The sequence below is a fragment of the Pantherophis guttatus genome, chromosome 13 (genome assembly GCF_059756535.1).
Source record: "Pantherophis guttatus breed Tessera chromosome 13, ASM5975653v1, whole genome shotgun sequence".
Taxonomy (NCBI): Eukaryota; Metazoa; Chordata; class Lepidosauria; order Squamata; family Colubridae; genus Pantherophis; species Pantherophis guttatus.
The window spans coordinates 3669072-3957429 of NC_142075.1; the positions used below are offsets into that span (position 1 = coordinate 3669072).

General features: G+C 41.9%; 5 protein-coding genes and 1 long non-coding RNA gene across 18 annotated transcripts; 4 read left to right on the forward strand and 2 right to left on the reverse strand.

Annotated features, from left to right (window-relative positions):
• The first annotated feature begins 16569 nt into the window (after positions 1 to 16569).
• On the forward strand, positions 16570 to 138063 carry ITGA11 (integrin subunit alpha 11). Of its 2 annotated transcripts, none has more exons than XM_034435488.3 (30): positions 16570 to 16943; positions 43781 to 43892; positions 70952 to 71061; positions 71574 to 71665; positions 73127 to 73241; positions 75952 to 76079; positions 77895 to 78043; positions 79741 to 79885; positions 81472 to 81637; positions 83032 to 83102; positions 85820 to 85964; positions 87422 to 87570; positions 89393 to 89533; positions 98610 to 98813; positions 102118 to 102248; positions 102710 to 102876; positions 103575 to 103717; positions 104308 to 104418; positions 106339 to 106424; positions 106769 to 106976; positions 113971 to 114069; positions 122055 to 122131; positions 124998 to 125087; positions 125232 to 125322; positions 125410 to 125523; positions 127494 to 127580; positions 130211 to 130321; positions 131712 to 131807; positions 134976 to 135089; positions 136086 to 138063. In XM_034435488.3, exons 1-30 carry the CDS (start codon positions 16892 to 16894, stop codon positions 136155 to 136157), a joined length of 3576 nt encoding a protein of 1191 aa, XP_034291379.2. In that variant the 5' UTR covers positions 16570 to 16891; the 3' UTR covers positions 136158 to 138063. The 2 variants fall into 2 exon arrangements, with proteins under 2 accessions (XP_034291379.2, XP_087734036.1); XM_087877910.1 differs by having other exon boundaries at positions 16575 to 16943; positions 71578 to 71665.
• A 2771-nt stretch (positions 138064 to 140834) lies between these two features.
• FEM1B (fem-1 homolog B) lies at positions 140835 to 147722 on the reverse strand. Of its 2 annotated transcripts, none has more exons than XM_034435486.3 (2): positions 146949 to 147722; positions 140835 to 142535 (listed from the first exon to the last, which is right to left on the reverse strand). In XM_034435486.3, the coding sequence occupies exons 1-2, from the start codon at positions 147386 to 147388 to the stop codon at positions 140900 to 140902; spliced, it is 2076 nt and encodes a 691-aa protein (XP_034291377.2). In that variant the 5' UTR covers positions 147389 to 147722; the 3' UTR covers positions 140835 to 140899. The 2 variants fall into 2 exon arrangements, with proteins under 2 accessions (XP_034291377.2, XP_034291378.2); XM_034435487.3 differs by lacking the exon at positions 146949 to 147722 and adding an exon at positions 146700 to 146851.
• Positions 147723 to 154035: 6313 nt separating this feature from the next.
• CLN6 (CLN6 transmembrane ER protein) lies at positions 154036 to 168433 on the forward strand. The gene is made up of 7 exons (XM_034435485.3): positions 154036 to 154640; positions 156090 to 156204; positions 157831 to 157929; positions 160323 to 160511; positions 161345 to 161400; positions 164010 to 164135; positions 165604 to 168433. Exons 1-7 carry the CDS (start codon positions 154540 to 154542, stop codon positions 165893 to 165895), a joined length of 978 nt encoding a protein of 325 aa, XP_034291376.2. The 5' UTR covers positions 154036 to 154539; the 3' UTR covers positions 165896 to 168433.
• A 3060-nt stretch (positions 168434 to 171493) lies between these two features.
• CALML4 (calmodulin like 4) lies at positions 171494 to 183521 on the forward strand. Its single transcript, XM_034435483.3, has 5 exons — positions 171494 to 171596; positions 171696 to 171726; positions 173269 to 173409; positions 179516 to 179704; positions 183262 to 183521. Exons 1-5 carry the CDS (start codon positions 171594 to 171596, stop codon positions 183357 to 183359), a joined length of 462 nt encoding a protein of 153 aa, XP_034291374.1. The 5' UTR covers positions 171494 to 171593; the 3' UTR covers positions 183360 to 183521.
• Positions 183522 to 184028: 507 nt separating this feature from the next.
• On the reverse strand, positions 184029 to 257821 carry PIAS1 (protein inhibitor of activated STAT 1). Of its 11 annotated transcripts, none has more exons than XM_087877917.1 (16): positions 257457 to 257503; positions 235400 to 235427; positions 213456 to 213900; positions 205429 to 205513; positions 201249 to 201296; positions 198038 to 198128; positions 196825 to 196959; positions 194033 to 194138; positions 193626 to 193699; positions 192790 to 192950; positions 192338 to 192468; positions 192031 to 192205; positions 190851 to 190993; positions 188822 to 188859; positions 187978 to 188215; positions 184029 to 187585 (listed from the first exon to the last, which is right to left on the reverse strand). In XM_087877917.1, exons 3-16 carry the CDS (start codon positions 213895 to 213897, stop codon positions 187548 to 187550), a joined length of 1905 nt encoding a protein of 634 aa, XP_087734043.1. In that variant the 5' UTR covers positions 213898 to 213900; positions 235400 to 235427; positions 257457 to 257503; the 3' UTR covers positions 184029 to 187547. The 11 variants fall into 11 exon arrangements, with proteins under 11 accessions (XP_087734043.1, XP_087734044.1, XP_060550731.2 ...); XM_087877918.1 differs by lacking the exons at positions 235400 to 235427; positions 257457 to 257503 and adding exons at positions 222074 to 222156; positions 223064 to 224618; XM_060694748.2 differs by lacking the exon at positions 235400 to 235427 and having other exon boundaries at positions 257457 to 257600.
• On the forward strand, positions 257494 to 277097 carry LOC117676186 (uncharacterized). The gene is made up of 2 exons (XR_004594366.3): positions 257494 to 258497; positions 273196 to 277097. It is a non-coding gene; the product is annotated as an uncharacterized LOC117676186 (long non-coding RNA).
• The last annotated feature ends 11261 nt before the right edge of the window (positions 277098 to 288358 follow it).

Genomic DNA, 288358 nt, shown 5'->3' on the forward strand with positions numbered 1-288358 from the left:
GGTCCCCTGCTCCCGCCATATCTGCCCCTCCCATTCACTGTGCTGATGGAAAATTCCTCCTCCGGGTGGTCCTCCAGCCCCTCCCCAATCCCTCGACCTGCACCCTCCAGATCGTCCCCCTGTGCCGGGCTTGGCTCTGACCTTAGTGGGTTCATCCCCCCAAACCCCTTGGTCTTCCTCCCGGTTCCCCTTAAAAAATCATTATTCCCATCCCTCCTCCCGGGTCCCCTTAAAAATTTCATTAAAAATTTACGTAGTAAACCCCTCAACCCCCTCTTCACTGCATGCCATCTCTCGGGGTTCCAAAACCCGTCATCAAGATAGGCCCTCGATAACATGGAGGGCCAGGCCCGCAAGAGGGGGGAGTCTTGCAGTGCGAAGAGATCAGCGGATGAATACATCTTAAGGTTCCAAAAGTCTGTCTGGGGAAGATGGAAAGAGGCCAAGGATTCTTAATGATGGTTTAAAGAAAAAGTCCAGGGGAGAGAGTCCACCATTTCGGCCGGGGTCAAACCGGACTCCACTGTCCTCCCACGACAGTGGAGAGGAGTCTCAGGCAGCTGTCCCAGAGTCAATGACCTGGTCACCCTCTCACGGTGGCCAGTGGCAGCAGGTCTTATACAGTGGCAGCTGCAACAAAGATGACTCCCTCGGTGCCCCTGCCCAGGTTCACATCTCTCCTCACAGCAAATGGATGTAAATGTCAATAGGGCCGATGGAATTGCCGGAAACCGGGGTCAGCTGTGGGCATACAAGGAGCTATTAAGTCCGGGTGCAAGAAAAATCTGGTCGGGGAGATAGTAGTCCAGGCCGCGCCCACAAACCAGGCTGCGGCGGAAAAAAGAAAGAGGGAAGGAAGGGGGGGTGGAGACAAACCAAGAGGGGGGGCGGGACAATCCACACCATCTTCCACCACTTCCCAGCTCCCCCAGTCTCCACCAGATCTTCTTCCCCCACTTAACTCCCAGATCTTCGATAAAGCCTCCAACCAGAGAACTCCAAATCGATGGTTTGCACTCTCTCCTCCACAGCTGACAATAGACCTAGTTTGTACAGGTCTAGATTCGAAGAGATTCAGGCGGGGCCTTGCAGGCCTCCCTCGGCGTCGTCCCAACGGGCAGCATTTTACTTGTCGCCACCGCAGCCCTACGTCATCGTCGCTGCTGGTAGCCCCGAGCTTCCCTTCGCGGGGGGGATGCTCCACCATCGTCACCATACCCCCCCCGTTCCGGCCCCTGCTGATCGACCACAAGTTCTTCCAAAGGGGGGGGGCAGCGATGCTCCAACACTCCATCGCCATCGCCACCACACTCCCACCCCCATTTCAGCCGGCACAAGGGGACCGCTGGGGTGACGCCAAGGCAGGAAGCACCGCCCGGCCATACCTGAACCTCCTGTCAGCGTCGCCACAATCCCGCGGCGCTCTTCGGGTCCATACGGCCACATGAATGACCCAGGACAGCCGAAAAGATCACAACAGGCTGTCCTCAGTATTCTCTTGCTGGGCCGAGGGCTCACAGATAGAAAATTCAGCCCTCGAGGAATCCAAAACGGCCCTATGTTGCCCCAGGCATCAGGAGCCTCAGTCACAAACCGCCATCTTCGGGCATGCGCAGAATTGATCAAATTCAAGTTGTCTGCCATTATGCTTGCTTTATTTAGCTGAGTCTAAGAACAGAATGGACAACTCTGTAGGGGACACAATATGTGGAGAATGATTGTGTATAGGAGTGCTGTGCTGTGGGAAGGAGAGAGAGAGAGAGAGAGAGGATGGTCAGGCCAAGCTCTGTGCAGCAAGTCAGAAATTTCATAGAGACAAATGCAAAGTTCTTTACAAAGAAAACAAAATTCAAATGCAAAGATATACCGAGCTCTTGGTAATTGAGGTTGTGAAAGTATCTTTGGAACAATAGTTGATTGCAGAATTATTACCGTATGAGCTAGCTGTGTGATGTGGCATCACAAAAATCATATTGCAATTTTAGATTGCATCAAGAGGTGCATCGTTTTCAAGTCATGAAAAGCAGTGGTTTCATTCCCTTTTGCTTTGGTCAAGGTACAATATTGCAATCTCATTTCCCCAATATCTATTCAGCTAGTAATTCTGTCAAAAAAGAAGAGCAAGTTAAACTTTTTTGGGAGAAATCCATGTGGTGCTTGTTACATTCTTTTTCAGATACTCAGACCATTTAACAATCTACTCAAAGGCATTGTCCATTATAGAGGTGAAGCTAACAGGTATGTAATTTCCGAAGTCCTCTTTCTTTCCCCCTTTTGAAGATTTGTTATCCTCGAGTCCACTCCCTTTTTCCATGCAACAGATCCATAGCCTCTTTGCCTTTTGGTTGGTGTCTGAGGTTCTGGGAGGGAAACATTAGAAGACCAAAGTGACCAAAGAAGTGGTTGGCTTTGCTTCATTGTTCAGGGAGCCAAATGTTGACAAAGCTTTAATTTGCATTCCTGCATGGAGTAGGATGGGATGATATCAAGGAACCCTTCCAAGTGTAGGATTCTATGAAGAAGTTGGAATGTGATGATCACTAAAAGCCCACATAGGTTTTCCCAAATGTGCTTTTTCAGGAGGCAACTGGACTTTCTTGTTTTTTCTTTGAAGACATTTTGCTTCTCATCCAAGAAGCTTCCTCAGCTCTGAAAGGATAGTGGGGAATGGAAGGATTTCTGCAAGGAATATAAATCTTTCCATTACCCACTATCCTGTCAGAGCTGAAGAAGCTTCTTGGATGAGAAGTGAAACGTCTTCAAAGAAAAACAAGAAAGTCCAGTTGCCTCCTGAAAAAGCACATTTGGCACAACCATGATCTGGATGACTGAAAATCTCTACAGACTTCCAGCATAGGTTTGTTAAAGCAAAGATCATGCAAGAGAAACCTTATTGCCTTCTTTGACAAAATGACTATAATAATGGATCAAGGAAATGCGGTGAATATAATTTACTTGGACTTCAGTAAGGCATTTGATAAAGTAGACCACAATGTATTACTTGACAAGATAGAAACATGTGGGTTAGACAGCATCACTACCAGATGGATTTATAACTGGCTGACCAACTGTACTCAACGTGTAGTCCTTAACGGAACTGTATCTACATGGAGGGAATTATGCATTGGAGTACCCCAAGATTCTATCTTAGGTCCAGTACTCTTCAATATCTTCATCAATGATTTAGATGAGGGAATAGAAGGGGAACTCATCAGATTTGTAGATGACACCAAGCTGGCAGGAGTAGCCAAGACCTATCTTCTGGATAGGTTCAAGATACAGAAGGATCTTGATAGACTTCAACACTGAGCCCTATCTAACAAAATGAAATTCAATCGTAAGAAAAGTAAAGTTCTACGTTTAGGTAAGAAAAACTAAATGCACAGGTATAGAATAGGTGGTACCTGGTTCAATAGTAGTAAATGCAAGAGCGGACAATCACTTAAATATGAGCAGCTGCAAAAAAGCCAATATAGTCCTAGGCTGCATTAATAGAGGTATAGAAGCAAGATCACACAAAGTGTTAATACCAATTTATAATGCCTTGTTAAGACCACACTTGGAATATTGCATCCAGTTTTGGTCGCCATGATATAAAAAAGATGTTGAGACTCAAAGAAAGACTGCAAAGAAGAGCAACAGAGATGATTAGGGGACTAAAGACTAAAACATATGAAGAACGGTTGCAGGAATAAGGTATGCCTAGTGAAAACAAGGACTATAAGTAACATGATAGCAGTCTTCCAATATCTAAGGGGCTATGACAAAGAAGAGGGAGTCAACCTATTTTGCAAAGCACCTGAAGACAGAACAAGAAGCAACGGATGGAAATTAATCAAAGAGAGAAGCAACCTAAAACCAAGGAGCAATTTCTTGATAGTTAAAACAATTAATCAATGGGACAACTTGCCTCCAGAAGTCGTAGGTGCTCAATCACTGGAAGTTTTTAAGAAGAGATTAAACAACCATTGTCTGAAATGGTATATGGTTTCCTGCTTGACCAGGGGGTTGGACTAGAAGACCTTCAAGTCCCTTCCAACTCTGTTATTCTGTTAAGATAAAACAATGACAGTATCACCACCAGATGGATTTGTAATTGCCTGACCAACTGCACTCAAAAGGTAGTCCACAATGGAGTACATGATGTAACCCGTGTGGTACCTTCAAGTTTCAGTCTTAGGCCCAGTACTCTAAAGATCTACATGAGGGGATGGAAGGGGAACTCATCAAATTTGCAGACGACACCAAACTGGGAGGAATTACCAACACTTTCGAAGATAGACTCAATATTCAGAAGGATCTTGACAGAATTGAATATCGAGCCCTATCCAAAAAGATGCAGTTCAATGGTGAGAACAGAAGGTCCTGCACTGAGTCAGGAACCAAAAGCTCAGATATAGAATAGATGGTTAGCTGATTGAACAGAGGGACCTTGGTGTCCTTTTGCACCACTACGTAAGTATGAGCCAGCACTGTGCTGCAGCTGCCGAAAGAGCCAACGCAGTCCTAGGCTGCTTCAACAGAGGGATAGCATCAAGATCATGAGAAGTGAGAGTACTGCTTGATATTGCACTGTTAAGACCACTCCTGGAATACTGCATCCAGTTCTGGTCTCCAAAGTTCCCAAAAGATGCAGAGGCCCTGGAAGGAGTGTAGAGAAGACCAATAAAGATGATAAGGGGTCTGGAGGCTAAATTGTATGATGGATGGCTAAGAGAACATGGTATGTCTAGCCTAACGAAGAGAAGGATTAGGGTGACATGACAGCTGCCTTCCAGCGTTTGAGGTGCTTTGACAGGGAAGAGGTTTATTCTCAAAAGTCCCTGAGGGCAGGACAAGAAGCAATGGGTAGAAGTTTGCTAAAGAGAGATCCAAACTGGAACTAAGGAGGAACTTGTTGAGAGTAACAACAATTAATCAATGGGACACCTGGCCTCCTGGAATTGTGGGTGCTCCATCACGGGAGGTTTTTAAGAAAGGATTGACAACCATTTGTCCAGGGTGGTATAAGGTCTCCTGCCTTGGGAATGTGGTTGGACTAGAAGACCTCCAAGGTACCTTTCAGCCCTGTAATTCTGTGAATGCTAATCCGCATGGTTGGTAGCCGCTGAATTTTGGGGCTCAGCAAATTTTGTGGCACAGGTCTTGGGTCTGCATTGCTTACCTTTACTTGTAAGTCAATAAGTAAAAATAGGGATTGGCTTTTCTCTGTTTCCTTAATCAAATAAATATACTTGGGGAATTTTACAGATCATATGTAAAATAGGCAGCAATGGAGAAATTTGAGTCGTTGTCCTGTAGTGACACATAAGATCTCTGCACCAACTCATTCAGCTGCAGGGACTGATCTCCAGATGACAACCATCTGTCTGGAATACTTTCCGGATTCCCGCACTGAGCAGGCTCTTGCAATACTTTTTTTTTTTTTTTTTTTGCTGCATTCCCATGACATGGCCTTTGTTTCATCATCCCACCCCAGTCTGTGAGTGAGGCAGCCTCCAGACTTTAGCCACGCGGCTGCAAAAGCAATGTTCTCCCATTTCTTCTGGCAGCATCCAAGAGCAGCCTGTCTGGGAAACCCATTAGGCTTTGACTCCCATTTCCTTGGAAGGAAGTCAGGTCACTGGCAGAGGTAATAGGACAGAAATCAGCAATGAGGATGCTCATATAGTTTTCTGTCCACTCAAGTATGGGCCCAGGATGCCATCGGCTCTTTCTCATGGGCCAGGCAAGGTTCTTTTCTCCAAATCTGACCCAGAAAAGGATACTATAAGATAAAATCTACTGCCCCAAGGCTTAGTTTTGTGGTGACATCATATTCAAGACAAAGACTGATGGATTTCTATGATCTCTCATTACAGAATGATCTCTCATTCATCAGTCTCTTTAAGGTGGGCTAGAGGTAGAGAGACAGTGATTTTCACAGATGGGAGACTCCTTTTGGACTTAGGTTAACAGTATTCCAGAAGAGCATCAACCATGTTCAAAAGCAGGTTGGAAGAACAACCAATGAATACCGGGAGCCATGTTTCCCTCCTGCTCCAATGTGCAGCCATTGCCCTGTGAGTGTCGGTCAGGGAGATAGCCATCCCTGAAGGAGTTGAGACGGCATTTATGGCTGATTGGCTGATCACTGCAATCTCTCAGGAGAAAGGAGAGATCATGGGATTTCCCACTTGTACTCTGGAAAGCTTCTCCTGGTGAATAGATTGGAAGAGCTGAGGTTTTTGTGGTTGGTGGGGAGTGGAGCAGCTGGGAATTGAGGAACTGGGCCTGGCTAGTCTAGTGAAGAGAAGGACCAGGGGAGACATGATACCAGTCTTCCAATATTTGAGGGGCTGCTACAGAGAGGAGGGGGTCAAGCAGGAGTTGGACTAAAAGACCTCTGAGGTCCCTTCCAACTTTGCTATTCTCTCTCTCTCTCTCTCTGTTCTCTCTGCTCTCTCTCTCTCTTCTCTCTCTGAATTCCATCTATGTCCACAACTGTAATGCAGCCTACATGGACGTAAAGCTTGGTCAAGCCTAATTTCTAATCACTTTTTGAAATATTGCTTTTTATTGCTTTTTAATATTAAAAACTATCAGAATGGCAAGTTTGATGGCATTCACTGGATTTCTTTCAATTCTTAATCACTGGAATTTTCAGTGTGACTTTTAAGTGTGATTTAGCAATTTGGGGGAGTAAATGCGTCTGTTGTTTTTGGAAAGCTATAAATGGACTAGAATTGACTTCAAATGGGATTTTCAAATTAACTGAATGAATCCTCCCCATGGGAAAATGGTTTTGAATTCTGAAAAAAAAAAAAGATAGGATAGGACCTTGAATTTTGAACTACAGAACAAACTTAAAGGAAATAAAAATTATATTTAATGAAGAATGCCAATCTGATTTGTTAACACATAATGGAGAGAAATACCTTAACCCAGAAAGTACTGAAGGATATATGTGAACAATGGACAAGTTAATTTCAAGAATGCCTGCCATTATAGACAGATTCTGTGTGAATGATGTTAACACAGGTATAAAATAGGTAGTACCTGGCTCAATAGCAGAAACTGTGTGAGGGATCTAGGAGCCCTGGTGGACAACCATTTAAGTATGAGCCAGCAGTGTGCTGCAGATGCCAAAAAGGCCAATGCAGTTCTAGGGTGCATCAACAGAAGGATTCTGTCTAGATCACGTGAAGTGTTAGTACTGCTTTATACTGACTGATAAGACCACAGTTGGAATACTGTGTTGAGTTCTGATCACCACAATACAAAGAAGATGTTGAAATTCTAGAAAAAGTGCAGCAAAGAGCAACAAAGATGATGTGAGGACTGGATGCTAAACTATATGATGAAAGGTTTCAGGAACTGGGTATGTCTAGTCTGACAAAGAGAAGGACTAGGGGTGACATCATAGCATTCTTCCAATATTTGAGGGGCTGCCACAGAGAAGAGGGGATCAATCTATTCTCCAAAGCACCTGAAGGCAGGACAAGAAGTATGGAACAGATGGAAGTTTATCAAAGAGAGATTCAACCTAGAATTAAGAAGAAATTCCCTGTCAGTGAAAACAACTAATCAATGGAATGGCTTGCCTTTACAAATTGAGAGTGCTCCATCAATGGAGGTTTTTAAGAAGAGATTAGACAGCCATTTGTCCAGAATCATATAGGGATTTGGATTAAAACACTTCCAAGGTCCCTTCCAACTCTTTTATTCTGTAGGTTCTACTGGATAAGACTGAAATAAATTTGAATGTGGATTTTAGAATGACAGGCTATAAGAATAAACTGAGAAAAATGAAATAATGTATAAATAAAAGAAACCAATGGGTGTTGTAAAATTAAAAGGCATGTACAAACAACCAATCAGGAGAGTGACTTCTATAATTTTCCTATATTAGATTTACAAAACAGATCTGTAAAAGTTTTGAAAGACTTAGTGAGAAAGGACAAAGAAAAAAAATCACAGTCTAGGATATTATTTGGAGTAATTAAAGATTAAAAGTAAAAGGAAGGAATATAAAGTTGGTTTATGTTAGATATAAATGCCTAACACGCATTGACCATGGCATGGCAGGGGTTAACATCCACCCATCAGACCCTTCTCCTGATCCCTCCTTACCTTAGCTCCGCCTCCCAGGTATAAAAGGTGTTGTCCAGGGGTCCCAAGCTCACTCCAGATGATTACCTGTAATAGTAATCATGATATAAATAAAGATACCTTGAATCAAGCTTACCTCGTGTTGGAGTCATTGGGTTAGATCCTTGGAAACCTATAACAGTTTATTTGATCAAGATTAAAATAGATGATGTTGTTTCTGATTACCCTTAATTCTTTTCCTACATTCTTTTTTCTTTTCTGCATTTTTTATTTTTTCTTTCTATACCTTTTTTGTAGCTTGTATTAACTGCTTATCTGTACAACTGAGATACTTAATAAAAATATTTGGAAAACACAAGAAAAACTGTAAATTGCTCACCATTTAAGAAAGACCTATCTTTAATTTGCATCTTAATTCTACCTTTATTACTATGACAAGCATAACTACCTCATCGGCACTCCAGGTGTCTATTATGGAAGGACTAAAAGTCTGTAGAGATTCTCCAGGTCATGGTTGCCCCAAAGGTGCTCTTTCAGGAGGCAATTGGACTTCCTTATTTTTTCTTTTGGAGATGATACTACAGTACTACAGGAACCAGGAGCACCACTCAGGTGACCCTAAGGACACAGATAAACCTCCAAGTGCTCCAATGACCCTCTAAAAGGATGCAAATGACCAGCTGTCTGCAAGGAGTATAAATCCTTCCATTCCCCACTAACCTGTCAGAGCTGAAGAAGCTTCTTGGATGGGAAGTGAAACGTCTTCAAAAGAAAAAACAAAAAAGTCCAGTTGCCTCCTGAAAAAGCACCTTTGGGATTATGCAAGGACACATGCATGTGTTTCAGTTCCCAAAAGGATCAGTCAACCAGCCTAAAAATGGAACCAATATTAAGTTTGGTCCAGAAATTCCTTGTCTAAGATCATCATCTTCAGCTAACTCAGAAAAAAATGTCAAAATTATGAGCTTGCAGCAATCTCAGTCTCTGCTAAACTCCTCAAGAAAAAACTGCTCCCTCTGAAGCTGACCATCTGGGAGAAGTGGCTTGTTTGTAGACATGGATCAAAGGTCCAAAGTGCAACAAACCCATGGTTTGGCCTGTAATGAAGCCAGATACCAGACCCAAAACTTTCTTCCCGATAGGCTTTCAGTTAGAAAAGGCATCTCAGCTGTTGCTGGAATGCAGTTACTTGTGTGATCTTCAGGTCATGTAATATAAAATTAAAGAGGTTTAATTTTTAAATTTCCTAACAGTGCAAGTTCACGCCGTGTACTTCTTCCTCTCCTTCTCTGGGTGACGGCAGGCCCTCCCTAGGAGGCAAAGGCAAAACCACTGGAAAATGTTGCCAAGAAAATTGCAGGGTTGCCAGGAGTCAACACTGAGTCAGATCAAACAAAACTAATTCCATCGTGTTCAGAAAAAAGGAGATAGAACATAGTATACAAAATAATAGCATTGGAAGGGACCTTGGACGTCTTCTAGTCCAACCTCTTGCTCAAGCAGCACACCCTATACCATTTCAGGCAAATGGTTGTCCAATCTCTTTTTGAAAGCCTCCAGTTAATGGAGGTCCCACAAGGCAAGCTACAGTATATCATTAGTTGGTTGCTCTCATCATTAGGACATTTCTCCTTAGTTCCAGGTTACTTTTCTCCTTGGTTAGTTTCCAGCCATTGTTTTTGTGTTGCCTTTTGATGCTTTGGAAAATAGTTTGACTCCCTTGTCTTTGTAGGAGCCCCCCAAATATTGGAAGACTGCTATCATGTCTCCCTTAATCCTTCTTTTTATTAGACTAGACATACCCAATTCCTGTAGCTATTCTTCATATGTTTTAGCCTCCAGCCCCCTAATCATTCTTGTTGCTCTTCTCTGCACTCTTTCTAGAGTCTCAACATCTTCTTAATATTGTTGTTATGTATGTAGATTTTGGGCGGGCAGTTTGAACTAACTGACCGTCAGCTGATTGGCTGACCACCACAGCTGCAAGGTATATAAAGGGAGCTGTTTCCCCTGGTCAGTCGCTCGGTTCTCACCCTACAATAAAGAGTTGTTGTCACTCACTGCCTGGCTTGCTGCGTCCTCATTCACCCAACCTAACATTGGCGACGAAGGTGGGATCTTGAGGCCAGAAGCCACAGAAAGAGCTGAAGTCATGAGCCGACAAGAGAGCTGCAAACCCAAATCCAGCCAGGCGAGCGAGCGGAGCACTGGGAGAATCTACCGAAGATGTCTACATACGTGCCGCCAGTGCCTTTCAACCCTGCAGAAGAAAAGTGGGGATCCTACATGTCCCGCTTTGAATGCTTCCTCGTGGCCAGCGACCAGCAAGGGCTGCTCGACGTACGGAAGAAAGCCCTGTTCCTGAGCCACTGTGGAGCCAAGGTGTTCGATATGGCTGAGGCCCTGTCGGAACTGAACTCAGTCCACACCATCTCGTGGCAGACGCTTCAGACACTGCTGAAGGACCACTATGCCCCAACGCCATCGAAGTACGTCCAACGGTTCGACTTCCGGCAACGGCTGCAGCAGGAGGGAGAATCGATCAGCGAGTACGTTGCTGCCCTGAGTAAGGCCGCAAACCAGTGCGAGTACAGAGACCTCAATGAGATGCTACTAGAGCAACTAATCTGCGGAGTGAGAGATATTCGCTTGCAGAGGAGGTTGCTCGCAAAGACAAATCTCACGCTACACATCGCACTGGACGAGGCAAGGGCTCAAGAATCCTCATCCAAGGCAGCCGAGAGACTACAGGGGACGTCGCAGAGCAGAATGGCACAGAAGTCAACCCCGGTTCACCAGAAAAGTGTGGGAACGGGGAGTGAGGGAGAGTCAGACGAAGAGGTCTACAGGACCGAACAGTAGCGGCAGAACCGGCAAGGTCAACGAGATGCCTGTGTGAGTTGTGGGGGACCCCATCCGTGCCAGACCTGCAAGTTCCGAGACGCCATTTGCCGGCAATGCGAGCAGAAGGGGCACATCGCCAGAGTCTGCAGAGCGAAGCAAAACCACCATTACAAGCCACGGAGCAACGCTAGCCAATCAGAGATGGCGCAGTGGACAAGAACCAATCAGAAGGGCGGCTACCAGAAAAGCGCGAAATCTGAGGATCTCGAGGCCTGCACCATCCGAATCGGCTGGACCTGCACGTCCCCCAGGGAGAAGACCTACACGACGGTCGGCATCGAGGGGCAGAAGTGTGTAATGGAGATCGATACTGGATCCCCCATTACCATCATGTCCTGGGACAAGCTAAAGAAGGCTGTCCCCAGCATCCAGAGATGGCAACTATGGCACCAGCGGCTGGGACTGCGCGATTACCAGGGGAACTGCATCCCCGTGGAAGGAATCGGCGAGTTCCAGGTAGAGTACGGGGAATTCCGGGAGAAGCTTCCCCTCACCGTCGGATGGACTGGTTCAGAGCCCTGGGCATGGGATTCACCGGAGTCCACAATGTGTGAAGCACCCTGAAGGACGACCTGATGCAGGAGTTCCAGGACGTGTTCGACGAGCGGGTCGGCAAATATGTGGGGACCCCACCTCATTCAACCTCAACCTCAACATTGCCCCCATCAGGCTGAAACCAAGGAGGGTACCATTTGCCCTAAAGCCAAGATTGACGTGGAATTGGACAAATTGATAAAGCAGGGGGTGTTAGTATCAGTCGATCATGCTCGGTGGGAGACCCCAATTGTGACCCCCGTTAAGCCGGATGGGTCTGTGTGCATCTGCGCTGACTACAAATGTACGATCAACAAGTCCCTGCAGCAGAGCGCCTATCCGGTTCCGATCGTACATCACCTTCTGCATTCCCTAGGCCCAGGCAAGATTTTTGCTAAACTCGATCTTGCATAGGCGTACCAGCAGCTGCCGGTAGATGGCGCTACCGCAGAAGCACAAACTATAGTAACGCATAGAGGTGCCTTCAAGTGTATCAGACTCCAATTCGGAGTCAGCATAGCTCCAGGACTATTCCAGAGCACCATGGAGCAACTGTTACAGGAGATCCCCAGGGTGGTCCCATATTTCGATGACGTGCTTGTTACCGCAGAAGACGAACAGCAGCTTGGGGAAAGGCTGAGACAAGTCCTAGGGAAGTTCAGGGGTGCAGGACTCAGGGTCAAATGCAACAAGTGCATGATCGCAGTCCCTTCCGTGGAGCTCTTGGGGTAGACGGAACCAGCATACACCCCACCAAAAGCAAGATTAGGGCAATCCGAGAGGCTCCCACCCCCAAAGATAAGGTGGAACTACAAGCCTTCCTGGGACTATTGAACTTTTACGCAATTTTTCTAAGGGACAAGGCAACAGTAGTGGAGCCACTACACAGACTGTTGGCAAAAAAGTCCAAATGGGTTTGGGGGAAGGCTGAAGCTACAGCATTTGCTGCTGTAAAGAAACTCCTGTCGGCCGAGAGTTTCCTAATTCAATACAATTCTATGCTTCCCTTAGTGCTAGTCTGTGATGCGTCCCCAAGAATACCTGTTCAGCAGAGACTTCGTACTCATCACAGACCATCGCCCCCTTCTGGGTCTCATCGCAGGGGACCGACCCACCCCGGCAACCCTATCTCCCAGGATGACACGCTGGGCCATCTTCCTGGCAGCATACTCCTATCGCCTGGTACATCGACCAGGGGTGAGCATGGGCAACGCCGATGCCCTCAGCCATTGCCCATTACCAGACAGGATAGAGGACCCCACACCCGGAGTTCCAGTCCTGCTGATTGACATCTTGGACTCGGGGCCCATCACTTCAGCAGAGGTAGTGAGAGCCTCAACCAGAGACCACGTGATTAGGAAAGTAACAAGTTGGGTCACGAGGGGGTGGCCGGAAAAGTCTAATGGCAGGGAATTCAAACATTTCACAAACAAAAAGGGCGAGCTGACAATGCAAGGGGGTTGTCTTTTGTGGGGCAATCGGGTTATTGTTCCCTTGTGTCTAAGGGAAAAAGTCTTAAAGCTGTTGCATGAGGGGCACCCCGGGATTGTAAGAATGAAGGGGCTAGCTAGGAGTTATGTATGGTGGCCCCTAATGGATAAAGACATCACTGAGTGGGTGGGGAAGTGCCAACCCTGCCAAGAGTCTAGGCCAGACCCTCCCCACAGCACCAGTCACGGAATGGGAACGGCCCCAGGGTCCCTGGTCCAGGATCCACATAGACTTCGCTGGCCCATTCCATGGGCAAGTTTTTATGATCATAGTGGAGGCCTTCTCGAAGTGGTTGGAGATCAGACTCATGAAAACCACTACCACCGACGCCATCATTAGGGAGCTAAGGCAGTTGTTCGCCACCATGGCCTACCGGACACCTTAGTCTCAGATAATGGGCCCCAGTTCACGGCCACGCAGTTTGAGGGATACCTAGCAGAGTTGGGGATCAGACATGTCCTCTCCGCCCCATTTCATCTGGCTAATTATGGATTGGCGGAGAGATTTGTGAGAACTACTAAGGAAGCCATCTCACGCCTAGGCCCCGGGGACTGGCAGGAGAGGATAGATAAATTCTTGATGGCCCAACACGCCACACCATGCACTGCCACAGGCAGGAGCCCGGCGGAACTTCTGATGGGGAGGAAGCTCCGAGGAGTCCTAGACAGGCTACACCCCAGTTATTCCCCTGACAGTTTCAGAGGGGCAGAAAAAAGACTGAGGGAGTTTACAATAGGGATGCCAGTCTTCACTAGGAATTACGGGAACGGACCCCTCTGGGAAACTGGGACAATCATAGAGGTAACAGGGCCCAAGTCATATAGGGTAGACATGGGAGATGGGAGGATTTGGCGCTGACACATTGACCAGCTACAGAAGCGTTGGACCGCCGACACAGAAGACGCATTTGACGAACCGCTCCCTAACTACCACCAGGACTCTCGAACTAACTCAAACCTGAGTCTAGCGGAGGACTTAGCTGTCGGCCCCGAGATCCAGCGCTGCCCCATTGCGGAAGATTGACCAGCCGCAGAAGTCGCCGCCCACAATGAATTCTCGGAGGTTCCATTGGCGGAGCAGGGAGAAACAGGGAGTTCCTCCGACCTGCTCGATGCCACACCTCCGACTGAACTGCGCAGGTCAACTAGGGTGCAGACACGCCCTGGTCACCTGAGAGACTTTGTATGCTAATGTCCACCCCAAGTGACTTCTGGGAGGGGAGGAGTGTTATGTATGTAGATTTTGGGCGGGCAGTTTGAATTAACTGACCGTCAGCTGATTGGCTGACCACCACAGCTGCAAGGTATATAAAGGGAGCTGTTTCCCCTGGTTAGTCGCTCGGTTCTCACCCTACAATAAAGAGCTGTTGTCACTCACTGCCTGGCTTGCTGCGTCCTCATTCACCCAACCTAACAATTGTGGTAACCAGAACTGGATGACTGCAGTATTCCAAGTGTGGTCTTACTAAGACATTCTAAAGAGGTACTAGAACTTCACATGATCTTGATTCTATCCATCTATTAATGCAGCCTAAGATTGCATTTTGGCTGCTGCCACACAAACTTCTGGCTCTTATATAAGTGATTGTCCACTAGGACTCCAAGATCCCTCTCACGGTTGCTGGCATTAAGCCAGGTTTGACCTAGTATGCACCTATACATTTGGTTTTTCTTGCCTAAGTGTAAAACCTTACTTTTATCTACATTGAATTTTATTTTGTTAGATAAGGCCCAGGATTCAAATTTGCCTTCTGAGGTGTGGGCTATTTCTGCTAGCTTACTGTAGTGTTGTCTGCAAATTTGATGAATTCCCCTTCTATTCCCTTGTCTAGATCAAACCTTGGGATACCCCACTGCTTACCTCCCTCCATGTGGATGTAGTTCTGCTGAGGATTACATGCTGGGTACAGTTTGTAAGCCAGTTACAAACCCATCTGGTGGTGGTGCTGTCTAACCCACATTCTTCTAGCTTACCCAGAAGTAGATTGCGATCTACTTTATCAAATGCTTTACTGAAATCTAAGTATACTATGTCCATGGCATTTCACTGATCCACTAATTTAGTCATTTTGTCAAAGTATGAAATAAAATTTGTTTGGCATGATCTGTTTTTGACGAACTTGGTAAACTTTACATCTTGTAAACTGCACAATTTGTTGCACAAACTAAGGAAAATACCCAGGAAGATAAAGATAATGATGACTATGATAATGCAAAGCAAAAAAGTTCAGACAAGCTCGTGGCCTCGGAGTACTGCACCTCATATTTCTTCCAAGAGTTCCGGTTATGAAGGCATGTGTTTTCCTCCAGCATTTTTCCCACAACAGCCCTGTGGCTGAGAGACTGGCCTAAAGTCACCCAAGGAGTTTATTTATTTATTTATTTATTGGTTCGATTTATATGCCGCCCTTCTCCGGAGACCCAGGGCGGTTTACAGTGCGTTAAGCAATAGCCTTCATACTTTTGTATATACCTGCTTAGTAGGGCTTTCGGGGCCCCCAAGCGGTGTTCTTTTTTTATACAAAGTCAGTTTATTGCCCCCACAATCCGGATCCTCATTTTACCTACCTCAAAAGGATGGAAGACTGAGTCAACCTTGAGCCTGGTGAGATTTGAACTTGCAGTAATTGCAGGCAGCTGGTGCTACTTAACAGCACTTTAGTCCACTACGTCACCAAGGCTCATTTTGTTTTCCTAAATGAGGGTCAGCCTGAACTTTGGGCTTCCCATTGTTAGTCCAACACCTTGAACATTACACATCGCCTCGAAGACAATGAGCGTTCTCAGATGCTTCCTTGATGCAACGGCTTTTTGAGGGAGAATTTCAATATTCTAGCTTTTTGGTATTTTAAATACTTGATAATTTAGCATTTAGGTCTTTTAGAGTTTCTTTCATAATATTTTAGTATTGGATTACATGCATTTTTATTCAGTTCATCTTGTTTTTTTGTTCACCCATTAGTGATTTTTTTCTCTTGTATAGTAGTATAGCTGTTAGGCAAAATTTTGCTCAGTCACCCTAAGAAAGGATCTGATCTTTTTGATGGGATTTTTTAATAATTTTGTTGAGGGACTGCAGAATATTTGGGTCCCGCAGCAACTGGTGAAAGAATGATTTATAGTAGAAAGATGCTTTTGTTGGAACTGACCAAACTTTTGTTGGAATAAAAGCAATTTAGAAGAAGTGGCAGATTTTTGCAGCAGCTCAAAAATCTGTAACTCAGCAAAGAGACAAAGGGGTGTCACTTTGAACCTGCTGACTGAAAATAGGTGACTGACAAAGAGGCTGTCTAAATCTAAAAATTCATTTTGAAATCTTCAATCGAAAATGGTCAGATTGATCACTTGAAAATACTGACTTGTTTGAAGAAAGCAGTTCAAATTTGGCAGGTTCACTTCCAATTTTTCGGAGTAAATGCTCCCTCCTCTCCCCCCCATCCCCTCCCCCCTCCAACCACATAATACGATACTCAATGTTTTCGTGGTCTCCTTCTTGGCAAGAGCACCTCAAAATTGCGAGTGCTGCTTAGGAGGAAAAGTTTGTTTTGCCATTGCAGATGAGTCCTGGCTGGAGTGCTTTCCACGAAGAAGCCTGCCGCTTCTGACAGCCAAGGCTGGGGGAATCCCTGCTGCTGGCACAGCCCCGGGTGCTGAGCCTCTGCTCCTAGCCACCACATCCCACTCCGCTTCTCTGCTCCTGCACCTCCTACAGCCCCGTCCCTCCCACTTCCTTTCGAGAGCTGCTTCTGTCAGGAGTGGGAAGAGACTTGTGGGATAAGCAGGCTGCTTTTCACCGAGTTGGACCTCTGCTTGGCTTTGGAGCCTTCTGTGCATGGTCTGACCAGGCAGCACTGGACGTCTCTGGGTTCCCCATGGAGGCCTGCCGAGGGGTGGTGGTGGCCTGGGCTCTTAGCCTCCTGACAGGTAAGCCTGCCTAATCTCTGGAGCCTCCCATGAATCTTGCCAAGAAGACCTGGCTGGGAGGGAGAAGGTGATACAGGTGGCAGGAAGGTGGGTTTGCTTGCTCGGTTATTTATTCCCTGACAGATGCCTCTCCACGAGGCTTGAATGAGATGCTCCTTTTTTTTGCAAAAGGCAGAAAGGGGAAAGAGGGAGCTACTTCTCCTTCTTTTTCTCCCTCTTTCTTGCATTGCAGCTTTGGCGTTTGGCAGCTGGACCCCATTTGCGATATTTCAATTTGTTGCTTTTGATACTTTCCTTGGCCAAAGGAGGGAAAGGATGGCGTTCTTAAATGCTTCTGCTCATTCAGAGTCTGGGTCCTCACTGGAGGCTTTTAGGTTAATAAAATTTGCCGGAGCCACCTTTTCAGGGTCTCATGATTCTTTTTTTTTTTTAAAGAGGCAGCTTGGCCCCCACATATGGGTTCGATGCACAGCTGAAGGCAGCGTATTAAGTTACAGAGGAGGGAGGAGAGGGTGAAATTTCAACTTATTATTGGCCGCGTTCCTGCAAATTTAAACACCATTGTATAGCCTGGGCTGGGGCAGGCGGGGTGTTCTGGCTGAAAGCAGAACTTTCTTTCTTTCTTTCTTTCTTTCTTTCTTTCTTTCTTTCTTTCTTTCTTTCTTTCTTTCTTTCTTTCTTTCTTTCTTTTCTTTTCTTTTCTTTTCTTTTCTTTCTTTCTTTTTCTGTTATATTTGACATCTCTTTGTGCTCAGTTTCAACTCAAGGAGCAAAAACACCGTCTTCTGAGACTTTAGAACAAAAGGGGTGGAAAATTGTCTTCTGCACACGTGGTGGTTTTTGGAGAAGGTCTGCTGTTTGTATTTGTGTGACTGATTTGAAACGACCCCTCATTTTTTACCAGGCTGAGGAGAATTTGAAGGCTGAAGCACAGCAAATTGTGACTTAGAGAGGGACTGAGCTTCCACGTGGACAAATGATTGTGTTTTGCTTGCCACCAGGCTGATTTCAGGGTTGGCCTTTTTTCTCCTGGGGCAGCAATTCCGCAGATTCAGTGTTTAAAGACGTTGCACTGTCACCACCACAGTAACAATTAGACCGAGTTGCATTTACATTTTAAGCTTATGCGTCATGCTTAGTGTCTGGAGATGCATTATTTCAAGGGATCGATTAACAGGGTGTAAGTCTATTTTTATTTTGCTCCCCGTTTGTTACTACATTCACTTTGTGGCACCTCTGGGAGCCCCAGTAGAGCTGACTGTAAAGGCAGAGTCACCAGGGGCCACCCAGGATCGCTCAAGGGATTGTGGACTGGGCTGTAAGGTTGATAGAATCGGTAGTGGATGGCCTATGTCCTCATTCGTATAGATGTTCCGGGTTGAAGAAAATTGGGCAATCTGCTGTAATATTCCTACCTAGTAATTTTTTCTCCTCCAAGTTATTTAGGAATGGGCTTCTCAGAATTTCCCTCTTTAGAGCAGAATTTTTCAGCCTTGGCCACTTGAAGATGTATGGACTTCAGCTCCTAGAATTCCCCAGCCAGCCATGCTGCAGTTCTCACATCTTCTAAGGCTGAGAAACACTGCCTTAGAAACTTAAATCCAACTTCTTTGTTTTATTCAATTTGCATACCCACCCATCTGAAACCAGTGACTTAGAAACTTACATCTGCAGGACTAACCCGTGTTAATTGTTGGCTGCATACTTTTTCAGCCCCAATAAAACATCTTATATATCAAACTTCCCAGTCCACTTCTGCTTTCCTGTCTCTTTCAATAATTAGGCCTGCTTGTGCATTTGGGGGAGGAAGAGACCCACAGAGAAAGGACTCCTTTCTCATGCATTACAATGACTGGAACTGTGGATGGTTCTTTTGAGAACTTCTACCCCAAATGTCCTCCCTTGGCATTGCTTGTTGGGCATGGGGAGGTCTTGGTGATCTTTGTGGTTCCCTCCAGTGAGCAGGGGAAGAGCTTCAGGGAGAGTCTGAAGAGGTATGAAAGGAATGAAGAACATATCTAAAGCAGGAGCGAGTTCCAAATCCCGTTGCTACCGGTTCACTCGTGCACACATGCAGCTCTTCTGCGCATGCACAGAAGCGTCCGGGCAGGTGGACAGAGCCTCCTGCTGCCACCGCTACCAGTTCGCCCAATCCGGTGTGAACTGGTAGCAACCCACCACTGATCTAAAGGGTTCTTTTAATGAAGAATGAAGGGATGTAAATTGAAGGATCTCCTCATAATCCAATTTATGGGAGAAATAAAACACACAGAGAAAAAGTATCTGATTTTATGTTTCTTTTGACCACTTCAATAAGCTCCAACTATTATCATTTAAGAAATTCTGGTATAGGACTTGGGAGGTGATCATGAGTTGTAAAAAAGGTATCCAGGGCTCATTCCCTCTACCCACTTGTCCAGGGGTGAAATCCAGCAGGTTCTGACAGGTTCTAGAGAACTGGTAACGGAAATTTTGAGTAGTTCGGAGAACCGGCAAATACCACCTCTGGCTAGCCCCAGAGTGGGGTGGGAATGGAGATTTTGCAATATCCGTCCCCCAGGAGTGGGGTGGGAATAGAGATTTTGCACTATCCTTCCCCTGCCATGCCCACCAAGCCACACCCATCAAGCCACACCATGCCCATCAAGCCACACCCACAGAACTGGTAGTAAAAAAAATTTAATTTCACCACTGCACCTGTCCTAGATCATAGAATCATAGGACTGGAAGACACCTGGGAGGTGTCTGTCCAAGGCAGGAGTCCTTATATCTAAACCATAGGATGAATGGCCGAGTGAACTAGGTATGTCTAGCCTAACCAAGAGAAGGATTAAGGTGACATGATAGCAACCTTCTAAAACTTGACAGGCAGTGATAGAGATGAGAGTTGACTTATTTATTTATTTATTATTTATTAATCAAATTTCTATACCGCCCTACTCCCGAAGGACTCAGGGCGGTGAACAGCCAAGATAAAATACAGATAATACAAATATTAAAAAAATCCCTTAAAATTATTAAATATTTCGACTTGTTCTCCAAAGCATCAGAAGGCAGGACAAGAAGCAATGGGTTGAAGTTCATAAAAAGAGATATAACCTGGAACCAAGGAGAAATTTCCTGACAGTGAAAGCAATTAACCAAAGGAACAGCTTGCCTTCCATAATTGTGGGTGCTCCGTCAGTGGAGGTTTTCAAGAAAAGGTTGGATATTTACTTGTCCTGGATGGGATAAAGGCTTCTGCCTTGGGCAGGGAGTAGAACTCCCTCATTCTGTCCATCTGTTTGAATGAAGGGCCATATAGACTGTTGCTGTTGGCATTGTTTCTAAGGTGGCAACCTTCAAAGGCCACCAACTTAACCTCTGCTTCTCAATGTCAGCAACTTTAAGGCCATCTGCAGAATTCTGGGAGTTGAAATCCAGATGTCTTAAAGCTGCTGAGGTTGAGATACACTGATCTAAACACACAGCTGGGGCAGACTATTTTCTCCAGTCGGGAGACTCAGGCCTGCCAGTAGCAAAGTCAGCAGCAACCACTGCCATCTGGCTGATCCCAGCAGCCCCTCCTGCTCACCACCCACCTCCAGCCCCCAGCCCAGGCACCTTTTCCCTATGCTGCGTTTCTCCCACTGCAGTTTTTCTTGTAATATATTTGCAGGGTAGATTCTTGGGTGCTGTCAAATATTTTTTGCAAAGGAGGAGGAAGAAATTTATTTAAATATGTCAAGCTATGGTTTGCCTGCCTGGCTTTTTTGTGCCAAAATGACGGAAATAATTATACATTCATATTTTGGTGGTTTGCTGGCAGGTTTTGGAAATGCTAATTCTTGACATTCCAGAGAATGCAATAAATAACGCAAATACTTTACGGCAGTGTTTCTCAATCTTGGCAACTTTATGTTGCATTGACTACAACTCCCAGAATTCCCCAGCTGATGTGGTTTTAGGGAATATATATATCAGGGTTGGGAGATAAATATTTCTAAAACATTTGTTGAAAATAATGTTTACACAGAAGTAAAATTATGGACCATATGAGCCTTAGAAATTTCTTTCATTCTCAGGAATTATTTATTTTTATTAATTAATGTATTCATTTTATTTGTATATATTGCTGAATTGGAAAAACTCAGGGGGCTGCCCTGTCGAAGACCCTTCCCAGCCAGGAGTAAAAGCAATTAATAACCTATGAAGTAACATCTCAAAGAAAGTCCTGAAATAGCAAATGGGGAGGGGGGAATTTTATGTGGTCTAAGGCAAGAGGTGGCTCCATCTGTCCAGATGGAAAGACTGCCCTCTTCTGCAAAAATTCAAGGCAAAAAAAGGTGAATGGGGTTTTGATCTAAATATTCATCCAAAACTTACTTTCAGAGAAAGGGATTATAGAAGAGTAAGAGGGGCACAATGGGAACTACACCAAGCTGTTTTAGTGTGCTCATGGCTGCCAGTGCCAGCACATTGGTTTAATGTGTATGCTTACTCTCTTCTAATCCTTTCCCCTCCAATTAATGTAAATCCAAACATTAATTTCCTTCTTCCTCATTATCTGGCACTGGGTGAGCATTTCAAAGGGCAAGGGAAGGTAAGCACAGTTGTGGTCGCTTAATTTCCCACTTAACAACAGAGTTATTGGTCCCAATTGTGGTTGTTAAATGAGGACTACCTGTATTTTTTTAATCCTAGCTTTTAGGATGCTTGACATCACTTTTCTTATTTCTCTTACCTTGCCAAAATTACCAAATCTCTTGATTTTCCATGGAGGTTTTTTGCATTGAAATCTTTGTCATTTTGATTAGGTTCCCTGGCTTCAACCAAAATGTCTTCTTAAGATGTTTACCCTCTTTAAACCTGGAAGGAGGATTAGGCTTTTCCCGGATATCTGAGTCCTGCAGGTGGGAATCACTCTCCCCATTTGCTCATCTCGCAGGGGATTTGAGTGTTAATCCACTTTAAGATATTAACATATTAACGGAGTTGGAAGGGACCTTATAGGTCATCTAGTCCAACCTCCCACCCAAGCAGGAGGCCCTACACCATTTCTGACAGATGGCAGTCCAGTCTCTTCTTGAAAGCCTCCAGTGATGAAGCTCCCACAACTTCTGAAGGCAACTTCTGTTCCATGGGTTGATTGTCCTCACAAATTCCTCCTTATTTCCAGGTTGAATCTCTCCTTGTTCAATTTCCATCCATTGTTCCTTGTCTGGCCTTTGGGTGCCTTGGAAAATAGCTTGATTCTCAGAGAGCTCTTTGCCCAGAGGTGGGTTTTAGCAGGTTCTGACCAGTTCTGGAGAACTGGTAGCAGAAATTTTGAGTCGTTCGGAGAACCGCTAAATATCACCTCTGACTGGTCCCGACCCCATCTATTCTCTGCCTCCCGAGTCCCAGCTGATTGGGAGGAAATGGGGATTTTGCAGTAACCTTCACCTTCCACGCCCACCAAGCCACGCCCACAGAACCGGTAATAAAAATTTTGAAACGCACCACTGTCTTTGTCCTGATGCTGAGCTGGCCCTTTAAATCACAAACTAGGCCCAGAGGAGGTCACCTGACCCCCTGACAGCCAATAAAGGAGAAGAAGTGAACTCTCAGATTTGGCGGGAAAGGGCTGGGGGCCCTTTGAGAAGCAGTTGGAGTCTGGCTGAGGGAAATTCCCTCAGCCAAGTGTTGTGGGCCTGTAGCCAGAATTGCATTGGGGTTCCCCCCCCATTTTATATTTTTTAAACTATGTTTTTGTGCCACCATGTGAAACCATGTCTTTCCTTGGGCACCTTTAATAAAATAAATGTATGGTTTTTGTTTGTATGTATAAATAATGGTTTTGTCTTGTGTTGATTATAATTTGAAAAATTAATAAAATTTATTTTAAAAAATAAAATAAATAAAATATATTTTTATTCATTGGTGGCCTTCTCCCCTTCTCCCTGCTTCAGCTGGGCTGAGCGACTGACCCCCCCCCCAAACTTAGGTTTGATTTCCCTTCCCATAGTTTAGCTAGACCCGGTTGTGGTCAAAATTCACCCCTTCAGCCTGGTTAGAGTGCTTTCCTTTTTAAAGGGCATTTTGATATACTGATAATCTATCACTGATGGCCTGTGGTTTGTTTCTTGTCTCTGGAATCAAAAGCAAGTTTGATTCTGGTGGTTGTGGAGCGGCAATGCAGGGAAGAATCAAATCATTCTAACAAAATTACTGTAAATCCACTGGCACAGCCTTCCAAAGCAACATCGGCTGTAAACAGAGACTTGGCAGGTGCATGGAGAGGTTGTAAGAGAGTTATTTGAAGTTTATGGTCTACCCAGCAAGGGGTTAAGGTTACACCCTGATATCATAAAGCTGCTTTTTCAAAGGACAACTGGACTTCCTTTGTTTTTGCTTGAGGATGTTTCACTTCTTATCCAAGAAGCTTCTTCAGTTCTGACTGAAAGTAAAACACATCAAGGAAGCCCTCAGAACTTGTGGCTATTCCAACTGGGCCTTCATGAAATCCAAAAAAAGACCCAGCAGGAGCAACAGACAAAGAAGGGAACAATAAACAAAGCAACGTTGTCATCCCATACATTGCAGGAATATCTGAAACCTCAGGAGGATTTTCAACCAATACAACATACATGCACACTTTAAACCCAAGAATACACTAAAGCAGAAGCTTGTCTATCCCAAGGATAAAAGATCCAGACACAAACTGAGCAATGTGATATATGCAGTACAATGCAGCAAGATGTGCATTGGAGGAACAAAATAACCACTCCATAAATGCATGGCACAACACAGGAGAACAAACCCATCAGAACAAGATTCAGTGGTCCATCTGCATTTGAAAGACAAAGGTCATTCTTGAAAACAGCAAAGTCCACAATCGGGACAGAGAGGACCCCTGGTTTGAAAGAGGAGTCAAAGAGGCCATCTACATTAAGATTGAACAGCCCTCTTTCAACAGAGGGGGAGGGATAAGACACCACCTATCTCCTGTTTATAACCCCATCCTTTCTGCAGTTCCAAGAAGGTTCCACATCATTTTTTTTTTAATTTGATTTATATGCCGCCCTTCTCCGGAGACTCAGGGCAGCTTACAATGCGTTAAGCCTTCATACTTTTGTATATTTATACAAAGTCAGCTTATTGCCCCCACAATCTGGGTCCTCATTTTACCTACCTTAGAAAGGATGGAAGGCTGAGTCAACCTTGAGCCTGGTGAGATTTGAATTTGCAGTAATTGCAGGCAGTTGATGTTAATAACATGCTTTTAGTCTGCTGCGCTACCAGGGCTCTTTCCACTATCCAGGTGACCCTGAGGCAAGTGGCCTCAATGACTCTCAGAAAGAGTGCTAACCACCAGATGACTGCAAGAATATAAATCCTTCCATCTTCCACATTCAGTCAGAACTGAAGAAGCTTCTTGGGTGAGAAGCAAAATGTCTTCAAGCAAAAACAAAGAAAATCTAGTTGCCTTTTGAAAAAGCACCTATAGGACAACCATGACCTGGATGACTGAGAATCTCCATAGACAGTCATACCCTGATAGTTCTGGTCTGGGAAATTGAGGTACCCTTTGCCCATTTTTCAAGAGGATTAACAAACTGGTTGAAATGGACAATTTGGTAGGAAAAAATCAGTTACATGAGACTGGTTTTTGTCAGCCCTACAAGTTAGAGTAGATCAGGTAGCTGATGCCATATAGGTCAGGACCACTTTTATTGTAACAACTGTAAAACAGAATCTGAATACATTTTCCTCCTTCCTCTCTTTATCTTCATGTGAATTGGAATGAGGCTTATCTGAGATGTTTTCTCATATTTTCTTCTTGGCCCAAGCTCAAGATCTTCCTATCTGAGCATTGCTTTGGTGGTAGTGTGAGAGATGTGCTTATCTTGAGCAGAAATATCTTTTTGAAAAAGACCCATGCAGGGCTGTCCACAGGGTGGGGATGTGTGGTTAAAAATCATCTAGATGGCCCTCCTCTTTTTAATGTCTTTTAAAGCAAAGGGGGAAAAAGGAAAAACCATTTGATCATATGGTCACAACTGCCATATGCACTTTTTCAACTCCTTGTGAATGACCTTGGATTCGAGGTATCATTGGGATATCTAGTGCTGTGGGATATTTTAATCCTGCTGCTATGAGATTTTATAAAAGACAGGCAAAGAAGTTGCCATTACAAATCAGCTTGGATTTTTGCAAGCAGAAGCAAAAATAATTATGCCCTCTAAAGAGGAAAAGACTCATAGGTCCTTTGTAAAAAGATGGTTCTTTAAGGTGCGGTATGTGGCAGAAAATTAAAAATAAGGAACTGCATCATTTTCATTTAAGGAAAAAAAATGTTTGACCAGAAAACTTTTTAGAATTGATTGATATTCATCAGTTTGGCCAGAAAGATAATCTGAATATTGATAGATTTTGTTAATTGAATCAGGTATGCAGTATAATCAGTCATTGAAGGGTTGTATTTTATAGTTCTGTGCGTTTAAAAGCATTGAGATCTTTTATGTACAAAATTAGTATTTATAATGTAGTTATGAGATTTATGAGGTTTAATGTCAGAATTGTTACTAATGTTGCTTGTGAGGAAAATATCAATATTCCTTCTAACATCTATAAACAGTTATTGCTTTTATGTACTTAATATTTCATTAATGACATTCAGGAGACCTTATGCATTTTAATTTTTTAAAATCAGTACATCACAGTCTCCACAATGCTTGTTATACAATAATTATTCACAATAATTAGTTATGATGCACCCTTCCAAGGATGGTCCAGAAACTGGACCTCTATCTGAGAGCTCCTTCTCTGTGCATCAGTTCAAAATGCCCACAGAAAGTAATTCACACACATTTTCCATGAACTTGCCTGGCCCTACATGAAGTTCAGAACTGCTGATGTGTTCACTGTTCATAATTGTATGTGCCTCAACTATTTATGAGGTGGTTCAGTAGCAGGATGTATCTCTGGTATTGAGGAGTTGCTATGGTGATTTGTTAACAAACCTAAAGTTCAGCTATTATGTAGCTCAATGCTAAAAGAGGTTGAAGAATGTCTCAAATGTTGTCTTTAGTTGATTGTTAAGTATCACCCCCCCAAATAAAACAAAATTGGGAGTTTCAAAGGAGGCTCATTCTATATTTACAGTGGTACCTGTGAAAGATTATCGGAATATCTATTAATCTAAAGGGAAAGTCTTCTGTTTATCCAGTTGTTTCCAACTCCAGGGGTTGGTGCTCATCTCAATTCTTAGCTGAGGGAGCCAGTGTTGTCTAAAGACATTTCTGGGTCATGTGGCCAGCACGACTATATGCTGAAGCACATGGAATGCTATCCTCTTCCCACCAAAGTAATACCTATTTATCTACTTATTTGCATGCTTTCAAACTGCTAGGTGGGCAGGAGCTGGGGCAAGGAATGGGAACTGACCCTGTCGTGCAGCACTCTGGGCTTAAGGTTTAAACCTGAGCTGTCAGCTTTCCAGCTGACAAGCTCAGTGTCTTTAACAGCTGAGCCACTGTGCCCCCCATTATCTATTAAACTACATTGTTTTAATTAGCAAATGTTTTTAAGGCTACTGTGAGAGAAAAGAAAGAAACCTTGATATCTTCCATGGAAGACCTGAAGCAGAGATTTTGGCAACGTGTGGCTGTACTATTCAGGCTTTCAGAAAATGAAGCAGTTGCTCAATGCTCTGGTACCACCATTTTTGCTGCTGATTGAAAACACCTGCAAGCATAGCAATTGTGAAGTGATGCAGGTTTCACCTGATCTTGGAGATTAGGAGTGGAAGCTGCATTCTTGTAGAAGTAGGATAGTTAAATCATTTCATTGAGAGTGATGCAGTGGGATGGCCACAAGTTACTCATCACAGCTAGAGAGCTCCATCCTAAGGACTTCTAAACTTCCTGTCTCTTGAATTGAGACTCACAGGTGTATGGTTGTATGTTGTGATGTCCATGAAAAAGATTCCTGCCATTCTCTACAAATTATGATTTATATCTCAATCTGATATACAACCTCTGGCTTAGAGCAATATACCAATCCAAGTTGCATGGGCTGCTTTCCCCAAGTAGGCACCATTCAAATGTGTAAGATACATCTTTGGGTGGGCTAAGGCTAGAAAGCAGGAGATTATGAGTTTAAATCCTGCCTTATCCATGAAAGACAGTTGGGTGACCTTGGGCCAGTCATTCTCTTTCAACTTACCTCATAGGAAAAGTTGTGGGGAAAATAGGAGAGTATGTCAGATATGTTTGCTGCCTTAAGTTATTTGTAAAAATAATAAAGGCAGGATATAATAAATAAATTTTATTATAATATAATAAAATATAAAATGCTCTATAGTGGTAGGATATGATTCCTCGGTATTCTGCACAGGTTCTTTCCTGACCTATCTGAATGGAGAGAACAAGCTCATACTGCAGGAGACATAGTGTTCTGTTTGCCGTTTGACCAAAGCAGCACTTTCAGAAAAATAGGAAATGCTTAGGCAAATGCTGGCTGAAAATTCCAGTTAAGATTTATCCCTGAGCCAATTCTGTTTCACTTTGACAAAGACAAGGCACTGCTTTGATCTCCTTCATTTTCATTCAGTTATACAGCTGAAATTAGATATAGTAGCAAACAACTACACATTCTTTTAAATTCCTTCATCCATTGCTAATGGAAAATATTTGAGGGTGGGAGGGGAAGGCAATATATATCAGAATTGGGATGCTATAAGTGGTAAAGTATGTGAGCTGTGTATCCCTTAGGGCTTAGGCCCTTGATAGACCTCTCATTGTTGGGTGATTGAAGCAAAAGCATTATATATTTTTCCCTCCCTCTGCACATGTAAAAGAGTGTGCTGTATATGTCCTTAAACCTGTCAGAACTGTAATATTACTGCAAATGTGGCCACCCAGGTGTGTTTGGTTAGTTGCATTGAATACATGAGCTGCTTCCATTAGGTGCTTATACGTTGCTTTAAGCAATTGTTTGTCTTCATCATGATCTCTTGAACAAAACATAACTGGATGGGTTCAGCTACTATGCTAAAGCAAAGTTGAACAGATAATATTATGGCTCAGCACAGTGGCCCAGCCTAAATGGACTGCCTTTAGAAACTCCTCAGAAATGGTTCATTAGGGCAGAAGGTTGTTATGCAAATGTTGGCTAGATGTGTAGTTGGGCAGAAAATTCCAGGTTCAAAGATGTGATGCAGTTTTTAATTCTTGAGTGCTTCTCCTAGATGGCCCAATGGACATGTGCTCCCTTCACTCATTCAGCTGCATTAATAGCCCAGTTGGTCTAGGTCAGGGGTGGGCAAATGTGGCTCTTTTACAACCTGTGGACTTCAACTCCCAGAATTCCTGAGACAGCCAAGCTGCCTCAGGAATCCTGGGAGTTGAAGTCCACAGGTTGTAAAAGAGCCACATTTACCCACCCCTGGTCTAGCTCATCATAAAGTCTGGAGGCAAAGAGGAAACTAGTGGAGAACAATAGAAAAACCATGATGCAAATAAAGGGGAAAAAGAGGAGCAATGCCAGAAGAAGGTCCAGTCATTGATGGGGCACATGGATTAGAAATAAGGGCAGCTGGATGGAACTGGGGTGCTATCATCCCAGTGTTGTTTTTTACTTGAAGTTGTTTTGCAACCCTTTCTGTGTATCATGACCTAGTTTTGTTGATACTGTGCTTGGGGGTGCGATGGCTCAGCAGTTAAAGATGCTGCGCTTGTCAGCTGGAAAGCTGACAACCTAGATTTGTGACCTGAGCGCCCGCACAATAGGTGGAGCTTCTATTCTTGCCCCAACTCCTGCCAATTTAGCAATTTGAAAGCATGCAAATGTGAGTAGATAAATACTTTCGGTGGGAAGGTAACAGTGTTCCATGTGCCTTGGCGTGTAGTCATGCTGGCCACATAATCACGGAAGTGTCTTCAGAGAACGCTGACTTCCTCAGCTAAGAAACAGGGATGAGCACTTTCCCCTAGAGCGGACACGACTGGACAAGGAAAAGCTTGAACTTTACCTTGATTGTGCTTGATTGCATTTTCTCAATTCCTGTTCAAGGAGATGTGCTCATCTTGATTTTAGGAGGCAGCCAGGAAATGAATAAATGCCATAGACCTCCAGCCATATGCATATTGCCACCTGACAAGATGCTGAACCAGTAAACCAGAGACTGAATTACAGTAAGGATTATTATCCAAGATTCCCTCCTCCCCCACTTTATGCTATAGTTAGGGTGTGAGCTCTGGGCAGCAAAAATCTGGGTGATCACTAGATGGCAGCAGGTTCTGGCTGTAAACATAACTAAAAAAAATCTGAGTAAGCTAAACATAAAAATAATTTTTACCTCCTGTCCAATAAAAAAAAAACCATTCTGGATTTGTAACAAATAATTTCACCTGAAATAGGATCTTTTTCAAGCTACATTGATTTACCACCAGCTTTTAGTAATATGTGTAGAAGCGGTTACAAACTGCAAGCTGAATATAAACAAATCCAGGCACTTTGTGTTCTTTTTCCTTCTCTCCCCTTTACAATATATATTTGTTAAATGGCTTGCCTCATACAAGGACTAGATTCCTTTTTAGCATTCTGATTATGAGGAAAGAAAAAGGGATTCTCCCATCCCTCCAGAGAATTCCCTTATATTTACATTCTAGATATCTTTACAACTTGAACTCGCCAGTCAAAAATGACTTTTGTAGAACTTAAAGCAATGTCAGGAAGTGATTTCCTTCAGCAATGACCTCCCCTTTCCCAATAATGTTGTTGAAAACAAGCTTTGCCAGACCAAGGCATTGGTTCTTTCAAATACTTTACTAAAAACCATGGAAAATCTTGTGACACCTTAAAAGTAAAGATTGTTTTATATATATATATATTCTTCAGAAAGTCATGGAGCAGGGAAAATAGAAGGGAAAACAGAATTACCTGTGGACGTGGCTGGAAACGAATCAGCAGTAAGATGTGACACAACCTTTCCTGAATGGAATAACTACCAGATGTAGTATAGTCTTATTTAATCTTTAAGAAAATATGCAGTTTCTTCTGTGAAATCACAACTCAGGTCGTTAGCAGTAGTGCTTGAGTAGACCTACTCAAGAATTGTTCCATCACTGTTTTAGGGACACCATAATTTCTGCTGTGAAATAACTTAGTTTTGCTGTGTATCCAGTTATTTTTTTTTTGTACAGAGTTTGGTGAGATTATCCAACAGAAGAGTAGTGTGGGGCTGCTGACAGAAGGTGCCTTCTGTGGCAAATTCTTGAGGCACTTGGCAAATAAAAATCATCCAGATATGAACCAAGTTGAATTCTAGCTGGAAAGTGTCAGTGGAGACAACTGGGGCTCCATTTTGTGACGTCAACCAAATTTGTGAAATCTGAGGAAGCACATAAAGGTCTTAGTAGTATCAACTATACTTTTTCAAGAGGCAACTGGACTTTGTTTTTTCTTTGAAGACGTTTCGCTTCAGAACTGAAGAAGCTTCTTGGATGAGAAGCAAAACATCTTCAAAGAAAAAAAGAAAGTGCAGTTTCCTCTTGAAAAAAGCACCTTTGGGACAACCATGACCTGAGTGACTGAGAATCTCCATAGATACTCTCAGCTATACCATTTCCCTCCTAGGTTCCTGTCAATGGCTGTCTCACAACGATGGTTAAAGACTGGGACTTCAAAACAGTCACATGTCACTTTTTTCAGTGCCATTGTAGCTTCAAACAGTCACTAATTGAATGGTTGTAAGTCAAGGACTTGTCATATATTTTTTTGAACCCTGAAATAAGCGATTGGCCTTATTGCCATGTGCTCAAAAGCCCGATTGGGTTTATTATCAGGGGATATATTATTTTCACAGTACTTTGTTTGGAACTAAATACACTTATTTAGAAAGAAAAAAATAGATCGTGGACATCCTGTGAAAAGGGTTAGATTCAATAGCATTCCAGTAAATTGATAATTGATAAGCAATTGAATCACTACTGGTAGCTATGTTTTAAATGAGTAATTCTCTCACAACAGACAATTTGAAAGAGTATCCGCAATATAATCTTAGAACTGCAAATTGCCCATTAGCCAATAGGCTACATGATTTCAGTTTGTGTTTAATCTGTCATGGTTGCTACATCCTTGATAACTCATGTTAATCTGGGTTGGTACTTATTGTTTTAATAAGAAAGCTTCAACTGAGTTACTGTCAATTCAACATTACTCATTACAGCAGAGGAAAACACTTCTCCAATAACTGGGGCTCAGATTTTAAGAACTAGGATGAATCCAGTTCAAGTCAAGCCATAAATAATATTAATCTAGCTTCTGCACCAGACATATCCATTGGGAGCAAAATTTGTGGTGAAACCACATAATCCCAAAGACTCAAATTTTCAAATACCTCAACCTATTAAAACAATGGCCCAGTGTTTCAACTAATTTCATCCAATTCTGAAGCCATTAGGATAATCACTTTGAACTGGATCCAGTTCGTATTTCTGTTGCAGATTCATAACAAACTCCTAGTTGAGATCCCGGTTCACTTAATTCCATCCTGGCTGACATTTTGGAAGATATTAATGATTTTTTTTTCAGGAAGTCTTTCTCTCATTTTATAAATGGCATCTGGAATTTCTCTTTTTATTATTTTCATTTTTTTATTTTTATGTGTGGAATGAATTGTCTTTATTATTGTATTTGTCTCCATATAATGCAAATTATCATTGTGATGTTTTAGTTGTTTTTTATATTCTGTGTAAGAGTCTGAATTCTGGCTGGTGGGGTCCAAGAGAAGAGGCTTTTCTGCCTTGGCTCCCACCCTCTGGAACATGATTCCCCCTGAAGTGAGATGTTCACATATATCAGTAAAGGACCCTTTTGGCCTTCTCAAAGGGCCTGAAAGCTTAGCTCTGCCTATTGGCCTCAGGCTCCATGGCACATGTCATAATGCAAGGGATTAATGGATTCAGATAAGATCCCACCTCCCCATATCCATTTGCTCCTTTCCTTGCCACCTTTTTATTTTTTAAGTCAATTTTAATGTTAATATGGTATTTTTTTGTTTTTAATGTTTCATCTTGCTGTTTTTATTTGGTTGCAAGCTGCCTAGAGTTGCCTCTAGATGAGATGGGCAGCATATAAATTTAATAAATAAATAAATATATGTTTAATAAATACATTGGAAAAATGAAAACATTAAAAACTAATAGTCCTCCATATACAATGCAAATATTCCCAGTAGACATGGGGAATCAGTAGTGAGTGCAAAGTAAGATCAACAGTGATAAGATAGTGGCCACATCACACATAAAAAAGGTCATCACACCATCATGGTTTCCATCTTGAATTTGTTACCATATCCTGTGGATATCCTTGTGGGGAAGCCATTTTTATCAGTGACCTCTCTCTATGTGCTACATTATAACATCTTCTTCAGTCCAGGTTGATCTAGTGGTGATGCCTGGAGAAGTCCATATAATTTTCTTGGCAAGAATATCAGTGTGCTTTACTATTACCTTCTGAGATGGTTTATAATCTTTTCAAAGATTTCCTGGTGGCTTTAGTTTATGTCTAAGAACTAACCAGGATTAATCTTGGTTACCTTTTTCAGATCAGCCAAATATAACCATACATTTATATAGATTATTTGTGTCTTCTTCTTGAGTCTTTTTTCCAATCTTTTTATCCCACCTTTATTATTCTTATATAGTAACTCAAAACCTCCCTCCTCCTATTTTTCCCCAAACAACAACCCTGTGAGGTGAGTTGGTCAAGAGAAAGTGACTGGGCTTCCGGTCTGGCTTCCGTCGCCGCCAGATGGTCCTCTGTGACCGCCAGCCCCGTTGCCTGTAAAGAGCCGCCTTTACATCTGAAAGGCGGCTCGAAAAACTCCATTTCCTGAAGGAAATGTGAGGCAGAGCAGGCGAGGGCAGGTAGAGCCCTCTGCGAAGTCCCCAGAGTTCTTTTTTTACTCTTGGGGACGAGCAGGTTGTGGCTCCCTATTTCCGCTCGCCGCTGCTCTGGGCTTCGGGAGAACTCTGCCTTTTTGCAGAGCCAGGCGCTGGGACCGGACCAATCAACGAAATTAACAGATGGTTTAATTAAAGAGGACGAGATTTGGACTTGGGGACCCTAATCGCAAGTATTTTTAATGATTTTACAAGCGTTTTTAAGTGAAGGAAAAAAAAGTTTAAAATGGCGACTCCTGAGGCTTGAGAAGAAGAAGAAAGCCGAAAGCGAAAGTCCTTCCGTAACAAGCTACAAAGTAGCAGAATATAAGTGCTGGCTAGAATCTACAAGAAAAATATCTATTTTAAGTTTCTTTTTTCTTGGAGATTTGTACTTGATCTTGCTTGGGGAAAAGTTTTCTTTTTTTAAAAAGAGTTTGTTTGTGTGGCAGGATGGCGTTAAAACTAATAAAGCCTGACAAACAAGCAGTGGGGGGGGGTGTCCCCCATTTACAATTATGTGAACAAGTTCTGAGCTTACAGACTCAGCAGAATGGTTTTAATTTAAAAGAATTTGTCTTGGAGGAAATGGCAAGATATCACGAGACTGTGAACCAGAAACTTGAAAAATTTAGGCAGGAAATTAAAGAAATGATACAACTAAAGTATGATAATCTGCAACGAAAGATTGTAACAGTGACTAATGCTTTTTCAGAAATTGTTATAAAGATGGATACAAATATCAAGTTATTAGAGTCTAAAATGGAGGAAGTTGATGATAAGATTTATAATTTGGGCAATAAAATACAAAGAATTGAAAATGATTTGATAAATATTCAAGACAATAGTTTAGAAGTAAAGTCTAAAAAGGAAGCTGGTCACGAGACTTACAATGCAGAAGATATAAAGCAAGGGATTGAAAAAGAAGTTACAATGATGCAATACAGGCTCACGGAATTTGCGGTTAGAATGAGAGGGTTACAGGAAAATAATAGAGATGATTTAAGAAAAATATCTGCTCAAGTTCTGGCCGGGATTTTAAAGGTTCATCCTGAGGAGGTATCTTGTAAGATTGACAAGGCCTATAGAGTAAATTCTTGGATTGCAAAGCAAAGGCAATTGCCTAGAGATGTAGTGATTTACTTCACAGATAAAGAAATAAGAAACGATATTGTGCAAAAATCCTTTAATTCTACTCTACAACTGTATGGAAGAAAGATCTGGATATATAAAGAGTTGCCGCCTAAGATGCTAAAAGATAGAAAGAAATTTGGATTTTTGGTGACTGAGCTAAAGAAACAAAACATCTTATTCAGGTGGGACGTTCCAGTTGGAATAATATTGAAATATCAAGGAGAAAGATATCAGCTAAATACTGTTGAAAAAGCGGAAGAATTTTACTACAAGGTTCTCAAAAAGCAAAATCAACAAGAGATAGAAATTCAAGATAAGCAGAAGGAGGTGGAAGTAATGGAAAAACAACAAGTTACAGAGGTCTTTGTAGATGAGCTGCTTCTGGATTCTCCTTCAGAGGTCTCAGCTGGACTATTTATAAATACAAGAGAGGTGGCTCTGGATTCTAATGTGATGACTTATTAAGTTACAGACCAGCATGGAAATCAATCAATTGATATACAACTCATAGAACCAGAATGGAGATTTAAGCCACAAAAGCAAAACCAACAAGATCAAGTTATAGATCAGCATGAAAACCAAACAGTTGATATACAATTTATAGAAAGGAAATCAGGATGGAGATCCAACCCACAAAAAGTCAAGAAAAGAAGAAGCAGGTCTCACAAAAACAAAAACTTTTAAACTAAACAACAGCGTAATGCCAGTTATTTAAGAGATGATTGAATATATGAAAAGATAGGTGAGGCAAAGTATTGGTTTATATTATCCTGAGGAGAGTGACAGACCTCTGCAGTGCTGTATTTTTGGGATGTGAAAAGGGCCTTAAACTGAATGGATTGGAACTATCTTTTTTTGGATTCTTTGACAAATGTACTACGTCTATGCTGAGCTACAAGGCGAGAGAGCTATGGAATTGGGGCACACAGATGATCTGGCTGTTACCCTATTACGGTGGTTGGAATTAATAATTTGGATGAAAGACACCACTATAGACACTATATGGAATACAAATATAAAGTCACTTGGGTGGTTTTTTTTTTTTTTTAAGAAGATATTTGTTATTGATGGGGGCAGATGGTAATTGAAGATACTGAACATACTGTTGGAATTAGGATGTGATGTTACCCTAACATGGGTGTTGGAGTTAACAATCCAGTTGAAAGACATTACAGAAGATATCATATGGATTACAAGCTTGAAGTCTTTTTTAAGAGGATTTTATTTACATAAGGGAATATTTTTTAGTGGTGTGGGCAGAAGAATAAAGATATTAAGAATTATTAAGTATGGTAGTCTTGTAGGAAAGTGGGTGGAGATAGGTTAGCTTATTGATTGTTTAGTCTAAGAAAAGGGATATTATGTTTAGATATGAATATATGTAAAAGATTTGAGTTAAAAGATATATCGATGGGGGTGGAGGAAATGGGTAGACTATGAATTGAATAAATGTTAAATTAGGATTTATTATATAGTCTTATAGTGGAAGGTTGCTTTGAAATGTTATATTAATATACATAAAAGATTTGATTTAAGAGATACATGTATGGGGGGGCAGAAAAAGGGTAGATTATGAGCAGAAATTGCTAAACTGGGAGATATAATAATATTATTATGCTAAATTAGGAGTTATTATATAATGTTATAGTAGAATGTTATTTTGAAATGTATAGTATAAGGGGGATATAATAATATTATTAGAAAGAAAGAGTCAGTATATGGGGGATGGAGTAAGGGGATGGTAAAGTATTATATAATCTGTTATGAATTTGGGTTTTATTTTGAAGAAGCCACAGGGGGAGGGGAAGGGGAGGGGGGTTAGGGAGGGGGGGAAAGGGGGAAAAATTGTATTTGAAAAACTTTTTCAATAAAAAAAAAAGAGAGAGAGAGAAAGTGACTGGCCCAAAGTAACCCAGCTGGCTTTCATACCTAAAGTGGGACTACAACTCACAGTCTCCCAGGTTCTTGGTGTTAATCCAAATTAAACAAACTGGCTTTTGTCATGGGCACTGCCATTCTGCATTCTGTAATGGTACAGCCAATTGTGGGACAATTAAATGAAATTAATTAGCACTTCTAATGATAGCTAAGAACACATGTGTTAAAGGCTGGACAACTCACAGCCCACAAGCTCCATGTGGTTCCCAATCCTATGACTGGTTTGTTAAAATTTAGAAGCAGAAAACAGTGACACAATTTCTAACCAATTTCTGGTAGGGAGCAAATTCAATAAGCTATGTGAAGCCTTTCGGCAGGGTCAGCACCATTGAAACTCCCCAAAACAAAATGAAAACCCAGATACTTTATATTATTGCTTCTTTGTCCACTCCATCCACCCTCATATATTCCCCATTAAAATACTGCTAAAACAGGGGAAACCTTAAAAAGAGCTGAGGTGGCACAGTGGTTAGAGTGTAGTACTGCAGCTATTTCAGCTGACTGCTAGTTCAGCAGATCAGTGGATCAAATCTCACCGGCTCAAGCCTTCCATCCTTCCGAGGTGGGTAAAATGAGGACCCAGATTGTTGGGGGCAATATGCTATTTAGTATACTGTCTTTGGTGTAAGCCGCCCAGAGTCCTCGGAGAGTGGGCGGCATAGAAATATGACAAATAAATAAATAAATAAACAAAATTCATGGAATTAGGAAAAAGTAGCATTCTCTTCCTTATCTTTTGGGATCCAATATCAAATATGTTATTTGTGGAACACTCCCAAGGACAAAAACTTTCAACAGGACAATGGGAAATCGGATAAATATTTTATCCTTCATTTAGTCTTGCTCTGCATATTTCCAGTTTCCAGACACAATATGCATAATGCCAATATTTTTGTGGGCAAAAATAAATTCCTTTAGCTTTTTTCTACTGTTCTTTTAGGTCAGCCCTTTTTGCCAGAGAGGTCTCACACCTAAAAAAAAACCTCCGAAGCATCAAAAGACAAAAGGACAGAGAATACTAGGAAAAGGACTTTTGTACTTTAAATGTGAATGTGGTAGGAGAGTTGGAATAGAATTCAGGTTAATTTATATGATCTCAAATCATATGCATGCTCTTACTAATAAGGTGTTATACATATTTTCATGCTGTATGTTTATATTGCATCGCCTAAGGATTTTTATAAATGAGATATTCCTTATTAGTTTACCTCCATTGACTAATTGATTATGAAGTTTGCATTTTACAAAGATGCACAACACTGCATTTTTTACCTCTCTGTTTCTTTGCAAGAAAGTCTAGTAGAATTTAGTGGCCTATCGCAGGGCTCAATACCCTCCTTAGTGGCCCTGCGGTCGGCCACTAAGTTCTACTAGACTTTCTTGCAAAGAAACAGAGAGGTAAAAAATGCAGTGTTGTGCATCTTTGTAAAATGCAAACTTCATAATCTTCATAAACTTTCTAACATCTACAGGAAGCCACCTGTAGATCTGTAGAAGAGATCATTTGCCACCATACATGAACAGGATAGGAATAGGAATAGGATTAACCTTTATTGGCCAAGTGTGATTAGACACAGAAGGAATTTGTCTCCGATTACAAAAGCTCTCTGTACATACAAGCAACAAAGTGATAAATAATAAATCATAAGGTACAACCAACAAAGTGATAGTCATAAGATTCCAATAGGAGAAGGAAATAGGAAAGATGAGAAGGATAATAGTAATACAGACCAACTACATGGGTAAATATCCTTAGACAAAAGACAGTGCTGTGGGAATTAGGTGTTTAGCAGAGTGATTGCATGAGGATGTGGGGAACTGTCTTTGTGTTGAGTTGTTTTGACATGCAATAATAATGCCTTATAGTGGCATCCTGAGGGAAGAAGTTGAAACAGTTTATGACATGGATGTGTGGGGGTTTAGATATTTTCTCTTTCTATGTTACTTTGTAACATTAGCTATAACATAACTGTGTTCCCTTACTGATGTATGTGAACATCCAAGCTTCCTTTGATTAAACATATAAGTACACTACAGCACTGTAACATTTTTCTTGGTTCATCTGAATACAGGAAGAGACCAGGCAATTACTGTAACCTGTTAACTTTGGAATAATAAAGTGATCACCTGGATTGTGACAAATCTGTGCTGGCTCCTATTAACTGTAGCATTGCCTATTCAGGGGCTCACAGGTATGCTTTTTGATATATTTTCAAGGACATTGCCCAAAATGACAGACCTGCAGTTTCTCAGATTCTCCTCTTTCCCCATGTTGGGGAGATTTTTGCTCTTTTAATCTTCCTGCTAGGTGATCCAAGAAGATTTATCCCATAAGATAAGATCAGTAGTCCTCTTGAGGAAGAGCCTGGTGGTAACCAGCACACAATGCCTCCTAATCCTTTTGCTTCTTTTGATCACATAGTTCCATTTGTTTTCCTGTGGTCAGTGGAGATTTTCTATTCTCTATTGGGTCTTTTCATTTCCCTGCCCCTCCTGGAGAACTTTACCTGTCTCTTGACCAAGAAAGCCTCATCTTCCCTATATGTCTCTCTTCAGGCCTCTACTTTTTCTTCCATTAATGATGCAAGCTTTCAGTTGTAGCTAGTGTAATTTGGATCCTCTTCAGGCAAGAGGACAAACTTTGCACAAACTTTATACACAACTTTACAGATGATGATAGTGCTTCCTTGAGTTCTCTGTGTAACTTGGAGCTTTTCCTGCTGATTTCTCCATGAAACTTTCCTGTTTGCTTGCTCTGGAAAGCTGTTTTCTGAGCAGATTCACCCCAGATTAGATGAAGAAGAGAAAAAGTTTCTTCCCGTTGATCTCTTCCATTGAAACCTTCTGTTTGAGCTTCCCATTTGCTTGCCATTTGCTTAGCGAGTTTGCTCTGTAGAAACTGGGTTCTATAGATGCTAACTTAAGGTGTCTCATCTAGGTCAGCAAGAACAACATTCTAATTAGATGCCATGGAAATTAATCATACTGAGGAAATTTTAAACCGTTAGCGGTCTGTTTCCCCCCCCCCTGTAATTCAAAACTATCATGGCATATTTTGCATTCTTTAATGAGAGACAAGAAGTTCTTGACTTTTTTACTCAGCTGTATCCTTTCAGGTACATGAAGTATGTATTCCTTCTGTCTTTTCGCTTCTCAAAACCAACATGCCCAACTCCTTCAGTCTCCTTTGTGGGCCTACAGTACTGCAGCCATAAGCTTCTGGACTCTGCCTGTAAACCAACTGAAAAACCAGCCAGCTGAAGAAAAAAAACTTTTTTCAAATTTCAACCCTTTCCTCCACTTTGGCCATTGTGATGGAATGATTACTTCCTGTGATTTAGAAACTATTGGTACAGTCAACATTGGTATTTCCTGGAGTTATATCACACTGTTATGCTCCATATGCAATCAATTGTTACCTGAAACTTTTTCACAAAAACTATTGCCACACAGGTTTCCCCTATTCTTTACCCATGGATTTGATATTTGTTTACACTGCTCTCTATTAAATTCTATTGTATTAATGTTCACTCCTCAACCAGGTGAAACAAGCCCTCCCTCTTTATAATGTGTTACATGCATTGCACAGATGAACAGAGGCTGGGACTTCAGTCACCTGGTCAGGCATGTCATTTTGAGCCATTCTGAACTTGCCATGGTTGCCCGGATTCTCTTTGATCTGGATTTATTTAAAAATTCTATATTGAAGAGACAGGTATGTGCTTGTTAGTTTCCTTAAAATTAAAAAGCATTAAATGATTACTTTCCTCCACTGGTCCTACTATTTCCATTTCATTAGCTAAACCTTCTATTTTGATCTAGTTGAATAAATGACATTTCTCTTATTCCTTTCTCCAGTTATCAGCAAGGCAGGGCTTTCTTGGAAAGATCGTGCTTGGCAGAATTTTCCTTCTAACAGATGTCAAGTTGATTAAAATCCCCCACCTCTGTTATTTCATGCCTTTATGAAAATTCTATATTTCTTTCTGGAAAATATAACAATTTCTTTCCCTAGCTCTGGACAATGAAGATAAAAAAACAGTATGTTTACAGTATTTGTTCCCTCACTACTGCTGCTCAATTTTATTGCCAAACTAATTTACTTGAATTTTAACAGAGGTATAGATACTTATAATATAAAGGACAACATCTCTTTTATATTTAGCACTTTTTATCATTTCTATTCCATTTTCACAAATCATTCCCTTAAATTGCTACATCTCAGACATGCTCACCATCATTTTAGTTTTTAAATCATAGTTAATTTCTTTTGCTAAGAAAATAACTAACTAGCTCATCTTGCTTATCTTTGTAGCCTGAGCACTTGTGCATAGTGATTGTTATTATTATTATTTTTCATTTAATGGTTTTAAAGGCCACATTACAACAAAGCTCTCATTTGTTCTATATTGTATGAGATCTTTATTTCAGGGCTTTCACTTCTAACTCATACATGATTCAGTTTAAAGCATTTCTGATCGAAGTTAAATGGTTTTAGCAAAACTTTTGGGAAGCAAACTATCAACCTATTCTTCAAATATGGCAAGAAGTAATGGTGGAAGATCATTAAAGAATAATCTAACCTAGAACTAAGGAGAAATTTCCTAACTATGAGAACAATTAATCATTGGCTTGCCTCTAGAAATTGTTGGTGGTCCATCATTGGAGGTTTTCAAGAAGAGATTGAACAACCATTTTGTCTGGAATGATTTAGGGCAAACTCGATTTCATTGAGGGCTGCATCAGGGTTGTGTTTGACCTCAGGGGTGGGCGTGGCCAGTGTGATGTCACTTGTGTTGGAGGCGCCTGTGACCAGCGAAAACAGGCTTCCAAGCTCTGTTTTCAGCTGGGACGGTCTCCTGCAGCCCTCTGCTAGTGAAAACAGAGCTTGGGGGGCCGTGCAGCCCTCGTGAGCTCCGTTTTCAGCCAGGACGGCCTCCTGCGACCTTCTGTCAGCAAAAATGGAGCCCACCCCAACCTCTGCTTTTGCTGGAAGAGGGCTACAGGAGGCTGTTGCAGTCAAAAATGGAGGTCATGAGATCCACATGCGGCCCTCCCAAGCTCTATTTTCGCTGGCAGAGGCACCACAGGTCGGACCTTTGCTGTTTCCAGGATGGCCCCATGGGCCAGCTCCAACCACCCCACGGGCCGGATCCAGCCTGCGGGCCTTGAGTTTGACACCCCTGATTTAGGATCTCTTGTCATGGTTGGGGCATTGGAGTAGAAGACCTCCGAGATCCCTTCCAACCCTATTATTCTGTTCTGTGTTCTATCTTGTACCGGCATCTGGATAACTCAGACAAAACCTCTGTTCCTGATGACTGACCCAGACTGGATCCTGCAACATTATCCTGGGATACATATATTTGCCTTCATTCATAATCAGAGTATTTTAATATAAACAAAAGATTAAAATTTAGCATAAATGGGATAGGTTCTCCTTGAAAATGAACACGTTAACAAAACTTCCCTATTTTAAGTAAAGAAACAGTTACAGTAAATACAGAGCCAGTTTAAATGCTATTAAATTAGGATACATAAAGAAATTGTCAACCGTCCCACTCAGTCATTTGCCAAGAGTACACTTTACTGAAGCTTAAATGGTTACAGAAGTAGTGTAAACTGAATCTGAGGTTTTCCCGTGCAAACAATACAAAGTAAATTTTCCTCTCCACCCCCCACCCCCACCCCGGCCATCCCTTGGTTATCTGTAAATGTCCAATTAGGTGCTTATATATTGTTTAGGAAACGGGTTCTCGGTTCTCAGCTTTGCATACCGATGGTTGACCTTGGCTGGCTGAAGCTTTTCACAAGGCTCAGCTGGGCTTCCATCCCACCTTCTTCTGCTTTACATTCCAATCTTTCCCTCCCCCCGCCCCACTGCTAAGGTCAGGCTGTCCACTTATGAAGCTTGGATAGAAGAGATGCAGCCATGAAACAAAAAGCAATAATAGTTAGTAGCACATCATATACAGATGGGTCATTTGGGTTTGTTAGGGCACTTAGCATGGAATAGGTGCGGGAGTGTGGGGGAGCACACATGGGCTGCCTCAACCATTCAGTGTCCTTCTGAAAGTCCTTCCATAAAATTACCAGTAGGTATTGCAACTTTCCCTTATAGCGGCAAAAATCCTTGACCTCAAAATGTTGTTCTCCTTCTGTTAGGATGGGAGGAGGTGGTGGCTTTGTGGCAGGATGCAAGGCTGAGTCAGTGACAGGTTTCAAAAGACTACAGTGGAAAACTGGGTAGATGTGTTTAAAACTCTGAGGTAATTTCAATTCAACTGTCACTGGGTTTATGACCATATAATGGGGAATGGCCCTTTTGTGGAGCTCTCCTCCTATCGGCTTGTCTCTTACGTGTCCCAAACCTCATTAATGCAGAAAGAGAATGCAACATAGATAATGGTAAAAATGAAAACAAAAATTGAAAAATGGATTGGACTGGATAAGATTAGAAAAAAACTTTTTTGATTTAATAAACAGATTGATTTCAAAATTTATATGGCAAGGGAGAAAACCTAGAATAAGATTAAAAACTTTACAAGATACCAGGGACAGAGGTGGAGTAGCCCTTCCGGAATGGGAGATCTATTATCAAGCAGCATGCCTAACATGGTTAAAGGAATGGATGGAGTTAGGAAATAAAAGAATATTAACAATTGAAGGACACGATCTACAGTTTTTGACATTTTTCATTATACTTGTATAACACCACTGCTTTGTGAATTGCACCAGCTGTCAGTCTGTTTCTGAATGTGATTCAAGTGGCAATTAACCTCTATAAAGCCCCACAAGGTATAGGGGCAGGCTATTTATGGGATTGTCGGTCTCTCATCATCTCTCTTGGCCCACCAAATCTAGCAGGGAGAGCATACTTTGGGTCCCTTTCCTTAGTGTCATCTTAACTCCAGGAGCCTGGATAGCTCTGCAGACAAGGCACTGTAATTTAACACCAGCTGTCTGCAATTAAAGTAAGTTCGAATCTTGCCAGGCTCAAGGTTGACTCAGCCTTCCATCCTTTCTAAGGTAGGTAAATTGAGGACCCAGTTTGTGGGGGCAATAAGCTGACTTTGTGTAAAATATACAAAAGTATGAAGGCTATTGCTTAACGCACTGTAAGCCGACCTGAGTCTCCGGAGAAGGGCGGCATATAAATCAAATTAAAAAAAAACAACCTCATTAGTTTTTTTTTTTTTAATTTGATTTATATGCCGCCCTTCTCCGAAGACTCAGGGCGGCTTACAATGTGCTCAGCAATAGCCTTCATCCTTTTGTATATTTATACAAAGTCAGCTTATTGCCCCCACAAACTGGGTCCTCATTTCACCTACCTTAGAAAGGATGGAAGGCTGAGTCAACCTTGAGCCTTGGCGAGATTCGAACCCTGCAGTAATTGCAGGCAGCTGGTCTTAATAACCAGCTTAATAACAGGGTGCCTTAAACCCCTGTACTACCAAGGCTGTTGGTTGTGCTATCGCTGTGGAATCATCTGCCCTGTGAAACTGCTGCTAAGCCAAGCAAAGTACAGGTCAAATGTTAACAGAGATTAACTGCTTCCAAGACCATCAAGAATTATACATATTTTTAAATGTAGAAGTGTAGAATACCATATGCAGAAACACTTTCTCAGTCTCTTGAGCAGATTTTTTTTTCTTGAGAGAGCTACCGTTGAACTTTGCCTTCCTTGCAGAACCTGAGATAGACTCCAGTAAAAATGAATTTTAAAACTAAACAATTGACCAACTTAACATCACAAATCCAAATTATGTTCTGTTGCATCCATTTTTCTGAATTTAGAAATTTGGTTCTTTTCTTCCAGAACTAATTTCTGTTAATATTTATTTGTCTCAGGAGTCTGTGATGCCTTCAACATCGATACAAAGAAGCCAAGAATTATCCCAGGCTCCAGAGAAGCCTACTTCGGCTACACAGTTCAACAGCATGAAATCAATGGGAAGAAATGGTAAACCATACAGTCTTGGCCTGAGTTTGAATATTTAGCTTCTTTTCCAATTCCGCTGCTCTCCAGATGTGTTGACTATGGCTGTCAGGTGGGAAAGTAATGAGAGCTGAAGGCACATCTGACCATATCAGTCAGTGAAGGCTGGCTTATTTTGTGATGTCACTTTAGTTGTCAGTTTAGGGCAAAAGTGTGGGTTTTTAATGTCTTTTTTATTGAGCTGCAACAAAATCTTTTGTTGTCATTGTTATGTGGATACCAGAAATGTCAATACTAAATAACAATAGTAGTTTATTGAATGATTAATCTTGCAATCTTATCAACATCAAAGCTAAAAGGTATTCTTTTTCCAAACTGCTCATGTGTTGCTTTGTTTGTAAAGGATAGAAGTTTGCTCAGTTCATGCACAAATGTTAACTCTGGGGGTGGGGGGAAAATCCTCCAGCGATGGGCAATCTGTAACATTTTTAGATTTTCACAATCTATTCCCAGGGACTTGGAAGGAGTAGAATACCAGCATTAATCTGTCAGCATCCAGAAAAAATACGAACACACAAAGTGTTTGAAAAAGGAATTATGTTACTGACACTCGAATACAAATAGTGGTGGTGACATTTTGAAAAAGAACATGTTCTTTTTCATCATTTACATGTCAAAAAATAAAAGCAGGGTAATTTTTTATGTAAAGAAAAGCAGATTCTCCATCCAGTCACATTATGATTTAAACAGGGAGAAGATATATGCAAGCTGTTCATATTCTAGAAAATGTAGCAAATATAAATGATTACAGAACTTTAAGTTTTAAAAATCTATGAACCTTCCATTAAAAATCCAGATTGCAATATTATCCTAATATAGTCAAGATTTTTTTTCTTTTTACAACACTGTAATCCCTTGATTTGGGGTGGAGTCGGGGCGACTTGGTGGAGCTGAGCATTTGCTGCCCAGTCACCCTTCCTGACACCTATGCAGAATTTGCAGCAGATATTTCCTCTTTGTGCCCTGAGAAAGAGAGACATCTGCCACTGCCTAGGATTGAACTCTCAACCTTCTGACTGCGAGGTGAGCATCTTCACCACTAAGCCACCACAGCTGCTCTATCCTAACATATTCAAGAATAATATGCCTAAACCTATATAGCATGGTGTCTTGTCTTCCTGGTTTGAGTGCCAAGTACTCAGTCAGAATTTGTGGGTGAAAAAGTCCGGGGCAAATGGAGCTAACATTTCAGACTATTTTTCTAATGCCCTGGCAGCTGAGTGTATGAACTAGCTATGGAGCCAAGAGTTGCTTTTGACTTGGCATGAAATTTCTCTCTAGGATACTCAATCAGAGTGCTATTGCAGTCTTTGGGAAAGGGATTTCCAGTGTCTGAGCCAACTGTTGTTTCTTTTTAAAAAGATGGCTAAAATGCAAATTCAAGAATTAGTAGCTAAAATAAGCTAATGTAAGGCCAACATGGTCTTACTTATCTGGTAAAAATATGAATCACTAAACAAACAAGCCAACCAACATATGTCATACTACCAAAGAATTCAGTGTTGTCTATTGTGCCCATATTCAGCTGACTCTGCTAAATCTGAAATTGGCAAAAAGCAGATGTACTGGAAAAAAAGAGAACTAAAAAAAAAATCAAACTTTTATTACAACCTATGGGCCAAAAATCACAGCAATAAAAAACATAGACATGCAATGTTCTATAAAAGTTTTAAAATAACATATAAAATACATTATTATAGTAACTAGTAAAAATATCAGTGGCAATCACCAAATTCTATATATTACTAAAAATCTTGTGTCTTTAACTGGGCAAAACAGTATGTCATAGGACAAAACATTTTCAACCAAGAAATCTCAAATGGATGAACTTATAGAACGTGTCCAACATCTGGAGCCATGACTCTCTTGGAACTGAAATATAGAACATTTTTTTTAAACTTTTATTTCATAGTCAACATACATCTTAAACAAAAAATCAATCATATATATATATATATATATATATATATATATATATTATTCCCCCCCTCCCTTCCCCCCTCCCATCCCAACCCCCACCCCCCTCCCCGGACTTCCCAGAACAAGTACAGGGTAAAAACATTCACTTGTATTTTAACTCTCCTTGTTCAAAACAAAATATAACTTTTCTTGCTTAAAGATAGTTAATCCCAATTAATTTATCAATAAACAAACAATTTAAAGCCCTTGAAAATATATTGAAAAATCTATAGCCTTGAATTTGACATCCAAAAGGAAATTTCTCAGTTGATCCATTACTTAAAATAATTTTTAGATATAATCCATCCAATCAATCATAACCAAAGAGATCATATCCTTGTTCACGTTTATATAACAGTTGAAACATCCAATCATTTAACATCCAAAAGAAAATTTCTTTTTTTAAAAATCCGTTTTTATAACAGTTGAAATACTCAGTCATAAGTAAAGAAAAAATTTTTTCAAAACCACCATGTTATCCTGCCTAACAAAGAGGAATAAAATTCTTCCACTTCCATTTCCCCCTGGTTTTTTTCTGAGCTTTCTTCCGCTTTATTCCACCATCTTTTATTTTTACAAGCTTTTGTGTATTCAACTGTAATTTTATCTTCCAATCCTGTGCAGCTCGCAAAGTAATTCCTTTTAAGCAACACACCTCTTTAAATAGGATTAAATCCTATTTAATCCTAAATATAGAACATTTTATAAAACATTTTATGACATAAAAATTATTGAAATCATTTTATGACAAAATACAAAATTTCATAAAACAATTCCTGTGGTTAACTGCTGAAGTTCGATTGTTCTGTACAGTTCAACTCTTTCAGAGGAGATACATTTCAAAATATCTCCCTGAATTTTTAAGAATTTTTCTGCAACATTAGAAGCTGTTTCTTTGTGGAAGGCATCTGATGAAAAAATGTCTCTGAAATGATGACCCACTAGGTCACGGGTTGTCTAGATTGTTTTAAACTTCAACTGTGGATAGGACAGATAAACAAATGATGGCACAAAATAGGGCAACTTGGAAAATATGTCAGTGTCTTGTCAGATAGAAGCAGTGACAGACAGACAAAATTGCAGAATTAGAATTGAAGAGAGTTAAGAGGATGGCACATGGGCTTAAACTGGTTTGACAATGAAAACCACAAATTTAGCTGAGGTGGCGCAGTGGTTAGAGTGCAGTACTACTTCAGCTGACTGCTAGCTGCAGTTCAGCAGATTGAATCTCACCGGCTCAAGGTTGACTCAGCCTTCCATCCTTCTGAGGTGGGTAAAATGAGGACCCAGATTGTTGGGGAAAATAGGCTGATTCTGTAAACTGCTTACAGAAGGCTGTAAAAGCACTATGAAGCGGTATATAAGTCTAAGTGCTATTGCTATTTATGTTAAGGCAGAAACTAGCTAAATCCTGAATTGCCAGATTCCAGTAAGAGATACTGGGGGGGGGGATGTGGGGGGCAGAAGCACTCTAAATGCTCAGTGACAGTCTCAAAATCCTGGTCTGTGCAGAAAATAATGAAGTAATCACAGCTTTTACAAACTGCGGCACGTCACCAAATATTTAAAGATGAATTTGCTTAGTATTTTGAATGCATCTTTGAGCCTCCGCCCCACCCACCCGGGTACTTTTTTTAGGTGTCATAACTCTCCCTGATATCTTTTGTATATCTGATACAAAGAGCACCTTATTTTGGTGAGTCTGCAAGCTGGAAGGAAATGCATCTTCATTATAGCATCGACCAAGCCTTGAGTCCTACTTTTGAGATTTTATGTTCTTCATCAGAGTGAGTGAGATGACTTTGCCATTTGCCGTTTATGCATTCTTTTCTCAGAGAAGATCGACATCTTTTTTGTGTATGTTTGAGTGCTCTTCCCAGCATCTATATTTTCAAATTGGGCATCATTGTAGATTACGCTGGGTTTTTTCCTCATGCGGGAGCTTTAAATATTACATCTTATTTTCCATCCAAAGCTTTTCTTAGTCCTTAGGGTCATCATATTCAAAGTGGCCTCAACAAGGTTACTGGCTATCAGTATTTCCTCTTATTAACTTATTTTCTGGCTTTCCATAATCACGTGAATCATAAAGTAACAAAACAGGCCCAGTTATACAACATATCAGACCATGCTACAACTAAACAAATCTGCACATTATGCAGCTACTACAGAAAGTTGATAGATGTGTTGCATAAATCAACCAGCCCTTATTTGACTCTTTCTACCCCTTAGAGAGTAGACTCAAGATTCAGTACAATCTTGACAGACTTGAGCATTGAGTCTTAGCCAACAAGATGCAGTTCAATGGTGAGAAATTAAGGTTTTATACTTTAAGCTAGATAAGATGTCAGAAGTAAGAGTCATTTTTAAAGAAGCCTCTGTGTGTATGGTATGTGTGTGTGTGTGTGTGTGTGTGTGTGTGAGAGAGAGAGAGAGAGAGAGAGAGAGAGAGAGAGAGAGAGAGAGAGAAAGAGAGAGAGAGAGATCCCTATGAGTCATTATTGACTTTTGGCAACTGCCTAGCCCTAGACAAATCCCTGCAGTTTTCTTGGCAAGATTTTTCTGAAGTGGTTTTCCTTTGCTTTCTTCCTAAGACTGAGAGAGAAAAACTAGCCCAAAGTCTTCTAGTTGGCTTTGTGCCTAAAACAGGACTAGAAGTAAATTACTACATCAAATTGCATCATACTACATCTTCTTCTTCTTCATCATCATCATCATCTTCTCTCTGATAGCCAAATGCACACGTGTAAACATTTGTGCAAATCCAGATCACATTTTCAGATATTTGTTTTCATCCATCAAAATTCACTTCGTCAGCAGACCCAGACTCTATTAGGGAGCCTGATTGATGGATGTTTACCTGGTATCTGGTGTCATTTTGGTGGAAATGGGAGAATTAAAGCAGGGAATTTCCACCAACCACTCTTCTTAATGTGTCCTGTACTCAGTAAATAAGGACAGCAACATTTTCTGGGAGTGGACTTCTGGCAGGATAGGAAGCAGTGATGGGGGCAACAAATTTAACACTGCTGTAGCTTTCTTCTGGCCAAGAAACCAGATGAAAACCATATTAACTGAGCCATAAAGACATGCCTTCCCCTTTCAAACAATTCCTGACTTCATTTTTCAACATATTTTTCCATGTCAACATTAACTCCTTTTCTTTATAGCAGAGGAAAAGTTAAGTAGTCTATATTTATCTACTACTCCTTCTTCCTTCCTCTCTTCACTTCTTCTCTCTCTCTCTCTCTCTCTCTCTCTCTCTCTCTCTCTCTCTCTCTCTCTCTCTCTCTCTCTCTCTCTCTCTGCTTAGGTCTATTTAAAGTTTTTCAGCAGAACTGCTTTCTTCATTTTGAAGTTCAAGGGAAGCAGCCAAATGTTACCCATTTGGGGGAAAGGCTTCCAAGTGTAATGGTGTTAGTGGAAAGTATGAAAAGAAAGAATTCAGAGAGATTCCAAGAGAGAAGGGGAAAAGTCATTTTCATGCTCTAAAATACAGCCAACACATTAGGTCATCCTCTTTCTTCATTATCTTTCCAGATTGGCATTGAAGCTTGTTCTTTTCTAATTTACTGAACTTGGCTCTTTTTCTTTTTTGTCTAAAATAAGCAGGCACTTATTTTAGTGTGTTAAGAGGGTTTTTTTTTTCAAAGTAAATTTAACAGCTCTCGAAAATGGGAAATCTCAACATTTCTAATTTTGCTTAATTATGAAAATATTCCAAAATTTCTGAATCTTAAATTTTATATACCATCTGATTTATTCATGCTTCATTTAAAAAGATTTTATAAGCCATTAGCTGGGATCCCTCACAAGCCTGCTTAGGTTTCCCAATTTATGTGATGTGGCTTAACAGAGTTCACTGAATAGTTAAGTAGTACAAATGGGCCTCTGGTCTCAAAAATAGCCACTAGATCAGTGATTCTCAACCTTCCTAATGCTGCGACCCTTTAATACAGTTCCTCATGTTGTGGTGACCCCCAACCAGGGGTGGGTTCTAAATTTTTTTTACTACTGGTTCTGTGGGCGTGGCTTATTTTGTGGGTGTGGCTTGGAGGTCATGTGACTGGGTGGGCGTGGCTAGCTGGTCATATGACCGGGTAGCCATGGCTATGTGTATAGGGACTACTCAGAGGGCTGAAAAAAGTCATTTCTGACAGGTCCTTGCACTTTTGACTGGTCCTCACACTTATGACCATCCTCACATTTATGCCTGTGCAGCATTCTTAACAACCATGTCACTCATTTCACAACTGCTTCTCTTCAACATGGTATAAGATAGGGCAAAAAACGTAAAATGTGAGGACAGTCATAAATTCGAGGACTGGTCAAAAGTGCGAGGACCAGTCAAAAATAACTTTTTCAGCCCTCTGAGTAGTCCCTGTGCACAAAAGGACTACCCAGAGGGCTGAAAAATGTGATTTCTGACAGGTCCTCACACTTTTGACCGGTCTTCCCAGTTATGACTGGTCATCATTTATGCCCATTGTACCATTCTTAACAACCGTGTCACTCATTTCACAACTGCTTCTCTTCACCATGGTTGCAAGATAGGGCAAAAACATAAATTGTGAGGACAGTCATAAGTTCGAGGACTGGTCAAAAGTGCGAGGACCAGTCAAAAAAACTTTTTCAGCCCTCTGAGTAGTCCATATGCATAAAAGGATACAGCAATAGAGAGGGATGAAGGAAGGAAAGGGAAATTAGAATAGGAGTGAAGGTAAGAAAGGGAGGAAGAGAGGAGGAGAAGGAGAAAGAGGAAGTAGGGAAAAGAAGAAGAGGGGGGGAAGAGAAAGTAAGTAAGAAAGAAAAGACAGAGGTGGTAGGTTTGAGGAGAAAGATTGCTGTACAATAAAAAAGATGAAAGGGAAGAAAGCCAACCCCAAACAAATATAAAGATATTAAGATAAAGAATGAATTGTTAAACTTTAAAGAATAAAAGAGAACAAATAGCAATAAATAGCAATAATTAGAAACACACATACAAACATACAACGTATTTTCTTTGAACAGAGTATTTGGCCGGTTCACAAATTTAAACAGTTGTAGGAGGTTAGTACCCACCCCTTTCCTAGAAGAATGAAATATTTTGGAAAATATTTGTCAGATGTAAATGCCTTATTCTATAATGTGTAAATAGTATATGAATGGGATATCAGGGGTTAACTTATCCTTCTATTCTTAATGTATTCATATTTCACCACTCCCTCATATAGCTCCACCCACTGTATATATAAGGAGCCACCTTCACCCTTTTCCTCGCTTCTATCTGTGAATATTCAGTGAATATAGAATGCCTATTGTAAATAAAAGGAAGTATATTTAATCCTTTAACTCTTACTATTATTATTGAGTCTGATCCTAAAAATATTGCAACAAGATGGTAGCAGAGGATGGTTAATTGACTCAATAAAAACTTTAAAATGTCTAAGAAAGATAGGCCCAACACCAGGGCCTACAGCAAAGAAATAGAAACAGAACAAGAAATAATCAACGAATCCACAAACGCAATTTCGAGAGAATCCGAAGAATACATCACTGAAGACGAAGAAATAAGAGATGAAAATGATGACCAGGAAGAAATCGAAATAGAGAATAACGAACTCAGGTCAGAGATATTAAAACTATTAAAAAGCCAGAAGAATGATGAAAGCCTCATCGCGAACCTCCAAGAAATGCTAAAGAACAGCGGAGCAGCGAGAGAGAAAAACATCACTAATGAGAAATCTAAAGACACAAAAATAGTGAGTAATACGACTGCAGAGAAAGTCATTACGAAGAAGAAAAAATGTGCTCCGGCGCGAAATTTTGAATGGCAGCCATCTTGGTTTCAACAGACCTCCGAGATGAGCGAAGCAGAGCCAATCAAAATGCTCAGTTCAAAATTTCTGGCGCGAAAAACGTTATCAGACAACGAAAATGAAAAAGAGGATTCAAACTCATCGGAAGAGTCAGAAACAGAAAGTGAAGATGACCCAACAAGATCCCAAGTAAAGTCAGCAATGAAAACGCTTTTTGCTGCATTTGGGCCAAAACTAAAAATTACCAAAGAGCCACCGAAGAAGCGAGTGAGCAAGCCGACACCTCAAGACCTGCCCGCTCCCATCCTGACTTCGAGAGCGACGACGCCCGAGCCCAGAGAGCCTTGTCGATTCCGTCCTACACCACAGACCGAAGCAAATGCCAACGCCCCCAAAAGAAAAAGAAGAGCAGCCGCCGTCGTCAGAACTCCCAAGGCCGAACCAGAGACCGACTCGTCTGAAGAGGAGCGGAGCGGACGAGCCGCAATGGAGAGAACCTTCCACGACGACGCCGAAGAAGAAATGAACAACGCGCATGCGCGAAACTATGCAGACGGTCCGGGAAGACATGAACTGGCGAGAGAACCGCGCAGACTCGTTGCGAGCATCCCCATGCCGTTTTGCAATTTTCTACACTTGCGAGACCACGGACTACCTCAGGTTGTAAGTAATGGACAAAATAATGTGGGAAACTTACCCAGCGACTTCCCAAAACTAAGGGTTGATGGCATTAATTTGCAAGAATGGTATCAACAGCTCCAGGTTATATTTATGAAAGAAAATTTACTATTTTTTATCACTAGTCCCCCAAAAAGACCTTGGACTTTAAAAATAGATTGTTTACACCATAGGGCATTTTTCTTAATAATATCTAGTGTGTCTCCTGCAATGTATCATAGCATCAAACCGAACCTAACTGTTTCAGAAATTATTCAATGCATGTTTAATTTGTTTCACAGCGACAGTGTAGCCACCACCACAAGAATGTCTAAGGATTTCTTTTCATCTAGGGTGAAACCAGGGGTTTCTATAAGTGAGCATTTGATATCTTTAAACAAAATAAGAGCTGAACTGCATTTAAGGGGGGAGGTGATTTCAGACCAAACAATGAAAAGTGTTATTATCAATTCACTTGATTCATCATGGGATAGTTTTATGTCACATTTAGACACCATCAATCTAGGATATTTATCCATAGAAAGTCTATCCAACAAATTGATAGCAGAAGACAATTCAAGAAAAAATCGTACTAGCAATCACACAGAGCACAAACCTTTTAGGAAAGTAGCTTTCCAAGACAAATATAATGAAACACTTAAATGTCACAATTGTGGATCCAGGGAACACAATAGAAGAGATTGTCCCAAAATTTCAAAGGAAAGACATAGGTCAGAATATAGGAACAAATACAATTATAGACAGTCTTCCATAGATAAACATAGATATAGAAGCCCACCAAATTACAGAGAAAATAGAGGGGGCAGAGAAAATTCAAAGGATAGAAAATCTGGTTCACTGAATGGACTAAATAAACAAGACAACGCTAAAATACAACAAAATGAGAACAACAATTGGCTTATTGATTCTGGAGCAACTAATCACACCACTAATAACAAAAATATATTGTCTTCATTTACAGAAGATAAATTTGTAATAAAGGTAGCTAACCAAGAAAAGGTTCAAGTATTAGGCAGAGGGAACGTAACCTTGCCTGGTCTAGGAAAAATAGAGGGGGTATTATTAATACCTGAAATACCTCATAACATACTAAGTGCCATAAAACTAAGTAGAGACTCTGACATTAATATAGTTTTCTCAAAGGGAAAAGCGACTTTAGAGAAGAATAAAATAAATGTAGGCACTGTGATGATTAAAGGAGGCCTACCTTATCTGATAACAAAGGAAGAATGGTTGCATAACATTGATTCAAATATAGAAGATTGTATTGAAGCAGATGATGAAAATATTAGCAACAGTGACAATGATGAATGTAAAATATCTCATGATCATGCAGATACACACAAAGAAAAAAAAAAACCAAAAATAGGTAAGCCAATTCATGATGAGTGTGCTCACATCTTACATAGGAAGTTAGGACATGCCAGTTTTCCTGTAGTGCAAAAAATGATTGAACACGCAGAAGGTGTCAAAATAAAAAATTGTGAAAACTATTTGGAATGCTCAGTATGTAAATCTACAAAACTAAAAACTAGTCCCAGGCCAAGAAAATCTACTAGAACAACTAACAAAATTTTTGACTTAGTACACATGGACCTAGTTGGCCCATTAACTCCATCAATCACTTATAGAAAACGTTACTTCCTGACAATAGTAGACGATTATAGCCGCTATGGGTTTGTTTACACATTAAAACACAAAGATGAAACCTTTCAAAAATTTAAGGAATTTTACAAACGCATAGAAACACAACACAATATCAGAATAAAACAAATTATGACAGATAGGGGATGTGAATTCATGTCCAAAGAATTCTCCCAATGGTTAAAGGATAGAGGAATGCTACATTACACGTCCAGTCCATTTTCTGCATTCCAGAACGGGATTGTAGAGAGGAAAAATTCCACTTTACAAACCATGATTAGGTGCACATTGGAGGATGCTGGCTTAAGCAAACAATTTTGGTCAGAAGCCTTACATTATTCAAATTACACACAAAATAGAACCTGGTCCAGTATTGTAAATAAGACACCATATGAAGTAATGTATAATAGGAAACCAAAATTAGCACACATGCACATATTTGGAGTCACTGCAGACGTACACATACCTAAACAGTTGAGAAGGAAGGGAGAAAACGTATCCAGAAGACTCAGATTTATGGGATATGAAACTGGCACCAAAGGGTACAGATTCATTGATAATAATAACAAATTTATAGTTTCCAGAACAGCTGTGTTCCATGAACAGGCCAACTGGTCTAAATTACATCTTAATGAAATATTTCCAAATAAATACAAAGATACAAAATCTCATGAGGAAGGGACCATAGAAAAACAAAATATCAACAAATATAAAAGCAAAACCAAAACTTGGACAAATAGCCAACACAAAATAAAGACAGACACACTAACAAAAAAGGAAGCAAGATATTTGCATGATAACAATAGCAAACCTGAAAGAGCCATTAGGAACAACAGAAATCAAACACCAAATAAATACAGAGATTACATAATGCATATGGATGGTGAACCGATAACACCTAATACATATGAGGAAGTGTTAAAACTTCCTCATGAAGAAAAAGAAAAATGGGAACTTGCTATGAAGAAAGAGATGGAAAGTTTACAAGGATTAAATGTATTTACACCTGCAATTGCACCTAAAGATAAAACAATTATTGGTACCAGGTGGATATATAAAATTAAGAACTTAGAAGGAGGCAATACTCTATACAAAGCTAGATTAGTTGCACAAGGTTATGCACAGAAATATCCGGAGGACTATACTGAAACGTATTCCCCTACAGTAGGAACTGAGAGTGTCAAAACAGCTCTAGTGGTAGCATCAGCACTCAATCTTGATGTATTTCAATATGACATACAGACTGCGTATCTACACGCGAAACTAGATAAGGAAATATATGTAAGAGCACCTCACAGTCAGTACACCAACAAAAATGAAATTTGGCTGTTAAACAAAAGTTTATACGGATTAAAACAATCAGGTAAAAGATGGTATGATTGTTTAGTAAAAGTACTTAAGACCATGGATTTCAATGCTACCACTGCTGATAACTGTTTCTTTGTCAAAAAGGGTGATGATTACACTGAATTTGTGTTGATTTATGTAGATGACATTTTGTATATAGGAAAACACAAAGAGAGAAGAGAAACTTTTGTAAATAAGTTAAATGAACATTTCTCGTTGAAATCTCTAGGTAAAGTGAACAAATATCTTGGTGTCCAAATTAATAAGACTAGAAAGGGATTCAAACTTACTCAGAGAGATAAGATTATAGAACTTTTAAATAAATGCAATTTAAACAATGCCAAACCTTGTGATACTCCTATGCAAACTGATTTTCTTAGAAATACTGATGAATCTTCTCCTGAATTCAAAAATAACACATTTTATAGATCAATCATAGGTTCACTTCTTTATATATCTAATTGGACTAGACCAGATATTGCCTTACCACTCAATTTATTATCCAGACATGTCAGCAAACCAACAATGTATCACTGGGAAGCTGTTAAAAGGATTTTAAGATATCTGAAATGTACACTAGATTTTTGCTTAGTATTAGAACCTAGTGATAATAAAGAACCAAAGCTTGCATGTTACGCAGATGCGGACTGGGCTGGCGACACATCATGCAGAAAAAGTACATCTGGTTATATTTTTTTCTTGAATGACTGTCCAGTTTACTGGTATACTGGTAAACAAGAATTAGTAGCCACTTCAACGACAGAAGCGGAATATGTTTGTTTATCCAAAGCTGCAAATAACCTTGTATGGTTTAATGATTTAATTTCAGATGTTTGGAAAAAACCTGCTTTGCCTTTTGTTATGCATGAAGACAATAAAGCAGCCATTGAAATATCTAGATCCGACGCCATTGGACAAAGGTCCAGGCATATAGATATAAAATTTAAACATGTGAGACAATTATCTCAGGATGGATTTATTAAAGCAGTGCATTGTGATACTTCAGAACAATTAGCTGACATATTGACAAAGCCTTTACCTTCTAAACAGCACAAATATTTAACTTCTAAATTGTATGTCTTGTATTGTCCTGAATCTGAATGTAATTGGTGTTGCATAACGAATCGGCATTTAGAGGGGGATTTGTCAGATGTAAATGCCTTATTCTATAATGTGTAAATAGTATATGAATGGGATATCAGGGGTTAACTTATCCTTCTATTCTTAATGTATTCATATTTCACCACTCCCTCATATAGCTCCACCCACTGTATATATAAGGAGCCACCTTCACCCTTTTCCTCGCTTCTATCTGTGAATATTCAGTGAATATAGAATGCCTATTGTAAATAAAAGGAAGTATATTTAATCCTTTAACTCTTACTATTATTATTGAGTCTGATCCTAAAAATATTGCAACAATATTAAAAAGGCAGAATATTATATTTCCCTGGATGAGAAATGGAGAAGCATATTTTACAGACAAAGCAGCTCCCACCTTCCTGCCTCCCACCCTTTGTTAATGGGCCAGAGGCAGAAAGTCAATCCTTTGTCAAAGGACATTTGCAACACAATAGCAACAGAAACTAACACAATGGGCCCTATCTAGCAACCAAAACTCACCACATGTGACCTGGGAAGCACATGTGACCATCAGCCAGCAAGTCTAGTTAAGACCCCCACCCCCTGGGAGTCTGACAACCAATCAGGATACTCTTTCGGAGCCCCAAGAAATGCAAACCCAGAGAGAGCATAAAAACCTGAGGATTTACTGTATCTACCCCTTTTCTGTTCAGGAACTCAAGCCATGTGATCCTGTCCACCATTAAACCATCTTTCCAAGCAGTCTCCATGTTTCCAGTGTCTTTTTCCCCACTTGGAGCAGAACCCAGAAGGATATTTCTTCCAACTCAGTGTTTAGTCATTTCAATTAAATTTACAATTTCTATATTTCCTTTTTACCATATTTATTCCTCATCTATTTTTTTAAAAAACCAATATTACCCTTCATCCTCATCTCTAATCTTAATCAAATTCAATTTTTCCCTTCTATTCTATATTATACCCCTTCGCATTGTCATCTATTTTTATATCCATCCTCACATTGGTTAATTATGTAATACAGTTGTTTAATACAAATGCAACATTTTAATATAAATCAATTAGTTATATAACTTATCTTTTTTGTATATTAATCAATATGAACATGAATATTCCAATTATTTCCATGCAATCCAATTTCTTACAAATCAATTAATTATATTTACCAATAATAATAAACCAAATAATTTCCCCCATATATTCCTCCAAACCACAACTTAACCATTTCTGCTTTCAACACAATATACAATTAATAGTATCTCAATTATTACTAGTTAAATAGAGCTTTTTTTCTTTTGTGTTTTAAAATCTTGAACCTCCTCTTGCCCTAAATTTCCCATTGTTTGCAGTTTTGTACCTACCTTTTTTGGTGAGGAAAAAGAAAAAGAAATCTCTCTGCCTCATTTTGTCACGTTGCAGCAAAGACCCTGCTTTCGCTTTCGCTTTTCAGCATAGCTAGGGGGAAAAAAATTTGCTCCAGGAATTTACCTCTTTGCAGCTAGCTCTTTGAAGCCCCACGGCAAGAATTTAAAGTTTTTTTTCCCTCTAGCCATCAGCTGGGACTCCGGAGGCAGCAACAGATTGGGAGTGGGCGGGGTAAGCGAACGGCGACCGGGCGATCCAACAGAGGCAGAGGGTGAGGGTGAGTGAAGGCGTGGGGGGGGGGGCGAGGGAGGGCTTTGGCGACCTCTGTGAAATGGCCGTTCGACCCCCAAAGGGGTCGCGACCCCCAGGTTGAGAACCGCTGCACTAGATAGATTCAGTTATTATTTAATAATGTTCTCCTTCTGTCACATTATGCATTTGGGCAGGGGGCTCTAGGGTCTCCTATTGTTTAAAGAAAACCATTCCGGAATCCTTTTCTCAGTTTTCTCCCCAAGGCAGCTCAAGAAGATCCACCTATGAAAATAAGAGCAAGACGCAAAAACATAGGAATGAACCAGATCTGCCCCTTTACCAGCAACAGCTCACTGCTTCTCTGTCTCCAGCCATCTGGTGAGCAGTCCAAGCTGGGCCCCACAGCAATGCATTGTAAGACGGTTAGGATACCTGTCTTGTCGGTGAAGGGTGGCACATCTTTCATCTAAACAACTCCCATAGAATCCAGCAAAGAGACCACCAAACCAGCTCAGGCATCTCTCAAGCTGCACCCCTAAGCACATCTGGCAGCTGTTCCATTCAGCTCCTGGATAGGAACCACCCATTCTAGTCTGCCACCAAAGAAGCTGATGTATTTCACTGAGTGATGGGATCCATCCAGAGATAAGCAGGAGGAAAGTCAGGATGTCCTATTTCCCCAACATTGATACACATATCCACTATTTCAGTTGAGAAATATATGCATATATGACCCATCAACCTGTGCATCCTGCTCACTCTCACACACACATAATTATGGTTTAGTTGAGTTTATTAATGTTCCCCAGAAATTTCCTTCACCAAAAACCCAGAACTGTCCCATTTAAGTCCAGCCACAAGCAGACCAATGCTAGTCCACAGAGCAATGGCCAAAGAGTCCACAAGGCACTTGAAAGTTTCTCAACCAACTTAAAACCACAACACAAGAGAGCTCACGAGGCAAGAAAAGTCCAGAGTTTCCAAGGCATGATCCAAGTCAAGGCACAGTGTTAATCCAAAGTAAGACAGGAATCACAAGAACCAGAGAACACACAGCTAGAAAACAAACACCTTGTTCCCAGCGCCTTCATCTGTCTGCTGTGCTAAATAGCCATATTCCGGTGCAGCCCATCAAGAAGGGTGAGGCTTCCTCATGAGTAATCTGGCTGACCTTCTCTGCACCTGCTTTTCATCTGCCCTGCATGTTCTTGGATCAGGTGCAGAAGGCAGTTCCTCTTCCTCATCACTGACCGGCTGCAGCTGCATGCTTTCCCCACCTGGTGCCTCAGGGTTGTGCTGCTGCAGCTGTGTTTGAGCCAACTCGCTCACAGACAGCTGCTTGGAGCCATCAATCAACTCAGCTCTTAATGTGCCGGGAACTGGTTCATCCTCCTCCAGCTGACATCTAGAGAAGTATCTGAGGAAGTATGGGGGGAGTCATTACAATGAACCATAATAATAATCTGTCATGTAACTGTGTAATTGTAAATTCTTTCATTCTGGCCGGAACCCTGCATTCACAGATCTTGGTGCCATAGCAAAAAAAACAAAAAAACAGGCTGTTCTGAACCAGGCTGTCTGGCCTCAGCTCCTCTCCAAATGGTTGGATTCTACTGTTGTGTGAGCTGGTAGACATTTGTGACCCCGCTGCTCCTTTGGATGGAACTCAGAGGAAGATGCAAAGTTAAGCTGGCAAGGATTACTTTTAAGACTCTTTTTGCCAAGTGTTTCTACATATTCATTTGTTTCCTTTATTCACAAATACAATTTGAATTTGTGGAAGGGCAGAACTCTGAGGAGGGCCTGACCCAGCCAGGACCCAGAAGCCTCATGCTTCCATGCCTGCCACTGTCATTGAGGATGTGAGCCAGAGAAGTTGGCAGCCGACCTTCATGTCCTTGAGGTAATAACACTTCTAGGAGCAGACATGACGTTCTCAGTCCTACTGTACAGTAACATGAAAGAAAGGAAGAAATGGCCTCAGGGGAGACAGCATCAAATCTGCTTTGAAGATTTACAGCAATAATTGCACAGCGTTGATCTGTAAAAGTAATTAGTCATTTATCCCCATCCATCTTGGCTGGCTAGATACTGAATGCACTATGTTCCGGTGGGGGTGGGAAGGATGGCTGGCTTCACACCAACGTTTGCTAGACATTCCGAGCACAAATACAAGGAAGCTGAAAGCAGTTATACGTTTAACACCAACATGCAGTTGACTCTTTTTGGAACAAAGCTACTGTGATGGGGGTAGGCAGGTTTAGTCATCCTAAAGCAGTTCCAGATGAAAAAACAAACATATTTCCAGACTTAATTTTGTCAGTAGAAAATTCCTTTGCCAACTGAGAGGCCGGCAGAGAATTTCCACTTGTAAAATTTGAAACAATTAAAAACTCATGTTTGAACTTAAACGATACTGTGGTACAATAGTCCTCATAAAATGTGGCAATGAGTTTCACAAGCTAATTATACTTTTTGTGAAGAACCTTTTTTACATTCTTCCATGTATGAGAAATAGTGGAGAAAGTATTACATCAATACAATAGTGGAGAAACTATTAAATCACATAGGACCCAATTTGTTCTGTTTATAAGGAGAGCACAAGACATTATAGGTATGGAACAGACAAGCCATGGTTTTTATACTACAAAGGTGCACTTACTACTGTAATATATACAGCCAATGCCTTAAAAATCCGGTTTTCTTCCTGTTGTTATGCATTCGTTCAAACCATAGTTCCTTCACTCTTCCTTCACTCATATGATTTCTCTATGTAAAATGTATCAGAACAATACTGGAAAGTGGAGAGTGGGTGGAGAATTCTTCAACCATTGTTCTGTACAGGAGCCCCAATTAAACCATCCCTAAAAGTGTCTGCTCAATCTCTAATGTGAAGGAGCAAAGCGGAGCCAATTGCTTCTTCTGTCATTGGTTCAGCTGTTAAACAACTCTACTTCAGCAGTGTCCAGGAGGGAGGGGTCAAAAAAGCCCAGATGGTGGCTGCAGTCATATGTTCAAATCCTTATTATGCACTAAAAAAAGAACAGTTTTGATCACATGGACATGGCTACATCTTGAATCACCACCCTACCCTCAGCAGATCCCTGTGTTTTATTTGCAGGATTTTTTAAATATTATTTTTTTTTCTTAGAACCTAAGAGGCAGCTGAGACATTTTCCTATTAACATTGGTCTGGTTTTCTAGGTGTTCAGGGATCTTAGACAAGATGTTCTGAATTTATCAATGGCTGCAAGACAGACAAGTTTCTTCTTCAAACTAGTTATTATAAACCTCCAAAATATCCTCCATAACATTTTCCAGCCAAATAAACTGCTTTTTTGCTAATACCCAGCAACCGATGTACAGAGATGCAGTCCTGTGATATTTGCCTGGATACAACCTCCCTTAAACTCCATTATTCCCAAATAAGCAAGCCTGTCTCTGGATTCAAATATTTTAAAAGTTCCAGTGTGAAATTGGAGCAGAAGCCCTGAACAATGGAAAATGGAAAGAGCTTTGGAGAAAAGGAAAGGTGAGGGTGGGGAGGAGGGGGAGGAAGGAGGAGAGCTGTAATGACAAGACAATGCATTCTGCATTTTTCTGATTTAAAAAAATAATAATCTTGGAAATTGGAATAGGACAACTCACTGTGGTGCTCTCACCCCAAGCCAACTTACGTAGGACAATTCGCCTTGCGACAATTCAGCGCAGGATAACTCAACACAAGGTAACTCTACTGTTATCTGCCACTGCTTCTTCAACTATTTTAGTTTATATCATTCACAGTTCATTTTGTCCCTCCTTTAGCAGCCTAATGATTCTGTTCCCCCACTTCTTCGTAATAAAAGGAACTAGGTGATTTGAGAAATACAAGAGTTATTCTAATATTGAAGAAATGGGGGACTAGAATCATTAAAGAAAGGATGCTAAAGGAGGGACAAAATGAACTGTGAATGATAAAAATTAATGTCAAATAAACAGTAGCAGATAATAGTACAGTTGTCTCGCATTGAGTTATCCCACAATGATTGGACCGGGGCAAGTCAGCAGTGATGAGCACAGCCATGGGGTGTTGTTCTAGACCTTTCCATCTTGACAGCCTAGCCTGGCACAGGTATGTGTGAGTGGCAGGAACATGCGCACCTGCAAACCTCCATTTGTGTGAGCGGTAGGCGCACCCAGCCTTCATGTGTGTGCACTTGCCCATCTCTCCTGCAGCCTGGTTTACACCAGGCCACAACCTGGTAATAGTCTGCAGCTCAGGGTTTGGGAAGTTGGAGCCCCTGTTCTAGACCCCTTGAGATGGGCAATAGGGATGGGGTGATTGTTAGAGTGTGACTTGCCTAGTATTGATATATTGTCCTGCCAGTAATTTATTTATTTTATTTATTTTATTGAATTTGTATACCGCCCTACTCCCGAAGGACTCAGGGCGGTGAACAGCCATAGAATAAAACATATAAATACAAAATTTAAAATAGATTAAAACGAATTAAATAATTTGGCTGAACAAATTTAAAACCCCAATAATTTAAAACCAGATTTAAAATTTCCATTTAAAAGGGGAAAGACTTAGGTCAGGCTGGCTTGATGAAATAGGAAAGTCTTGAGTGCGCAACGGAAGGTGCGCAGATCCGGGATCCTCCGTATCTCCAGGGGGAGCTCGTTCCAGATAGTAGGTGCCCCCACAGAGAAGGCTCTCCCCCTGGGGGCCACCAGTCGACATTGTTTGGCCGACGGCACCCGGAGGAGCCCCTCTCTATGGGAGCGTACTGGTCGGTGGAGCGATGGCACCAGCTGACTATATAGGGACATCGGAAACCACAGCCACTCGGTCTTGGATGGGTTGAGCCTGAGCCTGTTTCTCTCCATCCAGATCTGTACAGCCTCCAGGCACCGGGACATCACTTCAAGGGCATCGTTGGGGTGGTCTGGGGTGGAGATGTACAGCTGGGTGTCGTCAGCGTACTGATGGTACTCCACCCCGAAACCATGGATGATCTCGCCCAGCGGCTTTACATAAATGTTGAACAAAAGGGGCGAGAGAACTGATCCTTGTGGCACCCCACATATAAGGGGCCTCGGGGTCGACCTCTGCCCCCCCATCAACACAGACTGCGACCAATCGGAGAGAAAGGAGGAGACCCACCGTAGTACGGTGCCTCCCACCCCCAACTCTTCCAACCGGTGCAGCATGATACCATGGTCGATGCTATCAAAAGCCGCTGAGAGATCTAACAGGACCAGGACAGAGGAGCACCCCCTGTCCTGAGCCCTCCAGAGATCATCCACCAACGCGACCAATGCCGTTTCTGTGCTGTACCCAGGCCTGAAGCCCGACTGGAACGGATCTAGATATGTTGTTTCATCCAGGTACTGGGGGAGCTGTTGTGCAACCACACTCTCAACAACCTTCGCCACAAAGCGAAGGTTGGAGACTGGATGATAGTTAGCCAATACTGCCGGGTCCAGGGAAGGCTTCTTGAGGAGAGGTCTCACCACCGCCTCTTTCAAGGTGGCGGGAAAGACACCCTCGCCCAATGAAGCATTTATAATCCCCTGGAGCCAGCCTCGCGTCACCTCCCGGGAAGCCAGCACTAACCAGGAGGGGCACGGGTCCAACAAACATGTGGTCGCATTCAGTCTACCCAGAATCCTGTCCATGTCCTCAGGGGTCACAGGATCAAACTCATCCCAGAAAACATTCTCAGGACCTGCCTCCGTCATTCCCGCTGGATCTACCCAGTCGGAGTCCAGATCTTCCCGAATCTGAGTGATTTTGTCATGCAGATACTAAACAAAATCCTCGGCTCTTCCCTCCAAGGGGTCCTCCCGTGCTTCCTGGTGGAGCAGAGAGCGGGTCACCCTAAACAGGGCGGCCGGGCAGTTATCTGATGACGCAATAAGAGCAGCAAAATGAGTACACTTTGCTGCTTTTATCGCCACTAGGTAATTCTTAATATGAGATCTTACCAGTGTCCGGTCAGATTCAGCACGACTGGCCCTCCAACTACCCTCTAGGCGTCTTTTCCAGCGCTTCATCTCCCTTAGCTCCTCGGTGAACCAAGGAGCCAGGTGAGATTGGCACCGGGTCAGAGGTCGCAAAGGCACAACTCGATCCAGAGCTCCAGTGGCCGCCCTATCCCAGGCGGCCACTAGGTCTCCAGTCGAGGCGTGAGCCAGAACCTCGGGGATTGGCCCAAGCTCCATCTGGAACCTGTCAGGTTCCATTAGGCGCCTGGGGCGGTACCATCTTGTCGGTTCCACCTCCCTGCGGCGGGGTGCAGCAGTTCGAAGGTCAAGGCAAAGGAGAGAGTGATCCGACCATGACAAGGGCTCGATGACTATATCCCCTATCTCGAGATCACTCAGCCACTGTCCAGAGACAAAAACCAAGTCCAGCGTGTTTCCCCCCACATGTGTAGGGCCATGAATTAACTGGGTTAGGTCCATAGCCGTCATGGAAGCCATGAACTCCCGAGCCACCTCAGATGCCTCACCCACGGACGGCAGGTTGAAATCCCCCATGACCATAAGTCTGGGGGTATCAACCGCCACCGCGGCGATAGCGTTGAGAAGCTCGGGCAGAGCTGCTGCCACGTGGCAGGGAGCCAGGTACGTGATCAGCAAATCCATCTGAACCCCATGACCCCGCTTCACAAGGAGAGACTCACAGCCGGCCGTCTGAGGGACAGTGGCCTCCCTCGGCCTAAGGCCTTCTCTAATAACAACCGCTACTCCCCCACCCCTCCCCTGTGACCTCGGCTGATGGAATGCGTGGAAGCCTGGTGGGCACATTTCTACCAGAGGGACCCCTCCCTCCGGGCCCAACCAGGTCTCCGTAATACCCGCCAGGTCCGCTCCCCCTTCCTGAATAAGATCACAAATGAGGGGGGCTTTATTTACTACAGACCTGGCGTTGCACAATAATATTACAATATAATACAATATTACAATACAGTAATATTGTACTCATAGTGTTTGCTACAGGTTTTTAAATAGTATTTGTATGGTTATTTGGAATGAAATAAGTAAACTACTAATTCATACATCCTACTGGTAAGGATGTCTAGTTAAGGTAGATCTGCCAAAAATCCTAACGACATACAAGGTGGAAATAAAGAGTTAAAATTTTCTGCACTTCCCTTGTATTTTTAAAGCTCAGAACTTTTAAGGGAATGAAATGAAGATGATCTATCCCTAATGTACTTCCTGCAAATACAGCAAAACATGATACTCTACTCTGGCTTTCTCCTTACAACACCCCTCTAAAGAATGTCACTTTTTGTCTCTGTTCATGTATTTTTATTAGTATTTGTGTGAGTGTGTGCATGTATAGGTATACATCAATAATACCTTTCAACATGAAGGACTATTAGGTCTTCAATTCCAGCTATTCCTCTAGATAAAGTGTTAACATTTAACTGGAATTCTTCAGTCTTTAAAATTTTGCTGCATTATTTCATATCCCTGTTTTTATATAGTATTACGTTTGTATTCCACATTTTCTCCAGTAACTAAGTTGCACAAATGAAAGGGGAGTCACACTCATTCTCCTCCTCTTCCTCCAACTCCTACTAGAGAAGGGGATTGGGTCAAATGAGCAAGGGAGGCTCCTTGGTCCCCCAGGCCATTTCATCACAATGTTTTTCTTCCAAGTAAAGACACAGATCTTTTTACTTCCTAAGGTGCACATGCCTGTAAACTTTTGGGCATAAATGTAATTGCCACTCTGCAGTGTTTTATCTGCCATTTCTCATGCTGGCAAGGATCTCATTTTGACAGTGATTGCCTGTTGCAGGAAAATTATTACCTTCAAGTGTATTGCTAACTGGAAGACAAATACATTCAGATTTTAAATGGATGTGGGGCAAAATTGCAAACAGTAAAGTACAGCAGCCAATGTATAATCTTTACTGTATGGTGAGGGAGGAAAACTGAGCATCAATACCTATTATTGGGATATAGGTATTCTTCTAATTCTGATCTATTGAAAGATATAACAGTTACCAAATCATAGACACCCAGAATATGCATCTCTTCAGCTGAATCATCTGTGGATTTTGGAGATATCTATCATTATCAAATCATTATCAATTTAAGCTGTGAGTTACACCTCTCTCTTTTTCCAATTATTTAAATGTTCCTCTTGATCTAATCATAATTCACATTCCAAATACTGGGCTGTTTCGCCAGATTCATCTTGAACCTATTAGCGGTGCTGAGTCTCAGCTGGAGATTAAGTGTACCATCGATTGCAAAAGCCTGATCCTTTGTTACTTTTCCTGCCTACTTCATGCCACAAATATTGCTATTTCCCCCGCCCCCAGTGGTGGGATTCAGCCAGTTCGCACCACTTCAGGAGAACAGGTTGTTAACTTTCTGAGCAGTTTGGTGAACTGGTTGTTGGAAGAAATCATTAGGGCAGAGAACCGGCTGTTAAATTATTTGAATCCCACCACTGCCCCCCCCCCCAAATAATAAGACACTGGAATCTTTTTTTCTTCTTCTGGAAATGCAATTTAAAAAAATTATAGCTGTTTCCCAAATAATTTTATCAGTGGGCAGCTGATTCAGTGTAGAATAACCATCAAATAAAGTAGATTAAAACACATGCTGATGGAATGCAGGCATGCTTTTATTTCTGTTGGTTTAATTTCCTTTTAATTTCCTCTTTTGAAGCGGACAACTTGATCAGTATACCTCCCTACATAAAGCAACAAACTGCTTTGCTACAAGCAACATATTAGAATAGAATAGAATAGAATAGAATAGAATAGAATAGAATAGAATAGAATAGAATAGAATAGAATAGAATAGAATCTTTATTATCACTTTAAATGTACACTAATCAGCATACATTAAAGCTAAATTTTGTTGCATTCAGCTCTCAATAATATATTGTTGATATAACAATCAACCAATATTTTCCATAGTTAGTTTAAATCTCAAGGCAGTTTCTGGCTAGAGGGCTTAACAAGTACAACCAACAAAATGTTGGTTGTCCTTCTGGAGCAGGGATGGGATCTATGGCCCTTTTATGACTTGAGGATTTTAACCCCCAGCATGGCTGGCTCAGGAATTCTGGGAGTTAAAATCCACAAGTCATAAAAAGTCCATAGTTCCCCACCTCAGCTCTAGAGTTTCAGTCATCTACCCTGTTATAGTCACATGGATATCCAATTATTTTTCATCCGTCAGTAGTGCATAAAACTGTGATAATAAAATATCACCCCAAGAATCACATTTGTCCCAATTCAGCCCCAAGTAAAACAACTAACAAACTGGAGATAATTAACAAGGTACATCTTTATAACATAAAAGATGATTATCCAGCAATTCTCCAGTAAGGAAAAAGGGCTTTGCATAAAAACAATACATATATGGTTTTCCAATATACATATTCATTTGACTAGTTTTCATGTTATTCATAAAGAATAGCTGGGGATGGTTATAAAAATGCACATATTTCTTCTTGAAGAATGTTCCTTCCACTTACAACTTATATAGACACTCTTTTACCATGGAGAACAACCAATTACAGACTAAAGTAGTTGTACCAATTCATTAGGTCAATTGGAGTTTACTTCAGGAGTTTTCTTCAAGGCTATTTACTTCCTGCTAGATTTCAATCACAATGTTGTAGTTTCCATCTTAACTTTTTGACTCTCCCTGACATTCCTTTCCTGATAGACCAACAACCTGATCCAACAGGACATTTCTTATGTTCATAAACCATGTAATGTTTAGAAAATGCAGCATTGATGCTAGTGAACTGAGATCAAATGCATCGCTTTAGTTAGTGGCAACCAAAAGTCACCCTGGGTCTTCTTCCTTACAGGGTCCTATGGTCATAGGGCTAAAAGTCCCATTGCTTCCTGTCTTTGGTGCCTCTCTTTCCTGTGACTGCCCCTCAAGTACTGGAAGGCTGCCATCATGTGTTCCCTGAGTCTTCTCTTCATTAACGGGCTCATACTCAAGCAGTGATCCACCAGGACACCTATATCCCTCTCACCGGCACGAATGTTGAGCCAGGTGCAGCCTATTCTGTGCCTGCACCCTTGGTTTTTCCTGCCTATGTGCAGGATCTCACTTTTCTCACCACTGAACTGCATCTTGTTGGATAGAACCCAGAGCTCAAGTCTGCCAAGATCCTTCTTGAGTCTATCTTCCAAAGTGTTCGTAATTCCCCTCAGCTTGGTGTCATCCGCAAAGTGGATGAGCTCATCCCCTCATCTAAGAGTCATTTACGAAAAGGCTCAAAGATGTAGAGGAAATAAAAAGTCACATCAGTGAAGACAACAAATGTGACAGAATCCTGAAGTATATTTTTTTCACCTTAAGGAGTAGGGATTCTTTTCTCCCCAGTAGGTTGAATTTTAAATTGTTAATAATCTGTGGCCACTGAACTGCATGGAAACCTGGCAGCTGCAGAAATATTTTCCCAAATATTTTAATGGTAAATACTGAAATGAGTTGCTTCAGATGTCTCAATGGTATTTACTGTTCCAAGAAGTTTTTAAGAGGCATGGCAGCTGAACTATTAAAACATTTGGGTTCACTTTGCAAAACTAAACCAATAATGTTAGTTGGGGGGAGAATGGCATTAAAGTTGATTTGTTAACATTTTCTAGAAGACACAATGTTTTTTTTGTTTTTTTTTTAAAAAGTCTTGTGGCACTTTAAATACTAACAAACCTATAGGGCAGAAAGTTAGGGTGAAATGTAAGGCTTCGCTTTGATGGCATCTTGCCATAAAAGGTGGGGGGGAGGAAGCAGGGGAATATAGGGAGGGGAGATGACAGGAATCAGAGGTGCCATCCCGAGGCAAGAACCAACGGTTGAACGACCAAACTTTAGAACTGTTACCAAAACACCTACTTTGAATACCATGGGACATTAACAAAATGACCAGGGGGGAGGGCTCAGGAGAAGGGAAAAATCACTGGGTTTATGTGGGAATATTCAGATCTGGCTTGCTTACGCTGTAACCACCTGGCTTTAGTAAAAGTATACCTTTTACTACAAATTGAGATGAGAGGGTCTTTCTTTCCTAAATGCCCAAGCTGAGACAGCCCTGATACTATTTGATTAAATGCAGAGAATAGTACCCTGAGTCAGAAATCTTTATATATGCATTTATGGGGCTCTTCCAGACAAATCAGTATTTCCACCTCCAAGGTCCCTGTTTGTGAATCAAAGTGACCTTGCCAGACTGGGAAATAGGTCCATTTCCAAAGTGAGATAGCCTCTTCTACATGTTTCCTGGATACTGCTACCTTCTGAATTAGAAAGAGAAAGTCAAAGCTCAAGGAGACCTGATCTAAAAGGCTATACAGTATATTACTTCAGGGCCTTCCACAGGCAATTCTTCCAATGTGGTGGGCTTCTGACGGTCTTTAGTCGTGGAGCCAAGCAACCAATTAACTTCAGAGGTTAATCAGATCAGCTGCTGCTCCAGAGGAATCAGCTGCAGTCCTCTGTACATCAGAGTAGGTGGTTTCCCACATTCACAAACCTTCGCGTTCTGCTTGTGGGCTCTTGGTGTTGCTGCTGGCAGCTCCTGAGGGCTTGGGGGTAGGGCAAAACTAATGGTCTTGTGGAAAGGGGGGGGCAGAGAATAAATGTAACTTTCAAAAATAGCACCAAGTGTTATCGTTTACTTTCTACTGCAATTCTTCTTCCATTAAAATGGGCCAGCATGAAATCAGAGTTCTGATTCCTGCCAGCATTTGATTTGGATGATTGGAAAAAATATTTTTGCTCCAAAAGGAATGAGACTTTGTTTAGATTTCTTTCTGGTTCCCGACTGTTTTGGGGAGCTGCTAAAGTCAGATCAGCTTGTTCATTGAACATGCTGAGTGCCGAGAAGCCATCTCCTCTGCATTTCTGCTGGCAAATATTTCCCAACCAGCAGCCTCAATCAGCCCAGAAGATGCTGGCGAGCACATAAGGGTCTGTATCAGCATCCAGATGCCGGGTCAAGAAGGGGACAAGATGTAGTAGCCTGTTGTTTCATGTTGCGGCTTTTTCTATTTTGTTCTAGCACAGGAATAGGCAATCTTTTGGTAGCTGGACGGAGAGGTTAACATTTTCTTTAGAGCCCAGGCCACAGTGAGGGTGCAAGGAAGAAGAAAAAAGTCAGGGTCATGTAGGTACAGCCGAGAGTATTCTTTCGCTAGATCTCTGGGAAGGGATAGGGACGTTTTCCTTTCCTTTTTAAACTATGTAAAATCTACATTCAGGCTCAAACCACACCTTTTTATGCTTCCCATCCCCAAATGGTGAGAAATAGCACACCACTTTCCTATATTGATGACTTTGCAGGGGGCTAAGAAGACAAAGGGGACGTGTTGGCTCAGTGGCTAAGATGCTGAGCTTGTCAATCGGAAGGTCGACAGTTCAGCAGTTTGAATCCCTAGCGCCGCATAATGGGGTGAGTTCCCGTTCCTTGTCCCAGCTTCTGCCAACCTAGCAGTTTGAAAGCACGTAAAAAATGTGAGTAGAAAAATAGGGACCACCTTTGATGGGAAGGTAACAGCGTTCTGTGCGCCTTTGGTCGCCTTTAGTCATGCCGGCCACATGACCACGGAGACATCTTCGGACAGCGCTGGCTCTTCGGCTTTCAAACGGAGATGAGCACCGCCCCCTAGAGTCGGGAACAACTAGCACATATGTGCAAGGGGAACCTTTACATTTAAGAAGACAAATAATGGTTTGCATCAAGAAACAACTCACTGGAGCAAAGGACAGCCTCCTTGCATGGACAGAACAAACCATTTCTAAGCATTTGGTGGAGAGAGAATTTCTCAGTTGTTATCCTGAATTAATGTTCCCCAAAGGCCAGAAATTTACAGCTTTTGTTTTCTTTTCCAGGCTAGTGGTAGGAGCTCCATATGAGATCAATGGGCCCCAGAAAACGGGAGATGTCTACAAGTGTTCAGTGAATGGCAAGACCAACAGCACATGTTCCAAGCTCAATCTAGGTAAAGCTATGGAATGGAAGGGCTGAGCTTATTGTCTCCAGCTATTGCTCTGAAAGCATTAGAAGCTACGCAAAGAAAGGTTTATATTTACATACAAAACTCAAGTCATCTCAAAGTAGATGTTGTTTATTATTTATTATTAAAAGTTGGTGAGCTGAACATAGTGAAGTATGTTCACCTCACCAACTTTTTTCTTAAACAAGTGAGCAGAACTTGTAAGCCAGAAGGAGAAATTTATCCATCTGAAGAGCCTGGGTTTATAATATTAACCTCTATGTATTACTGAAATACGATTCCTAGTATTTTAGCTGAGACTGGATCTGTAGGCCCAAGAGGTTTTGGAACAGATGGTGCCTAGTCAACCAGATGTAAGGTCAATGGGGAGAAAGTGTTACAGTTGTCAAGGAGAAAAGATAATGATGATAGTGGTGATGAGGAGACACCAGGCTCTGTCTTCAAGGGCTGTGACATTTTCCCACAGCATGTCTTGACTCTGACACTTTTTTCCCAAGGAAGAGTAACTCTTTCCAATGTGTCGGAACGAAAGGATAACATGCGCCTGGGTCTCAGCTTAACTACCAACCCCAAAGACAACAGCTTTTTGGTAAGAAATTATTTGTGAACAATTTACAAATACTCTTTTTGCTGGAATTATCTTCAGTGGTTTCTGACCTGGAGCCCACCGTTCAGTCTCCTATTAGGCAGAATAAGATAGCTGCCTCAGACTGCTGTTACTGGGTTTCATGCAAATTCGAAAATTAACAGAATAAAAGATTTGGAAGGGACCTTGAAGATCTTCTAGTCCAACGTCTTGTTCAAGCAGAAGACCCAATACCATTTCAGACAAATGGAGCACCCACAACTTCTGGAGGCAAGCCGTTCCACTGGTTAATTGTTCCCACTGTTAGGAAGTGTCTCCTTAGTTCTAGGTTGCTTCTCTCCTTGGTTAGTTTCCATTCATTGTTTCTTGTCCAGCCATCAGGTGCTTTGGAGAAGAGGTTGACCTCCCTCTTTTTTGTGGCAGCCCCTCAAATATTGGAACACTGCTATCACGGCACCCCTGGTCCTTCCTTATACTAGACCAACTACACCCAATTCTTGTGATTATTTTTCTGCATGATTGCCCAAGATTAGAAGACAGGTTGCTAAAATTTTCTGCTTCAGGTGATTTCCCTTGATAATTTATACTATCCCCTTGACAGGTAGATCAGGCTTATTTGGTGGCTGTGGTGGTGCAGTGGTTAGAGTGCAGTACTGCAGGCTACTTCTGCTGACTGCCAGCTACTGGCAGTTCGAGTCTCACTGATTCAAGGTTGACTCAGCCTTCCATCCTTCTGAGGTCGGTAAAATGAGGATCCAGATTGTTGGGGACAATATGCTGACTGTGTAAACCGCTTACAGAGGGCTGTAAAACACCATGAAGCGGTATAAAAGTCTAAGTGCTACTGCTATTGCTATTTGTAATTCTCCTCAGGTATAAAAAGATATGGATGATCAAGACACCAGATGGTAAAATTCTGAATAGAGGAGAAAACACAGAAATTGAGAACAGGTTATGCCTTCAAACCTGGGGTTGGAGACTTGTCTATTCACATAAGTTGCCCCTTGGTGCAACCTTCCAGAAGGCAAAGTGCTCTGGTAGCATCTCACCACATCCCTAAGTGCCCCAAATGCTCCCTACCTCTTCCAGACAAAGTCCTGGAATGCAGTCCCTCCAGATTTTATGAAAATGCACTGAATCCTTTGGGAGGCCAAAGGCATTCTTAGAAATAAGTTATGCTGGCGGCTGATGCTTTACTTGGCATTGTCACCTTCCCTTTTCATTGTGTTATTCCATAAAAACAATCTTTTAAAATTTCAACCAAACAGATGGGGAACTAAGAGGGTATCAAACAAATGTCTGGTGCCCGTAGTGGTTGCCACACCTTCATTCGTCTATCATTTGATTGGCCACCATGCTTAGAAATTGCCATGCTCGTGGAGAAATGCCCCAACTTCCACAGAAATCATCCAGGCAACTGAAAACTTTTCCTAATATGTCATTGTTTTCTTCCTTCTGACACAGGCTTGCAGCCCTCTGTGGTCTCATGAGTGCGGAAGTTCCTATTACACCACAGGCATGTGCTCCAGAGTGAACTCCAACTTCAGATACTCCAAGTCAGTGGCTCCAGCTCTCCAGAGTAGGAAGATCAGCCTATTACGTTTTCTCTCCCCCCCCCCACTTCCTCCTTCCCTCCCTTGCTCGCCGCATGGGGATTTAGAATCACCGTCTTAGGGGAAAGAAATAAGTCTGTTCTTGAAGAGAGGTCTGTCCAATGGGAATTTTGTGCTGATGGTAGGTAAAAGGCTTCCTGATGGGCAGCGGGGGGGGGCACTCTACTCCCAGACAGCAAGGAGGCATGTTTTTGATCCGTGCTTTCCTGTGAAGAAGCAAAATGAAGAAAACAAATGGTCAGGAGACAGTTCTTGGCAATGTCCCTCAGAGAATTCTACCAATCCTCACTCAATCTGAGGAAAGAAAAATGTCTTCGATGTCCTTGCACTTAATCGCTGTACTAATGGGATTTATGAGAATATTTTGCCTTTTGTGTCACATATTCTCTGCAGACTCCCTGGCTCCACACTCTTCCATTCAATCCCAGGAAAAAGCATTTGAGAGAAGTTCCTCAAGGGGTTTTTTTGGTCAAAGTTCTACACTAATCTCCAAGCGAGAGTTCCTAGAAAATAGTTGCAGAATTTCTCCTATCCCCTGGAAAATTCAGATAAATGTTCCACCTATTTATTTCTAGGCCCACACATTTGTTGGAGAATTTCAAAGGGTTAATTCTTGATCAGAAGCTGCAGCGCCCTCAAACAGCTCATGTTTTTCTGACCCTCTTTCACTGTTTGGGGCAGCCCTAGATTAATCATTAAGCAAAATAATCACATGCTCCCTCTCACAGCAAGAGAGGGAAGTGGGATGCTACAGAATTGTTTTCCCCTAGCAGCTATTATGCACTTCATTCATTGCCATGTTTGACTTTAGTTTTCAATACAAGAGCCATGGTGGTACAGTGGTTAGAATGCAGAATTGCAAGCTAACGCTGCCCACTGCCAGGAATTCAATCCTGACCTGCTCAAGGTTGACTCAGCCTGCCATCCTTCCATGGCCTGTAAAATGAGGAGCCAGGTCGTTGGAGGCGATACACTGAAATTTGTAAATGTCTTAGAGTGGTATATAAGTCTAAGCACTATTCCTATTGCTACTTATTCTTAATGTCTTGTCAGTTATTCAAAGAGGATACTATTGCTCGACTGTGTGTGGAGTATCATAGAATCATAGAATAAGAGATTGGAAGGGATCTTGTAGGTCTTTTAATGCAACCCCTGCTAGAGCAGGACACCTTATATCATTCTGGACAAATGGTCACCCAGTCTCTTCTTGAAAACTCCCAGTGAACCCACGACTTCTGGAGGCAAACCATTCTATTGATTAATTATTCTAATTCTTAATTCTCAGACGCCTTAATTCTCACTTTAATAATATTCATCATTATTTCTTGTCTTGCTCTCAGGTCCTTTGGAGAATAGGTTGACCACGGCTTCTCTGTAACAGCCTCTCATTTGCTGGAAGGCTGCTACCATATCACCCCTAGTTCTTCTCTTCTCTAGACTTGACATGCCTTTTAATAGGTTGGTCTGGGTTTTTCCTTTTGTGTAAAGACAGATGCCAAGAATTAATTTAGTAGTTCTGCTTTCCCCTGCTGTCCATCACCTCCTTGCCATCTTCCATTTAGTGGACCAATCATTTCCTTGACTTTTTTGTTGCTTTTTACATATTGAAAGAAACTTTTTTTATTAAGGGGTCTGGAGGCTAAACCATATGATGAATGGTTGCAGGAACTAGGTATATCTAGTCTAACGAAGAGAAGGACTAGGATTAACATGATAGCATATCATAATTTTCCAATATTTGATTGGCTGAGTGGGTCAACCTCTTCTCCAAAGGACCTGAGAGCAAGACAAGAAGTAATGGGTGGAAGATTATTAAAAGGAGATCCAATTTAAAATTAAGGAGAAATTTCTTCACAGTGGGAACAATTGATCAATGGAATGGCTTGCCTTCAGAAGTTTTGGGTGCTTCTCATTGGAGGTTTTTAAGAAGAGGTTGGACAACCATTTGCCTGGAATGGAATAGGGTCTTCTGCTTGAACAGAGGATTGGACTAGAAGACCTCCAAGGTCCCTTCTAACCCTGTTATTCTGGGTTCTATGTTCTATTATCTTTGGCATTTGTTGCAAGTCTTAGCTCATTCTGAGACCATGAGTTCTAATTTCACCTTAGCCATGAAAGCCACATCAATGGTGTGTGTTTGTAAGCCTCGGAGCTATATCTAGCTGCTAAAAAGCTTTGTATACAACCTCCAACACCCTTCCAAAAACTGTTACCCCAGTGTAATTTTAAACTTGAGGAACAGACATTTAATTGTATGCAATCATTGTAAACTATTGTAAATTTATTTAAATTTACATTTCGATAAATCCATTTTTTTTTGCATGGACCATCACAGCACCAAAAGTTCATAGTGCGGCCCTTGGATCTGGAAAAGTGGCTTAGCTCTGTTGGAGACACTTACCTAGAAAGAAGCGGTATCCAATTCAAGGGGGCTTTCAGTGGTCAGACATACTACTGTGGTGTTAAATGTCTGGTATTGTTGAATTAATAATGACATAGACGAGAAACACAATAGACCCAAGGGAGAATTGGAGCGATGCAATTTCAGTGTAGAAGAAGGAAAGGTTGGTGTTTGCTCCAAGATTCCTTTGTTCCAGGGGGAAAGGAATTGGCAGCCTATTCCATTTCTTTTTGGTAGCCAATATATCTTAATGGTCTTTGTCTATCTGGTTGCAGAATGCCAGACATACATGGATATAATTATAGTACTGGATGGATCTAACAGTATCTACCCCTGGGCAGAAGTTCAAAATTTCCTGATAAGAATCTTGAAGAAATTTTACATCGGACCTGGCCAAATACAGGTGACAAAACATGCGTGGGTGATTTTGCTCTTATCAGCCCATCCTGCACTTCATTTCATAGCTTTCTTTGGCTGGTATATGTCTCTCTTGTCCATTTGCTTCAAGAATAAATTGGCACTATTTATTTTTAAAAGCATAATTAGCAGTCTCTCAGTGCTCGCAGGCTCACATAGGACTGGCTTTTTGACTTGTGGTCATATTTTGGAGCAGAGATTGCCAGTGTTGGCTGGACATAATAAACCTTGATTCACTTCTTTGGAATGAGATTCAAATGACTTCAGCTAACTTTATTGGGAAATTACCAACTCATAAAGAGTAGACTGGGCTGCGTTTGGATTTGAAGGCAAAAGGTGCTTTGAAGCACCCAGTCATTAGAACCTGCCTGCAGCTCCTTAAAGTTGATCTAGTGGTTAAGGCTCCAGGCTAGAAAGTGGGAAACGGAGAATTCTCACCATGAAAGCCAGCTGTTTGGCTTTGGGCTAGTCATACTCTTTCAGCCCAACTCATCCCACGGGGTTTATTTATTTATTTATTTATTTTATTACATTTCTATACCGCCTTTCTCCCTAAGGACTCAGGGCGATGTACAGGCGGGGTTCTTCTTGTGGGGAAAATAGGAGGAAGAAAGTGCGTTGGATATGTTGGATATGCTTTGAGTTGTTTGTAAAAAATAATAAAAGTAGGATGCAAGCAAAGCAAAATAGCCATCTCTTTTTCTAGCTCTTACACAGCAGTGGCAGAGGGCTGCCATATGAACCCAGGAAAAGGCACAGCTGCTTTAAGAACTTTGCACATTCCAAACGATATTTTGGCCATTGAATCCAAAGCACTGCAAAATGAAAATAAAGTTTTCTTGTCAGAAAATGGAAAATTACCACTCATCTGTTGATTGCTGTGGGGGAAAAAAACCCTAGAAAAATGGGTTTGTAATTTGTAACAAATTAGTTGTGATGCATCTAGGACATTGTTTGCAAAGGGTAAATTGTAATCCACACACAGGCATCCACAGCAATGATGGCCAACATCAAAATGACAATAGCAGCATTATGCCCTCCCCCCCCCCCCAATATCCATCCTTCTCAGATGTTTGGAACTTAATTTGATTCAGTGCTGCTTTGTTAGATTGACTTGGATACAACACACATACATACACACAACCTTTGAATGCTGCTGAATCCACACATTTTTATGGAAAGTCAACTTAATGGGACTATTTTCCGAGTAGACATATATATGATCATATGGAAAACTGACAGTTATCTTGCTGGATATAAAGCTGGATGGTACAACTGAGATCCCAGGCTGAGAGTGACCTACAAAACAACTGTTCAAAAATTGCCATCCAATTATAATGTTAATATGACAAAAAGGGACACTATTAAAATATGACATGTGACCATAGTATTTAAATTACATTATTTTTAAATTAAACTAATTCCAGTTAAGTTCTCTATCTCTTATCCTGGCTCTTTCTCTTTCAGAGAACATACCTCTAGGCCAGTGTTTCTCAACCTTGGAAGCTTGAAGATGGGTGGACTTCAACTCCCAGAATCCCACAGCCAGCGCTGCTGGCTGGGGGATTCTGGGAGTTGAAGTCCACCCGTCTTCAAGCTTCCAAGGTTGAGAAACACTGCTAAGCATATCACTCAAAGGATACTTGACCCGAATTGAGTGGCAGTGTCTTGGATTAAAGTAATACAAGACAGACAAACAGACAAGAAAGGTGTTCAGAAGTGGGATTTGCTTGTAATGTATTCTATAGGCTCATTCACGAAAGAAGCTTTTCACCCCAATAATTTGCAATGTTTTCACAAGGTTGGAGTTGTCCAGTATGGAGAGGATGCTGTCCATGAATTTCACCTGAATGATTATAGGTCTGTAAAGGATGTGGTAGAAGCTGCCAAACACATCGAGCAGAGAGGGGGCACTGAAACCCGGACAGCCTTTGGAATAGAGTTTGCTCGGTAAGCCTACTCTCCAGGTTCTGTTCAGATGAAAACGGAGGTGTTCTTAGGCAGGCATGGAATTGGGCAATGATGGAGCTTAACAGTTTAACCCAGATGTGGCAGATCATGGACATATTCTGATTCAAACACATCATAAACAGACAGCGAAAACAATCATGCATATTATCTCCCAAATCCTAATGCCCAAGGCAGTGAGGTAACTCTAAGCAAATTAAACATTATAGACAACACTAATGTGCACTGCAATTTAGAGGACGCTGAATCTATTTTGCTACTGAGAAATACTAAGACAAGGCAGTGATTAGAATAAGATTAAAGAATATACAGCCCAGAATGCTTATGCCCCAAAGCAATTTTAAAAAGGGAGTCTCTCTGAGTTTGTGTAATGTGAGTTTCTTTCTTTCCCCTACTTAACATATTGTACAAATGAAAACATATTTTTTCTCCGGAAATTATGGAGCATTCTAATTGCAAGCAGTTGCAACCAAAGAACAATAATAATTCTGTCCTTCACTTGATAATCTATAGTTTGTTTCATCTCATGGCAAGAGCAGGTTCCTTTGTGATCTTTACGCCGTAAATTCTCAGTGCCCCCACATTGCAAGAACCAAGGGAGTGGCATGTCTATGGAGTTTCTAAGTCAGTCAGGTCAATGGTGCTTTTTAAAAAGGCAACTGGACTTTTTTCTGTCTTTCCTTGAAGTCATTTTGCTTTTCATCCAAGAAGTTTCTTCAGTTCTGTCCACTTCAGTCAGAACTGAAGAAGCTCTTGGATGAGAAGCAAAAAGTCCAGTTGCCTTTTGAAAAAGCACCTTTAGGACAAGTGAGGTGCAGACTGTTCTTATAGGCAAGTTCCCCATTCCTCTCTTTTTCTCTCAGTCTTTGTTTTACCTTGTGCTGCACCCTCCCCAGAATTCAGGTAGCCTTAAAAATGGCAGGTGAGTATAAAAAGAATATTTATTTTATTTATTTATTTTATTTTATTAGATTTATATACCGCCCTACTCCCGAAGGACTCAGGGTGGTGAACAACCAAAAAGATAAAACACACAGATTATAAAATTTAAAACAGTATAAAAACGTATTAAACAATTTGGCCTGAGACGAATTAAAACATCCCCATATTTAAAAACAGATTTAGAATTACTCGTATACCGTTTAAAAGGGAAAGTTAGGCCAGGCCAGCCTGTTGGAATAAAAAGGTCTTGAGGGCACGGCGGAAGGTGCATAAATCCGGGATCCTCCGTATCTCCGGGGGGAGCTCATTCCAGATAACAGGTGCCCCCACAGAGAAGGCTCTCCATATAACATGCACATTTCTTTGTATCAAATCACAGAACAACAAGAGATTGAGAATCTAATATAAACAAAGTTTGGAGCCTTGTGTAAACAAAGGGACTTTATTATCTCTGAATATTCTTTTGCTCTAAAGGAAATGAGCCAAGGGAATAGAAATCACATTTAAAGAATTTTGTTGTAAAACATTCCTTCCTGCGTTCATAGAGCAATGACTCTTGGCTTTTCCTCCCTCTTGCTGGTGCTTAGAGGAAGAGGCACCTGCTTTCTAAACAAAGCCCCCAAAAATCACAGGGCCCATGGACCCAAATGCACCGAGATCCTCCTTGAAAAGTAGTCATGCTTAGTTTGCAAAACATCACCTCTCTCATTATCTTTTCTGCATCCTTTGAATTTCAGCTCAGAAGCATTTCAGAAAGGGGGGAGGAAGGGTGCAAAGAAGGTGATGATTGTGATCACCGATGGAGAGTCTCATGACAGCCCAGATCTTGAGAAGGCCATTGAAGGCAGCGAGAAGGACAACGTCACCAGATACGCCGTTGCAGTAAGTCATTTATGGGCGCTGCACACTTTCTTCCTGGAATCTTCAGAAGGGACTCAAATGGCTGTGAGTTCAGAGTTCACATGCTAGGAAAAGATTGAAGCCCTCCATTTTAAAATAGATTGCCATTTTTGGTGGATAACCCACATGACTGAAATGGACCGGCCCATTTTAGCCCAACTTTCTGCTTCCTGCCAAGGCCATCCAGATGCCTCTGGGAGCTTCTAAGCAAGAATCAGACATTTCCCTCTCTCCCTGTTGTTCCTTGAAACTGGTATTTGAAGGGCTACTGCCGCCGCCACCACAGAGGTATTATTTATTTATTTATTTATTTATTTTATTAGAATTTGTCAAACAAAAGGAGAACGAGAATAAAAGAAATCACAGGGACGATAGGCACATTAGTGCACTTATGCATTATTAAGACAAACAATGAATGGAAGACATTCTTTGAGTTACATTTGCTTAGGGTATAATCACCATTTTCTCTTCAAATTAGTGCTTATCGTATCTTAGATGGAATAAAGTAATAGGTTTTTTTCCCCATTTATGGCATTTATGGCAATCTACAGGCATTGGGCGGGTCTAAGCTGCCTGTAAGTAAAAAGGAGGAAGATCTTAGGGCCATAGAAGACAGTACAGTGAAGATGTCAATTTTGTGTGCAGCAGCTGTGAAAAAAGTAAATTCCATGTGGGGATAATTAGGAAATAAGGATTTAAAATAAAAGACCAGATTTATGATATATCTGATGGTGGTTCCCATCTTTAAAAGAAAGGAGGAAAACGGATTCAGGAAAGTATAGACATGTCTCACATCAATACTTGGGAAGATCCTAGAAAAGATAATCAAGCAATGGATCTGTAAGCACCTAGAAACTAGCAAAGCTATTACTAGAAACCAGCATGGGTTTGTCCAAAACAGATCAGGCCAGACAACTTTTATTTCATTCTTTGACCAAGCAACTAAATTAGTGGACCAGCAAAGTGATGTGAACATTATATATTTGGACTTCAATAAACAAAGTACTGCTTCTTGGCAAAATAGAAAAATGTGGATCTGGCGTTAACCCCATCAGATTATTTGGTGACTGGCTGACCAATCACACTCAATGTATAGTGCTCAATAGAACTACATCTACATGGAGGGAAGCATGCAGTAGGATCCCTCAGGGTTTGGCCTTGGGCCCAGTACTCAACATCTTCATAAATGATCTAGATGAGAGAATAGAAGGGTAACTCATCAAATTTGCAAATGACACTAAGCTGAGGTGGGCGGGGGGGGGGGGGAATAGCCAACACTTTAGAAGATAGGCTCAATTTTTTTTTTATTTGGTACCTTTGAGTGAGAGGTAACTCCTGGCGATTGTCTGGACATGTCCCTGCAGTTTTCTTGGCAGGATTCAAAAGTAATTTGCCATCAGCTGAGAGGGGGTGACTGGCCTAAGGCTTTGTGCCCGAGGCAAGACTAAAACTCCCAGTTTCCCAGTTTCTAGCCAAGCACCCTAACCACTACACCAAACTGTCTCTCTTGTAAATACTTCCACCATGACTGTAGTTCTGTGGAATAATGCTTTTTCTTGCCACTCCAGGTCCTTGGTTATTACAACAGAAGAGGGATCAACCCAGCAGCCTTTTTGAAAGAAATCAAATATATAGCGAGTGACCCAGATGAAAAGCATTTCTTTAATGTCAGTGATGAGGCTGCCCTTAAAGATATTGTGGATGCTCTTGGAGAGAGGATCTTCAGCTTAGAAGGTGAGCAGCTTCCGAGAGGTTCAAGGACGGCGTAGGAGGCTCACTTTTCCATCCTACAGCATGAGGAACTTTGAATATGGTGCACAGGAGTTTGGTATGAAGTTCCATGTGGGAATCTTCTTCTCAAAGAGCCAGGCGTCCCATTCTGCAACTCATATTTCAGTGTGTGTGTGTGTGCGCATGCGTGCCTTCGATCTTGACTCCTGGAGACTGCCTGGACAAGTCTTTATCTAAAGTCATTTTCTGGGCAAGATTTCAGAAGTGGTTTGCCATTGCATGCGTTCTATGGCTGAGAGAGAGGGACTGGCTTTGTGCCTAAGGTAGAACCAGCAATCATGGTTTCCTGGCTTCTAGCCTTGTTTATCCCTTCAACCAAACTGCCTGTATTCTGAATTGATTGGGAAGTTGTTATGGTGACTGAATTTGTTAGTCCTCCTCAGCCAGAGAGGTGCCTAGTGCTTTAAGCATTTGCCTCGGGCTGTGTGTGAAGGAGGAAAAGGCTGACTCCTGTTTCCTGGCTACATGAGGGCCTGCAAATAGCAGTCAGATGTGACTTCCATGGATGTCAGAAGGAGAATCTTTGGCCCTGGCATTTCTCACTGCATTATCTAACTAAAGTTGTTTTTAAACAGTACTCTTGAATTTCCTGAATTTTGAGCAGGCTACTAAATCTCAATCATGTGCAAAGTACTTTTGGGGTTTTTTTTGTTACAGTTCAGCCCTGTTTCAGCACTTTTGAAAGACAGTGCTTACAGTGACTGAGTTATGACCGTCACTCTCGGTAGATCTCTAAATGCTTAGTAGATTCCTTAAAACCGCAGGAGTCTGCTATAAGTAAGGGACTCATCTCTGTGATTCATTTCTAAATGTGGATGCTAACTCAAAAACTGCCAAAAACTCCAGTCTGCACTCAAATTTCTTGCACGTGTTTATGTCACTCTTTCTCAATCTTGGCAAGGTGAAGATGTCTGGACTTCAACTCCCAGAATTCCCCAGCCAGCAAATCCAGACATCTTCACCTTGCTACGGTTGAGAAACACTGGTTTATGTCCTCATCATTTCTGCTGTGGACATTAGCCTATCACTGGGATGAATGATGGGGTCGCAGAAGGGCTAATTTCACATGCAATGCAGCATTTTTATGCCTGAACTTATAGCCAAAGTGGGATGCGGTAATTTACATGCCCATTGATTCCAACTTTCAACTTTAGACTTTTAAATAGATGGATAGGATTTTCTCTACTTTTATTTTCTGGGCCCACACTCGCAAATCTTCCTACTGGCCTGTGTAAAGTTTGTATTGAATTTCATCACACAGCAGTAATGGCAGATAGTAAACCTATTTTTCTTTCTTTCGTTGGTTATTTTTAAGTATCTCATTTTTGGTCTTTTAGGCACCAACAAAAATGAAGTATCCTTTGGCCTGGAAATGTCCCAGACTGGATTTTCATCCCATATTGTGGAAGTAAGTGAATAATTGACTTTTTTTTCATTTTATCTCATGATTCATGTGAGTTTGGCATGCAATAGATATAACTGAGCCTAAAAAGCTTTTGGTTTGTGATATATGGATCCAACAAAAGCCTGTATCAGGTAGAAGATACCTGGACGTCTCTGTCTACGATAAACTGGAAGCACAACAATTAATCTGGTTGTGCTTTCAGACAACTGCTTCTTCATGCAATGTTCAAAAAGCCTCCAAGTAGATAGGCAGAAAATCTGAACTATTTTTACTGTGCTCTTCATGGAAAATAAAACCTAAGAAGTGGCCAGTTCATTTATTTCTTGCACATTTGTTGACAAAAATTAAGAGCAAAACATTCTTTGGCGTTTCTGGGCTAGATTTGTTTCTGGTAGAATGCCTAGCGCAGTATCCAAATTCTACTTAAAACCAGCCCTAAGCAATTGTTTGGTTAATTAAATGATTGACTTTTTAAAATTACAGGTGAGGACTTGCCACTTCCATTTATACCATGAGCAAACTGGTGGTATTGTTGGTGATTCTAAACCTCCTTCAGTCCCACTGGCAGAAATAGGAAAAAAATCAATGAATTCAACTAAGGCAAAGACTGTGTTTGTGCCATACAATTCACTTAGCAACTGGGGGAGTGGGATTTCATAACACACCAGATATTTAACAGAGATAGACCTAAAAAGATTCTGGGTTTGTACAAGATGGCAATCGACATCAACTAAGTTGAAACTAATCAACCTTAGCATGTTGTGTGAATGCAAAGTTAAGTGTTATGCTGATGTAACTATATTGTGCATGATATGGAGTATTTCCCTGTACTCTTTGCCAGATGTGGAAATTTTGCCCACCACTTAATATGAAACATAGGATTGTTTGAGTGGTAGTTAGCAGTTTCCTATTTGGCTAAAGAAGTAATCAATATGATTTACTTCATTATTTTCATGAAGAGCAGGTTGCTAGGTTTTTTTTGTTTGTTCGTTTGTTTGGTCCTAATTGATAGTTCCATGCGCCTTTGGCGTTTAGTCATGCCGGCCACATGACCACAGAGACGTCTTCGGACAGCACTGGCTCTTCGGCTTTGAAAGGAATAAGGAATATTACACTTGCTGACTTGGAAGAGACTTTCTTGAGCATTTCCAAAACTTTTTGAAAATTGACACCTTTTGTAACTGTAGTTCAAAAACTACAGTAAATAATAAAATATAGTAAAAAACATTGGGGCATGAGGGATTCCTCACCTTTCAGAAAACTAACTGACCAAATTCTTAATTTGATTAATTAGGATAACAGTATTTTTTTATGGCAGGACATTTCCAGCTCTACTATTTAATTGGCCTTATAAAACACTGATTTGTTTATTTATTTATTTTTTAAATTTGATTTATATGCCGCCCTTCTCCGGAGACTCAGGGCGGCTTACAATGCGTTAAGCAATAGACTTCATACTTTTGTATATTTATACAAAGTCAGCTTATTGCCCCCACAATCCGGGTCCTCATTTTACCTACTTTAGAAAGGATGGAAGGCTGAGTCAACCTTGAGCCTGGTGAGATTCGAACTTACAGTAATTGCAGACAGCTGGTGTTAATCACAATGCTTTTAGTCTGCTGAGCTACCAGGCCTGTTTCATTAATAATTTAATTTGTTAATTAACATTTAGTTAATTTTTTGTTAACTAAGTGCTCAATTCTTCAAGAAATGACTGACCCAAAATAAGTCAGACAAAGGAGAACTAGTTTTGGTATTATTTCTGATAAGGATGGGTAATCAAGGGATAATGACTAGCAGGCTCCTCCCAGAAGTCATCTGAGGATCAGGGAAGGTTGGGGACCTTTTCTGTGCAGGAACCACCGTGAGGAAAGACGATGTTGAAGGACCATGTCAACTATTGATGGGAAACCTCCAGTTTGAGTATATCTCTCGTTTTTTTTCAAATGAGTTGCAAATGCAGATTGGCAGAAGAGGCTACAGTAACAACGGTCCTTCTCCTGGATGACTTTTTGATTTGTGGAAACGTTACATTTGTCTCATCCACAAGTAGTCAAAAATTCAAGGTGATGGTACAAGAAAAGATCCATTTGCACATAAAAATCAGGCAGAACTTTTTCACCATCACAACCACCATCATGATTTTTAGACAATTCTTGTGGTATCTCAGTGTGTCCTGCAGTCTGACATGGTAAAGTACCTTCTACCAATTTAGGATTCTTTACCTCATGTGGCCGCATATATGGGCAAGGCTTTCTCTAAGGAAAATGGGGAGGGGTTCTTCAGTAGTCATGCCAAAATACTGTCCTCCAAGGAAGTGGCTGTCTGCCTCTTCTCCCAAAACAAAGAGGATGAATTCAAATGTCCAAAAATGTGAGCAGGGGTTGGACTAGAATAACTTTTAGGTCATTTCCAGCTCTATGATTCTATGTTCATCTTGTGGACCGACGGAACACAAAGCCCTGAAAGTCTCTGTATTTCGTAGCCTTGGGGGATATAAAAATCTAACAAATTTCTGAGGGTAGCTAGGATCCTGGGGACAGAGGGAGCTGCCTATTGCCAAGTCAGACTAAAGTTCAATCTTGTCCAGTCTGTTGATATGCAGGAACCCTGCAGGGTTTCAGGCGGGCATTTTCCAGCTTTCTTGAATACACCAACAGATAATGGACCTGAGCCGTCTACTTTCATTATCCCTCCGCTTTTTTTAATTCCATGAATAGGATGGGATTCTGCTTGGAGCTGTTGGTGCCTATGACTGGAATGGTGCCGTCCTCAAGGAGACCAGCAGTGGCAAAGTTGTTCCTCATCGAGAATCCTACCTTCAAGAGTTTCCAGATGAACTGAAAAATCATGGGGCCTATCTTGGTAAGAACAATGTCTGGAATGCCACCAGTTTCTCATGTAGACCACGCAAGCTTCTGGATCAGCACCAGCAAAGCTTAACCAAAGCTGCAGTTCGGACATGAAATGCTGGATTTTATATACCACCTTTCCCCATTCAGTTCCCAAATTATAACTATAATTATCCCAAATTATCCAGATTTCTGGATCCATCTCAAGGAGATGCTTTGAACCTAAACAGCCTGACCCAGGTTGGTGCCCAGGTACCTGCAGGTCTGCTACAAAGTAGTTCTACCCTTTCCAGTAGGCTAGGAATGGTGGGATTGCCTCCCCCATGATAGTCACAAAAGAGCCAACCTCCCACCCCCACCCCATTTTTCAGTTCTGGTGCCAACCATCTGGAATAATCACCCTCTGGGGATGCAGAGGGCACCTTGCTTCCAACCTTTAAGAAGACAGTTAGATGGATGGTCAGAAAAGCCTAGAGGGATCAAGACCTGGTCATTGGGATGAAGAAGGAGACAAAGGAGTTACATTTTCATTATAAATGAATGATTATTAATGAAGTCATTGCATATTATATTGTTCGTAATCGTATTTTTGATATCTATTTGTTTTAAATGTAAATCTCCTGTCAGGGTTCCAAGTAACACACCCAACCAATGAAGACTCCAAGGCCAGCAGTTCCTCAAGGTTCCATTTTATTAGAGATGTCATATTGGCACATCTGGGAAAACCTGAATCTGAAAGCTCCCGGGTTTTCCCCACCCAAAGGAAAGTCAAAGTCCCTTCCCCTGCACCCACATGTCCATCACATGGTCCAATCAATCCCCCGTCCCAACTGGAGATGCCTCCCAGTCACGTCACTCCAGGTGCAGGCTGAACGTCCTTGACTCTCAGAGAAAAGAATGTTGTGATGGCTAAATATTTCTACCAACTCCATGCAAACCCCTCTCCCAGTTTCCCACAGACTAAGTGTGTCAGCCCTGAAGATCCAAAAAAAAAAAAAAAAAGATGGCCTCCAGGGCTGACATCCCCATGAGTCTCTAGACGTGAAAGGAGCACATTCACAGGGCAGGGGGTAAAAACCAAGATGGTACATTCAAAGTCTCACTTCTTTTTGGCATGTGCCATATGGGTGATTTTCAGAAAAGGGGAGGAGGGTTTCAGTTACATGGTCACTACTTCCATGTTGATATTTTAACAGTGCCTGTGGATAATCCAGTGTGGTAATCTAAAAACACAATAGGTTAAGAAGAGATTATATAAATGAATCAAACCAATAAAACAACTGTAAACGAAGGCCATCCTGGATTAAAATTGTGTTGCAGGTTGTCAGAAAGTAAGAAAGGTTGTACAATGTTGTAGAAAAGGACTCCAAATGTGATTATGACAGTGATGATGATCAGTTTTGGCCATGGAAATATGTTGCTGTTAGGGACTCCCTCCGCATGATCTCTTATATGTTTATGTGTTTGTAGGCTACACTGTCACTTCGGTGGTGTCCACAAGACTCAACAGGATTTATGTAGCAGGAGCCCCTCGATTCAACCATACTGGAAAAGTGATTGTTTTCACAATGCACACAAATCGAAGCCTCACCATCCACCAGTCATTGACCGGAGAGCAGGTAAAGGGTATATGTCTGGGCATTGCTTTAGGAAGCTAGGTGGCTGGCAAAGAAGGAGGCAGTGGCACAGGGCTGGATTAAAGCCAGCTGATGCCTAAGAAGAGTCCAGCAATGGTGCCCTTTGACAGAAGCAAGACTCTCAGGAGGAATAAATATGATATCTGATGAAAACTTCAAGCCAAACGTTGAAACTTTAATCATTACTATGTCAAAGAAAATGGTTTCTTTACCCCAATGCATATTAAAGTTGAATGTAGCAGATAAGAACAATTTATAAAATTAAAGAGTGTGGCCATTAAAAAGTTAAGGTCATTCTCGACTTAGGACCACAACTGAGCCCAAGATTTATGTTGCTAAGCGAAATATTTGTTAAATGAACTTTGCCCCATTTTATAGCCTTCCTTGCCACCGTTGTTAAGTGAATCACTGCAGTTATTAAATTAGGTTGTTGAGTGAATCTGGCTCACCTGTTGACTTTGCTTGTCAGAAGGTCGGAAAAGATAATCACATGACCCCGGGACATTGCAACCGTCATAAATATGAGTCAGTTGCCAAGCATCTGAATTTTGAACGCATGACCATGGGGATGCTGCAATGGTCGTAAGTGTGAAAAGCGGTCAGAAGTCACTTTTTTCAGTGCCACTGTAACTTTGAACAGTCACTAAATGAACTGTTAAACAAGATAAGGATTACTTGTAAAGGTAAAGGTTCCCTTGCACATACATGCTAGTCGTTTCCGGCTTTAGGGGCTCATCTCCATTTCTAAGCCAAAGAGCCAGCGCTGCCCGAAGATGTCTCCGTGGTCGTGTGGCCGGCATGACTCAATGCCAAAGGCGCACGGAACGCTGTTACCTCCCCACCAAAGGTGGTCCCTATTTTTCTACTTGCATTTTTAACGTGCTTTCGAACTGCTAGGATGGCAGAAGCTGGGACAAGTAATGGGAGTTCACCCCCTTACGCGGCACTAGGGATTTGAACTTCTGAACTGCTGACCTTCTGATCAACAAGCTCAGCATCTTAGCCACTGAGCCACTGCGTCCCTTAAGGACTATTGTAGCTAGAGGGGGAAAAAACTCTGTGGTGCCCTTGGACACCTAAGCACATACTTAGTTTGCGTAATTGATAACTATGGCCATATAATAATAACAGTAAAATTATTGTCTTCAAGCTGGTATTTTCCCCACAGCAATTCCAAAATAAAACAGCACTCAGGATTCAGGATCGACCCTTCTGTTTTTTCACTTTATCCTTTCAAGGCCATTTGTCTATGGGTCTGATATAATTTGCTGAAGAAATGCCTAGACAGGTTATAAATTATAAGAATAATTGTCTCCTTTAAGAAGTTGATTTTGAATTTTTCTACTTCAAGAATGACGGAAGTGGCCAAATGGAATGAATAAGCAATGCTGAATCGCCTATTATACAGACACATTTCTGTCTATAAAAGAATGCAAATCTTGGCATTCATCAAGAATCCACAGAATACTATTTACTTGATGTAAATAGGCTTCAATTCTTTCAAACTAAGTTAATCATTTTTTGCCATGGACTTTCAGTAAGACAATCAATCAATGGAAAGCAACTGAGAATAGCAGTTAATATGATCCTTAATCTTCCAGGATCAAAGTGTTATTCTCTCTCTGAAGTGTATTCCAGAAGCAACGTCTAGACAAGGAGATGATGGATGGTTTCCTCTGAGAAATGCCTTTCATTCCAGTAGTATCATTACAGATGCCATTAATTTCTCAGAAGCATATACAAATACAAAAATACACAGCTCTGTAGTTTTCATTCTGTATATATTTTTCGTATCCTTTTTCAGATCGGTGCCTACTTTGGAAGTGAAATCAGTTCAGCAGATGTTGATGGGAACGGCATGACAGACATTCTGCTGGTTGGAGCTCCCATGTATTTCAGTGAAGGGCGAGAAAGAGGAAAAGTCTACATCTACAGCTTAAAAGGGGTAATTCTTGGTCCCGTGTTGACAAATGGGCATTTTCCTCAAGACAGGAAAAGCCCTTTTACATTTGCTACTTTTGTCTCATATGACAGCTGATCATTATTGACCGAGTAGATCAGTATTTCTCAACTTTGGAAGCTTGAAGATGGGTGGACTTCAACTCCCAGAAGGCTGGCTGGGGGATTCTGGGAGTTGAAGTCCACCCATCTTCAAGCTACCAAGGTTGAGAAACACTGGAGTAGATGCAGTTGGTTTCCAGTGATTAGAATATTTGACCAAAATATAGGATGATATTGATTCTGAATTCCATCTTTCTGAAGTGCCAAAGGTGCTTTTTTTCAAGAGGCAACTGGACTTTTTGGTGAGCAATAGACTTTGGAATGAACACCCTTCAAATGGTGCGGGAATACAAACAGATTTCCAGAAAAATTGCAGACTACAGGAACCGTTTGCGTTTCAGTTTGAGATACAGGCAGGACAGACTCATCCCCCACAGTGAAGGGACACAGGGCAGAAAACATCCTGCAGAAAGCGCAGTTCCACCTCCTCAATGAAAGAATTAGATTAATTTCACAATTTACCAGAAAGTCCAGCTGCCTCTTGAAAAAAGCACCTTTGGGACAACCATGACCTGGATGACTGAGAATCTCCACAGACACCTTTCTGAAGGCATTGAGATCAATAAAGAAGAATTGGGGGAAAACATTTAGAGTAATGAACACAAATATAAGGAAGAACAGGACACCTAGCCAGAAGTGTATTACAGGTAGTCCCCAACTTAAAACCACTATTGAGCTGTTGTTAAGTGAGACATTTGTTAAGTGAGTTTTGGACCTTCCTTGCCACAGTTGTTTAGTGTTAAGTGAACAGTTGATAAGGGCAGTTTTTTTTTTTTTTTTAAATTTGATTTATATGCCGCCCTTCTCCAGAGACTCAGGGCAGTTTACAGTGCTTTTAAGCAATAGCCTTCACACTTTTGTATATTTATACAAAGTCAGCTTATTGCCCCCACAAACTGGGTCCTCAATTTACCCACCTTAGAAAGGATGGAAGGCTGAGTCAACCTTGAGCCTGGCGAGATTCGATCTTACTTTAATTGCAGTTGCTAAGTTAGTAACCCAGTTGTTAAGTAACTCTGGCTTCCTCATAGACTTTGCTTGCCAGAAGGTCGCAAAAGGGGATCACATGTCCCTGGGACACTGCGACCGTCATAAATATGAACCTGTTGCCAGGCATCTGAATTTTGATCATGTGACCAGGGGGCTGCTGCAAAGCAGGGGTGAAATGCTCCCGGTTCGGACCGGATCATCTGATCCGGTAGCGATGGTGGCAGGTGGTTCGGAGAACCGGTAGCAAAAATCCCTGCCCCCCACCCCGGCCATGCCCACCCAATCGCCCAGTCACCCGCTTGCCCCTTCTTTTAAAAAATGCTTTTAAAAGGTTTTTAAAAAAGGCTCTGATGATCCCAGCTGAGCCGCGCGATCGTCAGAGCCTTTTTTTTAAACCTTTTAAAAGCATTTTTTTACAACCTATTCAGTGCGGGTGCACGCACCTCACATTTGGTGCATGGTGCACACTGCACATGCACACGCCCAGCGCGCATGCGCAGCCAGTGAACTGGTAGTAAACCGGTTCAGATTTCACCACTGCTGCAAAGGTTGTAAATGTGAAAAACAATCATAAGTCACATTTTTCAGTGCCGTTGTAACTTTGAACGGTCACTAAATGAACTGTTGTAAGTCAAGAACTACCTGTATTAGCATCTCATTTATTATCTCCAGTTGCACTAATGTCCGAAGCAATTCTCTAGGACGGAATGCTGAAACAACCACATGAAACCCTCCCCCCACTCTTAATGCATCACATGTACAGTGCATGTAAAAACAGGACTTCAAAGCCACATTCTCAGCCACCATCTTAAGTTGTTGTTTTCCCCCCCAGACATTCTGATTGGTGTCTTAATCTAAGGAGCTCAAGGGGGCAACCATAGGGATTGCTACTCATTTATCTTCACAACAACTATTAAAGATAAGTTGTGCTGAGGAATTGTGTCTGACCTGAAATCTTACAGTGAGCTTCATGTTCAAATAGGGCTTTGATTTCTCCAGTACCAGAAAAGTTGTCTAAATACTACACCACATTCGTATTCTCACACCACATGTGTAACCAGGTCAGTTCAAGACCTATCTTCATAAGTTAATTTAATTTTAGCCTTAGTTTACTTTGTGTGCCACAGAATGTTGTACAGTCAGTAACCAGGTGAAGCTGGTTGGCTAAATGAAGCCAATGGCTGCTATTCTGGCCTAATGAGAAGTTGTCAGACTTGTATTTAACAGCAGCTTAAGCGTCCAAGGAGGAGCCAAGAAACAGCAGTAACAGAATGTAACAGAATAACAGAATTGGAAGGGACCTTGGAGGTCTTCTAGTCCAACCCCCTGCTCTAGCAGCAGACCCTATACCAGTGATGGCTAACCTTTTTCCCATCGCGTGCCAGGAGCAGGGGGAGCGCGGGGGGAGGGTGTCGCATGCATGCCCATACCCATAATTCTATGCACCCCACCCCCGTGCATGTGCACGCAACCCCCCTGCTCCTGGCACGCGATGGCCCAGTGGGCCCATTTTTCTCTCTCCCCAGGCTCCAGAACCTTTCTAGGAGTCTGGGGAGGGCGTAAACAGCCTTCCGCCCCCCCCCCCGAAGCCTTCCGGAGGCTGAAAACAGCCTGTTTGCCAATTTCCGGTGGGACCGGAAGGCCTGTTTTTTGCTCTCCAGGCTCCAGAACCTTTCTGGCCTTCCCCACACCCCCGGAGTCTCTCTGGAGGCCGAAAACAGCCCTTTTGCCAACTTCCAGTCCCACTGGAGCTGAGCTCGCGTGCCCACCAATATGGCTACAAGTGCCATCTGTGGCACGCGTGCCATAGGTTCGCCATCATGGCCCTATACCATTTCAGACAAATTGCTGTCCAGTCCCCAGTGATGGAGCACCCACAACTTCTGAAGGCAAGCTGTTCCACTGATCAATTGATTAATCGCTGTTAGGAAATTTCTCCTTATCTCTAGGTTGGTTCTCACCTTGATTAGTTTCCATCCATTGCTTCTTATCCTGTCTTCAGGTATTTTGGAGAGTAGGTTGACCCCCTCTTCTTTGTGGCACCTCCTCAAGCACTGCTATCATGTCACTCCTAGCCCTTCTTTTCATTAGACATGCCCAATTCCTGCAACCGTTCTTCCTATGTTTTAACCTCCAAAACTGTTTTAGCGACCAAAACAGGACACAATATTCTAAATATGGTCTTATCAAGGCATTATAAAGAGGGCCTTCCATCCTTCTGAGGTTAGTAAAACGAGGACCCAGATTGTTGGGGGCAATATGCTATCTCTGTAAAAACTGCTTAGAAAGAACTATAAAGACCTGTGAAGTGGTATATAAGTCTAAGTGCTATTGGTATACTAACACTTCATGTGAACTTGATTCTATCCCTCTGTTAATGCAGCCTAGGAGTGCTTTGACTTTTTTGGCAGCTAGGACTCCTAGATCCCTCTTGCAGTTAATACTATTGAGCCAGGTACCACCTATTCTATATCTGTGCTTTTGGTTTTTCTTGCCTAAGTGTAAAACCTTGTTTTTCTCATCACTGAATTTAATTTTGTTAGATAGGACCCAATGTTTAAATTTGTTAAGATCCTTCTGAACCTTGAGCCTATCTTCTGGAGTGTTGGCTATTCCCACCAGCTTGGTGTCATTTGCAAATTTGATGAGTTCTCCTTCTATCTCCCAGGGGTGAAATGCTCCCAGTTCGGACCGGCTTGGGCGAGTAGGTAGCGATGGTGGCGGGCAGTTCGGAGAACAGGTAGCAAAAATCCCTGCCCCCCCCATGCCCAGCTGAACCCCGCGATTATCAGAGCCTTTTTTTCCTTTTAAATGGCTCTGACCAGCCAAGCTCTGACATTCCAGCTGAGTTGCCTGCTAATCAGGCAACTCAGCTTGGATCGCCAGAGCCATATAAAAGAAAAAAAGTTTCTTTTTTTCTCCCCCCTCCACCTCCCAGCCTCCAGCTTGCATACCTTAGCTGCTGATCGCATGACGATCCCAATCCATGCATCAGCAAGCAACTGAATCTCCCTGCCTGCAATCAAGCTCATTGGTGAGCAGCTCTTTCTACCTGCCTGCCTTCCTGCCTAGACTTGTGGACTTCAACTCCCAGCAAAGCTGGCTGAGGAATTCTGGGAGTTGACGTCCACTAGTCTTAAAGTTGCCAAGGTTGGAGACCCCTGTTCTTTTGAGTAAGTTTTTTTCCCCTTTGGGAGCTTTAAAAAAAATAGTTAATTGGGGGTTTTTTAGTTGTTCTTTTTTTAGACCTAGCCATTTAAAGTTTAGAAAGTTTTAAATTTAGCTGCTTTTATATAAAAATAAATTAAAATAAAATAATATTTGTGCAGCTTTCTAAGATTTACTGTGTTTCTGTAGTGTTTCACTCTAACTACAGAAACACACAAAATCTCACAAAGCTGTATGTGGAATTTTGTGTGTGTAAAGTGTGGAAGTTGGTTTTTTGGGCTTTTTGTGGCTGTGTGAGGTTCCTGCTTGTTGCGGGGCCATTTTGAGTCTAGCACAGCTGCTTTTACATTGTGGGTGAGCCAGTTGTGTTGTGTTGTGTTTTGTAGGTTAAAAAAGGGCAAAGAAGTGACATTGACTTGGCCACGCCCACCCAGTCACCTTACCACCAAGCCCCGCCCACTAATTAAGCCACGCCCACAGAACCGGTAGCAAAAAAATTTAGATTTCACCCCTGCTATCTCCCCATCTAAATCATTTATGAAGATATTGAAGAGTATTGAGCCTAAGATATAAACTTGGGGTATCCCACTGCTTACTTCCCTCCATATAGATGTTGTTCCATTGTGGACTACCCACTGAGTGTGGTTGGTCAGCCAGTTCTTCAGGGTTCCAAGTAATAAATCCATAGAAAGCAGAACTCAGAGGCAGGTAGATTCCTCAAAGGACAATTTTTTTGGAGATATCATCTTGGCACAAAACTGGTGAAAACTGACTCTGAAAGTTCCCACAGTTTTCACCTGATTTAAAAGTGAAAGTTCCCCCTTCCCCCAAACAATCAGTCACATTGTCCAATCAAGGTGCTGGCTGGTTGCATGGTAACCGGTCTCCTCTCTCCAGCCACCTGTTGAAATATCCTTGGTTCCCACAGGAAACTATTTTGTTCTGGCTACAAAACCCCCATCTAACTATTTTCCCCCTTCCTATCCCATCTTCGCATTATGGCAACTCTGAAGCCCCCAAAATGGCCCCAGCCAGGTTCGCTTCAGAGTTGACACAGTTACTAATCCATCTGGTGCTGATGCTCTCTAATCCACATTTTTCTAGGTTGTGGTCTACTTTATCAAATGCCTTACTGAAGTCCAAGTAAATTATGTTGACAGCATTTTGCTGCTCCAATAATTTAGTCACTTTGTCAAAGAATGCAATAACATTTGTCTGGCATGATCTGTTTTTGACAAACCCTTGTTGGCTTCTGTTATAATTTTGCTTGCCTCTAGGTGTTTGCAGATTCATTGCTTATCTTTTCCAGAATCTTCCAAGGTATTGATGTCAGGCTGATAAGTCTGTAATTTCCTGGATCTGTGTTTTTTTCTCCTTTTTTTGAAGATGGAAACTATGTCAGCTCTTTTCCAGTTCTCTGGTAGTTCCACATTGCTTCAGGATCTTTGAAAGACATGGTTCAAAGGTTCTGAGATCATGTCTGCCAGATCCTTCAGAAATTTGTGGTGTAATCCACGTGGACCCAGTGATTTGAACTCATCTAGAGTGGACAGATGTCCTCTTATCATTTTCTTGCCTTTTTTGACTTGTATTCCTAATCTGTCTTTTATGATACTGTTTTTGATAGATTGGACTGTTTTTTCCATAGGTATAAAGACAGGTGCAAAGAATGAATTAAGCAGGTCTGCTTTCTCCCCAATGCTCATGACCTTCTTGCCGTTTTCTTCCATTTGTGGATCAATCATTTCTTTGACTTTTTTTTGTGTTTTTACATGAAAGAAGCTTTTTAATTGCATTTGATGTTTGTGTTCTGACCTAAGCTTCCCAAGAGCATGAAGCAGACTCCTTCTCCTGACAAAAACCCCTTTTTATTAAGTTACTGTGAATTCTTCTCATTCACATCTAGCAAAGTCTTTCAAGGGAGAATTTACAGTCACAGACCTTATCTGGCTTGGGGAGCTGCCAGGCCAATATCTTCAAAACTTGGCAAAGAGTCTTGGAGAGTCACAACCAATTAGGTGAACTAATTGTCTCTTGCAAACCCCACTCCCCTTTCGCTCCTCTTTTATTCCCTCTGGGAGGGGCCAATCATCCTCCACCTGTGGCCTTACTCCCAAGTCGACCCTTGTTCTTTAGCTGTTCCCTTCGTCTGGCAACTCTGCCCATGCACATACTGGGAACAGGCTCCAGCTGTTCTTCTGCCCCACTGATATCCGACTCTGAAGGCAGCTGATAACTGGCATCCAGCCCTGGCCCCCTTTCTGCCTCCGACACAGAGCCCTCATCAGAGCCTTCCCCAGACTCCAGGACTGGCCCACGTTCCTCCCCAACCTCCTCACTATCCGAATCTGCTGCCAGCTTCACTGGCCACTGGCGGGCCACAACAGTTTATTGCAAGCTTGAGTTCATTTTGAACTTTAGCTTTCCTGACTTCATCTTTGCAGGATCGGGCTATATCCTGATATTCTGTCTTAGTTATGTACCCCTCTTTCCATTTTTTATACTTGTGCTTTTTGTCTTTCAATTTATCAGAGAGTTCTTTGTGCAGCCATGTTGGTTTCTTCTGGGATTTCTTATTTCTCTTCTTCAATAGTATTGTGCTAGATTGGGCTTTTATAAACTCACTTTTTAAAGTTTCCCAAGCTTCTTGGGATGTTTTCCCCTTAAGGATTTCCATCCATGGAATTCTTCCCAACAGTAGTAGTTTTCACTTACCTTCACTATCACTACCGGAACTGTGAGCACTTTGCTTGTGTGTGGCACTTCTGCACATGTGCAGAGTGTCCATGATGACGTCCAGGCGGGTGGGTTGAGTCTCCCACCACCGCTACCGGTGTGCCCAAACCAGGGTGAACCAATAGAAACCCACCACTGCTTCCCAAGCACTTTCAAAAGTTTGTTGAAATCGACTCTCTTAAAGTCCAAGAATCTAGTTTGACTTTGTTCTATTGCTTATGCTTGCATTATGTTGAATTCTAATATTGCATGATCACTCTCCCCCAAGTTTCCTGTAACTTCAACTCCTTCTATTATATATTACATCCAGTTTTGGTTGCAACAATGTAAAAAAGATGTGGAGACTCTAGAAAGAGTGCAGAGAAGAGCCACAAAGGTTATTAGGAGACTGGAGGCTAAAACATATGAAGAACTGGGTATGTCTAGTTTAATGAAAAGAAGGACTAGGGGAGACAGGATAGCAGTGTCCCAATATCTCAGGGGCTGCCCCAAAGAAGAGGGAGTCAAGCTATTCTCCAAAGCACCTGAGAGTAGGACAAGAAGCAATGGGTGGAAACCAATCAAGGAGGAAAGCAACTTAGAACTAAGGAGAAATTTCCTGACAGTGAGGACAATTAATCAGTGGAACGACTTGCCTCCAGAAGTTGTAAATGCTCCAACACTGGAAGTTTTTATGAAGATGTTAGATAACCATTTGTCTGAAGTGGTGTAGGGTTTCCTGCCTAGGCAGGGGGTTGAACTAGAAGACCTCCAAGGTCCCTTCCAACTCTGTTATTCTGTATTCTATTTATTTATTTTTATTTATTTTAATTAGTCATATTTCTATGCCGCCCACTCTCTGAGGACACTGGGCAGCTTACACCAAAGACAGTATACTAAATAGCATATTGCCCCCAACAATCTGGGTCCTCATTTTACCCACCTCAGAAGGATGGAAGGCTGAGTCAACCTTGAGCCGGTGAGATTTGATCCGCTGATCTGCTGAACTAGCAGTCAGCTGAAGTAGCTGCAGTACTGCACTCTAACCACTGCGCCACCTCACCACCTTCTGTATTATTTCATCTCTGTTAGTGAGAATTTAATCCAGTATGGCTGTCCCTCTAGTTCTCTTCCCTTTTTGGGAGACAAAGTTGTCTACTAGGTTTATAAGAAATCTGTTTGATCTTCCACTAGGTGCAGAGTTTGTCTCCCAGTTGATGTCAGGGTAGTTAAATCTCCCATTACTATTGAGGAGTAGTTCCTACATACCTTAGATAACTGATTAACAAAAGGTTCATCTATTTCCTCTGGCTGGGTGGGTGACCTGTAGTGTACGTCTGGGACAATGATGTTCTTTTTTCCCTGAAATATATATTGTGGTGGGAAACTCTGCTAACATAACAGTAGAAATGGAAATGAAGATTCTTTGGGTTCAAAAGACATGCTACTTTCCTGAAATTATAGAGAGTGGTGAGCTGAAGATGACAAAAGGTAGGGGAATGATGGAAAATAATGAAATATTACTTTTATTTTTTTAAAGAAAAATCAATGTGGCATATAACAATTTATTAAAGAAATCCTAAAGCACTAAAGAGCTTGGGAGGACAAACATCAACCCTAAGAGAAAGTTCTTTCTCAAACAGCAGAAGAAAAACCCCTGCATTTAATTAGGCTTCTTCTCAGCAAACTGTGAGGTCTAGGACAACTCGCTGTAGCCAACTTGCCACGGGACAATTCAATGCTGTATTAATAGTTTTATTTAGTTACTTTTATTATTGGTGACTACCTTTTCATCAAAATTATTGTAACTCCTTTGTTTCTGGATTATTTTATTATTAATGGCCACAGTTCAGTTGAAATTAATTTAACTGTTGTATTTGTTGAATTGTCCCGCGGCAAGTTGGTTGTGGCGAGTTGGCCACTGTCCCATTCTGAACTGTGGTGTCAATTTCAATGCATTTTCTGCCTGGATTTCTCACTTTCTCCATTTCTTTTTTGAGGGGCAACAAGTTTTCTGACAAATTGTATTCATGGTTAATTCCGTGCTGATACACAAATGTGCTTTTTCATCTTTTCTCTTCTTAAAGAACCAGTTTGTCCCTAATGGAGCCCTGAAGGACTTGCCCGGCTATCAGAATTCCAGGTTTGGGTCCTGCATTGCCTCTGTGCCTGACTTGAACCAGGATTCTTACAGCGATGTAGTTGTGGGAGCTCCTCTGGAGGATGAGCATCAGGGAGCTCTGTACATCTTCCACGGTTATAGGGAAAATCTGATCCGGAGATATAAGCAGGTACAGATTCTCTGTAGGCTGTGGGACAAAGAAGGGGTGATGGTTGGGGCCTACATTGGCTTCTGGGCTTTGAATGAAATTCCATTCAGTTAATCCAGTATATTTAACATTGTTAAAATCTCTGCATGCAATAATTTTGTTCTAGTGACATGTTATTCATTTTATTCATATCACTTAGGGGTGGGGATCCAGGGGCTTTGCCCAAGGAGCCCTAGACTCAGCTGCAGGGGTGAAATGCTCCCGGTTCTGACCGGATCGCCCGATCCAGTAGCGATGGCAGCGGGTGGTTTGGAGAACTGGTAGCAAAAATCCCTCCCCACCCCCATGCCCAGGTGAGCCGCGCAATTATCAGAGGCTTTTTTTTTACTTTTAAAAGCATTTTTTCTACAACCTCTTTGGCTGAAGAGGTTGTAGGAAAAAAAATGCCTTTAAAAGCCTCTGGCGATCCCAGCTGGAGTTGCCTGATCGTCAGAGGCTTCTAAAAGCATTTTTTTCTGCAACCTCTTAAGGTTGTAGAAAAAATGCTTTTAAAAGTAAAAAAAATAAAGTTGGCCACGCCCACTCAGTCACATTACCCTCCCACCAAGCCACGCCCTCAGAACCGGTAGTAACAAATTTTAGATTTCACCCCTGCTCAGCTGGTTCACCCCCGCAGTAGGGGACAGACTATTGTTATGAATGTGAGACTGGACTAGAGAGAATTAACAGAACAACAATAGATCTCCTCATATATTTCCTAGAAGCCGGTTAGTTAGAAAATTATGAGGCTGCAGGTCATTGGTGCCCCTCAACTAACTGCCAGCACTGGCACTCTGAATAAACTATACAATTGGTGCCTTAAACCTGCACGGAAATACCGGCAATACGCGACTTGCAAACAGTCACTTAGCAACCATTCAAAGTTACGATGGAACCCCCCAAAAGCTGCTTGTTATCTTATTTCAAAGTTATAACAGCTGCACCCTCTGCAGTCAGGTGATCACATTTTGGGTGCTTAGCAACCAGCTCACTTTGATGGCTGTTCACAGCATCCTGCAGTCATGTGACTACAGTTTTTAATGGTCTTTTCCCCCAATTTCCAGTAAAAAGGAAAAAAAATAGAGACAATTCATTCACTTAAGATTGCCATGTTCACTTAACTGGTTGCTGGTATCCTTAAGATTTATATTGACTGTTTCCCTATGACTGTCATTAAGTGCTGTACCTTATGACTCTTGACGAATGTACCTTTTCTTTTAAGTACTCCGAGAGCATATGCACCAAGACAAATTCCTTGTGTGTCCAATCACACTTGGCCAATAAAGAATTCTATTCTATTCTATTCTACTAACAATCACCACAAAAAATGCTGAAAAATTGGGTCTGTTCACCTTGATCCATTTAACAACCATAACAACTACTTCCAGGCTCATTTATGGTCATAAGATGAGGACTACTTGCCTTTGTATTTTCTCACATTGGCAATATAATTTGGTACCCGGTTCACCTCTTATTGATGATGTAATCTAGTTAAGCAGGTGGATGAGTTCAAGCAAATGGCTCTGATCTCTGCATCTTTGGTTGTTGCATCTACTGATATGACACAAATAGTGTTCAAGCAGGTTTTGCCAGCATATGGTAGCTACTTCCGGAAGAAAGAAAACGCCTGAAAACAAAAACCCGAGTATTCAAAACAGCCATCATGCTGATCTTGTCCTATCATGCAGAGGACATGTTGTATGCTCAGGACCTCTAGAGCCTGAAGTGTTTCAAACAAGATATTTCCTCCAGTCCTGGGCAGTGATGGTGGAATGAGGACTTTTCCACATTTGCACAGCTCATAACACACCACAGTTGAAAATGAAATCACGTCTTTATTGCTCTGGATGTATCAGCAGAACACACCTACCTGGCTGGAAAGTCGCAAAATAAAATGCACTGCCCCAAAGAGCTGGATTAGCCATATAGAGGCTAAGAAGCACAGCAGCTATGCTGTAATGTGCATATATGCTCATTTTTCAGATCTCAGGGAATCCATGCAGAAAAAAAATCACAAGAAAGGTCTATTTTGCATATGGAAATATCACAATGCAGTTCACTTCTAGCCTACAAAAATCTGTTTTACAACATTTACAACAGCAAAGCCGCAGGACAGCAGATGAGTTGCAACACATGAAAATTCCCACCACTGCAACTGCTAGTAGTGCATGGGGTGCAAAGTTCAAAAAATGATGTCTGTCTTTGGCAGTCATTGCCTCTTGCTATCCGCTGTCCTACAGCCACTAGGGCCCTTCTGTTGGTGCATAAATGAATGAATGCTGCAGACAAGCCTCTGGAAAGAAACTCCCCTTGGAACGCCCAGGTCCTTTAACTGCAGGACGGGATTAAGGGAGCCAGATTCACAGGGATTTTCTTTAATGTATTTAATGTCAAAGATTAGAGTACCAAATCTTGGGAACGGAGATAGGAAGCCTTTAGGTCTCCTTTATGAGTGTGCCCCTTGAGGCAGGCTTCTTTGAAGCCTTGAGTCTCTCTTTCCCATCTGGTTGCAGGATATTTCTTACTTAAGCCAGTCAGTCCCTTTCTCATCTTCTGTTGGTGTTTGAAGATGCTTCTCCTCTTTGTTGTTCCCAAAATGGGTCCCAGCCTGGCGCCAAAAGAATCTAGGACTGGATTATCCATTTTTCTGAATGGGGATGCAGCATCTGTCTAGGCCTAGAGGCCCCAAAGAGGAACAAGTGGCAGATTTGTTAGTTGCCCTTGGACATTCCTGGCCCATTACACATCTACATCCCACAGCAACATATATTTGTTGGCTGCAGAAGAATATTTACGAGATTTACAGTGGACCTCTTCTCTTTTCTCCTTATTCTTCCCCAAAACAACAATCCTGTCAGGTAGGCTGGGATAGGTTGATACTGACTGCCCTAGAGACACCCAGCAAGCGTCCACAACAGTGGCTGGTTTTGAACCCAAGACTAACAAGTGTAACCTAAGGCTCAAAAGTCACAAGAGCCCAAAACCCCTTTGTGTTCCAGCACATTGTAATTTACCAGATTAGAACTGTGGAATGTAACTGAGGAGGGAATTATTAAATACAGGGAGAGTAACTGAAATGGATGCCAACTGGCTTTTTGTCATGGCCACACCTAACCAGCTTTTCAAGGACAATCTTCTCTCACTCATCTAGGGACTCTGGGAACTGAACTCAAGCAATAGGCCTTGTACACAGAGGTATAATTTGGGTGTGCATGCTTGTTAAAATACATAATTGCTTTTGCACAGCTATGTTTAAAGAAAACTATTTTTTCCCTTGGTCTTCCAGAGAATTGCAGCTGCTGACCTTTCTCCTGGCTTTATGTATTTTGGGAGCAGCATCCATGGAAACCTGGATATGAATGAAGACAAGCTGGTGGATCTTGCTGTGGGCTCCCGTGGAAGTGCTGTCCTATTATGGTTGGTCATATTAAATATAAGACAGAGTGAAACTTGGGGGCGGGGGGCAAGAAGGAAGGGAACAAAACCTAACCAACACCCCGAGTTAGTAGGTGTCCATTATTAGGAGGCTAGGGAGTATGAGTGCAAGCACTGAGGTTTTAGATCCATGCCCCTCCTGGCTTGTGAAAGCTTCCCGGGTGATGACATGCGGATGGCTTCTGGCAGTGATTAATGCTTCCCTGTGGGAGGGGGTGGTACCCTAGCATTTTAAGGAGGCTGTGGTCCACCCTCTTCTCAAGAAGCCATCATTAGACCCTATTGGATAATTTTCACCTTGTCTCACCTTGCTTTACTATAGCACACAGGCTGCAGCAAGGAAGCTTTTCCCCCTGGTGAATCCAAAGCTCTGAGACCCCCGCCCAGTAATGCATTCCTGGACTGGCTCAAGATAGCAGCCGCCTTTCCCTCTTCCCTATCAGGTCCCGCAGTGTGGTCCAAATCAATGCCACCCTCCAGTTTGAGCCCTCCAAAATCAACATCTTCACCAAGGACTGTGTTCGGAATGGGAAAGAGGCCACCTGTCTGTCAGCCTTTGTTTGCTTCACTGCCGTTTTTCTCTCCGCTCATTTTCAGACAGCTCATGTAGGTAAGTGGCAGGGGCTGCCCTCCCCTGAGGGCTGTTCTCCCCATTGGGTGGCTGTATTGCTCCCCCAGGGAGGGGGCTTTTATTCAGGACACCATCCTGTCCCAGACGCTCAGGGCAGGGCACCAGGAGATGAAAGAAGCATTTAAGGGGAGAAAAGCCTGAAATTGTCACCAGAATCCAGTGGTTACAAGGAAGCCCTTCTTAACTTCTTCCCATCACTTCAATTTAATCATCACTTGCTTATTTAAAGTAAGTTTCCTATTTAAGAAGTATATTTATAAGACAATTGTGGCAGTTTTTGGAACCACATGTAACAGTAAAGGAATGGGGCTGTAGAAGGAGTTAACGAAGTGTTCACAGAGCACTGAGTCAGGTCATGAAACGTCTGCAAGAAAACAAACCAACTCAGAGAGCACCAAGGGCCCCTCATTTCAACCCTGCACTATAAATATTCTCCCTTATATTAAATCTCATATTAATAATTAATTTAATTAATTTAATTTAATTAATTAAATTTATATGCCGCCCTGAGTCTTCGGAGAGGGGCGGCATATAAATGTAATTAATTAAATTAAATTAATTAAATTAATTATTAATATGAGATTTGAAATAACTTGAGATTCTGGTCTCAAGTTAGTTCTACGTTTTACTTCACGTTGGGGAATAAATTATTTAGCCTCAATCTTCCTTTATTTCAGCGTTGAATTACAACCTCACCATTGATGAACGACGATATATTCCCCGAGCCTACCTGGATGAAAATGGAGAGCGACTTGCCCACAAGGCAGCCACCTTGCTTGCTGGGCAGGAACATTGTGACAGGATGGATTTTCATGTCTTGGTAGGGATTTTCTTGTTGGGGAACTGCACTCAAATTTTGGTTTTGTCTCAAAAGAGCAGAAAAGATTGTCACCTCTCAGGGATGCCTGTAGGCAGGAGGTGTTGGAGGAGTAAGCTTTGCAAGGTTTTTAGACAGGGCAGCACCTTGAAGCTCTGCCCCTTTTGGACAGGTGTGCCGATTTTGGCTCCCTAGTGGATGCTCCTGTTTTCAATCCAGCTGTGTGAAACATTTCCTGCACGTTTTTTCACAAAATAGCAATAGCACTTAGACATACATATATACCGCTTCACAGTGCTTTACAGGCCTCCCTAAGTGGTTTTAAATTGTCTTAGGAAAGCTTGAGCATTTGTATAATTATAAAAGACTGGGCATAAAGACAAAAATAAGAAACCATCCAGAGCTTCGTAATTAGGATGGTATAAAATAAATGAATAAAGAAACAAAATAAAAATGAAACTAAGACAAATCCTGTTCATTTGAACAGTTTAACACTATGTAAACCCAAAAGTTAGTTCTCTAATCAGATTAAGTGTGTTGAGCACACTCAGCAGAAGGATAATGATGATTACCTGTTCTTTTTATTCTTTCAGGATACAGCTGATTATGTGAAGCCAGTGACTTTCTCTGTTGATTATGCCCTAAAGAATCCTGAGACTGGACCAGTGATGGATGATGGGTGGCCAACTTCACTGAAAGTTGCTGTGCGTAAGACCTTCTGATCCTGGAGTGAGGGTTGAAGAGGGTTAAATTTAGAAACCATTGCAAGGAATGTTTGGCTTAGTTATTGCTTTGCCTCCATTACCTGCCTGGTCCAAAGCCTCATTTAGCACAGAATAAAGAACAGTCATCTGAGATGAACGAATCAGGAAGGGAAGGTACCCAGGAATTGTAGAGTGAGAAAGAACAGAGAGCAGAGGATAAAGAGCCTTTTTCGTGGAATATTTACAATGTAGTTTAAAATCTGTATGAAATTAATAAATAACAAAAAACAATATGCACTAAATTTAGTTGAATGAGGCTGGAGGCCCCCTTGTTTCACATGTTTCTACATTTCATGGAGCAAAATTATATCATTCTAATACAACCAAATCTGCAGAAAGTAAATGGCCCAATCTTTAAATCCAATCCACTTTATAACATGACATGCCCTATACTATTATAAAATTTTGCAAGGATTTATGATTTTTTTTTTTTAAATTTGATTTATATGCCGCCCTTCTCCGGAGACTCAGGGTGGCTTACAATGTGTTAAGCAACTGCTTTCATTCTTTTGTATGTTTTATACAAAGTCAGCTTATTGCCCCCACAAACTGGGTCCTCATTTCACCTACCTTAGAAAGGATGGAAGGCTGAGTCAACCTTGAGCCTTGGAGAGATTCGAACCAGCAGAAATTGCAGGCAGCTGTGTTAATTACAGGGTGCACTAAACCCCTGTACTATCAAGGCTCTTGATAGAGGGCATTCTCAAAGGAGGGGGCACAATTTGTTCTGGAATTTTCTGGCTCTTCAATTCCAGTCCAAGAACAGACATCTGAAACAACTAAATGGTTTCCAGGCCCCAGAAATTAGTTTCAGCAACAAATAAATATATGGATATGGATATGGATAAGGACATAATATACAGTATGTGTGTACATATAGATAGATAGATATACATATATATCTATATTTATACACACACACTCATACACACAAACACACATCAGCATGAGGCTAGGGTACACAGGATTAAAAAGCATAAAGGATACATCAAAATATAATTTTATATATATGTGTATATATATGTGTGTGTGTGTGTGTATATATATATGGGCGTGTATTGTGTGCGTGTGTATGTGTGTATATATATATATATATATATATATATATATATATATATATATATATATATATATATATATATATATATATATATCAGAGTCTATAAAATCTAAAGGGAGGAGAAGGAACATTAAATGGATGGAGGGGAACATGCAGCAAACTAAATCTATCACAATATAAAACATTCTTAAATAACAAAACTAAATGCTCATTAAAATTAATTTATGGCACAGGTCATCATCTGCCAGATTTTTAAGCGCTACTGCATAAAACCTGGCAGCATTATATGTTGTACCATGGTTAGCAGTTGAAAGCAGGGAAGTGTGGAATTGTACTGTGTGCCCTGGATATTTGTAAGGTAATGGTGAGATGAGGCTAGTAAGAATGTCTCTGAGGTACAGGCACTGGGAGCCCGTGCTGTGAGTGTCCAGAATCACAGGGCATTTTCTCTCTGGCTAATTATGGGTTGTTAGTCCCAAAGGTGCTTTTTCAAAAGGCGACTGGACTTTGTTTTTCCTTGAGCTTCTCATCCAAGAACCTTCTGCAGTTCTTCTTTGGTGAGAAGCAAAACATCTTCAAGGAAAAACAATGTCCAGTCACCTCTTGAAAAAGCACCTTTGGGACAACCTTGACTTGGATGACTGAGAATCTCCCCAGACAAGATTTAAGATTTCTGTTAGGATTTCTGCTTTGCCTTAGTGAGGGGACAACATTTCCCAGTCTTTCCTTGAGTCGTGCATAACTTCAAGCATTGAGGATGCCTAGCCTAAACCATCCAACCCTTGTCCTCTTCCCAATAGGTCCCATTCTGGAACGGATGCAACGAAGATGAGCACTGCATCCCTAATTTGGTTCTTGATGCTAAAGCAGATGTCCCAACTGCAATGTGAGTAGATCTTCTGGAGTGAGCCTCAAGTTAGAAGGATCTGGGAAACCAGATTGCATAGGTCATTTTTGAGAGCTTTGTGGAAGGGATGTCACCCTGAACTGGTGAATCTCTTTCTTTTCCTTTGTCCTGAAAGAGCAGAATCATCCTCTGTGAAGTCACATCTTCACTCAGGCTGCTGCCATCACCATTGTACTCTCAGCTGCCAATTGGCCTAACCAGCCCCCTCCCCCATCTCTTGACTGCAGTCTATGTGTGCAAGGGATTGACCTCATACGAATTTCCTTAATGCTCTTGCAGACCCTGCTATCTGGCTGCTGCCATAACATTTGCTCTTTTCATAGGGAATATTGCAGACGGGTCCTGAGAAAATCTCACTTGGATTGCTCCGCCTACACGCTGTCTTTTGATACCTCCATTTTTGTCATAGAGAGTGCCAGAAGGAGGGTAGCAGTAGAAGCCCTGTTGGAGAACAGAGGAGAAAATGCATATAACACCATTCTAAACATTTCCTTCTCAAGAAACCTGCAGTTTGCAAGCTTGATTCAGAAGGTAAGGCTTTCCCTAAACATTCTCTTGCAGGAGAGAAGGCTTTTAATTCTTATGATAAAAAAATCTCTTTCTGGCAGCCCCTGAAGCCCCCACTGTCCTGCTAGTTGAAAATTAAGAGCAGAGTTCTTTTGAATTGGAAAATGTTCAAAAACAGTATTGTGTACTTTAAAATAGATGTAACATGTTTTTCAAGCTCTCCCCAAGTTTGACTTGGATTGAATGAGGTGCTCTGTGCATCTAAGAATAAGCACTCATGCATTCCTCCAGTCCCCCACACCCACACTGGTTTTGGCCACTTTTTAATTTTATTCATTTATCAGATTTATATATGGTAGCCACCTATCTCACCAAAAGTCACACCTTGCTGCACCTGCACTTTGCTGCAGCTCCTGACCACCCAAAATTTGCTGTGTGCTGCCTGACATCAAAAGGTTGCCCATTTCAAACATCTTTAATGATTTATTTATTTATAATATTGATTTATTTATAAAAGTTATTGGCCATCCATCTTACCCTAGGGTAACTCTGTGGCCTGTGATTTGGGAGTGATGTGTTGTCCTGAGGTTCTCATACCCTCCTCCATTTGCACCCTGGGTTTCTTCCTCCACCCCTGGAACCTTTCTTTCCCTACAACCTGTCTCAAAAAAATGCCTGACTTATTCCTGTTTGGCATGGAGAGAAATGCTTTGCTCTTCTTTCTGCGAGCAGGGAATTCACCAAGTGCAGTTTGCCTGCTTGTTTAAAGTTTAAACAAGTTTTCTTATAGTGAGGAGGTGAAGACTTTGGTGGACAGGTGCAATAAAAATAACTTGATTTTGAATGTTAACAAAACAAATAAGATCATTGTTGATTTTAGAAAAAGCCAGCTTGTCATACTCCACTCAGTATCAAGGATGCAGCTGTAGAGGTGGTCAACAGTATTAAGTATCTGGGGGTGCAGATAACTAACAATCTGACTTGGTCTCTCCACACGTCATCCTTAGGGAAGAGTGCAAAGCAGCCTCTGCATTCCCTGCATCGGATGAGGAGAACACATCTTTCTCCTTCTGTCCTGGCCACATTTTTCAGAGGCACTATTGAGAGCGTTTTAACAAACTGCATCACAGCTTGGTTTGCTGGCCGCAGTGCCTCAGATAGAAAGTCCATTCAGAGAGTGGTAAGGACAGTCAAGAAGATTATAAGAAGCTCACTTCAGGATGCTGCTTATAAGTACTATGTCCTTAGAGCTCAAAGCCTTGTTAGAGACCCCACAAACCCACTTCACAGTCTGTTTCCGTGGCTCCCCTCTTGGAGGAGGTATCTATAGCAGGACTGCTAAATTCTGGAACAGCTTTGTTCCTTATGCCATCCGTCCTGGAAACTCGCAGGATTCTTTTTCCCCCGCCATGTATATGTATACATCTGAATTAGACTGTGATGTTTCTCTGGGTCATATATGCATATGCATGTGGGTATATGCATGATGGTTATCTTTTGAGAGCCAAATGCAACGAAATTTCATTTTAATGTTTGTTTGGTGTTGTTTAATGTTTGTTGATTAGTGTACATTTAAACTGACAAAGTTTATACTCTACTCTACTCTACTCTGCTCTAAACAATTGCATATGATTGTTCAATAATCACAGAAGACAAATGGAATTTCTGAGCCTTCCCCTTGTTGGGGAAGATGCCAGGGAAGAGGAAGCCTTCGCTGACTAACCAATGTGAAATTTTGATTTTTTTTTAATCCTTGGAACTTACATTTGAGCCTTTTTAACCAGAATAACTTATCTTTATGGATGAACTAAACCTCACATTACGACATCACTCTTTCCATTCTTTGTGAAATTTTGTCCTTTCATTGTTTTGGTTTTTAGAAGATCAGACATCCAGCCCTTGATTATCAATGGAGGCCGAGTGGAGCAAGTGGCCAGTTTTAAGTTTCTGGGTGTTATCATAAAAGAGGACCTGACCTGGGGTGCTCACATTGCAGCACTGGTCAAAAGGGCCCAGCAGAGATTATACTACCTGAGACTTCTCAGGAAACAACAACTGAATGGAAAACTGCTGGTGACCTTCTACCGCTGCACCATAGAGAGTATTTTAACTTACTGCACCTGTGTATGGTTCGCCAATTGCACAGTGGCAGGTAGGACAGCGCTCCAGAGGGTCAACGTCATTGGTCATTGGTTGCCCTTGCCCCTCTTTGGAAGAGCTTGATAGCTCCTGCTGCCTTAAGAAAGTTCAAAACATTCTTAAAGGTGCCCATCTCATCCTGGGCGCCCTTTTTTTGAACTATTACCATCTGGCAGACGGTACAGGATAATAAAAACAAGGACAAATAGGCTGGAAAACAGCTTCTATCCCAGAAGATGGCATTTAATTTCATTGTACAAATTGCAATGACAATAAAGTAAACTTAAACTTAAACTTAGAAGGCAAACACCCTGCAGAAGTATTTCCGGCATTTTTGTGACAGAGAGAGCTGTGCTTTAAAAAACGTTAACTGAACAAAGTGGGACAAATAAATCCACAGCAGCTTCTATTTCCCATCTCTCTTTACATTTGAAGGCTCAGAGACTCTCAAAAATTGCTGCTTTTGTTCTCTAACTCACATGAAATGAACAGCAGAAATTCCACAGTATGACATTGCTTGAGAGAATTTAGATTTAAATTCAGGTTTTGTTGATAGGCATTTGGGTAAGTTAGGATTTCGGTATGCAGCATTAAGCTGGAAAAGAACAGTGATTTGCCCACAGGTTGTTGTGACAAATGACACAGAGGCAATTTAATACAATGTTCCTTTATGATTGTTATATAGTAATTCTAGTTGTAGTCATACAATTGTGGCTTATTTAGTAAATCATAAATAAGCAGATCTTGGTTTTGTATGATGTGTGAAATATTAAGTATGAACTTATACCCATTTGTGATTCTTCCTTCCTTCCTTCCTTCCTTCCTTCCTTCCTTCCTTCCTTCCTTCCTTCCTTTCCTTCCATCCTTCCATCCATCCTTCCTTCCTTCCTTCCTTCCATCCATCAGGTGACTTGAGAAGATAGAGCTAGCAGTGGACTATCCCCAAAAAAGAGGTGTCTGATCTAATAGGGTCTTCAGCTCCAAAATCCACCAGTGATCAATAACCTCATCTGTTTACTTCAGCTTTTTCCCCATGCTCTTCCTTTCTCTGCAGTATATTTGAGTTGATGCAAAGTGCCAGTAAGAGGTGATTTTTTTTCCCCAGAGAAAGAAAATAGAGGCTCAGATGGGTTTGGCTGTACAGCCAATACACTAAGAATTGCTCATGTTAAAGCTAGATGGGTTTTCCAAGCATCTGTTAAGCACTTGGGAGAAAAAAAACAGAAGCTTTAATGATAGGAAGCTTCAAATGCCAATGCCTGAAAAGGCTTTATTTAAAAATGATTTTGATTTATCATTTTCATATGGCAGTATCCACATCAGCAGCTTTGTCATCCTGAATCCTGAAAGTCTGAGCTGTAAGAAAGGCAGTTTTCCTGTTGCAAAATCTGCTCCCCTTCCAGGGGATCTAAATGGCCGGCCAGTTGACCAGTTGCCAGTAAATGCAGTCCAGTCTGCTTGACAGTATTCGTTCTCCAGATCAGTCTCTCTTCTGAAATATCTTCATGTCGGAATGCTAAAATGTCTGTTGCCCCAAATAGAGGTGTAGAGGAATGAGGCAAACTTGTGAATCTCTCATAACAGGCTACCCGAGACTTCACCAGTTGGCCTCCATCACACCCAAATGCACATCCATTTCTACCTCAAGTCTCACATCCACCTCCACCTCCAGAACATCCCACCTGCATATTCATGTTTCACTGGAACTCCTTTTGGGATTTGGCTTATGATAATCAATAGATTCACCTCTTCCTCACTGAATTCATAGCAAAACAATCACCAGTGGCTAAATAACCGTGAGTGTGTGTAATGCGCACTCTGCCTGGGCGCAGAAAACATGTTCTTATGACATTACCATATGCAGCTATTTAGAAGACATCATCTCTCATTCAGCCACTGGGTGACCCTAGCATTTACATCCTGGCTGCGCCTCCAAAACTGCCTCCTCTCCGAAATGTATAAATGTGCTGTCAGCATATGTAAGCACTTTGTTGTATGTTTTGGACAGCTTGGGCCTTCCATCCCTCTTTAGTAGTAAAGATGCTGACCTTGCTGTCGAGGCCTCACTAATCTTTGCAGCATGAAGAATTCCTTTTGTTGGTTTTTAAAGCCTGCCAGTGGAAAATTGCAGGAACAACTACCCACAAAATAGTGTAAAAACTTCTCTGTTTTCTGATGGATTACCCTGAAATAACCAAAGAAAAATATTGGGAGAAGAACTATCAGAGCAAGTAATAAAGGCCATCTTTGTCTACTGATAAGGATAGGTTTGTTTCACATTTTTTTAAAAAAGGAATCTCCTATAATTCTGGAGTATAACATTTGGGGAGTTGTGGAGGAATGGAGGGCTACAACATTCCAGAGAACAATCAAATCCTAGGTCAGATGGAGTTTTTCATTCCTGAATCAAGATGACTACACAATAAATTTTTGCTTGCAGGGACTCTTTAATTCCTATCTGTATCGGGTTTGTGTTTTTTGATAGAATCATTCTTCCTCCATCAATACAATTTGGCTGGATGTGTTATTTGGCTGCTGTCCTTTTCTGTACATACTTACAGCATTGGGTCCAAGAGATAATTAGAGGACAGAAATCCTGATCATTTTCAGTGTAACATTTCAAACTTCACTGGGGCTTAATTTGAGCTGGTTATGTGAGGCACCTTTTGATTTCAAACCAATTGGTCCATGAACAGTAATAGCAGATTCTCCATTTATATGTCATTCTAATTAAAAGCAGCTCTGAGCAGCTGACACTTAACAGCCAACTGTACAAATTATATGGCAACAATCAAGTTTTTGCATCATCCTGAAAGGCCATCAAGAAAACTCTGATTTTATCACCTTGCAGATCACTGACATTTCCAAAGTCAACCTGATTATTTTACCACAGTTATTATGTTTATATGCCTCCTGACTCCCAGCAGGAGCCGTTTACAAATTGTTTAAAATGTTAAAAACAGGAAGAACTAGAGACACAAAGAAGGGTAAAGATGGCAGGTCCCAACCAGTTGGGACTAACCCAAAGGTGCTTTTTTTCAGGAGGCAACTGGACTTTTTTGTTTTTTCTTTTGAAGACGTTTCGCTTCTCATCCAAGAAGTCCAGTTGCCTCCTGAAAAAAGTACCTTTGGGACAACCATGACCTGGATGATGGAGAATCTCTACAGACTTTCAGTTGGGATTAAAAAAAAATCCACATAGTACAAAGGGGCTTCAACCATTCTTGCCAAACACCTGGGCAAAGAACCAGATTTTCCTGGTCCTTCAAGGGCCATTCAGATCTCAGGGGGGATTTGATTCCTGAGGGTGCAAGCTGTTAAAGAGAAAGAGCACTTCCAGGGTCCTGACAGATGACATTGTTCAATGAAAGGAACTCACAGGAAGCCAATCTTGCCAAATAAAATTGCCTGGGCAGATACAATGGGAGACAGTTGGTCCCTCAATAATCAGGCTCTTCTTCTTACCAACACCCAGATTGCTCACAAAAATCTTCTTCTCTGTTAACATCCAAAATTAACATTTCGTCTGTACATATACACAAGAGAGAGAGAAAGAGAGAGATGATAGAAAAGAAATTGGCTTTATTTATGATGGGGTCACACAAATGCATGTATCATTTTATGAGTCAAGGTACCGTAAAGTTTGATGGCTTCAAATAGGACCTTCCTTCAGTGGTTATAGGGACAAAAAATGTCCCCTCCTTAGGTGCCCCCTTGGGAATGATTGGAAGTATGGAAAGTCCAGGAATTTGCGTAGAGCTTTGTGCAATGACCGACTTGACATTCATACACTTCTTTTGGCCTCTTGTTATTAAATAAGTGGATGTGGCCCTCTAATGAGCATTTCTCCTTTGAAAGCATTTTGAAAACAAATTCTTCTTCATCTGATGAGTCCAGTTATCTGGTGAACATTCTCTGGAAGGCTGCAAAGTTAGCCTTGGTCTCTGAGATTCATTCCAGGAAGATTTTGTGCTAACAATGAGTGAAACCTGGAGAAAAACGAATTTTTTGGAAAATTAGTTTTCATATTCATTCAAATGAATTAAAGGCAGTTGGTATGATTGCCCACCTAGGGGGTAATGCCTAAACAATCTTAGCCAATCTCAGGGTGAAACCTGGGCAGGACACTTCTGGGAAATATTAAGGCTCTAAACTAAATTGAAAAAAACCCTGAACATTCTGGAAGAAAACAAATCGGTTCCATACTGGCACCATGGAAACTACATAGATGTGTCTGTGAGATCAGTAGAGGTCCTTATCCAACTGGGCGGGTCATAGAAAAGTTGTGCTGGACTACTAGAAAGTTCTGAGAATGCAGCTAAGATTGGAATGCTGAGAGATCATTCTGGAAGAAATCTATACAGAAGAAATCCCTTTCTGTATTCCATCAAGAATAATGGGTTCTGTAATGGCAGTGGGGATGAAGATTTAAAGGAGACTTTAAAGGAGACTTCACTGGGATTGCTTCTCATGCTGTGGATAATTTCCCATTTCTGCCACATTAATCTCTCAGGTTGGCAGTGATTTTTGGATGTGCGTAGGCAGCACTCAAGGGTTTCAGGGGCCACCTGAAGTTCTAAAGTCAGTGGATGTGCTCTTCTAGAGCATAAATGGATCATTTGGCCTTCCAATGGTGTATCCATCATAGCTGTCATTCATCCATCTTGCTGTTGATCAATCTCTTTTCCACTTTCCCAGTGTTATATTATTCTCAAGAGAGCTAGGTCATCCCACAAAGGGTCCAAATTATGCTATTCGGAATCTGGTCATTTGTGCCTTGAGTAAGCATCTAGACTCTACTGTTCTATTATTGTAGTTGAATGTAGATTTACAGGATGAGCCTTAACTTGCAATCTGCGTCTTTTCCTTTTCATTTCAGGATGACCTGGACATTAATATAGAATGTATGTCTGAGGAGAAACATTCAAACAGCAGAGTTTGCAATGTCAGCTACCCGTTCTTCCGGGCCAAAGCAAAGGTAACTAGAGATTCCTAAATGACACATGCCTATCAGCCCAGGGTTTGGTTGAATAAGTCATTCCTTTTCTGCATTTTTAAAGATTCCAGCTTTTTACACTGTTGCTGCTTCCCAGAACAGCTCACATCAATTAAAATTTGGCTCACATTCTGGAGATATGGCAAGGAAAGAGAGAGACAAAGGAGGCCAGTATTTCATAGCCAGAAATGTGACATTTATATCCATCTTAGGCCAAGCTGATTTTTTGCTTGTAAGCAACAGTAATTGATGGTTTTGGGTGATATATGTGCTATCTTTCAGCTATCCCCTCATTGGACAGTTATCAGTAGAAACAGAGCACTTTCTCTGTCTGGCAGGATAGAGAAAATAGCCCTTTGCAGCTGCATCTTTTAAGGCTATAATAGGAGAAGTACAGTTGTTTCCACCTTGTCATGAAGTTCTTTCTGCAGTGGATCCTGGATGAGAATAGATTGACAGGAACAACTTAAAGTTTTAGGAGAATCCCAAGAATCATCAGTCAGTGCCAGAAGGCAAATGCTGATTCAAGTGGGCTCATACCAGAATCTACCTCTCATGTGCCTCCACATAAAAATTCATTCCCTTTACGTGTTATTTTTCAGCAACATCTTCACTTACAAATATAAGATTGGATAATTTGTTGAGTAGCTGAGAAACCTTTGTTACTTTATTGAAAAACTTGCTTTCTTCCTATTTGTCCTGCTCAGAAAAAGGATATGTCAGACGAACATAGGTTTGTGGTATCCTGTTAGATCTCTGCCAGTAAGCCAGGACCAAAAGACTCGATGACAAATGCTCATTGTGATAGATGCCTTTATAAATATCCATTATATTACATGGAAGCTTGGCCAAGGGTTTGTATGCTAGGAAGAACTACATGAGATGTATCTGCGTGACCAAAGATAACTCCAGAGCATGAAATTAAAGGCTGCTCTCTCCAGACATTGACTGAGTAATGCTGCTGAACACAGATTCCACACCACGTAATTGCAGTTGCTTTCCAGGCCAGAAGAGTTTGTTAAGAATTCCAGAACCATGAAAAATTGGCAGATTAATATTAGCTTTTCCAAGTCTGTATTGCCAAATAAGAAAATAATAGGTTGGCCAAAAGGTTTTAACTGCATTAAGATGGTCCAGCATCTTAAACAGTCTTTGGGCAGCCAGTTAAAAACTAGAAGACAAAGCCAAAAGCTTTCTCCTTAATCAAGCAATTTAATTTTTTTTAATTGGAGTTTTTAAATGATTGTTGACAGTTTGGCTCTCAGTTTCATTTCCTTCTCATTAATGAGGAGATGGAAGAACACAAAGGTTGCTGAATATTTTGATTGTCAGAAGTCTTAAATAGCACTTTATCTTCTATGCCTTCTTTATGTTAAGAATCAGTTAAAAGTTGTAACCTCCCAAAAGTCTAAACACAGATGAAATTTTAGTCCAGAATATTATAAACTGTTCCAGCAGTAGCATAATAAAGAATGCAGATTATTATTTTGTGGTCATTCTGTGCTATTTCCTTCTGAAATAAAACATAAACAAAGCAACAGTTTGAGAAACTGAAGCTGAGAAATCTGAGAGCGAACTTTCAAAGTTCAAGGAACCCAATAAATTTATTATTCTAGTATTTCTAATATCTAGAATTTAAGTCAGAGGTCCCCAAATTCTTCAGCTCATCAGCCCTTCATGACGTTTCAGATTGTCCATCAACCCTCAACTATGTATTATATAAAAATGATTTAATAACTAATAGTACTACTAATAACAGCGACTCCTTGAATAGTCCCATTGATCTTTGGGGGTCAATACTGACCAGCTGGGACAACTCTGATTTAAATATTATCTAGTCAAAACGTTGAACAGCAGGCTGCTATAATTCACCAGGAACTTGTGATCATTTCCCATGCTTGTAGAGGCATCTATCAAAGATGCCTTTCCTTCCCCTTTCCCCCATCTATGGGCAAACAATTCCCCCTGCCAGCTGCCCCCCCCCAAAAGCCATAGCTTCCCAAGCCCCTTGGGAAGCCTGGTCTTGGTCTCCTCCGTGGGACGCCATTAAAAGTGACTCATTTGAAATTCCATTTGATGCCTGTATTTTGGAGAACCAGGCTTCTGCTTCTGCTCCATTGATAAACCTGGATGGCTCAAGGGAGCATGCTTTTTAAATTATTGTTTTCAGTGTCCAAGAACTACACATGATGTCATGCCAAGTTAAAACAGTTAGCCTTGGAACCTGGCATTTTTGTGTGGAGTGGGGAGACTTTTATTGACATTTTAAGCATTGTGGAGAGAAAGGAATCTCTTCATTTGTTTGTTTGTTGTTTCATTTCTGCTGAAAATCAACTGGAAATAACACCACCAACTTTCAGCATTTTGCAGGATTTTTTTAAAAAAAGTTTTATTGGATTTTTATTTTTAAATATACATCAATATCCATACATGAACAGTGTGGCCTCTGGGTATAATTCATTTTGATACAAGTAGCGATAATAATATTAATAATATTTGTTACATTAATCAAATTTATATAATCCTAGTATTATATAATACTAGGATTATATAACATGTATAATATACATGTTTGTTTTAAAGTAGTCATTCAATATTTCAATGTTCCATTTTAATGCCAATGATATTATTTAAGTATACATGGTAATACCATCTTTCAGCCTCTAGTCTTTCCATCTAGTTATTGCTTATATTCTATTATATAAAAATTATATATGCTAATATTCCCCATTTCTTATTTCTACTTCTATTTTAGCTTCTAGTCAGGCCACCATTACTAATCCTAGTGTTAATACACATGTTTATATTAAGACATAGTCCTTCATTATTTGCTTGTTCAATGTTTCAATACACCATTGTAGTACCAATACTAGATGTTAAGGTATTGGTATAGTCTCTTTTTATTTTCAAATTCTAATGTCCAATTCAAATATCCACTCCAAGTTGAAGATTTGTTATCTTCCACAGCCATTGAGAATCGAAACCAAGCAATGTAGAAAGACAAAGACTCCTTAAAATTTCTCACGGTTTCCAAATTATCTTTTCCGGTAGTCAAGTTCACAGCTGTACTTTCTCTTCTATCTTCCACCAGGTATTGCAGTACTCTCTTTCCACCAGCAGATATCTCTCTCAAACCACAATACTCTCAAACCAACTAATTGTCAAAACTGTCAAAAATACTTTAAATCCACATAAAAAATACTTTTCCTCGGGTTCTTTTCTTTTATTATTTTTAGTTTCTCCAAATCCAATTGTAGATGCAAAAACCTTCTTGAGTTTTGATGTTTTAACCTCTGCTTTATCCTTCTCCCTCCATGGAATTTTCCAAATGCCAATTAGCCACTCATTTCAGCTCCAGGACACCTTTTAAGATCCAACTTCAAAATTTTCTTTTACCTGTGAGTTGGCCAATCACTCACCCAGTACCAGCACTCAGGTCAAACACCACTCCTGCACAAAAACTTAGTCCAGTTGCCCCAGTTTCAGAGCGGTCATTTTGCAATGGCTGCCACCCCCGCTGCCAGTCCAAAGAGCTGTCTGTGACCTGTTCCTCTTGGTCGTCCGAGACGCCTCCCCTTCTTCACTGCCTCTACAGGACAGTTCCGCTCCGAAGACACAAACACACCCCGACAGTGGTTTGACTGGCTGGATTTTCATGGAGCTCATCGGAGCCCAGTATTTTTCCAGCCGGTCTCTCTGCAACACTTCCGTTTTTTTTTCCACAGTCTCCAGATTGATGTTGTTTATTTCTCTTATCTGAAATTTTGCAGGCTTGTAGAGGCATGGTATATTTTCCATTCACCAGTAGATGGCACCCTCAGCTTAGTTTTCAGCATTGTTTTGTGTCTGACAAATTGATTAATCCAAATTTAATTCAATTTATGAAGCAAAGTCAGCTATTCAATCTACTATCTACTTGAATAGCTGAAAGTAGATAGTTCCAGCATTTTATAATGCCTTTAAAAGTTCAATTTTCTATGTTCTAAAAGGTCTTTAGCTTTTCTCCCCTTAATTCCTTTCTTTTAGGTCTAGGATTTTTCTCTCTTTGGTTATTTACCGCTTTAAGAAATAGTTCTAAGAGTCTCTTTTTCTGGATTTTCTTTTTCGTTTTTTCTTTTAAAGTTAGGGTCTAAATAAAAAAGGAATCTTCTCACCAAGCTCCAGTCATTGTTCATCTACACCGCTCCTGCACATTTCTTTGTTTTCTTGGCTGTCCCAGCTTCATGACAGCCATGATGGCAGCCTCTTCTCCTTATTGTGGATGAAAGGGAAGAAGCCCTGGATCAAGCAGGAGAGTTGTAGCTCTCTGCGACCTGCATGGCACCCCTCTTTACTTCACCACTCCTACAGGGTGACTTTAGCTCCTTTCGGAGCCCTCCAACAAGGAGAACTCGGCGGGGGAGCACGGAAACCCGCTCCTCACATCCAATCTTGCCACAATGACAGCTGGAAGTCTCCGCATTTTGCAGGAATTTTGAATGATACAATTGTACAGACACATCCAGAGTGAAAAAAAGGTGCTGGAGCTACAGTATGCTCCTTCCTGTTATATGTCCACACATTGGCTGTGTTCTCACAACATGTTTAACTGGGTCAGTGGGATAGTAGCATCTTTTAAATAACTAGTAAACTATCTACTATCCCCAGAAGCAGAGGTATATAACTTTAAACAGAGCCATGTTTGCATAGGGTTATATTAACACAACATCGCATCTGCTATATTGTGAGAACTACTGGCTGCGGGTTAATTGATCCTTGCTTCTCTTGAAGTTGAAACTAGATCCTACCCAATTAACCCCTATCAGCCCTGCTGGGGGGCCTGAGTAAATGGGGAAGAGAGCTGGATCCATTGGATGGGCTCCAAACCAAGCCCCACAGATACCAGGGAGATGAAATCTGAGGAGTACCTTCCTCCAACTAGCCCCATCATGATGTTTTTTTTTTCTTGTTTCTTTTTAATTCCAACTTGCAAAAAAAGAGACGGGAACTGAAGTGGAGCAGCCTGGGAGGGCAGAATGGCTTTGCTTTGACAAGGGTGGGGAAGTGTAAAATATGTCAAGGTGAGCAAAATCCCAACGTCATCAGTTTTAAGGTGCCATTAAAAATGGGAAGAGCTTAGTTTACACAGTTGTTGTCACCATCCTGACTTTTTGACACACACATCCACCGATGCTCCAGAACATCAGATATTCTACGTCTTCAAAGAAAAACCAGAAAGTCCAGTTTCCTCTTGGAAATGGCACCTGTGGGACAGCCATGACCTGAATGACTGAGAATCTCCATAGACAGCAGATATTCTAATATATGAATCTGGAGACTGAAGGCTTCTTTTACTGTACAGCTGCTTTTCATTTATTTCTAATTTTTAAAAATATTTATAAACAACTTACTTCAAAGCCCTGAATGGCACGCATGCTTTCTCCCAACCCACACACATTTACATGCAAACTATTGTAATTCAAATGTACTCAAAACATATTTTTGGCAACCACTGCCAACCCACTCCACCCATGGCAAATAAAAACACTATTAAACCAATCAACTGCATTGCATCTTCTCCAATCTGCTGCCATTAAAATAAGGTATAAACAAAGTACTTCCATGTCCTGTTTCAAAAGGGATTGCTAGCCCGTCTTCAAGGGGCATTGAAGGAGCTATGGTGGCACAATGATTAGAATGCAACGTTGCAGGCTAACTCTGCCCACTTCCAGGAGTTCGATCCTGACCAGCTCAAGGTTGACTCAGCCTTCCATCTTTCTTAGGTCGGTAAAATGAGGAACCAGATTGTTGGGGGCAAGAGGCTGACTCTGTAAACCATTTAGAGAGGGCTGTAAAGATGATAGATAGATAGATAGATAGATAGATAGATAGATAGATAGATAGATAGATAGATAGATAGATAGATCAAAATCTATCTATCTATCTATCTATCTATCTATCTATTTATCTATTTATCGCTTGGACATATGTACAACAATCCTTTATATTAAGAAAATGAATTGTAAAAACTAGGTACAGTTTCCTAAATATTTTGTGTAACATTGTGCTGTTACAATGATTTGTAATAGCAAAGAAAAGTACAATATTCTATGTATGTTTGGGTAACTAAAACAATTAATTTCACTGTGAATTGCAACAAGCCAATCTTGACTGAATTGCAAAAACGAGAAACAGGTTTATGATGAAAAACAACCACAGATTCCAAACGAGTGCATTTGTTAAAGAATCAAATAAAGAAAAGCTCAGAAAATGCAACTAACTAAAGTTTCCATCAAAGAAGTTGAAGAATACTATTAGAGGATATGATTTGGGTTTTTTTCTTTAATGCACAAAAAAAAAAGGACCAATGCTGACTGTGATGGAGGGGAGGTAAGAAGGGACTTAGTGCTCCCAAGGCCTTTCTTTAAAAAGTAAGAATAAAAAGACTTCCCATAACCAAAGTGGTTTAAAAGGAAAGCAGGGCCATCTACAGTAGGCCAAAAAAGTCAAGATGGCAGCTGCAGCAGCACGATTGAAGCCCTGGTCCTTTTCATGGGATTGCATGTGTACTTCAATTACGCAGTTGTGACTTGCAGACATTCCTGCTCACCAAAAGGTTTCTCGAGGTTCCTTCTAAAAAGAAGGATCAGATTTGGAGGTCGTCATGTACCTTTGGAGACTTTCATTTGCTATATCAGATTGGGTAGAACTTTGCATTATTCATCCCAATAACAGGCTAGGAATACTTATAGTAACCCTTTTTGCAATTACGTTATACACTTCTTCCCTTCCCTCAAAGGTTAGACTTACCACAGCATAAGTCTACTAAGAAACAGAGTAAAAACAATCACATGGCCTACCAGCTTGGGATTTAAGGTGGCTCACCAGAGATTATAACAGAATAAGAGTTGAAAGGGACCTCGGAGGTCTTCTAGTCCAACCCTCTGCTCAAGCAGGAGACCCTATACCATTTTAGACAAATGGTTGTCCAGTCCCTTCTAAAAAGCCTCCAGTGATGGAGCACCCACAATTTCTGAAGGCAAACGGTTCCATGGGTTAATTGTTCTTACTGCCCTTAGTTCTAGGTTGCTCCTCTCTTTGTTCATTGCTTCTTGACTTGCCTTCTGGACCTTTGGAAAATAAGTTGAATCCCTCTTCCTTATGGCAGCCTCTCAAATAATGGAATACTGTTATGTCACCCCCTATTCCTTCTTTTCACTAGACTGAACATACACAATTCCTGCAACCGTTCTTCATATATTTTAACCTTCAACAGCCTCCCAATAATCTTTGTTGCCCTTCTCTCTACTCTTTTCAGAGTCTCATCCAGTGGTGGGTTCCTCCCGGTTCCGCCAAGCCGGCAGCGGTGACGATATGACGTCACCGAACCGGTTCTGCCCCCCCCGCCCCTCCCGCCCCCACATTATTCTTACCTTTTATTTGGCCCCACCCCCAATCTATTGCTGCCTCCTGAGCCCCAGCTGATCGGCTAGAAGGAAAAAAACTGTTTAAACTCTTGCTGCAGGGCTTCAAAGGGCCACCCTACAGCTGATCAGTGTTAAAAGGCAGTGTGGTGGTAGACTGGTGCCTTCAAAAACAAATAAGTAGACCGGTGCCTGCAAAAATAAATGGGTAGACCAGAGTCTCCAAAAACAAATAAGTAGACAGGTGCCTCCAAAAACAAATGGGTAGACCGGTATAGCTCTGCAAGCAGTTAAAAGCCTGGTAGACCAGTACCTCTGCTAAATCCTAAATAACTGTCACATGACCATTAAGCCACGCCCATAAAATAAGCTACGCCCACAAAAAATTTAGAACCCACCCCTGGTCTCATCATCTTTTTTATATTGTGGTGACCAAAATTAGATGCAGTATTCCAAGTGTGGTCTTACCAAGGCATTATAAAGTGGTAGCATAATGGATAGTTTAAAGAGAATACTGGCAGAAGTACTTTTTTTAATGTCCTAAATCTGTTCTGATCTCTACAGGTTGCTTTTCGCTTGGATTTTGAGTTCAAAAAGTCAATTTTCCTCCAAAACTTGGAGATATTTATGAATGCCAGCAGGTTAGTAATTATTTTTTTTATTTCTATCACCCAATCCTGATCATTTCATTTTTTTTCTCTCATCCACCCCTGTTCCCTCACAACCCGTAAATTAGATTTCTCCCCCTGTCTTCACCTTTGTAACTGTTCCTGGTTTCCCCCTTCTGTTGCAAGACAGCTGTCAACCATGCTCCCTCCTCAGGTGATTTCTTTTCTTTGCCATAAAAACACTCCTTGGAAACATGGGTGTCAAAAGTTTGGGAGGGCAGTAAGCCATATATCCTCTTCTGCCTGGAATTCTGATCTGGGCTGGACATCATCAGATCCCTGCAAACTCCAGTTCAGCAGATACATCCAAGAACGCCAAAGCTACATCTCAAGGACTAGTTAAAAAGAAAGTACTGCAAAGTAATTAGAAAATTGTGGAATAGGATAATTTATTTATTTATTTATTTATTCAATTTATATGCCGCCCCTCTCCGAAGACCCAGGGCGGCTCACAATACACTCAAAAAATCACTATAAAAACACTTAAAAATTAAAAACCTTAAAGACATTAAAACCCATTCACACCATTCATGGCCGGATCTCATCAGATCGCAAAGCAAGATCAACGGCCCCAGGCCTGCCGGAAAAGCCAGGTCTTCACCGCTTTTCGGAAGGCCAATAGGGTGGGGATGGTCCGGACCTCAGGAGGTAACTGGTTCCAGAGAGCTGGGGCAGCCACAGAGAAGGCCCTCCCCCGCGGGCCCGCCAGCCGGCATTGTTTAGCTGACAGGACCCGGAGGAGACCAACTCTCTGGGATCTTACTGGTTGCTGGGAGCTATGCGGTAGAAGGCGGTCTCAAAGATAGCCTGGCCCTGAGCCATAATAGAGTTGGAAGGTACCTTGTAGGTCATCTAGTCCAACCCCTGCCCAAGCAGGAGACCCTACATCATTTCTGACAAATGGCATTCCAGTCTCTTCTTGAAAGCTTCCAGTGATGAAGCACTTCTGAAGGCAGCTTCTGTTCCACTGGTTGATGGTTCTCATTGTCAGACCATTTCTCCTTGTTTCTAGATTGAATCTCTCCTTGATCAGTTTCCATCCATTATTCCTTGTCTGGCCTTCTGGTGCTTTGGAAAATAATCTGGATATATAGATTACTTCTTGAGATGCTCAGAAGTTAAAATTTCTCCTGGGGAATGGGGAGTTTGTCCAGTTCCACTATAGAATATTGATATTGTACTGACTCCTGACCAGTTCCCACAGGTCCAATTTTGCCTTTGGAAATGTTTTCATGTTAAATGGATTTGCTGGCAATACCGGTAAATACTATTTCAAACACAAATGCATTGCTTGGGATGGCACTATTATGAAATAGAGTTTTAGTTTCTTAAAAAATTTGTTCAGTTTACAAGCTCATACAAGTGAAGTATTAGCCTTGCCATTCACCTAAAGGGAATTATAGTACACTCTTCCTGGAAGTGTGAGATAGCAATAGCTCATAGACTTACATACCACTTCATAGTGCCTGACAGCCCTCTCTAAGCAGTATACAGCATATTGTATGTCAGCGTATTGCCCCCAACAATCTGGGTCTTCATTTTGCTGACCTCGGAAGGCTGGAAGGCTTAGTCAACCTTGAGCTGGTCAGGATCAAACTCCTGACTGTGGGCACAATTAGCCTGCAATGCTGCATTCCAACTACTGAGCTACCAAGGCTCTAATTACAGCATCCTAACCCCTGCGCCACCACAGCTATTTGCAACCATCTCCCACTCTCAGACACAAACTCATACGGGGAAAATACTCAGCCAATGATATTCATAATACCTTGTTATCATTTGGAAGCAGCACAATAATATATGCAAATTGTTGCTACCAGTGAAACAAACCCAGGGACATTTAAACCATGGGGCTAAGAATCCTTAGGACCTGAGAACCCCTGAGCTTCCTTCTAATTCTATTCTTAAGCAACAGGGATTCACAATGCTGAGCAATTTTTCCAACTTGGAGAGTAGTTATCCTTTATTTGTATTCTGCCTTTCAGGATAAAAATACACAAGGGAAGCGAAACATAAGGCTGAAGAAGGAGTTTTGCCCATCACAGCTAAAAGAAAGTGAATATTTATATCCAGTTTTGGCTGACCTGTTTCCAATTTTTTCTCAAATTCTAGACATTATTTTTTTTCACATAGCATAACTGAAGCTGGAAGAGGCCATGGCAAATCACCTCCGCTGTTGCCAAGAAAACATGTGTTAATGGTGTCCCCAGAAGCTGCAGATTAGTTTTTTAAACTTAATGCAACTTTATGTCACTCTCACATGAGCATGCTTTTACGTCTAAGTTTGTCTCTCTTTCCTAATAAGAAGAAAAGTTGGTGTGTTTAAGTTGCAACTCCCTAACTGCATTTTCTGAAAAAAATAGCAAGTCAAGCAAATTGCAGATGGAAAAGATCCCAGGATAATATCAAATCCATAATTCCAGCCAGTGGTGGAAAAAAACACATTTTTCTCCTTGCTTCAGCTAGGAATGTTGACTCATATGAAGCAAAGATCAGCTTTGACATGTCTGTAATGCACTTATTAAGCCAGTACAGCACTGGCAAGGGAATGTTCTGTCTCCTGCCAAAATCACCAAGACTTCAATTGACAGAAATTGCTACCCTTGGGAAGGAGACCAGAGCAAATATAGGCATTAATTGCACAAAGGAAAAACTGAGCCGGGTGCGTTGGTGGGTGTCTGTTTATGAGTCTAACGGCTCATAGTAAAAATCAGTGAGATCCTGTAAGGACCAGTGCCTCCCCTAGGAGATGTAGCTATCACTTTATGGCCAATCAACATTGTACTTTTCTTACGGGATGGTCTCTAAATGGATCTCTGGTTCCATTTCCACATTCTAGTGACAGTGAAGAACAAGAAACCACAAAAGAGGACAATTCTGCTCTCCTCAAGTTTCAGCTGAAGTATGAAACTGATCTCCTTTTCACCAGGTATTTTGGATACCTACAGAGTGAGTTTTGTGCTGCCATAATTCATCATTCTGAAAATGATGGTGTGTTCTGTGCGTTCAGACCTTCTGAGAAGTGGGATCAATTTTCATTTTGATTGGGTTCTCCTTTTTTTGCTGTGTTCAGGAGTTCCAGCCAGAACTATTATGAGATCGAACCCAACAATTCTCTGCAGACATACGATAGAATCGGCCCACCATTTAATTGCACTTTTAAGGTAAATTCATTTTTGTTCTACGCAACCTGTTGGGAAGGGGAGATGGTTTCTTGCAGAAGAGGGTCTCATGCTGCTTTTTTCCTTCAGCTACAGAATCTGGGCCTCTTCCCTGTTGATGGGATAGTTATCAAAATCACAGTCCCCGTGGCCACACGAGGAGGGAATCGCCTTCTGCAGCTAACCGGCTTCCATGGACCAGAGGTACCCAGAGTCCCTACTTATTATTTTGGTATTAGGGAGCCTCAAGATATGAGCTTGAATGATCAATCGGATACCTCAAGAGAAAGCAGGTCATCTACCTAGCTAATGAATGAAGATGGGGATGGCATTTTTCTTCTCAGATGGGCACATGTCATCGTCTCCTTAGTGATAGGCTACAGCCTGCCTGCCTCAGTTCTCCCAGCCACCTACATGCAGGTCAGTGAAAGCAGTCACATTTACACAACATGCCAGATATGGTTAGTTTTTATTGTGTTTCTTAGTTTTGTTTTGCTTTGGGGTTTTTGTGTATATTAGTATGTTGGTTCATTGTATCCTTCCATGTAGTAAACACATTCAAAAATTAAGCTAATTCAGTAACTGGGTTGAATGGTGTGAACCCAGCCACGTGATCCTTTCTCAGCTTCTGCAAGAGAGAGATGCTTTCATTCAGGGCACTCCTCAGGGAGGCAGTGGTGGAACAGCCCCAGGTTTTGGACCAAAGCCTCTTGCCTTTTTTATGTGCATCACATAAAAAGGAGGTGGGCTTTTGATCCCACTGTCACAGCTGTCCATTTTGACTTTTGGACCCCCCACCCCAATGGCTGCCCCTTCTCCCTTTCCCAGTTTTATTTACAGAAGTAATGACAGATCACTGTTACAAAAAATTAAAGCAAAACCCCAAATTACAAACCTTTAGTTTTTTTGTAGTTTCATATTAAGATATTTCTTCTAGAACAAAGAAAGCAGGCAAGGATTGCAAGGTTTCCCCTTCCCCTTTAAAATAGAATCTTCTCAAAATTTGCCCATGGCAAATTTCAGAAAATATGAATCAACTATTTTATTTAGAATATACAAGTTTATAACTTTAGGGTATACTTTGCTTTGCACTGAAGCCTTCTGAGGCCTAGAAAAGGAAAGCAAAAGGGATCATAAGAATTCTCAGCATCACTCATCTGGTAAATGTGCCAACCAACGGCAATCTTTTCTAAGACCACCAACCCCCATAACCAGCCTATGGGGGTTTCTGGATGGTCTTCATGTTAATGGGGAGGAAATGCTGGTTTTGGCATGTACTAGGATGCCCACAAAGTCCCTGCTGCTATTGTAGCTGTGCCCAGGCCACCAGACCTCCTCCATCTCCTGTCTTGATGATCTCTTCCAATTATTGGTGCTTTGGCCAAACAGTTCATAGGAAGGGAAGGTAGGTATTGAGATCACCTGGTCTAGTCCCTTGCCCGGGGAATGAATTCACAACTACGCCATCTTTGACAGGCAGCAGGACAGTCTCTGTTTAAAGCCACCACTCCATCTTGAGGCAGACGTTTCTATTGTTGAACGAGTCTTATCAATTTGGAAATCTTTCATGGATGTTCATTCAAAATCTTCCTTGTAATTTAAACCATATTTTTTCTTGTTTTTTTGTTTTGGAACAATTTGGAACAGTTCTACCCAAAAGTGATGGGAGCCAGTTCAAAAAACAAATAATGATCTGAAAATTGGGAAGAAAATACAGTAAATATTTTTTTAAAAAAACAGTGAAAACATGCAGTGTTAAAAGTTATAATTCTAGCAGCTGTCAGAGAAAGTCCAAACAGGAACTAGATGGGAGCAGTGAAATACTACAGAAAACTGTCCAATGGTTCACCTTTTCATGAGTTGGACTTTCTTGCTATTTGGAACTGAAAAAGGCCCTTGTATTCTGTAGTATTCCTTTGTACAAGCTGGGCAGATGGAAGATATTAAGACCCCAAGAGAAGAGATCCAAGAGCTTTCGTGGCCAAAGAGGCATTTAACAGTGGATTATAAGGGTGTAATCACATTTTTCTTGAGTGATTGTGGAGGAAGAATTTCTGCCTCCTTAAAGTCACAGAGTTGGTTTTGCATATCCCCTTGAGGCCCAGACCTCAAAATAAACCAAGGCATGTGTTTATTTGATTAATGACTCCAGACTCCCTCTCCCTCTCTTATAGAATGGTATGATGTGCAATATTGGAGGCAATAACACAGACTATCGAATGACACCCTCGGATGAGGATTTAGGCCGTCATCCCCAGCTGGTGAGCCCTTTCAGTATCACAGCATTGTGGTGAAGGTTCTATGGTTACTTCCTGGGCACAACTGTGCTGTGTCAGGCTGCACAACAAAGAGTTACCCTCTGAAACACTGACAACCAACTCTAGGCCTTTGGAGAGCTGCAGAAGGAGGGGCACTCTGGCTGACTACTTTCCCTTTTCTATATAGTGGGGATTGACATTTCTATCTTCCAATCACAGGAAGTATTTATCAGTTGCTAAGCCAATTACTATGCTTCAGGGAGCGATCCCAAGTTCTGTCTTGCTACGTGCATTTCCCTATTTTTTGACCACAGTTTATCAAGTGAGCAGTCCAGCTTTGAAGGGCTTGCTAGTGATGCTGATAAAATGACGTCTTGGATAGTTCCCTCCCTTCCCAGTTCAAAATTAGCTTCAGTGGTGCTTGGTATAAAACAACCTTTCAGCAATCCTCTCATTTGAAAGTTTCTCAACAAGGAGCACAATATTTGCCCTTTTTAAAAAAGGCTACTCTCCTTCCAAACCCTCAAAGATTAGGAAGACTTCTCTCCTAACTGTAGCAACTCATAACATGTAAATGTCTGCATCTTTCTGCTGGAATTTGGCCAGGTCAATCCAAGAGAAGGAGCAAATGCCATTTGATTCTGAATAGGTTATAGCAATAGCAATAGCACTTAGACTTATATACCACTTCACAGTGCTTTTACAGCCCTCTCTAAGGAGTTTACAAAGTGAGCATATTGCCCCCAACAATCTGGGTGCTCATTTTACCCGCCTCAGAAGGATGGAAGGCTGAGTCAATCTTGACCCTGGTGAGATTTGAACTGCTCAATTGCAAGCAGCCGGCAGTCAGCAGAAGTAGCCTGGAGTACTGCACTCTAACCTCTGCGCCACCGTGGCTCATAGAATCTAACACATAATATACAGTATAGGCACATACACCCCTATACTGTACATATGTGCAAAGAATAACATGGCGAAGATGCTGGACTAAGAATGGAGAGGCCTGCCAGGTTTAGTTCCCTCCTCAACCTTAGAAGCTCCTTGGGAGACTTTGGGCCAGTCACTCTCTCCAGTCTGGTAGATGAGGGTCCACAATAGTGGTGGGTTGCTCCCGGTTCTGTCCGGTTCTTTAGAACCGGTAGTAAAAGCAGCGGGAGGCTCCGCCCACCTGCCCGGATGTCATAATTGATAATCTGTGCATGCGCAGAACCTCCCGTTGCGAACTGGTAGTAAAGGTAAGTAGAACCCACCCCTGGTCCACAACCTTCACCGATCATTATACATATATACTGTTCACGTATATAATGTGTGGGGGGGGGTATAAAATTTAAAATTGGCTTGATTTCATTTACTCAGCTTTTCTATGCATACAAAGTTCATTCCATTTGGTTAAAAAACATTAAACAAATACAGCTGTTTGGAGATTCAGATGCAAATCAGTTGAGGCAATGATCTCACCAGAAACGGAGGTTCCTCGTTGAATCAGGTAGCTTTATATGTGGCCTCTTTTTGTGCAGGAGTGTTGCAAAATATTCCTCACTCCTCAGGACATTTGCCAGAACGTTAGTACTTTATGGCTAGGATTATGCAACACACAGGGACACGGTGGCTCAGTGGCTAAGACGCTGAGTTTGTTGATCGAAAGGTTGGCAGTTCAGCAGTTCGAAACCCTAGTGCCCCATGAGCTCCCGTGACTTGTCCCAGCTTCTGCCAACCTAGCAGTTCAAAAGCAGGTAAAAAATGCAAGTAGAAAAATAGGGACCCCCTTTGGTGGGAAGATAACAGCATTCCGGGCGCCTTTGGAGTTTAGTCATGCCGGCCACATGACCACAGAGACGTCTTCGGACAGTGCTGGCTCTTCGGCTTTGAAATGGAGATGAGTACCGCCCCCTAGAGTTGGGAACGACTAGCACGTACGTGCGAGGAAACCTTTACCTTATGCAACACACAAAATCTTAAATATGGGCTAATAAACATGGCACCATTTACTACCTCATGCTGATGCATTCTACACTAGCTGAAGTTTCTGAATGCGCTTCAAGGGTAGACCCATGTATAATGCCTGCACTAGCCCAGACAAGAGGTTACAAGGGCATGAGTGATAGCAGGACCCCTCCCCCCACTGGTTTAGGAGCAGAAGCACCTGGCACACAACCTGAAGGTATGCAAAGGCCTTCCTACATGCAGTTGTCACTTGTTCTTCAAGCAGGAGCTGTAAGTCAGGAAGACTCCCCATCATGTCTGTCTGAGATGGTGCCACCCCATCCAAGACCTATGATGGAAGGTTACCAGACCAGAAGGTCCACTCCCAGAGCCTCTCCATCTTGCCTAGATTGATCCAAAGACTGTTGCATCATATCCAGGATCCCACAACCTCCAGACACTGGGACAACCCACTCAGGAAACCTGGGGGGAGATTGAAGCTGGGTTATCATCTACATATTGGTGATACTTCATCCCAAACTGTCAGATGACTTCAGCCACAGCCTCACGTAGCCTCAGACAGAGGTTCAGATGAGTTCATGCAGCCATTTTGAAGGAAATTCCATCAGTCAAAGAACTTCCAGGTTAAAGGGGGGGAAATGGCCCAATATCTTACATTCCACCAACCCTCGCTTGTCTTTTTGTTCCAGAACTACAGTAATTCTGACGTGATTTCAATCGACTGCAGTGTGAATCTGGCTGCCAATCAAGAAGTCAGCTTCCTCTTATATGGAAATTTGTGGATGAGGACCCTAGGAGTGGTATGGACAAGATGCAAATTGCCATTTTTGCTAGCAGCCAACACAAGCAATGGGCATTAGGTCCTGCTCCTCCAGGCCATGCTTCTTCCTGCGGGTGGGGCGACGGCCAGATTTTTACCTTCCACACTAACTGGGTCTTTCAGTGGTAATAATAGTTCTCCCAAAGCAAGAGTTCTTAGTCCAGCTGGGGAACGAGCGTTTCCAGAGTCCGCATTAGTTTTGCTGGCTAACTGCAAAGAGAGAATTTGGTCCTAGTAGGAGCAGCTGGGATTTAAGATGAACATAACTTCAAGGAAATTTAAAATGAGATTTTAAATTTCAAAGAAAGAAATATGTGATTCTCTACCACTGAAAAAATTAATAGGGTAAAAATGGAAGCAGTCTTGAAATTGGCAAGAATGTAGCTGGAATCCTTCATGGAACTGAAAAGTCTCGCCAGTGATGTCTCATTTTGCAGATTTTGTATATTTCCCCAGTCGCAAGATACTCCTTACCCCTGCCTTTCCCTATCTGCCAAGTCACAGTCCCTCTATAACAGGGGTGTCAAACTCGATTTCATTGAGGGCTGCATCAGGGTTGTGTTTGACCTAAGGGGGACGGGGTGGGCATGGCCAGCTCAACATCACTCGTGTCGGGGGTGCCTGTGGTGGCCCGAGCGCTCTGCCAGCGAAAAGGGGTTCCTGAGCTCTGTTTTTGCCTGCGACGGCCTCCTGCAACCCTCTGCCAGTGAAAATGGAGCTCAGGAGGGCCACCTATGGCCCTCCCGAGCTCCGTTTTCACTGGCAGAGGCACCATGGACCAATCCTTCTCTGTTTTCAGGGCAACCCTGCGGGCCAGATCCACCCCTGGGCCTTGAGTTTGACACCCCTGCTCTATAACAGGGGTGCCAAACTCTCGTCATCACGGCAGCGTCACGTGACATATCGGGACTTTTCCCCCCTTTGCTAAACCGGACTTGGGCATGGCCAGCGCATGGTGCATGTGGCCCACGGGCCGTGCGTTTTACAGCCCTGCTGTATAATCAAGGACACCACAAACCACATTGAGAGACTAGGAAGGAATTATGAAGAGCAAACTGGGTATTTTGCTGCTCTCCTCTTGTGTCAGGAGGCAGAGTTCTTCTGGACGTGATCAGTGCGTTGATCCAAAAGAGCATTCTAGCCTCTGTAGGCAATAATTAATTAGAGTGAATCAATTCTGACTAAACTAGGTGGCCTGTCTCCCTATTAGGACATGTTCATACATGGCTCTAAGCAATGGTTTGTTGGTTTGGGTCCGTATATTGTGTGAATTTAATATTTACAGTTTCTTCTATCAAGCTATAGTTAAAATCAAACATGGCTTAGCATTATGTGTGAAGAGAGCCACTGACTCTCTCCTATCTGTCCAGCTGAAATTCAAGACCCTGAGATTCATCTTCAACGCTGCCTTGCAGAGAGGGTTTCGTAGTGCCTTCGTCTTCAGGGAGGAGGATCCTAGTCGCCAGGTAAGCCCGTAGATCATGGATCTTCTCACTTGCTCCAGTCAACTTGACTCTTTGGAGGTCACGCACACCTTAAGATGCTAATGGAAACTGAAGCTCAGCTTTGGGATGATAGGAATCTAGATAGAAAACTCTAGTTTTCACTTTTCTTCTGATCCTGACCTGAGGTTGTCACTAATGATTTAAAAAATACAGTATGTCTTTCCAGGCCACCCAGAGAGGAAGAGGCAAAAAAGTCAAGACTGCAATCAAAAAGCTGCCTCTTCTTTTAAATGTGCCATATGTATAAAAAAGGGGCAGGGCTTTGACAACAGGCTTGTGGCTGAATTATTTGAGCCCCTTGTGGACATCCTTGACCAGTCTACACGCTCCTCTCTGCACTGGCCCTCTCTTCCCTCATTCAGTGGTGTAACTCATCTTGCTGCTGATGAGTTTAATATGTATTCAGTACTAACTTCATGCCCTTTGGAGAAACCTGGCTTCAGCTGTCACTCTGGCATTAATAACAGCAGCCAAGGAATTTCTTAACACGATGAAGCTTACAAGTCTTTCTATTATTGATAATAACAATCTTGTCATTATGAACGAGAAAGAAAATTAAAGTGGAATAATAGCATTCCTTAGTCAGCTTCCTTGAAAAGATTCGATTCCAAAACAGCTGGATATAAAGTTTGTAACAAATTCATAAATTGTGGTACATTATAGTCTGCCTGAAGGACTAGAATAAAAGGGGTGAATATTTCAGCCATTCATCAGTTGCAGATCCCCAGTGGGTGTGGCTGTGGTTTGGACAGGAATGTGAATGTGTCATCCGTGTGGAAGTTCAAAACCCCCCGAGGACAATGTGTTGCCAACCTTTAACCAAACTAATAGGCCGTGTGATCTAATGTTGAGGAGCACCTCGTTTTAGAAGTGAAGAATTATTTGAGGGAGAACAATGGTTTTGAACAAGATTACATTTTTAATTCTGAAACAGGTTGCTAAAGTAATGAAGGTACAGAAACCGAGTGGAATTTAGCATAGCATAGCATTATCTTTTAACCTCCTTTTCTGGGGTTTGAGCTAGTTTAGGAGTAAATGGCCACCATGACAATCAGGGGCTTCTCCCAGGTCATCACTAGCCTGATCAACACTGCAACACCTTTCCTCAGAGCAGAAGAGGTTGGTATTGTTTGGAAAGGGATGACCTTTCCATGGACCAGTCAATTATTCATGAGGATGGATTTAACCAGGGCTATCAAAGCACTCGGGAAGACTGGGGGCTCATTAATATTGCCATGTTAATGAGCCACCAGCCTTCCCGAGTGCTTTGATAGCCCTGGTTAAATCCATGCAGATACCAGATTGAACTGGAGGGTTTCTGGTTAGCACTTCAGGGGTTTCCAAACAATCGGGAACTTGTTGATCAATCACTGATCAGTGGAAGTGACCTGGATGTTTGATAGGATTGCCTGAGTAACCTTCAGCCCTCCATTGATCTCTGGCAACTCTTTGCTTTCCTGAGGAATTGAAAATGAAGCAAAGAGAGACCCCTAGAGTGATGTTGGTGGGAAATGAGGTTGAATCTGAGGCATATGAATCAATCTGAGGTTGAATCAAGTCTACTCTCTAGTGATCAGGGCGTTGAAGTGTAACTCCCCCGCCCTTAGGACATCTGCAGGAGACCGTCAGCTGGCTTCATTGTTCATAACAACCCAGGCCCTTTTAAGTAATGGTAGCTTGGAACAGCCAGTAACAGTAATGTGCAAACATCTGGCCAGTAATCTCATAGATTAAATCACTCCTACTTTTTTCAAAATGAAAGCTGGATCAGCAGGATTATGAGGTGACACAGGACACATCTAGCAACCTTAACTGAGCTTTAGAATCTCGAGGAAGCAAATTTCTTTTGGGCATAAATTCCATCCCTTGTGAACTTGACTCCTATTCCTTCTGGCTGAGGATCAAGGAGGGAACAATGACTGGATTTGAGCAATGTATTCTTGAGGAAGGGAGATGTTCCAGCAATCTTAAAAGACAATCCAGCAATTACCAATTTTTCTTTTTGGAAGAACATTGAGAAAACAGTGGGCGGCAATTTGTCAATTCTGTGAGATAAAGTCAGGAAACGGGAGTTGCTAGTAGTCTTGAAAAATAGTTTTAATGACTTACTTAATATTGGATTAAAATCTTGAAAGTCTGGCAGCCCCCTCCCCTCAATTTATACCTAACCTAATCAAGGTGGAGTTGTCTGAATTTCTTTTTCGATTTCTGCTTTCTACTACCCCAGGACTGAAATACTATTTTTGTAACTTTCCACATTCTCCTGATGTTCTATCGCACAATTAGAGGCCTCTGGAAGAAATAGATTGTCTGGATCCTTGGCACTTGGGGTTTATGCCTAAACAAGGATGCAATCTGCAATTCTCACTCTCACTAGTGTTGGAACATGGAGAGAAGGCGGGAGCACAGCTATCCTTGTGCTGCTGTATCTTTCAGTGGCCTTTGGTGTTGTCAACCAGGGTCCTTCTTGAGGGTTGGAAGTGAGAGACATCATTTGTGGTTGTTTTGTTCCTTCCTGAATGGGCAAGTCTGGGTCAGGGGTTTCAGCAGGGAGAACAAAACCATGGGAATTCCAGTATGGGTGACTAAGGACTTAGTCTTTCCCTCCAGCTTGTTTCTTTGGGGCTTAGGTATCTTAGAGGCCACCTATTCCAGTATATTTTGCTTGCCAAAACTGGGAGAATAGAGTGCCTGCTGAAGTCTCCCCCCCCCAATCAGTGGGAAGCAGCACAGAAATAGGCACTAAAGCAGTTTGCCCCTGACACAAAAGTTATTCCGCCTCTCATGGCCATCCAAGAAGCTGATAAACCCTTATTTTTCCAGAAAGCCTTTGCAGACCGAAATAGCTGGAACAATCATTGTTATGGCTTTATCTACTTACCTATTTCCATTGCAGAACTAAAGTACTTCTTTCTTGTTTACAAACCTCCTTAAACCACCTCAGATGGAGCAGGAGCACCCTCTTCTGAGCAGCCGTGGCTCAGCAGCCACCAACAGAAGAGGCTGCCTTGATTTTGCAGTCTGGCTGTACGAGGACTCGCCTTCTAGAACTCCCTGCAAATCATAGTTCAGCTCCTGTGCCTTCCAAGAGTTCCATGTGACGTCTCCCTGTTCTTTTTCCCCTTGTAGATTGCATTTGAGCTCTCCAAAGTCGAAGAGCCCCACATCCCCATCTGGATCATAATTGGGAGCACGTTAGGTGGTTTCCTGCTGCTAGCACTCCTAGTGCTGGCACTCTGGAAGGTAAGCCTGCAGCCTCTCAGGGTAGGCACGGATGTATTAGGATTAGCTCATCATCAGGATCACTTCGACAACTTTAAGCAAGCTGCCCATTTGAAGGGCCCACTTCAAGAGGCAGAGACTTATTTATTTATTTATTTATTTATTTATTTATTTATTTATTTATTTAGTCGCATTTCTATGCCGCCCAACTCCCAAGGGACTTTGGGCAGTTTACAACAAAGAATAAATTGTTGGGGCCAAGCTTTTCCATGCAACCAGAGTGAACAGAGGAGCCAAAAAACCATAATGCCTTTTGTAATCCTGAATTCACCTTGCCCATATTCCATTACCTTGGCATGACATGGATTGAGTTATACTGGACACCCTTGGGAATACAGTAAAATAGAGATTTAACCTCTCTATCAATAGAAATTTTTCCAAAAGCCTTTTTAATGACAACACGGATTAGGTTTGCATTTTTCTGTATTAATCTACATTAGCAGTTAATTCACACACACACATTTTTCATTATAGCAACAAACTAGCTGGTTCTTTTCTTAGGTAGAAATAACCAGAAAAGTACAAGTAGTCCTTGACTTACAACAGTTCATTTAGTGACTGTTCAAAGTTACAGCACTGAAAAAGTGAGCCTCCCCCTCATTCTAAACAGCACAAAAAGCAAAAACAGTTCTTGCTTCTGGTCCTCCTAGGATTCATTGTGGTTGCTTCTTTTCCTTAATGGAGGTTTTATATTCTGTATAAAGGGTAGAAAATCAGATGCCTTTTTTTCCTTATTTCTTCATTGTTTAATTTTTAAATGTTTGAAATTTTTCACACCATTCTTTAAGCAAAAGTGAAACGTTAACATAGCTTGTATGTCTTAATAGGTAAATTACAGTTGAATTCATGCAGTTTCAATGATTTGTTTGTTAAACAATGGAAAGTTCTAGAGTTGGCAAACTCAGTCAAGGCATGAAATTTACAGAAGATTTTCTGCTTTGTCTTGTATCTCTTTAGCTTGGCTTTTTTCAAAGCGCCACCCGCAAGAGAGATGCCAGCCAGGATCAGACCGCCAAAGATTTGGACTAAGGTTTCCATGGTCCTCAGCATATTTGCCTGGTTTTTTTCTCACAGAGACGTTTCCTTTGCTGCCTAGCCAGCCTCTGTTTGCATTGCTCAGTTTCCCTGTTAGCGGAAAGCAACCCAGCTGCTAAGTGCTATCCTGCAAAGGAGAAGCCTCCACCAGCAAGGTTCTGTTTCCTTCAAACTGGTTCTGTTTCCTTCTGCCTAAGACACTGGAACTATACAATAAGGACAGGGAGAGAGTAGATCCACAAGGAGCAGCTTTCTCTTTTAAATGACCTACTTTGGTCAGAAATTTGATGGAAAAGATGCCAGAAGCCCCTTGGGAAGACCCTCTAATCCTTTCCTTGTCTACGGCACGTGGAAGATTGCTTGGGAGGATACGCTTTTCAGTCTGCATTTTCATTGGGGAAACTTTGCTCCTAAAATAAAAAGAAGTGGAAAGTCTAGAAGATTCACACAGATACTTGAGCTTTCACATTCCTTTGTTCAAGCTGCCAAGGACAAACAAATCAGACAGAAGCATCTACAGTGCCCTTCTTTAAAAACAAATCACGTTGCTATAATAAAATGGTGTTTAATTCCAGATTACTTCGGGACTCACAAATCTTGCCGGACAAAAGTTGATGCTTTCAAATCAGATCTGCACACCTGCTGAGTGCAAATTGGGATCACTAGAACTAAGCGGAGATTAATTTGCAGAGGGGCACAAGTAGCACATTTTTACTGTCAGGTATCTGAAGAGTGAAGAAAATGGATGGAGTTGATCCATAATCATGTTATCAGATTATATTTGCAAGTGTCCCAGTGAAGCCAGATGCCCAATGGTTCTGATGGCCCAGGCCGAGGATACAATGCAGTGGCTTCTGCGTACAGGATCCTTTCCATCCTCAAAGCAAGGAGTACAGAAGTGCTCACGAAGGGAACCCACCAAACAACCCACCAGCTATTTTTCAGTTTTTGTGTGGAAATGATCTTTTTATATGCACTGAACAAATACCCATCATTATAAGCACCTTAATGCAAATCTTCAATCCTCAGCTGTATATACTTATTTAGAAAATGTTTAACTTTCTTATTTTTAAGGTGACTTTAAGAAAACCAGTTTGGAGAATTTTCCCCAAGTTGTTCAATTTCCAAAATCAACGAGTGGGGAAAATTGTAGTATATGTATATACTTCTGTATATTGGAAAGGGTTTAATTGACTATTTTTCTTCTTTTGCATATACTTATTTATGGCAGTGTTAATATTGATAAGTGAAAATGAGGTATTGGTTCAGCTGAATTCAGTAACATAAATTGTACCACTAGGGTTTTTTTTAAAGAATAGGGCAAAAAATTAAACAGTTTTAAAATGTTTAAATATTCTCCTTTGCCTACAGCCACTTTTAATGCAGTATAAATATAACTTTCCCATTGGCTGAATATTACACACTCAGCTCTGACATTCAGTGGAAGAATCTGGTTACTCAACAAGTTAAGAGCTGCGAGAGGCTGAGCAGCTGAAGCCCTCAAAAGCCACCAGGTTTCTTGGCACCCTGGCTAGAGTTGCCCCCAGACATCGTCCGTAATGTGAAAGAAAAGAGGGGGCTATTATATGATGGGAAATAGTCCTATTAATTGCAATAAATTTCACATTTGAGGCATTAAAACAAACAAGAGGACCCTTGACTGACCCTCTCAAAAATCTACTCCCTCATATCAGGCCATTTTAGTGATAAAGTGAGGCTGTTGCTTTCACAGGTGGTGGTGTAGAGGCAGGCAAGAAGTCTCTTTAGAAGAAGAAACAAAATGGGCTCTTAAGATCAACTGTTATTATTTTATTTTTTTAATTTGCTTTGTGGAGGTGGTAGTGTTTTCTTCTTCAAGAAAATCTAGAAATATTTCAAATAAATTCCAATTGGATAGATATTCTGCCTACATTATGGATTGTATACTTGAATACTGTTTATTTCTGCCATGGTGTTTCTCATTCTTCAGCCCGATATGTTTTTGCTGCTTCCTTTGATTGCTGGAATATTTTAAGCCTGAACAAGCAACTGCCTTAAAAGCTTGAGGTGGCTAATATCTCATTTTATACCAAAATCCCAGTCCTGGCCTTAGGATGGATCCTGACAGACTTGAACACTGGACCCTATCTAACAAAGTGAAATTCAATGTAGAGAAAATAAAGTCTTACACTTAGGGAAGAAAAACCAAATGTACACATATAGACTGGGTGAAACCAGGCTTAATAGCAGTGACTGTGAGAGGGATCTTGGAGTCCTAGTGGACAACCAATTAAAAAGGAGCCAACAGTGTGCGGCAGCAGCAAAAAATGCCAATGCAATCCTAAATTGCATCAACAGAGGGATTCAATCAAGATCATGAGAAATACTAATATCACTCAATAAAGCTTTAGTAAGGCCACACCTAGAATACTGTATCCAGTTTTGATCACACCATGTTCTGTTTTAGGAAGACATATAAAATATTATTGAAACAAACAGTAGTCTATAGTTGATTGTAAGCCATTTACTTTTCCTGTGGAACTGAAGGGCAAAGGATATCAGACATCTCAATTTTAGCCTATCAGCTCACACAAAGTTCATTGCTTGCACCGCTTTTTTCCGAATCTAATCTGTTCAATGAAATTTCTTGGGACAAACCCTGGTATTATGTTCATTCCAAGCCTTTTACTTGTGCTTAAAAGAAACACAATAATTAGAGTTAATTAAATTAGACCAAAATCAAAAATAACCATGTATGTATTTATAAAATTTTAACCCAGTTTTCATTGTTCAAAATAAACACCTTGGCCAGGCTTTCCAAGACACACTATAAAAGTAGGACTACACATTGACAGTTTTCAGTTTGCATCGTTATGGCTTTGAAGAACTGAAGTTTCTGAGGTGCTCTGTAATAATACACAACTAACAAATTGCAGCATGAGGACAAGCCAACAAATTTCACATCATCTGATGGGATTATTTGCTTCAAGCATCATTTGGTAAGCTACAATGGCATGTTTAAAAAATACTGTAATTTATAAATAATAATCATTGCTTTCATTAAAAAAAAACACAGCCAAAAGCACAGGTATTATAGTTGAATTCTAGAGTTGGAAGAGGTCTTTGAGGCCCAGACCTTGCTCCATGCAGGCATCTACTGGGTATTCTTCAAAATCATATTTCCCTGCCCTGGATTAACACACACTTGCCATTCTTAGACAATTTAGGATTTACAAAGCAATTGTTGCAACCTACAAAGTTGTGGATTAACAGGGAAGAAGGCAGGCACAACAATCAGAAGTAGAGGCAATGCATGTATTTTACAATATTTGGCATCTATTTGAAAAATGGAAAGTTTATATGCAATGGGCAGAATCCCACCTGAAAAATATTATGCCCTTACTGATGTCAAAGAGGCAGCAGTAACAGATCATCTTTGCAACGTGAGAAATTAGAATTAAGACCTGGTTTCACATTCAAGATTTTATTTGTAGTACAAACACATACACCTGTGCCCAGAATGACTTTCCCCGAATAGAACTGACCCATTTTTTAAAAATGACAGCAGACCATTCTTCCACATTTTGACAAAGTGACATTTAAAATAATGGCAAGTGCTTCCAAAGACCTGTCAAAACTCCAGCTCTAGGCTGCTGGCATTTCTGCTAAAGAGATGCTTTCCCAGGTCAAACATTTTTTCACACAATCAAGTTACTACAAAGAATTAACAAGATGGCCTTGGGAGGGAGGCATTTTGTGTGGGGACGGGGGGCGGGGCGGGGGGAGAGCCTAAATGGAGCCATGATCAATAGACTGAAAACACAACATTATTTTCAGGGCAGGACAACGTCAATTATTCTTCCCTGATCCTTCCTGCTACAATTTTCAAATATTATTTCTAAAAAAATATGAGCTCATCTTTTGAAAAAATCCTTGCTTGCCAGCTAGTTGGAAGATAGTAGGAAAATGTATTTCAGATAAAATTCTAGGTGAGGGGTCTATCCAAAACCACCACGCTTACCCATACACACATAAATACCCACAGCATTTTTGTATGTCACTCGACTGAAAAAATACTTCTGCATAAAGAACTAAGTTGGAAGAGTTGTGTCAATATCTTTTTTCTAAGAATCAATGAAAAATATACTATCAACAAGCCCATTCTCTTCTCTGAATTTCTGTCTCATGGGAAATAATCGGTTATTTTCATTTCATTGCAAGCAGAAATGAGAAACAAAAGTTGCCTATATCAGTGGGAATGGAAAAACGTAAAAAAAAAATAGGCTGGTGAAGAATACATTTCCCTGGATTGTGTTATATGTATCAATAAAATCCCAGCAATAATTCTCACCTCCATCTGACACCCCCCACCTCCCACCCCCACTGGATGACTCCCCAGACTGCTGCATAGGTACGTAACTGGCTCGATCTATCAAATGCAAAACACTTGGCAGATAGCTGCTTAAAGCATTCTCGGCTGTCAATGGTGAAACCCGTGTGCATCAGAGTACTGTATCAAAACATTTTACCCTTGTTCTACTTTAGAGTTTGCTTTGTTCTCCTTGAAGGGAAAAAGACCCCATTTCTCCTGCCACCAGGTGACCTATTTGGAAATCAAAGCAAAATATCAAAGAGCCGACTGGCGTCTATTCACACCTGGAAAAAAATGGGGAAAGGAAAGGAGGTCCAGACTCTCTGCCTGACATTTTATTTGACCCTTCACAGAGGGAAAGTGAGATATCACCATCTAGATGCGGCTAGTGGAATTCTACAAATTCTTCCAACGCCTTGGGGATCTGATTGTGATAACTGATATGATGAACCCGCACAGCTCGAGCAGCCAGGCACTTCAGGCTCAGTTTCATTTGAGTCTTCAAGAGGATTTCAGACACCCCCGTCGTACTTTTGTCGAGGGGAGTTTTTTTCTGTTTGTTTGTCATATCGGTATGAGCACCGGCCTCAACCAAGCTGATGATGATAGAATGCAAGGTCAAAAAGTCACTAATGGGCCTGTTGTACTGGACTATGACGTGCAGCGGAGTGTTGCCCTCGTGGTCCACCGCGTTGACGTCAGCGCCACAGTCCAGAAGGAGCTTGGTGACCAGGGCGTTAGGGAAGCTGCAGACGTCGTTGGTGTGGAAGTCATCCACTGGTGTACCGGAGTTAACAGCGTGGTGCAACAAACTAGACCCATCTCGTGTCCTGGGATCCAGGTGGATTAAGTTATAAATCTGTTTATTAATTCGTGATTGTTCCTCATCCCTACACTGGGTTTTGGTTGAGATGCACACCAAGTACAAGAAGGTGAAGATATTGCATTCATAGTTGTCCATGGCTGTGTGAAGCTCAGCTTCTGGAGAGCTTTTGACCCTGGCCATCCCTTGCTCTATCTCCAGGACGCTACATCTCAAGACGCTCTCAATGTCCTTGGCTTTCACAGGCTCATTCAAGTGTATCATCTGAGAGAAAACTTGAGCGAATCGGAGAAGATCCTTGTGGGTATTCCTACTGCCTCTCTGTCGCAAATGCAAAGCATGGAGCCAGAGCTTAATGCACTGTTCAAACTGCATGTTATCGGCATAAACAGCACCACGGTAAATAATTGGATGCGACACATCGATGTTATCAGAGCCCAAGATCCGCTCACGGACAATGAGGCCCTCCATGTGCAAAGCATCTCGGTCCTGGCGAATGCATTCTAGCTCCTGAGGAGTTCGGCATTCTGTCCGGTTGCCATAGGCTTCTATCTGGGGCAGGATGTCCTTCTCTATAAGGTTCTCGCTATCTCTGTAACGCTCCAGCATGGCTAAATATAAATAATGATAGGTTTTCATGATGTCGTAATTTTCCCGGTCGTTTGCAAAGGAGGCACCCAGGAGTTCCAAAGCTTCGATCCTGCTCTTGCGGTCACAGTCCGCATGTGCCAACAACAGCTCCACAACATCAGCTTTACAGCTCTCCGCAGCGACCTTCAGCGGCGTCATTCCATGGCCGTTCACCATCATGGCAGATTTCCACTTGACCAGCTCTCGGACAATCTCCAAGTGACCCGCCTCAGCTGCGAAGTGCAATGCTGTAGCGCCACAGTGTGCTTTGGCATTAGGATCAGCATGCTGCTCTAGAAGGAAGCGCACCACGTCGACATGGCCCTTGTAAGCAGCGATCATAAGGCAAGTGTTGTCATACTTGTTAGCGATGCTGATGTTGGCATTGTTCTCCACAAGGTACTTGACGATGTCCAGCCTGCCGTCAAAGCAGGCAGCCCGCAGAGGGGTGGAATTGGTCACGGTAGTGTGGTTAACATTCGCTCCATGGCTTACCAAAAGCTTGACAACTTCGAAGTGGCCAGCCCCAGCTGCACACCACAGCGCCGTGGCTCCATCAATGACATAACTATGGAAAAAGAAGAGAGAGAAAATGTGTACAACAGCCGTAATTTTAGCACAGGCTTAAAAATAAATCCATGAGAAATAAGTGATAAGAGTTTCTCTGTTCAGAGAGACAATTCAGGAGGAGGGAGAGTGCAAAGGACGGGTATTAAATGAAAGACCAAGGATAGCAAGATTGTGCTTTTGATAGGCACAATCACAGGGCAGCTATATACAGTAAGTTCTGTACATTGGAGAATACAAGGCTAGTTTTAAAAGTGCAATTTCACACAACAGTGAAACAGTCTAATCCATAAATAGGCCAGCTGGTAGGAGCTATTTGCCAGCAACATTGGCAGTTTACAAGATACAACCATGGCATACAACAGAGATACTAAAGAGCACTACACCTACTTTGAATAGCGGAATGATAATAACTGATCAAAAACACAAGCACATTCTAATAGATCAGCTGTGATCCTTAAGTATGTTCTCTTATAAGGCATGCATGCCTCTGGATGGAAAACCCCCAACATTCTGAGAAATGTCACCAAAGTTTAAGCAAATGCATGCATAAAAAGTTCTTGGGGGGAGGGGAAGACGTCTACTTGTAAAAGTCGAGGTGGCGCAGTGGTTAGAGTGCAGTAACGCAGCTACTTCAGCTGACTGCTAGTTCAGCAGATCAGCGGATCAAATCTCACCGGCTCAAGGTTGACTCAGCCTTCCATCCTTCCGAGGTGGGTAAAATGAGGACCCAGATTGTTGGGGACAATATGCTATTTAGTATACTGTCTTTGGTGTAAGCCGCCCAGAGTCCTCGGAGAGTGGGCAGCATAGAAATATGACTAATAAATAAATAAATAAATAAATAAATACTCATCTCACTTTGCTTAAAAGGGTGGTAGCAATTTAGTTAGCCTCCTCAATTGCATTTATCATCTCAGGAAAACTCCATGATATAAACCAGGGAGATAAGTTCATTTATTGAAGGGATGCCACAGTACAGCTTTTCATGTAGTGAAACAAAGGGAACTAGTAAATCCAAAGTATGTTAACCAACTGAACATAAGTTTATTACACACAAAAAAAATAATAATAACGAAGAAGTGGAACTAGCAGAATTTAAATGAAGCTACTCTGTTTTGTTTTTTATTAATATTTGTTTAATTAAATAACAACCAAATGTATCTGGAATTCTTAGGAGAGGCAACTATGCCTCCATGTCACCTTTTCACAGGAGGTCTCACCTCACGCTCCTCTCCCACCCTTTCTGGGATAGTAGGTGAGTGGAGGGAAGTTACTGGAAGGGAGTTTAAAAACAACTGGCAACTTCCTGGACCAGTGAAGCACTTGGGTTCCAAGGCTGCTTAAAGGAAAGAAAAAACCGGAGCCTAAAAGTTATTTATTCCAGGCTGAGATGAGGATCCTTTTACAGAACCTACACTATGGCTTCATCCAAATTTGCTTTGCCAGGGAATTGTTGGATATATTTTTTTAAATTCTGCAGCTCTTTGGTTTGCCTCTTCTAACCTGTTGTGGATCTGTTGAGTGCAACAGATGCTTCAGGGAAGCCCCTTCAGTATTCTCTTCTGAAACGCTCCATAGATTCTCAAATAGTTTCTTCTGGATACCAGAAGCGACTGACCGCAAGGTGTCTTTCAAGGATACCCCTGTGAACTAATACGATAATTTAAAAGAGCTCCTTTAACAAGCCTAATGGGATGGAAGCAGAGCAAGTGATGTTTAGCTGCAGGCTCTACCTATCTAGTTCCCAGTCCCAGCACTTAAAATTCAACTTTGACAGCTCTTCAAATTAGAAGTTTTCAGAGGAAGCTAGTGGTCTTCCTGCCTCCAATTAGACAATTTCTGTTGTTTAATTCTCCCTTTTCAAAACAGGGGGAAAAAAGCTTTTGTACTCAAAGATTTTAACATAAAATCACTTTCATTTTATCTAATTAGATGTTTCAACATAACTTCTCCTATCTTACCTAATCCATTTCACCAGGAGCAGAGAGCAAATGGGGTGTCTGGCTGTACTTAGGCCTGCCTAAGCTCCCCTCCTTGGTGGTATGTCCCACAGCTCTCAGCAACCCAACTCTTCAGCGATGTCACAGAAAGAAATTATCAAGTAGATTTGGCCACAAAAAGAGAGAAAGTGCAGAACAAAAACCAAACTAGGAAGTATCAGATAGTTTTTAGTTGAATGTTGTGTAGAAATGTATAGTATATAGGGGGTAGAATAGCTTAATGTTATGTAGAAATGTATAGTACACAGGGGGGAGAATAGAAGGGTAGTAAAGTATGATATAATATAATGTGGATGGATTTCACCTTGGGGAAGTCATGGGAGGAGGGGAGGGTTAGGGAGGGTTAGGGAGGGATGGGGGGGGAAATGGGAAAATTTGTATTTGTAAAACTTTTTCAATAAAAAAAAAAGAAAGGTGGCCAATGATACAGCAGATACTGTGTTTCCCTGAACATACAACCTATCCCGAAAACAAACTCTAGGCCAATTTTCACACCTAATATAAGCCCTACCCAAAAAATAAGCCCTAGTTATGCCCCGCCCACCATTTGGCTGTACAAGGTGGGGTGAGGCGCAAGCCAGGGCGCAGGTGGGGGGATGGACCCCGCACCTGCTTTCCTTAGGACCATTGCAGCCAGGGCTCCCACAACCCGACACCTGTTGCGCCGCTGCCCGACTTCTTCTGCAGCTGCTTCGAGTCGCTTGCGGCCAGATGCCACGTGGCGCATTGCCTGTGCCTCACAGCAGGACGCCGTGAGGCACAGTGCATCGGTGTCGTTGCTCACACGCACAGCACAACACACTACAAAGCCTCCTGCCATGAGCGGCAGCACCAGTGCAATGAGCCACGTGGCATCTGGCCACAAGGGGCTGCAGAAGACAGGCAACAGTGTGACAGGTGCTGGGTCATGGGAGGCCTGGCTGCGATGGTACTAAGGTAAGCAGGTCTCCCGAAAACCTGGTGCTTATTTTAGGGACCAAAATAAGGGGAAAGAGTATGTACATGGGAAATGCTCAGCATTGCACGTTTAAGCAGTTTGTATTTGTCCTTTGGTATGATATGTTTAAATGAACTAAAGAATTTTAGCTTCACTGAAACGAGATCTTCTAAACCAGTAAAATGCCAGCCTGACTGGAAAGAACAGAATAAGAAAATCGAAATGTACCCAAATTCTTTCAGGTGACTGAAAGAATATATGACTGAGAATCTTTAAGCCATTTTTCCAATACTCCCAATACCTCCCCTCTGGAAATACATAAAGAAAGCTCCATACACTAAAAGACCTTCAAGGCTTCCTCATCTCTGCTCACAATTTTCCACCGAAATATAGAGTGGCTAATGTTCAAAGGCTTCATGTCTTTTCTTTTCGCAGTCACTGTAAAAATGTTGGAAACGCCAGTGCTTCTTAATGGGTGGAGCCAATGGTGAAATGTAAAATTTGTTACTACCAGTTCAGTGGGTGTGGCTTGAGGGGGGGAATGTGACTGGGTGGGCATGGCCAACTTTTTAAAAAAAAACTTTTCAAAGCATTTTTTCTACAACCGACAGGTTGTAGAAAAAAATGCTTTGAAAAGCCTCTGATGATCCCAGCTGAGCCGCATGATCATCAGAGGCTTTTTTTTTTTAGTTTTAAAAGCATTTTTTCGGCCGAAGAGGTTGTAGAAAAAATGCTTTTAAAAGAAAAAAGAAAAAAAAAGCCTCTGATTGTGCGGCTCAGCTGGGCATGGTGGGGGGTCTCAGGGATTTTTGCTACCGGTTCTCCAGACCACCTGCCCCCATCGCTACCGGATCGGGCGATCCAGTCCGAACCGGGAGCATTTCACCCCTGGGTGGAGCTCTTTTTCTACAAAACACTAAATGACCTACAAGGTCCCTTCCAACTCTATTAATCTGTTAATTATTGTCCTCATATAATGCAAGGCACAGACTTGATTATGACCGTGAACCGTGATCTGGACTTAGTACATTAGCCTAAATAAGGTGCACTTGAATAGATGCTTAATTTCTCACAGGCTTCTTGCCTTCCCTTGTAGCTTCCCAATTTTCCAACCAACTCCTGCCTTGCAGGAGAGAGAAATCATTCCCGGCAGGTTCAGGGAATGAAAGGAGGAAAATAGCCAGAAATGAGACAGCCGTAGGGTGGCAAATCCTGCACACTTCACCTCCTGTTGCACGCAACTTCTCTCCACACTTCGGGCGAGGAGTCCGCCGGTCTCATCCTAGGCCCCTGCTTCAGAGTTACCCGAAAGGAGCCGCCTCTTCGGCCGGCCTCCTTCTTCCACTGGTGGGAACTGGTGACCGTCGTTGACCGGCAGGGAGGCCCTCCAGGTGGAAGGAAGAGGCCGCCTCACCCTTGACACGCGCAGGCCGCCCCCGAAGGAGCAGCCGGAGCCTCCGGCGGGCGCACCTACCCATCGAAGCGGACGGTGCCGGTCTGCTGCGTCTGCACCCGGTAGTGCTCCAGCAGCAGCCGCACCACCTTGGCGTGGCCGTTGCGCGCGGCGATGATGAGCGGCGTGGAGCGCTGGCCGCCCTGGTGCGTGACGTGGCCCAGCAGGTAGCGGACGTCGCCCTCGGAGCGGTTGAGCAGCAGGGCGGCCAGGGTCAGCACCCGGCCCTCGCTGGCCGCCTTGTAGACGTAGCCGGCCAGGCTCTCCATGGCCGCCTGCTCCTGCGGGGACCGCCACCGCGCCCCGACGGCCTCCCCCGGAGGGGCCGGGGCCGGCCGGGGCTCCTCCCGCTCTGCCCCCTCCGTGGCTCCGCAGCGGGCGCGGGCATGCGGGCCGGCCCCCTTGGGGTCCGCGGGGGCGCCGGCGCTCCTCGTCGTCCCGCCGCTCCCGTCGCCCACCATGCGCGGCCGCTCAGACGGGCCCCATGGCCGCCCGTGTCCTCGTCTGCCGGGCAGCGCTCCTCCCGGGAAGGGGCCCTCGGGGCGCAGCGGCCGCCCGGCCGCCCGGCCTCCCCCCCGGCCGCGATCCTGCAGGAGCCCCGCGGAGGGCGGGCGCGGGCGGCGGCGGCGGCGGCACCCGGAGGAGCTGCGAAGGGCCGAGCCGCGGAGGCCTTCCCGGAGCGCCCAGGAAGGAGGACGGGACGCTTCCTGGCATGCTACGGGTACCCGGAAGGGTCGCGGCGCTGTCGCTGCGGAGGGGCGGGGTTGGTGGCTACGGGCTACGGAACGTCGGAAGCGCCCTTCCGAGCGTCCAATCGGCGTCAGTTGTTCTTAGCGCCCAAGCGTGGTCCCGGAACCGAAAGCCGCTGTCCAGTCCTCTGCAAAACCAATCCGTCCTGGAAACCGCTGCTCAGACGAAGTGAGTTCCGGAGCCCGAATGGTCCTGGCTGCTGAGCGGTGCAGGTGTCTCCGGTCCTGCCTGGCCCTGTTTCCTTCGGGGGGAGCGGCAGGATGGCGACGTGGATGGAGCCATTGGCACGCTGGGCTCCCTCCCGCGCCAAGCCATGATTTGTGTTAAACCACAATTCTTCGATTGAAAACTACCCTAGGAACCGATGGGTTTTGGTCGAGCGGTGCAAGCTCAGCTGTCAAAATCTCTTTTCAGGCTCTTGACGGGCTCCGCAGCCTTTTAGGGAATCGTCCTCCAGGCCAGCAGCCCCGCAGCTGGCGGGAAATGTGGCTGAGGTCCTTTCCTTGGTCCACACAGCCCTGTTTGTTTCACTGGATAAATTGTGTTTTCACCCTGGTCTGTGATTGTAATAAACTCTGTCTATATGTTTGACCATATGATATGGGAAGGTGTAGTTTTACTTCTAAAACAAGAATATAAAAGCTCAGTCTAAACAAGGATACAGAACTTGAAAGTTAGAGAAAAGTGAATTCTGGGATCCCGGTGGAATTTCCTACGTTGCACTGAAACTGTTCAACAATTTTCACCTGTTGTGTGGGTTGCCTCTTTTGGCAGAAATTGTGAGCAGCAGCGGTGCTTTCCGTGTCCTGTCTCTTGCTAGAGCTGCCTGTGACTTGCTCCAGAGGCCTTCAGGGGACTCAGCCTTTGTCCTACTTAGTCATTTGTACTACCAGCTGCCTCAGTAATGTGATCTTGCTAATTGGACCTGAGGCCTGTTCTATATTGGTTTCAGTAACAAAATGAATAGTTAATTCAGAGTCATGCAATTGGAGATGTCGCCACCTGTAGAAATAATACAAGGCCAATTTCATGTATTATGTACGGACCTGATTCAACCATGAGACTCTTTCCACAGCCTTGCACCAAAGAGGCAGGGGCAAAAAGACTGGTGATTCTCTGCTGCAAACAATCATATTTCCACTTGTTCTTCCCCCAACCCTCATGATCCTTGATAGAATCTTTACTCTTAATCTTCCAGGATAGATGATCTGAATATGGTAATTCACCAGCAATGCACATGCATCAAAGAAGCTCCCCAGGCTGGCAGAGATGTTATGCCACAAAAGCAGGAGAGAGAGGATTCCTTCCCCCCCCCCCCTTCTTTGAGGTTACAGTTTCTCACTGCATAAATATAGTCATAAATTGGATTGCTTCAGTTCAGGAGTGAGCCAACTGTTGCTGTGTATTCTGATTGTGCAATTTTCAGTGTATTTACATATAAATATTGGCTTCATCATCATCATCATTTTAGCCATTGTCTGTGCACTGCAGGATGAAGGCCTCTTCTGCCTGTTTCCAACCAATACAGTCCTGAGCTTCCTTTTGCCACTTGGGCTCACAGTCCTTGCTGAATGTCGTAGATCCATCTTGTTTTAGGACTCTTTTGTGGACCCTTTTTATCAAATGGGAACAGTGGTGGGTTGCTACCGGTTCTCCCCAGTTCTTGCAAACTGGTAGTAGAAAATTTGAGTAGTTCGGAAAACCAGTAAATACCACCTCTGTCTGGCCCCGCCCCCAATCTATTCGCTGCCTCCCGAGTCCCAGCTGATCGGCTAGAAGGAAAAAATCAGGGCTCACTTGACAAAGAAGAGAGAAAAAAACAAGACACGGTATCTTTAAATTGAGAAGCCAAGAAGCCTCCCAACTGATCAGCTAGAACCGATCCGCTCCTTGTAAACTGCTTGGTGGTGGTAGATTGGCAATAGAGGCCAAGTTGCCTGAAAGTGGTTTCCGATGCTCTCAGTGGTGGCAGAGCAGCAAAAAAACTGTTTAAACTCTTGCCGCGGCGCTTCAAAGGGCCGCCTTCCAGCTGATCAGCGGTAAAAGGCAGTGTGGTGGTAGACCAGTGAGCTCCAAAAACAAATGGGTAGACCAGTATGCTTCAAGAACAAATGGGTAGACCGGTACACCTCTGCAAGCAGTTAAAAGCCTGGTAGACCAGTACCTTTGCTAAATCCTAAACAATTGTTTGTCACATGACCATCCAATCACGCCCACAAAATAAGCCATGCCCAGAACCGGTAGTAAAAAAATTTAGAACCCACCCCTGAGTGGGATCCATTCTATGACTACCTTGGTCCACCTGCCATTAGTTCTTCTTGCTATGTGACCAGCCCATTTCCATTTTATTCTCTTGATGATATCGTATACTTTTGTTCTCTAATCCATGTGCAGGTTTTTCTATCTTGTCTTGTAATGCTGAGCATGTATCTTTCTATGGCTCTTTGTGCCACTCGTAACTTTTGTATCCATTATGAGGTTAGTGTCTATGTTTACTGGCATATGTTAGAGCAGGTAGCACACACTGATTGAAAACTTTTCTCTTCATAGATGGAGGTTGTTCTTGAAAATTATGCTTAACTTACCAAATACCTGCCAATCATTTAACCCGCCGTTCAATTTCCTTTATTATTTCACCTTCCATTGAGATCCTTTGGCCAAGGTACAGTATATGTAGTGGTCTACTATATCTAGTTCTTCTCCAGATATAAAACTTTGTCTTTCTTTGGTGGGTTTATTAAACATAACCTGGCTCTTTTTCAGGTTTGTTTCTTAAGCCAAATGGTTCTCCTGCTTTGTGCAGCTCTTGTATATGTCTTTGTAGCTCTTCTTGGTCTTGTGAGAAGAGAACAATATCATCTGCAAATCTTAAGTGATTTAAATAGGCACCATTGATTTTTATTTCATCTTTTGCCCAGTCTAGTTTGTGAAATACTTCTTCAAGGCAGGCTGAGAAAAGGATGGGGGATATTGTATTGCCTTATCATACATCTTATTCTATGTTGATTTCCACTTTATCATTAAGGCAAATTGTTGCCATTGTTTTTTCATATATTGAGTGTAGTAAGTTTACATAAGCAGTGTCTACGCCTTGGTTGAGCAATGCCTTAATTATTGCTTGTGGGAATACTAAGTCATATGCCTTTTCGTAGTCAATGAAAGCCACACACGGAGGCCTGGTGTACTCGTTGTGGCTTTCAATGACTTGCTGAACAACCTGGATGTGATCATTGTGCTATAGCCTCTTCTGAACCCTGCCTGCTCCTTTGGCTGTGCATCATTTAATGTTCTCAACATTCTTTTTGCTATTACCTTAGTGAAAACCTTGTAGATTTAGAAAGAGTGCAGTGAAGAGCAACAAAGATGATTAGGGGACTCAAGGATAAAACTGGATATGTCTAGTCTTATAAAAAGGACTAGGGGTGACATCATAGCAGTGTTCCAATATCTCAGGGGTTGTCACGAAAAAGAGGGAGTCAAACTAATTCTCCAAACCACCTGAAGGTAAGAACAAGAACAAGAAACAATGGATGGAAACTAATCAAGGAGAGAAGCAACTTAGAACTAAGGAGTAATTTCCTGACAGTGAGAACAATTAATCAGTGGAACAACTTGCCTCCAGAAGTTGTAAACTTCTAGTGCCTCCAACATTGGAAGTTTTTAAGAAGAGTTTAGATAACATTTGTCTGAAGTGGTGTAGGGTTTCCTGCCTAATCTAAGATTCCTTCCAACTCTGTTATTCTATTCCATATGACTGAGAGAAGATTTATTGGGCAATAGTTCTTTAAATCATCATGGGCCCCTTTATTGTGTATAAGAATCACTTCAGCATTTTCCATGCATTGGGTATTTTTTCTTCTCTGAAGCATCTCAAGTATACTTTTGCTAGTACCTTGTGATACTAAACTTAGCATTTCAACCGTAACACTGTCATTTCCCGAAGCTTTGCCATTTTTCATTGATTTTTATGGTACTTGGTACTTCCTCCACTAGGATGTCTGCATTTCCTCTTTTGTGGGTGTTGTTACTTTTGAGTGATCTTGATCTTCGTATAGCTCTGAATAGTTTTCCAATTATTTTTAACATTTCCTGTCTTGTTCTACACACAATCTTCCCATTTTAATGCAAAACCCTTTTTCTTGTATTTATAAGGTTGCATTTTCCTTTATTAATCCTGTTTTTTTCTTCAATTGTCTTTTTCACAAGCTTCACGTTAAACTGACATGTTTCTTCTTGGATACATTGTCTTATGGTCTTGCAAAGTTCAACATATTCCAGTTTATTAGTGAAACTTCTGGTATTCTTCCTTGTCCATCATTTTTTCATTAAATCAATAGTTTCATCCGAGATTTTTGATTGTACAAAAGTGTTTTTTCTGGTGGTGCTATAGATGTAGCAGACTCAAATATTGGTTTATTTATAAGTACACATCCCAAAAACAAGCACAAGACATACAATTGAAATCTCTACCCTTCTCAATCTGCTATATGAATAAGCCAGTATTACCCAGTTTGTTCCAGATTTCATTCCTGGCAGCAACAGAATACCTTGAATGGGGAGGTAGCCAGAGTACTGTCAGTACTTGCTCCTGTTTGGCCCATCGTGTTTTATCACTTAGGAATAAAGTTTGAATCAGAAGGGAGGTTGGACCACAAATTGCTGCTGCAAACTATCATAAAAGTAAGAGATGTGTAACTGGCTGAAAACTCTTGGTCACTGGATCAGGTTTTAGATGGTACCAGTCTTATTTATTGTTATTATTGACGTATGAATATATGGAAGGTGAAAGTTTTCCATTACTTGTTTTTCCACCCAAAAACACTTTCCTGCCTAACTGAATTCAACGGAAAAACATAGTAAAAGGAGGCAAAAGGAGATATTGCCTACAAAAATGGGTTGCTTTTTTCCTCCCCTGCCCTTACAAAGCAGAGAGATTGGAGAAAGATCTCAAAAAAGATCTGAAGAGATTAAGCTGTTTGGTCTTCTATAATACGCACTGAAAGCAGTATGATCATGCCTGCAGCAGGAAAGGCTCAGGGGAAAGGAGAGATTGCCTACAGAAATTGCTTGCTTCCCCTCACACGCACAGAATGGACAGCTTTCAAGAGAATACTGCAAATTGTGTAGTGCACTCATGACTCCCAGCTCCATGCTACCAGTGCAATCGTATTCCTTTTAATGTGGAGAAGAGCAAACAGCTGCCTCTCATGCAATCCCTTTCTAATCTCTTTGCTTTGTGTGTGTGGGGGGTGGGGGGGTGGAAGTGTCATGCAATGGGGAGACAGCCTTCAGAAATTCCTCTTTTTTTCTCTTCCTTCTCCCCCAACCCCCAGAGTAGATTGGAGAGGGATGTGAAGAGAGTAAGCTGCTTGGGTAGTATGCCCACAGGTCCCTGTCTGAGCTGCGGTGCGATTGCATTACTTTTTTTATGTGTACAAGAGATTAAGCAGGCACTTAAGCCTTCCAAAGCATGTGGAAGTGGTTAGGAGGCAAATTTGGTATTGCTGAAATAATATTGGTGTTTCTTATGCAAGCCTACATCTTTCTTTATCTCTTACTATTGGAATAGCCAAAAAATCCTTTTTATGAATTTTAGCTTTAAGTTCATAAATTATGCTGAGATTTAATGTTGCTGACTTCTTTTCTGCAGATATACTCATTAGTATATTTCTCTAGTGATTTCTCCCATATTTTATTTCATATAACATGTCCCTTTTATCTTATAGCTCAGTCAAAACTATCACGTGCACTAATAGTGGCTACCCAAGATGACCTCCCTTTTTCGTCCTGGTGTGAAATTGTACTTCCAATATCTTATTTTTAAGAAGTTCCCATCCCTTCCATTCTCCCTTTATGGATTTCTGTCCCCGTCATCCCACTATTACTTCCCTCACTTTTTGGGAACTGTTTCCAGGGAAATCTACATACCCCAATTTAGTTTTTTTGTCATATTTTAAGCACTGCCGTGATATATTTTATCCCAGCTCTCTTGCTTTTACTTCTTCAACCAGTTCTTCCTTGTTGGCTGGGATCAGATTTGGAAGAGGCAATCCCTTTGCCCCTTTTCACCTTTCTGAAAAATGACCCAATCCGCAAGACCAGGGAGGGCTGGATGGGATTTGGAGCTGAAGTTTTCAATGATTCTCTTTCTTATTAGAATGATTGCAATAATTCTACTCTTACTATACTCCCTGGCCGCCTGCAGGCAAATGACTCTGTAGGAACCAAGCAAATGGCCACATTTTACTGAGCTTTTGACGGGTGTAAATGATGTATTTACTGTACGGCATCGCATGCATGGACCTGCAACACTTATCAACGTTTTGTCCGGATTAAGAAAGCGCCATAAAATATCAACGTTCAAATACCAAAGTCCTCCAGACCACTGAAGCCCAGCATCGTTTGTATTAAAAAAACAACGATCCCATCCTGGCCCCTCTCGCCGTTCCCCGCGGAGCGTCTTCTGAGCCCTTCCTCTCTCCCGGCCGAGCTCATCCCCAGCCGGGGAAGCGGGACCAGGCCGCCCGCGGCTGCTGCCTCCGTCCGGGGGCTTCGGGGCTGGGCTGGCGCTCCTGCCTTCCCCTCCTTTGGGGCGGGCGCTGATCCCACGAAAGGCCCGTCCGGAGCGCGCCGGCCTTCCTCTTCTCCCCCCGCCCGGCCAGCCGCGGGGCCGGAGCGGCTGTGGGCGGCCCAGGTGGCGGGCTCGGCTCGGGGCGGAGCGCGGGAGCGGCCGGGGCTGTGGCGAGGCCGGGCGGCCAGAGGGGGCAGCAGACCTTCCGCCAGGCCGGGGCCGCCCCAGCCCGTCCCGGCCGCCCCGCCGGAGCGTCTCTGCCCGCATGGCGGCTTCCAACCGGCGGAGGCCATGAACGGCGACCGCAGCCCCGCAGGAAGGGAGCCTCCCGCCGCCGCCGCCGCCCAGAGACTCCCGGCCTCCCTCAGGAGGCGCCACCCGGCCGGCCGCAGGTGCTCCGTTGCCCCCCGGGGCCCCCTCCTGCAGCTGCCCCGCTGCCCCCTCGCCACGCCGGCCCAGCCCCTGCCAGGCAGGGAGGGAGGCAGGGAGGGCGCCGCTTCCCGGGCAGAAGCGCAGCCGAGCGGCGGTCCTTCGGGGCGGCCGTTGCAGCCCAGCCCTGCGGGGCGACGCGGAGCCAGGGGAGCTGCGGGCCAGCCGGGCCTGGATGCCGTCCCCGCGGCCGCCCCGCGCCAGTCGGAGCCCCCGAGGACCCTTCGCTCCGCAGCCCCCGGCGCTCCCTGGGCGATCCTGGGCGGCGGTGCTTCCCCTTCGCAGCCCCGACGGAGCGGCTTTGCAGCGGCGCTTTCTCGCGCTCAGGGACTTTCCCGGGCTGCGGACTGCAACTCAGCGGCGCCTGCTGGCTGTGGATTCTGGGCCTTGGAGTCCCGCGCCTGAGGTTGAGGAACGCCGGAGGGGCTTCCCGCGACCCCCGGACTGCTTCCGCCCTCCCGCCCTTCCCGGAGGCTGCAGGAAAACGGGCTCCGGACATTGGGCAGCCCACGAGGGTCCCATAGGATCCCCATGAGGGGTTTGGCCCTCCTTTCCTTGGACCCCTCAGTCTGCTCTGGGTCGGCACCTCCGGTCCCTGTCCTCCGTCCCACTCCCAGCGTTTTTAAGGCATGCAGGATGCCGGGCGGTTGAAGCATTTAACAGATGAACAGAGTTGGAAGGGACCTTGTAGGTCATCTAGTCCAGCCCCGCCAAGCAGGAGACCCTCCACCATTTCTGACAGATGGCAGCCCAGCCTCTTCTTGAAAACTTCCATAAGGTTTATGATGCCATTTACAATGGCAGACGTGGCGGTTCGTCTGAAAAGGCACAGCCAGACTCCTTATTTTGTTTAACCATCTTAGGTTAGACATTCTGAATTTAAAGTCAAGATAGTGGGCTAATTGGAGGAAGGAAGCAACCTGTGTCCTTAGAAAAATCAGAGAATCTTAAAATATGCATGAACTGCAGCCACTTTTTGAGACAAAGAGGGGTCTTAAATTAATGGGTCCCCCCCCCCCAAGATCCTTGTGGCGTCTTTGGGTCAGGGAAGGGTGTCACAGACTACGGTTAAAATAAAATCAAGATAAGGCCATTTTGATGTGATGGAGCTTTCATCACACCCCATGGCTGCTGTTTGATCTTTTTTTTAATCCTGCCGAAACTTCTGAGGAAGGTGAGTCTGTGGTGGCCAAAGGTTGACACACCTGCATTCTGGGATGCGCCAAGACAGGCCAAGATGCAGTTCACAGAGAATGACTTAATTATTAGTCAACAGGTGTGGAGCCTGCTGCCATGCCACCTTCAACAGGGAGGGTGGTAGAAAGATACCGTTGCCTCAGTTTGTGTCTGTGTTGGTTGGTTGGCCTAACTTTCTGGCGTTACATCCGTTGCCTTCCCTCTTTCACTCCCAGGCATGGAGCAATCCTCAAGGATGATGTTTGCAGGGATTCCTGCTTCCATTTTGACTTGTGGTTTTATTTCACCCTGCAAAACTGGGTCCTGGACTTTGGCCGGCCCATCGCCATGGTGAGTACCTGGGGATGAGGTTGATTTGCCTCAAGGGTTCAGAGGAGATAGAGGAGTTGCGGGTGAAGATGCCCTGGGACAGAAAAACAAAGGTTCCTTCCCAAATACAGGTAGTCCTCTATTTATAACAGTTTGTTTAGTGACCATTCAAAGGTTACAACAGCACTGAAAAAAGTGACTGATGTCTTTTGACACTCGTGTGATCAAAATTCAGACGCTTAGCAGCTGCTTCATATTTATGACAGTTGCAGTGTCATGTGATCAGTTTTTGCTACCTTCTGACAAGCAAAGTCAGAATCCCAATGGGGAAGCTGGATTCACTTAACAACCGTGTTACTAATTTAACAACTGCAACAATTCACTTAACAACTGTGGCAAGACAGGTCGTAAAATGGGACAAAATTACTTAACAAATGTCTCGCTGAACACATACATTTTGGCCTCAATTGTGGTCATAGGTTGAGGACTGCCTGTATCCTGGCTTTAGCATTTTGGATTCAGGCAGCCATGTGAGTTCTCTGCTCTCAAGAGTTCCGTGCTGCTTCCTCCATTGAGATGCGTGAATTCGGCTTGCATGACAACTCTGGCCATTGAAGTTGGCAGCTGACAACAGGGCCACAAACTCCTCAGCCCTTCCCCAGAAGGGAGCTCCCGCCTGCAAACACTCCTGGCCCCCTTTTTGCCTCCCCTCGCCCTGAGGTGGCCTTCCCCTCCCACTCGCTAATGAAACCGGCTGAGGTTGCCTTTTGCTCTTGCTACTGAAATAGCATCTCCCTTCTTCTGCCATTCTGCAAATTGCATCAGATCTGTTCAGTTCTGTCATCTCTTACCCGGGAGGGAAAACACGGGACTGCAAGCAGGACAGAGGCAGCAGAGTGGCTGGGTGGGTGGGGAGCCGGTTCATGCTGGGAGGGGTTTCTGCCGAGCCCACTTCCCACCGACAGAGGGAAAAGGCTGTTCCTCTTGAATGTCCAGCTGGGCCATTTGCTCCGTTCTCATTTTAAAATGTTTAAAAATTGTTTTAATTTGAAAGAAAATTAAAAGGGATAATAACAAAGCTTAATTAAAAGGGATAATAACAAAGCTTCCAGAATCAGCTTTATTTTCAAGAAACCCTGGAAGTAAATCAAGAATTATTCACTTTCAGTCTGATCTCTTTATCCTCCTCTGACATCCTTGTTCACATGAACATAAATAGTACAGCTCTTGAATACGCATTGAGCGTGAGGTCAGAATTGTGTATGTTCTACAAATATGTAAATATGCCTCTTGGTTGATATGCGTGTAAGGATGGTAGTGCTTTAATTTTTCAGTGTCAGCTGTTTGTGGCTTGCAAATCCTCCTCCCTATCCTGTACTTTGCATTTTGCAAAGAAGATTTGGGATTAGGATGTTTGCATTGCTCTGAGATTAATTTTTCTTGGCATTGGCATTTGACATTGCCTCCCTCCCTCTCTCTTTCAGTCTCAGCCACACAAACACACAGAGGAAAATATCAGCAAGCAAAGATGGCCTTTATAGCCAAGCTCGACAAAAATCTGCAACAGAAAGCCCACCAATAATTAAGGGATGGCACAGTCTCCCCTATCTTGCTTCTAGCTTTTTCTTTGTGTGTCTCCCTCTGCAGATCATGCTTCCACTGGAATGGTTTCCCCTGAACAGGCCGAGCGTTGGGGATTATTTTCACATGGCCTATAATGTCATCACACCCTTTATTCTCCTGAAGGTAAAATAGTTGCTGGATTCTCCGGTTTCTTCTTGCACAAAACCATCTAGATCAGTCTTCCTCAACCTTGGGAGCTTTAGGATGTGTGGGTGTCCCAGTATTCCCTAGCCATCCACGCTGTCTGGGGAACTCTGGGACTTGAAGTTTACACATCTTAAAATTGCCAAGGTTGAGGAACATTGATCTAGATCAGGGGTGTCAAACTCAAGGCCCAGGGGCCGCCCTGGAAACAGTGAAGGACGGCCCACGGTGCCTCTGCCCACAAAAACGGGCTCCTGAGCTCCATTTTCGGCTGTGACGGCTTCCTGCAACCCTCTGCCAGTGAAAACGGAGCTCGGGAGCCCATTTTTGCTGGCAGAGTGCTCAGCCCACCACAGGCATCGACATAAATGACGTTAAGATGGCCATGCCCCCTGGACACACACACACACACACCGAGATCAAACACAACCCTGATACAGCCCTCAGTGAAATCAAGTTTGACACCCCCGATAAACACATCATGCATCAATCTTTTTCCCCCCAGGCTCTTAAATTCTGGTGCTGGGGGAGAGAAGAAGCCAACTTGGGGGAGTTGTCAGTCCCAAATTTGAATTTGGACAGTATAATTCCTTGCCTGGAAATCATACATTGTGATGTCCTTGTTCCAATTTGCAAGATAGTTGTGCCTTACTATAGTGTTCGTTTACTCTTGGTCAGCAACAATGAGTTTTGACACAAGCTTTTGAAAATAAATGGGTAAGATTGAAGTATCTGAAGCTTGTGATTGACGATAGATGTTCCACTCAGATTGTCATCTCCCTGTGTTGGAATCAGGGATAAAAGTGCTCCGTAAGCAGAACCTTTGGGCGGGGCCTCCCTGCAGGCCATCTATATGTCTGTGAATAGCTTAGACTACAAACCCATCATCCCGATGGCTGCGACCGATTGATGTTGCTGGTTGATCTTCCAAGGAGACCCAGCCAGGGAAGGCTGCAGGAGGAGCAAGACCTTTCCAAGTCTAGATTTCACATGATCAGGAAAGGAAAGGGTTAAGCAGCTTCAAATCCTTGATTGATTTATGACATTTATAAACTGTCTTCTGCCCAAGTCCATAGGGGAATTCACAACAGATAAGGTTTACTTTATATGTTCAAATTCAGGGTATTGACGCAAACTTGGCATACACCTGTTGCAAACAGTAAAATAGCTTAAAGTTGAGACAGGTGAGCCCCAAAAAAAAAACCCACCCACCCTTGAAAATGCCAAAGAGCTCAGAATGCTTTGTAGTTTAAAAATGGGGGTGGGGGTGTTATTGCCATCAGGTCCTCCTCCAAGCTTGGGTCAAAGTGGGAAGGCGACTTCATTTGATGAAACTGCCAGGCGCACCGTGTCTTTGCCATGGAGAGAAGAATTGTCCCACCATCACGGGGACCATCTTTTAGGAAGGGCTCCGCTGCTGCGTTCCTGGGGCCTCAAAGGGGACTGGAGGGGTTCTCCCAGCCAGACTGTGCAGCCCCCCCAGCCTGCCTAGGAACCCCAGTTGTCTTTTTAAAGAAAGGCAGGCAGTTGCTTGTTCTCAGGAAGGAAACATGTTTCTTCCCGAATGTTTGGAAAAGGAGGAATGTTGGAAGGGGGCTTTGGGTTAGGACACACATCTATGGGTCAGATCGCTTTCCTTTTCCTTCCCTAGTTTGAACTTTAGGAACTGTTATGCTTTTACTTCGTACTTTGTCCTATAACTTGGGGGCCAGACCCCCCTTTTAATACAGATGTTGGAGGGGTTGCAATATTTCAGAGTGCTGCTGGGAGCAAAGGCCACATCCCTTGGTTGAACGAGCAACATTTCCGTGAATATAACTCAGTCAGGCTTCTTCTTCGTGACTAATCCAAGAAAATCAGTTTCCCCACTGTTTAAAAGATGGTTGAGTGAGTCACGGAATAAGATCTAGGGGAGAGAAGGCTGTCATTTAGACACCGGTCCCTCCCTCCTCGTGATGGGACTTGTGGCTGATTTTTTGACAAAGCCAAAGAGAGCAGAGGGGCTGAATTGGGCTGGTGTGATCTCTAGGGCAGCCCTGGGTCAGCAGCTTCTCCATCGCATCCCCTTAAACTGGGTTGTCACAGCGGTTTCAGAGGAAAGGGGGCCACAGAGAACTTCCTCCATTCTGCAGGGGGGGCGGGGAGGGGGGGATACTGCTATTCCAAGGAGGGGGTTTAGGTCGAGGCACCCACACTTCTGCAGAGACTTTATCTCAGGAACAGTTTTTGACTGTGTTTGTGGGAGTTGGATTCCTCTTGGGAAAGGAAAGGGCAGAAGGTTTCCTGCTTTTGCTTGATGGAGTTAGGGAATGGGGGGGGGCTGAAGGGGCTGACTTTACTCCACGGCCTCAGACTGGTTGCTTTGTGTGCAGCTGATGGAGCGCTCCCCCAAGGCCCTTCCCCGCTCCATGGTGTATCTCTGCATCATCATATTCGTCATGGGGGCCAGCATCCACCTGGTGGGGGACTCTGTCAATCACCGACTGATCTTCAGCGGCTACCAGCTCCACCTGTCCGTCCGAGAGAATCCAATCATCAAAAATCTCAAACCGGAGACCCTGGTGAGAGAGGCTGGTTCACTCTGCTTGTGGCTCCTGACACTCTGGTCGGTCTCTGTCTGTCTGTCCATTGTCATCCATCTATCTATCTATCTATCTATCTATCTATCTATCTATCTATCTATCTATCTATCTATCTATCATCTATCTATCTATCTATCATCTATCTATCTATCATCCATCTATCTATCTATCTAACATCCATCATCTATCTATCTGTCTATCTATCTATCTATCATCTATCTAATCTATTAATCTAATCTATCCTCTATCATCATTATCTATCTTATCTTCTATCATCTTTTAATTTATTTTATCAAATGATTTAATATGGCACCCATCTCTCCCAAGCGACAGCTCTGGGCAATTTATGGGATCAAAAACAAATGGGACCCAATCAACACTTAACTGCAAATAGTCCTCAATTTATGACTGGTCACTTAACAACTCTTGGAAGTTAGATTTTTTTTAAAAAGCTACTGATGAATTGCAGCATCCCATGGTCGTATGACTGCAATTTGCTACTTTTTTGCTCTTTTGCAAAAGAAAATGGCCGAGGGGGAAAAGGCCATTGGATAGGCTGGATTCAGTTACGACCACCTGATTTGTTTAACAATGGCAGGGGCCATGCTTTATGGCCATCATAAAAATTATTGTAAAATCGAATTTGGTCACATGGTGCCTTGACTTACAACCCCAATAAATTACAACTGGGCGGTACTTTGGTCATAAATTGAGGACTATCTGTCACAAACAGCCATGCTTAGCAGAGCTCTTTGCTGCCTGTCCGCTGGGCCCCTTCGCTCTCTGGACTCTTCCATTTCCTTCCTTTCCAGATTGATTCCTTTGAACTGCTGTACTATTACGATGAGCACCTGGGCCATTCAATGTGGTGAGTCTTGGCTGCGGGTGGAACCAGCTCCCTTCCCCTGTTGCTGCAGAAGAAGCGTGGCCTCATCTGTGGGCTGAGCAGGCGCGAGAGACGGGCGGTTGGGCATCATGAGGGACGCCGGCATTTGCTGGGGATGGGACAGCTCAGGTGCCTCCCTTGGAGTTTTGCCACTCATTGTGTTAAACTCCTTTAGGGTTAGTTCATTTCGTTTCCTTCTTAAAAGTTTTTCCTTCGGGGCAAAATATTCAGCCCCTTCCCAAGAACAAAAACGCACAATGACATCTACTCTGAAACAAAGAGGAGAAACGGCCAAAAAAGGATCAGCCATTCCTGAGCCTAAAGTCTTGGAATCAAATTTGGGATCCTTTTCTTCACATCCTGAAATATTGGTCTGCTTGGCTGCGTTTTTTCCATGCATTTGATTTGTTGTCATATTGCCTGTCGGAGGGTTTTGTGCCACCTGATGCTGCCCTGCTTTCCTTGGGAAGATTGGAGGTACATTTAATAAATGCATTAATATAAATAAATAATGACATTTTAATAAACCACAGTGGATTCCCCACCACTCGACATCTTTGTAACAAGATTTTAATTGACCAAGAATTAGAATAATAATAGAATATTAGAGTTGGAAGGGACCTTGGAGGTCTTCTAGTCCAGCCCCTGCTGAAGCAGGAGACCCTATAACATTTCAGACAAGTGACTAGTCTCTTCTTAAAAACCTTAATAATTAGTCTGGTTACACCTGAGTTCCTGTTCCTGCTCCCCCCTTTGTGGAGTTGCTGCTGGGTGAGACTTTCCACCAAGGAGGCCTTCACCTACCTGTGCCCTCTGGTGGGCCGGAAGAACCATGTGTCAGGTTTCGATGTCATCTCAAACTTTGTCATAGCCGATACTAACCCTCTGACCCCCATACCCTTCCCTTTCCGTTCCCCAATTCTCATCTTCTCATTGGCCATCTTCCAAGTCAGTCTCCCCAGCTTCTGACCTCACCCCACAGGAATGTTCCCCCCTCCCATCCCATCTCCTAGGGGATATTATCTACAGAGAAAATAAGTAGGTGAAAAGTCAAGCCTCGTCTTTTTATGGCAGCATCAGAATGCTGACACCATGAGGGATACAACAGGCCAAAAGTGGTTTTTGATTGAGTTATCAAAGCCTAAATCAAGGATTTCTGTGCAGGGTTGCTTTTTTAAATCTTCTGTTTCTATTGCATTTCCCCATATTTTTGATTGGTAATAAGTGTTTCAAGCTCTTAGCCTAGTTATTTCCCTTATTTTCATTAAGAAGAAGTGCCTGGACTTTTGCCAAACAGGATGCGCGTTCGCCCAGCACTCTCTGACTCACTAAAGCGGCCCCTCTTTTTCCAGCTCTCCACATGACCCCAAGGAAAAGTTGCTGCTGCAGCTTTAAGAATCCTATTAATTTTAATGGGTCAGTGCCTTAAAGCCACAGGATCTTTTTTTTGCCTGCGGGAAGCCAGTGAGCAGCCAAAGGTGATAGCTACAGAACTGAAAAAGTGGCTAAGAATCAGGAGGGATCTGTTAGGGCAATCTTTCTCAACCTTAGCAGCTAGAAGCTGTGTGTCAGGCTTGCCCCACTTAGGTCCCTAGGTAAGAAAGACCCTCAACTCCACTTGATTGAAGTGATGGGTTCTTTTACTAAGGATTGGTGGTTGCAAACAAAGCAAGGCTAGAACTAAAGTTCCCGCGTGAAATGTTACAGCATTTCCCCTTTCTCCCTGGCCCTCCCCCCTTGACTGGTCTGTTGTCGTCCAGGGGCATTCCGTATTGGTGTTTTGAGAAGCGCTTGGCTATTTGATGTCACTTGGTACAATTCACATTCCTTTCCCAGGCTCTGCTGCAGCCTTGAAGGCTGGAATCGGCCAGTTCTCACCTCCCCCTTCCTCATCTCTACCTTCTATACACCAATTGCTTACTTCCCCTCCCCCCTTCCCTAACAATTTATGGCAGGATGCCAGCAAAGCATTAAGCTGAAGATGGCAGCTCTGACAATGTGTGGATTCCAACTTCAAGAATTCCCTAATCAGCTCTGCTAGTTGGAAGTCCACACATCTTCAAGCTGATAAGATTGACAAATATTGAGTTAGTGCCTTTTCTGACCATTCAAGTCATACAACTGTCTTGAAATATCAACGGGGTCGGTCAGAAAAGGCTCTCCTACACTCCTCCAGGTTATTTTCTGCCACCCAAGATGAAAGGGGCTCTCTTCTTACAAGTGAGAACAGGTCTATGGTTACTGTAGGCTGGCAGGATTCCTGTTCTGGCTTAAATGTCCAGTCAAAGTGGCTGGGTATTTCTGAGGGGTAAAGACGGTGAAGGGAAAAAGATAGGTCTCTCTCACAGCTTGGTTACACTGTTAAGAACACTAGATACTCAAGGATGTAGACACTGAGGAACCAAGTAGTATTTTTATTAGGTCAAAAGAGGGTGAGGGCTTCCAGGCTCTCTCGAATGTCTCTTCAGGCCATTAAGCAGCTACTTTGTCCACTTGCCAAGCCAGGAGAACTGAAAGGAGCTGTTAAAACAGCAGGAGGCCCTTTTCCACCTTGTCCCTCACAACCTCTGGCAATTTTGTTCTTTTCACAGGTACATCCCCTTCTTCCTCATTCTGTGCATCTATTTTTCTGGCTGTTTCATACCCTGCAAAGAACAGCAGCCAAGAATCCCTGTGGCTGCTTTACTCCTCATTGGGCCCAGCAGCCTCTATTACTGGTAAGTGAGCCCAAGGTGGCACGGGAAGGCAACAAAATCAAGCCAGGTGTATCTGCTTGTCAGACAGCTGGTATCTCAGGGGTCGGACATCTGTGTCTGGAATATCCCAAGTGGAACATAGAATAACAGGGCTGGAGGGGGCCTCAGAGGTCTTCTAGTCCAACTGCCGGCTCAAGCAGGAGACCCTGGACCACTCTGGATAAACAGCTGTCCCATCTTTTCTTAAAAACCTCCAGTGATGGAGCCCCCACAACGTCTGGATAACAGCTGTTCCACTAATTAATTGTTCTACTGTGTTTCCCCAAAAAGAAGACCTGGTCTTTTATATATATATATATTATATCCTATATATATATCCTTACCCAGCAGGAGGCCTTGCTGGCCCAGTTCTGCAGCTGCTTGTCGCCACTTGCGTGTGTCACTGCCGGCCTCCATTTCTCTGTCAGAGGCCTTCAGGAAAAGCCTCTGCAGCGGATAACAGAGCTCCAGATTGATCTCCGGCCTTTTAAGCTGTTAAGAGAAGGATCTGTCAATTCTAGTTAGTGATCCTTTATCTTGTGGGGGCAAAGTGTGGGTGGGAAAAGGGAACCCTGCCAAACTGATCCACAGAGACTGTTTCAAACTCTGGATCTGTTTCTTTCCTTTTTCAAACTTTAAAACACATCCTGAAAAAAAAGGAGGGGCAGGATGGACGCCTGCTCTCTGTTTCCTTTTGGTGCTCTAGTATCTGCGGGGTCTCCTTGTGTCCCTTCAGCCACTGGCATCTGTTCTAACCAGCCCCGTCTCTCCCAGGTTGACTCCTGGCATCTTTCCAAGCCCCAAAAGGAGGCTTCCTTCCCACGGGACCCTTGGCCAGAGGCAGTAGAGGTAGACTTTGGCAGCCTTCCAAGAATATTTCTGCTGTGTCAGTTTCAAAGCTTGCTGAAAACAGCTTTAGGTAGTCCTCAACTTACAACAGTTCGTTTAGTGACGGTTCAACATTACAACAGCACAGAAAAAACTTACGACCGTTGCAGCATCCCCAGGATCACGTGATCATAATCCGGCCACTGGGCAACTGGTTCATATTTATGACGGTCGCAGTATCCCAGAATCACATGATCCCCTTTGGCAACCTGACAGACAAAGTCCATGGGGAAGCCCAATTCACTTAACAACCATGCTACTAACTTAACAACTGCAGTGATTCACTTAATGGTGGCAAAAAAAAAGTTGTAAAATGGGACAAAATTCACTTAAGAAATACCTCCCTTAGCAGTTGAAATTCTGGCCTCAATTGTGGTCGTAAGTCGAGGACTGCTGTATAGGGGAAGAGATGAGGTGGGATGAACGTGTCAAATTAGACCAGGTCTGTCCTCCCCCCACCCATCCCCCATGCAGAACCCCCCCCCCTTTCTGGAGGGCAGCTACACCTCCTTCCCCCTTGAGAAGACCATCCTGATCCACCTGTGGTCCCTCTCACTTGCAGGTACCTGGTGACGGAGGGCCAGATCTTCACCCTCTTCATCTTCACGACCTTCGCCCTGGTGGCGCTGGTGATGCACCAGAAGCGGAAGGGCCTCGTCATGGACAGCAACGGCCGCTTCCTCTTTTACTCCTTTATCCTCACGCTGGGGCTGGTGGCCCTCTGGATCGGCTGGCTCTGGAATGACCAGATCCTCCGGAAGAAATATCCCGGCATCATCTACGTTCCTGAACCCTGGGCCTTTTACACCTTGCACTGGAGGAACCTGCCCTCCGCGAAGGCCGAGAGCTCTTGATGCGGTGGCTGCCTTTAGTTTGGGGCACGGGGTGGATCCTTTGGGCAAGCCAGCAGGGTTTGGGTGGTGGCCAAGGAAGGGCTGGCTTGGCCTTCCTCCCGTTCATGGCTCTTGTATCCAGAGGAGCCTGATTCTGTGTGGATTCCTTTGGAAGACCCAAACTGGGGCCTCCTCCCAAATCAATCTTCATGGGGAGCCCTAGGCTAGAACAAGAGGATGTGGTTGCGGGAAGAATACTCGGAACCCGAGTGAGAATCTACCCAATCCGCTGATCTGACATTCCTTTTGCACCAGGGTTTTTATTTTTCCATGGTTTAAGTCCTCTGTGATACAGCATTTACAGATTAAGAGTTGGAAGGGACCTTGTAGGTCATCTAGTCCAACCCCCCCCCCACTCAAGCAGGAGACCCTACACCATTTCTGACAAGTAGCACTCCAATCTCTTCTTGAAAGTCTCAAGTGATGAAGCTCCCACGTGTCTGGTCTACGTAGAGTTTGTCAGAATGTTGGATGGAGAAGAGGGCCCAGGAGACCCCGTGTGACTTCTGTGGTTCAACCTGTCTCCCTCATTTTGCATTTTCCTTCCTACGTTGGGTGGAAATCTATGCAGAGGTGAAGAACTGCTTACTTCATGCAGCTCAGTCTTGCTAAGTCTCTGCATTCAGTTCTTTGAGAGCTAGTTTGATTGTTTCCTCCTCAGATTCACGGTGCAAGTAGATAATATTAAGTCTAGTGAATTTTGAAATGAGGAAAAAAGACTTCCAGCCTCCTGTTTTTGCACTCACTAACATGCACAAGTGGCAGATATGGCTGGAAAAGGGAGAGATTCGGTCAGGGGTGCAAAAAGCATTGCATTAGGTGCTGCAAACGTGAGATTAGGAGTAGCGAACCTGCAGGAGAGAAAACAAAGAGGCTGCAAAGGAGGGTCAAGGAGCAGCTGCCACGTGGAAAGAGGCTGGCCGGCCCTGCACCGGTAGTCCTCAATTTGCAACAGTTCACTTAGTGACCATTCGAAGTTACAACAGCACTTTAAAAAGGGACTTATGACCATTTTTCACACAACCCTTGCAGCCTCTCCCCAGTCACGTGATCAACATTCAGATGGCAACTGACTCATGACGATTGCACTGTCCAGAAGTCACATGATCCCCTTTTGTGACCTCCTGACAAGCAAAGTCCATGGGGGGAGCCAGTTACGGTCCACAACTGTGTTGCTAACTTAACAATTGCAGTGATTCCCTTAACAACTCTGGCAAGGAAGATGGTAAAACGGGTCAAAATTCCCTTAACAAATGTCTCCAAAAACAAACAGAAATTTTGGACTCAATTGTGGCTGTAAGTCAAGGACTACCTATAGATAGTTTATTGTCCCCCATATGGAAGTTCCTGGCTTTGAGGATGACGCCCTATTAGCAAATTATCTCTCCCCAGCGGAGAAGTGCAGAGACATCCTTTAAAGTTGAGGGGGTCTTCCCTGGAACACTTTTTTTGGGGGGGGGGATATGCACAGGGAGAGAGAAAAAAAGTTAAGAGGACTCTGAGCACCCAATCAAAGCCCCTTTCACTGGTCTACAAATGCACTAAATTTAGTTAATTAAGCAAGACCCCAACCTGTCACACAGTTGCACCATCTTGACTCTTACCCCTTTTCAGATGCTGCTGCTATTCTTGTACTTTGAAACTTAAAGCAGGTCTTTTGCAGCCCAGAAAGTCATTCACTGGGAAGTCAGTGGTAGACAATGCCCAGATTGTTGCTAAGAGAAACATGGACGTTTCTGGCAAGAACAGAGCTCGGCTAGAGTGAGTCTCTTCCTTTTAATAGTGAGCTGTCTCTGTTTAGTAGCACAAAGTTTCCCCGCTTGTGACGGAACAGCTTCACCATTCTGGAGCGTGGAAGTCACTGCTATCCATATTTATCGATGACAGGATGCCTCTTAGGGAATTTTTGTGCAGAAATTGAAAAAAAGAAAACCCCCCCCTTTTTTTTTTATGGTTTTGATGTTTAGCTAGGATAGGTTATAGGAAGAAGAGTACTGTGATGTAACTTTAGAGAGAGGTTAAAATGTAATTGTACTGATAACTGCTGTGAAGAATATCAGAGGTCACTGCTGTGTTATCTTTTTTCTGTTTTAACTTTTTTCTTTTGTTGCATTTTTTGCTTTCCTTTTGCTTTCTTTCATTTTCTCTTTATGTTGCATTAGTTTATGTTTTCAAAAAAACTCTTAATAAAATTTTATGAGGAAGAAAGGAATTCTGGAGGATGCTAAATCCGAGAAGGCTTTGCTAGTATATTATGCTCTGAGCGAGATCTGTGAGCGGCCACTCGATGTGGGGGAGAGAGAGAGAGAGAGAGGCTGCCTGGGAAACAATCGGGCAAGAGTTGGCATAGCTTCACAGCTGCATAAGGAAAGAGAAAGAGGCCCAGAAAGGAGCCCTCCCTAACTTCTGTAGTTGTTAAGGAACCGGAGAGATTTGTACTATCAGACTTGCAAGAATCTGTTCATCTAGTTTTATAATAAAAGAGTAGAATTAACTTTTCTGGTTGTGTTTCCTGTCTGGTTTATATGGGAAGGCTGACAGCTGTTCGGACAATCCTATCCAATGAATGTACATCAGTAGCCCTACATCTGGCTACAAGGTGGTGTCACAGGGATTACTAACAAAAGAGAATATTTATAGCTCAGGGTTGAGCTGTGAAGTCCTTGGTGCTCTCTGAGTTTGGCTACTTTCCTGCAGATGTTTCATTGCCCACCTACTGTAGGTACCGCAACCAAGCTCAGAGATCACCAAGGACCGTACATGGAGCACAATAGAGCTCCATCTTAGGTGCTGTGCTATTCAATATAAATGAGTTTGGATGATGATCAGAAAATAACACAGGTTACGTAAGATAAGCAGATAACAATCAACTTAGAGAACAATATCAAGATTCAGGAGAATCTCATGACAAGTAGGAACAATAAGCAAAAATCAGGAAGATGGATTTCAACATGGACAGATGCAAAGCATGGAAAATGCATTTGGGTAGAGCAAATTGAAGTCATGAATGGAGGAGACTAGTGGACCACACATGAAAAGAACCTGGGTGTCTTGGAGGTCACAACAGAACATGAACCAATAGTGTGATTGGTGTGCAACACACACACACGCACACACACAATGAATCCAAGGCTGCGTTGACAGAAGTTTAGTATCACAATCAAGGGAAGCCCTCATTTCTCCTCTGCAATTATTGGACCGTAAGTCAATATATTGCTGAAGAACTGGAAAGAGTCCTGTGCAAAAAAAGAACAACAGGCATCGTGAGGGGCTTGTAGACAAGACCCAGATATGCTTAGTCTAAAAAAATGAGACATGGTAGCCGTCTTCTGATAGTTGAAAGGTTGTCCCAGAGAAGAGGAATGAATTCATTACCATCCCCTGTATTATCTGAGAATAGAACAAGAGCCCCTGGGTGGAGGCTTTACCAAGAGAGATCCAATTGAAAATGAGGAATTGCATGAAAATGAGAGCTAATCATCCTCCTGGAGTGGTGGGGCCTCATGGATCTCAGGACTCTATGCCTTTGGTAACAGGTGTTACACTGAAAAGGTGCTACGGTGGGCTCCCCTTTGCTCAAAATGTTTCAACAGAAACCGGATGGTCATTACTCAGGATTGCTGCACTAGTAGGTTCCTGCAAAGAGCAGGGGATGAGACTAGATGATCTCCAAAATCCCTTTCAACCGTCACATTTCATGAATCTTAAGATTTACTTACTGCTGAATTGATTATATTTATTGGTTGTCCTTGATACACAAGCTTCTAGGCAGCCCTTGAACCAGCCCAGGCCACTTCTGACCAGAAACCAAAGATGGTGGCAATTTCCTCTCATTAATAAGGGAGATACTGTGCTTAGCCTCTCTTCATCTCTGTGCCTATCAAGATGAGGTGGACCGGTTGCTTTTGTGGTGGTGTGGAGACAATAATTTGATCCTTAACACCAATAAGACCAGGAAGCTTATAGTGGACTATAGAAGGAATAGATCAGACATCCAGCCCTTGATTATCAATGGAGGCCGAGTGGAGCAAGTAGCCAGTTTTAAGTTTCTGGGTGTTATCATAAAAGAGGACCTGACCTGGGGTGCTCACATTGCAGCACTGGTCAAAAGGGCCCAGCAGAGATTCTACTACCTGAGACTTCTCAGGAAACAACAACTGAATGGAAAACTGCTGGTGACCTTCTACCGCTGCACCATAGAGAGTATTTTAACTTACTGCACCTGTGTATGGTTCGCCAATTGCACAGTGGCAGGTAGGACAGCGCTCCAGAGGGCCAACGTCATTGGTCATTGGTTGCCTTTGCCCCTCTTTGGAAGAGCCTGATAGCTCCCGCTGCCTTAAGAAAGTTCAAAACATTCTTAAAGGTGCCCATCTCATCCTGGGCGCCCTTTTTTTGAACTATTACCATCTGGCAGACGGTACAGGATAATAAAAACAAGGACAAATAGGCTGGAAAACAGCTTCTGTCCCAGGGCAATAACCATATTGAATTCTACTGTATGGTGCAATATTAATACAGTATCAGGGGTTTTCAATTCAATTGTATAGAATGTGAAGGATGTGTGTTTGTGTTTTATTTTTATAGTTATAAAGTACACTAAAGTTAGGACATGGTGGCTCAGTGGTTTAGACGTTGAGCTTGTCAATCGAAAGGTCGGCAGTTCAGCGGTTCGAATCCCTAGTGCCGCGTAACGGGGTGAGCTCCCGTGACTTGTCCCAGCTTCTGCCAGCCTAGCAGTTCAAAAGCAGGTAAAAAATGCAAGTAGAAAAATAGGGACCACCTTTGGTGGGAAGGAAACAGTGTTCCGTGCGCCTTTGGCGTTGAGTCATGCCGGCCACATGACCACGGAGACGTCTTCGGACAGCGCTGGCTCTTCAGCTTAGAAACAGAGATGAGCACCGCCCCCTAGAATCGGGAACGACCAGCACATATGTGCGAGGGGAACCTTTACCTTTACCTTTAATGTACACTGAAGATGGCATTTAATTTTGTTGTACGAGGTGCAATGGCAATAAAGTAAACTAAACTAAACTAAACTAAACTAAACTAAAGGATACAGAAGTAAAAATATATTCTTATATTGCTGTTAGTAATTGTACTCAAAATGTCTCCTGCAAAAAAATATATATGAAATTTTAGGTGGATCATTCTAAATATTCAGCCATTTCAGCCTCTTCCAATGCCTAGAAAGCCAGCTTGTAAGGGAGTAACCTCTTTTTGTGTTAAGCAACATGTTCAGGCTTTGCAAATGAGCACACTTGGGTTGCAACCTACTTAACCTGCCTTGAAGGAGGCTGGAGATAATGAAGCCATTGGCATCCAACTGAATACTTGAAGGCTTTGGGAAGATGGTTGTCTTATCTGCTCTATGCAGTAAAAAATTCAAGTCCTTGTCAAGAAGAGGGAGCTGTAAAATAATTGCTGCCATCACAGAAGAGTCCCAGTCTGGTTGCTGTTGTTTGGCTAACAGCTATCACTTCCGCTGAAATTTGACCCACAACCTGGATTGTATCCACGACAACAAAAGGTATTTATTACACCTGCTACCACTCTCTGGGATGAGCGGACTTTGCCCCTTCATCAACGAGGAAGCTGGGGGTGGAAGGCAGGCAGGACAGCTGGAGGAAAACCAGCATCAGCACCCCAAAAGCTTCCAATGGTGACTGGGGACAATTTGGCCAGGATTGTGGATGGGGAATCTTATTTGGTAGAGCAAAATGACGCTGTTTCATCGTTGTTTTTCCTTTTTGTTTTGCAGGCAAAGTTTCTAACCCAGGATCAGATCAATGGTACGTATCTGTCTCTTTTCGAAAGGGCAGCTTCCTACCCTTCTCTTTATTACTTCTTGTGTTCTGATCTTCCTTGAGAAAACTTCACTCCAGCTTTCTGGGAGAGCAGGTCAGGTCCCTTCCCACTTCCCTACGAAAGAATTTGTAAGACCAGGAGGGACACGTGTTATCATTCAGCTGATTTCCATTTGGCGTAGTTTTAGATTTCTTGCCCATTGAGGGGTCAACTTCATTATCTCAAAAACATGTGATGGAAAATATTTTTGTACAACTTCATCTATGAAACCTGCAACTGATCCTTAGGTAAAAAAGTTCCTGCCCATCTGAAGAGTGTCGGTTGCACTCTTTGCATTCTTTAAAAATGCTACAATTCTTGGCTTGCATTTCAGGGCTGTGTTAGCATGTCAGTGACCTCTTGCTGTATTGTCCTTTTGAAGAGTTAGCAATTATATTGCTTGGGGGGGGGGAGTATAAATGCCAGGATAGAAGGGACCCGGTAGGATTTCTGGAAGAAGAGCAAGCTGTCCTTCTGGGTGGGGGCACTTTCAAGACCAAGGGGGCACCAGCCATCAGCTAAGACAGTGTTTCTCAACCTTGGTAGCTTGAAGATGGGTGGACTTCAGCCGGCAGTGCTGTGAGAAACTTAGCACTGTGAGAAACTTAGTGAGAAATACTGAGCTAAGATAAGAGACCCAGAAGATCACCTGCATCTGAGGCTTTGTATACCTCACTGGCTAATCCAATAACTGCAATGTCAGGGTTCCAAGTAATGCACCCATAGCAAACAAAACTCCGAGGCAGGTAGATTCCTCAAAGAATACTTTTATTGGATGCATCATATTGACACAGTTCTGGTGAAAACCGACTCTGAAGGTTCCCACAGTTTTCACCTAATTAAAAGTAAAAAAATTTTCCTTTCCCCAAACAATCAGTCACCATCAAGGTGCCATTTGGTTGCCTGGTAACGTCACTCCTCCTCTCTCTCTGACCAGGTGTGAGGATGTCCTTGGTTCCCAGGAGAAAGTATTTTGTTTTGGCTACAAAACCCCAGCTATCTCTATCCCCCCGCCCCATCCCTCAGCTCCAGTGTGGCAACACTGAAGCTTCGAAATGGCTTCGGTCAGGTCAGCTTCAGGGTTGACATGCAGGGGTGAAGGACTTGGACAGGACCCTAGAAACTCAGATTCAAGTCCATTATCAGCCATGGAAGCTCAGGAGTTGACTTAGACCAGTTACAGGTAAGTCCCTGACTTATGACCAGTTGCTTAGCAACTCTTCAAAGTTATGACAGACCCCCCTCCCCCCCAAAAAGATACTCATAACCTGGTTCCATAATTCTGATGACAATTATGTGATCATATTTTGGAGACACAGCAACCAGCCTGCATTTACAGCCATTTGCCATTTTTGCCAAAACCCAGAAATAAGCTTTAGGCTTTATCCTCCCTACTGTGGAGAGTTGAGCCCAGAGGAGAGCAGGACGTTCCTTGCCTCCCAGCCTCAGAAATCCTCCCGTGGTCCTTCTCCTTTTCTCCTGCACAGAATTCAAGGAATGTTTTTCCCTCTATGACAAAAGGCAGAAAGGCAGAATCAAGGCCAGCGATCTGATAGTTGTCATGCGCAGTTTGGGCACCAGCCCAACTCTCGGAGAGGTGGCCAGGCACCTTCAGCTCCACAAAATCGGTAAGTGTCAGGAAGATTTCCCTTCCTCCCTGCCTTTCCTCTGCTGTCCGTCCCGTCCCCCCCCCCACTTAAAATTTGGAAATCAGCCAAATGTGCATATTTAATTAACATTAAATGTAATTCATATATATTCCCAGTCATGTGTGGTTCTACCAGAGAAAAAGAGTGTGCCAGTGGCACCATCTGGAAAGATTCCAGGGGATGCAGCTATATATCCATGGTACAAAACAGGGGTCTTCCAACTTGGCAAGTATGGCTGGCCGGGGAATTCTGGGAATTGAAGTCCACAAGTCTTAATTGAACCTGGAAAATGTATGATCACTCAAGCTAAGCACATTTTTCTAGTAGGACGCTGATACCAGAGGCTGATTTCCTTTTACCTTTAAAATATATGTGTGAAAGCAAGGAGGAACTACCTTGGGCTCTCTACAAATATATGCTATTCTATTCTAACGATCTGCTGTAAATGTATTAATTCATCTTAAAAGTTCAGTAGATGAGAAAAGAGAAAGGTCTACATTAAGGATCATTAAAAAGGGGGCTGAAATAACATAGAATAACAGAGTTGGAAGGGATCTTGGAGGTCATCTAGTCTAACCCCCTGCTTGAGCAGGAGAGTCTATACTATTTCAGACAAATGAGTGTCCAGTTTCTTCTTAAAAGCCTCCAGTGACGGAGCACCCACAACTTCTGAAGTTAGGTCGTTCCACTGATTAATTTTTCTCACTGCCAGGAAATTTCTCCTTAGTTCTAGGCTGGTTCTCTCCTTGGTTAGTTTCCATCCATTGCTTCTTGTCCTGCCTTCAGGTGCTTTGGAGAATCTTCTTTGTGGCAGCCCCTCAAATACTGCAACACTGCTATCATGTCACCCCTAGTCCTTCTTTTCACTAGATTAGACATACCCAATTCCTTCTTTGTATGCTTTAGCCTCCAGGGCCCTATAATCATCTTTGTTGCTCTTCTCTGCATTCTTTCCAGAATCTCAACGTCTTTTTTATATTGTGGTGACCAAAACTGGATGCAGTATTCCAAGTGTGGTCTTACTAAGGCATTATAAACCAGCACTAACACTTCACATGGTCTTGATCCCTCTATTATACTATAAATTTAAATTTGATCATAATATATACATAACAATATTTCAGGGATAGATGAGCCATCAATCTTGGCCCATCAGTCCATTTTGTCATCATCATGCCACTTGAAGCTGGAAATAAATAAATTTTCTTAGCATGATTTTTCCATATCTTTCCAAATTAAAAGTAAAGAATGTTAAATTTCCACTGTGGTTAATAGTTAATTTGCCTTTATTTATTTATTTGTTGAATTTACATACCCGCCCATCTCACTTATGTGACTGTGTGACTCACACAATTAAAATAGCAACAGCCAAAACTGACAAACAGTTAAAAAGTATAAACAGTAAACAGGGGCGTACATCCAGAGTCTTACAAACAATCTAATCACCTCGCTAGCAAGCTCTACACTACAACCGGATTCCCTCAGCCAAATGGGAATTTCTCCGTCCTGCCTGACACCTTCTTGCCATCTACTCCCATTACTGGGTCTATCGTTTCCTTGACTTCCTTTTTGTTCCTTACATATTGAAAGAAACTTTTTAGATTATTTTAAATATTTGTTGCAAGTCTTAGCTCATTCTGGGCCTTGGCTTTCCTTGTAGATTCAGGATGTTTGTTGGCCTTCTGCTTTAATTATGTGTCCCTCATTCCATTTTTTATATTTGACCTTTTTCTCCCTCAGTTTGTTAGAGAACTCGTTATGCAACCGTGCTGGTCTTGTCTGGTGTCTTGTTTTTCCTTCTTTGTGGTATTATTTTGCTAGGGCCTTCATCACCTCATTTTTCAGGATTTCCCAAGCACCTTAACCTGTTTTCCTTTTAAGATACCCATCCATGGAATCTGTCAAGTATTTGCAAGCCTTTGGCACGTGTCATATAGACACCAGTGGAGGCAGAGAGTGTCTCCACCCATGTGGAAAGGAGGGGCTTACCCTGAGTATAAAACCCCCTCCAACCTTTTCTACTTTGCTTTCTCCATCTCTCACTTCTTATGTTTGTTCCTCATGAGACTTGATCTCTGTTGTACATAGTTAATATGATTTATCATATGAATAAATACGTTTAAGACATTTATTTATGCATTGGCCTCTGAACTCTTCTATGCTCCTGGGTGTTTCTACGATCCCAATTCCACAGAATCCTTCCTAATCTCTCTCTTAGCTTGTTGAAGTAGAGTTTAAAGAACATAAAACATTCTAGGAGTTGGAAGCGACCTTGGAGGACATCTAGGCCAACACCCTGCTAAGACAGGAGACCTTATACCAATTCAGACAAATGGCTGTCCAATCTCTTCTTAAAAGCCTCCAGTGATGGAGCACCCACAACTTCTGAAGGCAAAGCGTTCCACTGGTTGATTGTTCTCACTGTCAGGAAAAATTTTCCTTAGTTCTAGGTTGCTTTGCTCCTTGGTTAGTTTCCATCCATTGCTTCTTGTCCTGCCTTCTGGTGCTTTGGATATATCGTTTCACAGCTCTCTCTAAGCGGTTTACAAAGTCAGCATATTTCCCCCAACAATCTGGGTCCTCATTTTTCTGATCTTGGAAGGATGGAAGGCTGAATCAATCTTGAGCCAGTGAGAATCGAACTACCAAACTGTTGGCAGTCGGCAATCAAGCAGAAGTAGCCTGCAGTACTGCATTCTAACCACTGTGCCACCATGGCTCATAAATAACCCAGCTCCATGCCCTATCGGCCTTTCAAAATCAAAACTAACCCCTTGAACTGAACCTGAAAGCAAACTGGCCGCCAGTGCAGCTCATGGAGCAGAGGTGTAACATGCCATTCTAGGGGCATAGATAACTGCCTGCACCACTGCATTTTGCATGCCTCTCAAGGGCAGCCCATGCAATTTACAATTATGGTAGTCCTTTTGAGTAAAATTTGCTAATCAAGGAACAGGTTCAACTGGGACACAATACAAAGATGCACAATAGTTCTCCTAGCCATGGCTGCAACCTGCTCCTTGAGCAGAAGCTGTGAGTCAAGAAGGATCCCCAGATTGTGTACAGGGTCTGATTGGGGCAGTGCCACCCTTTCTAACACTAAAGTTGGCCAATTTAAAATTCTCCACCTCCAAAAGGACAGGATAGAGGTGGAAAATTTCAACTTCACATCTTTTTTTAAAAAAATTCTAGCTTCATAAAGCTTGCCTAAGGGAGCGTGGTGGCTCAGAAGTTAAAGATGATGAGTTTATCAGATGGAAAATTGACAGCCCAGGTTCAAGAAGGTTGAAAAGGTTCAAGAAGTCATGAGGCAGGGTGAGCTCCTATTACTTGCCTCAGCTCCTGCCAACCTATCAGTTTGAAAGCATGCAAATGTGAATAGATAAATAGGTACCACTGCGATGGGGAAGTAATAGTGTTCCGTGTCCCTTTGGTGTACAGTCATGCTGGCCACATGACCATGGAAGCAGAGAACGCTGTCTCCCTCAGCTAAGAAACGGAGATAAGCCCCAACCCCTAGAGTTGGACACGACTGGACAGGGGAAACCTTTAGCTTTATTTCAAGCTTCCCATCTCAGCTCTGTTCAGAATATTCTGTATAGTTCCCCAGTTTTGAAATTTCTGTGGCCAAATTTGTGGTACTATAACACCATGCAGTATTTACAACAGCGCAACATTTGCTTTGTCAACATCCTGCTCTTCATATCTGTTAGTTATTCGTTCGGTTCTTGGTATTCTCTGAATTGAATTGTTTTTCTGCAGCAAATTTCATTACTCATCCAAGTAACATCAGCACATATACTGGTAACAAAACATCTGCATGAATGTTCTACAGCAGCGGTCCCCAACCTTCCTGGCTCCAGGGAAAAAATTGTCTTCCACAGGAATGGTTTTGCACAAGCATCCTAGATCCCACGCATGCGCAGATGGAGCTTCACTCGCTGGCCCACTGCTTGCTCAGTCCGGTTCCCAACAAGCCACAGACTGGGATTTGAGGGCTGCTGTTCGGCAACCCAGCTCAGAGAATACCAAGAATGCACAGTTCAGCCTGGAGCTATATATATTCTCTACTGCGTGGTTTGTTATCTTTCTAAAGGAAATAAATCCTTCTGGAAATAATCTTGCATTCTTACCCTTCTAAGGTTATTTTCTAAACTGGGAACAGGGTAAGCTTTTGAAACGCAAATTTCAGCAGTTTTTGTTCCACAGATTTATTCAGTTTAAATGAATTGGGAGCTTTTTTGGACTTCTGCTTGAATATAGTCACTATTGGCAAAGGATCTTTAGAACTCTTGTCAGCATCTAAAATTGTTAAATTTGAAGAGTTTGAACTTGAGTCATCATTGAACTGGTTCTGCAAATTTTTCTTTTTATTCTGGTATTATAGAAATAAAAAGAAAACAACTCTACACTTTAAGGAAAGATCAGCTGAAATATGAAATATAGTTCATATTCAAGGAGCCGCTCTACACTGCTGGCTCATATTTAGCCAGTTGTCCACTAAGACTCAAAGATCCCTCTCACAGTCACTGCTATTAAGCCCTGGTTTCACATATAAACTGGGGGAAACCAGACTTAATTGCAGTGACTGTGAGAGGGACCTTGGAATCTTAGTGGACAACCAGCTAAATATGAGCCAGCAGTGTGCAGCGGCAGCCAAAAAAGCCAATGTAATCCTAAATTGAATGAACAGATGGATACAATCAAGATCAAGTGAGGTACTAATACCACTCTATAAAGCCCTAGTAAGACCACACCTAGAATACTGCATCCAGTTTTGGTCACCACACCATAAAAAAGATGTTGAACTCTAGAAAAAGTGCATAGGAGAGCAAACAGGATGATTAGAGGACTGGAGGCTAAAACATATGAAGAACAGTTATATGAACTGGGCATGGCTAGTCTAGAGGAGAGAAGGACCAGGGGAGACATGATAGCAGTCTTCAAATATTTGAGGGGCCGCCACAGAGAGGAGGCGGTCAAGCTGTTTTCCAAAGCACCTGAAGGCCAGACAAGGAATAATGGATGGAAACTGACCAAGGAGAGATTCAACCTAGAAATGAGGAACTTTCTGACAGTGAGAACAATCAACCCATGGAACAGAAGTTGCCTTCGGAAGTTGTGGGAGCTTCATCACTTGAGACCTTCAAGAAAAGATTGGACTGTCATTTGTCAGAAATGGTGTAGGGTCTCCTGCATGAGCGGGGGGGGGGGGGGGTTGGACTAGATGACAGGTAAAGTCTCTTCCAACTCTGTTAATCTGTAACTATTCTGCTGTGATGATGCAGGAGAAAAGATGATTGGGACAGTTTGAGGAAACCTTCAGAGTTTCAAATTACTTATCTTTTGGCCTTCCTTTAAAAAAAATTAAGCATCTAGTCATTATGGAAAACTAGGATGTTAGCCTGAAGCAGAAATGGTTCACCTTTTGATACCTGGAGCCATTTTTGACTGTTGGGAGTAGAGCAAGGTCTGTAAAGCTATCCCAAAGGTACTTTTTCAAAAGTCAACTGAACTGTCTTTGTTTTTTCTTGAAGATATTCAGCTTCTCATCCAAGAACTTCCTTCAACCTTCTGAAGAACTAAAGAAGCTTCTTGAATGAGAAGTGAAATGTTTTCAAGGAAAATCCAATTGCCTCTTGAAAAAGCATCTTTATTTATTTATTTTATTAGATTTTTATACCGCCCTTCTCCCACAGGACTCAGGGCGGTGAACAGTCAAGAATAAAAACATTGCATACAAAATTTAAAATCTTTGGGACAACCGTGACCAGGATGACTGAGAATCTCCAAAGACATCTGTAAAGCCAGAGCTATTTCACTCATGGGCAGGCGGGCAGGGCTAGGATATTTCACTCTTGGCAGAGTTTGGGGAGGTCAGGAACTTTCTATCGTACTCCTTATTGTAGGAAGACTATTTTAAAATGTATTTGTGCATTTCCTTACTCCAAAGTGGCAGAAAGCCATGACACTGACATGTGGTTCCATACCAGCTAAGGATGAAAATAGGCTACTCTAGACACGCTAAGCTCTAATAGTATCTTCTTATACAGTGCTGGGCTTGCACCTTCCTTCTCACTTACAGATGTCAATGAAGAACTGGATTTTTCAACTTTCCTGACCATCATGTATAGGCAAATGCAGCAGGAAGATCCAAGGAATGAAATCCTTCTGGCCATGTTAATGGTAGACCAGCAAAGGACCGGATTCATCTCCGTGGCTGAATTGCAGGCAAAGCTAATGAACCTTGGAGAAAAGCTATCCAAGGAAGAGGGTGAGTCTCATGCAAAGATCCCTGGGCCTTGACCCTTGGAAGGCGGCTTTTCTCAAATACAGTGGCCCTTCAGTACTTGGTGTTAATTCATTCTGGGAGCCCTGATGGGTACTAAAAAGGACGAGTCCTGAACAAACCAGGTGACTTACCATGTGACCCTTTGTTTTGGCTGGGAAGAACTTTCTGCCTGTCCCTTTTTTTATGTCGGTGACCTTCCCAGCATAGCCTTCCTGACCCCCTCCTTTTGCAGCGACCTTCCCAGCATGGCTGACTTCCAGTTCGTTCCCCATAGTGGTTCCCCTCTTCCCATAGCAGCACGATGAATACAAAGGCCAAGTACTGGGACAACATTTTCACGTCAAAATGCCTCCATAACCAAATTCAATGAGTTTGAAGCAGTTGAGTACCAAGGTACCACTGTACAGGAAGATGTAAGGGAAGAGGGAGCGATCAATGGCTGTTACAAACCTGTGTTTCCCCCGAAAATAAGACCGGGTCTTCTATTATTTTTTGCTCCAAGATGATTAGGGCTTATTTTCCAGGTAGGTCTTCTTTTCAGGTAAATACAGTACTAAATGCATCTATCTGGCTGACAATCTTAACTGGGGCTTATTTTTGGGGTAGGGCTTATATTATGAGCATCCTGAAAAATCATGCTAGGGCTTATTTTCTGGTTGGGGGTTATTTTCAGGGAAACAGGGTATCATTGTTAATTAAATATGTTAATTTGTGTGCCTGAGTCTTCCCCAACCTGATGTCGTCTAGATCAGGGCTGGGCGATTAATTTTCCCAAGGAGCCACATGAGAAACCAGGAATGTTGTAGAGAGCCGAACCAACAGGGCTGTGAAGGTGCAAAGGCAGGAATGCACACACATAAGTACATTAAAAAGAAAATAGCAGTCACCTTCAAAATAAAAAGCAATGCAGTTGTATTGTGTGAATGGCATACACTTGTTTACATTTGATTTCTGATTTCCGATTGCCCTCATGCAGACTGGACAGAGACAGACAAAGGGCTGAATGTGCCCAGGGGCTGTAAACTGCCCAGGTCTGCTGTAGATGTACCAGACTCCCATGGGTATCCACTAGGCAGAAGCCAGCAGCCAGAGAGAGAGCACGGGGTAACAATCTTCCTAGCTGCTGGGAATATGTTATCCAGTTGTGTTGGGATCACTGTATCTCCCAGAGTATCAATATAAATATTACAGTCCGGCATACCATAATGATAAAGCTGGGGACCACAGAACACCATTTTTCCTACAGATTTCCCCCCACTCCATAGTGTTTCTATTCAGCATAGTAGATATGGTAATTTGGCCCAGGATTCTGTCAATTGGTAGAGTATGTTAAAAACCAAGCATCTAGTCTCAGTGTTAAGAAGAACCAGCTGCCTGCAATTACTGCAGGTTCGAATTTTGCCAGGCTCAAGGTTGACTCAGCCTTCCATCCTTTCTAAGGTAGGTTAAATGAGGACCCAGTTTGTGGGGGCAATAAGCTGACTTTGTATAAATATACAAAAGGATGAAGGCTATTGCTTAACGCACTGTAAGCCGCCCTGAGTCTTCGGAGAAGGGCGGCATATAAATCAAATTAAATTAAAAATAAATAAATAAATAAAAATCTTTTTTTAAAAAAACCTTTTAGGATCCTCAACAGCAGGTAGAGGGCCAGTTTTGAAAAAATAAGCACTCGAGATAAAAACTAATAGTGATTTTATTTAAATTCAAATTAAACCAATTAAGACAGCGGTCACCAACTGGTGGTCCACGAGAAAATTTTGGTGGTCCGCAGAAAAAAGTATTTGCATTTTTTATATTACACTAAATCAGGGGTCCTCAAACTACGGCCCCTGCACTGGATACATGCACTGAACGTTTGGGTTGCTGCAGAGAGTCTCCCCCATCAGGCTCTTTTTGTGCAGGTTGGAGGGGAGGAGAAATTCTGACTTGGGGTCTGCTTCAGCCTCCTGGTGCGGGGCTTTGGACGAAGGCTGGAAGGAAGTGCCGCTGGTGGCGAAGAGCCGGAGGACTTTGTTCCAGTGGGACAGCATCATGGCCTGGAACCGGCTGACCATCTCAGCCCACTGAGCCTCCAGGTGCCAGTACCTGGTCTTGCATTCCCACACGTCTTCCCTCTGCTTGGAAAGCCTATGCTCCTAGTCCTCACTGAGGTGCTTCTGCTGAGCCTCCTTCTCGGTCAGATCCAACTTGAACTGAGCTGTTTTGCCAACTCTTTCTCATGGTGGCTGCTCTGCTCCAACTACTGCTTCCTGCAGAGGGCCTAAGGAGCCTGGGTGGGGAGACGAGGAGTGGCTGAGAGGGGAGGGGCGAGTACAGGTTGGCGAGGCGCCCCGCGAGTTGACCAGACCCATCCAGCCACATGACCACCTAGCCACGCCCACCCAGCCGGTCATTAGGCAGATCATATTAGTGGTCCATGGGATTTAAAATTATGAATTTAGTGGTCCCTGAGGTCCAAAAGGTTGGTGACCCCTGAATTAAGACACATTTCATGATTATTTTCTCTATTTTTAAGAGCTTTGTGGTTTCAGATTCTGTGCTAGGAGAAATCAACAGGAAGGCTAAGACAGCTCCATCAAAACCAGGGCAGGTGTATGAAATAAGCAATACTAGAGGTTTTGTAGTTTAACATGGAGAAAAATGTATTTTGTGGCTGGGAGCAACCAAGAAGCTCTTGCTTAATCAATATTTCTCCTCCTTCTTGGATATCCTCTTTATAATTAATCACTTTCTGGGTTCAGACATTTGACTCATCTAGCTGGCTCTCTAGTTTGTTCTTAGTTTTAAGAACACTGAGCCCTGGTGGCTTAGTGGTTAGAATGTAGTATTGCAGGCAAACTCTGTGCACAGCTAGGAGTTCGATCCTGAAGGGGCTCAAGGTTGACTCGGCCTTCCATCCTTCCAAGATTGGTAAAATGAAGACCCAGATTGTTGGGGTCAAAATGCTGACTTTGTAAACTGCTCAGAGAGTTCTGTAAAGCACTATGGAGGGGTATATAAATCTAAGTGTTAGGGCTACTGATCTACAGTATTTCTATGTCCCTCTTTTCAGTTTTTATACTTGTTCTTTTCTTCCTCTCTGTTTGTCAGAGGTTTCTTTGTGCAATCATGCTGACTTCATTCGGGGTTTTTTGTTTTGCTTTCTCTGTGATATTGTCTTAAATTGGGTTTTTATAATCTCATTTTTCAGTGTTTCCCAAGCACGTTGAGTTGGTTTTCTCTTTAGGATTTCCATCCATGGAATTCGTCAGCTCTCATAACTGATGTTTCTTCTTCCTCTGTCAGTACTGTATATTGTACTTGGAGATAAAATTAGTCCTATCCGAGACCTCAACCTGCTTCAAACCAGGTTCCTACATCATGTGCCTTTGTGATGTGGGAACCACCTATTCCATCAATTGTTTCCTTTAGCTGTTGCATTACCATAATTTCATCTCCCACCCATCCACAATTTGACATCCTAATTAAAGATCTGAAATAAATAGTCTGGATATCTGTAACCTGAAGTGGTTCAATTATTCTGCCATTGCTTACAGTGGATACCCTTTTGAAGAATGCCAGAGCAGGAAACAACGGACTGGTGAAGTATGAAGACTTAATTCAGTCAATCATGCTTCCAGTTGATGATTATTGAAGTGCAAAAAGATACTTGGCTGAAGGCAACCATACAGGCAACCTTCATCAATTCTTCCTGGAACTTGGGCTCTTCCTGCCTTTTTGTCTTAAAAAATAAATGCTTTGTTGCAAACAAAAAGAAATATGTTAAACGATTAATAAAAAGCAGAAATGTTGGCTCTTTCTGTGTGAAATCTAATGTGCTTATTTTCCTTTTCAGCTAAGTTTCCTTGATTTTTTTTTAAGTAGTCAAAAAGGTGCTCAGGAACTGGAAATATTTTTCAGTATCATGCAATCTATAAAGTTTGATTTCGTGAGGTAGCACATTGCAAGGAATCAATATGATCCAGCTGTGTTGTGGTCACTGAACTGGGTGTGAGGAAAGCCTCAGGACCAGAGGTTCTCATGAGGCTTTAAGAACAACCTTGTAACAAGGGGCTGAGCAGTCGTCCCTCTACCACACCGATGTACCCAGATACTCATAAAGTGTTGTACAGCCTCTAGCTTGGCAGCTCCTGGTTTCAAAGCCAGCCAGGGCCTCCTGGCAGAAATAGCAAGCTACAGCTAAGGCCCTTTTAATTTGCACTGGTTTTTGGAACAGAATTTTCATTACAAAATAACCAAGAATTTATCTCTTGCAAACCCAGTCTATGTATTGCGCATACACGGCAAGTTAATCCACAAGAGAGAACATAATAGTTATTTATTACATCTAAAGATGTTTTACATAAACAAGTAACATTCAATAGCGTAAACCATTTCTCTTCCAATGCATGTAATAAATATTTTCACTTGGTACTTTTATACAAACTGACATTGGTCTACTATACATTTTTAAAAGCCACTTTTTAAAACTTGTTTGGCATGCTGTATGGAAACTTAGGAGAAAGTTTAAGGCAATGAATCACAGATCTGCGTTTATGGAATCACTTTTTCTGTTTTTCACTTTATATACACAGGTTCTTCCCTTTTGTTAATCAGAACAATTAACAGCAGCACACATGGGGCCTCTGGCAGTTTTAGTTCAAGAGAAATCAAAGCTCTTACCGAAGAAAAATAAAATAAGAAACCATAATTTCAAATTATGAAAAAAGCTATGAAATGTTTAATATAATGGGAAAGCTTAGCCAAAGTACAGCAGAATTACTAGTAAGAATCAGCTTCAGGTTGATACGTTAGTTCTGTTTCAGTAGAAAAGAAGAAACGTGGGAATGCAGTTAAAATACTGTGAATTTTGCTTGCAATTTTGGTTTTGCAATCAGGTTTTTAACCAGGAAAATGATGCATCTAGTTAATGCCCACAGAAGTGATTCAAAATCACTCTTATTATAGAAGACTCTTGCATCCATGTGGATACACACAGAGCACAACGTACACAAAGTACAAACAAGACGTACAAGTAATAAGCACACCCACACCCACCCACTCACTCTCCTGTCTGTGTGTGTGGGGGGGAAATAAGCCTCCTCCCCCACAAAAACAAATATACAAAATGAAATACGTAGATCTTACACTGTCCAATTAAGCAAAACAGACACTTTTGCTTCGCAGAAAAATTCTACAACTGTCAAAAATGAGTTTGGCAAGGACATCTCACTACAGAAGAAAATCCTGTAGTCGAAATATGTTGTAACTCCCAAAGTCTGATGCATGTTCTGACTTAATTAACTGCCCAGGTCTCATTTAGGTTGAAAAGATTTAGAGGAGGAGAACTGGCATTAACTCCCTCCGGTTCTCATTTGGGACGTTACTGAATATCTCACATTCAAACGATCAGGTGCTGCTTTCAGGTGCAACTTCTCCCATCCCTTTACAGCCAGAGAGAGGTGCCTTTTACTGGAGTACTAGCAGGAGGTACCTTTTGTTTCATAATTATCAAGTCAATTTAACGTGGAGGAAGTCCTGTTTCCAGCAACGCCTAATTCTTCATCAGATTAGAAGCCAGATCAAAATTCTTCTGACAGATCTCAAACCCAGAATGCACCTCGGTCACACACACACACACACACACACACACACACACACACACACACACACACACAGCTCAACACTCTCTCTACAAACCCACTCAAAGCAGTGCATAAATTCAGCTTCTTAAGGTAAATGCAGCACGGGAGCCAGTATATATGCAGATCACAGTACGTACGATTCACAGTCAGTCCAAACAAACTTCACACGGCTACTTATGCCTGATGCATTTACTGTATATGTACTGATTCTCCATCACAAGTAAACAGAGCGAGACTGCAGCTCATTTTTACACATGCTGGGCCCACTCTCTCTAGCTTAACAACCTGGAAAGTGCACATCTTACAATGTGCTCTGGTGTGTTATTTGAACATATATTTTAAATATTTAACAAAAACAATTATTTGGACTTATGCAAAAATGTCAGATCGAAGGCCACAGACTTTCAAGAGAATGGTGCCAATTCTGTTCTATAGCCATCCATCTGGCTACTCCCAATCTTCACTTGGAACACAGAGAGGATTAATTTTAAACGTTAGGTATAATTCTTAAGCCAGTATTAGTTTTAATGCCCCAAGCTATAGCAAATTTAGAAAATATTACTATTTTCTACTTGTTTCTTTAACTTTTACTGCCATTTAATAAATTAGAAATTAGCAAGGAAACATATTGGCCAAACATTAATAGAATACATGCATGGAACAGAATACACACCCTCGCTCTCACACGCACATATCTATAAATACATATATACACACGCATATACATATAAACAAACATTCCTAAAATTCAAATTAAAATGTAAATGGCAAATGGGATGTATTTCAGAAAATCCAATATAACATTTCTGAGGTCAATATAAAAAAATCACTTAAGATTAAAAATTGGTAGCTTGTCACTGATTTAAGGTTCACTGAAAGAGAGGGAGCCTTGAAAAGAAGAGTTTGGAAAAAATGCTATCATTTGCAGACATGGTTCAAAGAAGCAGCTCATGTGCCTCCGGATTAAGACGAAACAAAAAGGCCGGCCTTGTTTCAGCACTTTGCATCTTCCTGCTGAAATCCGCATCGTTTTTAAACCTTGGTTTTAAAGGCGAGTTATAAAATCTTTTAATCTCAACATAGATTTTGGCATGAAGCAAATTTCACTTGTCATTCCCTGCCATTTTCTTTTTAAAATCTCCTTTCAATTTGCATGTTTTGTTATTTAATTGGTGGGGGGGGATGCTTTTTAAAAAATCAGCCAACTTGAAAAAAAGCTTTCTAACTAAACATTCAACCCTCGGTATGGAATTTACAAATGCTAAAAGAGCCCACATCCTCCTTTAGAAGAATTTAACAGACAAGAAAAGGTGAACTCATTTAACGCATTTTGAAGGAAAGGAGAGGGACGATAATCTTGTAGATGTTTATTTTCCAATTAACCGCAATACAAAAGGAAGGACTTTTAATCATAATTTAATGGGCCATTCTTTAGCCCAAGCCTAGGGATTGTTTACTCAAATATTAGTTTTGCTAAATCCTACTTAATTCAATAGGCCACATTTTCCCAAGCCAAAAAAAAAAAAAAATGTTTTCCAGGATTGGACCTTGGTGCATATGATGGCCATTGACATTGTCAGCTGCACAATAAACTCACTGAAATTACATTATTCCTCTTAAATGTTGATGGGTTGGCTCTATTTAGTAAACACATTCTAAGAATTCCACCAATTTCTTTGTCTTTAGCACTCCAGACATAACCTTTCAATTGGCAGGGTAATGCCAAGGAACTATCGCAACCAAGTGTGCCCTCACTGGCACCTAGATTTTAAGAAGCCGTTTGGTCTCATCCAGCAGAGCGGAATAACCCCTTAATGGCAAACAGTTAGCAAAGAGGAGAACTGTGAAATCTGAGTTATGAGCAAACCAAGGCAGAGCTAGCTAATCAAAACAATCCAAAGAAGAAATATGGGTCCACATCAGAACAAACAGCCAAAAGACTTTCCAAAAAACCTACATCCAGCTGACACACGAGAAAACGCTATGGAATTTCGGTAACTCAAACAGCCTCTGTCCTACTTCAGGATAAACAAAGAAGAGCAGAAAAGCCGGAAGTTCAATTGCAAACGTTGAATTTGTTTCAAAGCAAATGTGCAGGCAAACTTTCCCAATGGAGCATGCCCTAAGGAAGGAGATATTTTCTCCAATTATTGTGGATGCCGTCTGTTTCCTCAAGAATCAGAAGTCCTCTATAACGTTCAGTGTTTCAAGCGCACCATTTTCCCCATTAGCACGGCTGTGAACAAACAAAAAGTTATGTGGTTCAGAATCAAAGCTTCAAAACAAGCCCACCAGCGCATAAGATAAATCGGGAGGGGAAAAGTCTTCCATATCCCAAGCAATTATGTTGGGAGCTTTTGCAATTTTTTTGTTTGTTTGTTTTTCACCAGTCAAATTATCTTAGGTTTATATACAAAAGTACAACTGAAAATATAGTTTTGTTCTCTGTACACGTCTTTTTTTTTCCCTACAAAAAAGGAAAAATCTTATCTGCATTTCTAAACAAAAATAAGGTAAAACAAAATCGCAAATCTCTTCACCCACGAGTCCAGGGACACCACAACTGAGCTCAGTCCAAAGAAATAATGTCTGGGATGACGCCGAAGAGAGACGCGGGGTCTGTGCTACCTCTGCTGGCCACAGGGTGGCTGTGGGCCTCCCGAATACTGGTGGAGGACACGAGGCTGCTGTTGCTGCCGCTGTTGCTGCCATTCGTGGCAGGGAGTGTGGCGCTCCCTCCGGTGTTCAGCTGGTCCAGGAACATCTGCGACGAAGTGTAGGGGAAAAACCGGGAGTGCAAGAGTTCTTGATCGTCGGAAGTGGAGACGGCGGCAGCGGCGGCTGCCAAAATGGAACTGCTGTAATGCTGGGGAGAAGATAACAAGGCAGCTGAAACCGGGGAGGGTCAAGGACACCCCGGTACTTCCTACTGCCAGCCCAAACATGGATCATTGGAGTGAGAGTCAGAGGCTTCCCAAGCCCAGGCCACGGAGAGGCCCCGATAAATCTCAGCTCTGGAGTCGGGGCACCAGGGTGTGTTTCAATGTTCAGCAGCCACAGAGGAAGGCTGGAATACCAGTCCCAGCCTCTGGACGAAGGCCGAGGCCCCCTGGGAGCCCATCAAATGACAAGAGGGAAGAGAACGGGAGGAGCACGTCTCCTTTCGGAAGCTCACTGGCACCATTTTACACCACTTTTGTCATGCACTGGATGCCTGCACCAGATGAGGGCGTTTGAGTGGTATTTATGGTCTTGCAAAAGAGAATTTCTCAATCAATTTGTCAAATTCCCTCAGTAGCTAAAGGAAACTTTTAACCTGTACCTTTAACCATAAAGATGACTAGGATGGGTAGACAATTAGGGATATTATATTATGTATTGTTTTGAGTGTACTTCTGCACTCTATACTGCTGGGATCTTTTGGAGATTCTGGAAATATATGGACACACGAATAAATTAACACACAACATACCTGATTGTCTCCTGGTAAGAAGGAAAAGAAGTCCAAACCTGTGGGGAACAAAATGAAGATTTTTTCACTTTCTTCATAGAAACAGAGTTGAGCAGAGAAAATGGCAACATCTGAGCCTGAACCAAATACAGGTAAATCCTTGATTTATGGCCACAATTGAGCCCAAAGTGTTGTTAAGCAAGACAATTAATAAGTGAATTTTGCCCCATTTTACTACCTTTTTTGCCACAGTTGTTAGGCAAATCACTGCAGTGGTTAAGTCAGTAACAAGGTTGCTAAGTGAGTCTGGCTTTAGATTCTGACTTGGCTTGTCACCCAAAAATGATCACATGACTCTGGGACACGGCAACTGTCATAAATACGAGCCAGTTGCCAATCACCTGAATTTTGATCACGTGACTATGGGGATGCCGTAACGGTCATAAGTATGAAAAACGGTCATAGTTCATTTTTTCAGTGCCATTCTAACTTCAAATGATCACTAAATGAACGGTTGTATGTTGAGAACTAGCTGTAACTCCTGGGAGATTATCTCACTTAACATATGATGACTCAAAATCATCAGCAGCTGCATCTCTTTCTCCCCCATCATTAATCATGGGGCGCATATATAAGCCACCTGGGAAAACCAAGGGAAATCATCAAACCCCCTAAAAAAGCAAAAGTTAGAATATTTTGGACATGTCATGTGACACCCAGAAAAATACGGCATCATTCACTTAATCCTCCAAGGAAAGATTGAAGGCAAACGAGGTCCAGGCAAAAGAACATCATGGATTCAAAATCTAAGGGACTGCTTTGGACAAAATTCAGCAGCACTTTTTTGTGCGGCTGTTGATAAAAATAGGATCGCCAACGTCCAATGACAGATATGGTACAAGAAGAAGACGACATATAATGCTGGGAGAAGCCTCCAGAAGCACAAGGTGAGGTCGCATTGGTGCGCTAACCATGCCATCTTAAATCTGGCACAGATGGAGAGAGAGATGCAGTGGAGGTCCTGATCCAGGACCCGGAGGCCGCTAGGCTCTGCAGGAAGAGGAGACACAGCCTTAGGCGGAATCCTATCAAGAAACTTTGGCTATGGATTCTGAAACAGACCGAGGTCAGAAATGATGCATCTGGCTCTGGATGGGGCAGCTCCCCCAGCCCCACACCCCCGCCCCCCCAGAGAGAGTTGGCTCCTCACAACTCAGGGGCTTTCCTGGATGTCTGGCCCTGCTTTGCAGAGTTATATTATGTGTCAACTGTAGCCTACCATGGATGGGGCACTTTCACTCATGTTTTAAACACTCGTGACTCGATTATTGCAATGTGCTCTCCATGAAAACCATCTGAATGCAGCCTTCTCGGTAGTAATGGATGCTGCACCTGAATAACATCCCCACTGCAAAAGTCGCACTGGCTGCAATAGCGCAATGATCTTCTGGATCCAACTTTAAAGTTGGGGACTGGCTACCTCTGTGCCCACCTACTGCAGGTTGGATCTGCCTGTCCAGTAAGCTGTGGACGAGAAGGGCTGCTCCGTGCACACAGTGTGCCCCCAAATATTTGGACTATCCATACGGTAGCATATTAATTAATAAATACAAAATAAAATATTTCTCTTTTCTCACAACTCTCCTATGACAAAAGGACTCTGACCCACAAAAGCCCAGGTCAAAATGTGTGATTGTCTCCATACATCTTGGATGTTTCTGTTCCAAGAACTAAGAAAGTCACTGCAAAGTACATTCTGTCCTTTCAAGTAGGTTGCTTATTTTGACTAGACTGATCTGAAAATGATCGCAGCGAGCCCCTCTTGCCTCATCCACCTCTCAGACTGCAGGCCCAGTGCTTTTATTAAACATAAAAGCAAACTAACAGAATGCTTTGTGGGGTGGGGGAGAGAAATGACAGAATTCAGCCTAAGATGTAGTCCGCCTTCAACATCTTTTATTCCACGGAAAGGGCCCCAAAGGTAAAACTGGTCATTCCCCAGAGGATCCTGGCCTCAATCCCCAGCCTATCTCAAGGGTCAGCAGCCTACCTTGGAGGTCGTAAGGCATGGGAGTCATATGAAATGGGTGCCTGTAGTCCTGCAGAAGTGATGTGTTGATGTAGCTTGTGTCAACAGCTGGAAGGCTGGGAGTTCTCGAAACAGGAGAGACTTGGTGGGGCAGACTTAAAAGGCTAGAAAAGGAAAGAAAACTTGGAAGTCAAAGGCAGCTGTGGGTTCCTCCCACAACCCTCCACCCACGGCCACTGAGATTCAGAACTAGGTGCTTGGATTGCTCGTCCTGCCAAATGACAAGTGCTTCCTTTGTCACTAAACAAGCTATGATTCTTTACTTCTCTTCCATGGCCTTTTTTAAATTAAGCCTTGTGCATTGTGCTGTTACCTATCAGCATTTCCGCAGCACACAGAAACAGAGGTTTCACCCATCAATTTCTCCTCTGTTATCTCCAAAGACCACTAGCCGTGGGACTGCCTCCCTCCCGTGGGAAAGGGTAAGTGGAATTCCCTGTAGAATTTCTGCAGCAGTCTTGTCAGGACATAAAACTGATTGGATCATACTTTTTTTCCTTCAGAAAATGGGGCTATGAAAGGCTGCCAGAGTGATTTGCAGATATGCCATCTATTCGTGCAAGCTTATGTTTATCGGTGAAGGACTAGAACGTGAAGGAAACTCTATTTGGTCACCCCCAAACCAGGCTTCAGTGGACATAATTTGGAGAAATAAAGGATCCCAAAATGAAAGTGAGAACTGCATCTGCACATCCTACATGGAATCATGAATTGCCGAACAGGTAATAATCGACAATGTTGCCTGTTACGGTTGTAAGTCGTGCTGGTTGCAAAGTGGGACATCCAACAATCGGTCATTTTATGACTTCTTTGTGCCAGTTATATGCACCCGCTGTGGTCATAAAGCAACCTTCTTTGTCATTAAGTGAACCCATTGTTTGATATGGGGTGGTTTGCCGAAAAATGGAGCTAAACGCCAGGTTTTGGCATTAACTTTGTAAATTTGGGGGCACTGCAAATGCCTGTAAATGTGGGCTATTTGATGAGTGGCCAAATTCGGTCATGTGACAGTGGGGGAAGGGAGGCTGGCTGCTGTAACTTCAGAACTGGGTCACAAGTACCTTTTGGGGTGAGGTCTATGGTAACTTTGAATTTAAGTCGAGAACTACCTGTCTCCCTCGAATTTTGGTCACCACCTCACCTCTTGCTGTTAATGGGTGACACAGGAGACAGTGATGGACATCTCCTCTTGATAGGTGGTTCCTCTTCCTCCTCATCTGATGAGCTGTCAAGGGTTAAGTCGATGACTTCAACCTTCTTGTTTTTGTTGGACTGATGAGAAGACACCTGATGATCCACGGAAGAACTTAAGCAGCCTAGGAACAGTCAAATGTTGAAATCACCGTAAGTTGAAGCCATGTGTCACCTAAGGAACAATTGTGAACCATACACAAAGCAGCAAAGAGGAAAAATGTTTAAGGAGGCAGACGAGTTATTGTGAAGCTCACCTTCGACACCATTAAAAGATGTTGTCACTTCTTGGGCCTCTTTTTTTGATCTCATAGGAGCCCATGACCCATCTTCCTTAAACTGAATTTCATCACAATCTGTGCAGTATTTCAGAATTTCCATAAACAACCTATAAAACAGAAGCTTCCTTAAAAATCATCCTGAATATACAGGAAGGTATATCTAATAAGCGATGTTCAACCTGTGAGACCTAATATGAAAAGGCAACATCAAAGTACAACTTCATACCTTAGACCAGTGTTTCTCAACCTTGGCAGCTTGAAGATGGGTGGACCAATTCCCAGAATTCCCCCGCCAGCTAGAATACTGGGAGTTGAAGTCCACCCATCTTCAAGCTGCCAAGATTGAGAAATGCTGCCTCGGACATTTGCAGGAGGTCTCCATTGAACAGCAGATTCCCAACTATTCCCAACTTCTGAAAAGTACTCACCCATCAATTATTAGATGTTCATAGGGTGCTTTCTTGTCACAGACAGGACACACCCAAGTGGGTTTCTTTTCATTCATCTGAATGTACAAGGTGGCATCAAAACACTGAAGGTGTGAGCAAGTCAGAGACCTGCAAGGTATTGCTAGTCGCATTTTGCCAAGCTTTTAAAAGAAAAAACAAAGTGAATTGGATAATTAAGTCTGACATACAAACAAAAGTTGGTTTAACAAAAGAAGTCCTTTTTGGCCTATCTAGCTAAAGCAGAAAGGTGGGCAGGAGAGGTGAATGTATCCATTCACCTTCTCCTGCAGAGAATGACTCACCTTCCCAGGGCGGCATTCTTGCCAGATACAGTCAATTAACATTCAAAGTGACATTCTATAGTAGATACAGGTAGTCCTTGATTGCAACAGTTCATTTAGTGACCGTTCAAAGTTATGGCACTGAAAAAAAGAGACTTATGACCGTTTTTTACAGTTATGACCTTTGCAGCATCCCCATGATCATGTGATCAAAAATCAGATGATTGGCAACTGAATTGGCAAATATTAATGACCATTGCCTTGTCCAAAGCTCACGTGCTCCGCTTTTGTGACCTCCTGACAAGTAAAGTCAATGGGGAAGCCAGATTCACTTAACAACCAGATTACTCTTATCAACCTCAGTGATTCACTTAAGAACTGAGGCAAAAAGGGTCATAAAAAAGGGCAAAACTCACTTAATAGATGTCTCACTTAACAACAGAAATGAAATTCTGGGCTCAATTGTGTTCATAAATCAAGGACTACCTGTACTCAATGCAACGAGGAAAGAATTTTAGAAATAAATACACTTACTGGGCATAGAAGAGAAACTCTTAAACTGGTTGTTGCTATTTCACTGTCAGGATCTGCTGTTAGCTTCTCTTTGACTGTCAAGAAGGAGAAAAACAAAATTGAAACTTTCATTAGAAGGTATATAACAACCAAATGAAGTGGGGGAAGCCACGATAGGAAGTTGATGCAGTCTATTTTGTAAAGTGTCCTTACTCAACTGAGGAAACAAACCTGACCGCCCCAGAAAATGGACTCTCTGACTGCAAGGAGGGCACAGCTCGGGCACCTTGAGAATCATAAGAAACTGACCCAAGTTCCAGGATTGATTGATTTACTTCCTCAATAAAACAACAATAAGGGGGACCATTATTGCAGTGTCTTTCTCCTGTAATTATTCTATACTTGGAGCTTGCATTCAGTAGACGTACTTAGCGCTCTCGAATGGTCGGGATTTCTTATGCCTTTTATTCGTAACCTCTGTAGCAACACAGACGAGGAGAGCTGCTTGACAAGGTAAACGGCCATCGAATAAGACTGCAGGGAAACACAAGAAAGAACCAGTCAGTCTAAATATCAGGAATGCATTTTATTATTTCCAGATCCCCATGAAGTTTAGAATTAGAAGCAAAAACTGGTTTTGGGGAGATATAGTAAATAATGGAAGTTATTTTTATTGTTTGCCCTTAGAACAAATATAGAGGGTAAGGCTGTAGGAGGTTATCATCTAACACATCATTGTGCAACCATCCAGCAGTTTCCCAGGAAAATGTATGAAATTACCATATCCAGGAAAGATAGGGCGATGTGGCTCCAAAGTAATTGAAATAATAGTTCATATTTCATTTTCTTGTAAGTACTAGAAGAATATTCATTACACATTTTCTTCTCTAACAAATGCCAACATCTGGCTGATAGATTTTATGTTTTGTATGTTTTATCCAACCAGCACAATCAAATCACTTTGGAAGTCGCCACATTTGTTTTGAATGTATGTTGCGTTCATCAGCGATTGGTCAGAAGGATTATAAAACTGTTTTTTGAAGATTGCTTGCATTTTCTGTTGTTTGTTTGGTATGTGGATTTAGCTTGCAGTTTTTATGTACAATAAGTACATATAAACCTAAGATATATTGCTAGCTGAGAGGTGTAGAACTCTTGTTCAAAACTATATAAAGTCCTGATTGTCTCAGAAGGGGTAACAATAATTATCTCTATGCCATCTTCACCTATTTTATTATTTACAATTATATGTCAAGTCATATATCAAAAGCAAAAGAACATCTCTATGAACTATGAAATAAAGAACGATGTTTACTTGTTTCCAGTTCAATTTATTTCAGAGCCAGTTGTGATTCTTTGGGGGCAAAATAGAGGGGTACCAATACCATGTGTCTGTGTCTGCATACATACATGCTATATATACAGATGCATATACATATATACATTCCATTTCCCCTTTTTTCTTTTTCTAATTGGAACATTGTTTATTAAGCTGCCACGATTTGTAAAATATCTAACTTACACAGAGCTCTATCACACATCCCTTTAATGGTTCAATTTGGTCAAGAGCCAAAATAACATAATAACTCTTAAAGAAACAACTTGCCTCAGCTGGCTTTACAGAAATCCGATAAACAACAGAGAAAGCAGAACATCAAGCTTATCCCTTTTGCTTGGATTGAAAAACCAATGTCTGGAAATCCAAGCCTTGCACGATGAACCTTTATACAGGAATCTGACAGATTCCAGAAACATCCCTGGATTAGCCGCCAGGAGCAAACCCTGAAGTCATAGAATCACAGGGATGGAAAGAACCATCTACACCCCACCCGCCCCCAGGGTCAACTCTGAGGCTAGCCTGACCGAGGCCATTTTGGAGGCTTCAGTGCTGCCACAATGCTGCTGAGGGATAGGGAGGGGGGAATAGAGATAGCTGGAGTTTTGTAGCCAAAACAAAATAGTTTCCCCTGTGAACCGAGGACATTCCCACAGGTGGCTGAAGAGAGGAGGAGTGAAGTTTCCAAGCAACCGGACAGCACCTTGATTGGACCATGTGACTGATGGTTTGAGAAAAGGGGGGAAACTTTTACTTTTCATTAGGTGAAAACTGTGGGAACCTTCAGAGTCGGTTTTCCCCGGCCTGTTTTCACCTGCCTATTGGATATGATATCTCCAATAAACGTGTTCTTTGAGGAAACTGCTTGCCTCGGAGTTCTGTTTGCTCTGGGTGTGCTACTTGGAACCCTGACACCCAGGTGTTGAAATCCAGGCTTAAGCATCTCCAACAGATACATGTCCAGCCTCTGTTCTGACTACACAGAGTAAATTGTCCCTCTCTTGATAATCGGTTCCATTCTTACATCAAAACATCTGAAAAAAAGTTGCTCTTAAAATGACCAGATCTGCACCAGAAGCCTCAGCAGGTTTACTTAGTCCTGCTGTTTTCCATTTGACTAGCACAGAGTGGTTTTCATTCACTCCCCTCAAGACCTCACTGCTTCTGGCAACTTGGCAGGTAATTAAATAGTACTTTTTTAGGGTTGTCTCTTCTTTTGCTTACACATGCAACTGGAATTGTTTGCCTGGCCAGTCTTCACGTAGCCCAATTATCTAAGCCTCCCTAACCAACATCCATCTCTTCCAACTGATGCCAAGATGTACTAAGACATAGCCAATCTACAAAACGCCCCAGAAGTATTTCTTTTTTTTTTATTTATTTAAAAAGTTTTAACAATCATTATAACAATTTTCCCCCTCCCACCCCTCCATCCCCCCTCTCCCTCCAACCCCCCTCCCCCCACCCACCCACCCCAGACTTCCCAGAGCAAAAACATAACAGACATAAGCTAAAATAATCTAACTTTCTGTAGTCTCCAAACTCCCCCTTGCTCTTTAACTCCCCCTTCAACTAACTAAACATATTCAAAAAGGAAATATAGGTTTCATTCATAAGCTATTTGTAACTTTTTAGTCCGATATTTGTTTTGAATATAGTCAATCCATCTTCTCCATTCCGATATATATCTTTCGTTTGTATGGTCCTTCAAATACGCTGAAATTTTGGCCATCTCTGCTAAATTCGCTACTTTTAGTGTCCATTCTTCGATAGTAGGCAAGTATTTCTTGAAATCATTTTCAGACAAAGCTACTCTGATTCACTGACTACATGTAACAATCCTTTCTCCCGATAATTTTGCTTCGGAGCGAAAACATTACTTACTCTTCCTATTTCTGCAGTCCAAGAGACAACAATTGTGTTTGGTACTGTTGTGGATAGTCGCACCAGTGAAGTAATGTTGATTGGTCTGCTTGGTCGCTTTGGTTCAACCCCGTTTTTAGTTGGAGGAAGATAGCCCTGAAACACCAGAACTCAAGTTACCATTATGAAAATGGCCATGGAAAGCAGGTGTGTCAAACACAAGGCCCGCGGGCTGGATCCAGCTTGCGGGGCCGTCCTGGAAAATGTAAGGGCAGGCCCGCATCGCTTCGGCCCAGTCTACCCAGTGCGAAGAGGAAACATGCCAGTAGTTTGGGGATTGGCCTCCTGCTGGCCATGCCCACCCAGTTGGCCACACCCACCCAGTCGGCCACCTGCCCCCCCCCGAAGTCGACCACGGCCCTAATGCAGCTCTCAATGAAATTGAATTTGACACCCCTGATGTAAAGCAATGTCTTCCTTTTTATGACCTTGCTCAAGCCCACGTCACTATTTGAAGTAGGTCATTATGTCCCTTTTGTTGGTAGGGAATTAAGATGAGATCCATACACCCTCATAACTTCCCTTTATGAGCTAGGTTGATAGAGATTGACAGATAACTATAACTAGTCAAAGGTCAGCATTCATTTCATACTACAAAAAAGCCAAGGAAGAGAAGAAAGTCAATTCTCAGGCACTGTTGAATGAAATACGTTGTATGAGAAAAATCAAGTTTTTGTTTAATTTTAAAAAAATCCCACTTAATATACACAGAGGACTTGAAACAGATGAACTGACTCACCCTGCCTAGTTCAAAAGCTAAACAAGATCAGGCTTTATTGGTGCTTATTTGTAAAAAAAAAAAAAAAGATTCAATGAACATGTCCACGAAGTCACCAGGAGGTGAGCACCAACTCATAGGAGACCAATCTGTATGGGATGAGAGACCAATAGGTCACCCCAGGGCAGTGGGCTAAACTGGGAAGTAAAACCAAAGAATCCTATAAGGAGGGAATAGTAACCACTTCCATCCTGTTAACTAAAAAAGTCGTCAACTAGTCATGTTTGTAATATCACCAGAAATTGAACTTGACTCCCAGGTGACTTTACCTCAAAAGAACTGTAAAACAGAATAACTCAATTGACTTCTGCATGTCACAAACCACCCACATAGTTCCCACATGGATTATTTTACAAAAAAGAAGATCATAACAGTCAGATTTGGGGAGATACTTACAGGAAGGCTACATGGTTTTCCATTAACTTTCACACAAAGATTTGGCGGGAAGTGATCTTCTTGTGGGCAACTGGTTTCAGATAAGCAAAACCTAAGGATATTACAAAGTTCAGTTATATGTTATTTTATATTTCATTTATTTTCATCCCATAAAAATAACTAATTTTGCCCTAATTTTGTCCCCTATTTGCCCCCCAACGACAATCCTGTGATTATAGATACGTATGTATAGGTATGCATATAATGAATGACATTTAGTAATATTGTGCAAAGATTTCAGAATTTAAGAGAGAGATATCTTTAATATGGATCTCCTGTGAGTCACTGTACAGGTAGTCCTCGACTTACGATCACAAGGGAACCCAAACTTTCTGTTGCTAAGTAAAACGTTTGTTAAGTGTGTTTTGCCCCATTTTACGATTTTTCTTGCCACAATTGTTAAGTGAATCACTGTAGTTGTTAAGTGGGTAATGAATCTGGTTTCCCATTGATTTTGCTTTTCAGAAAGTTGCAGAAGACGATTCCATGACCCTGGGACCCTGCACAGGTCATAAATATGAACCAGTTGCCAAGCGTGTGGATTTTGATCATGTGACCATGGAGATGATACCATAATGGTTGTAAGTGTGAGAAACAGTCACAAGTCACTTTGTCAGTGCTGTTGTAACTTCAAATGGTCAGTAAATGTACTGTTATAAGCCGAGGACTATCTGTATTATCCTATCATACCAAGATTGGAGAGTGGCATATTACATAGCAATAACAACGGCACTTAGACTTATATACTGCTTTACAATGCTTTACAGCCCTCTCTAAGCCCTCTCCTTTTGCAGATACAACATTAGACTGGCAACCTTAAACCAATCCCTTCCTCTTGATTAGATCTGAAGCCCACAAGATAGTTTTAAAGACACTCTAGGTTCCATGCTCCCTTTGTCTTTTCTTTCTGAGGTCAGCCCTGGAGGCCACCTTTTTCTTCGGATCTTCAGGGCTGCCACACTTAGTGCTGTGGAAAATTGGGAGGGGGGATTGCATGGAGTTGCAGATATCTAGCCATAACAACATTCTTTTCTCTGGGAGTCAAGGTCATTCTGCTTGCACCTGGAGTGGCATGATTGGGAGGCATCTCCAGTTGGGACGGTGCATTGATTGGACCATGGGATGGACATGTGGGTGATGGATGGAGCAGGGATTTGGACTTCCTTTTGGGTGGGGAAAACCTGAAAGCTTTCAGATTTGAGTTTTTCCAGATGTGCCAATATGACAATCTCTAATAAAATGGAACTTTGAGGATCTTTTAGCCTCAGAGTCTTCTTTCATTGGGGGTGTTACTTGGAACCCTGACATGTGACTGCACATAAAATTATGAAAGCTATTGAGGGTATGATCAACACTGCCAAGGTAGCTATAACTTATGCCAGTATTTCTCAACCTTGGCAAGTTGCAGATATCTGGACCAACTCCAGATATTTAACTCTTAAGCTGGCTGGGGAATTCTGGGAGTTGAAGTCCAAACATCTGCAAAACTTGCCAAGGTTGAGAAACACTGACCTAGACAACATGCTCTCACATTTCCAAACATGCTTAGTGATCAAAATGCTGGAGAATCCTGGCTTAGGTATATTTTTAGGTTGTTGATGGATGCCGTCTTGGTTTTCTTAGATAACAGCGAGGCACATAAAAAACAGCCCTTTTCTAAAAGCAGCCCATGCCCCACAACCCAATGGGACCCTTGTGGGTAGATTGGTGAGATTACTTCAGGTGCACTCCATGATTCCCTGCCATCAACCAATCCCTGGGTAATGGAGAGAACCCATGAGAAATGGTTCCTCTGTCAGGCAATTTGCAGAAACCTGCAGTTCACGTTCTGAGTCATGCCAAGGAAGTCCGCCCACAATTCCAGCAACTAGAGCTAAGGATATAGATAAACACTGGGTGCCTCTTCCACCCAAGCCTGCGCTGTGAAAACAGCCACATTTTATAGAACATCAAATGTCTTTCACATTCTTTGGGAATTTTTGCTGCTACATTGATTCATCCTTAAGTGAGATTCTCCAGCTTAGAGTGTAGCTCCACTCTACTTACAATTAGGTGTTTCTTGTCAGTGATTATTCTGCAACCCAGCCTGACCTAGAGTCTCCTTTAGGGTCTGAGGTGGTGCCAATCCAAGAGGTTGGCAAAACAGGAGCCAGGTCTCAAGGGACAGAATTCTGCCTGCAGAATTCATAAGGCAGCAGGATTCTAGCTTCTCACAAATATTACTTAAGAGAATAAGTGGTTACAAATTAGATACAGGTACTTTCTCATTTAGTGGCTACACTTGAGACTGGCAATTTGGTTGTTAAATGAAGTGGTCATCAAGTGACACCACAACCGTTATGTCCTTATTTGAATTTTCCTTTGCTTTACCCTGCAAAGGTTCTCATCATTGTTGTAACTGTGAACAATCACTAGTCAGTCGCTAAACAAGGACTACCTGTATTTAATTATAACCCAATAAATAAGCAGGCTTATTTATTTATTTATTTATTTATTATTTATTTATAAGCAGGCTTATTTATTTATAATCAAGGGAAGAAAGGTGAATTATGCTTAGATCTGCACTTAATAATCTTCTTTTGTGCTGAGCTTGAAACTTCAGTATGGATTTAAACATCAAAATTGTTATGCAAATTATTAAGAATGAAAGAGTTTACAGAAAAACCCCACCACTACAACTGCTAATTTAAAAATAGCCGCTGAACTTCATCAAGCACCGTCAATGGCTCCTACATCCTCTTCCTGAAGGTAGAGACAGCCTATGGAGTCCTCCAGCAGCAGATTAATCAGGGAAAAACCCAGTTTCTCTGCTGGAGCTAAATGTGAAAGCAACCAGTGAAGGAATGGAGCTTTATTTGCTGCTGTTACGCACTTTGGTGCCTGTTAGATCCACTGGACTAAATATCCCAGCTAGAATAGGCACAACATGTAGACTGAAGATGATTAGACAGTCCTGAACAACCAGATAAGATGAGGTGTGGGAGGACTGGCTTATACTATAGGATAGAAGAGAAAAAGATAAGTGAAACCGAATAAAATTACGTAGGGGAACCTTTATATGCATACCATCAGTTTGCATAATTTAAGCCAGTTGTAGACACAATATTTGGCACAGAATGTGAAGGAGAAGGGAAACACCATATTGCAATTGGATTATAGGAAAAACAATTACCTTAACTGGACCTGCACAGTGAAATCACATTTGGTTCCAGAAATATCCCTAAAAAAGACATTAGACACTGATTAAATACAGTTCGTTAAAATAATCCATTACATCATTTAAACACGTAAAGCTTGAAACAGAATATGCCAACACCAAACTAGGTTGAAATGCACTGCAAATGGCACATTTTATCGGATCCAAGCTGCATCCTCCTTCTTCAAGCCCCTTCCTACTTTCTGAACAGAATACATTGACAAATAGCATTTATATGGTTTTGGCATCATTTTAAATTATGAAAATGCACCTACTCTGAACATGGGGGTCAGAGCACTCACGTGCCTCCCAGTTAGCAGCAGAGTGTGGGTACATCGACTTGCAAACAGCTTGCATAGAACAGCATGATCGCACTTGGGGTAAAATAGAGTTTTGATTGCACTTGTGCCATAAGTGGTCAAGACTTGTGAACTACTAGATAACTAAGAGGAAAGATTACAAAAATAAAGGGCAGAGATCCCAGGAGTGGCAAAGCAAATGTAAAAATGCCACTCAGACAGCAAAGGCTTTTTGGTCTGGTTGTTGTATCAGCCCTTGGCAAGCATCTACAAGGAAAAAAGATGAAGCAGCATGTGGCAATGTGCCCCCATACATTTTATCTTCAAATGCCAGGTTGGGAAAAATGGGCCTACCATATTTATGAAAACTGCTGGATTATGGAAACACAAAGACTCTCTGGAGATGAGGAACAAAGCACTTAGAACATCCAAAATCAGAAGCCGGTGCGCGTATCTCTAGATATATAAGTAGCTGTGTGCTTGTGCATAGCAAGAGAGATTTCGACCAAATTAAAGAGAATTTACTACGAAAAGAACATGGGTTCTACTGCGCATCTTATGGGAAAAATGTGCTCTTTAAGAATGCAAGAATCTCATATACCATGAGCCAAAAACTTGATCTGAGGAGGCTACTTAAAAATAATGACATGAATTGCCAGATGAAGTTACGATTGCTTTCCTTTTGCTGTGTCTGCTCTAACATTTTAATGTACCAAAATCAGATCCAAAATCCATGAGCAGGAATCTCAAATGGGAACAGAGAAATTTAACTGAGCAAACAGAAACCTCTGTTTTGAAATCTAAAGAGAAACCCTATTTACTCTGCAAAAGCAGATCAGAGCATTTTATCCAGCAAGAATCAAAAGTTGTACAGTGGCTTGGAGATGCAAACAGTGACATAACTAACCAAAAAGCCACTCTCTCAAGAAAATGAGAAATGGGCAGTCTAGGAAAAGACTTGAGAAAATGGTGGAGCCCAGAGAGTGGGAAATGACGGCATCCTCAGAAAAAAAACAGGAGAAATCTTATGGACAGAGTCATCAAGGATGCTGGCAAGAATTCAGTTTACTTGGCTAGAGAATCAACTGCTCCAAAGTTTAAAAATAAAGATTTCTTTGTTGATCTTGACAGAAGCTGCAAAGGGCAGATTGCAGTGTCAAGGAAGTCTGCAAAGATTCTAATAAAAGAAGCAATGGCATTGCATGTTAAGGATGTACTGTACTCACCAGATTTGGATTCTAATTTACGTGTCGCTTATGTAGCCCTAAAGGGATAACTGAGTGGGATTTGTTGATGGAAGTTGTTCAGTAACAAGTAAGGTGGGTGAACCTAGACTTTTCAGAGAGCATTTCCCAAGGATCTGAGAATTTTCTGAAAAACCAACTGAGCTTATAAAGTTCATGAAACAATGTAAATGGAGAAACTGCACTGAATTCTGGCACAGGAACTAGACCACTGAAATATAAAGCAAACCAGAATGAAACAAAGAGAAGAACTGGCCATACAATTCAAAACTGCAACTAAAAAACAGCCAATCAGTGCTGCTTTATGTGTTTATGTTGAAATAGCCTCAAAAATGACATACAAAATACGTAACCAGCATGGAAAATCTAGAAAATGAAGCATAGCAGCGAGATAAGTGGCTAAAAAAATCTATAATGCTCTCTGATACGCTGATCACTGAGTCAAATGGAGAAAACAAATATGTACAATTTCTTGGCTGAAGGATGGTACAGTATTTTTGCCATTTCTATCTGATAAAGCACTGGGGGAAGAGAATTTCAAACAATTTGCTGCTTGTGTAAGAAATAAATCTGAAAAAAGCTATTTTTGATAACGGATCAAAATGTATAAAGATCTATGATTATTTAAAGAACAATGGGATTATTGATATGAAACATATCCCTTTATAACAGAAAAAATTATAAATAAGAAAGAATTATTGATCATTGGACATGTGTTTGAACTACGCAGATTGATTCAAGCCCCAAAGTGATGGAGAGAAACTATTTCAACAGCTAACATCCAAAATAAGACTACTCACATTTTTTTTTTTAAAAAGGCACTCCTTATAAACTGTGGTTCAACAGAAAACCCAGTATAAATCACACTGATATGCTTTGATCTAAAACAGATCAAACATGCTGGCTGGGGAATTCTGGGAACGGACGTCCATACATCTTCAAGTGACCAAGGTTGAGAAACAAAGACTTAAAGAATATTCTTACATTCTCAAAGCAAAATGTAAGAAGCTGGACTGTAGAAGAGAACAGTCCCTTCCAAAGTACAGTAGTCCTCAATTTACAACCACAATTGAGCCCACAATTTCTGTGGTTAAGTGAAACATTTAAGTGAGTTTTGCCCCCTTTTACGACCTTTCTTGCCACCGATGTTAAGTGAATCACTGCAGTTGATAAATTAGTAACCTGTTTGTTCAGTAAATCTGGCTTCCCCATTGAAGCCCCATTGCTTGTCAAAAGGTTGCAAAATGGGATTACGTGACCTTGGAACACCGCAATGGTCATAAGTGTGAGCCAGTTGCCAAGCATCTGAATTTTGATCACATGATCATGGGGATATTTCAAAGGTCGTAACTGTGAAAAACGGTCATAAGTCTCTTTTTACAGTGCCGTTGTAACTTTGAATGGTCACTAAATTGTAAGTCGAGGGCTACCTGTAGTCTTTCTCTTTAATTTCAACCCAGCCTCATCGAGGATGTCAAAGCTGAGGCTGCAGAAGAAGTAACATGTTGCAGGTGAACATGATCCACAGTTATGGCGTTCACAGAGCTCTGGCAAAGGGACCCAATCCCTGAGAAGGGGATGCCAGAGTCAGAGGGGAAGGGAGATAACACAAAGCTGCCAGCTCATGAGGCTAAGAAATGGAAAGAAGCTACAAGGCAAGAGTGGTGTCCCTTGTGGAGCCACCCGGTGCTGATTTGAAGTTTAAACTTTCAACAAGGAGCAACTCTGAACTAATTGGACACAAACAGGATGAAAGGCAAATCTATACTCCAGGACTATACTTAGGGGCTCCGCCTATCCTCCAAAGCACCTGAAGGCAGGACAAGAAGCAATGGATGGAAACTAATTAAGGAGAGATCCAACCTAGGACTAAGGTGAAATTTCTTGACAGTGGGAACAATTCATCAGTGGCATGACTTGCCTTCAGAAGTTGTGGGTGCTCCAATATGGGAATTTTTTTAAGAACAGACCAGGCAGTCACTGGTCTGAAATGGTATAGGGTTTCCCCAGACATCTAGGTTGGACTAGATGACCTCCAATGTCCCTTCCAACTCTGCTATTCGGTTACTCTGACATGTATTTCTTAATCTTTTTACTTCCAAGGGACCTTAATGCTTCATCTGTTCCTATTTATCAGCAGCTGGGCTAAGCCCGTTCTCTGCGCCCAAAACAACTCTATTATGAATGGCTTCCTTTTCAAATGGGATGTTCTGCAACCATTTCTCAGTATTCTTCAGCTTATGTTGAGGAACACATCCTCAGAAAGGGCTCCCGTTAACTTCAAATTTCCAACAATTCAGAACCGGAGTCTTCAAATTAACTTATTCTCCAAATTCCTGTCATATCAGAATGATGCTATGCATATTCTATTTCCAATCCCTCCCATCTAGCTCCATCTCCAAATCTCTATTCCTTTGCTCATTCCACAAAGCCACATTAAATATTAAAGCTTTGCACTGCACCTCTATCATAACCCAAGACCACCTCATCCTCATTAGGAATGTTACAACCTAAAAAAAGTCCTGCCCTACAATTATAAACACACCTCTTAAAAAGTTTACCACATTTTGCAAATCAGAAGCATTGCACTAAAACAGGGGGATGACCACTTACATGGAACTGCTGATCTGTTGCACTTGCTGTGGAGTCAGGGCAAATGCAAAGCAGGTTTCCCGAAATCTCTGGCTATTATCTGATGCTAAAGAGAAGTCAAGAGATTAAGTGAACATGATTATTTTTCTTTATGTAGACAATTCCGCCATCGTTTTAGGAAAGTTAGCATCAACCCAACCTTAGGTTGTCTTCTAGGGCAGTGTTTCCAACCATGGCAGCTTTAAGATTGGGCTGGGAAACACTGTCCTAAGGGTTGATACTTTTCACAGGATATAGACTTACCTTGGAAAAAAACTGGAGGTTGATTTCGAAAATTACTTTAGAAACAGAAAATATAACTGGACTAAAACCTGACACACTGAGCCATTAAAAAAAAAGACTGATGAAGAACACAAAGTAAAATGTTCTGATTGACAACAGAGTTCGGAGTAATTGTGAGGGAGAATCCGTATTTTAAGCATTAAGCTTCAACGTGTGGCATATTATTGCACTGTATACATTTCCTGCATGACTGAGAGTGCAGAAACTCATTCACAAAGATCTGATTTACATCCTAAAGTCTCAAGTCATTTGATTAAATGTGAGTCATTAAATACAAATTATCTCTTCTCATAACATAAAACAAATGCTTGTAGAACAAAACAAGGAAGAATTAGCAGAGCCAAAGGGGATTATGTTCTACCAACTAATAAGAGGATATTTTAATTGAAATGCAAGAAAGAGGAGCTCAGCATATACTTTCTCTTGCTCTGATAGCTTCGACCAAGGAGGTGGATAGAAAGAGGTTTCTTCTAAGATTTGCAAAACTCATCATGTTTCTAAACCCAGCATACAGCTTGTGAGGCAGCAGAATTTCAGCCAAACTAGGTTAACAAGCTGCGTTATTGGAAAGAAGCAAAAACAAAACAAAGTATTCTGACTTTAATAGGAAAAGGAAAGTAAGACAAACGTATCACTAAAAATTATTATAGATCAAATGTGGAAGGTAGTCAGGACTTGGATACTGTACCGAAACCATTCCTCTTTGAAAAATGCATGAGAAATCCTTGGGGGGGGGGGTTGGGGGGGAGGTTGGGGGGGGGGAGACGGGACACATATTCTTTAACACTGCAGATTATTTGGGAGGTTTCTACCTTTAGAGGAAGTAAGCATGCTGAATTGTTGGGAGACAAGTCAAATATAATAAAAGAGAAAGAGAAAGAATGCCTGTCTGTAATTATCCTGTAAGGTACCTATGACTGAAAATCTGCACCTATGCCTCAAGACCAGTCTGAAAAAGTTAACCTCTCTCTGCTGGTGGGCCAGCACCATCCGTTAGACCAGGTGTGTCCAAACTTTTGGCTTGCCTGGGCCACATTAAAAAATGAAGAGGAATGGTCTTGGGCCACATATAAAACATATAATATAGTTAATGTATAATGTAACTTCCTTTATTTGGGGGTTCTTATGGGGCCTCATTACTAGCTTCCAGGGCTGCAGACTTTGCACGCCTGCTGTGGGCTCTGCTTTTGGAGGCATTAAAACAGACGCTTGTGATAAAGACAAATATATATGTCTCCTGTATTTATGAGAGGCTTGTGGATATTTTTATAAAACATATACAGTTACGATTAGAGCAGTTTATGATTAAGAGATGCAATTAAAACTGTACAGAGCAATGTTTGAAATCTGCATATAATATAAACTTTGAGAGCAAACAACTCAAGTATCCTCTTACGGTAATTTACAGATATTATATTAACAGTTCCATTACCTTCAGTTAAAACAAGCATTTAATGACCCACCCTTCCCCCCCCTCCCTGCCCCCCAGAGGCTAAATATATCACCGAAATTCTCCTCCTCTGGTAACATATTCCTTTCTGAATTGGAAAAAGAAATCCAGTTAACCATTCAGAAATGTTTTCACATAGTCCTGGGTGAACATGCAGGGTCCTCTCCCAGCAAGCTCCCCAACCCAGTTCCAGTAGCTCTTCCATTCTGTTTATTCACTGAGAGCACTTTCAATCTTTCCTTGCAAATTGGCCATTGCTAAATAATTAAGAGCTTATTGCAATAACTCAAGATAAATTGTATCGCAAAATCGCTATTTGCTGGAGTATTTCACGGTACAATAAAATGAGGAAGCATTTTTGCTTTATACAGTTACATTATGGGACATTTATTAACGGAAGAGATATTACATTAATCCAAGAAAGCACTACTGTATCTTACCATAATTTTCTAACACTGCTTGATCTCCATCTTGCTGCACTTTATTAACTAAATATACATACACAGTCTGTGGAATACCACCAGTACTGCTAAGTTGTGATAACTAGTAATAGCCAATAACACTTGCTAGCTTTATCAGACTTACAATACTCAACAAGGAGAGCCCTCTGTTAACTTTTACTTCTACAAAGACAAGTGAAATTTGTTAATTTCCATTTGTCCCTCATAACCACATCAATAGTCTAGGACAGATGTCAGCAACCTGCAATTCTGGAGCTGCATGTGGCTCTTTGGGCCCTCTGCTGTGACTCCCTGTCGGGTGATTCCACCACTGGCTGGCCCCGCCCCGCCCCTCGCCCTCCCCTCCCAGTCACTCCTCGCCTGGCCTGAAAAGATAAGGACGACCGCGGGAGATGGAGAAGCGGCTGGAGCAGATGCAGAGAGATACACAGAGAGAGGGGGGGGAGAGAGAGAGAGAGAGAGAGAGATTTTTTTGTGGTTCCCAGTGTTTTTTAACAACTGGTTCTCTGTCCTAATGACCGGCTGGGTAGGCGTGGCTAGGGGGGGTGTCATGTGACTGGTGGAAGTGAGTGACGTCAAGTTGGCCACGCCCACCCATGTTTTGTGGCTCCTGGTGTTTTCTTTTCTGTGGGAAACAAGTCCAAATGGCTCTTTGAGTGTTTAAGGTTGCAGACCCCTGTCTAGGAAGACAAGGATTCGTTATTTAGATTTTAGTCTGCCCTTGTGATTGCAATGAAGTTGAGCAGAGTCATGGAAAAATGCAGACATATGGAAATTTCTTAATTTATCCCAAGCTATAGCATTTTTGCAAACTTTTTTGCCACTCAATTCCTTCTTACCCAGGGACAGAGGACTTGCTCCTGCAAAATGGATGCGGGATTTAGGAATATTTGGAAAACACATGGTTATCGGCCTTATCTCATAACATTAAGGACAATTTTAAAAATAATTTTTATGGCCAACTAAATCTCTGTATTTTAAGTACCTATCATAAAGCCATGGCCATTCCTTTCTGGCTGGTTCCCTTTAGACTCTTAGAGTGAACCAGGACAGAAGTAGCAGAGAAACTGGGGGAAAGATAGAAAAAAAATCTATGCAGTTCCATAAAAGTAAGGATAAGTAATCTCAGAACAAAAGAAAGTGAAAACCCTCTGCCAGAGTGTAAACTATAAGCTTAAGTCTAATTTGAATTTTAGTTCTAAAATTCAAGATATTGAACACTAAAGAGACTTCATGCAAACAAGTCACTCTAGCATTACTGTATTTCTGGAGCTCCATATTTAATAGGGAAGCAAGCAGCAAGTCCTTTCAACTAAATTTTTTGCATTTCTGGAAATTACACCTTTGGAAATGTTTATTTTTTTAAAATTCTCTTAGTAAATTGCTACATAGGTTAAGAAAAGCTACAATTTGCCTGCTAATACATTAAAAGTTTGCCAATTGTTTATAGTTTAATAAAATGAAATACTCTTTGCATTTCAAAGAACAGGTCACGGATTTTAGTGGGTCTCAAAGCATGGATTGGCTAGAGCAGGGGTGTCAAACTCAAGGCCCGGGGGCCAGATCTGCCCCCACAGGCTGCTTAGATCTGGCCTGCGGTGCCACCCTGGAAACAGCGAAGGACTGGCCCGCGATGCCTCCATTTTCGCTGGCAGAGCGTTGCAGGCCATTGCAGCTGAAAATGGAGCTCAGGAGCCTGTTTTCACTGGCAGAGTGCTCGGGCCACCACAGGCGCCCCCCAACATGAGTGATGTTGAGCTGGCCACGCCCACCCTGGCCACACCCACCCCGGCCCCCTGAGGTCAAATACAACCCTGATGCAGCCCTCAATGAAATTGAGTTTGAAATGCCTGGGCTAGAGAAAACAATACGTTTACTCAGAGCAGGATTGAATCCTGTCAGAAGCATTCCCTTCCATTCACCCTAAGGCAGTTGGGCACCAGGGACTGGTTCCATGGAGAGGTTTATCCACAGACCGGGGTGGTGGTGGTGTAGTTTTGCATGCTGCCTGCATCCTGTGGATGGGGCTTTGCTTGTTTGCGCAGCCTGGTTTCTGGCATGACAGGGATTGGGGCCCTCTGCCCTAAGGCCCACCCCAGCAGCATTCGGAGCTGAAGGCCTCTTAAAGGTGTTTCCACCAGCTCTCCAGAACCTGCAGCCTTCAGCCTAAATCCTTCAGTTGCAAGTAATTCAGACTTCTGAGAAAGGGGATTTTTCATTCCCAGCAGGTGGCCCTGTGAGGAAAAATGGGGGGATGGCAGAAGAACTGGGGGGGGGAGTTGTACAATGAAATGCAGCTCAGGTTCCTTCCCCCCCACGACTAGGAGGTTTATATAAGTGCAGTATCAACAATGCACTTTTGTCCTACAGTTGTATTTCAGCTATCCCTGGTAAGCTTTCTCATAACTTTTATGCAAAGCAACGTTGTTTTTCCCAATTTGAATCTAGATTTTTCATTCCAAAATGTATTCAACTGCAAAGAACAGAACGCAAAACATTTCTGATCTTGGAGGCAACGAGTTGAGCCAGGATAAGCAAACCTGACTCAAAAGCATGTGTCTACTTAGCTTTCTAATCTAACATGAAATATCCTTTTCAGCTTCACAAAATTATTTGTGTATTCATCAATCCAGCTGACCTGGTTTTGGTGTCACCTAGACTTGAAACCTGTGTGCATGTCCGTGTGTGCATGTCCGTGCCCACATGCACCTGTAATGAATTGCATTTTTATAATTACTTTGGCTTCTCAAATCCAAACATTTGAATTTGGTGCATAAAGTTTCACAGAAGGTGCAAAAAAGAAAAAAAGAAAGAATAGAAAAGAAAGAAGACCATACATTAGTAAAGAAAAAGAAAAGAAATATATAAAGAAATGACTTTCCCCTAATCACAAGTGTAAACTATTTTAGTAATTTAAGATCTTCTCTTAAAATGCAACAAATGTCTTCTTCCGTTTCCTGCCTCTTATCTATAAACAAATACTTCAAGCCTCCTTATTTCAGTCCCTATGTCAGCAAAAGTCTATTAAGGGATTCCAGAGAAAACAACGCATTTGTTTTAACCTTGATAAAATATTTATATATTATATGCTGCCCATCTTGCAGTCACAAAACAAACCAACTTTATATTCCTTCATTTTGATCCTCCTTTCAAATAATATCTTAGAACTTGGTTTCTTTTGATTTTTCATTTCAGGCTGGCTCAGTGGGGGGGACAGAGGACAATTTGAGGCTGAAAATTATTATAGATAAAATCTGAATCCGGGATTAGCAGGGAATTAATCCCATGACATTTTACAATACTAAAGGATGAAATGGTCCATTTTTTTTTATTCATAAGGCATTATCTTGTTTCACTATTGAAAGGCATCAAAAACTGCAGAAGGATCAGCTCAATATTTCAAATTAAAATAAAAGTGTGTCCCCACTGTACATTTCATTTATAAACTATGAATTTATTCATAGTCACAGCCAGAGACTTAACTTGTTCTTCGTGATCTTATAAGACACTGACAAAATTATTTTGCTGATCTTAAGAACACATTTAAAATAAAACTCTCAAATCATTAACAACTGCAACTGTATAGTTTAAGAAAAAAATTCTTGTCCATGAATTTATTTCCATCGACCAAAGAACGTCTGTATCTCAAGAGTAATAGCAAGAGGACATCTACTTCTCAAGGGGCAGAAAGCCAGTTCTGAGTCTCTTCAACAAGCCCTCAAAACGATAGCAAAATTGTAAGTGTGGAAACCCAAATGTCTATTAGGGCCCTGAGAGAGAAAAGAAAAAAGCCAGAGACTCAGCAGGGCTGGCCGTCATCCAAACAGGAAAAGTCACAAGTAACTGGAATTTGCATCAGCCCTTTAGAGTCTGAACACACATTAAAAAAAATGTGAGCATACTCCAAACACAAAAGAGACTTCAACAGATAGCTTTTGAGTTAACCTAATACATTAACAGGATTTAACAATTAGCCTTGAACAATTAACTATGGTACCACTGCATTTTAACATACCCCAAGGCATGTTAATTCTCAAAAACATTTATCTGCACTTCTGTTTTTTAAGAAACATCATTTCAAGTGTGCATTGGTGCTGCTGTAGAGCTGCACCGTTTGTCTGAAGCAGAGCTGGTAAGTAATCTCTTTCAAGAAAGCCATTAAAGGCTGGGTTAGGACTTTGGAAAGTTCTCTTGGACAGGAATTATTTGGAGTACATTATTACCTTACTCTGTGCTTCTGACCAGAATTCATTAGAGATTGAAAAGCTCAATTTATCTCCTCTTCCTAATTGAAAAGGAAATAGTTAGAGAGCTGAATATTACACAAATATACATGAAATTGGTTAATGATTTGCAACATTGGAGACACAGATTCTTTCAGGATCTGAAAAGCTTCACATCAATATACGGTAATCCTCCTGAGACACCCAGAAAGCCACAGGACAATGGATAGGTCAGTTGGATTCCTTCATATAAGGCAGGTGGCTCTCAGACATTTCAAAACATGGAACATGTATAATAATAACAAATGTCCCACCTCTCCCAAAGTTTATATAATATAACTTCTTCTGTTAGACTCCTGAAATGATACCCAACAGCTACATTTGGTTCTGCAGGTAAGAGATTCTGCCCTCAGCTCACATTTGGCACATCGGACCATCTATAAAACTTTTAGCATCTTCTAGATTGCCAATTGTCTCATTTTGCAACCTTTTTAATGATCAAACATCTCTTCTTTTTTTTTTGTTTATAGCTAAATACGTATGACTAAAAGTGCTCTCAACTGTAAGTGACATTTCACTTTATTTTATGGCTATACTACAGTATCAATAATTTTATTTGATTTTAGGCTCTGGCCAGTAATATATTTTAGTTAGCTTCTGTATTCCTCACACTCTTTAGTTGATTATTTGTGGTTTTACTAGTGTTTTTGTACTGTTTGTCATATGCCTGCTCACTGACTACCATAATCAACAAATAAAGTATTCATAATTTCTCAAGTCTTGTGGTTCTGGACACACTGGACTACAATCCCTATAGTTTCCAACCAAATTTTAGTCTAATGCATTTAGGAAAAAGTAATAGAAATCTCTTATTTCAGCATCTTTACATATTAGTTCAAAATTAAGAGAAAACACATTAACGAAAATGGTCTTAAAATTAGTAAAGTCTATAAACAGATTTTCCTCCCTTCTTGAGCTAGTTAGCCCAATTTTTGTGTGTGTAACAAGATGGCTAATAAAGCATTCTGGTGAACTGGTAATTTCCATAGTGCGAAATAAATTAAGTTTCAAGCATTTAAAGTCTTTCAAAATTTTGTCATTTTGATTGCTTGCATTAGCAAAACAAAAGTGCCACATTGTTAACAAAAAATTTCTGGAATTCCAAAGTACATGTTTAAAATTTGTAGGTTAAGTCTTAGACTTTTTTTCATTAGTAAGAAGCATTCTACATTGATGGTCCAATAACTTATTTAATAAAATAATCTCTAGTCAAATTGTTTTCTACTGAAGAATAATTCAACAGTTTACAATTACATATTCTGGCCATATTTGTTTGTATTCGTATCATGTTCACTCCGTCTAAATTTCTTTCAATAAATATATAGCACCCACACCCCAGTCCATCTTTAAAAGTCAAGAAATCGTTCCATCCAAACTGGAGGTAACCAAAGGCTTTCAATCTGTAAATTGGGAGTTGTCAAGGAAGAAAAGTATGAGATCCTTAAGTGTATTACTTACATCCTCATGCATATAATGATTGCATTTATAAAAGTGACAATATTATTCCCTTACCTAGACTGGTTGGTTTTATCAGTTCATCCAACAAGTCATAAAATGGCAACTTCTGAAGCTTTATGTCTGGATGGACTGGGTGGAGTGCTGAGGTCAGATGGGGCAGGTCCAGTTCATGTTTAGGTCCCAGGAGAGAAACGGGAAGTAACGGCGAGGTTGCCGGGTGGCCATCGAAAGCAAGTTGTGGAATGGTAGAGGATGACAAAGGGGAGGACATGGACGTTGAGTGGACGCTTGGGATGGACAAGTCTGCAGAGGTTATTATTTTTTGCGGGAACCGCCTCCTGTAAAGTTCTTTGATTTTCATTTGGACGGCAGGACTGCAGCCAGCCTTGAGCAAATGAAGTGCTTTAGTTAGGAGTTCGTGTTTGCGGCCGTGCTTGTTTCTTCCTGCGTAACCCAAAAGCACCTGCAGCTCAGAGACTCGGAGGCTCATCACCATTTGCTTGAAGACAAACAAAAAGGCAAGACAACAGTTATTCAATCAGAGCTGTCTGTGAACATGAGAGAGTAGAGAGTTAACTCTAGAGAGAGTCAAGCAAAGCATAACTTTGCTCAACCAAACATACATTCATCATCATCACCATCTTCTCATTATTATTATTGCTGCTGCTGTTGTTGTTCTGTATTGGGGGGGAAAACCCTTCCCAATTGTGAGTTCAGAACTTGATTAAGGAGCATGTTTTCTCTTCCTCTCATAATACATTTCAGAAATAATACATGTTATTATGGGCAACATTTGAGAGGAAGGTCCTTTCAACATCAAATGAGTGGCATGCCTGCAACTCTGCCAAAATCTGTCAACCACTGATTATTGTGCAGGGAAAATTATAGAATAAAATTAAGCAAAACCCCCGATGCTTCTCTTACACAAATAAGCAATATGTTATTCAGTCTGGAACAAAAATATATGAAGTAAGAGCCTAAGAATCTGGCAATACATCCCAAATCACATCATTTCCAGAGTACATAGGGCAGAATAAGAAAATATTTAATATCCTCTTAGGATATCCTCTGTGAAAGTTAACAAAATTAATTAGGTTAAAGATTTACTAGAAGACAAGAAAGCAATTAAGACAATCAGATACAATCATCTTACAACCGGGCGCTTAGCAAGTGTCTGAAATTACAAGGAACCTAAAAATGAGACTTACAAGCCGAAGGCAACCAAACTGAATTTATGGCTGTTTGCAGAACCCTGTAGTCATGTGACCACAATTTATGATTGTTTCTGCTGGAAACTGATGTTTACTTCCGGGTTCCAGCAAAAGTCACCCCAAAGTGAACAATGAGTTTGCTTAACACCCATGGTGTTTGCTTTACAACTGCCACAAAAAAAGTTGTAAAATTGGGTGCAGTCACATGGTAACCCACTTTATAACTGTCACAACTTAAGACCCAAATTCTGGGCTCAATTACAGTCATAAATTGAGGATTACTTGTTGTTAAATGATAGTAGAGACAAAAATGCAGTCTCTGCAGTTAGATAGAAATGTGAAAGTGACTGTAGTAGAGACCTTGACTTGCAGTCTTGCCTTAGGCAGGAAACCAGTTGAGTGACCTTGGGCCAGTCCCTCACTCTCAGCCCTAGGAAGCAAGCAATGGCAAGCCACTTCTGAAAAACCTTGCCAGGAAAACTACAGGGACTAGTCAACCAGGAGTCAAAAATTCACTTGAAAGTCACAGACACAAAAAGGGGAAACCAAGTAAGGAAATGAAATGAAATTATCTACTGCAATTCCATTGTTTACCATACCATATGTCATTAAATAATTTACAGTGCCGCTTTATTTTCTCTTAAGATCACATGCAGTATCCTGTCTATACAGCCCATCAAAAAAAGAGTAAAGCTGCAGCAGAGGTGAGTGCTGAGCGATGCTCTTCCCTAAAGAGTCACTCACCAAATCGAGAGACTGAGGAGCATTTCATCCAGGGGTGAAATGCTACCGGTTCTGGCCGATTCGTCCGAACCGGTGGTAACAAATGTGCCTGATTCACCGAACTGGTAGTAAAAATGCTTTAAAAAGTAAAAAAAAAAGTTCCAACGATGGCACGGCACAGCTGATCGTCTGAACTTTTTTTTTTTACTTTCTTTTAGCATTTTTTTACTACCCATTCGGGCAATAGGTAATAGGTAAGGCAATAAATGCTTTAATAAAGTAAAAAAAAGGTTCCAACAATCAGCTGTGCTGAGCCTCTGAACTTTTTTTTTACTTTTTAAAACATTTTTTGCTACCTATTGGGGGAAGTCCGTTTTTGCTCTCAAAAGGCTTCCCTGAAGCCTGCTAGGCCAAAAATCGGGAGTGGGGATGGGGGTGCAAGGAAGGAAGGAAGGAAGGAAGGAAGGAAGGAAGGAAGGAAGGAAGGAAGGAAGGAAAGAAAGAAAGAAAGAAAGAAAGAAAGAAAGAAAGAAAGAAAGAAAGAAAGAAAGAAAGAAAGAAAGAAAAAGAGAAAGAAAGAAAGAAAGAAAGAAAGAAAGAAAGAAAGAAAGAAAGAAAGAAAGAAAGAGGGAGGGAGGGAGGGAGGGAAAAAGGAGAGGAAGGAAGGACCACAAACCTGGCACTAGATGCAGCTTCAGAGGATACCTTGAAAAGAGCACAGCAACCAATCCAGGACTAGAAGGGACCTGGAGGTCATCTAGTCCAATCCCCTGCTCCGGCAGGACATTGTTGTTGTTTTTTTATTTGATTTATATGCCGCCCTTCTCCGAAGACTCAGGGCAGCTTACAATGCGTTAAGCAATAGCCTTCATACTTTTGTATATTTATACAAAGTCAGTTTATTGCCCCCACAATCTGGGTCCTCATTTTACCTACTTTAGAAAGGATGGAAGGCTGAGTCAACCTTGAGCCTGGTGAGATTTGAACTTGCAGTAATTGCAGGCAGCTGATGTTAATAACAGTGCTTTAGTCTGCTGCGCTACCATTGTTAAAGTGAGTTTGTCTTTTGACCCCCCCAGTCACATGACCCCACCAAGCCACGCCCACAGAATCCATAGGAAAAAAATTTAGATTTCATCACTGATTTCATCTGCTTGAACTCACAGGTCTTTGCTTACAATGCCGAGGAATTTGAACCTCTGAACCCATTTTATGGAGGGCTAATTTATAAAAGTTTCTTTTTACTTTTTTCTTACTATTTTATTTCATGCTTTTAAATTTTTCAAAAAATTTATAACCGTATTTTTTTTTCTAGAACTACAGAAAAATTAACCTGTGCCAGAACCTATTCTCTTAAATAGCTAAAAATCTGATGGGTTTATTGAAATGTAAATGCTGTAAAAAGGAACCTTATTTGACGAACCTTATTTCGCGATTTAAAAGCTATTGAAGTAATGACACCTTGATTTACTTCAAAGTGTCATTACTTCAATAACTTTTAAATTGTTTTAAACAGATTAATAAAATATTAAGACATTGTTCTGGGAAGGCATATCTCTAGATCCTTCATCCAAATTACAGACAGCATATTATGAAATAATTTTTTATGTTTAGCTTTACCACTAAGCGAAATCACGTTTGACTTCCAACTTCTCTGTGGAATACAAGTGATAAAGAAAAAGAAACCACTACGGACACAATTAGAAAGTTATTATGCAACTCCCTGGATCTCACAATTGAGGTCTCTCGAAGATGCTCAGTTCTGCTGTAATATCGGCACAGAAGGGGGCAGAGCACAGATGAGTTCAACCCTTGACAAATTGACCCCGTGGCACAATCTCTGACTGAAAATAGCAGGTAAACTTTGGGGAAGGGGAATCACTGATAAAGTAGAGTTATTATCCTTTGAATCATCTATTGACAATCATGTTTTTAAGCCATCTTACTTAATGTTAAACGATCTGAGTTACTTAAAATGGAGAAATGGCAGTATATTCTATTAGTTCAGTTTAGTTCAGTTCAGTTCAGTTCAGTTCAGTTCAGTTTAGTTTAGTTTAGTTTAGTTTAGTTTTAGTTTATTAAAATATATGTTGTTTTCACATATTTGGTCGAGACCCTAGATGCTTTAATGATCTCTAAAACTTTTGCATCTTCAACTTATGACCTGTCTTTTAATGACCATTACAATGGCCTCCGAAAGGGTGCTTAATAGCCCATATAAAGCATTTTGGCTGTCGTAAAATTTCCTGCCCTCCCAGTCACATGATCACAACTTGGATGCTTGGCAACCTGTTTCAATTTACAACTTCCTGCCAAGTGCCCTGTGATTATGCAATCTTCTCCGGCAGCTTCCCCAAAAAGTAAATTGAGAAGCCAGCAGGAAAGGTGCAAGTTGCAACCCTCTCCTCCCTGAAAGAAGCTGCCTCTGTGTGTCTGTCTGTCTGTGTCTGTACTCCTTTGGTGGGGTGGAAAAACAGAGCTCAGATCCTGATTATTTGAGCTCTCTGCACCTGCCAAAGGAAGTCCCTTGTGCACACAAAGGAGTGCTGACATCCTGCCATGCCCTTCTGCGAATGGAGGGGAGTCCTTCAGGTAGCTTTTTTTATAAGCCCCTAAAGACCACAAATAATCAAACTGAGCATCATGTCATATCTCACCTAATGACTGCTCTGCTCAGTGGCTGAGATTCTGGACTCAATTGTGGTTTTAAATTGAGAACTACTTGTATTGTCAGTAGTGAAATGTTTGTGGATGTCGTCCACACTAAAATGCCCTGCTTAAGCAAATCTTAGCTATTTACAAGTTATTGTTCAAAAATGCAACATTCATCTTAGGAAATGAAAAAGCCTCTATGCACTTTTTTCAGGCACTAAAGATAATGTATACTGCAAACTGAAAGGAAAAAAAACAACCCTAGTATTAACCGCCCAAGACAGAAATTGCAAATTCTATCAAGTTTCTACCCTTAAATATCACCATTGGAAATTCTTAATATTTTGCATGTATAGAATACAAAATAAGAGATTCATATGATTTATAGCTTCTTCTATTTCCCTCATTATTTGTAGTGAAAATCTTGTATGAATCATAAAATCATACTATTGGGGGTGAAATCTTGACCTCCTCAGAGAGGGCTCGCAACTTGGGTGTCCTCCTGGACTCGCAGCTGTCCTTAGAAGACCATATGATGGCTGTGGCCAGGGGGGCTTTTTATCAGGTTCGCATGATTTACCAGTTGCGTCCCTTTCTGGATCAGGACTCCTTACGCACAGTCACTCACGCCCTCATCACTGCCCATCTGGACTATTGTAACGCTCTCTACATGGGGCTCCCCTTGAAGAGCACCCGGAGACTCCAACTGATCCAGAATGCGGCTGCGCAGGTAATTATGGGAGCAACTCGGCGCTCCCATGTAACACCGCTCCTGCATGAGCTGCACTGGCTCCCGATGGTCTTCCGGGTGCGATTCAAGGTGTTGGTTGCCACCTTTAAAGCGCTCCATGGCATGGGCCCTGGGTATCTACGAGACCACCTTCTGCCACCGATAGCCTCCCATCGATTGGTACGCTCCCTCTGGAATGAGCTGCCCCCGGAGATTCGTAGGATTCCCGACCTGCATACCTTTTGTCGCGCCCTAAAAACATTACTATTCCAACAAGCAGGGCTGGCCTAAATAATAATAATATTTTTACTATTTTAATGGGTTGTTTTATTAGAATTTTCGGCCAATTGATTTAATTGTTTTAAATTGTTTTTAATTTTTATACTATCTGGCTGTACACCGCCCTGAGTCCTTCAGGAGAAGGGCGGTATAGAAATTTAATAAAATAAAATAAAATAAATAATAATAATAAAATCATAGGACTGGAAGTGACATGAAAATCTTCTAGCCAAACATCCCTGCCCAGGGCAAGAATCCTACAAACACCCCAAACATGTTGCTGTTCAATCTTTCCATGAAACCATCCACAAATGCAGGCCCCACCCCCACCCCCACGAGTCTAGAAGGCAGATTAAAACACTGCTGACTAGTTCTCACATTCAAAAATTCGTCTTTATTTTGAGCTTGGATCATCCTCTGTAAAGCTCCCCTGCCTGCTCTACTCTATGTAGGAAGTAGCTTCCAAGACTTTGCTCTCTTTCCTGCTCTTCTCTTGACTCTTTCTTGTTTCTTAGCATCCTTGTTGTATTGTGGCAATCAAAACTGGACACCGTATTCCGCATGAAATCTGACCAGTGCAGCATAGAGCAAAACTATCTTTTTTCGTAAGCTCAACATTAAACCTCTGTTGATATAGGCCATTATTTGACAACTGCAATACACTGCTGGCTTATGCTTAATCTTGGTATAGATTATATATGGTACGAGCCAGGCATCACCTACCTTGTACCTGTATGTCTAGTTTTTCCTACCTAAGAACTGATGTACATTAGCCTGGAATGCAAGGTAGATATCAGTCAGTTTTTCAAAAAATATATGTAAATGAACTTGGATAATAAATCCAGGATCGTTGTACATATATAAGAATACAAATTTTTCCTTAAACCAAAGATGTCTTTTTTCTCATGAAAATTCAAAAAAAATGCCTGCTATAAGGAGCCACAGACATGTGCATAATTGTATGCTCCAAAGTACTGTCTTGCCGCTGAATTTAAAGCACTGCACAATTCTAGGCTCGAGCTCTTAGAGAAAATGTCAACTTTCAGTCCCACCTGAGATTTAACTCCAGGCATTTTTGCAGTCATGTCCCACCTATCAGGACATCACTGATTATGAATAGGAATTTCTACTGTCAGCAGAGCTGTTGTTTTTAAGGAGCCTCATTTTATTCAATGAGTCATAAGAAAATGTTTTGTATACTGAAGCAAACAAATTGGAGGGAAGGAAGAAAGGAGGCAGACTATTAAAACTGTCAATTATACTAATTAATCCTTTCAGCTAGTTGCAATATTACTTGTTGCATGCTGTCAGCACCTTCTAAAGTAAAAATTATCCCATAAGCATTTCCTGTTTACCTGCAATACACAATTCTGTGTTGGACTCATTGCATTATTCAGCTGCAGAATCACATCACTTCTTCTGCTGTCTTTGTCTGCTCTGGACAAGTTTCACCTTCTTGGCAGATGAAGCCAAATGGAGATGGACGGCAAAGTATCTGATGATTTCCATCTGTTTCATTTTTTATTTTTATTTTTCTGCCTTCAAGTCTGTGTTAACTCTGATGACTGCCTGGATTCATTCCCACAGTTTTCTTGGCAAGTTTTCAGATATGGTTTGCCATGGTCTCCTTCCACAGGCTGAAAATGACTGGCCCCAAGGTCACTCAGCTCTCTTAGAGCCTAAAGCAGAACTAGAACTCAGTCTCTCAGTTTCTAGCCTGGTGCCTTTACCCACTGCCTCAAACTGCTTCATTTAGTTCTCTCATTTATTCATTTAAAATGTATCTACTGCTTACTTCCTTAATACAGATACAGATTAACAGAGTTGGAAGGGACCTGGTAGGTCATCTAGTCCAATCCCCCGCCCAAGCAGGAGACCCTACACCAGTCTCTTCTTGAAAGCCTCCAGTAATGAAGCTCCCACAACTTCTGAAGGCAACCTCTCTTCCATTGGTTGGTTGTATTCACCGTCAGAAAATTTCTCCTTATTTCCAGGTAGAATCTCTCCTTGGTCAGTTTCCATCCATTATTCCCTGTCTGACCTTCGGGTGCTTTGGAAAATAGCTTGACCCCTTCCTTTATCTGGCAGCCCCTCAAATATTGGAAGACTGCTTTCATGTCTTCCCTGGTCCTTTACTAGACTAATCATGCTCAGTTCCTGCATCTGTCCATCCTATGTTTTAGCTTCCAGTCCCCATTCATCCTGGTTGCTCTTTTCTGCACTCTTTCTAGAGCCTCAACATCTTTTTTATAGTGTAGTGACCAAAACTGGATGCAGTATTCTAGGTGTGGCTTTTTATACTGGTATTAGTACATCACTTGATCTTGATTGTATCCCTCTATTAATGCAATTTAGGATTGCATTAGCTAAAGGCAATACAAAGCTAATTCTAATACTACTCTAGGAAGAGCATGGAAGAAAAATCTATCCTTTGAGATCTGGAAACTCAGGAAAAAAATAAAACCAATGTTTCAAGTATTTTGGAATTATTTTCCAAGTCAATGCTGGAAGGGGCACTCATGCTGATTAGGTAGCCCAAAGAATTACCACAGCAATTCTATAGTATCACTACTCAAGGTAATACGGTAGGTATCTACTCACAGCATGAAACTTTCCCAGGCAAAGTCTTAGACAACATTTTGGACTACACCTATTCTTTATATCACTATTTCTGGCAGCCACCAGTCTTGGTCTGTATTCTAGTTTTAGTCATCATTTCTTTAATTCTTGGGAACCACTTCCTAATTCTTTATTTTGCACTTCCAAATGCATCTCAAATGTGGCTCTTAAGCAAGGCTGATTATAGGGAAAACAAAAGCTTGGCTAGTAACATTTAATTATAGGCTTAAATTCATCAATCAGACCACTGGGTTGCTCCACTGTGTTTTAAATGATACTTGGAAAAATGTGGCATCTCCCAGTCCAACATCAAAGTTGGACTCAGGCAAATTGTTGATTGGTCAACAATTGCTTGAAAATGGGTGACAATCTAGTTTGGACAGTGTCCAGTTCTTGCATAAGCAATTAATTAGGGAGGCATAGTTCCCTACCTTGATTCACTGACTCATTCAAATTACCTTTACTGGTGATCACTATAATGCCCTCCTGTCAGCATTTCACAGAGCAGATATTGCATCTCCCTGTGGCTCATAATCCCTGTCTGTGCACCAAGGAAAAAGTAGAATCAATCACATTGCTTCTGTTACTGTATAGGTTTTGTACAATATTGTGCCAAAATCTGTTTCTGCTCTTTTAGCACCAATCCCTGGTCTATCCGATACCTTCCACACTGAATTTCTGCTTCCTGATAAGGTCTTCCACACAACATATGCTGATTCTGTAAACCGCTTAGAGCAGGAGAGTCAAACTCAAGGCGCCAGGGGCCGCATCTGACCCACGGGGTACTTAGATCTGGTCTGTGGGGCCGCCCTGGAAACAGCGAAGGACCAGCCCGCGGTGCTTCTGCCAGTCCACCTCCTGAGCTCTGTTTTCACTGGAAAAGAGTTGCAGGAGGACGTGGCAGCTGAAAATGGAGCTCGGGAGCCTGTTTTCACTGGCAGAGTGCTCGGGCCACCACAGGCGCCAACAGGAGTGACCTCAAGCTGGCCATGCCCACCCTGGCCACGCCCCTTCACCCCAGGTCAAACACAACCTTTATGTGGCCCTCAATGAAATTGAGTTTGATACCCCTGACTTAGAGAGTGCTGTAAAACACTATGAAGCGGTATATAAGTCTGAGTGTTATTGCTATACAATGCTGTGAAATTCTGTTATTTAATATCAAGTACCTAGCAAGCTGCCCCTAAACTGATTGCTATATATGCTTATTTGTTGTTTATCTATTTGTCTTTTTTCCCCTTTTATCTGCTAGCTAAAGGTTGTAATAAAATAAAATTGAATTGAAAATTAAGTTAAACTTTTGGAAAGTTTATGTGGCCATCCTACTCAGAAAAAATTACATTAGGTAACATATAAAATATTTAAATAAAAATACAAAAGAAAAATAACACATATCATTAAAGCAAACTAAAACAATTAAATGTTGTTTGTAACTAAAATATAATTACCTTTCAGCAAATGGAAATTCTACTCAACCCAAACAATCCAGGAAGTGTTCCATAAAACTGTGAAGAACTAATCAGAATCAAGCAGATAAAAGTGGGGACTTTATAAGGTACATCAGATCAGGAATATCAAACCACACCAATTACTTGGTCCTGTAACCGTATTTTGAGGTCCCCAAAGCAGTTTAGAATAGGAAACAAAAACCCCCACACACTACTGTATGCATCAAGTATAGACACGTTACAGTAGCACTGGGGTTGGAGAAGCTGCAATAGGTAGAAAATATGTTTCCATCATAAGGACTCCATGGTCCATGTCCCACAGTAGGACAATGGAATAGAACACAGAACACAGAATAACAGAGTTGGAAGGTACCTTGGAGGTCTTCTAGTCCAAGCCCCTGCTCAAGCTGGAGTCCTTATACCATTTCAAACAAATTGCTATCCAATCTGTTCTTAAAAACCTCCAGTGTTGGAGCACCCAGAACTTCTGGAGGCAACTCGTTCCACTGTTCAATTGATCTCAGAATCAGGAAATTTCTCCTTAGTTCTAGGTTGCTTCTCTCCTTGATTAGTTTCACTGTTTCTTGTCTTGCCTTCTGGTGCTTTGGAACGTAAGTTGACCCCCTTGTCTTTGTGGTAGTCCCTCAAATATTGGAACACTACTATCACGTCTCCCTTAGTGCTTCTTTTGATTAGACTAGACATACCCAATTCCTGCAACTCTTCTTCATCAATGTTAGCCTCCAGCCCTAAAGAGCATCTTTGGTGCTCTTTTCTGCACTTTTTCCAGTGGCTCCACATCTTTTTTATATTGTGGTGACCAAAATTGGAAGCAGTATTACCAGTGTAGAATGCTCAGGCTTTGTAAAGCGGTACTAATACTTCATGTGATTTTGATTCTATCCTTCTGTTAATGCAACCTAGGATTGCATTCACTTTTTTGGCTGCTGCCGCACACTGCTGGCTCATATTTCAATGATTGTCCGCTAGGACTCCAAGATCTCTCTCAAGAGTTACTGTTTTGGAGTCAGGTTTCACCTAATCTGTACTTGTACATTTGGTTTTTCCTGCCTAAGTATAAAATCTTACTTTTCTTTACATTCAATTTACTTTGTTAAATAAGGCCCAGTGTTCAAGTCTGTCAAGATTCTTTTCGATCCTGAGCTTATCTTCTGGGGTGTTGGCTATTTCTGCCAGTTTAGTGTCATCTACAGGTTTGATATACCGTATTTTCCGGCGTATAAGACGACTGGGCGTATAAGACGACCCCCAAATTTTCCTGTTAAAATATAGGGTTTGGGCTATACTCGCCGTATAAGACTACCCCTCTTCCAACGCACACCAAATAAAAATTAAAAAAACATCAACTGGCTCACCCACAATGAAAAAGCAGCTGTGCTAGACCCAAAATGGCCCCTGAAACAAGCAGGAACCTCACACAGCCATAAAAAGCCCCAAAACCCAACTTTCACACTTTACACACACAAAATTCCACATACAGCTTTGTGAGATTTTGTGTTTGTGTAGTTAGAGTGAAACACTACAAAAACACACTAAATCTCAGAAAGCTGCACAAATATTATTTTATTTTATTTTATTTTTATTTTTATATGAAAGCTAAATTTAAAACTTCCTAAACTTTAAATGGCTAGGTCTAAAAAAGAACAACTAAAAAAACCCCCAATTAACTATTTTTTTTTAAAGATCCCAAAGGGGAAAAAAACTTACCCAATGGAACTTTAAGACTTGTAGACTTCAACTCCCAGAATTCCTCAGCCAGCTTTGTTTTGCTGGCTGAGGAATTCTGGGAGTTGAAGTCCACAACTCCCTGCCTGCTTGGTTGCAGGCAGGGAGTTGCTTGCTGATGGAATGGATCCAGGCAAGCGAAGCAAGGCAAGCAGCTAAGGCAGTGGTTCTCAACCTTCCTAATGCCGCGACCCTTTAATACAGTTCCTCATGTTGTGGTGACCCCCAACGATAAAGTTATTCCTAAACCCATCAAAAATATGTGTTTTCCAATGGTCTTAGGTCAGGGGTCCCCAACCTTTTGGACCTCAGGGACCACCACCTTCATAATTTTAAATTTCGCGGACCACTAATACGAATCCAGCGCGCCGCTTGCTGAAGCACCTGGACTCCCAGTACGGGATGGGGTCCTTCAGGCACTCTCCCTCCTCTCTGTCTCTCTCTCTGTCTCCCACTCTTTCTCATTCTCTCTTTCTCTCTCTCTCATTTTCGCTTTCTCTCTCTCTCTCCCTTTCTCTTTCTTTCTCTCCCACTTTCTCATTCTCTTTCTCCCCCCTCTTTCTCATTCTCTTTCTCTCTCTCCCATTCTTTCTCTTTCTTTCTCCCCCTTCTCTTTCTCCCACTCTCTCTTTCTCTCTCCCCCTTTCTCTCCCCCCACTCTCTCTCATTCTCTTTCTGTCCCCCTTTCTCTCTCCCCCACTCTTTCTCTCTTTCTCCCTCCCCCTCTTTCTCTTTCTCCCTCCCCCTCTTTCTCTTTCTCCCTCCCCCTCTTTCTCTCTCATTCTCTCTCTCTCCCCTTCTTTCTCTCTCTCCCCACTCTCTCCCTCTCATTCTGATTCTCTCATTCTGATTCTCTTTCATTTTCTCTCTCTCTCTCTCATTCTCTCTCTGATTCTTTGATTCTCTTTGATTCTGTCTCTTTCTCTGTCTCTCATTCTCTCTCTCTCACTCTCTCTTTCTCTCATTCTCTTTCATTCTGTCTTTCTCTCTCTTTCATTCTTTGTCTCTTTCTCTCTCTGTCTCATTCTGATTCTCTCTCTTTCTCTCGCATTCTCTCTCTCTCTCATCTCATGGGCCAGCCAGTGTCTTGGGGCTGAGAGGAAGTCAAGCATCTCCCTGAGAGACTGAGGGCCGGAAGAAGTGTGGGAGCGAAGCACTACTTGAACTTGTGCGGCATGAACATTCGCCTTGGTATATTTGCGCCAGCCGATGGCCAAGGCAGCCCTCATCTCTCTGCTGAAAGTGCAGCATCAGGATTCTGCCTTGGTATGTTTGCGGCGCAAGGCAGCCTTGGTTTCCTGCTGCTTGGGACTCAAAGCGATAAATGTGACTGGTCCGGGGAGCAGCTGGATTTTGCTCTCCATTGCGGATGCCAGATCAGCCCCCTGCAAGATCTCATCTTTCGAGGAGCACTCCCTGAAGCGGGGCTGGAAATTTTGGTCGGGCTCCTCGAAAGATGAGATCTTGCAGGGGGCTGATCTGGCATCCGCAATGGAGAGCAAAATCCAGCTGCTCCCCAGACCAGTCACCATTTACCGCTCCGAGTCCCAAGCATTAGGAGATGAGGGCTGCCGCTCTTACAGCGCTCTTACAGCGGACAGAAAAAGCCGGATGCCGCTCTCCATTGCAGACACCAGATCGCCCCCCTGCAAGCTCTCTTCTCAAGCAGTCCAACCAAAGTTTCCAGCCCCGCTTCAGGGAGCGCTCCTCGAGAGACGAGATCTTGCAGGGGGCTGATCTGGCGTCCACAATGGAGAGCAAAATCCAGCTGCTCCCCGGACCAGTCACTATTTATCGCTCCGAGTCCCAAGCATCAGGAGATGAGGGCTGCCTTGTGCCGCAAATATAACAAGGCGGAATCCTGATGCCGCTCTTACAGCGGAGAGAAAAAGCCGGATTTTGCTCTCCATTGCAGACACCAAATCGCCCCCCTGCAAGCTCTCCTCTCAAGCAGTCCAACCAAAGTTTCCAGCCCCGCTTCAGGGAGCGCTCCTCGAGAGACGAGAGTTTGCAGGGGGCTGATCTGGCATCCGGATTAGAGAGCAAAATCCAGCTGCTCTCCGGATCAGACGCCATTTACCACTCTGAGTCCCAGGCAGCAGGAGAGGAGGCCTGCCTTGTGCCACTGGCTGACACAAATATACCAAGGCGGAATGCTGTTGCCGTACAAATGAAAGTAGTGTTTCACTCTCACAGCTTCCAGCCTTCGCAAACGCCGCTTCTTCCCGCTTCTGCCGCCCCCTCCCCCACCGCCACAACAGCACCATTCATTCCAGATGGCGAGGGCTGCGCTCGTTTTTCTGTATTGCACCACCTGCAAAACCCCTGTGAAAGGGTTGTTTGACCCCAAACCACTGAGCTAAGGTAAGCAAGCTGGAGGGGGAAAAGTTTTTCCCTTCTCCATGGCTCTGGCGATCCCAGCTGCGTTGCCTGATTAGCAGATCGTCAGAGCTTGGATCGCCAGAGCCATTTAAGGCTCGTCAGAGCCTTTTGGGCTGGTCTGCCTGGTTACAGGAGAACGACACCCGGCGTATAAGATGACCCCCGACTTTTGAGAAGATTTTCATGTGTTAAAAAGTCGTCTTATATGCCGGAAAATACGATATTCCCCTTCTATTCCCTCATCTAAGTCATTTATGAAGATACTGAAGAGACCCAGATCTAAAACGGAACCCTGGGGTACCCCACTGCCCACCTCCCTCCATGTGGATTAGTTCCAGGGTGGATAAAAATCAATTAAAAACAAAACAAAACAATCAGATTTTTTTTTATTTAAATAGGGTTTTTTTTAAATTTTTATGAAATTCATTTTAATAAAATGCTTTTGGAGTAAAAATCTATCTAAAGATAGTTTTCTATTTAAGATACATTAAACAAATAAATAAACAGCCACATGTTTATTGGACCCGTGCCCCTACTGGCTGGTATTGGCCACCTGGGAGGTAACACGAGGCTGGCTCCAGAGGATTATAAATGCTTCTTTGAGAGAGGGTTTCTTGCCTCCTGCCTTGAAAGAGGCGGTGGTGAGGCCCCTCCTCAAGAAGCCTTCTCTGGACCCGGCCATTTTGGCAAACTACCATCCGGTCTCCAACCTTCACTTTGTTGCGAAGGTTGTGGAGAGTGTGGTTGCGCGACAGCTCCCACAGTACCTGGATGAAACCGTCTATCTAGATCCGTGCCAGTCCGGCTTCAGGCCTGGGTACAGCATGGAGACGGCATTGGTCGCATTGGTGGATGATCTCTGGAGGGCTCGGGACAGGGATTGTTCCTCTGTTCTGGTACTGTTAGACCTCTCAGCAGCTTTTGATACCATCGACCATGGTATCATGCTGCGCCGGCTGGAGGGATTGGGGGTGGGAGGCACCGTGTTGCGGTGGTTCTCCTATCTCTCTGACCGGTCGCAGTCTGTGTTGGCAGGGGGGCAGAGGTTGACCTTGAGGTGCCTTGCTTGCGGGGTGCCACAAGGGTTGGTCCTCTCGCCGCTCCTGTTCAACATTTATGTGAAGCCGCTGGGTGAGATCATCCGTGGTTTTGGGGTGCGATGCCATCTGTACGCTGATGACACTCAGCTGTACATCTCCACCCCAGACCACCCCAATGATGCCCTCGAAGTGATGTCCCAGTGTCTGGAGGCCGTGCAGGTCTGGATGGGGAGGAACAGGCTTCAACTCAACCCTTCCAAGACCGAGTGGCTGTGGATACTGCGTCCCGATATAGCCAGCTGGTGCCATCGCTGGCTATTGGGGGCGAGTCACTGACCCCCACAGAGGGGGCTCGCAACTTGGGTGTCCTCCTGGACACACGGCTGTCTTTAGAAGAGCATATGACGGCTGTGGCCAGGGGGGCTTTTTATCAGGTTCGCCTGATACGCCAGTTGCGCCCCTTTCTGGATCGGGACTCCTTGTGCACGGTCACTCATGCCCTGGTCACATCACGCCTGGACTACTGCAACGCTCTCTACATGGGGCTCCCCCTGAGGAGCACCCGGAGGCTCCAGCTGGTGTAGAATGTGGCCGTGCGGGTGATTATGGGAGCGACATGGCGCTCCCACGTAACACCTCTCCTGCCCAAGCTGCATTGGCTCTCGGTGGTCTTCCAGGTGCGCTTTAAGGTGTTGGTTCTCATCTTTAAAGCGCTCCATGGCTTAGGGCCAGGATATTTGTGAGACCGCCTGCTGCTACCGATAACCTCCCACCGGCCAATTCGCTCGCACAGAGAGGGCCTCCTCAGGGTGCCGTCGGTCAGGCAATGTCGGCTGGTGGCCCCCAGGGGGAGAGCCTTCTCTGTGGGGGCACCCGCCCTGTGGAACGAGCTGCCTCCTGGAATACAATTGATCCCGGACCTCCGGACCTTCCATAAAGCCCTGAAGATGTTTTTATTCCACCAAGCCGGCCTAGCCTAAATGGTTTTTAATTGGGATTTTAAATTTTATGGATTTGGGGGTTTTAAATTGGGAAGCTAATGATTTAATTCTTTTTTAATTATCTTAACTTTTGTATTTGTATGTTTTTTTAATTTTGGCTGTTCACCGCCCTGAGTCCCCTCTGGGAGAAGGGCGGTATACAAATTAAATAAATAAATAAATAATCATTTAGTTTATTCAGCGTGAAATGCAGCTGTTATGTAGCATGAGGCTGCATATTCTGCAATATTGGGACTGTTGGTGAGTCAACAGTGGGTCAGAGGAGGAGCTGCTGTGGGACAGAGATGATAGTTGCTCTTTAAAAATTATGATTTAAATAGAGTTGAATTAAATCAAACCTTTTTACTAGTGATTTTAATCATGATTTTAATCGTGATTTAAATCGACTTGGTTTAAATCAAATCCACCCTGATTAGTTCCAGTAAGGACTATATATTGAGTATGGTTTATCAGCCGGTTACAAATCCATCTGGTGGTGTTCTCCAGCTAGGCTAGAAGGAGGGGCCAAGAGGGACCCAAATTTTGAATCTAAATGACTGTGTGCGGCACAAGCTGGACATCTCCCAGAATCTTTGCAGCCTTATCTTTCTGTTCCCAAAGGAATGCAGGAAGTCTGGCGAGATTCTTGGCTAGCAATAAAACTACAGTTCAGACTCTTCAGGAGTGGTTCTGGTTGCTTCTGCCTCACAGACAAGAAGCAAAACGGATTCCTAAAGTCAGACAAGCCCATGAAGTTTATGCTTTTAAAGATAATAATGTTCCTCTAGTTTTTGCTCATGTCTCTTTTTCAGGAAAATCTTATTAAGCTACTATAATTATTTATAATGTTAATGTTTCAAAGTGTTATCATATTGCTTTTATTTTGTTGTAAGCAGCACATAGAGAGGTGGGTGGCATATAAATTTTAATAAATAAATTGGTTGAATTTGTCTATGTCTTTAGCCCTAGTCAGCATAATAGATTTAAACATATAAGCAGCAGTTTTTCATTAGTTTTTCTTTTTTTGGGGTGGCAGGTATCTCTAGGTTTTGCGTGTCTTTAATTTTAATATATATCCCCATGCTTCCTTTACTGTTTTTTATTGCAAATCTCCTTTTTAAATTTCATTGTATTTTATTCTTGCCCATGCTTTATTTTTTAGGCAAATCTCCCAGGGAATGCTGGAAAGGTTAGATAGCCTCTCCAATCAAACAGTGCAACTTCTGGACTCATGACACCTGCTTGAGGACCAGGTGGCCCTCATGGCTAAAGGGGCTGTTGCACAACTTTAAGTTCTGTGCTGGTTACATCCATGCCTGGATCAAGAGACTGCTCAGGAGACTCATGTGCTGACCACCTCCCAAATGAAGCACTACAAGAGACCGTCTCTTTCTGTTCACAGTTCCCTGTTCCGTCAGGTCCAACGGGAAGAGCCCATGCTAAGGAGTTCCATCTACAGAGTCCCAGGAGGTGAGCCTTTTGTCTCATACCACCTTCCTTTGGAACATCACACACACACACACACACACACACACACACACCAGATGAGATTACAGTAGATCTGACCTTATTGACTTCCAGAGAGATTATAAAACATGTTTTTTCCAACAAGCCTAGGCATCTCCTGGGACCAGGAAGCCCATAAGATGGCTCTACAATGTTTCTCTCTTCTCTCTATATGCATGTGTCTTCTTTTTATTGTTATTCTGAGATGTATTTTTATTGTTTGGCTTTAACCATATACCACCCAGAGTCACATTCATGAGATGGGTGATAAAAACTGATATATAAATGCCAGCCTAATAATAATGTTTTATGCAGAATGGGCTGAACTGCACCAGGATGCAAGCAGATGGTGGCTCTTATAAACCGCTCCAGCATTCCTTCTATTCAGACTGAATCAGCCTTGTTGTTGCCCAGAAGAAAATAAAAATCTAAACAGAGAAAATATTGTTACATAGTACGGCATGTGATAAATCATAAAGCTAGTTGAAGCAAAACACCTACAGGAAAAATGCTGCCTAAAAGCAGAGCACTGAGATCAATCACAAACTGGAGGTCAGAACAAATATAGATGCATTTTCCCAAAATGATGGAGTCATGGAAGAATGTTCCATGCGGCAAACGCAGGGAAGCCCTTGGCTTTGTGGCTCCGTCCTCCGAGCCTATCTTATCGGAGGAAGAAGGCTCCGAACATGAAGGAGAGGAGCCGGCCAGGCCTCCCTCTCCAGGCCCCTCCTCTCTGGCAATGCCTCAGGTGTCTGCTGAGGGAGAGGAGGTTGACCAGGAGCCAGGTGTCTCCGATGACAGCGATGGGGGTGATAAGTCGTTCCTGGATCCACGCCAACGAAGGCGAGATAAACGTTTGCAGCAGATGAGGAGGCGTGCCAGGGATTAAGCTGAGTCACTGAACCACACCCCACAGGCTATATAAGAGAGTGTGGTGGCCATTTAGACTCTGTGATGGACAAAGCTAACTTCTGGCTAGTCACTTTGTACAACGCCAAATCTGCTGAAGGTTTCATGTTTGAGCTGGACTGTTTTGAAAACTGTGTGTATTCGTTGGTGTTATCTGGTGGAGGAACACTCCCTCTTCTTGTAGTAAAGCACTTGGCAGACCGTTATCGTATTGCTGCCAAGTTCCTGATAACGAACCTTGTGTGAGTACTTCTTTAACCTCTGGCTGGCTGTTTGTGTGTGTGGGGGGACGGGGACAGAACATTGGCCTCCAATACTTGCCATCTAAGCAGTCTTACAGAATCTGTAGGCAAAATCTCAAATGCTCTCTTAAAGCTGTAGTAGATTCGTATGGTAAAAGTTTTTCACTTCCCATGATGTGAAGAATCTGTTCCAGAACTGCTCATATAGTAACCTAGTCTGCAAAACAAAATCACACTTTTGAGGCTGCTGCAGGAAATAAAGGAGAGCTAAAGACTGAAACAAAGAAGAGGCTTCTTTCTCTAGCAGACACTTCGCTTCTACCTTCAGCTCAAATGGATCGAGAGGTCCACCTCTCCTATAGCAGCTTTTCACACTTATCTATGGAATCCCAGGTCACTTAAATACAAGAGTAACCATAACAACCTTCATGTAAACTATATTTAGAAAGAATGTCATTGGCACAGTTGATCATGAAATATTGGTTGTGCAGCAATTGGGACTCCTCTGCCTTCTCCTAAGAACAAAGTAAAACAAAACAGAAAAAAAGAGGAAATGAAACAAATTAATTAGCGGATTAACAGAGTTGGAAGGGATTTTATAGGTCACCTAGTCCAATAAATAATAACTGAGCAATCCAGATCAGCATAAAAATAACCCAGTTGCCAGCATTGAAGGTTGTTTCAAAGAAACAGCTAGCACAAGTATTAAAAATGCCAATGCTGTAGTATCAAATATAACCATCAACTCACTGCAAGAAATAAACCAACTGGTGAATAGCACGGCTGCATTTACAACTAAATATGCTGGATGCAAAATCAATGAAGAAAAAAAGTCAAACAATGCACTACCAAAATGAAAGAACAGGTTAGAAAATAAGATCAGCATCTTAAGACCAGATACAAACAAATCAGAAAACATGAAAAAAATGTAGCTGAAAACAAGAAGAGCAAAGAATACCTGATAAAGAAATATCACCTTGAAACAAGGAATATCAAGAAAGCCCTGGAAATAAGGCAGCAAATAACAGCTGTAGCCAACATCAGCAGATATGAAGCTCAAATTGCACACTACAGGCAGAATCTCCAATTTCAGTCAAATCAGAAATGTTTCTACCAATCCATCAAAAAGATTGCAATAAACCAGCCAGCACTTGATGAAATAGAGTAGAGTAGAGTAGAAATCTTTATTGGCCAAGAGTGATAGGACACACAAGGAATTTGTTTCCGGTACAGCTATAGAGTAACCCAAAGAAATGTTCATGGAGATTATCAGTCATCCAGAATTGAACATGCTTGTTGGATGAGAAGTGAAACTATCTTCAAGGAAAAACAAAGTCTAGTTGCTTTTTGAAAAAGTACCTTTGGGACAACCCAAAGAAATACAAGAAGAATGCAGCTTGGATAAAGGAGGTAGATAAGAATAAAAAAGTGAAATGAAAGATGCGAAATTAAATTTGGATCAAACACATAGGCACCTGCCACATAACACACCAGATGTAACAATTGTTGACAAGAAAGAAAGAAAAAGTCTGAATAATGGATTTTGTATCTCGAGACAGCAGAATAGAAAAGAAAGAACTGAAGAAAATTACAAAATACAAAGGTCTGCAAATAGAACAACCATGGCAAAAAAAAATCACCATCAGTCAATTACACAAGGCAACTTCATTTGTAACAGCTTGTGAGGATACCTTTAGGCTACCTTCAAACATCTACCTATTCCAGATCCTTGGGAAGAATAGGTGAATAAAAGTGTTAACAACCAACCATAATATTAATAGGACCAAAATGTTACATTCTATTTAATATATCATTAAGATTAGAACTACATTGTCTTATCTTCAATTCCATTTCAAAATTAATAATGTAGGTCAGTGTTTCTCAACCTTGGCCACTTTAAGATCTGTGGACCTCAACTCCCAGCATGGCTGACTGGGAAATTCTGGGAGCTGAGGTCCACAGATCTTAAAGTGGCCAAAGCTGTGAAACTCTCTTATAGGCGATTATTTGGACAGCTTCATCTTGTGTGCCAGCTATACCCGTTCCTGGATCAGGTATTGGAGGCCCTTCAGTTGGTCCCTCATGACTTATTTGCTTCACAGCTGGATTGTTGCAATGGTTCTACATGGGGCTGCTGTTTAAAGACCTTTTGGAAACTGCAGCTGAATAGGAGCTGTGCTGGTACCCAGGGAGCTTCCAGATGCAATTGAAAGTGCTCGTTATAATTTATGGCACAGGGCCTAGTTATTTGACAGATTATCTTCCATGGTTTCTGTTTATCTGCAAGATTAGATAAAGCCGATGAATTGTAGTCCCATCTATTAAACAATGCCACCTACTGGGAGCCAGGAAGTGTGCCCTTTCTGTCACAATATGCCCCAGAAATCTATTTAGCTCCTACCTTAATAATATTCCACAAGTGCGTAAAAATGTATGTTTCTCCTTGCTGTGACTTAGTCACTGGTGAAATATTCTGTATAATACATAGAGTTTGGTTTGTGCTGATAATCATGATTTCTTTTTTCTACTGTTGTTTCTTTTGTAGTGTTAACACACCCAGAATTACTCCAGAGTTGGGTGGCCTTAAATCAATCAATCAGTAAGTAAGTAAATATGAATACAAACAGACTATAAAATCTTGAAAAGCTGTAAAGCGAAGTATTCATGGACATCTAAATTTATGCTAGGCAAATGTTAATCTTTATTTGCCTTATGTTTCTGAAGTCCCAAGAGTCTGAAAGCTGGTATGGGGACGGTAAAGAAAATCAATTTTCCTTCAGGACAGTTACCTGAAGAAAAGAAGAAGACTGCTCCTTTCAGATTAGCAAAAGCATAAAAGGCTCAGGTAAGGAATATGTTGTTCTTCCAAAAGTACCTTCTGCAGTATTTTCTATAGAGGATTAATTCCAGGAAGATGCTTCAGAGTATTTGGGGCACAAATATAGCGCCTGTTTACAACTATTTAAAGTTTTGCATTTTTTCCTGGAAATCACAAGGAAAAGGGTGATGCTACATGTATCCTCATGTGCTCCAAAGCAGGCTTTCCAAATTATTTCTTAAATTCTACAAAGCCTACTATCTTCACACATCCAATTAAGTCTTGAGGTGTGCTCCAAATTGTAAAACTCAAACAAAATGAATCAGTCTAGTGAGTATTGTGGTTGATTGTTTTCCCTCTAGCTTGTATACAGAAGACACTGGTTGGATTCTGAAAATAATATTTTAAGAACACAAGATGCATTATACTAACATGCAGAGATTTAAAACTAAAGACTAAGAAGTAACACATTCGGTTCATCAAATGGGAAAAACAAACGAATTCTTAGGACCCTTAAATTGTATGCAGGATATGATGATTTACAGATACTATCAATAGCAAATGCAACCTTCCCGAACTTTTCTAACCTGTAATAAGGCAAACATAGATAGGTTTCAGATACTAAGCCTACAATACCTACAAAATGCTTCAGTTTCAAAACAACTGTTGAGGGTGCTAAGCTAAAAATAAAACAAATTGTTCCATCCTACCTCTTCTAGCAGCTTCTTTCTCTTTCACCTGAAAAACAAAGACAACTTTCCTTGATGATGTAGTTCAAAATTCAGGGATCGGAAAGAGAGGGGAAGAAAAAGCTTTATTAAAAGCACCTATGCTTATAGTCATTATTCTCCTTTGTATGAGTCCACTAGGAGAAGGGCGGTATACAAATTGAATAAAATAAATAAATAAATAAATAAATAAATAAATAAATAAATAAATAAATAAATAAATAAATAATGGCAAGGCAAGACATTTAAGCAAGTTACTGATGAAGCTACTGTGGCTTGCTTTAGACATAATGCTAATCTGTAGGAAATGCATTATCACATCACATTAAACCAAAAACAAAGAATGATGCCTTGATTTATATCAGCCAAGCTTCTGTGTGGCAGTGTCTAGGTTGATGCCATCTTTGAGAGACGCTAGGATTAATAGGCTATTCCATTATGCATATCTGGTGTTCCTTGGATTCCCCAAATTCATTGCGCCAGATAAATTTTTCTGTGTGTCTCCGGAGCAAACCACTCTTTTTGCAACAATTCAACTTGGCTTTAAGCTTTATTTAAAACTAATAGAATAGCTGAGTTCCAGCATTACTGCTTTACATTTCAATGGGGCTATGTCCAGAATACTCTCCCTGTGCCTCTGAAATGTAATGTTTATATTAATTTGCAAGTGAAGATTTATTTACTGTTTGAATTTTATGGTTATCTTTGATATTAAACAAGGTTGTGGAATAGAACAGTCTTCAGTTTAACGGTAGAAAAATCAAGTCAACTCTGCTAGCATTTTCAATCTTTACTACCCCCCATCAAATTTAGCCATGCAGATGGGAGCTGTTTTACTCTGCTATTTGTTAGTCTAGTTTAAGGCAGTGGTGAAATCTAAAATTTGTTACTACTGGTTCTGTGGGCGTGGCTTGGTGGGGGGGGTAATGTGACTGGGTGGGTGTGGCCAATTTTTTTTTAACTTTTAAAACCATTTTTTACATGTAAAACTATGTAAAAAATGCTTTCAAAAGGCTCTGACGATCCCAGCTGAGTTGCCTGATTGTCAGAGGTTTTTAAAAAACCCTCTGCCGATCAGGCAACTCAGCTGGGATCGTCAGAGCTTGGCTCGTCAGAGGCATTTAAAAGGAAAAAAAGGCTCTGATGATCACGTGGCTCAGCTGGGCATGGGGGGCGGGGGCAGGGATTTTTGCTACTGGTTCTCCGAACTGCCCGCCACCATCGCTACCTACTCGCCCAAGCCGGTCTGAACCGGGAGCATTTCACCCCTGGTTTAAGGACAAGTAATTGCAGAAAAATACATTAGTGTTAGACACAGGCCTGGAAAGTACTTGGCAACTGACTCCTATTTATGACGGTTTCATGTAAAACCCCCCCTTGATCATGTGATTATTAAGTGAATCTGTCTTTCCCATTGACTTTGCTTCTGACAAGATTCACTTAATAATCATGTTACTAACTTAACAGTTGTAGAGATTCACTTAGCAATCGTGGCAAGGAAAGTCGCAAAAATGGGGCAAAATTCACTTAACTAATGTCTCACTTAACAACAGAAATTATGGGCTCAGTTGTAATCATAAATGGAGGACTCCCTGTCATTTTGATTTACAGGGAAGGAAAGACAGAAGCAGAGGGAGCTTACACCAGCGACAGTCAAACGGCCTGAAGTCCAACTTCCACCAACAGCCCTCAGAGCTTCCCTGAAAAGAGCAGAGGAAGCAACAGAAGATGCAAAATTATGGATTAAAAGGGCAGATGGGTCTCCAAGAAAAGGGTGCAATAAGAGGATTAGGTCTGCAAGCAGTAAAATCAAAGCATGGGTAGAATGAATCTAAAAAGATGGATAAAGAGGCACCCAAAACATTTCAGAGCAGACTGTAATTTTGTGAAGGAAAGGAAAACAAAACACAGACCACTGAGAAGAAATAATGTCACTGAATATTACAGTTCAGACCTGCAGAATTTGCTTTCAGCCACTCAAAGGAACAATATTTTTTTAAAAGATTGTTTAACGTGATACAAAATGATCACATTTATCCTGTGCAGTTTCTTAGAGCCCTGGTGGCACAGTGGTTAGAATGCAGTATTGCAGGCTAACTTTGCTGACTGTCAGGAGTTCAAACCTGAGGTTAACTCATCCTTCCATCCTTCTGAGGTCAATAAAATGAGGACCCAGATTGATGGAGGCAAGGATGCTGACTCTGTAAACCGCTCAGACAGACCAGTAAAACACAATGAAGCAGTATATAAGTCTAAGTGCTACTGCTATTTTCTACAGGTGATCCTCAATGCCCAACCACTCACTGACTGTATGAATGAAGTTAGGACTGAACAAGGGGGACCTATGAGAGATCCTCAAAGTTGTAGCCACTGCAGTGTCCCTGCGTCATGGGATCGTGATTCAGATACTTGGCAACCAGCTCACAATTACAACGTCTCATGGTCACATGACTGCTATTTGTGATCTTCACTGGTGGCTTTGACAAGCAGAGTCAGTGGGGAAGTAGGCAGGAACTTATAAATGACAATCGCCTGATAGTAGGATACCTAGCAATGGCAACTGGGACTGCCACAATTGCCATAAATTGGTGCAGTCACATGACATTATGCTCTACGACTGCAGCACTCAGTGAGGGAGATGTCAGTCCCAAACCACCAGAGTTAAGCAAAGACTACATGTGCTGTCAAAACTGAGATTCACAACTCTTCACCACATGGGATTTGGGCTTCAAGATGACATGGAAGAAACATGACTTTGTTTTGTGAAGAAGCTAATCTGGGATTTGGCAGCTCAAATGCAAGAAAAGCAACCAGAAAATAAGAACCACGAGGCTGGATCAGACCAAAGACCATCTAGTCAAAGCGTATTTATTAAGTGGCATCGGCTGTTCTCCAGAAAGCCTAGAACCTGAAACCCAAGAAGAATTCCCCACTTGAATACCCTAGTAATACCTCACACAAAAGAGTTATCCACGTTCTTTCTTTATCCAATGAATACATACCCGTATCTTTCCTTCTCTCCATCCTTGTTTTTCTATAGAAAAAAATCCAAAACATGACATTTCTCCTTAGAGAGCTCTTCCTGCCTCATACCTGCTTTAATAATCTTTTTTGTAGTTTCTTTAGTTACAATTTTATATATATAAATTTTAGAATGGAGAATGAAGCATTCAATCAAAACTGCCATACGTTTCTATTAATACTTCATAAACTAGCAGTTTTGCTTGCATTTTTATTCTAATGATGTTCAACACAAAATTTCTATTGTCCACAGCAGCCCCACATTTATGCTATGGCGGAATTCTTTGTTCTAGCATACAAAATTTCTCATCCGCTATTTTGCTGCCATTAAATCTATTCAGAAACCCTAGTTTACAGCTCTTCATAGACTACTTAGTTTTCACAACTCATATTTTGATTTTTCTATGAACCTATTCACCTCTCAGCTTCCTCCTTAGAGGCCACAGCATACAATACCAACTCTTTCACAACCCCACTGTTTAATGCCTTCCATCCATAGCAAGAACTATTTGTACACCTGCCTCTATTCTTCCAATAGTCAGTTTACACAGAGGTTTTTGGGGGAGGGATGTTGCTCAAGTCCAAATAAACAATATTATTTATCTACACATCACTGATGTTATTTTAAAAAATTCCAAAAGGTTAAAAATATACCTATTTTTTATTCAGAAAAATGTTTTCCATATGATTAAATCCCAAGCTTTCTTAATATATTTTACCAAGTTGCTTGGAAAATCAATTTATGGTATCAAATTGATAGTTTCTGGTGTTACATTAATCAGAAAAGTTCTGGATTAAAAGCAGATGTAATGACTAGGTGTTTATTTATATTACATGCCGCTCATCTCACGAAACATATCCAGGCTGTGTATGTGGAAACATAAATATTTTATCTTTGTTCAAACAATATATACTGTAAAGATGATATAATTAAATAAAAACGACTTTGCACTCATTTATTCAACAAAAGCAGATATGCCTTTCCTTCTGTGGAAAAAGTAGGTATATGCTTGGCTTTCCTGCTTGCTATTGCCCTCCCCAATAGGCATTTTTTATAATGGTCTAATAGTGACATCAATTGGGAGAGTTCCCCCCCTCCTCCATGCAGAATTCTTTCCTCTCCGTGATGTTTATGGGGCTTCTTGCAGCACAGCCCATTTCAAATCACTCTGCAGCATCTCAATGGGGTTTAGAGCTGGGCTTTGAGTTGGCTATGTTAAGGATATTGTTGTGTTAACCAACCAGCAGAGCAAGTGCACAGAGAAATGGTACCGAGAGCAATGAATACAATACATACAAACTGGTTTAACAAAGTTTTACTTCGTAGTGGAAAACAACTGCATAATCTTTTAGTCAATCCAAGTCTTTAGCCATTCAAATCAGTCCAGAGTTACAGAAATCTTCTTACCATACAAAACAGCAGTAGATAATAAACAGCAATTCAACGCTGGTAACAAATCACGATGGGAGCAGATCCATCCACGATGAGAGCTCCTTCACACGATGGTAACAGTTCCAAACAACAGTTCCAAACAACAGTTCCAAACAACAGTTCCAAACAACGACTATAGCTCGGCTCCCTTCTTATATACAGTTAACACTAGTAATTATCCACTTAAGATAAGTGAAGTCAGCAGTGCAATGACTCAACAGTACAATTAGGATAATTGGAGTCAGCAGTTAGTCAGCAGTCATTACAATCACTCAGCAGTACAATTACTCAGCATTACATCTTAAAGACATAGAATACATTTAAAGTTATAGAACACGTATATTGCCTGAACAACCTGTTAGGCTTACACCATATCCTAACATTCTCCCCTTTGGACAGGCTAATAAATACCTGTTCAAATTCTTAAGCCATAGCTTTCGCAACACATTTTATGTTTAATTGCACCCTGCGTTTTGGTGAAATTATCGGCAATATTGTTTTCAGACATACAATATTCCAGCTGAACCATATTACTTTGAATACTCTGATGAACATTTAAATAACGAATATCAGTATATTTAGACCTTGTCTTAACTGCTAAATTTGTAGCCATTTTTATAACAGCTTGGTTATCCTCATAAATTACGATAGGATAATCTACCTTTAATCCTACATCAATCATTAATTGTTTATAATAAATTAAATCAGTACATACTAGTGACAAACAGGAAAATTCTGCTTCCATAGTGGATAAACTAATATGTTTCTGCCGTATTGACTTCCATCCTATTAAATAATTACCCAACATTATCGCAATACCTGATGTAGACTTTCTGGTAGTCAAATCAGTAGCGAAACTGGCATCAGCATATGCGCTCAGTGTAAGATCGCGGTTAGGTTCTAAATATAATGCATAATGCATTGTCATCTTTAAATATCTCAATATCCGCTTTGCGGCTTGCCAATGCCTGTTGGCTCTGCATTATATCTAGCTAATTGGTTTACGCTATATGAAATATCAGGCCTCGACCAATTGCTAATATACGATAAACTCCCTATCAGCCACTGATAGATCTCCTTACTAAATCCAGGACTTTGGATTTCTTCATGTTGAAAATCCTGTGCCATAGGCATTTTAGCTGGCTTCCATAGCTCCATGCTATAGCGTTTCAATATCTGACTTATCTTACTCGACTGTGACAGTTTATACCCTCTAGCTGTTTGAACAATATCAAGACCCAAATAGTGTCTAATATGTCCTAAATCCCTAATCTTGAATTTATCTTTTAACTGTCTAACAATATCTATTGCTTCCTTGTCAGTTTTAGTTACAATTGCTATATCGTCCGTGAACAATAGCAAAAATGATACTAAACCATTATTCTCTCTTTTAAAGAGACATTTGTCTGCTACGCCTTCCTGAAATCCAATATTATTAAGCTCTTTAACTATACACTGGTTCCATTCAAACCCTGATTGTTTTAAACCATAAAGGCTTTTATTTAATTTCCAACAATCAGTGTGATCGTTTGTTTTAACTCCTAACGGCTTCCTCATATAAATGGTATGTCGTAACGGAGCATGCAAGTATGCCGTCTCCACATCTATATGATTGATAATGTACTTATTCTTTGCCGCCCACACTAGAATAGTTCTTAACGTGTTAGCTCTTAAACTCGGAGCAAACACCTCATCGAAATCTTTTTCCGTTTGAGTAAAGCCTTGAGCTACAAGGTGAGCTTTATGGGTTACTGTCCTTTCTTTACTTTATACACCCATCTACACCCAATCAATTTTTCTCCAGGTGGTAATTTAACATCCTCATAAACTCCCAATTTAGTTAATGAGTTTATTTCTCTATTCATTGCCTCCTTCCATGCATTCTGTTCCTTTTCAGGATACATCCTGATATCCTCATAACTTGCAGGTTCTATGTTAACCTGACAAACTACGGTTGCTTTATACCTATCAGGTGGATATCTTTCCCTACTGGATCTCCTAGGCAATACAGGACTCATTGCAGGTGATTCAATTTCATCCTCCCCTAAAACTACCTCCTCTTCTTCAACCTTAATAGAAGACTCTACATCATCTATATCCTCATCAGGGGTATTGTTACTCATTTGATGCTCAATGCTAACATTATTGTCATCCTGTCTGTAACCTGCATGCTCAAGTTTCTCCCATCCTTCATGCTCTAGAAATTTTGCATTTGCACTACAGTAAACACTAGTAGTTCCCTGTGCCCAAAATCTAAAAGACCTATGGTTTGAGTCATAGCCAACAAAAAACATTTTTCTGGCTCTCTGTTGTTCCTTTCTTCTCACATTTGATGGAATATGCACCCAAGCTGGGGCTCCAAATCTGTGTAAGTAACTAAGATTTGGTTTCCTCCCATGCCATAATGTAAATGGTATTTCACCAGTAGATGAATGTACCACGTTGTTTAATACGTGGTTAGCACACATAACAGCCTCACCCCATAAGGTTTCAGGCAAACCAGAATCTGCCAACATTGTTCTAGTCATAGCTTGTAATGTTTCACCCCTTCTCTCAACATAAGCGTTGTGTTGTGGTCTATACGGTGCAGACCGTTTATGCTGTATTCCTGCCTCTCGCAAAAACTTCTCTAACCTTTGGTTAGTGAATTCTGTACCATTATCTGTTACTAAGCACATTACTTTAAACTTCTGTTTCCTTTCAACAAATCGCAGCCAATTATTTATATGCTGGAATGTTTCACATTTCGTTTTCATAACAGAATCCGTACCTAAAGTAATGGTCTACTACGCTTAGAATATAGCAGGCACCTCCAATACTGGGTTTCTTGGGTCCTATCAGATCTACAAACACTACCTCTAATGGCTTTTTGGTTTTAAAACTATCAAAACGATTTGCTGGTGTTACCCTACTTTTTTGCTGATTACAGGCGTTACAATTCAAATACTTACTGCATGATTATAGTTTTATCCCTTCAGATAGCTGAACTGTTTTCTTTAACGTCCTGAAATTTATATGCCCTAGTCTCCGATGTAACAGATGAATACATTCATCATGTGGTTTATCATTCCTGTACACTGACTTAGAATTTGCTACTAATGCTGGGTTCTCTCTTAAAATGAATAAATCATTTTCTAATATTGCAGTAACAACCTTTCCATCTTTTTCGATTATACATTTATCATTTTTAAACATTACTGTAAACCCAACTTGCAATAATGATTTAACAGATAGCAAATTAAATTTTAACCCAGGAATATATAACATAGGCAATGGTTCATTACTAAATGACCAACGTGCAACACCCTCTCCAGCTACTTTAACCTTCCAACCATTTGCTAATCTAACATGTTGGTTACTCTTATTCATTTTCACAAAGTTGTTTCTATTCTTAGTAATAGATTGAGAAGCACCATTATCAACAACCCACCAATCCTGGTTAACATTAGTTGTTGAACTGGATATAGCTAAATTACAACCCTTCTTGGGTCTATTATTATCTCTAACAGACATTTTCGTATTCTTACAATACTTAGCTATATGCCCTTTAGCCCCACAAGCAAAACATCATTTTACAACATAGGCAGTTGAACACATTTTTTCTTCTTTTGGTTGGTTTACTCTCAACTGATCCCTTTCTTGTCTTCTTCTGGATTCTTCCAATAACCTACCGGTTACGCCAGCCAATGTGAGGTCATCTCTCGTCAAAACCTCCAGTGAAGAAACATAGTCATCATAACTATCGTCCAAAGAAGAAAGAATTATATAAACTTGCTGTAGTTCTGAGAAAACAAGTTCCTTTTCATGCAGCTCCTGGAAAATTCTGGTCATGGATTCCAAATGAGCCATCATATCTCCTCCTTTAAGAAGATGTTGTTTAAACAATTTCCGTGTGAGATTTATATGAGCACCCACAGTGTCACGAACATATAGTCTCTTCAACTTGGTCCAACACCTAGCAGCAGACTCTTCGCCACGAATATGGACAAGCTGCTGGTCACTCAGTGTCAGTCCAATTATGCAAAAAGCTCATTCATTGTCTCTGGTAAACTTGGCTAATTTCTTCGCATCTTCATCGTTATCAGGATTCCATGCTGTTGCATCCGGTGGATTAATTACTATGTCCCACAGTCCTTCTCTACGCAGAAGAAGATTACATTTTGTACACCAAGATAACATAGTTTGTTCCATCCAGCTGGGTTATCATGGAAATATTCGATAACTGTTCTTGTGCCATCTTCACTTGGATTATATATCACAAACACAGTTTTCTGTATTATTCACTCTCAGTTTAGCTCTGAACAATCCTAGTTAGTTCTGGTTGGCTCTGGGCCCATAACCAATGTTAAGGATATTGTTGTGTTAAGCAACCAGCAGAGCAAGTGCACAGAGAAACGGTACTGAGAGCAATAAATACAATACATATAAACTGGTTTAACAAATGGGCTTTCTGATGAAAGGCTGCATTTGGGTTTTGCCTGCGATGACTTTTGGTGCTAGGACAAAATAACTACCTTTATCTCTTCTGTCCAGAGCACATTGTTCCAAACATCCTGATCCTTGTGTAGGTGTTTATCAGCAAACTTTATTCTTGGCCTTATGTTCTTTCTGGACAGCGAAGGTTTCCTCCTGGCACATCTCCCATGTAGTTCTCATTTGTGCAGCTTCCTTCCAATGGTAGTTTGATGGACATTAATGGTGGTGAGCGCTATCTGTAAGTCATGTGATAAAATTCTGGGATTCTTGGAGAATTCTTTCATCATCTTGCATTCTGTTCTCAGGATGAACTTACTCAGATGGCCTGGCTGGGCAAGTTGGCAGTTGTTTGAAATCTTCTTCACTTGTAGTAGATCTTCAGAACAATAGAATGACTGATGGGCAATGATTTGGCAATCTTTTAAAATCCCTAACCTTTCCCAGATTCAAAGACTTCTATAATGTTCTTTCTGAAGATCTCAGATAACTCTTTTCAGCTAAGGCATGATGAGATCATGCACTTCAACAAGAAAAAGCAAATCAAACGAAATGTTCAAGTTTTCTACATGTAAAATTGTTATTTGTTTAATTATGCAATGGACTGAAAAAAAGAAATGATACATGGTATTCATTATATCTATCAGTGCTGTTGAAATAGCAAGAGCGCTTAGACTTATATATATATACTGCTTTACAGCCCTCTCTAAGTGGTTTAGAGAGTCAGCATATTGCCCCCAACCAAATGGGTCCTCATTTTACCCACCTCAGAAGGATGGAAGGCTGAGTCAACCTGGAGCCTGGTGAGAATCAAACTGCCAAATTGCATGCAGCCGGCAGTCAGCAGAAGTAGCCTGCAGTACTACACTCTAACCACTGCACCACCATGGCTCATTTGAAATGAAGATCAAATACCTATCCTGTATGTTGAAATAGATTGAAGAGACAAAAATTTTAGTGGGGTGTACTTTTTCATGATTGTCATTTTTATTTATTTTTTGCAATCCTATCCATTTTTTAGTATAAAGGTATGCCCATTTCCTTGATCTTTTTACCCTGAATTTTAAAATGTTGCACAATTTTCCATATTTTTGACATTTTCAAGCTTTAGATTTTCTTGACAGTTCTTGACAATTTGTGAAATGTTCTTTTCTTTCAGTTCTTTTAAATACACTGGTTATAGAAAGTCTACACACCCGTTAAATGCTCCGAAGGTTTTTGAGATGTAAAAAAATCAAGATAATCACTTCAGAATTCTTTCCATCTTTATTATATCAGCTGCTGTACAATTCAATTGAAAAACAAACTGAAATCTTGGGGGGGCGGGTATAATAATAAAAAACTTATAATAACATGACAGCATAAGTGTTCACAGCTTGGTGTGGCTGTGTCCAAAATTAACCACTCACATTCAAAATGATGGAAACAGTAGTCAGGACACATCTGTCATTAATTAAAATAACACTGTTCAAGTCCATATAAAGTTCAGCTGTTCTAGGATTCTTGACTTTCACTCAGTTGCCTCTTACAACAAAAACCGTAGTCTGCAAAGAGCTTACAAAGCATCAAAGGGATCTCATTGCTGAAAGGCATCAGTCAGGAGAAGGGTACAAAAAAATTCTAAGGCACTGGAGATACTATGGAACATAGTGAAGGCAATCATCAACAAATGGAGAAAATATGGCACAATGACATTACCAAGAACTAGATGTTCCTAGATCTTCCTCCAAAATTGATAAAAATGCAAGAAGAAAACTGATCTAAGAGGCTGCCAAGCAACATGAAAAAATTTCTGGCAAGTACTGGTTGTGTGCTATATGTAACAACTATCTCCCATATTCTTCATCTGTCTGGGCTATGGGATAGGATGGCAAGATGGAAGCCCTTTCTTACAAAGAAAAAATATCCAAGCCTGGCTACATTTTGCAAAAACCTACATCAAGTCTGACAAAATTGTGTGGAAAAATGTGTTATGGTCTGATGAGGCCAAGGTTGAACTTGTGGGCTATACTTCCAAAAAGTATGTTTGGCACAAAAAAACTGCACATCACAAAAGTACACCATACTCACAGTGAAGCATGGTGATGGCTGCTTTTCTTCAGCTGGGCTGAAGTCAAGATGGAAGGAAATAGGAACAGTTCCAGATATCGGTCAATTTTGGCACAAAACCTTCAGGCCTCTGCTAAAATGCTGAAGATGAAGCTCACCTTTCAACATGACAATGATCCAAGGCATGCCTCCAAATCCACAAAAGAATGGCTTCATCGGAAGATGCTCGAAGTTTTGGAATGGCCCAGCCAGCGTCTGAACCTGAATCCGGTTGAAAATCTGTGGGGTGATCTGAAGAGGGCTGTGAACAGGAGACGCAATCTGACATTTGCAAGGAAGTGTGGGCAAAGGCTCCCAAGGCAAGGTGTGCCATGCTGACAGGCTCCTACTTCAAGACTGAATGATGTCATAAAATTAAAAGGTCCTTCAATGAAGTATTAGTTTAAGAGTGTGCATCTTTATGCAATCATGTTATTGTAAGTTTTTTAATGTTATTTTCCTCCTAAAAGATTTCAGTTTATTTTTCAATTGTATTGTATAGCTTATATGTCATATTAAAAGCAGAAAGAATTCTGAAGTGATTTATCTTGGTCTGGTTTTATTTTATATCTCAAAAACTTTTACCAAGTGTGTGCAAATTTCTATATCCACTGTAGGTATAAATGTTATTTTTTTTACTATTTACCCCATTTCATTAAAATGGTATAAGGGAACAAAAGAAAACAAGAACCTGAAGGGATACATTATAAAGAAAAGTTTGTTAAATATATGGAATTTTTATTTATATCTCATCTTTATTATTTTTACAAATAACTCGAGACAACAAACATATCCAAAACACCTTCCTTCTATCCGTTTCCCCGAAAATAAGACCCAACTGGAAAATAAGCCCTAGCATGATTTTTCAGGATGCTTGTAATATAAGCCCTCCCCCAAAATTAAGCCCGTTAAGATTGTCAGCCAGACCGACGCATTTAGTACTGCATTTCCCCAGAAATAAGACCTAACTGGAAAATAAGCCCTAATGAGTCTTTTGGAAGCAAAAATTAATATAAGACTAGGTCTTATTTTCGGGGAAACACAGGTACTTTCTTGAAAACCACAACCCTGTGAGGGAATTGGACTGAGAGAGTGATTGGCCCAAGGTCACCCAACTGGCTTTCATGGCTAAGGCAGGACTTGAAGTTGCAGTCTCTTGCTTTCTAGCCTGGTGCCTTCACCACTTAACCAACTGGCTCTCTTAAGCCCCTTAAAAGCAACTCCCACATTTCACCACTAGCTTCACTGCGAGATTCTTTTTATTCAAAGACAATTATAGTATGAAAGGCCTGATTCTTCTTCTTCCTAGCAAAACAGCAGGATCCCCTTGAGAAAGGTCTGCTTATATATGCCATTAATATGGCACATCTGTATTAAAGAAACAGACAAAAAACAAAACAAGAATTGCTTAATTAATTGCTTAATCTACCATGACTACAGGTAGTCTTCAACCATTTGTTTAATGACCGTTACAAAGACACTTTAAAAAGTGCCATTAACTGCCTTGCTTAGTAACATAAATTTTAGCAACATAAATTTTGGGCTCAATTATGGTCTTAAATCGAGGACAACCTGTAATTGTAAATTGTAAAAATAAAAAGCAATTTTAAAATAGGAACCTTAGAAAGATGGCAGAATTCCAAAACATTCAGAAAATTGTGGGAATAAAATTGGAATCAAAACCGTAAATACTTTGCTAGATATGATCCCAGAAGATATAAATGAAAGGCACCATAATTTATCAGGATATATGCTCTCAACAACAAGAATCAATGTGGTCTGTATATGTTGGGGCAATGATAGGTTTTTTGGCATTTGGCCTCTGTGCACTGCCACTGACCTTGAAATGGAATGCCCAAGATATGAACAAAGTGAAGTCTTTCATCTTTAATTCAGGGTGGTTTGACATTAACCATTGAAGCACTAACCATTGAGGCATTACAACCGTTTTAAGGCATCCAACCCTCATTTTGCTGCCAAACTTCTACCTCTATTTAATTTTGTAGGGTACCTAATCCTTCCAGCCTTGCAGCCATATACAATATTCATTTCAAGACACAAAAGATATTTCAGGACAAAGGGCCTCATCAAGATTTCTTTCCAGCCTCACTAAACAGCATATCCTCCTTCAATTTTATTTTTAAGTACTGTATCAATAATTGAGACCAGCTCTGGGGCTGAGCTACAATGCAGCTACAAATGTACAATGTTATGTGGCCATGCTGACTTACAAGAGCAGTTGTGGCAGTCCCAGTGACCATTGATAGGACTCTCCCACAGGGCTTTTAGTCCCTGGTCATCCTCACTGCTCTTCTCTAAACAACCAGGAGAGATCTGACCAACGGTAAGAGTGTAGAAACTGCCTCTCTTAGCTTGAAAATTACACTTCTGCTGATAGCAATAGCACTTAGACTTATATACCACTTCACAGTGCTTCACAGCCCTCTCTAAGCGGTTTACTGAGTCAGCTTAATGCCCCAACAATCTGGGTCCTCATTTTACCGACCTCGGAAAGATGGAAGGCTGAGTCAACCTTGAGTCTGGTGAGATTTGAGCTGCCAAATTGCTGACAACCAGTGATCAGCAGAAGTAGCCTGATCACTGCGCCACCATCACCTAACACTGTGCTTTTGTAGCTACATTACATTGCTAGCTCATGTTCTGTTTGAAATCTACTACACCCACTTTTGGTTAGTGACCAAATTCCATTCCAACGATCAGGTTGTTTAGGGTTATGGTTTTTCATTGCCATTGTAATTTTGAATGGTCACAAAATGAACCCTTGTAATTTGAAGACTACCTGTACAAAATAGTTGACAGTTAGAATCTTCAGAACCTTAAGATTCGATTCATTTGGTCCTTGAGATTTAAACTCATTCTTCCTTACTGTGTTTCTATCAACCTCAAATTTCAGTCCTGCTTCTCCATCTTGCTCCTCTAAGTTTCCTGACGGAACAAATTATTTTCTTTTTAAACTGAAAATCAGTATCTCTAGGGTAAAAACCAATTCCCATATCTCCATTTGCCACCAAGTTGTCTGTCTTATTTTGCATTCTAGCCATCTCTGTGTCACTTTGTTTAAATTTCCAGAATTAATGGCTTGAAATGGAAAATTAACATGCACCCCTATAACATTTCACAATAGTCTAATAACGTGAATTCCCTTCCTCACTGCATTGACAACTTTCATACAGCTTGTGAGTTTCAGCTTCTTCTGACTTCCTGCCACCTTCTTCTAGAATAGCCTTTTTTCATGATTAAAACTCTAATGGTCTCAAACTTGACATATCAGGTTTGGATATTAAAAAGATACAGCCAAAGTTAAATTAGTGTGAATTTAAGATATTTAAATACTTTGTTTTTATATTTACTATTAATGTAAACATCCCTCAAATTAAATTCTCAGTTATCTGACATTCTTTCCAGTGCTTTATCTCAAATTATGCTGTCTCAAATTGTTTTTTTATCAGCCTCTTTGCAGTTTCTCTTCTTCATACAATCAACTACTTGGTTTTGTTTTCCCTCTCTTGTCTGCCTGATTATAAATACTATCCTAAAAAGCTCAACTAACAAATTTTACACAAAAAAATTAAAATAACTTCATGCCTTCAAAAGCAACCATCGGTGACTCTTTATATGGAACATCTTTAACCTAACAAAAACATTCTGAAAAATATGCAACTTTTATTAAAGAATGGATTAATAAAAAATTCCACCAATAACCTTATAAATATCATTGAAAGGTACTTTTAATTAAGCATGAAATCCTTCAGACAGTATGTACACACTGTTTATATTTACATGTGCATAAAATCTGCATTCTAATTTTTATGGCCTATTACTGGCCTATTTTTCCCGTAGTAATGCAAAGCTGTTTATTTGACATTTGCACTGGTAGCATGGGGGAATAAAAACTTTTTAAATTACTGATAGTTGGCTAACTGCATCTAAACGCCACTGTTCACTTAAATTGATTTTATTGTGTAACACATTTCAGAATTTGAACCGTGAAACTGTACTATAAATTCCGGTAACTAAGTTTAAGGTAGAGTTCCCCAATGGAAAATGTTCAAGAATTTTTTTTTAAATCAGGACCTGAAATTGAGGAGTGGAGAGTTGTTTCTTTAAAGAATAAACATCCTGATGCCCATTGCATGTTTGGAAACTGAGTTGCCATAACAGCTGACTAATGGATGGAATTTATTTGATTTCTGTGCCAAATCTTTATAAAGTTTTATTTTTGTTTCCCCAATATAGCAGCTCATCAGTTCAAAGTACTACCATCTATTTATTTTCAAATACTTTTATGCCTTTTCTATAAAAATGAATCTAAGTGACTTACTATAGCAATACACCAAAGACAACCATTCAAAAATACATATAAATATCTGCAATTAAAGATCATAAGAATCACCACCACACAACCGTCACTGATGCCAACTGATATCCATCCCAAATAGATTATAAGGTTTACACACCAATTAAAACTGGTATTTTTCTTTTTCTCTATAAAAATCTTTATAAATCTGATATCACAAAACTTTGGATTTGTTTTCCAGCTATAAAATAATCATTAATGACAAAAACACAAAGTACCAGAGTTACTTACAGATACCATCTAATAACTGCTTTAATACTTTAGCAAAAAGAACTTTTAAAAAAGCATGCCAAAGAGTACAAAATTCCCATACTTCTCAAAAACACAACTGAGCAATTAAAGCAGTTTCCTCAGTTTATAAAAACAACAGAAGATACAATTAGGTCTTTTCTTTTCCATCTAAAACATAGTACCAAACTTTAAAAAATTTAAAAACAATCTGGAGACAGATTGAAAGCTGATGTTTACTAAAACATGAGCCATAATGGCGCAGTGGTTAGAGTGCAGTACTGCAGGCTACTTCTGCTGATTGCCAGCTGTCAGCAGTTTGGCAGTTTAGCAGATCGAATCTCACTAGGCTCAAGGTTGACTCAGCCTTCCCTCCTTCCGAGGTGGGTAAAATGAGGACCCAGATTGTTGGGGGCAAGAGGCTGACTGTAAACCACTTAGAGAGGGCTGTAAAGCACTATGAAGCGGTATATAAGTCTAAGTGCTCTTGCTATTGCTATAGTAAAACAGAAATACTCCTATAGTGGGTTGAATCCAGATCACATTATTTGGAGAAATCCACAGAATCTAGCCATGACCCAAGTCTTGTTGATTTAAATGAGAATTCACTGCAACTTTGCCTGGACACATCCCAAAATAAATCTGATATTTGAGTACCAAATGGGGAAGCATGGAGAGTACTCTGAAAAAGTCAGTTATTTTATTTTAATGCTTGTATTGAACTTATGTGAAAAGGATAAAAAGTTGTCATTTATATTGCTTGCAAAGCCTAAAGTGGGATATTGTGTATCTTAAGGTAGCTGTTTCCATGGCTCATGGAAAGTCATAGGAGATGAAAAAATGCAGCTGTTCATTCCAACTTACTTCCTTTGGGAACTGCATGCAACTGAAATCACAGTAACATTATGGGGTCAGAATCGGACGGAGCCAGAGTCCAATTGCCTGCTTAGTGCAGAAATACAAATTACAGCCTAACCAATGTGTACCCAAAATTTCCTAATGGTGAGAGCAATCAACCAATGGAACAGCTTGCCTTCAGAAGTTGTGGGTGCTCCATTACTGGAGGCTTTCAGAAAGAGACTGGACAGCCACTTGTCTGGAATGGTACAGGGTCTCCTGCTTGAGCCGGAGAGTTAAGACCATTTACATTTAATGATAAAAATTTTAAATTCTGTTCCATTTCTTTGTGGTTCTACTGCGTGATATTCTATTACTTCCTGTCCCTTCTCTTAGCTCTTGTTCTCACTCCTTCTTCCTCTTGAAGTTCCCTTTCTTCCTCTTTGTCTCCTTCCTCTAAAACTTTTTCCTGTTCTTCCTGTCTTTGGGCCCCTTTAGTCCTCCGTTCCGGCTCCTCCCTGTTACTATTTGCTCCTTCTATACCCATCACTTCGTCATGTATTCTGTAAATTAAAACTCTTATTATTATTTGAAAGTCATACATAATTAATTGGACAGACCTCCAAGGTCCCTTCCAATTCTGTTATTCTATGTTCTATCCAAGAAAGAGCAGCACTTTCCTCTTTCTCAATCTGCTCTTACAACAGGAAGTTTTTCTTACTCTCAGCTAAAATCTTCCTTCCGGTAATTAAAATATATTACATTATATCTTGTCCCAAATTACAGGGAACAGGCCTTTACTTTCTTTGTGTGACAACCCTTAAGATATTTGAAGAGGGTGATTATGATTGCATTATGACTTTTTGCCACAAAGTTAAACATACCCAATTTCCACAAACTCTTCTTATAAGAGTCCAATTCTCTGAGCATCCACACTTAGGGCATATACTGTACCTTACATGAGGTGGCATCTGACTGGTGCAGACTAGAACGGAATGCAGCTATTGTTTTATAAGGAAACTAATACCAATATTTGATGCAATCTAAATTTGATTTTGCCCCTTGGAACATACAACTATTTGTAGGCCCTGCCATTCCTTAAGACAATGTTTGCCTTCCCCCTTCCAAAAAGGATTTCTCAGACCCCATCTGTAATTTTAGCATTCAAGAAGTGCTATCCATCTCTGAACTATAATATTAATTCAAACTATACACAATATGCAAAGACATACAGGAAGTTTTAAAAAACTTTCAACCATGCAACAGGTATTTTCCCTGCAGATTGGAAACAGGCTTGATTGTCCATTTAAAAACAACCCCAAATATAAACAAAAGTAGCTCATCTTGGATTTAAATTACCTTCCCAAATTAAAAAAGGGAAGGGAATTTTTTCCATCTGCTCATCCTGTTAAGCCTGACCAGTTTTATCCCTCCAGCAGAAAAGTCAAAACTGAAAACAGTGTGCAATTTCACAGGAATGCATACAGTAATTTAAGCACTCCTGGCTACCACCTTGTTCTTGGATGCTCCAACAACAAGCCTTGGAAGAGTTTCCTTTAAAAGCAGATATTTACTTAGAAAACTCTACACAACTTGGATCTAGAATATCTGAATAACCTTCCCACACAATTATAATCATTATTTTTATCCTACCTTTTTTAAATATATGTTTTGGTCATCTCAAGGCTGTGAGAATAGGTCTGCCTATTTTCCCCACAACAATCCTGTGAGGGGGGCTGAGTTGAGAAAGTAGGACAGGCCCAAAGTTACTCAGTCAGTTTTCATGCCTAAAGAAGACCCAAATCTCCCAGTCTTCTCATTTCTAGACCAGTATTTTAAATACTACACCAAAGTGGCTCTTAATTTTTAAAAACATTTAATATCCTTTATTGTTTGTATAAATTTGCCTTCAGAAATCATGGACGCTCCATCACTGGAGATTTTTAAAAGGAGACTAGACAGTCACTTAGAAGAGGGGGTCAAATTATTCTCCAAAGCACCAGAGGGCAGGACAAGAAACAAAGGATGGAAACTAATCAAGGAGAGAAGCAACCTGGAATTAAGGAGAAACTTCCCAATAGTGAAGATAATTAACCAGTGAAACAGAAGTTGCCTCCAGAAATTGTGGGCGCTCCACCACTGGTGGTTTTTAAGAAGAGACTAAACAGCCACTTATCTGAAATAGTATAGGTTCTGCTGCTTGATCAGGGGGCAGGATTAGAAGACCTTCCAGCTTTATTCTATTCTAAATGTAAATGTGATATAAACATAAGCATGTGCATAAAACGATTTGTAGTAAAATATTTTACAATCTTAGTAAGATAACTAGCTTCTTTTCCTACCTCAAAACAGTCAACTCTGATAGGAACAGAGGAACAGGCTATTTGGAGCTATTTGACCACAAAAGGATCACCACCAGATCAGACTTTCTCCTTCATTTACATCGGCCAAATCCATTTAGAAAGTGAGAGGAAATTCCAAATTTACTTTCGCATCACTCACCACTTTCACAATATTGGATACAATTGCTTTACTTGGAGACAGCAAAAAGAGGGGAACTACAGGCAGTCCTTAACTTACAACCATTTGTTTAGTGACCAAAGTTACAACAGCACTGAAAAAAGTGACGTAATTGTTTTTCACACTTACAACCATTGCAACATCCCCATGGTCATGTCATCAAAATTCAGACGCTTGGGACTGGCATGTATTATGACACTATGTATGATGGCATGTATTATGACCCACAGAATTGCCAAGAGTCTGATGCAATTGAATGGATAACATCTCATCATGACAGTTGCAGTGTTCCAGGGTCATGTGATCATCTTTTGAGACCTTCTGATGAGCAAAGTCAATTGGGAAGCCAGATTCACTTAACAACCATGTTATTAACTTAATAATTTCAGTAATTCACTTAATTATAGCAAGAAAGGTCATAAAATGAGGCAAAATTCATTTAGCAACTGTCTTCTTCACAATGGAAATTTTGGCCTCAATTGTTTTTTTAAGTCAAGCATTAAAAATATTTGTCTTCTGTTCTACCTCTGCTAGATATTTTTTTTATTTCTATCCCTTTATTATTTTTACAAATAATTCAAGACAATGGACATATTCCCATACAAACAGGAGGCTATTTTCCCTACAACGTCCCTGTGAGGTGGATCAGATTCTAAGTTTTAGTCTTCTCAATTGATTTTGTTTGCTTGTATTCCTCATTTTAGTTTTAAATGTATACAATGTTTTAGTATTTAATATTCTGTAAATTGCCTTGAGTTTGTGTTAAATGTTAAAAAACAATTGCATATTTTAAAATTTATGTTAACACCAAAGGAAGCAATAAAAATCAACGTCAGACATATGCTACAGAGAGAACAGAATACCTAATGTTGGCAAATGAGCAGGGGAAAAGAAAGATAGAGGGATGGCAGGGAAAATTTCATGTCTTAAAAAGTGCTTTTAATGTTGTTTTGAGTCATTTTCTCGTGCTTACCGAAGGAAAAAATGTATATCCCTGAGATATAAATTTGCTTTCTCCACAGGACCTTGAAGAGAGAGAAAAGGAGGAATGTTTTGCCATCTAAAACAGTCAGGTTTTAAAACTATTCCCTAATGAGCCCATCATCTCAGCCAATCAGAGCCAAGATTAACGAAGCCACTCAAAGAATGAATGAAAACAGATAAATGTTTTTATGCTTTACAACAGCTGGCTAAAAACAATGCTTGGGGATTTTTTTTAAAGACTCTTATTTCCAGACCAGCAAAATTCCACTTCTCTCTTCAAAGCACAAAGGCAAGGGGGAGGTGATAAACAGGGTCCATTCAAAGAAAATAGCCACCACTTTGTATACAAACTCCTGAAAGATCAAAGCACAGTTGAAGAATGAAAAAAGATCTTTATAGATACCTAGAGGCCCTCTGGCACCAGTACATCAAAAATCTCAAAAAGTCTCAGCAAGCACAATAGGTTTTCAACACATTATAATTGTTAATTATTAGATACTTGTTATCACAACTATCCTGTCTTCCCTTCCAGCCTCATCCCTATTTAAACCTACACCAAGCATCTAATATAGCATGCTGCAGCTATTGCTCTTCAGAAAGCTTTTACATTACCTCTGACTGAATGCTGATGTACAAATTTGACTTACCTTGTGGCTTATAAAGACCCAAACTCTGTACAAGAAAAAAAAAAGCCTTCCATCTGCACTAAAGACTTTTTAAATTAAGCATTCACTTTGCACTTCAGGCATTTGTTGTATTTCATGGAAACTAGCTAGCCTTGTAATAAATGAAAATATTAAGCGCTGTAACTGAATATATCCCCCCAAAAATCCTTTTATCATCACCAAACGTATGAATAATTAAGTAAAGGAAATTAATATTACAAAACACTTCAGTGCAACCCCAACAGGAAATTGAAACGCTAAGAATCTTATAACTACATCAAACGTTCTTTTCACAAAAGGGATATTGCTTTAAAAAGAAAAACTTCTTGAGAGGCTGCTAAGCGCCCAGAGATATTTAAACTATTTTCTCTCACGGGGGTCCCCATCCCTCCTCCAGCTGTCATCCCTGGGGCCCTTCAGAAGGAGTCTCCGTAGGAAAAAAGGAGCCGGCGAGATGCCCCCCTTTTACTCTCTCTCCTCTCGAGTAGGAGGGAATCCGCTTTCCTTCCGCCCCTTCTCGCCTTCCAGAGAGCTCGGAAAAGCTTGAACTTTCGGGAGGGAGGGAGGGACGGAGAGAAAGGGGGGGGAGAGCCGGGAAATGCGCGCAAGCCGGGAGAGGGAGAAGCCGAGGAAGCCCCGCTTTCTCCCCGCTTCCTTCCTTGCAACTCCGGCCCCAACTCCCGCGAACTGACATCGCCGCCCGCCCGCCCGTTGGATGGCGCCCCTCGCCGAGCGCGCCGCGTCCACACGACCCCAATTGGCGTCCCGCGCACACGCATCTTCCGAGGAAGAAAACCTTCACCCTCCCGCCCTCCGTCCGGCCCCGTCTGGCCAAAAGGAAAGGGAAACCCCTGGACGACAAGGCGCCCTCTCCGCTTCTTCCCGTCCCGAGCCCGAGAGACTTTCCCAGCCTTTCCCGGGGCAAAGCCGGCACGGGTCCCTGGGGCCGACGGGAGGGAGGGGGCGGCCGGCAGACAGGCAGGCAGGCAGGCAGGCAGGCTCGGGCGAGAGGGCTCCCCGCATCTGCGGCAGGACTTGGGCCCCGAGAGCCGGGGCAGAAAAGAAGTCCCGAGCTGGCTCCGCTCTCCGGCGGGGGACGGTCGCGGGGAGCCCCGTCCTGCCCGGAGGAGAGCAGCCCGGTCTTCCGCGGGGAAGGAAGCGGGAGCCCCGCAGCGGGACGAAGGCGGCCGGGGGCTCCGGGGGTCTTTTCTCCAGGCAGCCCGGGGGGAGGGCGCCCTCCTCAGTCCTCCCTGCCCCTCTCCCCTCCTCCGCGCTCCTGCCGACCCCGCCGCCTCAGAGGCGCCCCCGCCGCCGCCACCCCCGTGGGCCCCGCCGCCCCCCCGAAAGGGCCCGGGGCGGGGGCGGAGAGTGGCCGCGGAGGGAGGCGGGGGGGGCTCCCAACTGCGCCTTTACCTTTAGTTCCGCACTGTCCGCCATCTTGAATCGCGGGGCGCAAGCGCAGTGAACCCCGCCGGGAGATCGCCGCCCCCGCCCCCGCCCCGCGCCCGGCGTTTGAATCCGCGGCGCGCGCGCGGCAGCCATTTTGTCCGTCCCCTCAGGGCGGGACGCCGCTGCCCGGGAGGGGGAGCTTCCTCCTCAGGGGCGAGGCGGGGCCAGGGGGGCTGCTTGGAGGTGACGGCCGGGCGGGACGAGGCGAAACCCACCATCGCTCACCTGCCCTTTTCTTTGGCTGACGCTCTTTCGCGCCCCGGTTCTTACCGCGGGGGCATTCGCTTGAGAGGATGGCAGGTTCCGTGACGTCACGGCACCCCAGCCAATGGCCGCAGAGGGATGCTGTGAGCAACCTGGAGACGCTGGGCAGCCTCTGATGGGTTAAGGGGCTCGTCTGAATGACCTCAACGACCCCCTTCCCCCAATTATGACAAGGCTGCGCCTGAATACAGCCTTCTTCTGCCAGGCTTCCCCTCCTAGATGGAGAAAGAGTCAGGAGAACTGCAGGAAACTGGAGCAAGAAGTGAAGAGAAAGGACCAGGGGAAACATAATAGCAATCTTCCAATGTTTGAGGGGCTGCCACAGAGAGGAGGAGGTCAATCTGTTTTCCAAAGCACCTGAAGGCCAGACAAGGAACAATGGATGGAAAATGAACAAGGAGAGATTAAACCTGGAAATAAGGGGAAATTTTCTGACAGTGAGAACCGTCAACCAATGGAACAGAAATTGCCTTCAGAAGTTGTGGGAGCTTCATCACTGGAAGCTTTCAAGAAGAGACTGGACCGCCATTTGTCAGAAATGGTCGAGGGTCTCCTCCTTGGGCGGGGGGGGGGGTTTGGACTAGATGCTGCCTTCCAACGAGTGGTGGGTTCCTCCTGGTTCGCACCAGTTCTATAGAACTGGTAATAAAACGGGCGGGATGCTCCGCCCACTGACCCTGATGTCATCAGAACACAGAAGAGCGCGCGTGCGAGCAGCCTCGTTGCGAACCGGTAGTAAAGGTAAGTAGAACCCAGCCCTGCTTCCAACTCTGTTAATCTGTTAAAGAAACAGGTCGAGCTGGGTTGGCAGACCTTCTGGGGGGCATCATCTCCCCAACAGTGCTGTGGCCAGGAAGAAAAGGAGCAGAGGACTTTCCTTCAGGTAATTTAGTCTAAAGCTGGGTCAAAATTTAGTTTAGTCTTATTGTGTTGTCATTTCTTCATGCAAATAGAATTTCTATGTAATTGCAGCGGTGAGTTTTAATTCACTCTTTGTGATCAGAAATCTAAAATTGAAATGGGGACCCTCTCCTTGTTTGCCATTTGAACTACTACCATCTTCTGGCCTACCAAGAACATGGTAAATCGGGCTTCTTATTCCTTGCCTTTTTTAAAAAATAAAGTTTGATTTTTTTAAAAATCTCTTGCTAAAATGATTTTTCTCCAAAAGCGGGGAAAGGGTGCTGAAATCTCTAATCACACCATTATACATTACAGGGCCAAGAAGTTGCATTTTAAAAAATAATGTTTACCTTTTTGGAAGCGTATTTCTACGTATCATAAATCAGGCTTAGAGAGCAGCTGCCGGAGGGGCACTTCCTGGAAGATAACCTCTTGAAGCCATAAGTATTAAATAGATGACATCAAGAAAGTGGGACTAGGGTGCTTTTGAGAGATGGGGTTTGAGGCCATATATAGAACAGCCCCAAGATTTCCTAGGGAGCTTTCACAATTCTCCCTAATCTCTGACTTCAGGACCTCAAACAGGGTTGGCATCAGGACACTGAATTCTAGTCCTACCTTAGATGTAAAAGCCAGCTGGGTGACTTGGAGTTAGTCACTCTCCCTCAGCCCAACTAACCACATAGGATTGTTGTTATGGAGAAAAGTAGGAAGAGGAAAAAATATTAGTTATGTTTGGCACCTTGACTTATTTATAAAAATAAAAGTGGGATAAAAATAAGTACTGTATGTCCTCAGAATGTATTGGGGAGTTTGCATACTATGTATGCCCTATGTTAAAATGGTAAAGACAATATATTTTATAGCGATTCACCTGATAATTTCAGGCTGTTTCATTACTTCGTTGGGAATGAGATGTCAGGAACATCAGGGTGCCAAAAAGGGAACTGATATTTGTTAGAGCCCTTGTGCTATGGTAAAGTATAAATGAGGGCCACAGCAAGAAAAACCAAAAAGAGATCTTCAGACCTTAAGGATTTGTAATCTGCAAGGAAAACTGATCTATCAGAAAACAGAAATTTGCACAATTTGGGTATACAATGCAACCAGATGATGTGCTAGAAACAGGTGTTGATGGATAGGAGCAAAAAAGTCAAGGCATCTCTGCCCACAAGATCAGAGTGTCAGCCTGGCCATCATCGCTTTCCTTCAAGCTTGCTGCCAGCTGCCATGGAAACGGGAAGGGAGGGAGCAATGGGCATTTGGGAGGGGAAGCGTGCAGGAGGTCTGAGAGTGGAATTTCTGAGAACCGATAGGGAGGCTTGGACTCAGAGAGGCCAGCTTGGGTTGTTTAACATCTTCAAGGCCAACCGTCCTAGGAATGGCATGCACAAGGGCAGCACAGAGCTCCTGGACTGGACGAGAGACATTCCCAAAACATCTTCCTGGCCAATGATTGGACTCTGTCTGTCTGGCTACTGGGGGGTGGGCTTTGTGGTTATTTTCAATTTGTCTTTTCCACATGTGTTTGCTTCAGACCTTGCCTGACTTTTGCTGCATTCACTTCTTTCTTAGTAAAAGTACCTTTTCTCTGAATCTATGGAGTCAAGGGTTTTCTTTCCTAAGAATTGGTCAGAGGCAGCCCTAATACCCACCCCTTTTTTACATGCATGATTACATAGCTGCCCACTTTATTTTGCCCATGTGGGCTTTTTATCCTCAACTAGAAACAATTTTTGTCCTTTGCATATTGAACAAATTAATAGAAAGAAAGAAAACAACAGGTAAGGTGGATGGGGGGGAGGGGGCTCAAAGGGATTATTAGAATGTTCTTATAAAAGTTACCGGTACATATCATTACTAAACTTTTTGAACATTTGTCATCAAGAATCAGACCCAACTTGACATTCATTCACTCTCGAATACCGGCTGACAGTGTGACATTCTGACTCTATCCTTTTCAATGTATGGACCTAAAAGTCATGTAACTGTTACCCATTTATACCTGATTAGATTGCTGAATTAACATGTTGCTCTAAATCATAATATGGCTTGGTTTTGGCCTAGCATGCTATATGGAGCTGTGTGCTAATTTTTTTTAACTGGCTACAATTCAGCAAAACATGACTTGTAATTTGATCCCAACCACAGTATACCAGGACATTGTCCTGCAACATTCATATCATATAACTACCTAAGAATTTTTAGTTTAATTTTAGTTTCATTCATTTCAAATCAAATTGGGCTCTAATGAAGGTTGCTGATTTTCAGTTCAAGGGACAAAACTATTTAAATCAACATTAAATAATGGAAGAATGCCAAATGTAGATTTTTTTTAAGGCTGCTGTGGGCAGATCTCCTTTGGATTGTCAATTTTCTACAAACAGTTCGCATAAAGCAATTTTCTACAAACAGTTCGCATAATTGTTGCAGGAACACTGCTCCAAGCAGTGATTGGACAAAATAGATTGGACAAAAAATAATTTGTAAATCTCTATAAAAAAGGATTGCATAACTTCAGTTACCATATATATATAGGTCTTTGGTTATTCGGGTCTTCTCCCACGTAAAATTGGAAGTGTCTTGGCGACGTTTCGACGAAGTCTCATTCGTCATCTTCAGGCTGGTGTTCTCGGCTTCGTGCTTCCAGGAGCAATGGCAACATTGATTAGATTAGATCGCTTGTTGGTTGGTAGGTCTCCCACCTAGCAGTTAGAGCTTGCTAGGTGTTAGAAAGGAAAAAAGCCCAGAACCGAGTAGCTGTGATTCTACTGAGCTGGAACTACAAAAAAACCTTCTCCCACGTAAAATTGGAAGTGTCTTGCCGACGTTTCGACGAAGTCTCATTCGTCATCTTCAGGCTGGTGTTCTCGGCTTCGTGCTTAATATATATATATTAAGAATTGTCCTAAAGATGCGAGTTCCGGGTATAGTTGTAGAAGAAGCGATAGACATCACGATCTCCGGAACGTTTAAAAGTTTTAAACGTTCCGGAGATCATGATGTCTATCGCTTCTTCTACATACATACATACATACATACATACATACATACATACATATATATATATATATATATATACATATATTTGTTGTTGGACTATGATTGACAATGTTACTGTCCTATAGTTTCAGGAAATTTATTTTTAATTTCTGGAGATATTTCTAGAGCACCTGTATAGGTAGTCGTCAACTTAACCATTTGTTTAGTGACCAAAGTCACAGTGGCACTGAAAAAAAGTGACTTAATGACTGTTTTTCACACTTACGACCATTGCAGCATCCCTATAGTCATCTGATCAAAATTCAGAGGCTTGGCAACTAGCATGGTTGTAGTGTCCTGGGATCATGTGATCACCTTTTGGGACCTTCTGACAAGCAAAGTCAATGGGGAAGCCAAATTCACTTAACAACTGTTTGACTAACTTAACAACTGCAGTGATTCACTTAGCAACCGTGGCAAGAAAGGTCATAAAGTGGGTCCAAACTTACTTATAACAGCTTTCTTGATTAGCAATGGAGATTTTGTGATGAGTCAAGAACTACCTGTATGTCTCTAGATAGGGATATAAGGAGAACATCTTGGTAGCCATCACTAAGAGCCTAATAGAAAAGAGTCCATGAAGAGAGAAGGAAAAACTTACACCATAAGGCCATTAGCAACACCATCACCCTTGTTGAAGGAAGTTTGTACATAAAAATACCATGGATATGATTTCAAAAGAATTGCTTGGTCTACATGAGGTGTATCCAACCTTTTGACTTCCCTGGGATACATTGAGTGAAGAGGAATTGTCTTGGTCTTGGGCCACATATAAAATATATAATGTAGTTAATCTATATAAATATAATGAAAGACAGACAGTAGTTATTTATGGTAGATATCATTGGTATTAAATATTAATTCTACTTTTAAATTATGCTTTTAAAACATCTGTCATTCTTATCAGAAATCATCCTAACCATATCTATTTGCAGTTATGAGCCACTCTAACATTTATAATCTCAAGATCTGGTTCCCTAATAGCAATAGCACTTAGACTTATATACTGCTCCACGCTATATACAGCCCTCTCTAAGTGGTTTTACAGAATCAGCCTATTGCCCCCAACACTTTGGGTCTTCATTTTACCGACCTCGGAAGGATGGAAGGGTAAAAGCATAAAACCACAAATAACCTACTTACTAGGATTGCAATGCACTGAATCAACTGAGGTGTTTAAGAAAACACGTTTACCACTTTGCAATATGTAGGATTGTATTGTAGCTTTGCAATTTTCAGTGCAAAGTAGCCCTTCTGTGGCTAGCACAATCCTAGGGGACAGATCAGCAGTTGCTTTCACATTTTTAATAAGTGTTGTAGCCAATTAGATTTTGGGAAATAATAGTGATGGGTAAATATGTTTTCTTACAGATTTTTTTTCTTTCCGTTAATTAAAGCTTGGGATATGAATGTCATTTGTATAGTAAATACTAATTACTGTGATGCATTTAATTGTCACAGGTATTATATGTGTTAAATCTTCTTGTGTGGCCTTTCATCTTGACAGCTTAAGCTACGAGATGACAAGCGAAAAAAGGAACAATTTAACTGAAACCTCCCCTCCCAGCGACTAGAAATGTAAACTTGCAAGAAGGTTCATCTGCCTAAAAACAAAAGAAAAGCATTGAGGTTTTACAGCAAAAAAAATGCAAGGCAGCTTAAAACACGAATTTTAAAGAATAAGCTATCTAGTCACTTTTTAATTGCAATCCCATGCAAGCAAAACATCTCCAAAGGTTTATTAAGAAAGTCAACAACTAGTCACTGACCATAAACCTCTTTGTTTTATTAGGATACAATACACTAATCAATCAACGTATGCTAACATTTATAGCCTCTCTTCCCCAACCTTGTTTGGCAATGTTATTAATATAATATGAATCTCTATCCCTTAAGAGATGGGGAAAATATTAATTTACACATTTTCTTCAAAACAATTCAATGGATTAGCTGTAATACAGGAATTTAACCTAATATGATTGGTTGATAATTTATGCTTCTCCAGTAATAACATTAAAAGTAAGTACAATTTTCATCCTATATTTACTTGGAAGTCAATCCCTCTTACCTCCTGAAGTTGTTACTCCATCCAGAAGGATAGCTTCATTTGCCCTTAATGAAGTTTTCATGAAAGAAAATTCCTTCCATCTGGACTATAACATACAGCTGGAGAGAAGGTAAGAACTCCTCCCTCTATGTAAATTATAATTGTGCTCCAAGGATGCTAGAATGTCATGCATCTTATATTAGTTTAAGCCTGCTGGGGAAGGAGATAGCCACTGCAGGTGGTATGTTGTTGCATGAGCCATAATGCAAATGGGTCCACAGAGTGTGAATGTCTGTGTGAAGAGGCCACAGTGGCAGTTTGTCCATAGGAAATGGAGGGGGTCAAAAAAAAAGTTAAGATAGCAGATGCAACCACATGTCCAAAGCCTTCCACCTTTTTATGTGCATCATGCTGTTCGAATGTGACCGAGAAGAAGGAAGCCAATTGGACCAGGGAGAATGGAAATTCAAGCCAGCAAGAGACACTGGTCATAGAGACCTATTACATTTCTCCTCTATACATTCAGTTTGATTAGCCATTGTGGGAAACAGGATGCTGAGGTCAGATGAACGTGGCAGTGCTCTTCTAACATAGCTGCATACATCCTGAAGTTGGGCTTGAGTGACTCTGTTCACTGTGTGCAAACCTTCAAACATCAGAATAATTAAGAATAATCATGTGGCAATTAACTTTTTGTCACTTTCCCCAAGTTTAAAGATAACTTTGCATTCTCATATGCTTCCCACCCACTCACTCTGGATGGAGATATGCTTTGCCATTTTGGAAGGAGAATTTCACAATTGTTTCAGGAAATGATTACAAACATGAACTTATTAAACCCAAATATTCCTGGTTCACGTTTCCTTTGAAATGCCAACAGAACAGCAAAACATCACAAGATCAGAAAACTGCCGAAGGGGGATTAGTGACAGCAGTTAATTGAACCATATAATTAACGCTTCCTTTCAATGTGGCTAAGCTTTCTTTTTCCATAACATAAAAACTAGTCAGAGTCAAGTGTGAATTCATAACTAACTCCTGTTGTTTGTTTTGTGAGAGAGTGGATGGGATGTGGAGCAGATGAGAAGAGCCTTGGTAGTATGGTGGTTTAAAGCACCCTGTTATTAACACAGCTGCCTGCAATTTCTGCAGGTTCGAATCTCTCCAAGGCTCAAGGTTGACTCAGCCTTCCATCCTTTCTAAGGTAGGTGAAATGAGGACCCAGTTTGTGGGGGCAATAAGCTGACTTTGTATAAAATATACAAAAGTATGAAGGCTATTGCTTAACGCATTGTAAGCCGCCCTGAGTCTCCGGAGAAGGGCGGCATATAAATCAAATTAAAAAAAAAAAAAAAGATGAGTACAATGACAGATTTCCCTCTATCAGCTGAGACAGTGAACAGTGTTCAATGGAACTCTGGATTCAGGGAGGGAATCCAAAGAAAGTTCAAAATTAGTAGCATCCACAATTGCACAAATACAATTTTTGGGTAATTATTGCCATATAATTAGCAGTGCTGCCTTTTTCAATTTAGATCTTTTTCTGTTTCAGTTTTTATTGCATTTTCATGTGGTATTATGCCTTGCAGAAACATGAGAATATATATATTTGACAATTCTCAATGTTTAAGGAGGTTATAAATCAAGTCTGGGTCATTGTGTGCTGAATGTGTGTTCTGTGACCAAGAGAAGAATGTCTGGCTTATACCCAGATACTCTGTGATATTAGTAACTAAAATAATGAAGGCTTAAAATAGATGCTTACAGTGGCATTTTGCTTGTCTAATCAGTTTTGCTGTAATCAGCTTCTGCTGCTTTAATGGCATCTCCGGCTTTTACGTGATAGATTGGGTCAGCCACAGGACTCTGAGAAGAGGTGAGTCCATAAGTGGATGTTTGTGTAATTAAATGCGAGACAGAGTAGCAAACTCTGATTAGTAGATTTAGAAGCTGCCTTATCAAGGAGCATAGAAGCAGTTTCACACAATGTTGTAGGAGCATAAACAGGATGGGTTCAAAAACTCAAGATGGCCAAAGCTTGAGATCAAACCCTTTTCTACATGCATTACAAATCACATAAAAACTGGGGTGGGGCTCTGATTGCATGACCAAGGCCGCCATCTTGATTTTTTACAAAAACACCCTTCTCTTGGACACCCTTGCTTTGGTATAAGTGAACATTCAGTTCAGGGTTTGAATTGTTCATGAATAATTGGCCTTACGTGGCCAGGGGATTAACATTTGGTATCTAAAATTTCAAATGGAATTACATGGAATAGCTAAGATATCCCCACAGACTGTATATAGAGTTCCTGAGGGAAAGAGGGATAACCAGAGTGGATAGCACCCCCATTTATCTGTGTGGTAGAAAAGGCAAAGGATGAAATAAAATAATGTAACACAAGTAGCAGTTTGACTTTTCTCATTCTCAGGACTCCGGGTTCTCTTCAGGTCTTATAAATCTTTCACTTTTGCTTCATTTTTTTAAAAAAAATATGAAGTACTAAAACCAGACAAGCAGGTTAATTGGGGTTGAATTCTCGATAAAAATGTATTCAGGCACCCAAAGCAACCAGATAATAAGCACAAATAATTAAAACAGAATTATTATTCTGAGTAAAATCCATGGAAAAAGAGCATCCATAATGCTAAAAGATTAATAAATGCCTTCACTACAAAATTGGACATCAAATAGTTGTTGCATTTTGGCCTCCTAGCTTGAGATCATCCCAGAATGTCACCATCCTGCTAGGCCCTGAAACCAACAGTAAATCAGTTCTGATGCAAATGCCCATATCAATGTTTCCTTCTACAGAGCCATGATCACCCACCACAAGGGAAACCTGGTGTGAGAGAGATGTTCTGCAGTCATTGCATCTATATTTCATATAATCCCCTTAATTAAGTCATAGCATTCAAATAGGCACTCTTAAAAAATCAATAGAATACCCAACTTGAAAAGAATTGAGGTTTTCACTGGAATCAGCACAGTAGGCTGGTGAAGCAGAAGCACCCACTGGAGGTCTAAAGTTAAAATGAAATGGTCTGTAATAGTTTCTCAGAATGAGATTAAGATACATACTAGATCTCGATTGATACTGGAAATTTCACAGTGGCTTAATAAATGGCAGCTAGAAAGTCGAAGGCATGGTCTCCATCTGATTGGATGGGAGACCATATCTTCAACTTCAAACTGTTCATTTCTAATATCCAGTCTGAGACCTTTGCGTGATAAGCTCTTAAAAGTCTGGATTTGAATCTCTTCATGCTCAATCATTTAGCACCAGCCATATATCTATTGTGCATGGAGTGGTGTGGTGGCCTAGAAGTGGAGCTCTCACCTCACAATCAGGAGGCTGTGAGTTTGATCCTAGGTAGAGGCAGATATTTCTCTCTCTGGGCACAATGAGAATATATCTGCCAAACAAAACTCTGCATTGACGACAGGAAGGGCATCCGGCCAGTAAACACTCTGCTAGCTCCATTCAGTTGCCCAAACTCCACCTTGCAAGGAATTATGGGGTCGTTAAAAGATGATATTATCAGTCATGTTTGTCATTCTGAATTATAGTTGCCATGCTGCCTTTGTTTCCCCTTTGCCAGGCTCCTGGTCTTTAACAACTGTGTGGCAGGCAGTTCAGCCTGGAGTAACTGTAACTTTTGAATCGCAGAACTACTTCACACTGCTCTGCCTTAAGATCAAGTAAAGAAATGCTGTGTGCACTTCTTTGAACTTCTTCACAAAGGCTATACTTAAATAAGTGAAATAAAAGGAGGCAGAGAGATGCTTTGCCTACAGACTGGGTTCTACACTTTTTTTAACAGCACACTTGCTAAGATAATAGGTCTTAACAATTCCCAGCAAAAGATTGTGTTCTCAGCTCAGCCAAAATTCCATATGACTTAGAGCATGGAGGGAAGTTTAACCATTGCTTTTATTTTTTTTATCCTCAAGTTCTCTAAAAATATGAATCCAGCACTTTTTTCCAACCTCCTGTAATCTTCACTTTCCTTCAGAAATGCTGCTTTGCCTCTCCTTTTGTCTCTAGATACAGAACGAGTCACATTCTTCATTCCACTTGCTCATCTACACCTCCCTGCCCCCTGTTTTTTAGAAAGGAAAGTTTTAGAAAATGTTGAGACAAGTTTACACTGGCAACAAAGCAGTAGAGATGAGAACAATGAGGGAAACAACATGCAGTGTCGTAGCAATAGACCAGTTTGTTTTCACCAGCAACCAGCATACAAGCCATCTCCAAAACTTGAAATTTATCTTCATGGTGTGGGCATATATAAATAGTAAATTGTCGTACCACAGCTTAGATTCTGCCTCCAATTCAAATGTATTTTCTTATACTTCAGTGGAATTCAGTTTCCTCCTTGAAAGGAAGAATAATAACAAGAATAATAACAAACTACACCTCTATTATCAGCAATTTCTTGATTTTTTAAAAAAAATCTGAACTCTTTATGCTTGGTTTCTCTGTATTTTATTTTATGGTTCTTGTAGTAGACCTGACAGTTATTCTCAACAGTGATTGGAAGCATGGTTGATATAAATGTGTGTTTGTGCAATGTAGTAGCAAAAGCAAAAAGTACACTCATCCTTACCTCTCACATGAAAATATAATTCTTTCAAATCATTATTGATTTTCACATTCAGTTTCACAGAACTGCTACAGTGCTCACTAGAAGAATGTGCCCATATTTCTCATGGGACAGATGAGAAATATTAATAGTTGAAGATTATTCCTGTTGACCATAATTTCCCCTAAATGTAAACTGTTTATTTTAAGAGATGTAGGTGTATGAATCAGAAAATCCAAATTGTGCTCTGCACAGTTAGTTGTACATCCTGTCACTAAATTCATAGCAAACCTCACTGTATGGTTTACCACTTCTGAGTTTAGAGCTGAGGACGGTGGTTACTTTACAAAACTGAAATTGTTATAATGGGACATCATTGTAGGGTGCCCACTCTTTCCTACCATCTTTAAATATAAATTTTGCTTTGTAGTTGCTTTAAATATTTGCTAAATGAGATCAGAAACAACAAAAAGATAAATAAAACAAGTTTAGGCATTCGAGCAAGATACTGCCAAAAACTATTAGTCCTTCCAACTTGGAATATACCCAATATCTAATAACAGTGAAGATGGAAAATAAATCTCTTAAAATCAGACTTCTTAGTTACTGCTCTGCAGTGTGCAGAGCAGTATCTGTTCTCGCAGAGCCTAAATATTGAGCTGTTTGCTCCAACAGACTGCTAAACTAAAAAGCATTTTGTCCTTGGATAGGATGATAATCTTGGAACCAATATGAACCTGAAATTTGTAAGGAACTAATAACTCCTATGCTGAGAAGCACTAGGGTTACCAATTCACTGTGAGAGAGGAAGGTAAATGGAGACCAACTTGATGAGAAATAGTGACCTTTCACACACACAGCTGAAATGTAAGATTTTTCCATGATTTGGGGTCTGATTTAAGAGTACAAGTGTGTTCAGGACAATCTGTCCCTCAAACAAATATACTGTAGGTAAATAGTTGTCAGTTAATTATACACTGTCAGTTAATTACAGCATGCTTATCAGTACTCTGCTGTTACAGAACATAATGTTATATTCTTATCCTATAAAACAAATTACTAGGAACTGATAACCAAGAAAAATATTTTTCCTCTGGCAAAGTTTTACTCATTGGCTTTAAGAAGCCATAATACCTGAAATACTATGGTGAGGTTATATATTAAAAAAGAGGGATACATCATTGATCTGAATTCCATGTGAAAATTACAAAGAGTTTTGTGATACATTAAAGATTAACAGATGTATTACATCATAAATGTTTTGAGAACTAAGTTATATGGAAGATTGTATAAGCAGTAGGATCAAAGGGAAAATAAATGCACTATTTCAGTGGTCATTCGTAAAGCAGGATTAATAGCAATAGCAATAGCACTTAAACTTATATACAGCTTCATAGTGTTTTACAGCCCTCTCTAAGTGGTTTACAGACTTAGCATATTTCCCCCAACAATCTGGGTCTTCATTTTACCAACCTTGGAAAGATGGAAGGCTGAGTCAGCCTTGAGCCAGTCAGGATCAAACTGCTGGCAGTTGGCAGAATTAGCTTGCAATACTGCATTCTAACTACTATGCCACCATGGCTCTTTATATGATATAATAATATCATATAAACATTGTGCTATAAATCCATAGTGTGATTAAAAGCCATTATTCTGATTCAAGACAAAAGCTGAATCAGAGGTAACCATAGCTTGAAAATTGTAACTCGGTGTCTTATAATGGGATCTTCCTTTAAAGGTTTTTTGACTGTAGAGGTTCTTCATTTATTGCTCTTCTTGATGTAGCATTTACATCTGTTTATTCTTTTGCATAGTAACCAACCTGAAATGAAATTTATCATCTGAGGTAATTTCTTTCATTTCTGAACTGACTGGGAAAAAAAGAGTTTTTTCAGTTAGTCAGTCAGTTTGCAAATTATTGATTTTATCAACAGGATTTATTTATCACCTCAATTAACTAGGTCCCTAGGCAATGAACAACATCCAAAATTAATAAGGCACTTTAATATCAATATGTAATAATAATACTACAGCATAATATAATTTTAGAAAGCTATGCCAATGTAACCACGCTGTTCAATTCCCAAAGCCTAGCTTTTATGAGGTTCCAGAAGGCTCTCGGGGCCTTTGGAGCAGTGGTGAAATGTAAAATTTGTTACTACCGGTTCTGTGGGAGTGGCTTGGTGGGGGGGTAATGTGACTGGGTGTCAGCCTCATGATGCTTGCTTGCTTTCGGCTACCATTGTAACGGGAGGGGGGAGGCATTGTAGGTATTTGGGAGGGGGGGAAGTGAGCTGGTGGAGATGTCTCGGAAAAGGGAGGAAAATTCTCACTGTCTTTTTAGCAGCTGCAGAGAGAGCTGATAACTGTCAAGGTCACCCGTCCCGGCAGACCAGATAGATGGGGCCGCCAAAAGAAGTACCCCACATGACACCTTGGGGAGATGTGGATTGGACGTTCAACCTGGGTCTGTGGGGGGAGAGATTTGGGGGATGCTTTCAATATGTAATTTTCACACCTATCGCCTCAGACTTTGCTTTTCTTTCACTGCATTCAGTTCATACTCAGTAAAAGTACTTTTCTTTACCAACATGGAGCTGGGGTTTTCCTTTCTTGAATTTTGAACGGAGCCAAGCCTGACATTAGGTGGGCGTGGCCATCTTTTTTTTTTACTTTTACTTTTAAAAGCAGGAAGTAATGATACCCGGGCGGATGGGCGGAGCCTCGCACCACCATTGTTACCGGTTCTCCAAACCACCTGCCACAATCGCTACCGGATCGCCCGATCCGGTCTGAACCGGAAGCATTTCACCCCCGCTTTAGAGCCATTGTCACCTGAGATGACAGGTATTTCTAAAGAAGAGGAGCTAAGGGAGTTTGTATTATGGCTAAAACAGCTTTAAGAATGCCCACTTTGTGACTATCCCTATGTTATTTACTGTCTCCAAAGTACATGTGTACATAAACAGGCAGAAACCTGCAACTGGCTTTTCATCTCTGCAGGGAAGGTGCACAGCAGAGGCATCTGGCAGAAGGTCGGAAAGATAAACAATGCATGTAAAAAGGAGCAAGGCTTTAATTGCAAGGTTGTAGCCTCCATCCTGAATTTTTATTACCCCTCCCTCTCATGGATGTTCCTGCTGCAAAGTGCAGTTCTTGTAGCTGGTGGCTTTAGAACGGAAGGGAGAAGAACCACTTTCAGGGCTTTCTTGTTGAAAAGTCTGTGACTGAGCTCCAGAGCCAGAGAAGATTCAGGTGGGCAAAGGTGGCCATTCTTGCTCAGCTTTTGTATATCTTTCATCTTTGCATTCTGAAAGCTCACTTGCTGAAATACTCTGGATTATTTGATCTCTTGAGCACAGCTTTAGTTTCTTGGACACTTGCTCAGCAAGAAGGGTTTTCCCCCCACCTCTTCACTCAATGGAGGGCAGAAGGAAGCTTCCCAGAATTTTGAAAAATAGTATTGATTTTTCATTTATTTCCTAATGTAAGAATTTAACACTTTTTTTTTCCAGCTGGGATTTCCAACAGTTCGAGTGCCCAACTAGTCAAGGGGCCACCTTCCTGCAGGCTGCTTCATGTGGGCTCCGTCATCCCATTGGCAGTTTGGAATACCTTCTAACTGTGCAACTATTGGCCACTTTGGCTTGTTTCATTTCGACACTTCAGCAGTTTGCATTTCCATTTGCATTATTCTGCTCAGTAAAGGCATCCATGAGTCAAACTCAAATGATGGATAAAGCCACGCTGGGTTTTTGGCAATGATCAAGTAAAAGTTTGCCATTGCTTTCTTTGGGGATTGGTTTTTTTTTTCTTTTAGTTTCTCAGATTATGCACAGCCCTCAGATTTCCCAGAAATCTCTTGTGCAACATTGCCTACTTGCTTGGTCAGGTGCTGCAATCTGCTAAAATATTATAATAGCCGTGTTCCAATAAAAGTTGAGCTCAAGAACTGCATGTCCTAAGTTGAGCTTCTTCAGATATTATTGCTGCTCTAATAACTATGTGTGCCAGGTTGCACATGCATTTTGTGTGAGCTGGAGTGGGTCGGATATTCTAGCCTTTGGAAGCATCATAAACAGTTCTGGTCTCTTATATTTCAACTGCATTAGGTATCCAGGAGTATCCCAGCATTTTCCCCAACCAATGTGTCAAAGTAGCATCCCCTGATTTTCCAAAGGCAAACATTCTAGTACACCTCTGAGAGTACAATTGATCTGGTACCAGAACAACCTCTGAGTCCTATTTTGCAGTGTGTGATCAAAGGGAGGTAGGAGGTCATGCCGCAGAGCAGCCTCTGACCTCAGAAGGTTATCGAGCGTGACAGAGAACATCAGCTGTGGTCTGCAGGACAAAGCAGGGAAATAAGCCACTCTGAAAGAAGAACTGTTGGGGGTAAGATGAAAGAGGGTAGAAATGTGAAATCGGAGTTGAGAGGACAACAGGGAACATTGGTATCGTGGTTAATCAACCCAATAGTTGGATGAGGGTCACTAATCTGGCAATAAAGCCAAAATGGAAAATAATTTTATCACCAGGTTTTTAGAATTTAAAATATTCATCATCCCATTGCTTTAGAATGTTTGCAACACTTGTCTAGATGCCAGGAAAGGATGAATATCTCCATTCCCATTCCTTTCAGGTACTCGGACAATATAAAGTATGTACTGTAATGTTATAAATACAAAAGATAACAATCCACTACCTTTCTTTATATTTAGGATATGTTTAAGGATGGGCAAAAATAACAAGTTCTGAACAAAAATAAAAGTACAGAGTCCGTTGGCAACTAAATAAAGTAACATGGTGTAATAGAAGAGCTAAGGTGCCTAATTACGTTTTATTACTTTCTGTCTCCAGAGGACTGCAAAAACCTTGGCCAGAGAGCTCCTGCTGGGCTGCTAGAGAGCAAAGGCAGAATTCCGTGCTTATGAGAACACGCTTAGAGAGCAATCCCCAAGACTTGGATACAAAGAAGGATTTCTGCTGATCATTTATGTTTTGCCAAGAAACAGTGAGTGCTGTGCAGATAAAAAGAAGGAAAGGAATGGCCAGCCCTTTCGTTGGGAAGAATTGCACAGTTGTCTCAAGCAACAGATGCTGGGAAACGACTCCAAAGCCTCTGAGCTAGCTGTCTTTCTTCAAATGCACTGGGGAAAGCTGTTCCTATTGTCAAAGAAAGAGATTCAACAGCAAATCCAGTTGCCTTTTGCCACAAAACACGAAGCCTCATTTTGTATTTCACCTCAAAAAAACAAAATGTCTTCTGATCTTTGAAGAGAAAAATCGAAGGGAGATTGTAAAAAAAAAATAATGTCAAATAGTCAGAAAGAAACATCAGCCTCTCTGGAGGCAACAATGAGCAATCTGGAAGGCAGTTTGGATGTGAACCATAGCCAAACCAGAACCCATTCTGAAGAGGAATGGCTAAGACTGAAAGAGAATTCTGATGACCAGTGGGGATCAGTCTGCCTCTCTCTCTTGGCTGGAGGGCATCCAGAGGTTTCAACCCCTCTGTTCCATTAATGATAATCAGCATGCCAAAAGCATCGGGCTACATTATGTTCCACTTCAGTTTCTGCCAGTGATGCAGCAGGAAGTCAAACCCTGGTACAGAGGTCCTCAAACTTGGCAGCTTTAAGACTTGTGGACTTCAACTCCCAGAATTCTCCAGCCAGCATAGCTGAAGTCCACAAGTCTTAAAGCTGCCAAGTTTGAGGACCCCTGGTTTAGAAGGTCCATGGCTCTGTATGGAATGGGTAGTGGAGACTTTTGTTGATATCATAGTTGCCAAATGGATACCATTTGAAACTGTTCCAGTCCATATCCACATCTCACATGGGCTCAAGAACCAGAGATTTTGAGCAATTTTTGATGTTTTTTTAAATCTGGGGACAGTGACTAATTATCCCCATTGTTGTAGTTTTTCAGAGCATGTACAGAATTCCCTCTTCCCCATCTCCCCTGCCCCTCTCCCCCACACACACATCCATGGCTCTGAAAGAAACTATACCGAGTGGAGATTTTGTCTTCTAACAAATGCACCTCAGCCTCTCTCTCAGAAATTCACTCTGCTGGAATTAAATTTCAAATTACAAGAACTAATTAATCAAGAGGCCGTTTTATTTTTATTTTTCATTAAGGGTGAAATATTGAGGTCTTCTAAAAGAGTCCAACATATCCTTTCCTTGATTAAAAATGTTAGCCTCTACCTCCCAGGCTAGAAATTTCAAAGCAGCTGCTAATTTGGCCTCCTAAGGGAAACTTGGCAAGAATTGCTGGTCTGGAATTTTTATTAGGGAGGTTTAATTATTATGTGCTTTTTTTCCCTCTCCCACCCTTTGGATGAGAAATATTGCCAAGCCCCAACTGTGACACTGAATGGCCTCATAAATTCACAGTGAAATGTACAGCTTCGGACTCTGGAGATGGCTGAACTACGTAGTTGAACTGCTACATCAACAGGTCAGCTCCAGTAAAGAGGACTCTTCCTTCCACTAGGAGTGTGCTTGGGGTTCCCCACATAATTTGGTGTTTAGCCTAGGCTTCACATTTCTTACACAGTGACTCTAAAGCAAAACTCCAGTCAGCTGCGAGGTGAAATCAAAAGGACAGATGAGAGTCCAGCCTGAAAAACAGCACTTTGAAGCAGCCAAATGGTTCAAACATTGACCACTGTTTCCCTCTCTCTAAATAAGGAAATACAGCTTCATTAGTTTCTGGCAGAAATCAAGAGTGCAGCTAAAGATTGTTCCACAAGGCTAGAATGTTAAACTCCAAGCCAGTAGCTGGCATTTTGACGTTTTGTTGCTGAACTGCAATTCCCAGCCCTATTCTCACACGGGGGCCCTGGTGGTGCAGTATTGCAGACAGAATGCAGTATTGCAGATAAACTCTGCCCACAGCTTGGAGTTCAATCCTGATGGGGCTCAAAGTTGAGTCGGCCTTCCATCCTTCCAAGGTCCATAAAATGTAAGCAACAGATTGTTGCTTACATTGTAAACTGCTCAGAGAGTTCTATAAAGAGCTATGGGGCGGTATATAAGCCTAAATGCTAATGTTATTGTAAGGACCCGCCCCAGCTGTCCCCTCAGGAAAGCATGACTCCTGAAACAGTTAGTTATGAAAAGGAACTTTTACTGAGAGAAAGTGATTGCAGAGAATTCAGGCGGAATCTGAAGTTCCCACTCAAAGCGTTAACCTATTGTTCCCCATTCAAACCCCACCCCTCTTCACCAGTCCACCGGCAGCCAATACAGTTCCACATAGGTGTTTTGAGAACTCCGAGACGTTAGCTTGATAGAAATTCATCTGCAGGGCGCAGGCTGGAACCAGCTGGGAGGAAGCCCATCTGTCTTCAAGATAGCCCCTCTCCCTAAATCCCACGCAGTTACAGCAAAAGTTACAGCATGTAGAGAATGCAGCCCAATAACCTCCGCCTCCCCACATCAGAATGGCAGTGTCCCAGCAGAGGACCTGACATGCTTCCCCCCCTTAAAAGAAGGATGGCTTATACCTATAACACATAACATAATAAATAGGAAAGAAAAAGAAAATATTTAGTTTCATTTAGGTTTGTCAGGGTATTAGTTGTGAAACTGTTTGATTAATTTAGGGGCTCTAACATGGTGGTGGTTAACCAATTCATTTTGGGCAGAGGAAAATCTTTCCATGCCATCAGGTATTTGAGGGTCCCTTGATGTTTACGGGAGTCCAAAATTTCCTTAACTTCAAAATGTTCATCTCTTTCTATCATGAAGGGTTGAGGAACAGGCAGAGGAGCTGGCCTCAGGGGAAAAGACACCTCAGGTTTCAATAGACTACAGTGAAAAACAGGTTGGACCTTAAGGAGGGACTTGGGTAGGTCTAACGCTACTGCAACAGGGTAAATAATGCGTTTAATCAGGAAAGGTCCAACAAACCTGGGTCCTAACTTCTTAGAAGGTTGCAATGACTGTAAGTATTGTGTGGAAAGATATACTCATACCCCCATATTAATCTTCTTTGACTCAATTCTTTTATTGTCCAGTTGACATTTATAGGCCTCTTGAGCTTCAGTGAGTGCTTTATGTATAACCGACCAGGTATTCTACAGCTGGCCAATCCAGTATTTCAGTAAGGGGATTACTGGGTCCTGGGTGGGTAACTTGGGCATAGGCTTGAAATCTTGACCCGATGCAACTCGAAAAGGGGTGAAAGCAGTACTGCTACGTACAGAATTGCTGTAAGTCATTTCTGCAAACGGTAAAAGGTCCGTCCAGTTGTCTTGTTGATAGTTTATGAAACATCTAAGGTACTGTTCCAGAACTGAGTTCACTTGTTCACACCCTCCATTTGTTTGCGAATGATGACTAGAACTAAATCCCTGGTCAGTAGCCAATAGGTCCAAAAAGGCCCTCTAGAATCCCACTATCAGATATGATGTGCTGGGGTGCTTCATGTAGCCGATAGATGTGATTTAAAACAGCTTAGCAAGTCCCCGTGCCGTGGGTGTTTATTGGCAAGGGACAAAGTTCACTTGTTTTGAAAAAGATCTGTCACCACCCAGATTATGATATTCCCTGCGCTTTCAGGGATTTCTACAATAAAGTCCATAGAGATCCTCTCCAGGGTGCTGACAGCTCGGCTACAATCTGAAGTAGCCCCGGTGTTCTCCCCTGTCTCCATTTAGCAGATGCACAAAGGGCAATATAGCTTTCAATGTCTTTTTGAAGGGAGGGCCATTAGAATTGCCGTTTTATTAAATGCAATGTCTTTATGAATCTGAAATGTCCTGCTGCTTTTGAATCGTGGCGTGTGTTCATAATCTGGAGCCTTTGGCTCTTTGGCTCAAGGCGGAGGCTACATTGTGCCTAACTGGCAGCTTTTCTTTCTGCTGTGCTCTGGTGGTTACTTGGGCTGCCACTTGATGCAACAGGAGTGCTGGTTTGATTATCTCTGCTTTGGAACAATTGTATGGTGACATCCGCGATAGTGCTGGCTGTCAGTCATAGGAAGAGATAGTGGGGAAGGCAGGCTTTGATGCAGTTCAAGGCAACTGTCAGGTTTCAATGTCATCTCAAATAAATTGCACTCCCAAACAATTAATCTTTGCTGAAATATTCCATTTATTGAGTACACCTGCCTTGGATTGGAGCTGAACATCAGCAGTTGGCCATCTGAGCTCCCAGAACTAGATGTAACTCGTTGAGCACCTCCTAATCAGAGTTGCCATTATTAGCATCCTAGTTTCCTGCTATCTGGAGGATGAAAGAAACAAAAACAGTAAAATAAGCTTAGGAAAGCTTAAAACAAAAACAAAATCTCTGCTTTTTTGCCCCATAATGCCCCCCTGGGGGTGGGTAACCTAGTTGTGCTTATATGTCCTGTCACTTCTTTCAGCTGGGGACAGTGGTGGGTTTCAAAATTTTTTACTACCGGTTCTGTGGGTGTGGCTTGGTGGGCGTGGCATGGCTTGGTGGGCATGGCAGGGGAAGGATACTGTAAAATCTCCATTCCCTCCCCACTCCAGGGGAAGGTTACTGCAAAATCCCCATTCCCTCCTGATCAGCTGGGACTTGGGAGGCAGAGAATAGATGGGGGTGGAGCCAGTCAGAATTTTTACTACCGGTTCTCCAAACTATTCAAAATTTCTGCTACCGGTTCTCCAGAACCCACCTCTGGCTGGGGGTCATTGGTCTGTCAAATAAAATGCTAACTCTGGTTGCCAAAATCAAAAGATTGCCCAATTGAGCGGCTAGAGTATTGTACTTCCTCCTCCATTTATTTGAAGAAAGCAAGTCAAGAAAACAATTGGTGGGATCTGCCCTAAAATTTAGAAGCTGCTATTGTAAGCAAAGATAAAAATCAAAGAGAAAGATCACTTTGTACTCTCCTGACTCAATCAATCAATAAAAACAACATTGACTTGATTTAAAACAGATCTGATGAAACAGCTAGCTTTCTTTCACTCATTGATTTAAGGTTCAATGCCCTCAAGTGGGGGACTGGGAAGTGTCCAGCACTTCATCTAGTTCTAGACAACAAGACCAGCCCTAAGTTCATTTCTGAACTTCTCATCTTAAATTCATCTCCTTCTCTAGATCTGCCTCCCTGCCAGCAATAAGAGGAAAGGAATGTTGTGCTTATATAAACAATTCCATTCTACCTTGCCTTTCAATTAAAAAGCATACCACAAGTGAATGTATTAGGACACAAAGAATTCCTGCCCTATATTTCCAGACAGCAGGGAGTGGAATTGTTTCTTGGGATATCTGGAGGACGCACATTTGGAGAAAGCTGCCCCAGAACTATCAAGAGGAGAGCCTTCAGGTACTCAGGTCTTCCTTAGCTTCAGAGATGAAACATGGGAGTGAGTTCAAACTCTCAGGAACTTCTGCCCACCTCCAATTGTAGGGATATAAAAGCCTCTGATGGGGACCTTAGTGGACATGGACATGTCTACCTGGGACTCAAGCTAAAAGTCCTGTCTCCAGTTATATCAGGGTTTTGTTTTATTATTTCATAGAATCATAGAGCTGGAAGGGATCTTTTTTTTTAAATTTGATTTATATGCCGCCCTTCTCCGGAGACTCAGGGCGGCTTACAATGCGTTAAGCAATAGCCTTCATCCTTTTGTATATTTTATACAAAGCCAGCTTATTGCCCCCACAAACTGGGTCCTCATTTCACCTACCTTAGAAAGGATGGAAGGCTGAGTCAACCTTGAGCCTTGGAGAGATTCGAACCAGCAGAAATTGCAGGGAGCTGTGTTAATAACAGGGTGCACTAAACCACTGTACTATCAAGGCTCTTGGAGGTCTTCTAGCTGAACCCCCTGCCCAAGGCAGGAATCTTTATACCATCTCAGACAACTGGTTGTCCAATTTTTTCTTTAAAATCTCCAGTGATGTGGGGTGTCTACAACTTCAGGAGACAAGCTGCTGTTCCATTGATTAATGTTTCTCACTGCCTGAGAAGTTTTTCCTTAGTTCCATGCTTCTTGCCTTGCCTTCATGTCAGTGGTTGAAATCCTCCTCGGATCGCTGACAGTTCGCTGCCTGCGCATGCGTGGTGTGTGCCAAATGTGTGCTCTGCACGCACATGTGTAGTGCATGCCAAAAGCAAGCTGCACACACGCATACACAGCGCACACCAAAAGCATGCTGAGCGCGCATGCACGGTGTGTGCCAAACCCGCGTTTTGCGCGGAAAAAGAAAACTTCACTAGGTAAGGGGAACAGCAAGGGGGGGGGAAACAGCTGTGCCGTGCAATTTAGCTTTGCTAGAAAGCAGGATTTTCTGCTTTCTAGTGAAGCTAAACCGCACAGCTGATCGTTGGAAACACCGACGATGAACCAGTAGCCTTTTTAAGTACTGATTTGACCGAAACAGGAGCGAACCAGTAGCATTTCACCCCGGCTTCATATGCTTTGGAGTATAAACCAATGCCCCTTTCCCCTATGATGGCCCTCCAAGTACAGGTAGTCCTCAATTTACGACCACAATTGAGCCCAAAATTTATGTTCTTAAGCGAGAATTTGTTAAATGAGTTTTGCCTCATTTTACGACCTTTCTTGCCACAGTTAATAAGTGAATCGGGCTTCCTCATTGACTTTGCTTGTCACAAGGTGGCAAAAAGTGATCACATGACCCATGCAACGGTCATAAGTTTCAGATGCCAAGCATCTGAATTTTGATCACGTGATCATGGGGATGCTGCCAAGGTCGTAACTGTGAAAAATGGTCGTAAGTCACTTTTGTCGGTGCTGTTGTACCTTTGAATGAACTGTCATTAAATGAACTGTTGTAAATCAAGGTACTCCCTGTATTGGAAGACTGCTATGATACCTGGCCCTTCTCTTCATTAGGCTAAACATACCTTTGTGGTTCATCACCCAATTTAGCCTCCAGACCCCTGATAATGATAATCTTTCTTTACATGATTTATGTCCCATATTGCCACCTAAAGCTCAAGGCAATACATGAAACATAAAATAAATGATAATAAACTCTCATTTGAAACACAATCACAAAAGGAACTGAAAATGAAAAAGTCAGGATTAAAGGTTTGAAAGGTGCAGAGCAGATCACAGATGTTTCAAATTTTCCTTGCAGTTCAACTCTCGGTGTTTAACTAAAAGCTTGCCCATCTTCTTACCAGCCAAGGCAAAAGAACCCATAAACCAGGAGGTGGCATAACATTCTATATTCACACATACACAAATGGCTAGAATGAAGCCTGGAATGCAGTCCCAAGAGAAAACTGTCTCCTCTCCTTTCTTGTCTCAGCCTGACCTTGACAAATAGGGAAATGTCTTTTGTGTGAGACTTAGTTTTAATTTTCCCAGCTTTGATGAGGAATGAGGTGGCACTGTTTAGCTTCTTCCAATAAACACAATTTTGACTTCACTTTCATGAACTCATTTTACATCTATTATTACACAGAGCATTAATTGAACTGATCAATAGTCAACGTCATAGCTCATGAACAATCTAGATTATTTTTAAGAAAAACATTCTGTCATGGCCCCATTGGAGCCCGAGTCTGTGGAGGAGGATGAGCCAAAGCTGGGGCCGACAGAGGAACGACCTGAGGAGCAGGACAAGGCAGGCCAGGGTCCCTCGGGCCTGGGAAGGATTGCCAGTGAGGAAGAAGAGGTGCAAGACAACCAAAAGAGGGCAGGCAGTGGAGCAGAGGAGCGATGGAGCTTTGGCCGACGAACAAAGACTGCCCGCTCCTGATCCCCAAGCACGGAGAGTGGAGAGGAGGTGGGCGCAGTGCAGGCCGACCCAATAACTCGGGAGGAGGGTGCCCCATCCCTCTTCACAAGGCTCACCTGGGGACTGAGACTTAAGGAGACGCTGTCGGGAGGGGCCTTTTGTCAGGAACAAACGCTGAATTCTTGGAGCCTTGCATGCCGTTGCTGACATCTGGATTTTGTCTTGTGTGCCTTGCCCGTTTTGCCTGCCTCGCTGGACTTCTTGCCTTGTCTGCTCCCTTGCTAACTTTACTTGCTGGACTACTTGCAGCCAGAGGCTGTTGGGGGTGCATGTGAGAGCTTTGCTCCAGGATTTGCAGTAACTGTGGGGATGTTTGGGGGAAAGTTGGAGCAATAAAGGGGAGTTACAACTGTTCTCTGGCTGTGCTGCTTCTGTGCATCGCCCCAGGTCATCACACATTCACACGCAGGCAGAGAGAATCAAGAAGTCAAGAATGCTCGTAATTATTTATCACAGCGTTGTGGCCGTTTTCACAGTTTTACCTCATAGAACATGCAGACCCTCATTCTAGCTAGTTTTGCACAATAGGTCAACTGAAGCCTAGGAGCTGCATTCCTCCATAAGAGAGTATGCTTGATTTATTTTAACTTTGATTTGTTTATTTTTCTTAATGTGTTGCACGTACCCAATATTCTTGTTTTATTGAATTGAGTGAACCCCCAAAAAAAGAATGAATTCAGTAATCTCTCCAAGAGAGATGAGCAGTTAAGAAATATGAATAAATTAAAAAAAAAATAAAGTTTAAAATATGGTGGGAACAGTGCCAGAGAAAGATACAGTATATTATGCCCGGCCTTAAGGGCTTTAATCAACAAACGTGGAGAACTTTGGCTGATCTATGTGCAGAGTCTTTGCAGAGGGGAGGACGAGGGGCACAATCACGTCATCAAAGCCCCACCTCAGAGTTTCACCCACATAGTGGTGGCCACCATCTTGGCTTCCTGGACTTGCGTGGTCCTTTTTTCCTTGCATTTGATTCCAACACACACACACACACACAAACTTGGACCCCTCCCTGCTTATCCTTGAATTTAATTCAGTTTCGGAAGCAGGCCGGTATCTGTACTTCCGGAAGGACTTTATTTAAAGTCCTAATTGGAAATATCTGTTATTTTGTGTTATTGTGTCTCCAGCCCTTTCATCTCCCTCCAGCTATTGAAGGGTCTTCAACAGCACTGCATTCCCTCCCGTCAGCCCTTGACGTCTCTTTCTCTCTAATTATTTCATCTTGTACTGGGTAAATCAGTTTCATAATTTCTAGTATATTAAGCACTTAATATGTTGTGTCATTTGAAACTACATCTTACAGTCAGCAAAGTACATTTTAATGAGCGTTAAGTGGTGTGAAAATACTGATCCCATATAACAGTTGGCTTTTTCTTTTGTTTTTTGATTTGGTATGTTTAAATCTTGAATGTTACAAGCTTTGGCATCCTGCACGGAATATCCTTCAAGCAGGTGGTAATGTTGAAATTATATTTATATTAATGGTTCATTAAGGAGTTTCATCATAGTGGCTGCCAATTCTCCTGCTGGCCCTTTAATGCTCCCAGGTGAGCCACCGGCCCTGCATGGGAAATGCTACAGACTGGTCAGTGCAGGCCAGGCTTCAACACATCAAAACTGAGCGCAGGAAGAAGGCCGTAGTTCAAGTCAGAGCATCATTCCACCTAACTCAGGATGGCCTCCACTATTTGACAGTGTCCATCCGGGCAGACTTTTCTAAGGCTACCAGATCTGGACTACAAACGTTTGGATATTTGCTCTATGCTGCCTTCAGGTGGCTCTGGAGATTTTTCATGGAGTCAGCCAAGACTATACACTCTCTTACTCTTACATTAAGGGAGGGAGGATTGGATGGTGGGTGTCATTTTCAAAATGGAGGAAGAAACATTAATAACCTGCAGTGCAGTAATTTGGTAGCTGAAAATGCAAATAAACTGCAAGGTTTAGTAAAGTCAAGGAGTGTGTGGCGGGGGGGGGGGAATAGGATCATCATTAAATGATTAAACATAAAGAGAATTAGCAATCATAATTTAGAATTGACAGCGAAGATATTGAGGTGGTGAATAGCTTATTAGGTGCAAAAACCAGATCTACATGTGAAGGTTTAATTTAACTGATTTATTGCTAAGAGCCTATGCACAGGAATCTTCTCAACTAATGGTCGGCACCAGAGAAGGGTCATCTGCATTCAAGAGGGGTTGGACTTAGTTGGCTTGTGGCCATGTAATGACTAAACCAGGGTGTCAAAGTCATGTCGTCACAGTGGCGTCACATGACATGTCAGGACTTTTTTCCCCTTCACTAAACCAGGCTTGGCCAGCACGTGACGCATCTGGCCCAGAGGCCAGGAGTTTGACAGCCCTGCTCTAAACTGATCCCTCTTTTCACTCTTGCCCCTGGCTCTCCCACTGCCTCCTACACTTACCCATTTTATTTATTTATCGGACTTATATGCCGCCCTTTCTCCACAAGGACTCAGAGCGGCTCACAGCAATAAGCAACAACGAGTCCAAATTAAAATTCAAACAATAAAAGAATCTAAAATTCCCATTAAAACCCCTTCAGTCCAGGCCAGCCTGGCGAAACAACCATATTTTAAGGTCACGGCGGAAAGAGCAAAGGTCGGGGGGCCACCCGGAGCTCCAAGGGGAGCTGATTCCAGAGGGTAGGTGCACCTACAGAGAAGGCTCGCTCTCTAGGGGCCGTCAGCTGACATTGCTTGGCCAACGGAACCCCAAGTAGGTCCTCTCTGTGTGAGCGCATCGGGCGATGGGGAGCTGTTGCTGGCTGCAGGTGATCCGCCAGATACCCCCTGGTCTAAGCCATTTTAGAAGTAACTATTAAAAGAACCAGGAGTCAAGATATATTTCTGCCGAGGAGCACTTGGTCGAGTAGCCATGAAAGCCTTGCATACTGAGATGCTGTGATACCTACAAAAATCAGAACACCACCACCCCACAATTGGTGTCCCTATGGAAGCAGAAGCTGGACCTTGAACAAGCAAGGTAGAAAAAGTATTGATACTTTTGAATGTTGGTGTTGGGAAGGACTCCCATGTAAAGCCATGGATAACAAAGAGAACAGATAGATCAAATCAACCCAGAGTTCTAAAGTCCAGTTTCTGAGCAAAAACATTGTCAATCACACTCATGAGAACATGTGACTCTGCAAATAAAAATTTAGTGGAATATGAAACTTGCTCAGTCTCCCAAACAAGTTCAGTGCCTGCAATGCTATGCTGTGGGCACTAGATGGCAGTATTGTGATGTGCAATAAAATTAATGCCCTGTATGATATGCAGAGTTTGGTTTTCCTTTAAATGACACTATATTTTTCCTATTAATGTTTCATTTTACATAATTAGAACTTTGGAAGCTAATTAAAATAGATACCAGAAACCTCAATCAGCAACAAATTGCATACTTATCAGAAGCCAATCGTTCGGTTCTTAATGCCTCTCCGAGATATGAGATTTGAGCAGTGTTAGAACCTCAAATGCCTGAGCGATGGGGTTTGGTGCTCCGATGACAAAAGAGGGGGTGTCATATTTTCAGACTCATCAGTAGCTGTCAAATGTAAGGATCCAGAAGAATGGCTCTCCCCTGCATAGTGTATATTCCAGCTATTGGGAATATACACTATGGTCTCCAGATTATGCTGAACTGCATGTCCCAGCTGCATAGGAATACCAAGTCAACAGCACCGAGATCATTTTTTTCTACCTGTAGTTCAGATTAGTTGAAACTGATTAGATTCAATATTTCGTCTATTTTAAAAGAACAAAAACAACAACCCACAGATATTTGGGTACTCAATGAACATGAATGAATGGAACTGGCTTCTCTACTGACACCTCCAAATGTGCTACTTCCAGGAGAGGCAAACCGTTAGGGATGTCCACAAGAGGGGTCAAAAAAGTTAGATGGCACCCCAACCAACCAATCAGAGCCCTGCCCTTTTTTTTTTAATTTAGACCCAGAAACCATGGCACCTATCCAATTTGATTTCAGCTTCCTGATGTTTTTTAATGGGAAGTTAGCATTGCATTATTATCCTTAAGGTGCTTTTTCAGGAGGCAACTGGACTTTCTTGTTTTTTCTTTTGAAGGCGTTTCACTTCTCATCCAAGAAGCTTCTTCAGCTCTGACAGGATAGTGGGGATTGGAAGGATTTGTATTTTACAGGAACCAGGAGCACCACTCAGGTGACCCTGAGGACACAGATAAACCTCCAAGTGCTTCAAAGACCCAGCTGGTTGCAAGGAATACAAAGCCTTCCATTCCCCACTATCCTGTCAGAGCTGAAGAAGCTTCTTGGATGAGAAGCGAAACGTCTTCAAAAGAAAAAACAAGAAAGTCCAGTTGCCTCCTGAAAAAGCCTCTTTGGGACAACCAGGACCTGGGTGACTTGGAATCTCTACGGACCATTGCATTATTTCCCCAAATGCTGTGACCTCAGCTTCAGCCCATAAGCACCCAAGAGGGGAATGATGCTAGGGGCCCCTGCACCTCAGTGCCTAGCTGGGAAAGTTGCCTACTTGCCCAGAAAGACAAACAAAGAAAGACCCAGAAAAACAAAGTTAGGGCGGTAAGGAGCACCCTGTTTGCTATCTACCTGCTTTGTGATTAGCCATTGTGTCAGGCCTCATCAAACAGTTTTAAGACTGGAAAACCCCCGTTAATTATTTCATCTCCGTCAGAGTCATGCACAATAATATGGAATGGTGGATCTTCTACTTCTCTATTCACCTACATCAGTTACACAGCATCATTCTGAAGGTCTGGGGCCCAGCCATCATAGTGCTCATTTATAAAAAGGATAGCTGTGAACTGTGAGTGCTGCGGTGGCCTAGAGGTGGAGCTCTCGCCTCACAATCAGGAAGCTGTGAGTTCGATATTTCTCCCTCAGGGCATGATGAGAATATATCTGCTGAACAAAACTCCTCATTGGTGACAGGAAGGGCAACCGGCCAGTAAACACTCTGCTAGCTCCATTCAGTTGTCCAGACTCCACCCATCGTTAAAAGAAGATGATGATGATAGCTGTGAACTGTCTGCTAACTAGCTGTACATCAGCCGCCTAATTCTAATAAGTGATCTCTCTGCTAAAGATCTCTACAGCCAGTTGGCTGATTAGATTAACTTTGAGCCTGCACAGGCAGATGAGCAGGCAGGCTTTAGAGCTGGACCGTCTATCCTTCAGCCTGTCAAATGCTGCAACATTGGGGCTGAGAAATACTAATTTCAAGGAGGTTCTGCATTATTCATCACATTCATTGATTTTAGGTCTACATTTCCAGAACGTTGTGGGATAAACTCATAAATTCTCCAACCGATAGGCACCTATTATGTTAATGTATAACATTTTTATGGGCATTCCTGAGCAAAGGTTGACTGTAGTGCACAAGGCCCTTATACTGAAGAGATTCCAAACTAAAGCGTGAGATGGGTGTATTTGGGGCCCCTTCTTGTCTAATTAACTTCCCATTAAAAATAACTAACCACGGCCCCTGAAATTAATCAAGAGGCATATTGCAGCCTTACTCTTCCACAGGATTCTGCTTCTGTCACGCACTGCGTTCAAAAGAGCCCTGAGTGCCTGAGCTGATTTTTTCATTTTCGAACAAAGATCTTAATTTTTGTTAAGAAACCTAGAATGGGCATTTGGTGGATTAAAATGGCTAGATTATAAAACAATACATATATTTAAATATTTAGGCATGATTTTCCATAGTTCCACTAAATTCTTTGCACGTAATACATGCTGGTTGGAGGTCCGAGTTCTTATTTCCTTGCACACGATTATGGATTAAGATGGAAGGGACAATTCTGCAAAAATGCAGCACTGTGATTTTTGTCCAGAGGACTTCCTTCTGATTGTCTACAGGTGAGCACTTAACTGTATTCAAGGAAGGTGCCTGAGATCTGAAAACCCAACTGGATCTGTCAGCTCTACCCTGGAATCTTCTTCAGCAGGCAGGCCCTTTTCTTTAGGCCAGCAAAATCTCTATTCAGGTACTCCTCGACTGATGACCACAATTGAGTCCAAAATTTCTGTTGCTAATTGAGACAGTTGTTAAGTGAATTTTGCCCCATTTTACGACCTTTCTTGCCACCATTGTTAAGTGAATCACTGCAGTTGTCCAATTAGTAACACAGTTATTGAGTGAATCTAGCTTCCTTGTTGACTTTGCTTGTCAGAAGGTCGCAAAAGGGGATCACATGACCCCAGGACCAGGGGTGAAATCCAGCAGGTTCTGACAGGTTCTGGAGAACCGGTTGCGGAAATTTTGAGTAGTTCGGAGAACCGGCAAATGCCACCTCTGGCTGGTCCCAGAGTGGGTGGGAATGGAGATTTTACAGTATTCTTCCCCCAGGAGTGGGGTGGGAAGGGAGATTTTGCAATATCCTTGCCCTGCCATGCCCACCAAGCCACGCCCACAGAACCGGTAGTAAAAAAAAATGGATTTCACCATTGCCCAGGACACTGCAACCGTCATAAATACGAGTCAGTTGCCAAGGGTCTGAACTCTGATCACATGATCATGGAGATGCTACATATGGCTGTAAGTGTAAAAAATGGTCATAAGTCACTTTTTTCAGTGCTGTTGTAACTTTGAATGGTCACTAACTGAACTGTTGTAAGTCAAGGACTACCTGTATCATATAACTGCCCCTAAGCTCTGGAGGACACAAAGATTTAGCAGACTTTTAATGCATCTCCATAGCAGTTCTTAAATGCATACCCCATAACTCTCACAAGCTAAGATTGTGCCTTTGCAGAGAAGGGTCTATGGCAGTGTTTCTCAACCTTGGAAGCTTGAAGATGGGTGGACTTCAACTCCCAGAATCCCCCAGCCAGCAGCGCTGGCTGGGGGATTCTGGGAGTTGAAGTCCACCCATCTTCAAGCTACCAAGGTTGAGAAACACTGGTCTATGGAAACCATACCCTATGACCTGCGAGAGCCATCTTATCCCTTCTCATTAGTAAAGTACCTGGGCAATTCAGATTTATTCTATGTACAGTTGTTATCAAACCAGTATTATTCTATTTCTATGAATGTGGCCAAATTTTGTGACACAGTGACCTAATAATGACCTATTTCATTCTATATGCTGATGAGTGTTGCATTTGGGTCAGTGACCACAATACACACATACATATGTATATATCACAGCCATTTTGTAAGCAAGCCCACAACATGCTCTCCAAATACCAAATGTGCCACAAGCCAAAGGAAGAAAGAAAAAGAACGAG

What these genes read in the sequence shown, in the direction of transcription:
- CLN6 (XM_034435485.3), top strand. Translation starts at nt 154,540, where the DNA reads ATGAACGGCGACCGCAGCCCCGCAGGAAGGGAGCCTCCCGCCGCCGCC. An exon ending in TTGGCCGGCCCATCGCCATG is followed by an intron (nt 156,205 to 157,830) that starts GTGAGTACCTGG and finishes CTCCCTCTGCAG; the next exon opens with ATCATGCTTCCACTGGAATG. An exon ending in CACCCTTTATTCTCCTGAAG is followed by an intron (nt 157,930 to 160,322) that starts GTAAAATAGTTG and finishes CTTTGTGTGCAG; the next exon opens with CTGATGGAGCGCTCCCCCAA.
- ITGA11 (XM_034435488.3), top strand. Translation starts at nt 16,892, where the DNA reads ATGGAGGCCTGCCGAGGGGTGGTGGTGGCCTGGGCTCTTAGCCTCCTG. An exon ending in GGCTCTTAGCCTCCTGACAG is followed by an intron (nt 16,944 to 43,780) that starts GTAAGCCTGCCT and finishes TATTTGTCTCAG; the next exon opens with GAGTCTGTGATGCCTTCAAC. An exon ending in GGATGAGGACCCTAGGAGTG is followed by an intron (nt 130,322 to 131,711) that starts GTATGGACAAGA and finishes CTATCTGTCCAG; the next exon opens with CTGAAATTCAAGACCCTGAG.
- FEM1B (XM_034435486.3), bottom strand. Translation starts at nt 147,388, where the DNA reads ATGGTGGGCGACGGGAGCGGCGGGACGACGAGGAGCGCCGGCGCCCCC. An exon ending in GGCACCGTCCGCTTCGATGG is followed by an intron (nt 142,536 to 146,948) that starts GTAGGTGCGCCC and finishes CTTTTTCCATAG; the next exon opens with TTATGTCATTGATGGAGCCA.
- CALML4 (XM_034435483.3), top strand. An exon ending in AACCCAGGATCAGATCAATG is followed by an intron (nt 171,727 to 173,268) that starts GTACGTATCTGT and finishes TCTCCTGCACAG; the next exon opens with AATTCAAGGAATGTTTTTCC. An exon ending in CCTTCAGCTCCACAAAATCG is followed by an intron (nt 173,410 to 179,515) that starts GTAAGTGTCAGG and finishes TCTCACTTACAG; the next exon opens with ATGTCAATGAAGAACTGGAT.
- PIAS1 (XM_034435482.3), bottom strand. Translation starts at nt 257,585, where the DNA reads ATGGCTGCCGCGCGCGCGCCGCGGATTCAAACGCCGGGCGCGGGGCGG. An exon ending in GATAAAACCAACCAGTCTAG is followed by an intron (nt 205,514 to 213,455) that starts GTAAGGGAATAA and finishes ACTTCTCTTTAG; the next exon opens with CATCAGATAATAGCCAGAGA. An exon ending in GAGTTTCTCTTCTATGCCCA is followed by an intron (nt 192,951 to 193,625) that starts GTAAGTGTATTT and finishes TTCTTTTAAAAG; the next exon opens with CTTGGCAAAATGCGACTAGC.